Source organism: Triticum urartu, chromosome 7, assembly GCF_003073215.2.
Source record: "Triticum urartu cultivar G1812 chromosome 7, Tu2.1, whole genome shotgun sequence".
NCBI classification, from domain to species: Eukaryota; Viridiplantae; Streptophyta; class Magnoliopsida; order Poales; family Poaceae; genus Triticum; species Triticum urartu.
Genome location: NC_053028.1, coordinates 384,512,344 through 384,800,701, shown reverse-complemented (window position 1 = coordinate 384,800,701; position 288,358 = coordinate 384,512,344).

The window sequence follows — 288,358 nt, the reverse complement described above, 5'->3', positions numbered from 1 at the left end:
CCGAACTAGGGTATGGACTTGATCTTTGTGCTACTCCTCAATCTGATTCCTAGCACATTGTGATCATATTGATTCTAGCCACGTTTGATAAACTTCTATCCAGTCAAAACACCCGTAGATTAGGTTTGATTCGAAAATTCTAGGTTTAAGTTTCCGCCGAAACCATCTCCGATCCACCGAGTTGAAAAACTCGGTCCCACCGATTTGGCTTATGCCATTGCACAAGTGAGACTCGGTCTGACCGAGAATTACTTATCGGTGTGACCGATTTTGGAACTCTGTGAAACCCTAGCAGTCTCGGTGCCACCGAACTGTGACTCGGTCCTACCGAGTTCACTAGTTTAGGTTCCAAAACTGCTTTGGTATCACCGAGTTTGAAAATCGGTAGATCCGAGATGATTTCAGTAGGAAACTAAAACTAAGTTTTTGGATCATTCTTTTTGCAAAAATCTCTGCATTTTGTGATGCTCATCCTTTCTACCTCATCTATAATCTATTCACAGGGTCAGCAGTCAGTTTGCAGCATGTCTGATCAAAGTGATAGCCAAAATATGTCAGAGCAGCAAGTGGTGATGAGTGAGGGCACTAGTCCCTCCAGTTTATCTGATGAAGGCAGTAGGAGCACTCCTAGCAATTTGCCAAAGGCTGCAACGAGACAAAGGAAGAAGAGGACTTCAGATTCCGAAGATGAGGACTATGTGGCAAAGGAAGAGGCCACTTCCAAGAGAGTTGAGCCAGCTCAAGGCACTAAGCCAGGTCCGAAAATCAAAAGGCCAGCAGGCAGGCAACCAATGTCAAAGGCCAGAATGTCAACTGAGAAGCCCATAGAGCCAGTTGCAGCTGAGAGCAAGAAAAGAAAGGAAAGGGTGAAGAAGACTGTGGCTAGAGTGCTTGGCAAAGCTTCCATCATGGAAGAGGAAGAAGAAGAAGAAGTAGCTGCACCAGCACCCAAGGCACCCAAGCTAATGGGAGATGCCATAAAATCAGGGGGAGCTGCTTCCAAGGCCAAGCCAGCTCCAAAGCCAAAGCCAAAGAGGAACACAAGAAGCATTCCTGCAGCTGAAAAGAACAAGGCCCCAGTGCCTGAGACTGTTGCTGAAGAAGAGGAAGAAAATGTCCTAAGGAAGCTAAAGCCCAAGATCCCAGACCACAACGATGCTCATCCTCTGGCTGAGGACATGAAGCTCAGGACAGATTCAGGGCTGAGAAAGTGGAGAGAAGCAGACCCGTATGCTTCAAGGAGAAGGACTGCCGTGGACTACAGGTTTCACACCAAGGAGCAGCAGGATTTTTATGAGACAGTGCTGCTAGATAAGAAGCCCATTGTCTGTGATATGCGATGGGTTGATTGGACATACATCAAGGACAATGAGGAGCACTATCCTGGAGTGCAAGACATCTTCATAGCTTGTGGAGTAGCTGACTTTGTTGGGCAGAAGCTCACAAAGTGGAACGAGGAACTCATCATGCAGTTCTACTCCACAGCTCACTTTTATCCAGATGGGAGGATCACATGGATGTCTGAGGGTACAAGGTACCAATCCACAGTTGCTGAGTGGGCACATATCATTAATGCCCCAGAGGAGCAAGATGATGACTTGGATATCTATGCCAAGAAGAAGATGGACCACAACTCAATGTCAAATATGTATAAGGAGATCCCAAATGAAGCACTTGATACCTTCAAGTTTGGCTCAGTACATTACCTTCTGTCAGGGCTCCCGATGATCAATTGGATACTAAGGCACACCTTACTACCCAAGTCTGGAGATCACAAGATGATCAGAGGCCATGCTATCAACTTGTTACATGTGTTTGATGTGCCTCAGAAGTTCAAGGTGATGAGCCTCATAGTGGAAACAATCAAGAGGACTGCAGCAGACCAGAAGAGGAGCTGCGGATATGCCCCTCAGATTCAGGAGCTCATCAACTCCAAGATGGGCACGGGCATATATTTATTGGACAAGGAACATTTGCCCATCCGTCCAGATTTTGAGAACAATGAAGTTGTGATGACTGAGAACGAGCCATCGTCTGCACAAGCATATGCAAAGAAGGAGAAGGCGAGGAAGGAGAAAGCTGCCAAGATGCCTACTCAAGAGGAGGCATCTGAATACTTCTTGAAGACCAAACAAGAGCAGCTTGGTTACTTGATTGCATCCACGCTGAGGATTGAGCAAAGTCTGGCCACCTTCACTCAGAATCAGCAGAGTCTAGAGAGAATCATGGAACAGAAGTTCTATGACTTGGATGTCAAAGTAACGGAAGTTCAGTCTGCAGTGGAGCAGCTTCAGGAGGACATGCAGGAGAGGAGAGGCAGGACTACTACTCATGCCTTTGCCAGAGTACCGAGAGGCCCGAGGTCATCTGCCGTGCTAGTTGCTGACACAAGAGCCACCACCTCAGCACCAGCCACAGCCTCAATTCCACCAGCTCCAGCATCTACTTCAGCTCCAACTCCAGCGTCTACTTCAGCATCTACCGAAGCCTTCGTCCTTGGAGTGATCCGGACTCCACCACCACCAGAAGATCAAGCCTGAGCGTCGATCTAGTGCTATGCATTTTCTAGGAACTTTTTGGTAACTTGTTGCCAAAGGGGGAGAAGATGTATAGATCATAGGCTTCGAGAGAGAGAGTGTTGCTTTTCTCTCTTGCTTTATTTGGTGGTTGTTTTTTGAACTTGTTTGCTTTTGAGTGCTTGAGATACTACGTCATTATTTGTGAGACATTGATGATCATGTGTTTGATCATAAGCTACACTTAATGCTTGCTTAATGCTATTATCTTATCTATCTTATGTGATCATTCATTATTCTTGGTGATGAGTGCATGTATTTCATTCTTATCATTTTAAGCGCTCCACCAAGATGTATGTGACATGGAAGAGTAACCCATGACTCTAACTCTTTGTGCATTTGCAGTCCAAAGCAAATTTTAAATATGCACAAATTTAGGGGGAGCTCTTACTTATCACATACTTCTCAAAGCGACGATATATTTCATGCTTATTATCATTTGTCGAAGCTTTGATCTATATGTTGTCATCAATTACCAAAAAGGGGGAGATTGAAAGTGCAACTATCCCTAGGTGGTTTTGGTAATTCATAACAACATATAGCTCATTGAGCTAATGCTATTCCAAGATGATTATTTCAGGAAAGCTCAATGATTGGCATGGCATGGATGTGAAAGTGGAACCCTCAAAATGCTAAGGACAAAGGATTGGCTCAAGCTCAAAAGCTCAAGACTCTTCATTTTATATTTTAGTGATCCAAGATCACATTGAGTCTTTAGGAAAAGCCAATACTATTAAGGAGGGATGAGGTGTTGCTTAATGAGCCTCTTGCTTCATGTGCTTAGTGATATGCTCCAAAACCCTCAACTACTTTCCCATATCCACATATGACCTAAACCCTAAGCCAAACTCGGTCCTACCGATTCTTCCTATCCGGCGCCACCGAGTTTCACTTGTCATTAGCCACTGCCAAACCCTAGCAATTCGGTTCTACCGATAAGGATCTCGGTCTCACCGAGATGGGGTTGCAAACTCTCTGTTTCCCTTTCGTAACTTTTCGGTCTTACCAAAAAAGCGAATCGGACCCACCGAGATTGCAATGTAAACTCAGTGTTTCCCTGTTGTAACTTTTCGATCTCACCGAGTTCCACTCGGTCTCACCGAAAGAGCAAATCGGTCCCACCGAGTTTGCCTGACCAACTCTCTGGTTAGCTAATTACCAAATTCGGTCTCACCGAGTTTGTGTAATCGGTCTCACCGAGATTACGTTATGCCCAAACCCTAACCATATCGGTCCTACCGAGTTGCATGTCAGTCCCACCGAAAATCACTAACGGTCACTAGGTTTGCATTTTCGGTCCGACCGAGCTTATTGATTCGGTCCCACCGAGATTGGAAAACTGTGTAACGGTTGGATTTTGTGTGGAGGCTATATATACCCCTCCACCTCCTTCTCATTCGATGAGAGAGCCATCAGAACACACACACACCATTCCAACTCATATGTTCTGAGAGAGAACCACCTACTCATGTGTTGAGACCAAGACATTCCATTCCTACCATATGAATCTTGATCTCTAGCCTTCCCAAGTTGCTTTCCACTCAAACCTTCTTTCCACCAAATCCAAATCCTGTGAGAGAGAGTTGAGTGTTGGGGAGACTATCATTTGAAGCACAAGATCAAGGAGTTCATTACCTACACACCATTTGTTACTTCTTGGAGAGTGGTGTCTCCTAGATTGGCTAGGTGTCACTTGGGAGCCTCCGACAAGATTGTGGAGTTGAACCAAGGAGTTTGTAAGGGCAAGGAGATCGCTTACTTCGTGAAGATCTACCGCTAGTGAGGCAAGTCCTGTGTGGGCGATGGCCATGGTGGGATAGACAAGGTTGCTTCTTCGTGGACCCTTTGTGGGTGGTTGCTTCTTCGTGGACCCTTCGTGGGTGGAGCCCTGTGTGGACTCGCGCAACCGTTACCCTTGGGTGGAGCCCTGTGTGGACTTGCGCAACCGTTACCCTTCGTGGGTTGAAGTCTCCATCAACGTGGATGTAGGATAGCACCACCTATCCAAACCACGGGAAAAACATCCGTGTATCCAATTGCGTTTGAATTCTCCAAACCCTTCCCTTTACATTCTTGCAAGTTGCATGCTTTACTTTCTGCTGCCTATATACTCTTTGCATGCTTGCTTAAATTATGTAATGATTGCTTGACTTGTCCTAAAATAGCTAAAATCTGCCAAGAACTAAAATTGGGAAAAGGTTAAGTTTTTATTTGGTCAAGTAGTCTAATCACCCCCCTCTAGACATACTTTCGATCCTACATGTTGTTGTTGTTGTTGTTGTTGTTGTCGTTGTTGTTGTTGTTGTTGTTGTTGTAGTTGTTGTCGTTGTTGTTGTTGTTGTTGTTCTTCTTCTTCTTCTTCTTCTTCTTCTTCTTCTTCTTTCCAGCAGCCTTATCATCATCAGATTGTTCCAAGGTGAACTTCGCAGTTTCTTGTGTGGAGGCTCTGGCTTTAGACATAGGATTCCTCTTAGTAGGAGCTTTCTTTGGCATACCAGGCTTGGTGGCTGCTGCAGCAGCATACTCCTTCTTGAGCACCCTTTTCTTGGAGGTCACCTCCTCCTCAATGACAAAGTCTCATCCTCAGATTCTAAAGTTCTCTTCTTCCTTTGCCTAGTTGCTGCCTTAGGCAAGTTGCTGGGTGTGCTTCTTCTACCTTCATGATAATTGTCTGAGGGACTAGTGCCCTCACTAAGATTCACTTGCTCTTCCAACCTGTTCTAGCTGTCACTGCCCTCTGACATAGCTGAAACTGATCCTGTGAATAGATGGGTATAGATAGAGTGGATGAGCATCACAAAGTATCGCTATTTTGCAAAAATATTGAGACAAAAACTTAACTTTAGTTTTCTGCAGAAAGCATTTTGGAGCTACCTGTTTAACAAACTCGGTGACACCGAAGCACTAACAGAACCTAAACATACAATTTCGGTTAGACCGAAATGCAGTTTGGTGGCTCCGAGATGCTAGGGTTTCACAGAGTAAGTGATTTCGGTCACACCGATTAGTACACTTCGATCGGACCGAGTTGTACTTGTGCAATGGCCAGGGCCAAATCGGTGAGACCGAGATCGTCAGATCGGTCGGTCCGAGATGAGTTTGGCGGAAACCTAACCCTAAGTTTTTGCATCAAATCTATTCTAATGGAGTCTTTCGGTGGATAGACTGATCTCATTCGTGGAAAGAATAATGGCAATGATCTTTGTGCAAGTATCGAAATAATGGAGCGCACAAAAAGGTCAAGTCTGTACCCTAACTTGGTGACGAACTTGCTACGGCGACAACAGTGGTGAGATTCCCGTTGATGGCAATGGAGACCAGCGGCAGGAGACACTAGCGACAATGACGACAATTCAGAGACCACGGCGACGACAGAGCTGGGTAGGCGCGGTCGAGTGGTTTGAAGAAATTTCCAAATTTCAACCCGTGGTATATATACCCAGTCACTGTCGGTGTGACCGAGTGGAACAACTCGGTGGCACTGAGATGCAAAACTGCTAGCAGTTGCTGCAACTCAGTGTGACCGAATTGTTCAAATCGGTTGCACAGAGATGAAAACCTAGATTAACTTAATGAATTCGGTGAGACCGAGTAGGAGTGAGTTGGTGTGACGAAGATGCATTAAGAGATTTTGGAAGTTTAAGCCCTTGACGGATTGGTGGCTTCGAGTTCGACTGGTTCAAACTTTGTGATGTAGCATGAATAGAGTTTGAGACGAGAAAAGCATAGATAGCTAGAGGGAGTACTTAGGCATTCTTGTCCATCCATTTGGCAAAAGAAAGACCAAACACCCAAAGCAACAAGTGGGTGTCCTCGAATGGGGAAAATTATGCAATCAACATGCTCACACAATAAGATGGCAAATAAAAACATGTGGCAAAGCATGCAGAAACACTCTAGCGTCTATCAAACAATTGGCGATGACTAGGTCATCTATATATGAGTAAATTGAATGAGGAGTCAAATGAGAACATTTGATCATAGGTCATACTCATCATTTAAGCACAAGTGGGGTTACCACTTTTACATAAAGCATTGTTATGTTCACACCATTAGAGTTTCCCTAGCTCAATTGTTAGAGCAAAGCTCCCCCTAGATGTGATATCCCCCTTATAGGGATGAACTAACCTTCAGTTTTGTCGATGATGACTTCATGTAGGTGTCAAGATGTGGATGCTCAATGTTGATCATTTGGAGCAATCCATTGGAGTGAGTTGCACTTTCAATACCTACATGGGTTAGTCCCACAAGGAACACACAAGGATATCCATAAACATAGAGTGAAACACACATATGATGATGTCCATGAAAGCATTAGGTTACCTTGTCCCTTGTCTTACCAACAAGAGGGTTTGTGACTCCTTGAACTAGTGCAAGATATGAAAGTTGATTGCACTTCTCCTTGCCAAAATAAATATGAGTGAAGTATGTTGGCGGAGTCACCCTCAAGAACTCTCTAGTTCTTCTTCTTTGGGACCCACATCAACTTGATGATAATCCTTGGAGTTGTAGTCGTACTTGATGAAGTAGAACTTGATGTAGTCTTGGGAACCCACTTGACCAAGGCCTTGGTGTCGGTGCAACAAGCCCTGGGTCCGTTGCCTAGACTGTGCACAGGCACGGGAGCAAGATTACAACACCAAGATCAGGCCAAAGTACAAGAGATCAAGATCTTCGAAGGACCAACATGCAAATCAAGAGGACAAGGACCAAGCCAGAGAAGTAAGAAACCACCAGGAGAAAATCTTCCCTTGCCAGGCAGGCGAGCCTGGGGAGGACTCCCCCGGAAGAAAACGTCCAAGACGCCCCGGCAGGGCCTGCTGGGACTCGCAGAGACGGAGCCACCTCATCAAACCACTTCGCCACGACGCACGTCATCGATCAGTGCGGTGTCAAGCCGCAAAGTGACTAAGTGACAACCATTCGCCACATGGCAGCCTCTTTCTACATGAAATGCCTATAGATGACACCTGTCTTGCGACGTGTCAAGCGAGCAGGCGCAAAGCTGGCAAAACAGCCCAACAAGGCTTGCCGGGCAAGTGACGATGTGATGTTGAGTGGCACATTTAATGCGCTCCATCAGCCTGCATAGTTAGGTATGATAGCACTATTTGCTATCTTATCAGTGCGTAATGACTAATTTGCCACTATGGTGACCCCTTAGTCTATAAAAGGAGGCCCAAGCAACCTTAGAAAGGGTTTGATCCTGAGTTAGCAAATCCACCCTCTCACATTTCATACGCATGTAGCCGTTTCGCCCAGAGGCAACCCTGCCGGGCAAACGGTCTACGAACTCCACCATTTTTTCCACCATCAATCCACCAAAGTAGGAGTAGGGTTTTACGCCTCACGGCGGCCCGAACCTGGGTAAAACTGCCCGTGTGATCTCTGCTGTGCTGTCCCATGCTCCTCTGCTCTTTGTGCAATGTGCCATCCCCCCACCGAACCAGCAAGGGACCCTTGATCCCATAGGTGGCCGTGGTTTCCCGCAACATCTTTTGTGTGCCAGGTAGGGGGATTCACTTGCGCGAACCTCAAAGTGTGAGCAGCGCGTCATCTTCATCGCCATCTTCATCTTCGACGGCGCCATCAACCATGGCACCCAAGAAGAAACCTGATGTTTCAGCTCACCCGTCCATCTCAAAGGCTCCGCCACCCGCAGCCACCAATGCTACGGAGGATGCGGAGGCGCATGAGGATGTGGACACTACTAGGGATGTGGTAGGAGTAGGCGGCATCGTCACCACCTCCCCCACGGCCGAAGCAGGAGTAGGAGACACCGGAGGAGAGCAGAAGCAGCAACATCCCGGTGGCTATGCTCCACGAGGTACGGGTGAAGGGGTTTTCCCATCCGCGCCCCTTCCTCTCACCGACGGGCACAACCACAGTGATGGCGCTCGGTCCGGGGCGAATCAACGCCCTCTGACCGCCTCCTCCATGGGAGCGACCGCAACGTGTGCACCTCCCTCGGGGCGAGTCGACTAGGTCGCTGTTCCCAACGGAACCACTGGCCCTCATGTGCCTTCACCACGTCACCATGCCATCCAGATGGCTGCCTCGCAACAACAAGGACATGGTGTTACCGCCGCTGGCACCGTTAGAAGCTGAGCGGCGGTGCGATCCACGTCATCATCACCCATGCCAAGCACTACTACAGACGCCATGACGCACGCTCAGCTGCTACTAAGGTTTTCGCCGGTGGCCGAGCAGATGGACGAGTGGCGTGCCACCATCTAGAGTCTGCTCAGTTTTGCCGAGGCTGGGGGCTCACAGCGAGCTGGCCCGCCACGGCTTCCCCAAGCAACGACGACGACTCGTGGTGCTGGTCGTACAAAAGGGCCACCCCCATGGTATAGTCCCCACCACGACAACCAGCACGAGCGCGGCAGAATCAAGAACCGGATGTCTCGATGGCCTCTTCTGACCCTCGGGCACATCCAGGCCAATGGCGAGCCCCAGAGGATAGGCAGAGGGGAGACACGCGCGTCGTCATTGAGCAACGCTGCGACGACCGCCGCCGGACCAATGGGTGCGATGGTCCTGACATTGATGAGCCTGCGCTTGAGGTTGGCGGGTGCCTACCCTTCGAGGTTGGGTGCCCTGCCTTTACTCATGAGCTGCGGCAAGTCCGTTGGCCGTTCGTTCGCATGCTCAAGCCAGAGATACCCGACAAGTATGATGGGAGGCTAAACCCGGCAGAGTTTCTGAGCATCTATACCATCGCTGTTTAAGCTGCCGGGGGAAGAGATGAGAAGGTGTTTGCCAACTACTTCCCTTTGGCACTCAAATCCAATGTGAGGTCTTGGTTGATGCACTTGCCAGAGAATTCCATTTCGTCATGGGCTGACCCGTGCCATGAGTTCATTGGCGCCTTCACTTGTGGCCATCAAGAACCAGGGTTGCCCAGCGACTTGCAGCTTCTCCAGCAGAAAGAAGGAGAGACTCTTTGGAAGTACTTGTAGAGATTCAACAGAATCCACAGGAACATCCCAAATATCCATCCCGAGCTGTGATAGCCGCCTTCTAGTCCAATGTGCGCAACCACAGGATTTGTTCCAAGATGAACGTGTGGTTGCCCAGGACTGTGAAGGAGCTTTACACCTTGGTGGAGAAGTGTGCTCGGATGGAGGAGGGAAGGAAACTCCCTGGAGAAGAGGATTGCATCAAGGATAAAGCAGTGATGATTGTCAAAGGCTCCGGCACACTTAGTACCGGCAAGAAAGCTAGGGCCGAAGCCCCCGACAAGGAAGCTGCCGTGTGCGCTAACTGCCAGGAGGTTGTAGCTACCGGGAAGGCTAGGAAAGGCGATGGGCCGCACTACAAGATTCATGGGACCAGGGGCCACGATCTTCAAGAGTGTCATCAAGTTGAGCAGCTTGTCAAGAGGCAAAGAGCAGAATATGAGAAGCGTGATAAGGAAAAAGGTCAGAATGCCACTGGCAGGAAGGGCCGAGGCGGTGAAGCAAATCGCCCTAGCAAACCCTTCCAGAACCAAGGAAAAACCACCAAGGGTCAAGAGAAGGAAGCTTGAAATGATGAGAGTGATGGAGGGGATGAAGAGGAAACCAGTGAGCAGGAGTTCCAGAAGGCCACTGATGCCCTGTGCATCGACGGGGGTGCATCCCTCCACTCCTCTCACCGCCAACTCAAATGGTGGGCACATGAGGTCAATGCCGTGGAGCCAATAGAAAAGGCTCGGAAGCTGCTCAAATGGTCACGCACACCCATCATCTTTGACGAAGACGACCATCCTGACCGTACCACTGCGGTATGATGTTTGCCATTGTTGGTCTCTCCAACAATTCACAACCTCAAGGTCACGAAGATGTTGGTTGACGGCGGGGCCGGGTTGAATCTGATTTCCCCAAAGGTCATCAGCAAACTTCAGATAGCAGAGAAGAGCTAAAGATCACGGGCACATTTTAAGGAGTTAATCCCGGTATGAGTCATCCTAAGGGAAAGACCACATTGCCAGCGACATTTGGGGGATAACTGAACTACCGGATTGAGAAGATTGTGTTTGATGTGGTCGACCTCCCCCTGCCGTACAATGGGATCCTTGGACGCCCAGCCCTCGCTAAATTCATGGCGGCATCCCACTATGCCTACAATACCTTGAAGATGCCTGGGCTGGTAGGAGTCATTTCCATCCCATCAGATGAGAAGGACGCAATTATTTGCATGGATAAGATGTACCGGGACGCAGTCGCGGCAGAGGCGGCGGCGGCAACAGTTCCCACCAAGGAGAACAGAGGAAAGAAGAAGGATAGAAGGGACGCTAGCAAGGAATCCGGGAAGCGTACCTCTTCGGAGTGCGCTGTGCCTGTTGATGACTTGCCGGAGAGTTCCAACAACAAGAGATCCAAGGTTGTTGCACCGCAAGTGAAGAAGGTCCTGGCAGGGCTGGCTGGCGTTGATGGTACCTTCACTATCAACGCCACCCTTGATGACAAATAGGAAAGAGCGTTCGTTGCCTTCCCGCGGGCGAATATCGAAGTGTTTTCCTGGCAACCATCTGATATCCCTAGTATTCCCAGGGAGGTAATCGAGCACCATCTTGCTGTTTGCCCACATGCCCGACCTGTCAAGCAAAAAGTTCAGAAGCAGGCCTTGGAGAGGCAGCAGTTTATTGTAGAGGAGATTAAGAAACTTGAGGCAGCTGGTTTGGTCAGAGGAGTGCGGCATCCTACATGGTTAGCGAATCCAGTGGTTGTTCACAAGGCTAACGGAAAATGGAGGCTTTGCATAGATTTCACAGATCTCAACAAGGCTTGCACGAAAGACCCATTTCCCTTGCCGCACATCGATCATATTGCGGATTCCACTTCAGGCTGCGATTTGCTCTCCTTTTTGGATGCATATTCTAGATATCATCAAATCTTCATGTCAAAAGAAGACGAAGAGAAGACCTCGTTCATCACTCCATGTGGTACGTACTGCTTTGTCCGCATGCCATCGAATTAAAGAGTGCTGGGTCTACTTTTGCAAGGGCAGTCCAGATTGGGTTTGAGCTACAGCTGCATAGAAACATTGAGGCTTATAGGGATTATATTGTGGTCAAGACCAAGGACAGAGCAACCCTTATCCAGGATTTGGAGGAGACATTTGCTAATCTGCGCAAGATCAACTTGAAGCTCAACCCGAAGAAGTGTGTGTTTGGCATTCCCTCCGGCAAGCTACTTGGGTTCCTTGTATCCCATCGAGGGATCAAAGCCAACCCTGACAAGATCAAAGCTATCGAGCAGATCCAGATGCCCAGGATAGTCAAGGATGTGAGGCGTCTTACAGGGTGCGTTGCCGCGCTAAGCAGATTCATTTCCAAGTCTGCCGAGCGTGCCCTGCCGTTCTTCAAAATCCTGAAGAAGGCAAGGCCCATGAAGTGGACCCCAGAAGCAGACGCAACTTTGCAAGAGTTGAAGGCCTACTTATCCTTTGTGCCCACCTTGGTTGCCCCCAAACCACAAGAGCCGTTGCTGCTATACTTGGCGGCAACCAATCAAGTGGTTAGTGCAGCCTTAGTGACACAACAGGAGGTGGAAGAAGCAGAAAGTGAGCAAGACCTGGCAGAGCCAGATAAGGATCAGGGCAGAAAAGAGCACGACAGCGAGGGCGACCCCAAGGATACGGCAAATAAGAAAGTGGTGCAACGCCCAATGTACTTCACCAGTCCCCTGCTACAAGGAGCCAGATCGAGGTACTCTAGTGTGCAAAATTTGATCTTTGGTCTCATCATGGCCTCAAGGAAACTGCGCCACTACTTCCAAGCCCATGAGATCACGGTTGTCACTCGCTTCCCGTTGCAAAGGATACTCCGAAACCCTGAGGCTACCGGCAGAATAGTGGTGTGGCTTTGGAATTATCTAGCTTTGGCCTGAAGTTTGAGAGCACATGAACAATTCAGAGCAGGGCGTTGGCAGAGTTTATTGCTGAATGGATGCCAACCCCTGATGAGGAAGTGCTGGAAAGGGTTATCCCCGGCAAGGAAGCGCCCCAAGAATGGATCATGTATTTCGATGGTGCCTTTTCCCTACAAGGTTCAGGGGCTGACGTGCTTCTCATTGCCCCCTCCGGGGAGCACTTGAAATACGTAGTCCAGATGCACTTTGCCCGGGAAAAGGCGACCAATAATACAACAAAGTACGAAGGGCTCCTTGTCAGGCTCAAGATTGCCGCAGAATTGGGAATCAAGAAGCTGATCATTCGAGGAAATTCACAGCTTGTGGTGAAACAAGTCAACAAGGATTACCAAAGTCCATTGATGTTGGCATATGTTGAGGAACTGAGAAGATTGGAGGAGCACTTTGACGGATTGCAAACAGAGCACGTACCATGTGCGGAAAACAGCATAGCTGATCATCTGTCAAAGTGTGCTGCACAGAAGCTCCCCGTGGAACCAGGAACTTTTGTTCTCCATCTTACTCAGCCTTCCGTATCCCCAGCAACAATGACCCGAAAAAGGAGAAAGACGGACTCCGGTAAGCCTCTCCCGATAGAGCCTCCCATGGCTCTTAGTAGGGACCCTGCCGGAAACAACTCCCTATCACTTGCCTGACTGCACCCTCCAGTCGGGTCTATGGTCCCTGCAAACGAGGAACGCGCCCCCGCAGTTGAGGAGGTGCCGCTAGTCCTTGTTGCCGAGCCCCAGGATCCAACTTGGGCAAGTCACATAGTCCATTTCCTCCAAACTGGAGAACTTCCCGATGACCAAGATGAAGCTGAAAGAGTAGCTCGGAGGGCCAGTATGTATCAGTTTGTCGATGGCACTCCATACATAAGGAGGCCCAATGGTGTGAAATTGAAGTGTGTCTGCCAGGAAGAAGGAAAGGAACTGCTGGCTGAGGTACACAAAGGCATTTGGGGCTCCCACATTGGATCAAGGGCATTAGTTGGGAAAGCATTTCAGCAAGGATTCTATTGGCCCATAGCCCTCCAAGATGCGGTTAAGCTAGTCACCAAATGTGAAGCCTGCCAGTTCCATTCCAAAAACATCCACCTGCCTGCACAAGCTCTTCAGACAATCCTTTGTTATGGCTGTTTTCGGTTCGGGGCTCGATATCCCCGGCCCTTTTGCCCGAGCTGCCGGGGCTTTGAATTCTTGTTCGTTGCTATCGACAAGTTTTCAAAGTGGCCGGAAGTAGCTGCCGTGAGAAAGGTGACTGCTTAGTTAGCTATCAAGTTCTTGAAAGAATTGGTGTGCCGTTTTGGAGTCCCGACAAGGATCATTAGCGACAACGACACCCAGTTCACAAGCCGCGCCTTCATGCAATATGTTCATGCCCTCGGAAGTAAGATCTCATTTGCCTATGTCACTCATCCGAGAAGCAATGGGCAAGCTGAGAGGGCGAACGCTGAAGTGCTACGAGGACTCAAGACAAGAACCTTTGATACGCTGCAGAAGCACATCAGGCGGTGGATCGATGAGCTGACGGTAGTTCACTGGCCCCTCAGAATGGCACTAAATCAAGCTACCGGGCAGACTCCCTTCTCCCTAGTCTATGGGGCAGAAGCAGTTATCCCCATGGAACTCATTTACAGGTCACCTCGAGTGCTTGCCTACAATGAAGTAGTGCAAGATCAGCACCGGGGTGACGATGTTGTGCTACTCGAGGAGAACTGTCTCCAGGCTGCTACGCGTGCTACACGCTTTCAACAAGCACTGCGTCGCTACCACAGCCGTAGGGTTCATGCCCAGTGTTTTGAGGAAGTCGACCTTGTCCTTATACGCGTTCAGTCTGCCAAGGGTACAAACAAGTTGACACCAAAGTGGGAAGACCCTTACCGGGTAGTTCGAGTCACCAGACTTGACGCAGTCTGTTTGGAGACCGGAGATGGCATTCAATTGCAAAACTCATGGAATATTGAGCATCTCCGCAAGTTCTACCCATAAGGCATGGCTGTCGGGCCCTGCCCGGCAGCCACCCTTTTGTACATGCATTGCCTCAGTTGCATTTAACCCCTTGTACAAAGCCATGTGTAGACCCTGAGCAATAGAGAAATGAACGAAGCGCTGGGGCCCCCGACAAGTTGCATGCAAGTATAAGCATTTCAAGAGCATTGCATAAGCATTTCATGAGCATCGCATATGCATATAGATAAGGTCGCATCTTGCATCATTTCCATCTGCATGAGGCTGCAGGTCCCTGCCGTGAGCTTGGCCTCTACCGGGAGTTGGGCAGATGAACCAGCACTGCGACCTCCGGCAAGCCAAATAGATAAGTTCTACCTCTTGTCCATAAGTGTTTTGTAAGCTGAAAATTGTGCATGAGAAAACCACGCCTCCCTTTGAAACTTAGGTGCTCCCATCCCTAGACTCGAACGTTGCTTCGGCTAGGATGGTGGCAGTGGCCTTCGATGAAAAGAGATTGGCGGGGGGCTGGTCCCTTTATTTATGCTCGGTAGGCTCAGTTCTCCGACAACAAAATAAAAGGGTACCAACAGGATAGCCTGTCGGGGAAAATTCGTGTATTTAAAGTAAAGAGGCATTCCACCTCTGCATGGACATATACATGCATGAGTTCCCGACAAGGTTCATCTTTTTCATTATTATGCTGTTCAAACAATTACAAACCTTATAGGACACAAACATGGACTCGAGAGATTACATTATTTGACCTAAAATTTGGCAAGTGCCGACAGATTTAAGTTTGAAAAAAGATAAGTGCCCCATGATGCCTTTGCCCTTGTCCATCTCCTCCAGGAAGGGGTCGAGGAGGCTAGAGGTGGACCCAGCTGGGATTCGGCACCTCCCCAGGATTAGGATGACGCCGCTTCTCAGCAAGGAGGACGAAATCGGAGGGAAGGCGCGGATGGTGACACTGCTGGAGGACCAGATGGGGGACACGGAGTCACTGGCAAACACGACTTGTTAGAACGGTCGTCCCCATTCTTGGCGCGTTGTGGGTTGCCGTCGTTGTCCACATCACTGCCACCCGAAGACCTTAGCACGACAGCCACGCCGAACACCATGCTCTCTGGTCTATCCAACAAAAAGCATGGTTGTCCCCAACGGCCCTGACATCAGAAACCACCGCACGTTCCGAAGACGTGTATAGGAGTAAAAAGCCCTCCTGCACGGCAGGAGGATGGCACCCAGGGGAGTCAAGTTCGCCTTTGCTGGCGGTGAACCCTTTCAATGACCCCTCCCCAGTGCCGTGAAGGAAGAAAAAATGGGGAGCAACTGACTACCATGCCCCGTGCCTACTGTAGGCCTTGGCATGGTGTCGTTCGTCTCCCCTCTCACTAGAATCAAGGCTATGGGCGACCCGGCGATGAGCGCACCGAAGTCGCCACCCCCGGTGTTATCGCCTTGCTGCCCGAGTGCCCCCCTTGGGTCCATGCGAAGCTCTAAACTAGAGCCCGGGGCCTGGCCCCAGGCTCTTCTCTTCAACATAACTGGCAGGAGGCAGAAAATGGAGGAGAAGGGATGCAAAGATGGATGACTCCGCTCTCCCCTTGCCCCTCCTTTTATAGGCGGGCCGAGGAGGAGAGCAGCTCCCCCAAAAAGCGATCACCACCCTCCTCCACCAATTCAGGAAAACCGGCCCACCGCCTTGATGCTCTCCCGCACCAGCGCCTCCATTACCTACCCCGCGCGATGCATGCAGCATACGTGGCTAAGGATAAGGGCATGGTGGGAAGAGTGAATTGGCGGTTTCTACCCCGTGTGTTAAAGTCATTCACGGGCCATTACAAGAGTGGCCTCACCACGATTAGCTTTACACGATGCGCAGGAAAACCGGAAACTGGCCCGGACTCTAGATTAATGAAGAAGTGAAGAAGAAATCAAGGGCCCAACCTCTTCCACACCCCCGCCTGTGCACTTATTAGGGCCTACCCAGACAATGCTCGGCAATGCGTTCGGGACAGGCCCGGGGGCTTCTGTCGGTGCTACAAACCATGGGTCCATTGCCCAGACTGTGCACAAGCACGGGAGCAAGATTACAACACCAAGATCAGGCCAAAGTCCAAGTGATCAAGATCTTTGAAGGACAAATGTGCAGATCAAGAGGACCAAGACCAAGCTAGAGAAGGAAGAAACCACAACGAGAAAAGCCTCCCTTGCCGGCTAGGGGAGCCTGGCAAGGACGGGCTCCCCAGAAGAAAACCTCCAAGACGCCCCGACAGGGCCTGCCGGGACTCGCGGAGACAGAGCCACCTCATCAAACCACTTCGCCATGATGCACGTCATCGATCAGTGCAGTGTCAAGCCGCAAAGTGACTAAGTGGCAGCCATTCGCCACATGGCAACCTCTTTCTACAGGAAATGCCTACAGACAACACCCGTCCTGCGACGTGTCAAGAGAGCAGGTTCAAAGCTGGCAAAATAGCCCGACAAGGCTTGCCGGGCAAGCAACAATGTGACGTTGAGCGGCGCATTTAATGTGCTCTTTCAGCCTGCAGAGTTAGGTATGATAGCACTATTTGCTATCTTATCAGTGCGTAATCACTAATTTGCCACTGTGGTGACCCCTTAGTCTATAAAAGGAGGCCCAAGGCAAGGGTTGGATCCTGAGTTAGCAAATCCACCCTCTCATATTTCATACGCACGTAGCCGTTTCACCCTAAGGCAACCCTGCCGGGAAAACGGGCTATGACCTCCACCATTTTCCCACCATCAATCCACCAAATTAGGAGTAGGGTTTTACGCCTCACGGCGGCCCGAACCTGGGTAAAACTGTCCGTGTGATCTCTGTTGTGCTATCCCACGCTCCTCTGCTCTTTGTGCAATGTGCCATTCCCCCGCCAAACTAGCAAGGGACCCTTGGTCCCATAGGTGGCCGTGGTTTCCCGCGACACTTGGGAGCTTCTTCAAGTGAATCAATCTATTCTCGAAGCTTGTCCTTGTCTTTTAGCTTCTGGTCTTGTGATGGAAGATCATCTTGAGCTTGTGTTCCCATGAAAGAAGTGGGGTCATACTTCTCATGTTGAGGAACAAACCTCGTCTTGGGGTATTGATATTCTTCCCACTCAACTCCATTGGCATTGAACTTTCGTTCGAAACCAACAACTTGATTCTTCCGGTGCCTTCCTTGCTTGCGGACAATTTCCTCAAATTACTTACTTCCGGCAAGGCTGTTGTACCTTTCTTTATAATTCCCTTAAATAAGCTATTTTCTTGCTCAAGTGTAACTTGGCTAAGAGAATCATTAGTGGAATCAAGAGAACTACTAGAAGCAACAATACTGGATTTAGCATGATTATTGTTACTACTAGGAGTAGAATCTTTCTTGCCCTTGTTGCTAGATTTTACTTGTGGCATGTAAGTGGACAAGAGTAAACGCTTGACAATGTAAGAAGAACTTTTCTTTTGAAGATCATCATGGATTGCTTTTAGGAACCCATGCTCTTGCTCTAAATTGAGCTTCTCAGAGCGTAGCTTCTCATGAGTCTTTAAAAGCTCTCAATGATCCTCTAAATTAGTTTGATGAGCTAGCTTATGAGTGTTTGGTTCTTTAGTTAAACGCTCAATCTCCTTATTATCATTGTCATTTGTTTCATCTTGATTAGCATGATTAATAGCAAATTCATCATAGTTTTCATCACTAGTGTTGTCACAAGTAAATCATCATCACCTAGCAAATCATCTTCATCACTATTGAAATCAACATACTCGGGGTGTGATACCTTAGGGCCTTTAGCCATGAAGAATCTTCCAATTCCTTCATTTGGAGAGTCAAATATGTCGCAGGAGTTGGATGACACAAGTGCAAGACCGACAACACCTTCATCTTGAGTATATTCAGAGTCAGAGTGATAACTTCTCTCGGAGCAGTTGTCGGAGTCGGAACCGGATACCCATTCACCAACATTAGCTTGATGTCTTAATCTTGTGTAGCTCTTTGATGACTTGTCCAATCCGTATCCTTCCTTCTACGAGAGGGTCTTCTTTCATAACGATCATCCCCACTCCTTCTCTCTCTTGGTGGTGATTCATCTCTTTTACTTCTCCTTTTAGGTGAGTCTTCTCTTATCTTGTAGGGAGCTATACACTCATTGGAGTAGTGTTTGGGTCTTCCATAATTGTAGCAATTGCGATCATGACTAGAAGATCTTTTGTCATTGTAGGACCTTGACTTGGAACTTCTTTATTTGCTTCTACTCTTGTAGAACTTGTTGAAGTTGTTCACCATTAAGCTCAATTCTTCATTGAAGACTCGTTTCTCACTTGATGTTGTAGGAGCATCACATGAAGCTTTGTAAGTAGCACTAGACTTGTTGTGAAGCTCTTCCTTATCCTTGAGTGACATCTCATGAGCAACAATTCTACCAATGACTTGTGTTGGCTTGAGATCTTTGTAGTTGGGCATCATTTGGATCAAGGTCCACACGGTATCATATTTTCCATCCAAGGCTCTTAAGATCTTCTTGATAATGTATCTGTCGGTCATCTCTTTGCTTCCTAAGCCAGCAATCTCATTTGTGATGAGAGCAAGCCTAGAGTACATCTCAGCTACTCCTTCACCATCCTTCATTTTGAACTTGTCAAGTTGACTTGGAAGCACATCCAATTTGTATTCCTTGACGGACTCAGTACCTTCGTGCATATCAACCAAAGTATCCCAAATTTCTTTTGCATTCTCAAGGCGGTTGATTTTGTTGAATTGTTTGGGGCACAATTCGTTGAAGAGAATATCGCAAGCTTGAGCATTTTATTGCAGCATCTTCAATTCTTCTGCATATGCTTCACGATCCAGTTCTCGTCCATCCTCGAAGTATTCACCTTGCAAGCCAATACACACAATATCCCAAACGACTAGGTTATGTCCAAGAATATGCATTTTCATCTTATGCTGCCAACTAGCAAAATTAGTACCATCAAAGTAAGGACCTCTATGGTGGTAATTTCTGTCACTAGACGTCATACTCTCCTAGGTTGTGAAATGAAGGCTATGATCACCAAAGCTATCGAAATCAAGGCAAATGGAGACCAAAGCTCCGACACCACTTGTAGGATCGAAAGTACACTGCTGCAGGATGCTGCTAACGCGACACTACGATCAAAGACCCTTTGACGAAACTATGTGCGATGCATTAATCACAAACGGTGATGTAAAAAAACTGTCAAAAAGATGCAAAATAGTTGCTATGGCGGAGCCATCAAATAGGGTTCCGATTTTAGTTGCGTGTGAGTACGGTTCAGTACAATTGATTATTTGCTATGAGGAAGAAGAACAAAAACGGGCAGCCAGATGAAGGCGTGTGCGATATAGGGCATACAGTTCACTCGGATGAACTATTTGTGATTAGGCAACACAAAGGAAACGGTCAGCCATATCAAGGTGTGTGCGATATACGGCATACGGTTCACTTGGATGAACTGTTTGCTTTGAGACAAGAGAACAAAAATGGTTCAATTTAACAAGATGTGTGTGATACGCAACAAACAGGTCTGTAATCAGAAATGTGTGCGAAGACCGATAATAATACAGACGATTGCTGCTAATAAGCCGTGTGTGTTGTGGGCAAACGCTTGGTGGTGTACAATTGTCAGCGATTGATGAAATCATCACCAACGGGTTCCCCAGTATGGTCTGTGTGTGATGTCATTGCACAGAGAACAACAACATATGTACTTATAACTTATAAGGACTTGATTCCATAAACAGATTGAACATCCAATTACATATGTGGCTAGTACACACATGACCTTTGCACACACCAAAGAATGTTCCAAAATGCCTAGAAAACTGAAATAATGTATAAAAATGAAAAACAAACCGTGAATAATTTCATATTTTTAGGACGACACTACTATAGTTGCATGTTGCCTCTGTAAAATAAAACAAGGCGGGAATAGACAACGTATGTCATTTCGCACACATAGGCGACAAGGTCCCTCTCGGAACCATGAGCCTTTTTGAGAGAAGCTCCGGTTTGTTAGAAGTTTGTAGCAAAACTTGTCCCAAATTGGACTAATTTTTTTTACCACAACATGTTGGTGCTATGTCATAACACCATGCCAAGTTTCATGATTTTGAGGTGAGTTTTGGATTTATAGTAATTTTAAAACTAGGTTTCTCAATGTTTACTGTCAAGTCGGTACCACCCTGGATAGGCTTTTTCCTCGTGGGTCCCAAATGACAAATCCAAATCTGTCACTACCATGCAACTTTTATTATTAAGAATTACAACACATTTGGTGTGGTAGCTGAAACTAAGTTTGTGGGTGCTGGTGGGCGCTAAGAACTTGCGGTTCTGTAATGAACAAAGATCTCAAGGATCCCACGAGAGTGAGGTTCTTTCCCTATGTTGTGAATGCTTCTAATATTTATGTATTAATTAAAGAAATGGCAAGCCATTGGCCCAATATGAAAGAAAATATGGGTCGAAGCCGAGTTGAAAAGGGCAACAATATCTAACTCCAGCTTACAAACAGTACAAAAGCACGAGGATTAATTGCTCATGAGGTTTAGACAAAATCCAGATTGAACAGGACAATGACATCTAACTCAACCAAAGTTTTCGGCAGTCACAGTCAAATGGATCGGTCTGATCCATAAAATCAAGATGCCGGGCCAGAAATTCTACTGGTCCAGGATGACAATCTGTTGTAAACAGAAGCCGAGCACGATCCGAAGCCCTTAGGTCCACCTAAAACTTCTTTTTATGCTATTCAACACTTGTAGCCGTAAGAATTTTCTTGTCGAAAAACTTAATCCTCACGGACAATAGTGCCCTCGCATTCAACATGAAGAATGTGATAAAGCTAGTGTTTGCATTGTTGGATGCATATCCTTCCAGTGTTACTGGCTTCAAACGAATGTCATGAGACCTGAGAAAATCCCGATGCTTCTTGAACCATCGATTGGTTATACTTTTTTCTCCATGTGTTAGTGCCTAAATAGAGATGAAGATTGAAAATAGTTAATGTCTAAAAAAGATTATGTTGAAAGAGTGATAGCTGCACGATTAATTATAGTACATTATATATGGGCTTTCAACATGCGTGAAATCATCACCTTTATATACAAATTCTCCAGACATGGAAAGCATTGCAGCAAGCCAATAATCGTGTTCAGATCAAAACACCACATACTGATATGTAAGGTCTTGACAGAATCCACCACCACTGATAGGATGGACATGTTCTTCATTGAGCATAGAACATAATATTAGTACCAAAAGTGTACTCCAAGATGATACTTATGCGCACAAATGAAAAAAGCAGATTACAGAAGTTTACGTGAATAATATACAATACCTCAATAGGTGTGGAGCCAAACACCATCTTGAACCATCTAAAAGGATCATGAATTGCACCCAAGGTCTCTAGTTTAGGCGCAGAGACTACAGTTATTTGCGAAGGTACTATAATAGAATCAAGGAGCAACCTTTGAAGTGAAGGGGCATCTTCGATGATGAGATCATGTCCAAAAGAAACAAATTCCCATGCTTACAAGGTGGGCGACTTTATTTTGAGACAACAGATACGAATTTCTATTCCAAAAACAAGCAACAAGCGCTCCAGGGTAGGGCGGCTGGAGTGGATGATGCTGTGCTGTGCGGCCTCCGACAGATCAACCACCACAAGCGCAGTTTTTTAGTAGTGTGAGTCAAAGCATTTGTACCAGATTGTCTACTAGATGGCACCGGGCGAAGGTGGCGGTGTGGAGAGAGGAGGAAAACCATGAGATGGACATCGGCAGTGAGGGTACAGATACATCGGTTCGTGATATGTTACATACATAGTCATGGTAGAACTCAAGCTGCTGGAGTTTATCGAATTGACGGGATGTGCCGTGGGAAGCCACAACCACCTATGGGACCAAGGGCCCCTTGCTGGTTCGGCAGGGGGGCATCACCTTGCACAAAGAGCAGACGAGTGTGGGGGCAACTATAACACCCCAGATGTAACTTTCCATTATTGTAACTCCAACTCTTGCCATTTTCGGCTATGTGTTATGCTATTCCCTTCGTGGTTGGGTTTTTGTCTTCGTTTTGCATTTTGTTCATGTCATGCATTTCATATCATGTCATCATGTGCATCTCATTTGCATTCGTGTTCGTCTCATGCATCCCTTCTCTTTCCCCGTTGTTCGTTTCACGATCCGACACTCACACTTAAACCCGTTGCACCCCTCTAATCTCGTTTTGTGAGCGGGAGGAAAACATTCTTGGAATGGGTTGAGATTTTTCGAGTGGCCTTGGTACATCACCATTAGGCCGCCTGCCAAATTTCATTCTATTTGGAGGTCGTCCGATGCCCCAACGGTTAACCGTGTAACCGCAAAAGCCCCTCTCTTGTTGCAGCCCAACACCCCACCAAAACAGCCCACTAACCCATCTAAACCCCCTCCGTGCTCTCTGTCGTTGGATCACGATCGTGTGGACGAAAACCGCACCTCATTTGGACACTCCTAGCTCCTTCTACCTATATATATGTCCCCCTCCCCCGAAATTGCGGACGAAACCCTAACCTTCTTCCCCTCGCGCCGCCGGACAAAAACCCCGCCGCCGGACGTGTCCGCCGGACACGTCGCCCCGGCCAATCGGCGGCTGACACATCATCATCCCCGCCGCCCCCTCAGCCTACCGCACGCCGCGACATCGCCCGCGCCCCACTTCGCCGCCACCCGCACGGGCCCGCCGGGGCCCGAACGCAGTTCCCTCTGGCCCGAGCCGCCCGCGCGCCTCGCCCGCCGCCTCGCCGCCGCCGATCTGCCTCGCCGCCGCCAATCCACCTCGCCGTGCCACCCCATCTCCTTCCTCGCCGGACCCCGTCGTCCGCCGCCCAGCGCCGACTTCGCCGACCCCGCCGTTCGCCGCCGCCACCAGATCCGGCTACCCCGACCGCCGGCGACCACCCCCTTGAGCTCTGGCCTCCTCCCTCGACTCCGGCCGGCGTCCCCCTCGTCTCCGGTGAGATCCGCCTGCATCGGAATCCGTGCCGAAACCCTAGATTCCGAAATTCTAACATTATGTGCCTCTCTTCATCATGTCATATCTCCATGCTTGTAACTCCGTTTTGTGTGCATGATATATCAAATTGTTCGTCTCGTGATGCTCTTCATGTTAGTGTCATTGTAATGCATGTTAATGTCCATATTGATGCCCTAATCTTCATTGCAAAAGTGCTATATGATGTTGTCTGCTGGAAGTTAACAGAACTTTCTGATTTGTCATTTTCATTGCATTTTGTGTGTTCATCCTATGAGCATGATGTCTATATGTTTTATGAGATACATCATGCCGTCTTTATAGTGGTGCAAGCCTTGTATTTTTAGGAGCTACGTGCTGACTGGCACAAGGATGCAAAGTAGGCTTCATGATGTTGCTGATTTCAGACACTTAGTAATTTTGCTAAGTCATTTCCTGTTACATTTTGATGCTATGTAAACTTGTTCCTACCAGTAGATCCATGCACATTTTGAGGTAGCTCAGTAAGAGTGTTTAGAATATGTGGTATTGCTCTATCCTTCATGCCTCTGGTTGTAATTATGGAGTAGTGTAGCATGTCTTTTCCAGGCTCTACTTTTGCTAAATTTTGTTGCTGGCAGATTGCTAACATGAGATTCAGTTTTGCCATGTGTTTTGCTAGTGATCCATGCACCCTATGAACTTTCTCTTGCCATTCTTAGCTTCTTGAATATGTCTACTTACTGGTGGTTACCTTGTAATGCCATGAAATGCTTTGTGGTGAGTGGCCTTAGCTTGCAAGGTTGCTATCATGAATCTGTTTCTGCCATGTCATGTTTTTCTTCCAAGTCTGAAACTGATCATATAACTTTCCATGTCATGGGTGCCACATCATTTTCCATGCATCTTTGGTTAAAGTTCAGTAAGGGAGTTTTGTTCTATGTCTTTAGTACTAGCATGCCATACCTTTGTTTTCCATGATATGTTCCTGTAGCATGTTGTTTGCTAGCTCTAAACATTGCTATCTGATGATGTTTTGACATGTTTAGTATTTTCTCTAAGTCTGTGAAGCTGATATCATTTGCATTTTTGCCATGCTATTTTAAGCTTGTTCTAGTGAGATCTAGCAGGAGCTCAGTGTTCATGATTTGTATAGCTTCACCTGTACTTTAATGCCATGTGCTTTGTTGTCTTGTTGGCGTGCTGTAGCATGGTTTCTTGTTGCATCTTAAAGTGCTATGATGCTGTTAATCACAGATTTGCATCATTCTTGTTTTGCTTGTCATTTGCAAACCGTGCATCCATTTCTGGTGATCCTTATATCGATTTTGACCGAAATCACCCCATCTTTCCAGCGGCATACTTGGTTTGCCAAGTTTATGCCTTGATCATCCTTTCCCTTCCAGAGTACCCATATGCATTGCACATCATATCTTGCATTCCATGCCATGTCTTGCATCATGTTGCTTGTGCATTGCAACGTGATTGATTGTTGTTCCGTTGCTTGTGCTCTTGCTTTGGGTAGATCTGGGAGACGAGTACGTGAACGAGGAACCTGTTGAGTACGCTAACGAGGAGCAAGCTTTCGACAACTCTGAGAACTTTGCAGGCAAGATGACCATTACCCTTGATATCACTTCTATCTTTGCTTGCTAGTTGTTCATTCTATCTCTATGTCGCGCTACCTACCACTTGTTTATCATGCCTCCCATGTTTCCATGTCAAGCCTCTAACCCACCTTCCTAGCAAACCGTTGTTTGGCTAAGTTACCACTTTTGCTCAATCCCTCTTATAGCGTTGCTAGTTGCAGGTGCCTCGCAGGTTGTTCCATGTTGGAACATGGTTATGTTGGGATATCACAATATCTCTTATATAATTAATGCATCTACATACTTGGCAAAGGGTGGAAGGCTTGGCCTTTTGTTCGGTGTTTTGTTCCACTCTTGTTGCCTTAGTTTCTGTCATACCGGTGTTATTGTAACACCCACGATGCGGCTATATCTCCCACGTGTTGGAGCACGACTTAGAGGCATAACCGCATTGTAGGCATGTCGCAAGAGGGGTAATCTTTACACATCCCATGTACTGAATAACAAAGAGATATAGAGCTGGCTTACAATAGCCACTTCACACAATACATTAATAAAGCATTACATCATCCAGATACAATCAAGTTCCGACTACCGAACCAAAATAAAAGAACACCACCCCTAATGCATAAGATCCCCGATCGCCCCAACTGGCCTCCACTACTGATCAACTGGAGACGAAAACAACTCAACGCACACGATCTTCATCGAGCTCCTCCTTGAGCTTGGTTGTGTCACCTGCACGGTATCATCGGCACCTGCAAACTGGTTTTGGAAGTAATCTGTGAGTCACGAGGACTCAGCAATCTCACACTCTCGCGATCAAGACTATTTAAGCTTATGGGTAGGAAAAGGTATTTGAGGTGGATCTGCAGCAAGCACTAGCATATATGGTGGCTAACTTACGCAAATGAGAGCGAGAAGAGAAGGCAAGGCACGGTCGTGAACTAGAAGTGATCCTGTAACTACTTACGTTCAAGCATAACTCCAACACCGTGTTCACTTCCTGGACCCTGCCGAGAAGAGACCATCACGGCTACACACGCGGTTGATGCATTTTAATTAAGTTAAGTTTCAGGTTTTCTACAACCGGACATTAACAAATTCCCATCTGCCCATAGCCGCGGGCATGGCTTTCAAAAGTTCAAAACCCTGCAGGGGTGTCCCAACTTAGCCCATCACAAGCTCTCACGGTCAACGAAGGATATTCCTTCTCCCAGGATGACCCGATCAGACTCGGAATCCCGGTTACAAGACATTTCGACAATGGTAAAACAAGACCAGCAAAGTCGTCTGGATGTGCCGACAAATACCGATAGGAGCTGCACATATCTCGTTCTCAGGGCACACCAGATGAGCAAGACGTCGGGTTGGCATAAACCCTGGTTGCCCAGGGGGCGCCGGACATTGCTCAGGTTGGACCAACACTTAGAGAAGCATTGGCCCCGGGTTGGCCCTTGGGTTGGCCAACCCAAGGAAAAAAAGGCTAGGTGGCAAATGGTAAAACCAAGGTTGGGCCTTGCTGGAGGAGTTTTATTCAAGGCGAACTGTCAAGGGGTTCCCATTATAACCCAACCGCGTAAGGAACGCAAAATCAAGGAACATAACACCGGTATGACGGAAACTAGGACGGCAAGAGTGGAACAAAACACCAGGCATAAGGCCGAGCCTTCCACCCTTTACCAAGTATATAGATGCATTAATTAAATAAGAGATATTGTGATATACCAACAATAATCATGTTCCAACAAGGAACAAATTCCATCTTCACCTGCAACTAACAACGCTATAAGAGGGGCTGAGCAAAGCGGTAACATAGCCAAACAACGGTTTGCTAGGACAAGGTGGGTTAGAGGCTTGACATGGCAATATGGGAGGCATGATAAGCAAGTGGTAGGTATCGTAGCATAGGCATAGCAAAGAGCGAGCATCTAGCAAGCAAACATAGAAGTGATTTCGAGGGTATGGTCATCTTGCCTGCAAAGTTCTTCGAGTTGACGTTAGCTTGATCCTCGTAAGCGTACTCAACGGGTTCCTCGAACACGAACTCGTCTCCCGGCTCTACCCAAGGCAAGAACACAAGCAAAGGGAGACACAATCAACCACGGTGCAATGCGCAAGCAACACGATGCAAAACATGGCATGATGTGCGGGGCGTGATATGCAATGCATATGCATGCTTCGTAAAAGGAAAGATTGGACCAGGCCTCAACTTGGAAAACCAAGAGTGCTGCTGGAAAGATGAGATGATTTCGGTCAAAATCGATATAAAGATCACCGGAATCGGATGCACGGTTTGCAAATGGCAAACAAAACAAATATGGTACAAGGCTGCGATTAACAACACGAGGCCATCTAAATGCATCAAGAACAACAAGCTACTGCACTCTAGCATAACAACAAAGCACATGGTAGGGATCCACTCAAGATGCTTGACAAAAGATGAACACTGAGCTACGGCTAAATCACACAATAGCAGGTTCAAACAAGCATGGCAAAAGTGTAAAAGATATCAGGTTATGGACTTAGTGAAAAAAACAACATGCCAGGAATTTAACATCAGGAAGCAATGTTTAGAGCAAGATAACAACACGCTACAGGGACATATCATGGCAAAGCAAGGCACGACATGAAGCTACTCAAAGCATACAACAAAAGTCCCTTACTTACCATAAGCCAAAAGGGATCAGAAAATACAATGGCAACCACGTGAATATATCAACTTTCGTTAATAGATTCAGACTTAGTAGAAAACTGGAACATGGCAAAACAGATTCATGTAGGCATGTTTGCGAGCTCAATGCACTCACCACAAGGCATTGCATGACAAACTAAGCATACACCCAGCAAGTAGACATGGCATAGAAGCTAAACATGGCAAGAAAAACCTCATAGCATGCACGAATCAACTACAACAACCTCGGCAAAATTGCTTAACATGTAAACAATCTGCCAGGAACATTTTATAGCAAAAGTAGAGCAAGATTGAGTCATGCTAGGGTGCTCCAAAATTGCAAACAAAGAAATGGATGGATAGAGCATAACAATATCTCAAAATCATCCTTACTGAACATGCTCAAAAGAGGCATGGATCACTCGGTAGCAACATGAATACATGGCATAAAATATTATCAGGGAAAAGACTTAGAAGATTTCTAAGTCCCTGAAATCAGCAACATCACGAGAGCTACTTTGCATGCTTGTTCTAGTCACCACAAAGATCACAAAAATACATGACATACACCCCTGTAAAGATGGCATGGCATACTTCAAAACACATGTAGGTCTCAAGTTCATAGGAGGCACACATTTATCATGGCAAAAATGACAAATGCCCAAATTCTGATAAGAATCTGAAACTAACATTGCATAGAACTCTTGCAACAGCATTTAGGGCAACAAGATGAACTCAAATGAACATGGTGCAATGTAATGAAATGAAGAGGACATCGAGACGAACAATTTGATATATCATGCACGCAAAACGGAGCTACAGGTGAGAAGTTATGACATGATGAACAGAGGCATATGAATCTGGAAACTTCGGGGACTTAGTGAAAAAAATACCCGAGCGTAGAATAGCTAAAGTTCGCTCGGGGCACAGGTTAGGGGGTAGCTCACCACTTGGGCTTGGACCAAAAGAGGAGGCGGTAGCGGGCCGGTGATGCTGGGCCTCCATGAGGCCGGTTGGGATGGGCCGGCTCGGCTCCACCGATCCCTCCTGGATCGGGGAGGCAGAGCAAGGCGGCGGCTCCGGCGCGACGCCGGCGAGGCGGGGCGGCGAGCCGACGAGGGGACGACTCATGGAGAGGCGGGGACGGCCGTATCCGGTCCGGCGGGGCCAGGCGACGACGGGGAGCCGCGGACGAGCTCAGATTTGGGCTCCACGCGGCGAACGGTGGTGCAGGACGACGGGCTCCGGTCGCCGGAGTTGGTCGCCGGCGACGGCGCAAAGGCGGCGGGCGAGCACGGGCGGAGAAGGCGGCGCGCATGGAAGCAGGAGAGGCGACGGGTGGCGCGCGGGCTCTCCGGGCCGCGGCGGGTGGCGGCGGCGCTTGACACATGGTGGCACGCCAGTGGTGCGGGCGCGGCGGCAATTCGTCCGGTGCGGACCGGACGTGTCTGGCGGCGGAGAGGAGCGGGGCTAGGGTTTAGACTGCGCGAAAAATCGGAGGAGATCACATATTTATAGGTAGAGGGAGCTAGGAGAGTCCAAATGAGGTGCGGTTTTCGGCCACGCGATCGTGATCGAACGACCGAGAGGATGGAGGGGGTTTGGATGAGTTTTGGGCCACTTTGGAGGGGTGTTAGGCTGCAACACACACACGAGGCCTTTACGGTTCCTCGGTTAACCGTTGGAGTATCAAATGGACTCCAAATGGCACGAAACTTGATAGGCGGTCTACCGGTAGTGAACCAAGGCCACTTGGCAAATCTCGGTCTAATCTGAGAACGTTTAACACCCGCACATGAAAAGAGGCAAAAGGGAACACTGGAGAACATAGGAGCGCCGGAATGCAAAACAGACAACGGGGAAAATGCTCGGATGCATGAGACGAACACGTATGCAAATGCAATGCACATGATGACATGCTATGAAATGCATGACACGCAAACAACTGACAAGGCAACAACAGCGAATAACTGGAAGACACCTGGCACAACGGTCTCAGGCGTTATAGTTATGTTCCTTTATTTTGCGTTCCTTACATGGTTGGGGTTATGGGACCCCCTTGACAGATCGCTTTGAATAAAACTCCTCTAGCAAGGCCCAACCTTGGTTTTAACATTTTCCTAACAACAACCTAAACTTTTCCCTAGGGAGTTGCAAACCTGAGGGTCATCTTTATTTAACCCCCCAGGCCAGTGCTCCTTTGAGTGTTGGTCCGAAACGAGTAGACTGTGGGGCCTCCTCGGGGTAACTTGAGGGTTGGTTTTTCTCGTAGGATGTCTCATCTAGTGTGCCCTGAGAATGAGATATGTGCCGCTCCTATCGGGATTTGTCGGTGCATCGGGCGGTCTTGCTGGTCTTGTTTTACCATTGCTGAAATGTCTTGTAACCGGGATTCCGAGATTGATCGGGTCTTCCCAGAGAAGGAATATCCTTCGTTGATCGTGAGAGCTTGTGATGGGCTAAGTTGGGACACCCCTGAAGGGTATAAACTTTCGAGAGCCATGCCCGCAGTTATGTGGCAGATGGGAATTTGTTAATATCCGGTTGTAGAGAACTTGACACTCGACTTAATTAAAATGAATCAACCGCGTGGGTAGCCGTGATGGTCTCTTTTCAGCGGTGTTCGGGAAGTGAACACGATTGGGTTATGTTTGAACGTAAGTAGTGCAAGATCACTTCTTGATCACCTCTAGCTTTTTGACCATTGTGTAGCTTCTCATCTTACTCTTGTATTCGTATGTTATCCACCATATTTGCTTAGCGCTTGCTGCAACTCCACCTCATTACCACCTCCTACCCATAAGCTTAAATAGTCTTGATCTCATGGGTTTTGAGATTGCCGAGTCCTCGTGACTCACAGATACTACCAAAATAGTTGTAGGTGCCGATGATACCAGTGCAGGTGATGCTACCGAACTCAAGTGGGAGTTCGACGAGGACCTTGGTCGTTACTACGTGTCTTTTCCTGATGATTAGTAGTGGATCCTAGTTGGGACGATCGGGGATCTAGCAGTTGGGTTTATCTTCTTTTCATTTGGTTGTCTGTAGTCAGACTATGAGTGTACTCTGATGATGTATGAATTTATTTGAGCATTGTGTAATGTGGTGATTGTAAGGCAACTCTATTTATCCCTTTCTTGTTCATTACATGGGATTGTGTGAAGATGACCCTTCTTGTGACAAAACCACAATGCGGTTATGCCTCTAAGTTGTGCCTCGACATGTGGGAGATATAGTCGCATCGTGGGCGTTACAATAGCACAACAGAGATCACGCGGGAAATTTTACCCAGGTTCGGGCCGTCGTGAGGCGTAAAACCCTACTCCTGCTTTGGTGGATTAATGGTGGAAGAGTGGTGGTGGAGCGTAGTACACTTGCCCAGCAAGGGCGGCAGTGGCTACGCGCATATGGGCGTGTTTGTTATCCAACCTTCTAACCCCTTCTATGGTTGCTATGGGCCTCCTTTTATAGATTAAGGGGTTACCACAATGGCAAAGTAGGCATTATGCACTGATAAGATAGCAAACAATGCTATCATACCTAACTCTGTAGAGCTGATAGGGTGCATTAAATGCACTGCTTAACGCCGCATCATTGGTGGCCCGACAGGCCTTGCCAGGTTATTTTTCTAGCTTCACACCTCCTCGCTTGACACGTTGTAGGACGGGTGTTGTTCTTGGGCATCTTCCATAGAGAAAGGCTGCCATGTGGCAAATGGCTGCCACTTAGTCACTTTGCAGCTTGACACCGCACTGATTGACGACACGGGTCGTGGTGGAGTAGTTGGGTGAGGTGGTTTTGCCCTCGTGAATCTCGGCAGGCCCTACCAGGACGTCTTGGATGCCTTCTTCCGGGGGTGGCCCTGTCCTTGTTTAGCTCGTCTACTCGGCAAGGGAGGTTCCTCTCCTGATGGCATCTTGTTTCTCTGGCTTGATCTTGGTCCTCTTGACCAGCATGTTGGTTCCCCGAAGCTCTTGGTCTCTTGTACTCTAACTTGGTTTGGTGCCTCAATCCTGTCCCCGCGCCTGTGCATAGTCTGGGCAACAGACCCAGGGTTTGTTGCACCGACGGAAGCCCCTGGGCCTGCCCCAATCGCGCTACCGAGCGTCGTCGGGGTAGGGCCTAATAAGTGCGCAGGCAGGGGTGCTGAAGAGGCTATCCTCTTGAGGTCTTCTTTGCTTCTTCATTAATCTTGAGCTTGGGCCAGTTTTTGATCTTCCACACATCGCATGCAATGCTGCGGAAAAAACTTCGGTCATGGCCCACGGATTGCCCACGCCTCATGATCACAGAGTGGAAACTGCCATCCCACTTGCCTCCTATTTTGCACGCACCTTCCACGTGCTCTGCATGCATTGGGCGTGGTAGGTGGTGGATGCGGAGGGCGCGGGGAGGAGTGCTATGGCCAAAAACCAGATGCCGATGGTTGGAGCAGAGGGCCGGCCTTGATTCTTAGAGCCACAGAAGGTGCAGAGAGGCCTTACTGGAGGAGCGGGGCGGCCATTTCCTGTGTGAGAAACCAGTCTCCTACCTCATCCTCCTATAAAAGGGGCAGGGGCAGTGCTTCTTCGCACACGCTTCTTCTCCGCAACCCTTCCCTTTTAGTCATGGTGAGAGGACGAGGGCGCGGCGGTGTCCCGGCGGCGGCGACGAGGGCTTCTTCTCGATAGCGCATCCCTCCTCCTTCGGATCTTGTGGTGGCGGAGCCCACCATGAGAGGAGGAGGGAGGGGATGAGGCCGAGGTCGTCGTGGTTTTCGAGGAAGAGGAGGGCGGGGCGATGCCTTGGCTGCGCCCCCACCGGCGGCTCTCCCTCCAATGGAAGGCCATGTCGGAGACCAACCTCGTGAGTTCATCATCAGGTTGTACAAGCCTTTGTGTGGTCATCTTCACCTTCTAACTCCCTTTGCGCGGGAGATGGAGCTCGAATAACCATGTGCTCTAAGGTTGCATATGAGGGGCTGCGGGAATGGTGACATGTGGGTTGATGTCGACTTCCCTGCCCCTCACGTGATGTACCTCCGCCGTGGTTGGAAGACATTTGCTTGAGCCCACAGCTTCTCGGAGGGGCATGTTCTCCAGTTCAAATTAATGGAGAGCGGCCTGCTCTCCGTCAAGATCTTTGGGCACTCAGGAGGTCGCTTAGGGTGCTGCATGGAGAGCTCGACCGATGACGAAAGCTCCTCCTCGAGTGAAAGTGACAAGGAGGAGAGTGATAACGATGACGACGATAGCGGGCGGGAGGGCGATGACTCTGACTCAGGCTGAGCGCCGCCCGCACCATCTTCATCAGGCGGCAGCACCACCATCTGCATCCGCATCTCCTTCCCCGCAATATGATTTGCCGGGAGTTGGATGTAGAGGTGGGGATGGTGCTCCCTGGCTCCTCCAGCAGTCCCCCAGCTGGACCCTGACAGGCTTCCTTTCGGGCAGCAGCTCCATTAGCCCTGCCGTGTCCTGCTGGCTCTAGTGGTGTTGGTTGATGGGTCGCCTCCGCTATACTCTCCATCAACGTGTTCCCCAGTGCTCTCCTGCTCCCGTCGGGCTACCTCTCCTGGAGCCCGAGGGGAGCGGGATGGGCTTCTGCCCAGGCGCTCCTTTCGCCCTCCTCGCCTTCGACGGCCATGCCTAGGAGGAGAGGGACAAGAAAGGGCAATACGAGGCACTTATATTTTTTTCAATCTTAAATCTGTAGGCACTTGCCAAATTTTAATTCAAATAATGTAATCTTTCTATCCATGTTTGTGTTCTGTAATGCTTGTACTTGTATCATTAGCATATTAATGAAAAAGATGAACCTTGCCGGGAACCCGCGCATGTATATGTCCATGCAGAGGTGGGATGCCTTCTTAGTGTAAATAAACTAGTTTTCCCCCGCAGGCTACCATGCCGGCAACCTTTTTGTTTGCCAGGCAAAAAATAAAGGGACCAGCCCCCCGCAAACTTCCTTTTACCAAAGGCCACTGCAACCATCCTGACCGAAGCAATGTTCGATTCAAGGATGTGAGAACCTAAGTCTCAAAAGAGTGGCGAGGTTTTCTCATGCACAAGTTATAGCTTACAGAACACTAATGGACAAGAGGTAGAACTTATCTGTTTAGCTTGCCAGAGATCGCAATGTTGGTTCATCTTCCCAACTCCTTGTAGAGGCCAAGTTCATGGTAGGAACCTGTAGCTTCATGGAGATGGGAATGATGCAAGATGCGACCCTATCTATATGCATATGCAAATGCTTATGCAATGCTCTTGGAATGCTCATGCATGCATGCAACTTGGTTGGGGGCCCCCAACGCTTCGTTTATTTCTCTGTTGCTCTGGGTCATCGCCTGACTTTGTACAAGGGGTTACATGCAATTGAGGCAAGGCCTGTACAAAAGGGTGGCTGCCGGGCAGGGCCCGACAGCCGCGCCTTACGGGTAGAACTTGTGGAGGTGCTCAATATTCCATGAGTTTTGCAATTGGATGCCATCTCCGGTCTCCAGACGGACTACACCGGGTCTGGTGACTCATACTACCCGGCAAGGGCCTTCCCACTTCGGCTTCAACTTGTTTGCACCCTTGGCGGACTGAACGCGCCTAAGGACAAGGTCGCATTCCTCAAAACACCGGGCATGAACCCTGCGGGTATGATAGCGACTCAGGGCCTACTGATAGCATGCAACACGCGTAGCAGCTCGGAGATGGTTCTCCTCGAGTAGCACAGCGTCGTCACGCCGGTGATGATCTTGCGCTACTTCATCGTAGGCAAGCACCCGAGGTGACCCATAAATGAGTTCCGTGGGGATAACTGCTTCTGCCACATAGACTAGGGAGAGGGGAGTCTGCCCGGTAGCTCAATTTGGTGTCGTTCTGAGGGACCCGAGAACTACCGGCAGCTCATCGATCCACCACTTGCCATGCTTCTACATCGTATGAAAGGTTCTTGTCTTGAGTCCCTGCAACACTTCACTGTTTGCCCTGTCAGCTTGTCCATTGCTTCTGAGATGTGCAGCAGAGGCAAATGAGATCTTGCATCCGAGGGCATGAACATACTGCATGAAGGTGCGACTCGTGAACTGGGTGCCATTGTCGATAATGATCCTTTCCGGGACTCCAAAGCGGCACACCAATTCTTTCAAGAACTTGATAGCTGACTGAGCAGTCACCTTTCTCACGGCAGTCACTTCCAGCCACTTTGTAAATTTGTCGATAGCGATGAACAAGAATTCAAAGCCCCCGATTTCTTAGGGGAAAGGGGCCGAGGATATCGATTCCCCAGAGTGAAAATAGCCATGATAGAGGGATTGTCTGAAGAGCTTGGTTAGGCAGGTGGCTGTTCTTGGAATGGAACTGGCAGGCTTCACACTTGGTGACTAACTCGACCGCATCTTGGAGGGCTGTGGTCCAATAGAATCCTTGCTGGAATGCTTTCGCAACTAATGCCCTTGATCCAATGTGGGAGCCGCATATGCCTTTGTGTATCTTAGCCAACAGTTCCTTTCCTTCTTCTCGGCAGTTGAACTTCAATTTCACACTGTTGGGCCTCCTTCTGTATAGAGTGTCATCGACAAACTGATACATACTGGCCCTCCGGGCTACTCTTTCAGCTTTATCCTGGTCGCCGGGAAGCTCTCCAGTTTGGAGGAAGTGGACTCTGTGCCTTGCCCAAGTTGGAGCCTAAGGCTCGGCAACAAGGACTAGCGGCACCTCCTCTACTACGGGGGCATATTCCTCGTCCGCGGGGACCATGGGCTTGGCTGGAGGGTGCAGTCTGGCAGGTGGTGAGGAGTTGTTTCCGACAGGGTCTCTGCCAGGAGCGGACAGCTCTATCGGGAGAGGCTTACCGGAGTCCAACTTTCTCCTTTTCCAGGCCATTGTTGTTGGGAATACAGAGGGCTGAGTAAGATGGAGAACAAAAGTCCCCGGTTCCACAGGAAGCTTCTGCGCAGCACACTTTTACGGATGATTAGCTATGCTATTTTCTGCACAGGATACGTGCTCTATTTGCAATCCGTCAAAGCGTTCCTCCAATCTTCTCACTTCCTCGACGTATGCCTCCATCAATGGACTTTGATAATCCTTGTTGACTTGTCTCACCACAAGCTGTGAATCTCCTTGAATGATCAACTTCTTAATTCTGAATTCTGCAACAATCCTGAGCCCGGCAAGGAGCCCTTCATACTCTGCTGTATTGTTGGTTGCCTCTTCCCGGGCAAAATGCATCTGGATGACGAACTTAAAGTGCTCCCTGGAGGGGGCGACATGAAGCACGCCAGCTCCCACACCTTGTAGGGAGAAGGCACCATCGAAATACATAATCCATTCTTGGGGCGATTCCTTGCAAGGAATAACTGTCTCCGTTACTTCCTCATCAGGGGTTGGAGTCCATTCTACAATAAACTCTGCCAATGCCCTGCTTTGGATTGTTGCTGTGCTCTCAAACTTCAAACAAAAACTGGATAACTCCAAAGCCCACTCCACTATTCTTCCAGTAGCCTCAGGGTTTCAGAGTATCCTTTGCAACGGGAAACGAGTGACAACCATGATCTCATGGGCTTGGAAGTAGTGGCGTAGTTTCCTTGAGTCCATGATGAGACCAAAGATCAAATTTTGCACGCCAGAGTACCTCGATCTAGCCCCCCTGTAATAAGGAGCCGACGAAGTACACTAGGGACTGCACCATTTTCTTCCTTACCGTGTCCTTGGGGTTGCTCTCGCTGTCGTGCTCATTTCCGTCATGATCCTTCTCTGGTTCTGCCGGCCCTTGCTCAGTCTCTGCTTCGTCCACTTCCCGGTGCGCCACCAAAGCTGCACTAACCACTTGGTTGGTTGCCACTAAGTATAGTGGAAATTGCTCTTGTGGTTTGGGAGCAACCAGGGTAGGCACAGAGGACAAGTAGGCCTTCAACTGTTGCAAAGCTGCACCTGCTTCCAGGGTCCACTTCATGGGCCCCGCCTTCTTCAAAATTTTGAAGAACGGCATGGCGTGCTTGGCAGACTTGGAGATGAATCTGCTTAGCGCGGCAACGGACCCTGTTAGACGCCTCACATCCTTGACTATCCTTGGCGCTTGGATCTGTTCGATAGCTTTAATCTTGTCAGGGTTGGATTCGATCCCCCGATGGGACACAAAGAACCCAATCAGCTTGCCAGAGGAACACCGAACACACACTTCTCCGTATTGAGGTTCAAGTTGATCTTGCGTAGATTAGCAAATGTCTCCTCCAAATCCTGAATAAGGGTGGCTCTATCCTTGGTCTTGACCACAATATCATCCATATAAGCTTCAATGTTTCTGTGCAGCTGTGGTTCGAAACCAATTTGGACTGTCCTTGCAAAAGTGGACCCGACACTATTTAATCCGAAAGGCATACAGATAAAATAGTGTGTACCACATGGAGTGATGAACCATGTATTCTCTTCGTCGTCCTTGGACATGAAGATCTGGTGATACCCAGAATATGCATCCAGAAAGGAGAGCAAATTGCAGCCTGAAGTGGAATCCACAATCTAATCGATGCGCGGCAAGGGAAACGGGTCTTTCGGGCAAGCTTTGTTGAGATCTGTGAAATCTATGCAAAGCCTCCAGTTCCCGTTAGCCTTTTGGACTACCACTGGATTTGCCAACCACGTGGGATATAGCACTCCTCCGACCAAACTAGCCGCTTCAAGTTTCTTGATCTCTTCTGCAATGAACTGCTGCCTCTCCAAGGCCTGCTTCCGGACTCTCTGCTTGACGGGTCGGGCGTGTGGGCAGACATCAAGGTGGTGCTCGATTATCTCCCTAGGAACACCGGGGATATTGGATGGTTGCCAGGCAAACACATCAATATTCGCCCACAGGAAGGCAACGAGCGCGCTTTCCTATTTATCATCGAGGGTGTCACTAATAATGAAGGTAGCATCAACGCTAGCCAGCCCTGCCGGGACCTTCTTCACTTGGGGTGCAGTGACCTTGGATCTCTTACTGTTGGAGCTCTCTGGCAAGTCATCAACATGCACATCACACTCCGGAGAGGTACGCTTCCCGGATTCGTTGCCAGCGTCCTTGCTACCATTCTTCTTTCCTCTGTCCTCCTTGGCGGGAACTGCCGCTATCGCTGCCTCTGCCGCGACTGCGTCCCGGTACATCTTGTCCACGCAAATGATTGCGTCCTCCGCGTCTGATGGGATGGTAAGGACTCCCATCGGGCCAGGCATCTTCAAGGTGTTGTAGGCATAGTGGGATGCCGCCATGAATTTAGCCAGGGCTGGGCGTCCAAGAATCCCATTGTACGGCAGGGGGAGGTCGACCACATCAAACACAACCCTCTTAGTCTGGTAGTTTAGCTCTCCCCCAAACGTCACCGGCAGCGTGGTCTTCCCCTTAGGATGACTCTTGCCGGGATTAACTCCTTGAAACGTGCCGGTGACTTTCAACTCATCCTCTGCTATCTGAAGTTTACCGATGACTGCCGAGGAAATCAGATTCATCCCGGCCCCGCCATCCACCAACATTTTTGTGACCTTGAGGTTGCGAATTGTTGGAGAGACCAACAATGGAAAACACCCTACCATAGTTGTGCAGTTAGGATGATCCTCTTCGTCAAAGATGATGGGCGTGCATGACCATTTGAGCGGCTTCCGGGCCTCTAGCGCTGGTTCCATGGCATTGACTTCCCGTGCCCACTATTTGAGCTGGTGGTGAGAGGTGTGCAAAGATGCACCCCCGTCAATACACAGGGCGCCAGTGGCCTTCTGAAACTCCTGCTCATTGGTTTTCTCTTCATCCCCTCCATCGCTCTCATCATCACATGCTTCCTTCTCTCGACCTCTTTGTCATGACCCCGATTCCAGGTCACATCGATCTAGCCGGTAACACCTCATATCACTTTGTGGCCTCACGCACGGTATTCCCATGGGTGTCGCCTTACCATGGCCCGGGACCGTTTGCGCCTTTTGGCTCACGTATATGATAGTGTCGCTAGCATCCATATGACAGAGAACCCGGGCCGACATGGCTAGTCGTTAACCCAAAGCGGCACCAACCTATGGGGACATGCATACATGAATCACATCGAGCATGTCGGTCAGCAGCGTGTGAATCCGGGCTGTAGCACTGGGCTAACAGGACTCCGAATGTCACCGCGTGACATTTCCCCGAAGGGACAGACACAGGAACGAAGTGAAACACATGCCGGCCAGTCAAGTGTCCTGAGCAGTAGTGCTGGGCTAGCAAGACTCCGGTGAACCGGGCTGTAGCAGACTACTATGGCTCATGGAAGCACAAGACTACATTTCCCCATAAGAGAGGCTACCAAGGATAAACAACTAGGTTGTCGGATCCCACACATACCAAGCATTTCAATCATACACACAATATGCTCGATATGTGTAAATACAACATGGCATCACAACATAACTCTACGACTCAAGCATTTATTCATTAGGCTCCGAGGAGTGAGATATTACAAACATGGGTCTCATGACCCAAAAATCATAGCATACAAATCAAAGCACATGCGGAAGCTTAACATGTCTGAGTACAGACATCTACAAATGAAAAGGGCTGAGAAGCCTGACTATCTACCAGATCCTGCCGAGGGCACAAGATCGTAGCTGAGGTATCAAGCTAAACGCCGAAGCCCGCACGGAACTACTAGCGAGACTGACGTCTCTCTGCAAAACATTAAATAGGCAAACGTGAGTACAAAGGTACTCAGCAAGACTTACATCAGAACTAGCTACATATGCATCGGTATCAACAAGGGGGGGTGGTGGAGTTTGACTGCAGCAAGCCAGCTTTGACTCAGTGGCTAACCTGAACTACGACTGCAAGCAACTCTTTTGAGGTGGCGCACACGAGTCCACATATTCACCATTCAATACACCACTATGGATCCGCTCCCGTCTCCCTACGAGAACGCCATCCATAGCACTCACGCTTATCTTGCGAGTTTTAGAGTATCCACTTTCACTTGTCTATGAACTGTTATAGGCAACCCAGAAGTCCTTTACCGTGGACACGGCTATTTGAATAGATGATTTATAACCCTGCAGGGGTGTACTTCTTCAGACACGCTCTCGCCACTTACCACCATGTACACATCGTGTATCTCGGCAACCTTCAAGCGGAAGCCTGGCGAGGGAGTCGGCCATGACCTAACTAACCACACAAGTCTCTAGTCCAGGTTTATCACCTATTCAGGTTCCATCCGCGAGGAGATCCGGCCGGAGTTTCGCTCACAGCCCCAAACGATGTGTGCAGGGTTCCCGAGACACCAAACGGGCGCCCGGTACACCATGCCATGGTGTATCTACCGCATCATAGCTCACCCCTAGGGTCAGCGCTATGCACGGCCGCCAACACATATCCTATAAACACCAGAAACTAGTTGCAACTCCTGGACAGAGGACAAGGGCAGTTAATAAGTCGAGAGGGTCCATTGGTTTCGGGCCCAATGCGTGGTAGTAGCTGGTCATGGATCACAAACACAGAACTCAGTTCCTATGAACGGTTTCAATGAGACAACCCACCATGTACTCCTACATGGCCTCTCACCGCTACCTTTACCAAATCGTGTTCACACACTTAGCTCACACAAAGTAGGACATCTTCATCACTGTTCCAATTCATCCCCGATGAATCAGACCTGACTCAACTCTAAGCGGTAGCAGGCATGACAAATAAGCATGAATGAGTAGGCACATCAGGGCTCAAACAACTCCTACTCATGCTAGTGGGTTTCATCTATTTACTGTGGCAATGACAGGTCATGCATAGGAAAGGGGTTCAACTACCGCAACATGTAACAGTTGAATCGTTGTTGTCCTAATGCAGTAAAAGAGAGCAGGAGTGAGAGAGTGGGATTGTATCGGGATGAACAAGGGTGTTTTGCTTGCCTGGCACTTCTAAAGATATCATTGGGTCTTCATCAGTGTCAACGATCACAACGTCAATACAACGTCCACCGAGAGGGGACAACCACCGGCAACAGAGAAGGAACACAATCAATGCAATGCACAGCATGATGCATGATAATGACATGGCAATATGTTGTTGATTGAGCTAATGCAACTAGCAACACAATTAAATGAAGTTGGTTTGAATACAAGATTCAAATTCAAACTCCATATATGATTAGTTAAATGCCATTTATTTGTTTTGTCCAAAACAGAGGACAAACATTATTCAAACATGCATGAAAATGGTACAGATCGATTCCTTGAATTTTTCTGATAATTTTTCATATATAATTTATTTCATTTGGAGTTACGGTTGATTTACTATGAATTTTTGAAGTTTAGGCAATTTTCAGAATTATTTTTAATCCAGAAATGACTTATTGCGTCAGCACTGCGTCATGCTTGCGTCAGCAAGTCAACAGCAGCGGTCTAGGTCAAACCTGACCAGTGGAGTCCACTGGTCAGTGACACAATGCTGTTCAGTGTCAATGACAGGTGGGGCCTGGTCAATGGTGACGTGGCCAGGTCAAACTGGCCTGTGGGCCCGTGGGGTTAGTTTAGTCTAAACAGGAGCTAAGCAGTGTTAATTAGGCCGTGGGGCCCAGTAGTCAGTGGCTCTGGGGAGGGTTAGCTGGCGGTGATTAGCGCTAATCACGCGGCCACGTCGGCTCGCCGGAGTCCCACCGGCGGCGACCAAATCTACGGCGGAAGCTCGCCGGGGCTGCGCTATAGGCGGCGTATGGACACGCGAAGGCCACCAAAAGGTAGCCCGAGCACGCCCGCATCTAGATAGCAGCACGGGAGGCTGCGTGGTCGCCGAAATCGACGACGGCGAGCGCATCCGCAGTGGCCGGAGTTCGGACATGGAAGGGGTCGATGCTACGGTGCACTAGAGGGGAAACCGAAGGGTGCTGCGGGCTCCTGGGAGTGCAGCGAACACGGTGACGTGCTCAGGCGCAAGCTGGGGTGGCCCTGGCCACAGCGGTGAGGAACTACGGCGGCGATGAGCTCTCGGGTTCGATGGTTAGTGCGGCTACGGCACGCAAACGAGTAAGAGAGGAGAGGGGATACGACGAGGTGCTCACGGCGAGGCCGTCGGGGTGCTCAGCAGGCTCGGGGGAGATCCGGTGCAGGCGGAACAGCGGTGACGATCTCGGCGGACCGAGGTTGAAGAAGACGGCATGGTCGACGTTTGAGGGCGTTCGGGCTTGCGCTTGTTGAGGGGGAAGCTTCACGGCGTCGAGGCAGACAGCGGGGATAGCACGGAGAGGCGTGGGGACTGCTGTGGCCGCGGTGGTCGGCGATGGTGGCGAGGGTGGCGTTCGGCTGTGAGAGGAAGAGAGAGCAGAGGAGGGGGAATGAGCTCGAGAGGGACTGGGAGGTGCAGGGGGGGGGGCGTGGCGCTCGGGAGAGATCCAGGGCGATGGGGACGCAGGCAGGCAGGGTGGAGGTGGCCGGGGCGCGTGCCGGCGCGCTGCGGCCCCGCGCTCTGCCTACTAGCTTGGGGAGGAAGACGACAGGAAGGAGGAGGTGGGCTGGGCCAAAACTGCTGGGCCACCAGGTAAGTGGGCCTCAGGTAAGTCTCTGCTTCCTTTTTTATTTGTTTCTGTTTTCTATTTTTTTGACATTTGTTTTTGATTTAGTAAAATACTAAATCAATTTTAAACTTCATGAAAGTAATTGTGTCAACTAAGTGGACTTATACAAAGCCACACAACAATTTTCAGAATTATTGAACATATATTTATACATATAATAAATATAAATCCAATTCAAATAGTTATTGAATTAATTCCAAATGCCCAAAAGAAATATTTCTGGGACTCCAAAAATATTGGTTTGAGTTTTACCTCTTGACAATATTTTTAAAGCTTGGCAGGAACATTTTCTTGGGTTTATTTGAAACAATTTTTAGTGTTGATCATTTTTATAGAAGACTTCTGAGGCTTTCCACTTTCCCCAATTCAACTTTCATAAATATATACATGATGCATGAGTGCTTGTGCAACTAGTTACTACCAATTCTAGGGCTGTGACAACTCACCCCCACTTAAACAAGAATCTCGTCCCGAGATTCAAGCGTAGGGTAAGATGAAGGGGAACGCAAACTTAACCCAGTCTTCACGATCCAAGTTGCACTTCATAAGAACGTTGATTCGATCACCATCTTTGTCTCGATGTCTTGCTCTGAGAAGTCCAACCAACATGACAACGAGAGGGAAGGGAAAACTCTAGAAGGATCGATCTTCTCGAATATCGAACAACTCAGGATAAACTCATGGAGTGAGATAGAGGAACATCTCTCCAATTGAGACACAAAGTTCACATCAGGGTGATGGAAATCAGACGACGAGGATTCAAGTTGGTAGGTAGCAATTCCACGCTTGAGTAAGGTGGTGCAAGGTTTCAAAGTTGCGAGGAGATAATTGTCATGAACCCATAACAGGGCACCTCGGAGAAGGTGACTCGAAGAACTATTCCCTTAAGTGGCAAAAAGAATTACTTTTGATACAAGATCATTGAAATTATTTATACCAGCCTATGGCATTCACAAATGATCGTGTGAACGAATTCGAAAGAATGGCATACCCATACCAGAATGGATGATGTGGACTACCTTGTTGAAGACAACACAATGGATGATTTTGCTTATCACCGGGGATGGATGGGACCCATAGTAAGTCCACTTTTGAAGATGATCTTGGACAACAAGTGCTGAGGAGGGCAGCCCATGGGAAATTGGCACAATGGTGGTGCAAGCTGGGAACAAAATGCAACTGTTGGGAATGTTCCAACCATCATATCTGCCTGAGATTCACATCTGGTTGGTGATAGGATACTTTAGACTCAGCATGTCTAAAAATAAAGTTTGCAAAACAAATCGACGAGATGACGTTGCGATATTCTCGGGAAATGAACTACGATAATAAGCTCCCAAAATGGGCTGGTTCTGCTACACACATGTGAGCATGTTGTCCAAGACAAGAATGACCACATGGTAGTCTTATAATAAAACACTATCGAGTTCTGGTCGGGAACCATCATCAAGGATTTTGAAGTCTTACGCAAGTCCATGGATTAGATCCCAAGCATAGACTCCTTTTCCTTGAACAAGTCAATCAGTGGCTTGGTGTGCTAGGAACACATATGGAGTGGAGGTAATTATTCTGCCAAACCATAGAATACTTCGCATGTATGCATGACTGATTTGGGATGATTCCAAGGGAAACAAAACAATCTTTCTCAAACTCACGGCGGCAACTTGCACCAAGTGCACATGAATTCGAGGAAGTCACTTCTTCCATCCAAACATAAGCTTCACGAACAGAACACGAAGGCATTGCTTACAAAGTTTTCAACACTAGGTTGATGTTCAACATGAATCATGGGGGAGACAAAATGCTACTGATGGGCTCAACAACAACTCATCGGAATTTCCATATCACTGGACTTCCACCATCATGTGAACACGATGATAGTATTGGTCAGACCAAAAGATGTAATGGTGTATGCTCGAGGGATCAACCACGGGTAAGACAACATTACGAACATCGCTGGTTCTGATTTGACTTGACGATAGCCCATACTCAAATCAGGGTTTGGACAAGACAACAGGTTCAACAACTGATCACGGGGATCAGTCGATGAAGATATCATCTATCTTCAACACACACACACACACACCAGGATATCCCTTAACATGAACTAAGTCAGATAAGCTTCCATATTCCAACTCTCCAAGTTGTTGTTTAGCTCAACCAACTAGCTCAGGGATATCCAACACAGATTCTTGGAGAAGGGGTGGTTTACAAGAACCAACTTGATCACGAACTCAACATAGCGGTCAGGTGACAACCTGGTAACACTTCCGAGAAGATATCCGGAAAATCACGAACCACCGATATGTTACTAAGCTTGAGAACAATCTTGCTTTTCAGAGCAAGACAATATGATCAGATAAGCGAGGAATGGAATAATCCTCACTCATTGATCGAGGAGTGCACCAGAAATAAGGACTAGGTAGCACGATCAGTCCTAGGATGGTGATTCAATAACCAACACGCTAAGAATGAGAATATTGTCCATTTACTACAAAGCAACGAGTTGCTCGGAGTATTGATTTCACACATCACAATTCACTTGTCAGCATTCCGGTTACAACAACACGGAACCGAGGAATGAATAATGATGGCGAGAAGTATCACTGTATCAAAAATTCATAAGAGATGGTGCAATTCCTATGATATTCTTGGCATGAATAGGGTAGAACTCCAAGGTAGAACAGAGCAAAAGCTAGATTGGCATTTTGATCTGCGCGATACAACTACTTTGACCCAATCCTAGATATGGATGAGGTACTGGAGTTTGTTTCTCGTAGTCATTCTGGAATAGAATGGCTTGACGGACCACAAGAATAATAGGCATCGATGAACACAAATGCACACATACTCTTGGCTATCAACTGATAGAAGATGGTCGGAATACAATTGAAGAGGAACAACTCGAGGAACATATAATTTTCTGAGTTGTGGATGCATAGATTAGTATGTCGAGCAAAGCTCAACATTTCTTCCGGACAACCCATGCAGAAAGGTAGGACTGGCAGATTCACAATGCAGAATGGAGAACTTATCAAGAGCACTCTGGTTGTGATCTTTTGATACAACAAACTTCTGCCATAAGTGGTTCATAGTATTTGGAAGAACGAAATACCACGGACCTCGAGGACTATCGCAAAGGTTACTAATATCCTAAAGGAACTAGCAACACTATCAACATGAGGTAAGTAGGGTGAATCTCGGGTTAAAGAACCCAGGAATAGAATACCTACTACTAAATGGCATCACGGGATGCTTTCAAGAATGGTGGCCAAAATCATCACACTGGGAACACAAAACATGGCTAGATTACTAGGTGACTCCCTAAAACACCTAGGGTCATAATAATAGCTCCAACATATATGTCGAGGCAACAGAGTACCTCAACTCACCGATTGGTGTGATTAATCTGGCCCAAATGGACATCAGGAACATGGAGGAATGATTGTAAGTGCATCAGACTATCTAGAAACCTGGGATGACTCAGACAACATAACGGTTGTAAATGCTCAGAAAAGGATTTGAGACATCCTGTAGAAATGGTGGCATAACCACTCAGAAACACAATGTCAAGGTTTCGAGACCAACTATGAACACACGGAAGTAGTAGAAACTAAACTGAGGCTTGAACTCAACAATCCTAGGCAACTACGGTTTAGTAACACGTCATCCTGATAGATAGATGAGAAGGCCTAGTTTCTTAACCCGCGTAGAATGAGAAGAGAATGACTCAGATCAGAGGGCATAAGGTAAAGAAGTAAAAAGAGCCTTACGTTCCCTTCCACAATCAATACCCCTACATAACCAAAGCATTTCTAGACACAACTTCGACCGGTTGACTTGGTAATCCTACAGGCAGTCAGGCTCTGATACCAAAGCTGTCAGGACCCCGATTCCAAGTCACATCGATCTAGCCGGTAACACCTCATATCACTTTGTGGCCTCATGCGCGGTATTCCCACGGGTGTCTCCTTACCATGGCCCGGGACCATTTGCGCCTTTTGGCTCATGTATATGATAGTGTCGCTAGCATCCATATGACAGAGAACCCGAGCCGACATGGCTAGTCGTTAACCCAAAGCGGCACCAACCTATGGGGATAGGCATACATGAATCACATCGAGCATGTTGGTCAGCAGCGTGTGAATCCGGGCTGTAGCACTGGGCTAACAGGACTCCGAATGTCACCGCGTGACATTTCCCCGAAGGGACAGACACAGGAACGAAGTGAAACACATGCCGGCCAGTCAAGTGTCCTGAGCAGTAGTGCTGGGCTAGCAAGACTCCGGTGAACCGGGCTGTAGCAGACTACTATGGCTCATGGAAGCACAAGACTACATTTCCCCATAAGAGAGGCTACCAAGGATAAACAACTAGGTTGTCGGATCCCACACATACCAAGCATTTCAATCATACACACAATATGCTCGATATGTGTAAATACAACATGGCATCACAACATAACTCTACGACTCAAGCATTTATTCATTAGGCTCCGAGGAGTGAGATATTACAAACATGCGTCTCATGACCCAACAATCATAGCATACAAATCAAAGCACATGCGGAAGCTTAACATGTCTGAGTACAGACATCTACAAATGAAAAGGGCTGAGAAGCCTGACTATCTACCAGATCCTGCCGAGGGCACAAGATCGTAGCTAAACGCCGAAGCCCGCACGGAACTACTAGCGAGACTGACGTCTCTCTGCAAAACATTAAATAGGCAAACGTGAGTACAAAGGTACTCAGCAAGACTTACATCAGAACTAGCCATGTCGGCTCGGGTGTACTTCTTCACACACGCTCTCGCCACTTACCACCATGTACACGTCGTGTATCCCGGCAACCTTCAAGCGGAAGCCTGGCGAGGGAGTCGGCCACGACCTGACTAACCACACAAGTCTCTAGTCCAGGTTTATCGCCTATTCAGGTTCCATCCGCGAGGAGATCCGGCCGGAGTTTCGCTCACAGCCCCAAACGATGTGTGCAGGGTTCCCGAGACACCAAACGGGTGCCCGGTACACCGTGCCACGGTGTATCTACCGCATCATAGCCCACCCCTAGGGTCAGCTCTATGCACGGCCGCCAACACATATCCTACAAACACCATAAACTAGTTGCAACTCCTGGACAGAGGACAAGGGCAGTTAATAAGTCGAGAGGGTCCATTGGTTTCGGGCCCAATGCGTGGTAGTAGCTGGTCATGGATCACAAACACAGAACTCAGTTCCTATGAACGGTTTCAATGAGACAACCCACCATGTACTCCTACATGGCCTCTCACCGCTACCTTTACCAAATCATGTTCACACACTTAGCTCACACATAGTAGGACATGTTCATCACTGTTCCAATTCATCCCCGATGAATCAGACCTGACTCAACTCTAAGCGGTAGCAAGCATGACAAATAAGCATGAATGAGTAGGCACATCAGGGCTCAAACAACTCCTACTCATTCTAGTGGGTTTCATCTATTTACTGTGGCAATGACAGGTCATGCAGAGGAAAGGGGTTCAACTACCGCAACATGTAACAATTGAATCCTTGTTGTCCTAATGAAATAAAAAAGAGCAGGAGCGAGAGAGTGGGATTGTATCGGGATGAACAAGGGGGTTTTGCTTGCCTGGCACTTCTGAAGATATCATTGGGTCCTCATCAGTGTCAACGATCACATCGTCGATACAACGTCCACCGAGAGGGGACAACCACCGGCAACAAAGAAGGAACACAATCAATGCAATGTACAACATGATGCATGATAATGACATGGCAATATGTTGTTGATTGAGCTAATGCAACTAGGAACACAATTAAATGAAGTTGGTTTGAATACAAGATTCAAATTCAAACTCCATATATGATTAGTTAAATGCCATTTATTTGTTTTGTCCAAAACAGAGGACAAACATTATTCAAACATGCATGAAAATGGTACAGATCGATTCCTTGAATTTTTCTGATAATTTTTCATATATAATTTATTTCATTTGGAGTTACGGTTGATTTACTATGAATTTTTGAAGTTTAGGCAATTTTCGGAATTATTTTTAATCCAGAAATGACTTATTGCGTCAGCACTGCGTCATGCTTGCGTCAGCAAGTCAACAGCAGCGGTCTAGGTCAAACCTGACCAGTGGAGTCTACTGGTCAGTGACACAATGCTGTTCAGTGTCAATGACAGGTGGGGCCTGGTCAATGGTGACGTGGCCAGGTCAAACTGACCTGTGGGCCTGTGGGGTTAGTTTAGTCTAAACAGGAGCTAAGCAGTGTTAATTAGGCCGTGGGGCCCAGTAGTCAGTGGCTCTGGGGAGGGTTAGCTGGCGGTGATTAGCGCTAATCACGCGGCCACGTCGGCTCGCCGGAGTCCCACCGGCAGCGACCAAATCTACGGCGGAAGCTCGCCGGGGCTGCGCTATAGGCGGCATATGGACGCGCGAAGGCCACCAAAAGGTAGCCCGAGCACGCCCGCATCTAGATAGTAGCACGGGAGGCTGCGTGGTCGCCAGAATCGACGACGGCGAGCGCATCCGCGGTGGCCGGAGTTCGGACGTGGAAGGGGTCGACGCTACGGTGCACTAGAGGGGAAACCAAAGGGTGCTGCGGGCTCCTGGGAGTGCAGCGAACACGGTGACGCGCTCAGGCGCAAGCTGGGGTGGCCCTGGCCACAACGGTGAGGAACTACAGCGGCGATGAGCTCTCGGGTCCGGTGGTTAGTGCGGCTACCGCACGCAAACGAGGAAGAGAGGAGAGGGGAAACGACGAGGTGCTCACGGCGAGGCCGTCGGGGTGCTCAGCAGGCTCGGGGGAGATCCGGTGCAGCCGGAACGGCGGTGACGATCTCGGCGGACCAAGGTTGAAGAAGACGGCGTGGTCGACGTTTGAGGGCGTTCGGGCTTGCGCTTGTTGAGGGGGAAGCTTCACGGCGTTGAGGCAGACAGCGGGGATAGCACGGAGAGGCGTGGGGACTGTTGTCGCCGCGGTGGTCGGCGATGGTGGCGAGGGTGGCGTTTGGCTGTGAGAGGAAGAGAGAGCAGAGGAGGGGGAATGAGCTCGAGAGGGACTGGGAGGTGCAGAGGGGCGTGGCGCTTGGGAGAGATCCAGGGCGATGGGGATGCAGGCAGGCAGGGTGGAGGTGGCCGGGGCACGTGCCGGCGCGCTGCGGCCCCGCGCTCTGCCTACTAGCTTGGGGAGGAAGACGACAGGAAGGAGGAGGTGGGCTGGGCCGAAACTGCTGGGCCACCAGGTAAGTGGGCCTCAGGTAAGTCTCTGCTTCCTTTTTTTATTTGTTTCTGTTTTCTATTTTTCTGACATTTGTTTCTGATTTAGTAAAATACTAAATCAATTTTAAACTTCATGAAAATAATTGTGTCAACTAAGTGGACTTATACAAAGCCACACAACAATTTTCAGAATTATTGAACATATATTTATACATATAATAAATATAAATCCAATTCAAATAGTTATTGAATTAATTCCAAATGCCCAAAAGAAATATTTCTGAGACTCCAAAAATATTGGTTTGAGTTTTACCTCTTGACAATATTTTTATAGCATGACAGGAACATTTTCTTGGGTTTATTTGAAACAATTTTTAGTGTTGATCATTTTTATAAAAGACTTCTGAGGCTTTCCACTTTCCCCAATTCAACTTTCATAAATATATACATGATGCATGAGTGCTTGTGCAACTAGTTACAACCAATTCTAGGGCTGTGGCACTCTTGCGGGTTTTCCTTGGTTCTGGAAGGGTTTGCCAGGGCGATTTACTTCACCGCCTCGGCCCTTACCGCCAGCGACATTCTGACCCTTTTCCTTGTCGTGCTTCTCATATTCTGCTCTCTGTCTCTTGACAAGCTGCTCAACCTGATAACACTCTTGAAGGTCGTGGCCTTTGGTCCGATGAATCTTGTAATATGGCCCATCACCTTTCCCGGCCTTTTCGGCAGCCGCGACCTCCCAACAGTCAACACACACGGCAGCTTCCGTGCCGGGGACCTCAGCCTTGGCCATCTTGCCTGTACCAGGTGTACCCGATCCTTCGATAGTCATCACCGCCTTATCCTTTTGCTTCTTACTATGCTTCTTGCTCTTCTTCTGACTGGTTGATTCATCATCATCCTCTGAATCGACGTTGGTGCAATCTTCCTCTCCGGGCAATTTCCTTCCCTCCTCCATTCGGGCACACTTATCCACCAAGGTATAGAGCTCCTTCACAGTCTTGGGCAACCACACGTTCATCTTGGAACGTATCCGGCGGTTGCGCACATTGGACTGGAAGGCAGCTATCATAGCTGCCGGATGGATGTTTGGGATGTTTCTATGGACCTTGCTGAATCTCTGTAAATACTTACGGAGGGTTTCTCCTTCCTTCTATTGGAGAAGCTGGAAGTCACTGGGTCGACCTGGCTCTTGATGGCCGCCAGTGAAGGCGCCAATGAATTCATGGCACAGGTCAGCCCATGACAAGATGGAATTCTTCGGCAGGTGCATCAGCCGAGCCCTCACATTGGACCTGAGAGCCAAAGGGAAGTAGTTGGCAAACACCTTCTCATCCCTTCCCCCGGCAGCCTGAACAGCGATGGTGTAGATGCTCAGAAACTCTGCCGGGTTCAACCATACATCGTACTTCTCAGGTATCTCTGGCTTGAATGTGTGAAAGGACAGCCAACGGACTTGCCGCAGCTCATGAGTAAAGGCAGGGCACCCAACCTCGAAAGGTAGGCACCCGCCAATACCGAGCGTAGGCTCGTCGACGTCGGGGCCATCGCGCCCATTGGACCAGCAGTGGGTGTCACGGTGCCGCTCGATGACGACGCGCGCGTCTCCCTTGCCTATCCTCCGGGGCTCTCCGTTGGCCTGGACGTGCTCGAGGGTCAGAAGAGGCCATCGAGACGTCGTCAAGTTCTTGATTTTGTTGTGCTCGTGCTGGCTGCCATGGTGGGGACTGGACCATGGGGGTGGCCCCTTCCGTGTGGCCAGCGACACGAGCCGTTGTCGTCGCTTAGGGAGGTCGTGGCGGGCCGAATCGCTACGAGCCCCCAGCCTTGGCAAAACTGAGCACACTTTGGATGGTGGCACGCCATTTGTCCATCTTCTCGGCCACTGGCAGAAACCTCAGTAGCAGCTGAGCCTGCGCCATGGCCTCCGTTGCTGTACTTGGCATGGGTGATGATGAAGTAGATCGCATCATCGCTCGGCTCCTGATGGTGCTAGCGGCGACAGTGCAGCGCCCTGCTGTTGTAGGGTGGCCACCTGGATGGCAGGGTGGCATGGCGAAGGCGTTCAAGGACCAGCGAGTCTGTCAGGCGCAACGACTTGGTCGACCCGTCCTGGGGGAGGCGCACGCATTGTGGCCGCTCCCGTAGTGGGTGCGGTGGATGGCGGCGATTTGCCCCAGACCAAGCGGCCGTTGCTGCGGCTGTGCTCGTCGGCGGGAAGAAGGGGCGCGGACGGAGTAACCCCTTCACCCGTACCTTGTGGAGCGTGGCCATCGAGGTGTTGCTGACGCTGTTCTCCTACGATGTTACCCGTTCTCGTGTCGGCTGCGGGGGAAGTGGTGACGGTGCCGCCTGCGCTGACCAGATCCCTAGCAACGTCCACGTCCTCGCGTGTCTCTGCATACCCCACAGCATTAGAGGCGACGAGCGGCGAAGCCTTCGAGGTGGATGGATGAGCTGAAGCACCGGATTTCTTCTTGGGCGCCATGCTCGATGGCGCCGTCGAAGGCGAAGACAATGATGAAGATGACGCGCTGCACACACCTTCAGGTTAGCGCAAGCGATCTCCCTACCTAGCACGCCAAATATGTCATGGGAAACCACGGCCACCTACGGGACCAACGGCCCCTTACTGGTTCGGTAGGGGGATGTCGCGTTGCACAAAGAGCAGACGAGCGTGGGGGCAGCACGACAGAGATCACACATGCAATTTTACCCAGGTTCGGGCCGCAGTGAGGTGTAAAACCCTACTCCCGCTTTGGTGGATTGACGGTGGAAGAGTGGTGGTGGAGCGTAGTACACTTGCCCGGCAAGGGCGGCAGTGGCTACGCGCGATGGGCGTATTTATTATCCAACCTTCTAACCCCTTCTACGGTTGCTATGGGCATCCTTTTATAGATTAAGGGGTTACCACAAAGGCAAAGTAGTCATTATGCACTGATAAGATAGCAAACAGTGCTATCGTACCTAACTCTGCAGGCTGATAGGGTGCATTAAATGCACCGCTTAACTTCATGTCATTGGTGGCCCGGTAGGCCTTGCTGGGTTATTTTGCCAACTTCACACCTGCTCGCTTGACACGTCGCAGGACGGGTGTCGTTCTTGGGCATCTTCCATAGAGAAAGGCTGCCATGTGGCGAATGGCTGCCACTTAGTCACTTTACGGCGTGACACCGCATGGATTGACGATGCAGGTCATGGTGGAGTAGTTGGGTTAGGTGGTTTTGCCCTCGTGAGTCCTGGCAGGCCCTGTTGGGACGTCTTGGATGCCTTCTTCCGGGGGTGGCCCTGTCCTTGTCGAGCTCGTCTGCCCAGCAAGGGAGGTTCCTCTCCTAATGGCATCTTGTTTCTCTGGCTTGATCTTGGTCCTCTTGACCAGCATGTTGGTTCCTCGAAGCTCTTGGTCTCTTGTACTCTGACTTGGGTTGGTTCCTCAATCCTGTTCCCGTGCCTGTGCATAGTCTGGGCAACAGATCTAGGGTTTGTTGCACCAACATGATGTCAGCTAGGCGGCCACCGTGTAGGGTATGTCCAATAGGTAGCATGCTGGGATGCAGATGCGTTAAACGGAGCCCTAATGGGAGGAGATGATGGCTCCGGGAGTTCAGAACCATCATCGATAGATAGCTGACGACATTCAAGATTAAGAGGCGCGGTGCGCCACAGAGTGCGCCATCAAGATGAGAGGACTTTTGTGCGGCAACCATCCTTGGTGGGGAGAAGGGAGATGATCTCCCCAAGGATGCCGTTCGGGAGATCGCTGATGCGGTTCGCCGAAGATTCTATTGGTTCCTCGGGTCCAGGGGGTGCGTGGCCGCTTCTGGCCACGAAGCCGGGTCCAAGATCTACATCTGGAGCCTCATCTGTGTACATACCAATCTGAAAGAAAAAATGGCAGAAACATACATGTAGGGCATTCAAAATACATTCTCAAGATCTGGAAGAAAAAGGCATAAACATATATGTAGGACATTCAAAATCAATTATCAAGATCTGGCCACGAATTAATAGCATGCAAGCTAACCCTAGTCAGATTATTAGCAAAAATCATTTGTACAGAACAAACAATTAATCACTAGCTCTATACAGATAACATTCAAACAATCAATACACTATGTGCATCTAACGGATCTTAATTACTCTGATTTCATGGACTGAGAGAACATAGCCATAGGATTTGTATTCCATAAAAAATTATAGAGGGCGGGGGCGGGGGGGGGGGAGTAACCAGAGAAAACACATGATATGTTTGCCGCACAAATGGGCATGTAGAAGACTAACCTGTTTTCCCTCAGAGCCGCAGTCGTTGCCGGAGTTGCTGTTGACCTCTGGCTCCGGCTGGGGGGGGGGCACGACCGCGCCGACGAAGGCAAGGTCGTGCTGCTACCCACGCAATACCTCGTCGGTGGCGGCGGCAACCTCTGTGCCCAGCTTCATGCGTTGCACGGGTGGTTCACCTGCCCCGGCGTCGCCACTCCATCTGATGGTGCGCTTTGGCGGCATCCTCATATGGTGCAGAGTCCAGATGTTGGTGACCACTATGGACTAGGGGTGCGGCCTCCTATTATGGCCGGCGGCTCGGGTGCGCAATTAATACAGATCGATGGGAGCAAGGCAGGTGGCGGTCAAAAGCTGTCTCGCCTCCCGGTGAGCCTGCGCGGCGGACTTCTGCCATTCCTACCATCATTTCGCACAACTACTCGCACGCCTCCCGTCAATAGGCACACATGCACGCATGCCTCCCGGTATGCTTGCTCGATGGACTACTCGCATGTGTCCCGTCAACTCATGCCTGCTCGCACGGCACACGAGGCGTGTGGCAGCACGTATATTTTTTGGTTTATTGATGATTCATTCTGCCGCTTTACTGCTTAACTAAAGCATGGCACGGTCTAACGCACACGGTCTGAATAAATAATCCGTATGAGATATTGGTTCCCAGTTTTTAATAATCTCTCGTTTGTTAGAATATTATATCAAAATGGGTCTCATTGATGAATAAATACAATAGCACAGTCTACTGGTGTCCATATATGACAACATGATAAGTCTCATGAATTTAAACTAAGTTTTGGATTTACTAAAATTTTAAAATATATATTCTCAATATATTGAAATCTCTTGCATAGGGAAACATGCACCCAGGGTACACATATGATTTTGCAATCCATTTTGGTGCACATGTAGCTCAAATTTGATTTTTGCACATTAAATCCCTAGGGAATCAATCAATGTATAAAAACGGTCGAATGATGTCTGTTTTTTAAATTTTAACACGGTACTCCGCCTTTGGTCACATGTTCACTGCAGAAAAAGTTTGACATGCCTCAGAGTGGCTGTGGTGGTGCGGGATTTGTGTGTCTGTGTGTGGGGGTGGGGTAGGGGGAGGGGTCCTGCAGTATATTACGAGTCAAGAACCTCCGTGTGGGATTATTGATCATTTTGTGAGTCATATATGCCACATCAAAGTCATGAATTGGTTATTTAAAGCATTACACAACCCTTTCATACATAATGTTCGGGCCACATGCATGCATTGGTGGTCCTCTCGGACACTCTCCCTCATGCGGTTATTAGCGACGTGCCGATTCATTAGCCCGCAAAGGTTTTCAGTTTGCACCGACAACAAGAGGCATTTGACCAAAAGGTGGATTCATCTTGGCATGTGTGTGGTGTGGATCATGGTGGGATTCCATATCAAAGTTCGAGCAGGTGCGTACACACTCCCACCGGCTTGAAATGAGGGGGCTACACGCATCGTGGTGTAGTGCACTTCCGGTTTGCGAAGCATGTGCCACGTCAAAGTTGTGCATTGGGTATTCAAACATCACATAACACACGGGCGCATGCACGCGGTGGTTTTTTTCTATGATGTCACTTGCGTGTGCCTCTCTCTGTGGGCCCACGAGGTCGTCGTCGACCAGTTGAACGTACAACGAGAGAGAGGTAATTTGATCAACAAGGATGGTTCTTTTTTGGTTTGTGTTGCGTATATGCACGATATAGGAGTATGTACATGTCAAAGAGGGGGAAACATGAATACTCTCTATATATGTGTGTCATAACCTCGCTCCATGTGGGGACTTTCTGGTTCCCAAGGCAAGTGCCACATGACAGTTGTACATTATATTGGTATTCAAACATCACGCAATACCATGCAGGTAGTGGTTGCCCTATATATAGGAACTCACTCGCGTGTGGCGATTCCATCCGTGGGCATGCAAGGTTGTCCTCCATCACTTTGACCCAATGAGAGAGAGAGGTTAATTTGATCATCAATGTATGATTCTTTTTTGGTTTGTGCTATACAGTAGAAGTACATATATACCACGCGTCGAATGGGGCGTACATATAGCACATACCACGCGTCATGAACCTCGCGCTCTCTGGGGGGACTTTTTGGTTTCCTATATACGTGGTGCCACTTCAAAGTTGTGCATTGCATATTCAAACAGCACACAAACACCTCTTTGGGCCACATGCATATATATGGTGGTACGTAGTCTTATATAGGATGATCACTCGCGTGCGACGTACGCTTCGCTTCTGTGTTGGGCCCGCGAGTTCAGCGTCCATCACTTTGACCTAGCGAGAGAGAGGTACGTTTGATGAACAAGGAGGATTAATTCTTTTATGGCTATGTTACTAGGTGTATATATAGTACGTGTCGAAGGGGGGGGGTGACCAGCTTGGTCCATCACTTTCACCGACAACGCGAGAGAGGTTAACTAATTTGACTTAGGAGGGATTTAATTTTTTTTTTGTCTTGATATAGATCATGATGTGAGATTACACACATATATAATATCGCATCTGTACACATGAATCCATCCCACTGGATCAAAGGGGGGGGGGCAAGCACACGAGACGTCATGAACGACCTCTTGCTCTGTGTGGGGACCTCTGGATTTTCAACACATGCACCACATCAATGTTGTGCATTGGGTCAGGTATTCAACACATATGCATGCATCACACACCTCCATAAATATGTTTGGGACACACACATGCAATAATGGCTGTCTTTGGACACACTCTCACTCGCTTGGTTATGGGCGGCAAGCCTATATATATTCGTAGGCCCGCATGGACGTCCATCATTTTGACCAACGACGGGAAAGGTTACTAGGGTGGATTCTTCTTCTTTGCTTCGAGTTACCATATAGTAGGTCGACCCATTCCAAGCCAAATTAAGTTTGAGTGCATGCTACACTTCGTGAACCCTCGCTCAGTGTGGGGATTTTACGGGGCTGTGTCGACGTCCATCGCTTTGACCAACAACGAGCGGGGAAAGGTTGTACGACCAAGTTAGATCCTGCTTGGTTCGTGTTACAGTATGTCTTGGTGAGATGCCCTCCCCTCGACGTGTGTGTGTGTGTGTGGGGGGGGGGGTATACTTTGCGCTACCTGCAACCTCCGTGGGGTCGGGGAAGTCTGGTTAATTTGCGAGGCACACCTGCCACATCAAAGTTGTGAATGGTAGTTAAATATCACACACCACACCCTTTTCATACATATAGTAGGGCCACCCGCATGTGGTTCGTATGTGGTCTCACCCATGTCACACCACAAGCACACATTTGTGGGTCGGCACACGGTCCACCTTTGTCGGGAAGCGAAAGTGGAAGTTTGACCATATATATATATATGATGGACTCCTATAGGTTTTGTGTTACGGTAGGGTGAGATTTCAGACCTAGCTATTTGGGGGCATGCATTTGTAGCTAGGATTCCCTTACCGCCGACACGAAGTGGGGTTCGTAGGGGGTGGATGACTAGCAATAATGTGCTTTTGTGCGACAGGTGCCACATCAAAGCTGTGCATTGGGTATTCGAACATCAAACCACCCTTTTCATACATATATTTGGTCCACATGCAAGCATGTTCATGTTCGGACCCTCTCCCGCATTATTCTTCTTGCCAAATTTATAAACATCACACGAGTTGGATGTAGAAACCGTTTGCGATTGGGCACGCAATAGACACGGTTCAGTCAGACTACCCGTGTGCCACGCCCGTGCCCTGCAGTTCCTCACATCAGCACAGTAGATTGGGCTCCACGACGCTTGCCTCCTAGTCTCGAAAATATCTACTGCCTCGTAATCTCAAAAATATCTACCGGTTGGAAGGTTTTAATGTTTGATATCACACTATTAGTATGTGCGGACCGTGTGTGATGTCTGTTACTCCCGCTCTGCTTCAGTCCCTTGATTCAAATTTTCAGTAGCCCTGGCATTTTACTCCCGCCTCTGCATTCCTTGCAATCTCAAAAATATCTGCTCGCCCTTGATTCAAATTTTCAGTTGCTCGCCTTGTTACTCCCGCCTCTGCATCCCTCACAATCTAAAAAATATCTGCTCGCCCTTGATTCAAATTTTCAGTTGCCCTGGCATTTTCCTCCCTCCTCTGCATCCCTCGCAATCAAAAATATCTGCTTGCCCTTGATCCAAATTTTCAGTAGCCCTGCCTTGTTACTCCAGCCTAGTAAAATTTTCAGTTGCCACGGTATTTCCTCAAGCACCACCTTGCCCCAACCCCCTCCACACACACATCACACACTCTACAAAACCTCCACTCACATAGACACACACCACCCCTCCCTCGCTCGAAACCATTGGTAGGTCGCTGCCATCGCCGCCGCCATCGTCGCCTCCATCCTCAACCTCTGCCTGTGTGCCGGGGAGCTCGAGGAGCCAACGGCCAAAAAGAGGTTTATCGCCGTCGGATTTCGGGTTCCGGCAGACCCTTGAGGTTCGAACACTGGGGTGCGCGCGGAGATTTCGCCTCCTACCTACCTGCACTCCTCCGCCTTACTAGGATCTAAACTAAGGAAAGAACAACACAAGAGACACAGGGTTTATACTGGTTCGGGCCACCGTTGTGGTGTAATACCCTACTCCAGTGTGTGGTGTGGTGGATTGCCTCTTGGGCTGATGATGATGAACAATACAAGGAAGAACAGCCTCGCAAGGGTCTGCTCTTGGCTGGGGTGATGAACTGCTGGCAGGAGCTCAGTCACCCCTCTCTCTCTCTCTACCTGATCTTCTCTATCTTTCCAACTCTCCGGCCAGCTCTTTTTTCCCCCAGCCTCCCTTTGCTCCGTGGGTGGCTGGTCCTATTTATAGAGGCCCTGGTCCTCTTCCCAAATATCGAGCGGGAAGGGAGCCAACAATGGCGGGCTAATTTGAAGGGGGACAGCTAGTATCAACTATCCTGACAAAAGTAGTCTTCGCCTGCGCAAAGCTCTGGTGATGACGCCGTCTTGGGCTCCACGGTGACCTCCATCTTGTAGTCCTCCTGGTCTTGGTCTCGTTGCACCGAAATGGCAACCCTTGCCTGATGCCTCGGTACTCCGCGGTTGCGCTTGCCCCCTTTGCACCAAAGAGGAAGGGAGGACGCTGCGCGGGCTGGCACCCGCCTGGCGCCCCCGGTCATCATGGCTTGCGTCACGGGCACCTCGTGAGATACCCCTCCTTGATCTCTCCGCCTCCTCGTGAGCCAGCCTGACGAGGCCGTGCCTGAGGAAGCTCCGCGTCGTCCGCCCCGCGAGGCTTGGCCCCTCGCGAGGGTCTTGGGTTTGTGTTGGTGAAGATGGGCCGCGCTGGGCCCCCCTTTGAGCCACGCCGGGGCCGCAGGCAGGCAAGTCTGGGGACCCCCGCTCCCAGAACGCCGACAGTAGCCCCCGCGCCCAAGGCGCGCCCGGACTTGGCCGTGCAGGGAGGCGGAAGGGCAAGAGCGAAGCGCCGCGGGCCCTAACAGCCTGCGGCCTTGGGCGCCGCATGGCGGTTGATTGGACGTGGGCGTCTCCACTTCCCCATGGCGCCTCGGCAACTGCACGGATTGGACAAGTCCCTGCATGCAAAGCGGGTCATAATTACCTGCGATCGTGGGGGCCGTTGGTTGGCCATCGCCAGTTATAAGCCTGGACCGGCGCGCGCCCTTCCAGTTCATCCCTCCTTGCTTCTCCTTTTCTTGATGGCCCCGTCAAGGAGGTTCTCGGCCGCAAAGAAGGGGAAGGCTCACCAGGTTGAGCCTGCCTCTACCCCACCCAAGCGCGGCCGAGGGCGCCCTCGTAAACATCCTGTGGCCACCACGGTGGCTCCCCACGGCCGTGGAGGCGATCTTCAGCACAGCGACGGGCGGATTGCTGCGGCCGGGGGGCGCGCTCCGGCTGCGCGTCCCCCTAGGCCACGCTTTCGCGCTGCTGAAGTGCTGCCGGAGTTCGTCGTGTGGTCGGCGGGGCCGACCAGCACCCGGCTTCCACTTCCTCGCTTCCTCCTTGATGAGCTCCCGGCCGGCGCCCCGGGCGGCCTCTGGCTCCAGGCCGACGGCTTCTGCAGACGGGCCTCATGGGTCTCACTGGAGGTCTCCGCGGCCGGGAGCCTGTTCCTGGCCCGCGGTTGGCAGACATTTGCCCGCGCGTGTGGCATGAGCCGTCGGTGCACCCTACACTTCAAGTTCGACGGCGATGCCACCCTCTACGTGAGGGTGTTTAGGGAAGATGGTCGCCGCGCAGGGTGTTGCCCCGAGGGTGACGACCTCGGCTGGGAACCCAGCTCCGGCAATGATGGAGAGGGCAGCGCTCGCGCGGCCGGCGGCGCTCAGGGTTCCTCAAGCTTCTCCGGTTCTTCTTCAGGCGGCGACTCTTCTAGCGGTGGCCGCGTTCAGCCTCCACGCCGTCGTATCTGCTTGGGGGTGGCAACGTGTCCGCCCGCCGTCGCGCCCTGCTGAAGCGCAAGAGGGAGTCCGCCTGAGCTCCCGAGGCAGCTCGGGCCTTCCCTGCGGGCCGGTGTGAGGCGAGCCGCACCAGATTTGTTCTTTCTTTTCCTTTTTCCTGCGTAACAAAGACAATAGTGTGGAGCCCCGCGGGGGCGTGTTTGGGTTATTGCTGTTAATCATCGTTTTGCTTTCGTTACCGTACCTTTCGGCTACGTGCCCGAGCGTGGATAGTTCCCGGCCCCGGCCATGGGGGGGGGGACCGACCCAGGCCCTTTGTTTGTGTCGCGGTGCCCGTGGGGCACGGACTGGAGGGGTGCTCCTGTAAGGGGCCCAGGTCGCGAACTCTTTGAATGACTAGGATAGGAACACTCGCGAGGGCACTCAGCTGCCCTCCTCGCAAGGCCTTGCACAAGAGAAGTCGAGGCAGGAGAGTGAAAAGTCGAAGAACCACAAGCCAAAGACGGCAACAACTTCGATAAAACTTCGAATGAGAAGGAACAAGCCAACTGCGGAAAGCAAATGAAAAGCCGTGTCCGGCACCTAATCTAGTCTTCGATGTCTTCTCACCAGCGCGGTGCTAATTGCTGCCACTGGGCATGGGAGGGAGCCCCAGGGCCTGAGGCCGGCGCTCCTGAGACTCCGGGGCGTGTACAGCCCCAACTCATTATTACGTGAGAGTGTCACGAGCGGCGAGCTTCACAGGCGTTGGCCTTCTTCACAGGCTCCGGGCCTTTTCCAAAATGCGATAGCTTCACAGGCATTCACCTTCTTCATAGGCTCTGGGCCTTTTCCAAAATGTGATAGCTTCACAGGCATTCGCCTTCTTCACAGGCTCTGGGCCTTTTCCAAAACGTGATAGCTTCACAGGCATTCGCCTTCTTCACAGGCTCCGGGCCTTTTCCAAAACGCGATAGCTTCACAGGCATTCACCTTCTTCACAGGCTCTGGGCCTTTTCCAAAATGCGATAGCTTCACAGGCATTCTCCTTCTTCACAGCTCTGGGCCTTTTCCAAAACGCGATAGCTTCACAGGCATTCGCCTTCTTCACAGGCTCCGGGCCTTTTTAGGGGTAGAACCTCCAGAGGTGCTGGATGTTCCATGCATTCTGGACTGGCACCCCCTCCTGAGTCTCCAAGCGCGCGGAGCCGGGCCTGGAAACATGAACAACTTTGAACGGGCCCTCCCACATGGGAGAGAGCTTGTGCAGCCCCTCCCTGGAGAGAACCTGCCTGAGCACGAGGTCTCCTACCTCGAGAGTTCTGGGGCGGATGTTGCGGCAGTGATATCGCCGCAGTGCTTGTTGGTACCTCGCCGCTCGTAGCGCGGCTTCTCGGCGACGTTCCTCCCCCAGCACGAGGTCCATCCCCTGCATGGCGTCCTGCCACGCCTCGTCAAACGCCAAGACCCGTGCGGAGCGACGTCTGACCTCGTGGGGGAGGACCGCTTCGGCTCTGTAGACCAGGAAGAACGGGGTCTCTCCAGTTGGATTGGTCATGGTTGTGCGGATGGACCACAACACGGACTGAAGCTCGTCGTACCAACCTCTGCCGCAGGCCTCCAGCTTCTTCTTGAACGTCCTGGTCTTGAGGCCCCTCAGGACCTCCGCGTTGGCTCGCTCGGCCTGGCCGTTGCTTCGGGGGTGCGCCATCGAAGCATAGCATATCTGCGTTCCAAGGTTAGCACAGTATGTTTTGAAGAGGTTACTGGTAAACTGCGAACCGTTGTCCGTGATGATGCGATTCGGCACCCCGAACCGGCTCACGATGCCCTTGATGGACTTGATCGCGGAACCCGCGGGAATGGTGCGGACAGCCTCTACTTCAGCCCACTTGGTGAACTTGTCCACGGCGACGTAGAGGTAGCGGTAGCCCCCAGGCGCCCGAGGAAATGGGCCCAAGATATCCAGCCCCCAGACTGCGAATGGCCACGAAAGGGGTATAGTCTGCAAGCCTCCTGCTGGCTGATGGATCTGCTTGGCGTGGAACTGGCAGGCCTCACAAGCTTTCACTAGTTCGACGGCGTCATTGAGCGCGGTGGGCAAATAAAACCCACTGTGGAATGCCTTGCCGACGAGGGTCTGTGATGATGAATGATGTCCACAATCTCCGTCGTGTATATCTTCCAGCAGTTCCTTCCCTTGCTCCCTTGAGATGCAGCGCAGGGATACATCGTTTGGCCGCTTCCGGTAGATCTCTCCATCCTTGATGCAGTATGCCGTGGCCTGGCGTGCCACTCGCTCCGCTTCCTCCTCCTTCTCCTGTAGGGTCCCTTGCGTTAGGTAACTCCGGAGCTCCGCGATCCAACATCCCTCCTGAGGTTCCATCATCAGGAGCAGACGTGCTCCTGAGGCCAGGCCACAGGCCGGAGCCCCTGAGGCAGGTGGCTGGGGGAGCTCCTCCCGGGGCTGAGCCGTGTTCGGTAATGACGGCAGGGCTGATGGCTTGAAGAGCCGCTCCTCGAAAACGCCAGGCTCCTGAGGTAACCGCCTGGACGCCCGTTTGGCGATGTCGTCGGCCTCCTGATTGGTGCCACGGGGCACATGCTGCAACTCCAAGCCCCGGAACTGCTTCTCCATCTTGCGGACCTCCTCTAGGTAGGCTTCCATGTGCTCATCCTTCGGCTCGTACACCTTGTTGGAGAAATTGACAAGGAGCTGCGAATCGCCCTTGATGGTGAGGCGTTTCACCCCCAGGGTAGCCGCGGCCTTCAAGACCGCTATTAAACCTTCATACTCTGCTATGTTGTTGGAGACCTTTTCACCTTGCTGGAAACAGAGCTGCACAGCGTAATAGAGCTTGTCCTGAGCGGGCGATATAAGCACCGCCCCATCCCCAGCGCCATGCCTGGAGAACGCCCCATCGAAGTACATGACCTAGCCTTCTGGCGCCTCGCTTCCCGGGGACAGGGACCGATCCTCATCGTCCTTGAGGCCTGGCGCCTCCGTCCATTCTGCCACAAAATCCGCCAATGCTGCTCCCTTGATGACTCTGGTCGTGCTGAATTCGAGCTGAAACGCTTGCAGTTCTATGTTCCACTCAGCGACCCTTCCAGCTGAATTAGGGCTCCTGAGTACTCTCTCCAGGGGGTATGACGAGACGACCTTGATGGGGTGACCCTGAAAATAGTGCCGCAGCTTGCGCAAGGCCATCAGTAGTGCGAGGAGGAGTTTCTGAGGCATGGGGTACCATGCCCTTGCATCCCGCAGCACCGTGCTGACGAAGTACACTGGGTGCTCAACGAGGTGGAGTGCGTCAGTGCTGGTGGCTCCCTTCAGAGACCGTGGCGCCTCTTGAGGCAATGAGGCCTCCTGAGATTGGCCATTTGGAAGAGGGGCCTCTTCCGCCTCTGGTGTGCCCCTCTGCGGCGGCTGATCCTCCTCAGCCGCGGTGGCGGTTTCTGTAGGCCTTCCTTGTCCCTGTTCTACCTTGTCCTGGGCTGCTGCCGCGGTTTTGATTCGGCGCTCCTCTCTGACTGCTACCAAGGCTGCGCTGGCGGAGTAGGGAGTGGCGGCAAGGTAAAGCACCAGGGGCTCTTGAGGGCGCGGAGCCACCATGACCGGTGGGCTGGTCAGGTATCTCTTGAGATCCTAGAACGCCTTGTCGGCCTCTTCAGTCCACTCGAAGGGCCCCTTTTTCTTCATTAGCTGGAAGAAGGGCAGTGCTCGTTCCCCCAACTTGGAGATGAAGCGCCCTAGCGCGGTCACGCGCCCCGTGAGCTTCTGCATTTCTCTAAGGGTCTTTGGCGGGCTCATGTCTTCCACCGCCTTGACCTTCTCCGGGTTAGCCTCGATGCCTCGGTGGGACACGAGGAAACCCAAGAGCTTGCCCGAGGGGACTCCGAACACACACTTCTCTGGGTTGAGCCGTAGGTTCACTGCGTTGAGGCTCGCGAAGGTTTCCTCCAAGTCTTGTATCAAGGTCCTAGCCTCCCAAGACTTTACCACAATGTCATCAACGTAAGCTTCAACATTCTTCCCGAGCTGCGGGCCCAAGGTGATGTGCATCAGCCGCTGGAAGGTCGCCCCTGTGTTACGCAGCCCGAATGGCATGCATGTGTAGCAGTACACCCCACACGGGGTTAGGAAGGCTGTCTTCTCGACGTCTTCTACCGCCATCTTGATCTGGTGATACCCAGAGAAGGCATCCAAGAAGCATAACAGGTCGCATTCCGCAGTGGAATCGATGATCTGGTCGATGCGGGGGAGCGGGAACGGATCTTGCGGGCATGCTTTGTTGAGGTTGGTGAAGTCGACACACATGCGCTCCTTCCCTCCCTTATTTGGCACAACGACAGGGTTGGCCAACCAATCCGGGTATCGGACCTCGCGAATGACCCCAGCGGCTTCTAATTTGCGGGTCTCTTGGACGATGAAGGCCTGCTTTTCTGTGGACTGCCGCCTGGCCTTCTGCTTCACAGGGTGCACGTTGGGGCACATGTTGAGGTGATGCTCGATTACACTCCTAGGGATCTCTGCCAACTGGTCAGGCTCCCAAGCGAATACCTTCTTGTTTGCGCGCAGGAACCCGACTAGGGCCTTCTCCTGCTCGGGTTTGAGGTGGGCGCCTATGGTGAAAGTGGCGTTGGTGGATCCGTCCTCATCGATGGGTATCTGCTTGGTTTCTGCCTTGTCTTTGGTAAACAACTGTTTCTTCTTGGCGGGTGCAGCCCCCTTGGGCCCGGGGGTCTCCAAGTTGGCGGGCTGTGCCGACGCCGCCGTCTTGAAGGCGAGCTTGAGCACCCGCAGCGCATCCCCGGTGTCCCCGTCCACAGTGAGGACACTGCTACTCCCGGGCATCTTCATGAGGTTGTACGCCGGGTGCGTCGCGACCATGAACTGGGCCAGCGCTGGGTAGCCGAGGATGGTGTTGTAGGGGAGGCCGATGGGGGCGATGTCGAAGTCGACCAGGTCCATGCGGAAGTTGTCGTAGCTGCCGAAGGTTACTGGGAGCCGGATCTGTCCCAAGGAGCTGGACGACTTGCCCCCAACGCCTGAGAAGGGCCGGCTGGGTTGCAGCCATTCCAGGGGTATGCGGAGGAGGTCGAAGGCCTCGACCGAGAGCATGCTAAGGCCCGCGCCGCCATCAATGAGGGTTCTGGTGACGTCCACCTGGCAGATGGTGGGGGTGCACAGCATGGGGAGCGCACCCGAGCAGGCCGAGTTGGAGGGGTGGTCCTCCGAGCTGAAGGTTAAGCCGGTCTCGGGCGCCGCCCGGTCCAGGGGAGCCCCCTGCCGCATGGAAGCGGCGCTGACCCGGCGGATGAACGACTTGACGTGGTGACTTGTAGGCGGCGCCTGCGAGCCGCCCAAGAGGGCCGCGATGACCGGGGGTGTTGGTGCAGCGCGATGGGCGGGGGAGAGGTTGTGGGGCTCCATGGGCGCGCGGAGCGTGCGGGACGAAGAACCAGCCAAGGTGAGCGAGAGAGTTGTGGTGCGGCCGTCTTGCCGCACTGACGGATGCTGGGACGATGCTCGCTGCTCGTCCCCCGCTGGGCCGGTGGCGGCGTTGACGGCAGGTGACGGGGAACGGCGAGGATACCCGCTAACAGGGGCTGTCTGGGCGACACGAGAAGCGAGCGCGGCCCGGCGCTCGGCGCGGGCCCGACGAGCGTCAGACATGGGCGTGATGGTCGGCGGAGAACGGGGTGGTGGATACGAATCCCGGCGCACCCATACCTGGCGCGCCAAATGTTGGATTTCGGGTTCCGGCAGACCCTTGAGGTTCGAACACTGGGGTGCGCGCGGAGATTTCGCCTCCTACCTACCTGCACTCCTCCGCCTTACTAGGATCTAAACTAAGGAAAGAACAACACAAGAGACACAGGGTTTATACTGGTTCGGGCCACCGTTGTGGTGTAATACCCTACTCCAGTGTGTGGTGTGGTGGATTGCCTCTTGGGCCGATGATGATGAACCATACAAGGAAGAACAGCCTCACGAGGGTCTGCTCTTGGCTGGGGCGATGAAGTGCTGGGAGGAGCTCAGTCACCCCTCTCTCTCTCTCTCTACCTGATCTTCTCTATCTTTCCAACTCTCTGGCTAGCTCTTTTTTCCCCAGCCTCCCTTTGCTCTGTGGATGGCTGGTCCTATTTATAGAGGCCCTGGTCCTCTTCCCAAATATCGAGCGGGAAGGGAGCCAACAATGGCGGGCTAATTTGAAGGGGGACAGCTAGTATCAACTATCCTGACAAAAGTAGTCTTCGCCTGCGCAAAGCTCTGGTGATGACGCCGTCTTGGGCTCCACGGTGACCTCCGTCTCGTAGTCTTCCTGGTCTTGGTCTCGTTGCACCGAAATGGCAACCTTTTCCTGATGCCTCGGTACTCCGCGGCTGCGCTTGCCCCCTTTGCACCAAAGAGGAAGGGAGGACGCTGCACGGGCTGGCACCCGCCTGGCGCCCCCGGTCGTCATGGCTTGCGTCACGGGCACCTCGTGAGATACCCCACCTTGATCTCTCCGCCTCCTCGTGAGCCAGCCTGACGAGGCCGCGCCTGAGGAAGCTCCGCATCGTCCGCCCCGCGAGGCTTGGCCCCTCGTGAGGTTCTTGGGTTTGTGTTGGTGAAGATGGGCCGCGCTGGGCCCCCCTTTGAGCCACGCCGCGGCCGCAGGCAGGCAAGTCTGGGGACCCCCGTTCCCAGAACACCGACAATCACGGCCTCTTCGCCCGACGCCCGCGAGGTGGCCGCCGAGGTGTCCCCCTCGTCCTCCGTGGGCTCTTGATCGATCCACCGTCTTTGGTCCCCCGATCCGCCCGCCGCCGTGCCCCTATGCCAGTTAGAGGACTTCCCCGTCCTCCCTCGGGCCCGGCCGCCGACGAGGTCCTACCTCGGGGTCCGGCAGCAGCGGTGGGGGACGTGGGTCGCCGAGATTACAGATAGGGAAACCTACACCCGCCGGTGACTTGGTAGCTTCCACATGGCCGAGCTCGCGGCCATGGAGTACGACCGCTGGCAGGTCCTCTACCACGACGCATCGGCTAGGCTCAATTTCCCCTTTGGCACATGTCCGGTCGACCTCGTTCCGCTGGAGCCAGGGGTGGTGAGCTCGGCTATGGCGCGGGAGGACCGCGAGGCATGGGAGCGCCTCAAGGCCGAGGCCGCCGACGAGGCCTTCATGCAAGAGCTCCGCCGGCAGCACCCATAGCTTGTGGAGGCGGGCGCGTGATCTTTGCCGGCACGGAGGGCAGCAAGCTTATCGTGCTCTCCTACAATGACGAGGTCGAAGGCGGCAAGGACGACGACGTGGAGGGCGTCAAGGACGAGGAGATCAATATGGACGAATGGAGGAGTGTCTTCCCAATGACCCCGATGACGACACCGGCCCGGACCTGGCTGATGGCACAACATACTTGACGAGGAAGGATTGGCTCGACCTCCACTTCGACCGAAAGTAGTTTAGCTTAGTTTAAATTTATGTTTTATGTTCGGTTATGCAAAATATCTATGTTTAGGTTTGAATGCATGCTACTTTCAGTTGAACCTGCTTTGAACTTGATCATATTGAAGTTTACAATGTTAAGTTTAGGGGATCGACCAGAAACGGCCAAAAATTGCTGGAGTATATATATATATCCACTAAGTGTTTTAGTGTGTTAACTTTTAAATGATCGGCTAGAGATGGTCTTATGCCTTGTTTATTTCAGTTCTTCACAATGTGATTCTCTATATGTGCAACTATTTGCCGTGCAGTTCAATTTCATCAATAACAATTTCAACAATACCACTATGAATTACGATATTTGGTTGTTGTTAAGGATGTTGAAGTCAACATGCCTTTTTGTTTTTTTAACAATAACTAGTGTACTTTAGACCTGCACAATACCAGTTTGAATGACTATTTGCTTGTTTTTAAATGTTATGCCTGATGCAGTTAACACACCTTTCCACTTCTTGTTTTTCTTAACTAGCGTGCTTAAGCTTGCACACTGAAGCTATCATTTGTAGATTGTGTTGTCTACCATGGATATATTTGGTTGATGTTTAGTTTGTTGTGCTTAACATGCCTTTATATGTACTCATACATGACAACATTGAGAATAGTGATGTTTTCCATTGAGGTTAGTTTCATCGCATTGCTTATATGTACTCACTGTTCAGGATATCGGTAGCTGGTACCATATAGCCTGGGGGATGATAAGGGATTAATCGTCCAATTGGACATTTCACTGAATATATATGTAACCCATTTATCAGTAGGTTAACTAGGGCCATATTTAATATATCTAAGGCTACATAGCAACATGCATTCTACTGAATGACTAAATATGCAATCCTGGACTACATAGCAACAAGGAAGAGTGTTACCTTAATGTTCTGATGATGTCTCGATATACATGTAATAAAATCTTATATAATGGGATGGAGGGAATGTTGTACTACATCATTTCAGAATTGTTGTTTAGCTTCTAATATTCACTTGGTGCTTTTAGGTACATATGTCATTGCCAAAGATCCACACATTGACCCTTTCTGCGTATGGGGCAATGAGATATTCATGAACCAACATCAAGTGAGGAAACTGATAAAGATTGTTATTGAAATGGGTCAAAAGATGTCAATCAAACTATTTTTTTACACTTTACGCAAGACAACAGTGAACTGCAGGATGGTAAGTAAGAACTCTGTAGCCTTCTTTTTACTGCCCGTAATGAGTTGTGTTAGATGACAATGTCTGGATCTTTTTTCCTTTGTAGTGGATCCTGAAGCAGTTTACTCAAGATTACCTCTCAAACTACATGATTGGCGGCCGGCCATCACAAGGGGTTGGACTAGAGTCGTGCGTGCCTTATGCATCCAGGAGAGCACAATAGGGCCATTCTGCTTCACCTTGTTCAGCAACTAGAATGTTTGTCGCCTCTTTCTTTACCATCTGTAATAGTACAAGTATAGAACCCTGGTTCATCATTCTTTATTTGGTGCTTATGTAATTCTTAAACATATGTACCTGTGAATCGAATAACGCATTGGTTGTTTGAACGTGATGGATATGAATAAAGCTATAGCCTACTTTCAAGTTAAAATTAGGAACAATTTTCAATATCAGCAATTAAATTAGGGTGAAATTACGGTGTGCAGGTCATTACAGCGTACACGGTCAATAAAGCACAACGTGTGCGATATACATCATAATCCGACACAGTTCATGGAGAGGTAACGTGTGTAACAATGTACACAGTTGCCGTTTGCAAAGTGTGTGTGATGCCAGACACTATCACATACGGTGCGGGAAAACTAAATGTGTGTGATTGTCTACCTATCGTACACGGTTTATAATCATGAACTGTTTGTGATATGCCAGGCATCGTAAAAGTAGAGCCAGTTTGGTACGTGCCTGGAAAACTCCCGTGCCTGGAATCTGCTTGGTTTAGGCCAAACCACAAAACTTCGACTGCGATGGCAATGCGAGCACTGATACGTCTCCAACGTATCTATAATTTTTGATTGCTCCATGCTATATTATCTACTGTTTTGGACTATATTGGGCTTTATTTTCCACTTTTATATTATTTTTGGGACTAACCTATTAACCGGAGGCCCAGCCCAGAATTGTTGTTTTTTTGCCTATTTCAGTGTTTGGAAGAAATGGAATATCAAACGGAGTCCAAACGGAATGAAACCTTCGGGAACGTGATTTTCTCACCGAACATGATCCAGGAGACTTGGACCCTACGCCAGGGCATTAGAGAGGCGGTCACGAGGGTGGGGGGCGCGCCCCCCTAGGGCGCGCCCCCTGCCTCATGGGCCCCTCGATGCTCCACCAATGTACTCCTTCCTTCTATATATACCTACGTACCCCCAAACGAACAGAAACGGAGCCAAAAACCTAATTCCACCGCCGCAACTTTCTGTATCCACGAGATCCCATCTTGGGGCCTGTTCCGGAGCTCCGCCATAGAGGGCCGTCATCACAGAGGGCTTCTACATCATCATAGCCCCTCCGATGAAGTGTGAGTAGTTTACCTCAGACCTTCGGGTCCATAGTTAGTAGCTAGATGGCTTCTTCTCTCTTTTTGGATCTCAATACAAAGTTCTCCCCCTCTCTCGTGGAGATCTATTCGATGTAATCTTCTTTTTGCGGTGTGTTTGTTGAGACCGATGAATTGTGGGTTTATGATCAAGTCTATCTATGAATAATATTTGAATCTTCTCTGAATTCTTTTATGTATGATTGGTTATCTTTGCAAGTCTCTTCGAATTATCCGTTTGGTTTGGCCAACTAGATTGGTAGTTCTTGCCATGGGAGAAGTGCTTAGCTTTGGGTTTGATCTTGCGGTGTCCTTTCCCAGTGATAGAAGGGGCAACAAGGCACGTACTATATCGTTGCCATCAAGGATAACAATATGGGGTTTATTTCATATTGCATGAATTTATCTCTCTACATCATGTCATCTTGCTTAAAGTGTTACTCTGTTTTTAACTTAATACTCTAGATGCATGCTGGATAGCGGTCGATGAGTGGAGTAATAGTAGTAGATGCAGAATCGTTTCGGTCTACTTGTCATGGACGTGATGCCTATATAGATGATCATGCCTAGATATTCTCATAACTATGCTCAATTCTGTCAATTGCTCAATAGTAATTTGTTCACCCACCGTAGAATACTTATGCTCTTGAGAGAAGCCACTAGTGAAACCTATGGCCCCCGGGTCTATTCTCATCATATCATTCTCCATCACTTTAATCTTACTTTGCTTTTTTACTTTGCCTTTACTTTTTACTTTGCATCTTTATACCAAAAATACCAAAAATATTATATCTATCAGATCTCACTCTCGTAAGTGACCGTGAAGGGATTGACAACCCCTAATTGCGTTGGTTGCGAGTAGCTATCGTTTTGTGCAGGTACGAGGGACTTGAGCGTGGCCTCCTACTGGATTGATACCTTGGTTCTCAAAAACTGAGGGAAATACTTACGCTACTCTGCTGCATCATCCCTTCCTCTTCGGGGAAAACCAACGCAAGCTCAAGAGGTAGAAAGAAGGATTTCTGGCGCCGTTGCCGGGGAGGTTCGTGCAAGTCAAGATTTGACTCCCGACAACGAGCCATTTCTGGCGCCGTTGCCGGGGAGTCTACGCAAAAAGTCAACATACCAAGTACCCATCACAATCCCTATCTCTCGCATTACATTAGTTGCCATTTGGCTCTCGTTTTCCTCTCCCCCACTTCACCCTTTCCATTTTATTCGTCCTCTCTTTCTCCTTCTCCTTCTCCTCCTCCCTCTCTATTTGCCTCTTTTTGCCCGTTTCTTGTTTGCTCGTATGGTTGGAATAGTTGTTTATTTATTACTAAACAGAGAACCTAAGATCTATGGATCCTCATCCACTTGCTAATCTTTTTAAGAGATCCAATTATGATGAACCAATTGCTAGTGAGTTTTGTGCACTAGATTATCTTTATGAAGTTTTGCTTGAAATTCGTGAATCTGCAAAGTGTGATGAATTACTTTATGAAGCGATTCACGATAGATCTTTGAATAAAAAGCATGATTGCAATGATTTTACTATAAATTCTCTTGATGTCAATTGTGCTAATAATATGCAAAACCCTAAGCTTGGGGATGCTAGTTTTGCTATGTCTACTACTTGTTGTAATGATCATGATTGGGGTGATTCTTCTTATGATATTGAAAATTTATTTAAGCCCCATGATGAATATGAGATTGATAATAGTGTTTGCAATATTATTGAAAGTGGGTTTGGAAGAGTGTCAAATTTAGATCCCACATATTTGGAGAATGTTCAATCTTATGAAATTTTTGATAAAAGTGGGTTTGGAAAGGTCATGACTTTAGTTAATGTTAATCCCACTATTTTGGAAGAGTGTAAACTTTGCACGCATATGGATTGTGTTGAAAATATTTTGTGTGATAGCTATTTTGTTGAATTTTCTTATGATCCCTCATGCAATTATTATGAGAGAGGAAAATATGGTGGTAGAAATTTTCATGTTACTAAATTACCTCGCGTTATGTTGAGATTGCTATTGTTTCTTTCCGCTTCCTTGCATATGCTAGTTTTTGCTTGCCTTGACAATTTGTTTGCCTATAAAATGCCTATGCATAGGAAGTATGTTAGACTTAGATGTGTTTGTCACCTGTTTTATGATGCTCTCTTTGTGCTTCAATTCTTGTCTTTCATGTGAGCATCATTAAAATTATCAATGCCTAGCTTTAAGGATTTAAAGAAAAGCGCTTGTTGGGAGACAACCCAATATTTATCCTTCCTGTTATTCAATAAATAAATTATCTAGCCTCTATTTTGGTTGTTTTTGTTGTGTTTAATTAGTGTTTGTGCCAAGTAGAACCGTTGGGAAGACTTGGGGAAAGTGTAACACCTCGGATATGATTTACCTAATATGTACTCCAACTCTTGCCGTTTCTGGCCTTAAGTTATTTATTTTCTCGGGTTCGGGTTTTTGTCTCCGTGTGTTGTTTTCGTTGTCATGCATCTCATATCATGTCATCATGTGCATTGCATTTGCATACGTGTTCATCTCATGCATTCGAGCTTTTTCCCCATTGTCCATTTTGCATTCCGGCGCTTCGTTCTCCTCCGTTGGTCAATTCTACCTTTCTTTCGTGTGTGGGGATTGAACATTTCCGGATTGGACCGAGACTTGCCAATCGGCCTTGGTTTACTACCGGTAGACCGCCTGTCAAGTTTCGTACCATTTCGACTTCGTTTGATGCTCCAACGGTTAACCGAGGGACCGAAAAGGCCTCGTGTGTGTTGCAGCCCAACAGCCCTCCAATTTGGCCCAAAACCCACCAAAACCCTCTCCATCATCTAGAGCGTTCGATCACGATCGCGTGGCTGAAAACCGCACCTCATTTGGACTCTCCTAGCTCCCTCTATGTCTATATAAAGACCCCCCATTCCAAATCCCGGGTCTCCTCCCCCGAAACCCTAAAAATCCCAGATCCGCCACCGCCGGGCACGTCCAGACGGCGCCGGAAACGTCCGCCACCGCCTGCAGCCAACAGGAGCCCGCCACGTGGCGCCCGCGCGCCCCACTTCATCGCCAGCGCCGCCGGCCCGCCCGGGCCCAAGGCGGGCCCTCTCCCGCGCCGATCCGGGCCGCTTCTCGCCCGCGCCTGCCGCTGCCTCTTCCCCGAGGCTGGCACCCTGCCGGCCGTTACTCCGCCGTGCCGCTGCGGGCCATTGCCGGCCCCGCCGGAGCAAGCCCGCCGCGCCACCTCGTCATCCCGGCTCAGGCGACCCGCCGCCCGACGCTGGCCGCCCCACGCCCGTCCTCCTCCGGCGAGCCTCCCCGCAGCTCCGGCGTCCTCTTCTCCGGCAAGTCCCCGGCGTCCTCGAGCTCGGACTCCGGCGAAGGTCCCTGGCGAACCTCGGGAACCGTGTTCCCAGATCCAGATCCAAAATTTTAGGGTTGACCCCGTTTTCTTCCTAAGTCCCTAATATTTTTGCTCCTGTTCATCATGCTATAACTCCGCATCCGTAGCTCCATTTTGGGCATATAACATATCAAAATGTTCATCTCAGAGAGCGCATCATTTCATTCCATTGCATCATTTTTATTTGAGTTCATCTTGATGCCCGAAATGCTGTTAGAAGAGTGCTACTTGAGATAATTGTCAGATCTGCTATTTCATTTAGATATTTGTCATTTTTGCCATGATTAATGTGTGCATGATATGCCCCTTGACCACGCCGGAGCACGATCAACCTGACCACGAGGGTCTGTTTCCTGCGAGCAAACGAAGAACAAGCAAGAAACTGAGATTGCAATCAGGATATTGCGAATATAAGATGAAAGCTTTATTGATCAAGGTGGGGTTCTGTGACGTCTTGGTCTGGTCGTTGGACACAAACGAAGTACGCGAAGTTGCAGCTATGGCGAACTTTTAATCTAAACAAAACCCAAAGTCTAAACGACGCCCTAAGGGCTGTATATATGGAGGAAGAGGGGGCAATTTCGTGGCCCTTGAGGGTGGGGTCCGAAACCAACCCTAACTCTTGTTTCCCCACACATACGGACTCTAAAAATAGCCTATACTTAAGTATTTCGAAATTACATGGGCCTGGCCCATTAATAAGGTGACGCAGCACCTAGAATAGCCTATGGACGAATATTATGAAGTGGCATCTTGTATATTTCGTCCAAGGCTTCATGCACTCCTTATGGCGGCTTCGTCCTGAAATCATCACTTGTAACTCCGTTCTTGATCCCCTTGCGCATGCCATCAACTCCATGCTTGGTCTTGCTCCAATGTTCATCCCTCTTATCCAAGCCAGGCCCTTCATTTGTAAGCAAAACAAATGTATCCAATTTAGGCAACATCATAATCTCATGAACATTAGAATCATTACCAAGAAACGAAAGTACCTGATAATTTAATTGGCGTGCGCGAGCTCTAGTAATTGGTCCACTATGTATAGCAGTAAGGGCTGTGGGTGTAACAATGGTATTGATGTCCTCATCAGCTATGTTATTGTTCTTGCCATGTCTAGCTTGTATTTTGTGTATTCTTGATGGGTGTATGCTTAGTTTGTCATGACTTGCTCTGTAGTGAGTGCATCGAGCTCGTAAACATGCCTACTTGATATCTGTTTCAGCATGCTCCAGTTTTCACTAAGTCTGAGAACTGATTATGTTTTGCCATGTTCACATGCTTGCAAATGTATTTTCTGATCCCTTTTGTCTCAAGGTCACTAAGGGACTTTTGTTAAGCTCTTTGAGCTCCATGCCATGCTTTACTTTCCCATGTTCAGATCCTGTAGCATATTGTTTTCATGCTCCAAAGAGTGCTATCTGATCTGAAATTCCAGACAAGTGTTAATTTCACTAAGTCTGAAATATGTTTGTCAAATGCATTTTTGCCATGCTTGTTTGAACCTGTTAATGGATGAATTGGACGTAGATTAGTGCTAGACTTTTGTTAAGCTTCATGAATGTATCCCTGCCATGTATTTTGATGCCATGTTTGGGTGTTGTAGCATGTCCATCTTGTTGCATTTAGATGGCTACTTGCTGTAAATCACAGAATGTGGTCATATTTGAATTGCTTGCCATTTTCAAACGGTAACTCCGATTCCGGCGTTCTTTATATCGTTTTCAAGCGACTTCATCTCATATTTCCAGTGGCACACTTGGATTTCCAAGTTGAGGCCAGGTTCATTCATTCTTTGTCAAATCTTGCATATGCATCACATATTGCATCCCGCATAGCATACCATCTTCGCATCAAGTTGTTTGAGTTTGCACGTGGTTGATTGTGTCCTTGTTGCTTGTTTGTCTTGTTTGGGTAGAGCCGGGAGACGAGTTCGCTAACGAGGAGCCCGTTGAGTTTGCTTTTGAGGATCCAATCAACTCTGACAACTTTGCAGGCAAGATGATCATACCCTCGAAATCACTACTATCTTTGCTTTGCTAGATGCTCACTCTTTTGCTATGCCTATGCTATGATGCCTACCACTTGCTTATCATGCCTCCCAAATTGCCATGTCAAACCTCTAACCCACCATGTCCTAGCAAACCGTTGATTGGCTATGTTACCACTTTGCTCAGCCCCTCTTATAGCGTTGCTAGTTGCAGGTGAAGCTTGGAGATCGTTCCTTGTTGGAACATTATTTACTTGTTGGGATATCATTATATTGCCTTGTTATCTTAATGCATCTATATACTTGGTAAAGGGTGGAAGGCTCGGCCTCTCGCCTAGTGTTTTGTTCCACTCTTGCCGCCTTAGTTTCCGTCATATCGGTGTTATGTTCCCGGATTTTTGCATTCCTTACGCGGTTGGGTGATAATGGGAACCCCTTGATAGTTCGCCTTGATTAAAGCTTTTCCAGCAATGCCCAACCTTGGTTTTACCATTTGCCACCTAGCCTCTTTTTCCCTTGGGTTTTCGGAGCCTGAGGGTCATCTTATTTTAAACCCCCGGGGCCAGTACTCCTCTGAGTGTTGGTCCACCTCGTCAGCCGCCGGTGGCTACCAGGGGCGACTCTGGGCTGGCCTACCGAAAGTTTGGACAATCTGAGTGTGCCCTGAGAACGAGATATGTGCAGCTCCTATCGGGATTTTTCGGCACATTCGGGCGGTGTTGCTGGATTTGTTTTAACCTGTCGAAGTGTCTTGTAGAACCGAGACACCGAGTCTGATCGGAACGTCTCGGGAGGAGGTCTATTCCTTCGTTGACCATGATAGCTTGTCATGGGCTAAGTTGGGACTCCCCTGTAGGGATTTGAACTTTCGAAAGCCGTGCCCGTGGTTATGGGCAGATGGGAATTTGTTAATGTCCGGTTGTAGATAACTTGAACCTTAACTTAATTAAAATGAATCAACAGTGTGAGTTACCGTGATGGTCTCTTCTCGGCGGAGTCCGGGAAGTGAACACGGTGTTGGATTAATGCTTGCCACAGGTTGCCCTCTAGTTATTCCTTCGCGCTTTACCTCCTCTTCCCGCTCTCTTTTGCGAACAGGTTAGCCACCATATATGCTAGTCGCTTGCTGCAGCTCCACATATTTTACCTTGCCTTACCTATAAGCTTAAATAGTCTTGATCGCGAGGGTGCAAGATTGCTGAGTCCCTGTGGCTCACAGATTACTTCCAAACCAGATGCAGGGCCTGATGATTCCGCTCCAGGTGACGCGCTCAAGCTCAAGTGGGAGTTCGACGAGGACTCTCAACGATACTACGTACCCTGATGATCAGTAGTGGTGCCCAGTTGGGGGTGATCGGGACCGTGTCGCTTGTTGGGCTATCTTTTATTTTGGCGTCGTAGTCGGGCCATGAGTGTTTGAATGATGTAATGCTATTTTATGTACCTTGATTGACGTGGCGAGTGTAAGCCAACTATGTATCTCCCTTTTATTATCTATAATACATGGGATGTTGTGATGATTGCCTAACTTGCGACATTTCTTTCAATGCGTTTATGCCTCTAAGTCATGCCTCGACACGTGGGAGATATAGCCGCATCGAGGGCGTTACAGAAAGTCTTGTTGAACTTGCTGTAAAAAAACAGAAACTTTAGCGCTCACGAGAACTGCTGTCATTTTTATTTCAAGAGTGCTATTTAGTTAATTTTTTTGCAGATGATTAATAGATAAATTCCTCACGTCCAGCAATTTATTTTAGAATTTTTGGGGTTCCAGATCTTGCGCTAGCTACAGATTACTACAGACTCTTCTGTTTTTGACAGATTCTGTTTTTCGTGTGTTGTTTGCTTATTTTGATGGATCTATGGTTAGTAAAATAGTTTATAATCCATAGAGAAGTTGTAATACAGTAGGTTTAACACCAATATAAATAAAGAATGAGTTCATTACAGTACCTTGAAGTGGTCTTTTGTTTTCTATCACGAACGGAGCTCACGAGTTTTCTACTTTAAGTTTTGTGTTGTGAAGTTTTCAAGTTTTGGGTGAATTCTTTTGATGGATTATGGAACAAGGAGTGGAAAGAGCCTAAGCTTGGGGATGCCCATGGCACCCCCAAGATAATCCAAGGACCCCAAAAAGTCAAAGCTTGGGGATTCCCCGGAAGGCCTCCCCTCTTTCATCCACTTCCATCGGTAATTTACTTGGAGCTATATTTTTATTCACCAACATGATATGTGTTTTGCTTGGAGCGTCTTGTATTATTTTTGTCTTTGTGTTTTAATATGCCACAATCATCCTTGCTATACACACCTTTTGAGAGATCCATACATGAATTAAAATTTGATAGAATACTCTATGTGCATCACTTATGTAAGTGCACCTAGTGCCCCTTAGTGATTTTGGTGTATTCAAGACTTATAGGTTAAGGGACTAATGCATTTGTGAGTGTACACAGGTCTATAAGTCTATGAGGAGTTTGATATTTACAGAGAAAGTCGACCCCTAAAAATGAAGTTCTTCGACTGAAGGCTTTGGATTTCTGAAGACTTTCTGAAGACTTTGAAAGTGAAGAAGTTGGTGTGACTTTGAAGACTTGGTATTCATTTGAGGAACACAAAGCGTGAAGACTTTTGTTTTCATAGTTTCATTTTCTCTTTCTTGAGTCATAGGAAACACCGTACTGTTAAAGGGGGTCGAGGAAATACTAAGGAAAAATTTCCATGTGATGCTCAACTCAAAATCCTACACCTACCAATCCCTTCGAGTGAAGCCATTGGAAATCTCATACAGTCCAGTCATATTCTTCAGCGACAGAGACGAAGTTCTTCTGGTCTCTGAGGAATTTGTTCAGACCAAGGATTTAGGAATTCGCCAGTGCGGATTACCTACACAGTGAGGAACATGATAGCCCTGAGGATTTTGCTACTCAAAATTCCGACCGTTGCTGTGCTATGCGCCAGCTGTCCCAAAATATCTATCCACCTAACGGTCATATCATTGAAGGGCATTTATGTCTTATCATGTCGGGCCGCTCCCTAGGCTATAAATAGCCGCCCCCTACAACCACTAGCTGGTTGGCTGCTCCGAGAGAAACTGACACTTGTCATTTGAGAGCAACCCATCCTCTGAGGACTTTGAGTGAAAATCATCGAGTGAGGAAAAACCCAAAACCCAAAAACCTACAAACCCCAAGTGATTGAGCATCACTGAAGAGATTGATCCTACGTGGATCCGACGCTTGTTACCTTTGAAGACTGTGCTTCTTCCAAACGGTTAGGCGTCATGGTCTAGAGCATCCAAGAGGAATTGTGGATCGCCGAGTGACCAAGTTTGTGAAGGTTTGGAAGTCGCCTGAAGACTTATCACGAGTGATTGGGATAGATCTATGTGACCTTAGCTCAAGGAGAATACGGTCAGGACTTGGTGTCCTGAGCTGCGTGCTCAGGACTGGGTGTCTGGGACTGTGTGTCCTTGAGTTTAAGTACTCAGCCGCTCCAACCAGACGTACAACTGAGACAGCAATTGGAACTGGTCTACCAAATCATTGTCTTCACCAAGCTTACTGGTTCTATTTCCTCAACTCTTCCATTTCCTCATAACTATGTTGGGTGCTTGTTCATACCTATGTTTGAAGACTTTGACTGAAGACTTTTTCAATTTCCTCAGTTCAATTTCTTTAGTCTGTTATGTTTACTTTTGAGTACTTATTCCGCTGCTAGTAGTTCTTCGCTAAGGAATTTCCTCACCGGAAAATTCCTCAGTGAATAATTTCATAAAAATCACCTATTCACCCCCCTCTAGTCGACATAACGCACTTTCAATTGGTATCAGAGCGAGGTACTCCCTTGTTCTGTATGATTTTGGTTTAACCGCCTGGAGTTTTAGTTATGTCGACCGCAGGTATGATCAAGGTCTCTGCTGGGTGTCCTACCTTCGATGGGACGGACTACCCCTACTGGAAGAATAAGATGCGAATGCATCTTGAGGCAATTGATAACGATCTCTGGTATGTTGTGGAAAATGGTGTTCCCTCACTCACACCTTCTCTGAATGCTGCTGATGTGAAGAGATTCAAGCAACTCGGTTCTCAAGCGAAGAATATCATATGTGGCCATCTGAGAAAAGGACAGTATGGAAGAGTGAGTGCTTTGGAATCTGCTAAGCTTATCTGGGATAGACTGTCCAAAGTGAATGAAGGAGTCTCAACACAACGTGACTCTCGAGTTGATGTTCTTCGCAATCTCTTCAACCGCTTCAAAAGACTCGATAATGAAAATGTTCAACAAACCTTCGATCGCCTCACTGACATCTCAAATGAGCTTCAAGCACTTGGTGCCACTGACATCACCGACCATGAGGTGGTGAAGAAATTGCTGAGATCGCTTGATTCCTCATTTGACACTCTGGCATTGATGATACAAGAACGTGCTGATTACAAGTCACTTGATCCCGCTGATATTCTCGAGAGGCTAAATACTCATGAGTTCCAACTTGCTGATAAAAGAGATCTCTATGCTTCGAGCTATGGCAGATCACGTGCACTGAAGGCCAAGGTAGTATCTGAGTCCGAAGATGAAGACTCTGGTAGCAGCCTTGGTGATCCTGAAGAACTAAGCCATGATCTGGCTCTACTCATGAAGAAGTTCCAAAAGTTCTCAAGACGTGGTCGCCTTGGAAGACCCTCAAGGAGCAATGATTCCTCATCCAGTGACTACAAGAGGAGGCTCTATCACAAGTGCAAGAAACCTGGACATTACATTCAAGATTGTCCTCAGTGGGAAAAGGAATCAAAGAAGAAGAAATACAAGGATTACAGTTCTGATGATGCGAAGAAAAAGAAGAAATCCACAAAATCTTCATCATCAAAATCCTCAAAGTCTTCATATCACAAGAAGAGCAGCTCCAAGAAGGCTAGAGCATTTATTGGCAAGGAAATGGACTCTGAGGATGAATCTGAAGAAAATGAGGAAGAGGAGACATCTGAGGAGTCTGAATCCGGAGTGGCGAGCCTAGCTCTCGCTACTGCTTTCGTCAGCAAGTCTATCTTCAAGAGCGAAGAAAATGACCTCACCAACAAGGCTGATGAAGGCGATGATGACTACGCTCCCACCTATTGCTTCATGGCAAAGGGTGCCAAGGTACTCAAATATACCTCCTCCGAATCAAGTGAGAATGAATCTGATGAAAACCTTAAGCCCGGCTACTCTAAACTTGCTAAGATTGCTGTAAAACAACAAAGGGCTTTAGAAAAGGTTCAAAACATGCTAGACAAAAGTGATGATATGTTGGGTGAAGAAATGGATCACACTGAAACTTTGACTGAAAATCTTCAGAGACTTCAGTCCAAGCTTGACAATCTTCAAAGTCATCATAACACTCTCTTATCGGATCATGAGAAGCTTTCTTATGAATTTCTTCAAAGAAAGCAAGACCTTGAGAAGCTAAGAGTGAGTTATGATGATCTTCAGAAGGAGCGCGATTCATTACTTGCTCAACAAATCAATGCTTCTCAGGAAGAATTTGTTCCTCCTTGTTTGAAATGCATTGAACGTGAATCTGCTAATTCTTCACCTGAATGTTCAAATGCTGCTAATGTTTCAAATTCTTCACATGCCTCTGCTATCACTAATTCCTCATCCGAGGACATTGCTAGTATCACTGATGATGCAGGGCTGAAGGAATTGTACATGACATGCATGTACAAAAGCCTCAAAGGGCATTAGACTCTTTGTGACGTGCTTAAAAAGCAGATCCTCAACCGGAACCCTAGGAAAGAGGGTATTGCCTTTGAGAGGAAACTCAATGCCTATGGTACATATTGGAAGGCTGCGCAGTACCACAAAACTACATGGGTTGCTGCAAAGGGACCTCCAGTTGATCCATCTAACTTATCTGGTTTTGCATGTGAATCTCCTCGTTCTGATGATGAGTCATTTGACTCCAACTATAAACTGTTCAAAAATCTGAATGGTGAAGTATTTGCTAGATATGTTGGCACTAACTATAGGAATGGTTCCCTTATGAAGAAAATCTGGGTTCCCAAAAGATGCCTTGAAAATCTTCAGGTGAATGTCATCATGACGCCACCTGTGAAGAATAGGAACCCCAGATCAAATTCTTCATATGGACCAAATTCTTCGTATGGATCCAAGTCCTCATACGGACCAAACTCTTCACATGGATCATATTCCTCAAAAGGATCAAAGTCCTCATATGAACAACATCGTGCTAACCTCAAATTATTATGTCCATAAGTCCTCGAAGAATTTCGCTGCTTACTCTAATGCTTATTCTAACCCCTCTTATGTGAAACGAAATGGACTGGCTTCTATGCCATCCTTCTCGTATGGAGCTCACAGAATGATGAACTCTTTGCCACCCCTTCAGATGTGGGTGGTGAAGAAAAAGAACTAATCTCTTCTGCAGGGTCAGGTCTCCAGACGTACGTAATCGTCTGAAGAATTTGCTGGAGACCTGAGCATGCCTGATAGGACGCATGCTAATCATGAAGAAATGAACTTTCATTTCTCACGTCCTCATATTGCTTTATCTGTTCTCTTGCTTGATGAAATTGATCTGATGAATTGATGTCATATTCTTCACTGATGAAGTATATGAGTTTGTAAGCTACACTAATTCATCTGCAGGATGATCAACCCAAAGTGTCACACCCTGATTTTCATGCCACAACACTTAAGCTAATAAATCATGATAAAATGTGGTTTGACAAAAACTTTTGAGTGTTTTGGACCTTGCCTTGTTTGGATTTTGTCTGTTGTTTGCAAGTGCTCTAAAAATCAAATAAATCCTCCAACTCCTATACTTCATCTCCTTGCTCCAAACTCTTGAACCAATGATCATGCCATGTGTATAGGACATACAAATAATTTCTTGTGAAAATAATTTGGCCAAATAGTATTTTCTAAAATTAGTTTTCCAAAACCCCTGAATTGAGGTTTGCACTGCAAGTACTTGATTTGGGGTGTGAAAAATCTTTCAAAACGTATATTTGAATCCTATTAGATATAGGACTCCCATAAACCACAAAAATATAATTTTAAAAGTTAATTTCCTATTTTATTTAAAAACTTTTTCTTAAGGCCAGAAATGGTCTTTAATAGGGAAAAATTATTTTATTGTTTTACAAATATTTGACAAAAATCAGGGAAACTCAGTGGGCATATATTTCCCATATATAAGAGTTTCAACACATGGTCATGTCAAAATATTGGTCAAATCCCTCAAAAACCATTTCTGCCCATTTCAAGGATTTGAAATATTTCTACAGGAAATATTCCCCAGCAATTCCAAGAAAATTCTAGCATGTCACATATGACATGTTTGATGATCTTGCCAAGTACCATGTCATGGAGAATAGTATAACCCCATGAAACCCTCTCAAAACCACTTCTGTCCTTTTTCAAGTTTGAACATTTTTGCACTGTCAAACATGTCCAAATGCTCTCAAACTTGGTGCACATGCTCAAATGGTGTAATAATGCATCTAGACCAAATGGCACAAGTTGGAGAGAATGTTATCTTGATCAAAGTACCCCAAAACCCTCTCTGACCAGAATCAAATTTGAACAACTCTACATTGACAAGTGTGTCCTTTTGATCTGAATTTTTGTGGACATGTTCAAATCCTCAAATGATGACACTACACCAAGTGGTGCATCAAGGAGAATAGATTTGCATGACTAAATCTTGGTAAAGCCATTTCTGCTCATTTCTAGGGTTTACAAAAGTTGCATTGGCAACTTTACCCAAATAAGCTCCAAATTGGTGAGAGGCCCTAATTATATGTGTCATTTCACCCTGTGGAGTCTCATGGCAATTGGAAATCATCTGCTGGCCCAAACCATCATCAAACACCTTCTGCCATTTTTCCAAAAACACCATTTTGACCCCTTCCACTAATCTCCTTGAGCTCAACTTTTTACCACAGCTCCTCCTAGACCTCTTCTACCTCCAGTAGCAATGGCTGCATCTCAGATCAATAATTGAGGGGTGAAACCACCTCTTTTACCTCTCTGGACAGCCCTTGCACCCCTCTTCCTCTCCTCCCTCCTCACTCCAGTGGCCACCCAAGGCATCCAAGGCTTTCCCCACATTCTTTACTCCTTCCTAGAGCTACCAGACATGCTTGTCCGTGCCCACTTTGCCAAAAAATGGCATGCCGGCCATTTGCATGCTCTGGAGCGCGCTACAGTGCGCTCCCGCACTGTAGCCGCCCCCTACCAACCACCTCCGGCCACCTCGGCTCTCCCCCTCACGCCAGCCGATGCTCCTCGACGTCCGCAGCACGCTACACCTCTGTCCCCCTCCTCTTTCTCCCTCCTGCTTTCCTTGCTCGCACGCACGCCGGCCGCCCGAGAGCTCCAATGAGCGGCCTCACACGCGCGGCGTCTCTGACCCCTCCCCGCTCCCTCTCTTCTTCCCCTGGGAGTAGTCGACCCCCACGAACACCCTAGACTCGGCGCAACACCCTCCCGAGGCCCGTAGCGACGAGCACGAGCTCGCCGGCGCACGAGCCCACGGTGGACCACCGCTCGCCTATATAAGGCATTCCCAAGCCCTCCTCTCGCCACCACTCGTTCCCTCCTACTCCAAATAGTCCCACTGGGCCTCCCGTTCATCCCCAGAGCCGCCCAAGCTCGAGATCGAGCTCGAGCCCCGCCGCTTCGAGTCGCCGTCGATCTCGTGGTACAGGCCTCCTTTGCCCCCTCTCTCTCTCGATCTGGAACCACCTCACCTCACTGATCCATTCCCCTCTTTCTCCCGCTCCTATTGTAGCTCGGAACGAGCTAACCAGGCTCCTCCCGAGGCCCTTCCACCGGCCTCCTCGTCGCCGACGAACCCCTGTACTCCGGCGACCGCCTCCACCTCCACCCGAACGGCGACTCCGCCCTGAGCAAGCCTGTGCGCTCGGATCGCCTCGCCGTTAACCACAGCGATGCCGGTGAGCTCGCCCCCCCTCTCTGGCCCGAGGTTGAAGACGACGGTTGTGGGGCCCGTCAGTCAGCCTCACATACTGACGGGTGGGCCCCACGCGTCAGGTTTAAAACGCACGCGCGCGCGAACCGTTTTGCTGCGACGGCTGAAGGCGTATTTTACCTTTACGCCTTCGACGTGGCAGCCTCGCACGGGCTGAATCCCCTCTGGGCCTGCTGCACTGTGGCCCTTCTGGCCCAGTTGCACAGTGCTGCTTCTCCTTTTTATTTTTCTGGAAACTTGCAAAAATTCCACAGGATTAAATATTAATCCAAATGCAATAATTCCAACTCCCATATTTTTCTAAAAATCCCACCTATTTAATGGTGTAACTTTCATAAATATCCATCAAACTTTTCTGCACTGTTCAAATTTAAATTCAAATTTGAGCATTTATATTCCCCTCTAAAAATCCATTTCTCCTATTATACAACTCCAAATCCATAACTAATAATTTTCCCCTTCTTAGAGTTCCTCTAGTATTTATCAAAAATAAGTTGACATTTTTCTAAGCACTTTGGTTTTTCTGTTTTACTATTGCCTTATTTTCTCGTTATTTTCTTGCGACGATTAGATCCCGTATTAGACGAAGTTGCTGAAGAAGAAGAAGAAGGAGAAGGATTTGAAGAACTTGAAGACTTTGAAGACCAAGGCAAGCAGCCCTTTGACCATGTCTAAGAAACCCCTTTTTTGCACGTCATATGGCACTTTTATTGCTTGCATCGAAGTCATGATAAAATGGTGACCACTTGAGGTGGTTTGCCTCCGTTGCTTTTCTCATTGACACTTGCATGATGCATGACCCTACCTTTCTATGAGGGTTATGCCGGTGGGAGTAGATAGGATGCTAAGTAGTGCTACGCAAAAAGGGACGGGAATATGCATGGTGATGGAGACAAAGTATTTTCAAAGGACTTTTCGAAAACCCCGTCGGGTGCCACTTATGCCCGAGGGAGATGATGAGTTGGGTAGCCACTTGATGACGAAGTGGTGTACCGAGGCAAGTGTGTGTGTTGTTTTCAAAAACGGATTGGTTTAAGTTGCGACTGTTATTCCAACCTTACATGCACAACCACTCTACCCTTATATGGGAAAGGGCATTATTGATTACCTAGGCCGATACTAGCTTGGAGCCCGCATTACTAGTGACGGGGGAGAGTTGGTGCTCTCTCTCGGGACGGGGTCGTGCCAGGTAGGGCGGCCAAGAACATTTTTATGGGGCACCGAACACACCGTTGGTACCCCGTGCCAGTGGTATGTGATGAATATAGGAGCGAGGCTCCGCAATTTTAAGTTGTGAAATGTTGGGCACGGGGGTTACTACCAATCGAGTGGACTCCATGTTAGTGTCGTCTAGGGAAAGATAGTGATCGGGTGCTTACCCCGGGTACTTGAGGTACCGCGGGTCGTGGAAGACACGGAAGTTCCCCGGATCTTGTGGGTAAAGTGTGCAACCTCTGCAGAGTGTAAAACTATTCGAATAGCCGTGTCCACGGTCAAGGACAGTTGGGTAACCGCTCTTGGGCTACGTCCACTTGTTTACAAATCAGTGTGTGTGGGAAGAACTACTTCGGTCAAGTCAAAGGACTTGACATGGATGAGTTGGGTTGGAGCCCACTCCCTTTGTGTAGATATCTGTAACCTGTCCTCTTGGTTACTTGAATTCTCCCGATGCATGTCTTACAAGTTGTTGATCATGTCATTGCACTCAAAACTAGCTTTCCGCAAAAAATTACCTATATCATGCATTATTGTATCTTGAACCAAAACATGGGTTGCTTGCGAGTACATTCAAAGTACTCATTGGCTTGCCACTGGTTATTTTATTGGCCAGGCATGAAAGAACATGATATAATGAAGGATACCTTGGTGACGAACATGCGAGCTAGGCCGCTTCCCAGTCAGAATGCCTGTAGGGTTAAGGCAGATGGCATGGGTCCAAGTTATCAACGAAGATTTCCGCTGCGATGTTATAATGAAGACTCGACCATAATGGTCCTACTTGTGTAATACGGTATGTATGGATGTAAGAATCTTGTTATTCAGCTTCTGTGTGTTCAGTGAGCATTGATCTCTGGGATCACTGTACACGTGCATTCGGTGATCACGACTTATGAGTCGGGGTCCCCACAGAAAGCCACTGAGTGGGTCCTCGATAGTGGATGTACAAATCACATTACTGGTGACAAGAATCTATTGATGGATGCTCCATTATCTCCGTCGCATCTGAAGCATATCATCTTTGCTGACAAAGGAAAAAGTCAGGTATTGGGTCTAGGTAAGGTTACGATCACAAAGGATCGACACATGGACAAAGTCATGCTTGTTGAGTCCCTGGGATACAACCTTATGTCTGTCTCAATGCTTCGTGATCTTGATATGGTTGTTGTCTTTGGCAAGTACCGTTGTGTTGTGGTTATGGAAACTGACAATTCCAAAGTCTTGGAAGGCTTTAGGAGAGGAGACCTGTATATTGTTGATTTCTCTACGGGACCACAACCAGCCGTGTGTCTACTTGCAAAAGATTCAGAAGGCTGGCTCTGGCATCGACGACTTGGTCATGCAGGCATGAGGAATTTGCACACGCAAGAAGAAGCATGTCATTAGCATCGAGAATGTCAAATTCCTCAAGGATCACCTATGCGGAGCCTGTGAAGCTGGGAAGATGACGAAGGCCAAGCATCCAGCGAAGACTACCATGACCACCACTCGCCCATTTGAATTGCTTCACATGGATCTCTTTGGTCCTAATCATTATTCTACTATTTCAACTGAAGCATCTCAATATGGCTTTGTTATTGTTGATGATTACTCCCATTACACATGGGTACACCTTGTTACTTACAAACATGAAGTGTAGTAAGTCTTCAAACGATTTTCCTCGAGGGCTTCAACCAACTTTGGTGTGAAGATCAAGCACATCAGAAGTGACAATGGCACTGAGTTCAAGAATTCTTGTCTCGATGACTATCTTGATGAATTTGGTATTACTCATGAGTTATCTGCTCCTTATACTCCTCAGCAGAACGGCGTCGTGGAGCGCAAGAACAGGACTCTTGCTGAGATTGCTCGCACTATGCTTGATGAATACAAAACGCCTCGTCGTTTCTGGACTGAGGCAATTGATACTGCGTGCCACATCATCAACAGAGTATATCTTCACAAATTCTTCAAGAAGACTGCCTATGAACTCCTCACTGATAAGAAACCCAATGTAAGTTATTTCAAAGTCTTCGGTGCTAAATGTTGGATTAGAGATCCTCATCACAACTCAAAATTTGCACCGAAAGCACATGAAGGTTTTATGCTTGGTTACGGAAAGGACTCGCACACCTACAGAGTCTTCAACAACATTCTTCACAAGGTTGTTGAAACTGTAGATGCGCGGTTCGATGAAACTAATGGCTCGCAAAGAGAGCACCTACCTACTGTGATAGATGAACCAGCACCTGAGGAAACTATCAAGTTCAAGGCTACTGAGGATGTCATTCCTACTGAAGAATCTGCTGAAGAATTCATTCTAGAACATGAAGAACGTCAAGCTAATGCACCTGAAGAAAATACTGAAGAAAATGGTGCTGAAGAGAATGCTGATCAAATTCTTCAACGACAACCAGCTCATCCTCGCATTGCAAAAGAAGTGCAAGTTGAAAAGATCATCAATGACATCAAAGCGCCAGGTCCTCTCACACGCTCAAAAGCTTCACATTTATCTAACTTTTGTGGGCACTATGCTTTTGTCTCTATTACAGAGCCCACTAAGGTAGATGAAGCATTTCTGGAGCCTGAGTGGATTCAGGCCATGCAAGAAGAATTACATCAGTTCGAGCTCAACGATGTCTGGGAACTGGTCAAACGCCCCAACCTTGCAAGCACAATATCATTGGCACAAAGTGGATCTACCACAACAAGCAAGATGAAAATGGCCTTGTGGTGAGGAATAAGGCACAACTTGTAGCTCAAGGCTACACACAGGTTGAAGGAATTGATTTCGATGAAACTTTTGCACCTGTTGCTAGACTTGAGGCTATTCGCATATTACTTGCTTATGCTAACCATCATGATATCACTTTATATCAAATGGATGTGAAAAGTGCATTCCTCAATGGTAAGCTTGAGGAGGAAGTATATGTTGCTCAACCCCTAGGTTTTGAAGATCCAAAGAATCATGACAAAGTCTTCAGACTCAACAAGGCCCTCTATGGCCTCAAGCAGGCCCCACGGGCGTGGTATGATACCTTGAAGGAATTCTTCATGAAGAAAGGATTCAAACCCGGTTCACTGGACCCTACTCTTTTCACTAAATCTTATGATGGTGAATTGTTTCTGTGCCAAGTATATGTTGATGATATTATCTTTGGCTGTACTGACCAACGTTATAGTGATGAATTTGCCTATATGATGAGTGAAGAATATCAAATGTCTATGACGGGAGAGTTGAAATTCTTCTTAGGTCTTCAAATTCGTCAACAACGCAATGGCATATTCATATCCCAGGAGGAAAACCTCAAGGATGTACTGAGGAAATTTGGCATGCAAGATTGCGAAGGCGTCAAAATTCCTATGCCCACAAATGGCCATCTATGCACTGATGAAAATGGTATTGACTTCGATCATAAGGTATACCGCTCCATGATTGGCTCTTTATTGTACTTATGTGCATCTAGGCCAGATATAATGCTTAGTGTTTGCATGTGTGCCCGATTTCAAGCTACACCGAAGGAATCACACCATAAGGCTGTGAAGCATATTCTTCGATATCTAGCTCACACACCAACACTTGGATTATGGTACCCCAAGGGCTCGGCTTTTGATCTCGTTGGATATTCTGACTCTGACTATGCTGGTTATCGTGTGGACCGCAAGTCAACATCTGGTACATGTCATTTCCTCGGACGATCCTTGGTCTGTTGGTCCTCGAAGAAACAGAACTGCGTATCACTATCTACTGCTGAAGCTGAGTACATTGCCGCTGGTTCTTGCTATGCTCAATTGCTATGGATGAAGCAAACTCTCAAGGACTACGGCGTCAACATGAAGAATGTGCCTCTCTTCTGTGACAATGAGAGTGCTATCAAGATTGCTCACAACCCAGTTCAGCACTCGAAGACAAAGCACATTCAGATTCGTCATCATTTTCTTCATGGTCATGTGTTGAAGGGAGACATTTCTATTGAGCATGTGAATACTGAAGAACAGCTAGCCGATATCTTCACAAAGCCCTTGGATGAGAAGAGATTTAGCAAGTTGCGGTGTGAGCTAAATATCCTAGAATCTTCGAATGTTCTTTGAAAAGGACACTCATCCTAACACTTATGCAAAATTGATGACTTAGATGTGCAACACATGAAGAAACGTTTTTCTTCAATCAATGAAGAATAACACTCTTAGTGTGAAGAAATTAACGAAAAATTTGATTATCAGAACCCTACGATAATTGTACGCGGTGTCTGAAATCATCATTCTTATACAGTAGGTCACGCCACCACCAAAAGTTGAAATTCCTCAATTGATCATATTCTTCAACTTTGCACTGTCTTCACTGTTTCCGTCGTTTTTCTTCATTGGCTATATATATATAAGTTTATGTCCTCTACAGCATTCACTTATTGCTAATTCTTCAAGTTGGTTTTTCTGCTAAGTGAATGTGATCGGACCCTTCCCCCTCTATGCTATACTCAACCCAATCTATTCACAAACTCTTCATGTGCGTTCTATTTGAAACTCGTTCAAAATCTTCACTGTGTCCTTGTCAGCTGAAGAAATTGCGAACGGAACTTTAAAACCTATCTTATCTAAATTTTTGGCTTTGCTGCTCAAACCATTCCGCATCCCACGATACACTTATCCATTCACCCATGATCGCACACGATCTCCACCTCTTAGTATGTGGGTGACACATGTCAAGCGAATGAGAAGGGTCAGGGGCACGTTCGTCCAATTTCTTCGGGCGAGCAGTCTTTCACCTTGGCTATAAATACCCCTCCTTCCCTTCCTCACTTCTTTTACTCCACTCGATCTCTCTCTATCTCGAGCTTCTCAAACCCTAGCGCCACCGCTACTTCATCATCGCCGGTGAGGAAGAGCTTCACTGCCTCGACCTCGTCGCCGACGTACTCGCGCCGACCGCGGAAATCTTCACTCCGCCGTCGCCGTAGCCGTCTTCCTCCGCCGAGTTAGGGCGTGGAAGATCTACACAGACGAACTTCACCTCTTCTCTTCACTGTTTGTCGTGTTCTTCACTCAGGGTAATTAAAAATTACTTTTACTGCCCTCGTTGATTCGAATGATTATCTACAAAATCTTCAAAGGTCTTTTTCCTCATATCTTCGCACACTAAAACACCTCACAAGTCATCTGTTCTTGATTCATTTATCTAAGCATCATTTTTCTTCAAGATTCCTCAATTGTGTGGATCTTTGATCTATACAACTCTGGAACCTAAGACAAAGAACGCTTAGTGAAATTCTTCAAGACTCATCTGGTCAAATTCCTCAAACTTGTTCTTTTTGAAAAACCTTCTGAGAACGCATATGACCTCTCCAAATTCCTCGCAACTATACTCTGTTCACAGGTACTCATGTCAGCTGCTGAATCACTAGGTTCTCATCAACTTAACTCATTTGCAGCATTCCTCGAAGAAAAGTTGCATACTTCTTCAGAGAATTCAATTGTCCAAATTCCTCAACTAAAGAAAATGGCTGACGGTAAGAAGCCACAGAAAGGAGGAAAGAGGCCTGAGGTCAATACAACGTTTGAGATCCCTGATGAAATATATGCTGGGTACTACACACCTACTGAGGAAACCAAGAATGAGTGCAAGGTGTGCATTCGGAAGATAGAGAGGAGATGGGCTAGAGAGTGGAGGGAGTACAGATATGTCACTCCCAAGTACATGAAGAAATTCGCACTCAATCCTCCATGCCCAAGACCTCCATTGGCACCAGGCTAAATAGCTGATCCCACCAGCCTCAAGCGTGGTGAGGACTATCCTGACGAATGGGCCAAGCGCCAAGCCAAGTTTGCTAAGCAAGCCAGAGAAGCAGTGAGGAAATTCAATGAAGAATCTGCTGCTGTTGCTGCCTCTGATGAGGCCTCTGCTGTCAAGCCAAAGAAGGCTATGTCAAAGAAGCCTGCGCGCAAGCCAAGTGCTTCACCAACAATGCCCTCAAGGCCAAGCTCCTCAGCAATGCCCCCACGGCCAGAATCCTCAAAGCCCTCACGGCAAATTCCTGATGATGCTCCTGCTCCCTCAAAATCCTCAGCTCCTCCAAAGTCCTCAGCTGTTCCAACAAAGTCCTCAGCACCTATGCATCTTGCCTTGTGCCAAAGGACTGCAGGCATGTCCATTGCCTCATGAGCTTCAGCTAGTTCCTCAGCTGCACCAACTTCCTCAACGGGACCCTCTCTACTGAAGACTAAGGCCACTGCTGGATGAGGTCCTCACCCTATTCCTCAGAAGAAGCAAGTTGCCTTCCAAGTGCCGTCTGATGAAGACGAAGTGGATGATGATGAACTTGCAGAAATCATCAGAGATAGGCAAGTCAGGGCCGCTAGAGCCAAGGGAACAGATGTGCCACTGCTTTTGGATCCCAAGTTGATCCTCGAATACATTGATGTTTGGCACAAGGACCCCAACACTCCCATGCCGGATTTCAAGCTGACTCCTGGTCAAAGTCACATGCTGACTCACTTCATACAAGAAGAGAAATGGAAATTTGAACAGGGGAGGAGAGTGAAGAAAGCGCAGTACAAGAAAGAGCGCTTTCTGAAGCAAAACGTTCTGAAGCTTTCACCTGAAGAACTTGTTGCTCTCCAATCTGAAATCAAGAAACTAAGTGATGAATTTGATCGCTATTATGCTGACTGGCTGGGAGCTAAAGTCATATTTGTAAAGATCATAGAACAATTCACCTCCACTGTTGCAGCCCCAGCGCAATAGGAAATTCCTCAGGCTGAAGCATCTGCTCAGCCTACTGAAGAAAATGCCAGCACCGCTGATGACAATCAGGCTGCTAAAGAAAACGTGAGTTCTAGGGCTGATGACTACATTCCAGCCGCTGAAGAAATTGCCAGGGCACCCACTAGTGGTGCGCCTGAAGAAAATGAAGAAAATCAACCAGATTCCTCTGCTCCTCCCGCGCCTACACCAACTCCAATCCTTCCATCTGCATCAGACGTGAAGAAGACCAAGGCTGTGGAGCGTGCAACAGTGAAGAAAAGGAAAGCATCAGCTGCTTCAGATTCTTCAGCTCCTAAGAAGATGAAGCCTATGACAAGTTCATTTGCTAATCCCATTGATGTTGTTCCCATCTCGACCAGGCCATCAAAGGACCTTGTTCCTTTTGGTGAAGAATATGAGATCCCTAGCGGATCTGATGAAGAAAATCATTCTGCTGCTTCGTCAGAGCAGATTGATGAAGAAATTGAAGTGGATGCGATCCCTTCAACACTTGTCATCTCCTCGCCCATGCCCCAGTTCATAGCTGAAGAGGCTGGCATTGAAGAAAAGGAAGATGAAGATGTGGACGTTGGCTGCTCCACACCCGTAATCAGTGATGAATTCTGGGAAAGTCAGCATCCAAACTCTCCAATGTTCACACCGTTGCAGCAAATACCTCAGTCGCCTACACCAACTATTCAAATGGGCTCTGAAGAAACGCACCCCACTTCATCTGTGCATGAAGAAATTCCAGCCACTAGTGCTGAAGAAAATGCTGCTGCTGAACATCTGAAGACGCAGACTGCCACTGAAGAGGAACCAGAAATTCCTCAGCCTAAAGAACCCGAGATTGCGATTCCTGAGGTCGTGATGCAACTCACTGACACTCCTCTGCCCAAGCCAAAGGATCCATTCTCATGGAAGCAAAAGTTCAAGGCTCATGATTTCTTCGGCGAGCATGTATTCTTCGAAGACTACAACCCTTATAACTCTGCTCGCATTAGGAAGAGGCATTTCTGGACTACTAGTCAAGCAAATTTCTATTCCTCAGTGCTGTTCAACAAAGAGAAAATCTTCTACCATGCGCATATTCCTCACGTGGACATGGAATCTCTACCGTGCTTCGCACCAGTCCTTAGTGTTCTTCACGATGCTGGACTGTTAAACTTTTTCTCTTACATCTGCGATTGGAATGAAGAACTGATTCTTCAATTCTATGCAACTCTGCACATCACAGGAGATTCTGAAGATGTGAATTCATGGGTGCTGGACTGGATGTCTGAAAACACTCACTACACTGCACCAGCTTCTGAATTGCTTCATGCCTTACCACTCAGTCCTCCACTTGAAGAAGCTCGTTGCATCTACAGTGAACCTGAGCTTACAAATCACTACATGCAGGTTCTGATGAAACCTTTGAAGCCAGGTCAGGCACCAAGAACCAAATTCCTCGTGAAGGAATTGCTTTATGTGCCCAGAACTGTCTATCGTATTCTTACGAGGACAATGAGTCCTATCAAAGGTCACGACTCATCTAATGAGGAAATTGTTGGCACCATGAAGAATCTGGTATTCAACATCGTTCATGGCATTCCTGTCAATTATCACGATTTCTTCATGAGGACTTTGGGAAATGTTGCACTGTCTCCGTTTGAGCTGAAGCCTTATGCACCTTGGATTATGAGATTCCTTAGGACAAGGTCTTCACTCAACTACAAAGCTGATTTTCAGAATCACCTTAGCTACTTGCCCCTGATTGAAGTCCTCAAGTAGACCTATTCCTCAGTTGACAGAAAGGGCAAGGCGCCAGTTGTTATAGATGAAGGCATTTGTCCATTGGATGGCTACTTTCGCAAAGCTACCTCTTATTCCACCAATGATGACTCTGCCACACGTGACTCTGCCAATGCACCCAAGTCTACTCCTCAAGCCACTGCTCCTCGTGTGATGACTGATCGGGAGCTTCTGCTTAGTCTTCACTAGAAGGTGGATCGAAATCATAAATGGGTTAAGCGTCAGTTTGGTTCATTTCTTCACAACATGACTGCTACACACAATGCAGTGAAGAAAAACCATTACTACCTCCATGAAGTCTTCGGTCGCACCTGGGCAATACTGTCACATCTGTATGGTGAAGAAGATCTGAAGAAAATGGGTATCAAGGAAGATTTTGACTGGTCTGCACCTCCACCGAAGAAATTCAAGAAGGTCAAGGTTTCTTCTCTGGTGGCCAGCTCATATTCTTCATCGCGCGACACTGATGAAAATGAAGACTTGGACGACACTGCGGCAGGCCCTACTACAACAAACGACCCCAACAATGCTGGCGCTCCTTCATCAACTTGATATTCTTCAAGGGCGTTAGTCCTCATATTCGATCCTTTTGGTCATTTGATGACAAAGGGGGAGAATTTTGAGTTAGTCTTCAAGCGGGTCTTTCTATATGGGCGTTTTTTTGTTAAGTTACAACTCTCGTTCTTCTGAGACTTTATTGGATCGAGTTGTAAACTTAAACCCGATGGTGCTCTGATACTTTTGATATGTTTTTCTGCATGCTCATTCCTCATATATGCTAATACACGCATGCTGAATTACATCAGTCACCATATTTCATCATGCATTTCAAATTCTTCTCTGTTATATGTCAAATGCGTGTATGAATTACAAGATCTAGGGGGTGATCTCCATGAGTCAACTCTTCAAGTGTGCATTGCTTCAAAAGCAAATTCCTCACTATGCACATCTTCAGGGGGAGTTCTTCTATATCTTGCAATCAAATTCCTCAAATATCAGTATTTACACTTCATATGTTTATCCCCGTTGAAAACTTAACCTATATTGTCATCAATCACCAAAAAGGGGGAGATTGTAAGTGCATCTAGTGCCCCTTAGTGATTTTGGTGTATTGAAGACTTATAGGTTAAGGGACTAATGCGTTTGTGAGTGTACACAGGTCTATAAATCTATGAGGAGTTTGATATTTACAGAGAAAGTCGACCCCTAAAAATGAAGTTCTTCGACTGAAGACTTTGGATTTCTGAAGACTTTCTGAAGACTTTGAAAGTGAAGAAATTGGTGTGACTTTGAAGACTTGGTATTCATTCGAGGAACATGAAGCGTGAAGACTTTTGTTTTCATATTTTTTTTCTCTTTCTTGAGTCATAGGAAACACCGTACTGTTAAAGGAGGTCGAGGAAATACTAAGGAAAAATTTCCATGTGATGCTTAACTCAAAATCCTACACCTACCAATCCCTTCGAGTGAAGCCATTGGAAATCTCATACAGTCCAGTCATATTCTTCAGCGACAGAGACGAAGTTCTTCTGGTCTCTGAGGAATATGTTCTGACTGAGGAGTTAGGAATTCGCTAGTGCGGATTACCTACACAGTGAGGAACATGATAGCCCTGAGGATTTTGCTACTCAAAATTCCGACCGTTGCTGTGCTATGCGCCAGCTGTCCCAAAATATCTATCCACCTAATGGTCATATCATTGAAGGGAATTTATGTCTTATCATGTCGGGCCGCTCCCTAGGCTATAAATAGCCGCCCCCTACAACCACTAGCAGGTTGGCTGCTCTGAGAGAAACTGACACTTGTCATTTGAGAGCAACCCATACTCTGAGGACTTTGAGCGAAAATCATCGAGTGAGGAAAAACCCAAAACCCAAAAACCTACAAACCCCTAGTGATTGAGCATCACTGAAGAGATTGATCATGCGTGGATCCGACGCTTGTTACCTTTGAAGACTGTGATTCTTCCAAACGGTTAGGCATCATGGTCTAGAGCATCTAAGGGAGTCCTAGATTAGGGGGTGTTTGGATAGCCGAACTATACCTTCAGCCGGACTCCTGGACTATGAAGATACAAGATTCAAGACTCCGTCCCGTGTCCGGAAGGGACTTTCCTTGGCGTGGAAGGCAAGCTTGGAGATACGGATGTTCAGATCTCCTACCATTGTAACCGACTCTATGTAACCCTATCCCTCTCCGGTGTCTATATAAACCGGGGGGTTTTAGTCCGTAGGACAACATACACATCAACAATCATACCATAGGCTAGCTTCTAGGGTTTAGCCTCTCTGATCTCGCGGTAGATCTACTCTTGTACTACCCATATCATCAATATTAATCAAGCAGGACGTAGGGTTTTACCTCCATCGAGAGGGCCCGAACCTGGGTAAAACTTCGTGTCCCTTGCCTCCTGTTACCATCCGGCCTAGACGCACAGTTCGGGACCCCCTACCCGAGATCCGCCGGTTTTGACACCGACATTGGTGCTTTCATTGAGAGTTCCTCTGTGCCGTCGCCGTCAGGCCCGATGGCTCCTACGATCATCAATGGCAATGCAATCCAGGGTGAGAGCTTCCTCCCCGGACAGATCTTCGTCTTTGGCGGCTTCGCACTGCGGGCCAATTCACTTGGCCATCTAGAGCAGATCGAAAGCTACGCCCCTGGCCGTCAGGTCAGATTCGGAAGTTTAAACTACACGGCTGACATCCGCGGGGACTTGATCTTCGACGGATTCGAACCACTACCGAGTGCGCCGCACTGTCACGACGAGCATGATCTAGCTCTGCCGCCGAACAGTGCCCTGGAGGCCGCACCCGCATCGGCTCCGACCCTTAGTTCGGAGCCAACCGCGCCGATCGAGGATGGGCGGTTGGACGCCACCTCTGGGGCTGTGATCCCAACGGCGGTTGAGCCGAACACCAGCCCCGTACTTTGCAAGACTCATGACTCCATGGAGCCGGATTCTTCTCCGGACTTCGAACCCTCCACGCCCCTGCCAATCGAATCCGATTGGGCGCCGATCATGGAGTTCACTGCCGCAGACATCTTTTAGCACTCGCCTTTCGGCGATATCTTGAAGACACTGAAGTCTCTCTCTTTATCAGGAGAGCCCTGGCCGGACTGCGGTCAGCGAGGTTGGGGTACGGACGATGAAGAAATGCAAAGCCCACCCACCACCCACTTTGTAGCCACTGTCGATGACCTAACCGACATGCTCGACTTTGACTCCGAATACATCGACGGTATGGACGCCAATGAAGGAGACAATGAAGAACCAGCACTTGTTGGGCTTGAAACGCCACCTCGTCATATGACGTATACACGGTGGACGCACCAAAAGATGACGACGCGGAGCAGAAGGACGCACCGAAGGCTTGTTCCCTCGAAAAGCAGTCAAAACGGCGACGCAAGCGCCGCCCCAAATCCCGCCTTGACAGAAATAGCGATCACACAGACCCAGCGCTGGAGCAGGGCGAACTGCTGCCGGAAAACGGCAATCCGGATGTTCAAACCGAACAAACAAATCCTATCAAGGATAATGGCCCGGACGACATAATGCCGGACAGGCACCCGGAGCATCAGAATGCCCACAAAAGGCTCGTTGCCACCGCGAGGAGCCTTAAAAAGCAGAAGCAAAGGCTCAAGGCCGCGCAAAACACACTCCAATTCAGATGGAGTAAAATACTCAATACAGCAGCAATGTACGGCGACGATCGCCCCTCAAAGAGCTACCCAAAGCGGAAGCTACTACCTGAATTCGATGAGGAGGCCTCCGACCCCCACAACCAAATATCAAAGTAGCCACCCGGTCGGATAGACGACCCCTCTATCAACACAGAACAGCATACAACGCCGCTCACAATACAACACGCGACCCACGCGAGGGCTCGCACCCAAAGGACGGCACAACAAGATCCATTTATGGACCACGCAGGCGCGCCCCAGCATACAATGCAACACAACAAACGTCTGAACAATGTGGCATACCCAGCTACAGGGGTGCCGCACATCCCCTGTGTTTCACCGATGAGGTGCTAGACCATGAATTTCCAGAGGGATTCAAGCCCGTAAACATAGATGCATATGACGGAACAACAGACCCGGGGGTCTGGATTGAGGACTACATCCCTCATATCCATATGGCTCGAGGAGATGATCTCCACGCCATCAAGTACTTACCCCTCAAGCTCAAAGGGCCAGCTCATCACTGACTCAAAGGCCTCCCCGAAAGCTCCATTGGAAGTTGGGAAGAGCTCGAAGACGCCTTTCGGGCAAATTTTCAAGGGACTTATGTCCGACCTCCGGATGCGGATGATCTGAGTCTTATAACTCAGCAGCCCGGAGAGTCAGCCTGAAAGCTTTGGAATAGGTTTCTTACTAAAAAGAACCAGATTGTCGACTGTCCGGACGCCGAAGCCTTAGCGGCTTTCAAGCATAGCGTCCGTGACGAATGGCTCGCCAGACACCTCGGCCAAAATAAGCCGAGAACAATGGCCGCATTAACAAACCTCATGACCCGCTTTTGCGCGGGTGAGGACAGCTGGCTAGCCAGATGCAGCACCAACGATCCCAACACATCTGAAGTTAGAGATGGAAACGGGAAATCACGGCGCAATAGAAATAACAAACGCCGGAATAAAGAAGACATCACGAAGGGCACGGCAGTAAACGCTGGATTCAAAGTCTCTCGGCCAGGTCAAAAGCCGCCCCCTAAAGGCACCAGGGATGAACTGTCCAGCCTCAACAAAATTCTGGACCAAGTATGTCAGATCCATAGTACCCCTGACAAACCTGCTAATCATACCCACAGAGAATGTTGGGTCTTTAAGCAGTCCGGCAAACTCAACGCCGTACACAAGGGGGAGGATACACCAAGTGAAGATGAGGACGAGCCTCCCAAGCAAGACACTGGGGAACAAAAGAAATTCCCACCAGAAGTCAAAACAGTAAACATACTACACATGATCAAGGGAAAAAACAATGCGGCACCCCTAGGAAAATATACCCAAGTGCCTGTCACCGCGAAGTCCTGACAACGGTCGTCTCAACCGATCATTTTCGACCATCACGATTACTCAGCAAGTATCTGACACGCAGGATGGGCTGCCCTGGTATTAGACCCAGTAATTGGCGGATATCACTTCACACGAGTCTTGGTGGACGGCGGCAGCAGCCTAAACCTAATATACTAGGATACAATCCGCGGGATGGGGTTAGACCCAACACAAATTCGCCACAGCAATACTACCTTTAAAGGAGTAACGCCAGGCCCAGGGGCTCGTTGTGCAGGCTCCCTCCTACTGCAAGTTATATTCGGCTCCCCCGATAACTTCCGTAGCGAACATTTAACTTTCCACATCGCTCCGTTCCAAAGTGGCTATCAAGCACTGCTCGGACGCGAAGCTTTCGCTCGCTTTAATGCAATACCACACTACGCCTCCCTTACACTCAAGATGCCCGGTCCACGAGGCATCATTTCAGTGCACGGAAGTATCAAGCGATCTCTGCGCGCCGAAGAGAGTGAGGCTGCCTTGGCAGCCGCACACTAAAGGCGCCCGGACCAACGAAAGCATCCAATAGGTCGTCAAGACCTCAGATACAACTAATCGAGTCCGGCGCCACTACTTATACCGCATAAACGGTCACACCCCTATTTTTCAATACAAGGGGCTCCACGCACGCAGACAAGTGGCAATTTCTCCTCCTCTTGAATTACACATGGTTTCTTTAGAAAACTATCTTTTTGCACGACCACCTTTTCACCCAAATTCCTCTCTTTTACAGACGATCATCGTGCTACACCCGTCCAGGATATGGCACAATGGAGACACAGGCGCAGACGTGCAGGAGGGACCCGCTCCAAGGATTCTTTTTAGATTAAGACCCTGCGTAAACCTTTTTTACTTTCTCTTGTTGATACATATCCACCATTGAGAAGGATGCTGACGTCTTGGCATGTGGCCACGCCAGACCAATGCACGTACCTGGATATAAGGGGCTTCTTACGAAGGCCATTATTTAGGCCCAGTTTATACCACAAAGACTGAATACCTTAGGGAGTGTTCGGCGTCGTGAGTTTGGCCCTATATGCATCAGCTCCGAATCAGTGTCTTTGGTAAAATGTTGGGTTTGCCCGGCTCCTGTGTTTTGGTGCCTTACGTTCCGCTTTACCGGCTAAGGTAGCACCAGGAGAACTACTGCGATTGTGCCCTGGTTCATCCGGACGAGCACCTCAGTAGAGGAAGCCGAAAACTGACTGTCATGATCTAGCGCGAGACTGGTCAACCACTCGATGACCCATGGGAATGTTAGAATTCCTCCGCCTTAATGAAGGGCCGCTTTCCGGCCAGGATTATACGCACCCCGGGATCGGGAGAGTGCGGAGCCACCAGGGGCTATCTAGTAGCCCCACTGTCAAACTCCTATGGCTAAGTGAAAGTGTTAAAGCATTATAGTCCGGTTGCCTCGCTCGCTCCGCTATCACCTCCTTAATAGGACCAAGACGTTGGGTTAAGTGTGAACGCGTGTTTCTGCGAACACCTCCGCATTATATGCGTGGGGGTTGAAGCCGACGACTACAATCTTTCAGGTTATACACATGTATACATAAACGGCCGCCCAGGAGGCATCACATTACTTTCAGGCAAAAGTATAAAAGTAGCCTTATGAAAATTTATAAAAGCATTTCTCTTACAATGAGATTACATGTCACTCAAACATAATATTTTTTGAGCACTGGGTCTCTATCAAACGAGCACCCTCAAGAACTTCCTCAAAGTAGTTCTCAGCAGCCCTTCGACCTATGGCCGAATCCTGCGCTGCAACAGTGGTAGCATCAATCTCTGCCCAGTATGCTTTAGCACAGGCAAAGGCCATTCATGCGCCTTCTATGCACGCCGACCTCTTCATCGCATTTATGCGCGGCACCACGTCAAGGAACTGCTGCACCAAGCTGAAATAGCTACTCAGTCTCGACCTTCCTGGCCATAGCTGATCCACAACAGACCTCATGGAGAGTCTGGACAACCTATTTAGTTCGGCCCATTCGGCTAATTGGTCCGTCAATGAAAGCGGATGCTCGGGAGAAAGGAATTGTTTCCAAAACAGCTGGTCTACTTCACGGTCCGTCTGACTCTGGAAGTATTTGGCCGCATCGGTAGCGCTCGCCGCCAAATCCATATACACATCCTCCGAACTCCATAGCCGATCCAGAGGGGCATACCGTGGATCTCTGAACTTCCTCTGCAGCATAAAGGATTTCCCGGCTACAATATCCCCGGCTTCCCGCAGCTCCTCCTTCTTTGCCCTCATAGCAGAGCGGAGGTCTTTTCCCGTTGCAGCAGCCTTCTCAAGGTCTGATGCCTTCGCCTGGTTTTCCTTTTCAAGAGCCCGGCAACGGTCGACGGCGGCTTTTAATTCTATGGCCATATTGGTCATCTTATCCCGGCTCTCGCCATGCGCGGCCTTCTCGGCTCGCAACTCTTCGGCCGCCTTCAAAGCAGCCGCATTACCCAATCTCGCTTGTTCCTTGGCTCGGGCAAGTTCCGCCCACAAGGCTTCAACAGTGGCAGCTCCATCTGCAGTAATAACATGTTAAATATACTGGCTTCATGCTGCTCTTACTATGCGGCGTTTACCAGATAATAACACCTACCCTGCGCCTCATCAAGCCTTTTGTTAACAAGCTCAATGTCGGCGTCTGCCGCATCCAACTGCCGTTTTAAATGGGCAAACTCGCTAGTCCGGCTAGCCACCGGAGCTTCCATCACCTGCTCATAAAAGCAGTATGGTTACTACCTGGGATTATGATCCTCTGATCGTCGTTGTTCCCAACGACAACCAGAGTCTCAGGGGCTACTATCTACATAGGGCACACTTAGCATGTGCAGGACTATCATACATTATTTTACGTACCTCAAAACCTGTTAGTAGACTCATAAAAGCTTTATGCAATCCGCTTTCAGCGGACGAGATTCTCTCCATCACCGTATTCATCAGGACACGGTGTTCATCTGAGATGGCCGCTCGCCCTACCAACTCCCTCAGAACATCCGACCGCACACTAGACGGTGCCGGACTTCTTTGCCTGCTCTGTTCGGGAGCCAGACACGGGAAGCTTCGGGGGTCGACAGAATTATCTTCTGGCCTCGCCGAACCCGGAGAGGCCCTCCGCGACGACACTTCAGGATCGCCCACTTCCGGAGCGGAGGAGTCCGGAGGAGGCGTTTCTCTCTCCATCATCTCCGGAAGAAGATCCCCTGAAGACGAGCTCATCTGAGAGGGGCTAAGGCCCGAACTGCAAAGATATATGCAGTGGTTATTTTCTCAGAAGAAAGGATGGCATATCTGTACTATTAAAGTACTTTGGTTCACTTACGACTCGAGGGAGAATTGATCCCCCCGGACTTTGTGCAGCAACCGCACCCCCCGGGGTACGACCCTCTGTGGGAGACTTCTTCTCCCGTTTGGAAGCTTCGGCTTCCGAATCCCCGGACACAATCCTTTTCCTCTTCTGATCATCTTCCTTCATGGAGACGCTCGCTCCCTCGACTAGAGCGGCCAGCGTTGGGGGCCCGCGACTGCCCGCATTTTCCTTCAAGGGCTCCGGGCAGGGTGCGGTCTGGAGCATCTTTTCCAATATCGGATTTTCCAAACCCTCAAGGAGGGGGGCCGAGCACCGAATCAACTTCGCCTTCGTTAGCCAGTCCTGGTCAAAAAGCGAACTCTCAGAAATAACTTCGCATCAAAGGAGAGGTAGTACGCTCGGTCGGAAGTCGCCTTACCTGTTCGGCGGCGCGGTTGCTACTCAGGCCCGCGTCCTCGGTGATTTCCGGACACTCCACTTGAGGTCCGAAGAACGACTTGTACATCTCCTCGTGCGTCAGGCCGAGGAAATTTTGAATGGCGCGCGGTCCCTCGGGATTGAACTCCTACAAGCGAAGAGGCCGGCGTTTGCAAGGCTGGACTTGACGAACCAGCATAACTTGTGTTACCGCAACCAAACTGAAATCTCCATTAAAGAGATCTTGAATGCGGCTTTGCAGTATAGGCATGTCCTTGGCCAGCCCCCAGCTCAATCCTCTGCTAATCCATGACATCAGCGGTGGTGGAGGGCCCGGGCGGAAGACAGGGGCGGCCGCCCACTTGGCACTTCTAGGAGCCATGATGTAGAACCACTCCTGTTGCCATAATTCAGACACCTCTGGAATGGAACCTTTGGGCCATGCAGCTCCCGTCATCTTGTGTATTAAGGCGCCTCCACACTCCGCATGTTACCCCTCGATCATCTTCGATTTTACTTCAAAGGTCTTGAGCCATAGGCCAAAGTGAGGGGTAACCCGGAGGAAGGCCTCGCACACAACAATAAATGTCGTGATATGAAGAAAGGAGTCCGGAGCTAGATCATGGAAATCTAGCCCGTAGTAAAACATCAAGCCCCTGACAAAAGGATCCAATGCAAGGCCTAGACCTCGGAGGAGGTGGGAGACGAACACAATGCTCTTGTTGGGTTCAGGGGAGGGGACGGCCTGCCCCCGGGGAGGCAGCCGATGCAGAATCTCGGCGGTCAGATATCTGGCCTCCCTCAACTTTTTGACGTCTTCTTCCGTGACGGAAGAAGGCACCCATCGGCCTTGAAGGCTAGATACGGACATGACTGAAGGTTCGGAGCACCTGACCTAAACTTTGGGCGTTTGAGCTTGAGGTGGGGGAAGGATTCGATTGAGCACGGGAGGGAAAAATAAAAGGCCTCGTCCCTTTATAAAGAGGGTGGATATCGAGCGTCCTCTCCGTGTCCGTTTGGACTTGCCTATGATCTAGGAGTCCTAGAAGCGGTTTGGTTACCCACGCCCGTATTGATGAGAATCCCGGAATAAGGGGACACGATCTCTGCTTTGACAAGACGTGCCAAGGAAACCGCCTCGCATAACGCGCTGAGGTGGGATAATGAAACGACCTGGATAAAGGCTTGGCTGTGGTGTGTCACACTATGGAATACGTCAGCAGATTAGATTTGTGTAAATATTATTCTCTCTATGGCAATATGTGGAAACTGATTTTGCAGAGCCGGACACTATCTTTGTGTTCAAAATCTTCTATGATGTACTTGGAGGAGGAACCCGCCTTGCAATGCTGAAGACAAACTGCGCGCCGGACTCGTCATCATTGAAGCCTGGTTCAGGGGCTACTGAGGGAGTCCTAGATTAGGGGGTGTTCGGATAGCCGAACTATACCTTCAGCCGGACTCCTGGACTATGAAGATACAAGATTGAAGACTCCGTCCCATGTCCAGAAGGGACTTTCCTTGGCGTGGAAGGCAAGCTTGGCGATACAGATGTTCAGATCTCCTACCATTGTAACCGACTCTATGTAACCCGAACCCTCTCCGGTGTCTATATAAACCGGGGGGTTTTAGTCCGTCGGAGAACATACACATCAACAATCATACCATAGGCTAGCTTCTAGGGTTTAGCCTCTCTGATCTCGCGGAAGATCTACTCTTGTACTACCCATATCATCAATATTAATCAAGCAGGACATAGGGTTTTACCTCCATCGAGAGGGCCCGAACCTGGGTAAAACTTCGTGTCCCTTGCCTCCTGTTACCATCTGGCCTAGACGCACAGTTCGGGACCCCCTACCCGAGATCCACCGGTTTTGACACCGACAGCATCCAAGAGGAATTGTGGATCGCCGAGTGACCAAGTTTGTGAAGGTTTGGAAGTCAATACTTACCACGAGTGATTGGGCGAGGTCTGTGTGACCTTAGCTCAAGGAGAATACGGTGAGGACTTGGTGTCCTAAGCTGCATGCTCAGGACTGGGTGTCCTCGAGTTTAAATACTCAGCTACTCCAACCAGACGTACAACTGAGACAGCAGTTGGAACTGGTCTACCAAATCATTGTCTTCACCAAGCTTACCGGTTCTATTTCCTCAACTCTTCCATTTCCTCATAACTGTGTTGGGTGCTTGTTCATATCTGTGTTTGAAGACTTTGACTGAAGACTTTCTCAATTTCCTCAGTTCAATTTCTTTAGTCTGTTTGTCTTCATCCTGTGTTATCCTGTGCTTACGCTTCCTGCACTCTGTGCCTGTCTTCATTTCATCATGATGACTATGCTTGTATTCTGTTATGTTTACTTTTGAGTACTTATTCCGCTGCTACTAGTTCTTCGCTAAGGAATTTCCTCACCGGCAAATTCCTGAGTGAAGAATTTCATAAAAATCACCTATTCACCCCCCTCTAGTCGACATAACGCACTTTCAACTTATATCTTTTGAGCTATGTAGTTTTGCTCTATGTGCTTCGCTTATATCTTTTGAGCTATGTAGTTTTGCTCTATGTGCTTCACTTATATCTTTTGTGCTATATAATTTTGCTCTATGTGCTTCACTTAGATCTTTTAGAGCATGGTGGTGGATTTGTTTTAAAGAAACTATTGATCTCTCATGCTTCACTTAAATTATTTTGAGAGTCTTAATAGCATGGTAATTTGCTTAACATTGACATGCTTGGTATTCAAGATTTGTGAAACTTTCTTTTGAGTGTGTTGAATACTAAGAAAAGTTGGATGCTTGATAATTGTTTTCAGATATGGAGGTAGTAATATCAAAGTCATGCTAGTAGAGTAATTGTGAATTTGAGAAGTGCTTGAGTTAAAGTTTGCAAGTCCCGTAGCATGCACGTATGGTAAACGTTATGCAACAAATTTGAAACATGAGGTGTTATTTGATTGTCCTCCTTATGAGTGGCGGTCGGGGACGAGCGATGGTATTTTCCTACCAATCTATCTCCCTAGGAGCATGCGCGTGATAATTTGGTTTTTGATGGCTTGTAGATTTTTGCAATAAGTATATGAGTTCTTTATGACTAATGTTGAGTCCATGGATTATACACACTCTCACCCTTCCATCATTGCTAGCCTCTACGGTACCGTGCATTGCCCTTTCTCACATCGAGAGTTGGTGCAAACTTCACCGGTGCATCCAAACCCCGTGATATGATACGCTCTTTCACACATAAACCTCCTTATATCTTCCTCAAAACAGCCACCATACCTACCTATTATGGCATTTCCATAGCCACTCCGAGATATATTGCCATGCAACTTTCCACCATCCAGTTTATCATGACACATCCATCATTGTCATATTGCTTAGCATGATCATGTAGTTGACATAGTATTTGTGGCAAAGCCACCGTTCATAATTTTTTCATACTTGCCACTCTTGATTCATTGCATATCCCGGTACACCGCCGGAGGCATCCATATAGAGTCATACGTTATTTTAGAATCGAGTTGTAATCATTGTGTTGTAAATAAATAAAAGTGTGATGATCATAATTTAATAGAGCATTGTCCCAAAAAAAGAGAAAGGTCAAAGAAAAAAAAGAAGGCCCCAAAAAAAGAAAATAAATAAAAAGGGGCAATGCTAATATTCCTTTTTCCACACTTGTGCTTCAAAGTAGCACCATGTTCTTCATATAGAGAGTCTCTTGAGTTATCACTTTCATATACTAGTGGGAATTTTCATTATAGAACTTGGCTTGTATATTCCAACAATGGGCCTCTTCAAGTGCCCTAGGTCTTCGTGAGCAAGCAAGTTGGATGCACACCCACTTAGTTTCTTTTGTTGAGCTTTCATACATTTATAGCTCTAGTGCATCCGTTGCATGGCAATCCCTACTCCTTGCATTAGCATCAATTGATGGGCATCTCCATAGCCCATTGATTAGCCTCGTTGATGTGAGACTTTCTCCTTTTTTGTCTTCTCCACATAACCCCCACCATCATTCTATTCCACCCATAGTGCTATATCCATGGCTCACACTCATGTATTGCGTGAAAGTTTATGAGTTCAAAATTATTAAGGTATGAAACAATTGCTTGGCTTGTCATCGGGGTTGTGCATGATGAGAGCATTCTTGTGTGACGAAAATGGGGCATGACTAAACTATATGATTTTGTAGGGATGAACTTTCTTTGGCCATGTTACTTTAAGAAAACATAATTGCTTTGTTGGTTTGCTTGAAGTATTATTATTCTTTGTGTCAATATGAACTTTTGTCTTGAATCTACCTAATTTGAATATTCATACCACAATTAAGAAGATTTGCATTGAAATTATGCCAAGTAGCACTCCGCATCAAAAATTCTTTTTTTATCATTTACCTACTCGAGGACGAGCATGAATTAAGCTTGGGGATACCTGATACATCTCCAACATATCTATAATTTTTGATTGCTCCATGCTATATTATATACTATTTTGGACTATATTGGGCTTTATTTTCCACTTTTATATTATTTTTGGGACTAACCTATTAACCGGAGGCCCAGCCCAGAATTGCTGTTTTTTGGCCTATTTCAGTGTTTCAAAGAAACGGAATATCAAACGAAGTCCAAACGGAATGAAACCTTTGGGAACGTGATTTTCTCACCGAACGTGATCCGGGAGACTTGGACCCTACACCAAGGCATCAGAGAGGCGGTCACAAGGGCGGGGGGCGCCCCCCCAGGGCGCACCCCCTGCCTCGTGGGCCCCTCGATGCTCCACCGACGTACTCCTTCCTCCTATATATACCTATGTACCCCCAAACGAACAGAAACGGAGCCAAAAACCTAATTCCATCGCCGCAACTTTCTGTATCCACGAGATCCCATCTTGGGGCCTGTTCCGGAGCTCCGCCGGAGAGGGCCGTCATCACGGAGGGCTTCTACATCATCATAGGCCCTCCGATGAAGTGTGAGTAGTTTACCTCAGACCTTCGGGTCCATAGTTAGTAGCTAGATGGCTTCTTCTCTCTTTTTGGATCTCAATACAAAGTTCCCCCCCTCTCTCGTGGAGATCTATTCGATGTAATCTTCTTTTTGCGGTGTGTTTATTGAGACCGATGAATTGTGGGTTTATGATCAAGTCTATCTATGAATAATATTTGAATCTTCTCTGAATTCTTTTATGTATGATTGGTTATCTTTGCAAGTCTCTTCGAATTATCCGTTTGGTTTGGCCAACTAGATTGGTAGTTCTTGCCATGGGAGAAGTGCTTAGCTTTGGGTTCGATCTTGCAGTGTCCTTTCCCAGTGACAGAAGGGGCAGCAAGGCACGTACTATATCGTTGCCATCGAGGATAACAAGATGGGGTTTATTTCATATTGCATGAATTTATCTCTCTACATCATGTCATCTTGCTTAAAGTGTTTCTCTGTTTTTAACTTAATACTCTAGATGCATGCTGGATTGCGGTTGATGAGTGGAGTAATAGTAGTAGATGCAGAATCGTTTCGGTCTACTTGTCACGGACGTGATGCCTATATACATGATCATGCCTAGATATTCTCATAAGTATGCTCAATTCTATCAATTGCTCAACAGTAATTTGTTCACCCACCGTAGAATACTTATGCTCTTGAGAGAAGCCACTAGTGAAACCTATGGCCCCCGGGTCTATTCTCATCATATCAATCTCCATCACTTTAATCTTGCTTTGCTTTTTTACTTTGCCTTTACTTTTTACTTTGCATCTTTATACCAAAAATACCAAAAATATTATATCTATCAGATCTCACTCTCGTAAGTGACCGTGAAGGGATTGACAACCCCTAATCGCGTTGGTTGCGAGTAGCTATCGTTTTGTGCAGGTACGAGGGACTTGAGCATGGCCTCCTACTGGATTGATACCTTGGTTCTCAAAAACTGAGGGAAATACTTACGCTACTCTGCTGCATCATCCCTTCCTCTTCGGGGAAAACCAACGCAAGCTCAAGAGGTAGCAAGCACAAACGATTAGCAAGGATGAAGCATTTGGGATATTCGAGATACCAGAAATGGTTATATAGGGGCAACTGTATGCATCGAGGCTCCCTATCCCCGACGATTTCTGGGTCGTGTGGGAAGGACCCCCCTATCACTCACACTCACTTGGCGACGGTTCCAAATGCCGTCACGGAAAGGGGTTAAAAACTGTTTGTATAGCACCTCGCTCTACTAGTGGTCGGTCTAGAGGAGGGGGGTGATTAGACTACTTGACCAAATAAAAATCTAGCCTTTTCCAAATTTTAAGTGTTGGAAGATTTTAGTAACTAGTACAAGTCAAGCAATCAACCTACACATGCAATTCTAAGAGTGTAGCAGCGGAAAGTAAAACATTGCATATGAAGGTAAATGGATGTATTTGGAGAAGTCAAACGCAATGTAGACATGGAGATTTTTGGCGTGGTTTTGATAGGTGGTGCTATCGTACATCCACGTTGATGGAGACTTCAACCCATGAAGGGTAACGGTTGTGCGAGTCCACGGAGGGCTCCACTCACGAAGGGTCCAGGAAGAAGCAACCTTGTCTATCCCCCCATGGCCATATCCCATGAAGGACTTGCCTCACTTGGGTAGATCTTCACTAAGTAGGCAATCTCCTTGCCCTTACAAACTCCTTGGTTCAACTCCACAATCTTGTCGGAGGCTCCTAAGTGATACCTAACCAATCTAGGAGACACCACTCTCCAAAAGGTAATAGATGGTGTGATGATCATGAACTCCTTGCTCTTGTGCTTGAAATGATAGTCTCCCCAAAACTCAACTCTCTCTCACAGATTTGGCTATGGTGGAAAGATGATTTGAGTAGAAAGCAACTTGGGGAAGGCTACATATCAAGATTCTTGTGGTTGGATTCGAAAGTCTTGGTCTCAGCACATGAGTAGGTGTTTCTCTCTTAGAAAATGAGTACTGGAAGTGTAGGCATGTTCTGATGGCTCTCTCACAAATGGACAAGGTGGTGGAGGGGTATATTGTTGATGCAACAAACCCTGGGTCTGTCGCCTAGACTCTGCACAGGCCTAAGGACAAGATTGCAGCACGCAAGATCAGACCAAGAACTGGAGATCAGTTCTTTGAAGAACCAAATTGCGGATCAAGAAGACCAAGTCAAGCCAGAGAGACAAGATAATTCTAAGGGAAAAACCTCCCTTGCCGGGAAGACGAGCCTGGCAAGGACGAGGTTGCCCCAAAGACAAGCTACCAGACCACCCTGGCAGGCTTGCCGGGCACAGCAAAGGCGGACTGCCCCGCCAAAGCTTCACCGCTCCACCTCACAGCGATGCAAGTCATCAATCAATGCGGTGTCAAGCCCCTAAGTGACTAAGTGGCTAGTTCTTGCCACATGGCAACCACTTCCTATGGGAAACACCTCCAAATGACACCTGTCCTGAGATGTGTCAAGCAAGCTAGCGCGAAGCTGGCAAAACTGCCTGGCAAGGCTTGCCGGGCATGCTGTGATGTGACACTAAGTGGCACATTTAATGCGCTCTGTTCGCCTGCAGAGTTAGGTGTGATAGCACTGTTTGCTATCTAATCAGTATGTAATGACTGATTTGCCACTGTGGTGACCCCTTGACCTATAAAAGGAGGCCCATGGCAACTATAGAGAGGATTCGGACCCTCGCATACTCATACGCGCGTAGTCACTCTCGCCCTAAGGCAACCTTGCCGGGCAAGATCGCTGCATTTTCCACTAGAATCCACCATCAATCCACCAAAGCAGGAGTAGGGTTTTACGCCCCACGGCAGCCCGGACCTGGGTAAAATTGCCCGTGTGATCTCTGCCGTGCTGTGTTATGCTTCTCTGCTCTTTGTGCAACGTGACCATCCCCCCACCGAACCACAAAGGGGCTCATGGCCCCATAGGTGGCCGTGGTTTCCCACGTCATCTTTCGCGCGCTAGGTAGGGGGTGTCACTTGCGTGAACCCGAGAGCGTAAGCAGTGCATCATCTTTATCGCCATTTTCTTCATCGACGACTCCATCAACTATGGTGCCCAAGAAGAGGCCCGGTGCCACAGCTCACACGTCCACCTCAAAGGCCCCGACGCCCCCGACCGCCGATGTCGCAGGACTGCAAGGATGCATGGGGATGTAGATGCTGCAGGGGATGTGGTCGATGCAGGCGGCGTTGCTACCACCTCCCTCACGACCGAAGTAGGAGCAGGAGGCACCGGAGAAGGACAAGACTAACAGCATCCCGGCGACCACGCTCCGCAAGGTACGGGTAGAGAGATTATTCCTTCTGCACCTCTCTGCCCAGCCAAGGGGCACAGCCACAGCGGTGACGCTCGCTTTGGGGCGGATCGCAATCCTCCGGCCGCCCCCGCCGCGGTCGCGGGCGCAGGACATGCACCACCCGCGGAGCAAACTGGCCCCGCAATGCTCCGAATGGGGCCATTGGTCCACACGTGCCACCACCTCGTCACCACACCATCCAAGCGGTTGGCTCTCGACGGTGGGAGCCCGTCGCAGCCACTGCCGGCACTGTCAGGAGCCGAGCGACACTGCAATCTACATTGTCATCTAGCCAAGCACCGCTTTGGAGGCCATGGCGCGGGCCGAGCTGCTGCTGAGATTTCCGCCGGCAGCTGATCAGATGGATGAGTGGAGAGCCACCATTCAGAGCCTGATTGGCTTTGCCAAGGCTGGAGGCTCACCGCAAGCTAGCCCGCCACAACCTCCCAGGCGATGACGGCAGCTCATGCTGTTGGTCGTGTGAAAGGGGCCATCCCCACAGTGCAATCCCCACTGCGACAACCAGCAAGAGGGCCACGCGATCAAGAGATTGATGACGTCTCGATGGCTTCATCTGATCCTCGAGCACGTCAAGACCAATGACGAGCCCTAGAGAACAGGCAGAGGGAGGACACGCACATCACCATCGAGTGATGCCGCGACAACCACCACCAGTCCGATGGGCGCGATGGCCCCAACATCGACGAGCCCGCGCTCGGCGGAGGCGGGTACCTGCCTTTCGAGGCTGGACGCCCTACCTTCACCCATGAGCCGCGGCAAGTCCGTTGGCCTTCCGCTCGCACGTTCAAGCTAGAGATACCAGAGAAGTATGATGTGAGACTGAACCTAGCGGAGTTCTTGAGCATCTACACCATCGCTGTTCAAGCGGCCGGGGGGAGAGCTGAGAAGGTTTTTGCCAACTACTTCCCTTTGGAACTCAAGCCAAATGTGAGGTCTTGGCTGATGCACTTGCCGGAGAACTCCATCTCAACCTGGGCTGACCTGTGCCATGAGTTTGTCGGCGCGTTCACGGGCGGCCATCAAGAACCAGGGCGGCCCAGTGATTGCAGCTTCTCCCGTAGAAGGAAGGAGAGCCTCTGCAGAAATACATGCAGAGGTTTAGCCGAGTCCACAGAAATGTTCCAGACATCCACCCGACAGCTGTGATAGCTGCGTTCCAATCCAACATGCGCAGTCGTCGGATACATTCCAAGATGAACATTCGGGTGCCCAAGACTGTGAAGGAGCTTTACACCTTGGTGGACAAGTGTGCTCGGGTGGAGGAGGGGAGGAAACTCCCTAGGGAAGAAGATAGCGCCGACATCGACTTAGAGGATGATGACGAGGCCACCAATCAGAAGAAGAAGAACAAGAAGCGCAACAAGAGCCACAAAGATAAGGCAGTAATGATTGTTGAGGGATCGGGCATGCCTAGTACTGGCAACAAGGCTAAGGCTGAAGCCCTCGACAAGGATGTTGCTGCGTGCACTGATTGCCGGGAGGCTGCGGCTACCGAGAAGGCTGGGAAAGGTGATGGGCCATACCGCAAGATTCGTCGGACCAAGGGTCACGATCTCCAGGAGTGCCATCAAGTTGAACAACTCGAAAAGAGGCAGAGGGCTGAGTATGAGAAGCATGATAAAGAGAAAGGTCGTAATGGCACTGGCGGGAAGTGCCGAGGCAGTGAAGCAAGTCGCCCCGGCAAGGCTCCTCAGAATCAAGGCAAACCCGCCAGAGGCCGTGAGAAGGAAGATTGAAATGATGAAAGTGATGAAGAGGAAACTAGTGAGCAGGAATTCCAGAAGGCCACTAATGCCCCATGCATTGATGGGGGTGCATCTCCGCACTCATCTCACCGCCAGCTTAAACAGTGGGCACGTGAAGTCAATGCCATGGAGCCAGCGGCAGATTCTCCTAAGCCGCTCAAGTGGTCATGCACACCCATCATCTTCGACAAAGAGGACCACCCCGAGCGCACCATTGCGGTAGGTGTTTGCCGTTGTTGGTCTCACCAACGATCGGCAACCTTAAAGTCACGAAGATGTTGTTGATGGCAGGCTGGGTTGAATCTGATTTCTCCGAAGGTCATCAACAAACTTCAGATAGCAGAGGAAGAGCTCGAGGTTACTGGCACGTTCCAAGGGATCAACTCCGGTAGGAGTCGTCATAAGGGGAAGATCACGTTGCCGGTGATGTTCGGGGGAGAGTTGAATTACCAGACTGAGAAGGTTGTGTTTGATCTGTTCGGCCTCCCCTGTTGTACAACGGGATCCTTGGATGCCCATCTCTGGCCAAATTCATGGCGGCATCCCACTATGCCTACAACACCTTGAAGATGCCAGGGCCAGTGGGCGTCATTTCCATTCCATCAGACGAGAAGGACACAATCATTTGCATGGACAAGATGTACCAGGACGCAGTTGCGGCAGAGGCCACTGAGGTCGCTGTTCCCACCAAGGAAAGCAAGAGAAGGAAGAGAGGTAGCAAGGATGCCAGCAAGGAATCTGGGAGATGTATCTGCTCTGAGAACATTGCGCTCGTTGATGACTTGCCGGAGGGTTCCAACAGTAAGAGATCCAAGGCTGCTACACCCTTTGTGAAAAAGGTCCCGACAGGGTTGGCTGGCGCTAATGGTACTTTCACTATCAGTACCATCCTCAATGAAACATAGGAAAGCGCGCTCGTTGCCTTCCTACGGGCGAATATCGATGTGTTTTCCTGGCAACCATCTAATATCCCCAATGTTCCGAGGGAGGTAATCGAGCACCACCTTGCTGTTTGCCCACATGCCCGACCCATCAAGCAGAATGTCTGAAAGCAAGCCTTGGAGTGGCAACAGTTCATTGCCGAGGAGATCAAGAAACTTGAGGCAGTTGGCTTGGTTAGAGGAGTACTACATGCAACGTGGTTGTCAAACCCAGTGGCCCTGCGCAAGGCTAATGGGAACTGGAGGCTTTGCATAGATTTCACGGATCTGAACAAGCCATGCCCGAAGGACCCATTTCCCTTGCCACGCATCGACTAGATTGTGGATTCCACATCCGGATGTGATTTGCTCTCCTTTCTTGATGCGTACGCTGGATACCATCAAATCTTTATGTCCAAGTAAGACAAAGAGAAGACCTCGTTCATCACCCCGTGCGGCACATACTGCTTTGTGTGAATGCCTTTCGGGTTGAAGAGCGCCGGATCCACTTTTGCAAGGGCAGTCCAGATCGATTTTGAGTCACAATTGCATAGAAACATTGAAGCTTACATGGATGATATTATGGTCAAGACCAAGGACAAATTGACCCTCATCCAGGACTTAGAAGAGACATTTGATAATCTGCGGAAGACCAACTTGAAGCTGAACCCGGAGAAGTGTGTGTTTGGCATTCCCTCCGGCAAGCTACTTGGTTTCTTTATGTCCCACTGCGGAATAGAGGCCAACCCCGATAAGATCAAGGCTATCGAGAAGATTTAGGCACCTAAGACAGTTAAGGATCGGAGGCATTTGACTGGGTGCGCTTCCGCACTTAGCAGATTCATCCCCAAGTCTACCGAGCATGCCTTGCTGTTCTTCAAAATCTTGAAGAAGGCAGAACCCATGAAGTGGACTCCGGAGGCGGACACAACCCTGCAAGATTTGAAGACCTACTTGTCCTCTGTGCCCACTTTGGTTGCTCCCAAACCACAAGAGCTGTTGCTGCTATACCTGGCGGCAACTAATCAAGTGGTTAGTGTAGCACTAGTGGCACAACGAGAAGTGGAAGAAGCAGTAGCCTCAGCTAGTGTCCCTTTCGAGGGAGAGAGTGAGCATAGCCCGACACAGCCATACGTAGATCAAGACAAAGAAGAGCATGTCAGTGAAGGAAACCCCAAGGACGCGGCAAGGAAGAAGGTGGTGCAGTTCCTAGTATACTTCGTCAGCTCCCTGTTGCAGGGGGCTAGATCCAGGTACTCTGGCATGCAAAATTTGATTTTTTGCCTTGTCATGGCCTCAAGGAAATTGTGCCACTACTTCCAAGCCTAGGAGATCACCGTTGTCACCCGCTTTCCTTTGCAACGGATACTCCGAAACCCTGAGGCTATCGGTAGGATAGTGGAGTGGGCATTGGAGTTATCCACCTTTGGTTTAAAGTTTGAAAGCACATCAACAATCCAGAGCAGAGCATTGGCAGAGTTTATTGCAGAATGGACGCCAACCCTTGATGAAGAAGTATTGGAGATAGTTATTCCAGGCAAGGAAGCACCCCAAGAATGGATCAAGTATTTCGATGGTGCTTTCTCCCTACAAGTTGCAGGAGATGGCGTGCCTCTCGTTGCCCCCACCGGAGAGCACCTGAAGTACGTCGTCCATATGCATTTTCCCCAGGATAAAGCAACCAACAATACTGCCCAGTATGAAGGGCTCCTTGTCGGGCTCAGGATTGCAACAAAGTTGGGAATCAAGAAGCTGATGATCCGCGGAGATTCACAACTCATGGTGAGACAAGTCAACAAGGATTACCAAAGTCCATTGATGGAGGCATACGTTGAGGAAGTGAGAAAGCTGGAGGAGCGTTTTGACGGATTGCAAACAGAGCACGTACCCCGTGCGGAAAACAGCATTGTCGATCGTCTGTCAAAGTGCGCTACACAAAAGCTCCCTGTGGAACCATGAACTTTTGTTCTCCATCTTACTTAGCCCTCCGTATCCCCAGCAACAATGACCCAGAAGAGGAGCAAACTGGACTTCGGCAAGCCTCTCCTGGTAGAGCCTCTCGAGTCTCCCGACAGAGATCTTGACGGAAACAACTCCCCTTCAACTACTGAGCTACCCCCTCCCAACAGACCACTGGTCCCCATGGTCGAGGGGTGCGCTCCCACGAAGGAGGAGGTGCCGCTAGTCCTCGTTGCCGAGCCCCAGGCTCCAACTTGGGCGCATCACATAGTTCATTTCCTCCAAACAGGAGAACTTCCTGAAGAGCAAGAAGTAGCTAAAATAGCCCGAAGGGCCAGTATGTATTAGTTCATCGATGACACGCTATATAGAAGAAGGCCCAACGGTGTGAAATTGAAGTGCATTTGCCGGGAAGAAGGAAAGGAACTGCTGGCAGAAATACACAAAGGCATGTGTGGCTACCACATTGGACTAAGGGCTTAGGTTGCAAAAGCATTCCGGCAAGGATTCTATTGGCACACAGCCCTCCAAGATGCGGTCGAGCTAGTCACCAAACATGAAGCCTGCCAGTTCCATTCCAAGAATATCCATCTGCCTGCCCAAGCTCTTTAGACAATCTCTTTGTCATGGTCATTTTCGGTCTGGGGGCTCGATATCCTCGACCCTTTCCCATGTGCTATCAGGGGCTTTGAATTCTTGTTTGTTGCAATCGACAAGTTCACAAAGTGGCCGGAAGTAGAAGCCGTGAGAAAGGTGATTGCTCAGTTGGCTATCAAGTTCTTTAAAGGATTGGTGTGCCGCTTTGGAGTCCTGCCTAGATCATCACTGAGAACAGCACCCAATTCATGAGACACACCTTCATGCAATATGTTCATGTCCTCGGAAGCAAGATCTCATTTGCCTCTGTTGCACATCCTAGGAGCAATGGGCAAGCTGAGAGGGCGAACACTGAAGTGTTGCGAGGACTCAAGACAAGAACATTTGATAAGCTTCGGAAGTGTGGTAGGCGCTGGATCAACGAGCTGCCAGTGGTTCTTTGGTCCCTTAGAACGGCACCAAATCGAGCTACCGAGCAGACTCCCTTCTCCCTAATCTATTGGGCAGAAGCAGTTATCCCCATGGAACTCATTTACAGTCACCTCTAGTGCTTGCCTATGATGAAGTAGCGTAGGAACAACACTGGCGTGACGATGCTATGCTTCTCGAGGAGAACCGTCTCTGGGCTGCTACGCATGTTGCACGCTACCAGCAAGCCCTGCATCGCTATCACAGCCACAGGGTTCACGCCCAGTGTTTTGAGGAAGGCGATCTTGTCCTTAGGCACGTTTAGTCCGCCAAGGGTTCAAACAACTTGACAGTGAAGTGGGAAGGCCCTTACCGGGTAGTACGAGTCACCAGACCTGGCGCGGTCCGTCTAGAGACCGGAGATGGCATTCAGTTACAAAGCTCATGGAATATTGAGAATCTCCGCAAGTTCTACCCGTAAGGCGCGGCTGTCGGGCCTTGCCCGACAACCACCCTTTTGTACAGGCTTTGCCTCAGTTGCATGTAACCCCTTGTACAAACCCAGGCGCAGACCCTGAGCAACAGAGAAATAAATGAAGAGTTGGGACCCCCCGACAAATTGCATGCATGCATAAGCATATCATGAGTATCACATGTTCATGTAGATAAGATCGCATCTGGCAGCATTTTCATCTGCATAAACTATAGGCTCCTGCAGTGTACTTGGTCCCAAAGAGGAGATGAGAAGACGAGCCTACATTGCGATCCTAGGCAAGCCAAATAGATAAGTTCCTTCTCTTATCCATACGTGTTCTGTAAGTAGGGACTTGTGCATAAGAAAACCTCGCTGCCTTTGAAACTTAGGTGGTCCCATCCCTTGACTCGAACGTTGCTTTGGTCAGGATGGTCGCAGCGGCCTTTGGCGAAAATGGACTGGCGGGAATTTCAGACAATGCATCAGCAATAACATTTTCTCTACCCTTCTTGTGTTTAATGACATAAGGGAAAGTCTCAATGAATTCAACCCATTTAGCATGTCTACGATTCAGTTTTGCTTGACTTCTAATGTGTTTCAAAGATTCATGACCAGAATGTATAACAAATTCCTTGGGCCATAAATAATGTTGCCATGTTTCTAAGGTCTGAACAAGAGCATATAATTCTTTATCATAAGTAGAATAGTTCAGACTAGGCCCACTCAATTTTTCAGAAAAGTATGCAACAGGTTTGCCATCTTGTAATAACACACCTCATATAATCCAAACTTAGATTTAAATGTTGTTTTCCACTCATATAATCCAAACTTAGTTTTAAATGTTGTTTTCCATTTATCCCCCAATTTCATACGAATTTGATGGTATCCAGTACGCAAATCAACTTTGGAGAATATTGTAGAGCCACTCAATTCATCAAGCATATCATCTAGCCTAGGAATAGGAATAGGATGATGATAACGAATAGTAATATTAGTAACGCCTCTACAATCAACACACATACGTGACGTACCATCGTTTTTCGACACTAGTATGATAGGAACAGCACAAGGACTAAGATATTCACGTATATAACCTTTGTCGAGCAGCTCATGTACTTGACGCATAATCTCCTTCGTCTCCTCTGGATTGGTACAGTATGGTGCATGGTTGGGTAGCGATGCACCGGGAATTAAGTCAATCTGACGCTCAATCCCTCGAATAGGTGGTAATCCCAGTGGAACGTCTTGTGGAAAGACGTCAGTGAACTCCCGCAAAATGTTAGTAACAACAGGAGGCTAAGAGGAAGGCACGTCCTCGAATGAAAATAATGCCTCTTTGCACACAAAATCATAGCAAACAGATTTGCTAAAATCTAGCTCATCAATATCAGATTTGGTGGCAAGTAAACATGCACTTTTTAATTTAATTTCAGAAGCAACACTAGATGGTTTATTATTAGGCTTCATTTGTTGCTCAAATTCTTTTGCCACAATCTAATTTTCACTCTTATTTTTCTCCTGTTTGCTTTATTATCTCTATTAATATCATCTTTCAAAATGGAATCAAGAGATATATGAAGCAAAGTAATACGTTTATCCTTATGAACAAGAGTATACCGATTGTTTCTACGATGGTGTACATATTTTTTTATCAAATTGCCATGGTCTACCAAGTAATAAGGAACACGCTTGCATGGGTACCACATCACAATCAACATAATCAGCATATGTAGAGATACTAAGATGCACACGAATAGTACGTGTTACCTTAACCTTGTCGCTGTTGTTGAACCATTGGATGTAGTAAGGATGTGGATGTGGTCTTGTGGTGAGAGATAGCTTCTCCACCATCTCCATGCTAGCCAAGTTGTTACAGCTCCCTCCATCTATGAAACGCGAGTAGAACGTTCCTTCACAACTCCCTTTGTATGGAACAAATTATGCCTCTGATTTTGCTCAGCTTGTGTAACCTGCACACTCAAAACGCGTTGAGCAACTAAACATTCATACCTGTGAGTGATACGTCCATTTTGCATCATGCTTTTATATCGATATTTATTGCATTATGGGCTGTTATTACACATTATGTCACAATACTTATGTCTATTCTCTCTTATTTTACAAGGTTTACATGAAGAGGGAGAATGCTGGCAGCTGGAATTCTGGGCTGGAAAAGGAGCAAATATTATAGACCTATTCTGCACATCTCCAAAAGTCCCGAAACTTCACGGGAGCACGTTTCAGAATATATAAAAATATTACGCGAAGGAATAGAGGGGGGAAACCCACCATCCACGAGGGTGGGGGGCGCACCCCCTGCCTCGTGGGCCCCCTAGCAGCCCTCTGGTGCCCATCTTCTGCTATATGAGGTCTTTCATCCGGGAAAAAATCACAAGAAAGCTCACGGGACGAAACTCCACCGCCACGAGTGGAACCTTGGTGGAACCAATCTAGGGCTCCGGCGGAGCTCTTCTGCCAGGGAAACTTCCCTCCGGGAGGGGGAAATCATCACCGTCGTCATCACTATCGATCCTCTCATCAGGAGGGGGCCAATCTCCATCAACATCTTCACCAGCACCATCTCATCTCAAACCCTAGTTCATCTCTTGTATCCAATCTTTGTCTCAAAACCTCAGATTGGTACTGGTAGGTTGCTAGTAGTGTTGATTACTCCTTGTAGTTGATGCCAGTTGGTTTATTCGGTGGAAGATCATATGTTCAGATCCTTTATGCATATTAATACCCCTCTGGTTATGAACATGAATATGCTTTGTGAGTACTTACGTTTCTTCTTGAGGACATGGGGGAAGTCTTGCTATAAGTAGTCATGTGACTTTGGTATTCGTTCGATATTTTGATGAGATCTATGTTTTCTTTCCTCTAGTGGTGTCATGTGAACATCGACTACATGACACTTCACCATTGTTTGGGCCTAGGGGAAGGCATTGGGAAGTAATAAGTAGATGATGGGTTGCTAGAGTGACATAAGCTTAAACCCTAGTTTATGAGTTGTTGTTGTTGTAGAGGTGAGATAGGTGCAGCCGGCGGTGGTGGTGGACCTACTGAAAATGTTTACTTTGAAATTCCTTCGGGTATGATAGAGAAACTGCTAGCTAATCCTTTTACAGGAGATGGAACGTTGCATCCCGATTTGCACCTAATCTATGTGGATGAAGTTTGTGGATTATTTAAGCTTGCAGGTATGCCCGAGGATGTTATCAAGAAGAAAGTATTCCCTTTATCTTTGAAGGGAAATGCATTGACATGGTTTAGGCTATGTGATGATATGGGATAATGGAACTACAACCGATTGAAATTGGAATTTCATCAGAAGTTTTATCCTATGCATCTTGTTCATCGTGATCGTAAATATATATATAATTTTTGGCCTCGCGAAGGAGAAAGTATCGCTCAAGCTTGGGGGAGGCTTAAGTCAATGTTATATTCATGCCCCAATCATGAGCTCTCAAGAGAAATTATTATTCAAAATTTTTATGCCCGGCTTTCTCTCAATAATCGCTCCATGCTCGATACTTCTTGTACTGGATCTTTTATGATGAAGACTATTGAATTCAAATGGCATTTATTGGAAAGAATTAAACACAACTCTAAAGATTGGGATCTCGACGAAGGTAAGGAGTCAGATATAACATCCAAGTTTGATTATGTTAAATCTTTTATGGATACTGATGCATTTCATGAATTTAGCAGTAAATATGGACTTGACTCTGAGATAGTAGCTTCTTTCTGTGAATCCTTCGCTACTCATGTTGATCTCCCTAAGGAGAAGTGGTTTAAATATAATCCTCCCATTGAAGTAAAAGTAGTTGCACCTATTAAAGTTGAAGAAAATACTATCACTTATAATGTTGATCCTGTTGTTCCTACTACTTATATTGAGAAACCACCTTTCCCTACTAGAATAAAGGATCATGCTAAATGTGACACCCTCGATTCAATCGTACACTAATCATACACGCAAATGTGTACGATCAAGATCAAGGACTGACGAGAAGATATCACAACACAACTCTAGACACAAATTAAAATAATACAAGCTTTATATTACAGGCCAGGGGCCTCGAGGGCTCGAATACATAAGCTTGAATACATAAGCGAGTGAGGGGGAACGGCGGGCAGCAAAGACGGGCGGCGGACTGCGGTGGTGGGCCGGCAGGGCATGGCGCGGCGGAGGCCAGGAGGAAGGAGGGACGCGGCCGCGGTGGCGGGCAGCGCGCGCTACGGTCAGGGGCGGAGCGGCGTGCAGCAGCAGTGGGGCGGCGTTAGGTTCAAGGGCGGGTCGACGGCGAGCATCGCAACCAGGCGAGCGCTGGGGCAGGGAGGTGGCGGTAGCCGTTGCAGGCGGCCGCGCAAGGAGAGCGGGGGCGACGGGCGCGTGGGCGGAGCGGCAGGGCGCGGTGAGCGCGACGGGCGGAACGCATAGGCGCAGCGAGCATGGCCGGTGCAGGTGCGTGCGCCGACGTGGTGGCGCTCGAGACGACGGAGAGAGGAGAGATGGAGGAGGGGTGGTGGGCTCACGGCCATTGCCGAGTAGGGGGGGCGAGGCTCGTAGGAGCCGGCGTGGAGGAGGACGGGGACGATCCGGCAGGGGGGGAGGTCCGACGACGGCGTGGCGTCGGTTGGCGGCGTCTTGGTTCCTGCGAGGGAGCTCCGAGCGGCAGCGGCGTCGTGGCCGAGCCCCAGTTCCAAATTAGGGGCGGAGGGGACAAGGCGGCGCGCGGATGGGCGTCGGGGGCGAGGTGATGCAGCAACGGCGACGGGCGCCCTGGGCGCGGGAGGGCCTCCAGATCAAGCGGGGCAGGGGGTTCGTGCGAGAGAGGGGATCGTGGGGGATGGGGGAAAGTGGATCGGGGTCAGGAGGAGTGGGGGCTTCTGTTAGATATTGCGGGCGCATGGGAGGGGGATAAGGGAGGACGGAGTGGGCCGGCCTGGTTTGTCCAGAGGCCAGCTGGGCTGAGGCCCACGGGGGAGGGAGGCCCTTTTTCTTTAGCCTTTTTTTACTGTTTTCTTTTAACAGCCTCCATTTGCATTTAGTTAAGCCACCAAATGACTTTGCCAATATGTGGAGGTGGACAAAACAATTACTAGGAAATAAATGAGCCCTGCCACAAAAGTTTGGGAGGCTTTTGAAATAGTTTGCCACTTTTATAATTAAAAAAGGCATTTAATCTATTATTTTAGCCACTGTTTTAAAGTGGTTTAGGCCATTTAAACACCTTGCAAAAAGTTGGTTCACCACCAATATTAACAAATGATTATTTGCCACATGATGAAGATTTTAGTTTTCATGTCAGACAAATATGGATTTTTGACTTCAGATTGGATTTGAATTTGAATTGTGATTTGGATCAAGTGAAGATTAGCAACAGTAGTGTGATGACATGGCACCATCAACAGGGGATTACTGTAGCATGACACTGGGGGTGTTACAAATCTCCTCCACTACAAGAAATCTCGTCCCGAGATTTAAGTGGGGAAATAAAGAGTAACTTCGGGAGAACTGACCCTTATAGGGTTAATTATTAGATGAACAATTCAGGGAATGTGGCAGAAGTATCCCTCGAGTTGAAACTTAATAAAACATCGAGAGCAAAATATGATGGTACAATAGGAAGTTTCAAGCGAATGGACAAACGATCGATACCTGAACAGAGTGTGAGAAAGGGGTTCAGAGCATCAGGAATAGATCATCTCTCGGAAGGTGGCTCGTGACATGATACGAAGCCAAGCGGGAGGAATAACCTTAGAAATAGGGGGTACAGGAGAGTCAGGTTTCGATCCTGTGGAGCTGTGGGTTATGGGCCCACCATGTGGGTTAAAAGTAGGAAGAGTGCTGACATCTTGCACGATTATGAAAGCAAGGCATGTCAGAGGGTAGCCTGTCAGTTATGTCGGCAATAACGTTGGTACCAAGGGCGAGGGACGAAGAGAACCATTTTCCTGCTCGTTGAACGAGGCGGACCAATAGGCAAAGTTCTCGTCCATCGGTGGCTAACGGAATGCCACCATCAATAGTAACAGGCGTATTCTGACCAAGTAGTACATCGAAGTGTTTATAAAAGCAGTGGCGTATTACTTCTTATATCATATAAACCTCAAGAAGGTTAAACAAAACAATGGAAAGGAAAATGTGATTATCAGATTAAACAGAACAATGGAAAGGAAAATGTGCTTAAACACATATTTCAGGGGTATATCCTTCCCAAGAACAAGCAGAGTATGATATCCAATACTAGATAGGAGGTAGAAAACCACTTAGGTAAGGGGAGAGGAATTTCATGACGTTACCCATAAAGTGGTGTTTGGGTAATTGAGCAGGAAACATTTTGCATGGGGCTCGTTGAAAATCGGAGTACCACAGACAAGCTTCGAGATAGCATTGACATGGTCTTCAAGCAAGGTCGGACTTTGGATACACCAAGGATCCATCGGAAACAACTTAGAAAATAAGTCATACAATTTTAGCAGGGAAAATATGAGGGTGTGGTCGACGGGCTCAGCCACAATCCATCGACATGCCAAAAGGATGTATTTCCGAAATTATATGAACAAGTTTGTGTTGGGGAAGGGAAGAATGTTCTGATGATAAAATAAATCATCAAGGGGAAGGATTGTATTTCTCACCATGAATTCAATTGATATCCTGGAAAAGCTCATAATGTTGATGATGATCACAACACATTTTTCAAGAGATTTCATGAAGATGTCACCGAGCAGAAAAGGAAGGAAGAAGTGAAAAGCTATGAGAACCACGGATTCGACACAAGCTCAAAGTCAAGCTTGTTGTTCGAGGTGAAATGATAAGATGAGGAAGATCGACATAAGCTTTGCTCATCGTCGGAAGTTGCTCCGGGCATAAGGACCAGGTAGCACAGTTAAAAAGTTGTCATGATAAAATATAGCCGATCAGGCTAGGAATGATGTGATGGGGTATAAAGCTTCCTAGTATCAAGTACTAGGTGTAATGCCAGAAGGTAAATCGGAGTAGAGGTTGGACAGGGGAATTTTTTTTGCAGAGGATAAGTAATTTTAACTTACCCAGTAAATGGGATCAAGGAGGAAATATGGTCGGGACCATAACTGCAAGGGATCCAATTTACGATACCGGAAGAATTACCCAAATGATTAAATATCCTTGCAAGAAGCTTTCATGATAAGTTCCACATCGTGTCCGTGGGCATGAACACAAAGGTTCAGGGTCGACTCCCACTTCTACAATGCATAACCTTTCATTTTACTTGTCGCTCTTGATGAAGCTGTAGTATTGAAATTTTATCTGACGAAAAGCCAGTAGAGTATAACCCGCATAACTTTCGAGTTCCCACTGATTAGGGAAGGCATAGGTTCAACCCATCCGGGCATCTTAGGAACATATATCATAAATTTTGGGAATAAATAACACAAGCTCGGTAGTAGAGCATGCTGGAGAAAGCGGATGATACAATTTACCAAAAGCATTATGTATCCGACGAAAGGCTCACAAGCTTATTGAATAAGAAGGACGTTGTCGGATAAAATCCGAAAAAGGGGGGGTCTGGTGGTCCACAAGGGATCTTATGCGAGCCTCAGTATTCAACCAGAGGAAGAAAAAAATGCAAGGAGATCATATTATAGAAACAACTGACTAACTCAAAGCATCAATTGTGAAGGAATTATGAATTCCAAGACAAGGGATCAGAAGCAATGCTCTGATTAGGGATGGATAGGTAGAATAGCCTTAGGGGTACAATCGATGGAGATTTGATTGGTCGAGATTCAGCACATGTTAAAATGACGTCTGAGTCAGAAGGATGAATTCTAGGATCTGATTGAGGATTGCGAGCATTCGCAACATATTGTACCAATGGACTCAAAATGATAATGACAAAGGCTGACAATAAGATTACTAGACTTATGGTATTAACCATAATGCAAGCAAGCAAGAAATTCAAGAACAATAGGCTGTTGAGGATTTTCACAAGAACGAATGGTATTACGAAGACTTTTGTGAAGTACATGAATCAACTGAGGATGAGCGGATACTCGATAGGTGCACAAAGTTATCCGTAGGGGTATTCAGATGACAAGGAACTGTAAGGCAGTAAGCTCAAAGGATTCTCGGAAAAAGGAGAGCAGTTTAGGGCATCTTGTAATAACAAGATCAATGGGATAGAATGTAAGATTGGCAAGTGTGTGTAGTTATCCATAAGGATATTTCGGTGGTAGGGAATTGCAAAGGCAACTGGCACAAAGTCTCGAGAGAATATCGTAGAGTATCTTCGGAATCTTCTGATGCAGCAGGCAATCATCTGAAATAAGGGGCTCTCCGGGCGGATGTGATCACGAGATCCTAATGTTCGAGTTAGTAAAACCATTTAACCCAAATAGAAGAGAGATCAGAGTCCCAGAGTATAGACGAGGAATAAAAGATCCTAATACCACCCAAATGGCGACGTGGGCCCGTAAGACACACAGCCATGTTAGTAAAAGTTTTTGTAGTGACTAGACTCAACTTCGGCCAAGGAGTCGGAAAGGGGGATCCTACAGACAGTCGTCTCTAATACCAACTTGTGACGCCCTCGATTCAATCGTACACTAATCATACACGCAAATGTGTACGATCAAGATCAAGGACTCACGGGAAGATATCACAACACAACTCTAGACACAAATTAAAATAATACAAGCTTTATATTACAAGCCAGGGGCCTCGAGGGCTCGAATACATAAGCTTGAAAACACGGAAGTCAGTGGAAGCAACAATATCTAAGTACAGACATAAGTCTTGCCTTAAGAAGGCTAGCACAAAAGCAACATAGAACGAAAAGGCAAGGCCTCCTGCCTGGGAGCCTCCTAACTACTCCAAGTCGTCAGCGGTCATCACGTAGTAGTAGGCACCCTCGGGGTAGCACTAGTCATCAGTGGTGTCGTCTGGCTCTTGGGATCTGTCATCTGGTCGCAACAAACAGGTATGGGGGAAAAAGAAGTAGCAAAGCAACCGTGAGTACTTATCCAAAGTACTCGCGAGACTTACATCAGATCTAAACTAAGTATGCATCTGTATCAAATGAAAGGGTTGTATATGTGGACTGGGCTGCAGAAATGCCAGAATAGGGAGAAGGCTTAGTCCTATCGAAGACTAGCATCTTCTGTAAACCACCATCTTGCAGCAACAGGAGGGAGTAGAGTTGCATAAAGTAAAGTAGTAGTAGTGTTATCAACCTCGGCCAGAGATCCTTCCTCGACTCCCTGCGGGAAAGCAATTCCAGAGCCATACTATCCAGTTATCATCAAAATCCAATTCTCATCAGCATCCAGTTCTCATCACAAGTATCCAGTTCTAGTTGTATCGATCGGGATACAACTCCAAGTGTCCATTACGGTAGGACAGGCTATCGATAGATGTTTTCTTCCCTGCAGGGGTGCACCAACTTACCCACCACGCTCGATTAACTCCGGCTGGACACACTTTCCTGGGTCATGCCCGGCCTCGGCCAAACAATATGCCGCAACCCGACCTAGGCTTAATAGAGAGGCCAGCACGCCGGACTAAACCTATGCCCCCAGGGGTCATGGGCCATCTCCCCGGGAACTCTTGCACGTTGCGAACGCGGTCGGTGAGCAGACCTAGCTACCTCCTTCAACAAGGTAGCTGCTTTCCAGTCCAACCCGGCGCGCGCCGCTCAGTCGCTGTCGTCTATTAAGCTTCGGCTGATGTATACGACGCAGAATGCCCATACTATGCCCACGTGATGGTTAGTGCTATCAGGCCAGAGGCCCCTCGGATCAAATATCCAAATCGTAGTGGATTAGGAACGCGCGGTAACGAGCAGAGACTCACAATCGATGTGACCCCGTCGCCCCGTCTCGAGTACTTGCGGAAAGGGCTAAGAATGCCCGGCCACGCCTCGTAAGTATCTCGTGGGCACCTTCCAGGTCAACCCGACTCCACATCACTCGCTATTAAGCTCGCGCGGGTACCTTCCAGGTCAACCCGTCTTTAGTAACATGGTTCAGTGTAAAGTCATAGTAACCATAGTAACTGTGTGTCTAACACCAAGGGGGAAACCCGAGGAATCAGCCCCGGTGAATCCCACTCGATGTTATCATCAAGGTGAACGTAAGAGGATCCACCCTCGAGGTTCACACTTGAGGGGTTGCACGACAGAGCGGTAACGGAAGTGGTTAAGGAGGAAATCACCCTCGATGACCTCGACCGTATAGCTACACTACATAGATCTCATCAGGAGTGATGTAAGAGGTTCCACCCTTGGCACTCGATGGTAACTCTGCAGAGTTGTACAACTAGGGGGTGATGTGCGGTGTCGGGGCTTGGACGTCGATCATGTTGATCGAGTCATCGAACATAAAGCGGGGCAAATGGGACAAGGTGGGGGTCACTGATGGATCACTAACCAACCTATACTAAGCAGTTTAGGATAAGTAGGTAAGGTATGAAAGCAGGTAACAACAACAGGCTATGCATCAGAGTAGGATCATACAGAAAGCAGTAGCAGTTCTAATGCAAGCATGAGAGGGAAAGAAATGGGCAATATCAGAATGCTCAAGGGGGGTTTGCTTGCCTGGTTGCTCTGGCAAGGAGGGGTCGTCGTCGACGTAGTCGATCACAGGGGCAACATCAGTCTCGGGGTTCTACCGGAGAGAAGAGGGGGAAGAAACAATAAATATCAAGCAAACATAGCATCACAAAGCATAACGTGGCAATATGCTGTGCCGGTTGTGACCTAACGTATGGCTACACGATATAGGTGAAGGGGGAATTCAACCGGGAATGTAATCCCGGTTCCGGACCTGTGTCAAACAGATGACCGGAGGGGGAATGTTCCATGTTCAGATAGTTAGATGCGTCTGACAGGTAAATGGACTGCTTATTCGGATTTGTCTCATCGTTCTGAGCAACTTTCATGTACAAAGTTTTTCCGTCCGACCTACGGATTATTTTAATATTAATTTTCAAAGATTTAAACAATATTCTCAAATTATTATTAATTCGAAATTAAAAGCTAAAATGCTAGACGCACCCAGCACAGGGTACACAGAAGTGTACCTAGGGGCTGACAGGTGGGCTAGGGGGGTCCCAGTTGACCAGTCAATGTTTGACTCGTCAACAGGGGGTGGGGGCCCCTGTCATTGACTCATTAGCTAAAAAGCAGTTAATTAGGCAGTTAACTAAACTAATTATGTTAATTAATTAACTTACTAATTAATTATTATTATTATTATTAATTTATTTATTTCTCTCTTTTTTTGGAAAAGGTGGCCTGGGGCCCTTTTGGCAATGGCACAAGGCCAGCCCAGCGGGGCGGGTTAACAGGCGAAGCCCTTGGGGTCGAGCGCTCGCCCAGCAGGGCCAGTGAGGCCATGGCCACGGCCGGTGGCAGTCCTGGGCGGGTGGCCGCCGGCGAGGAGGAGGGCCGCGAGTGAGGGGGAACGGCGGGCGGCAAAGGCGGGCGGCGGACTGCGGTGGTGGGACGGCAGGGCATGGCGTGGCGGAGGCCAAGAGGGAGGAGGGACGCGGCCGCGGTGGCGGGCAGCGCGTGCTACGGTCAGGGGCGGAGCGGAGTGCAGCAGCAGTGGGGGCGGCGGGAGGTGCAAGGGCGGGGCGACGGCGAGCGTCGCGACCAGAAGAGCGCTGGGGCAGGGAGGTGGCGGTAGCCGTTGCAGGTGGCTGCGCAAGGAGAGCGGGGGCGACGAGTGCGTGGGCGGAGCGGCAGGGCGCGGTGAGTGCGACGGGCGGAGCGTGTAGGCGCGGCGAGCATGGTCGGTGCAGGTGCGTGCGCCGACGTGGTGGCGCTCGAGATGATGGAGAGAGAGGGGAGATGGAGGAGGGGTGGTGGGCTCACGGCCGTTGCCGAGTAGGGGGGCGAGGCTCGTAGGAGCCGGCGTGGGGGAGGACGGCGATGATCCGGCGAGGGCGGGGGGGAGGTCTTGGTTGGCGGCGTCTTGGTTCCTGCGAGGGAGCTCCGAGCGGCGGCGGCGTCGTGGCCGAGCCCCAGTTCCAAATCAGGGGCGGAGGGGACGAGGCGGCGCGCGGACGGGCGTCGGGGGCGAGGTGAGGCAGCGACGGTGATGGGCGCCCTGGGCGCGGGAGGGCCTCCAGATCGAGCGGGGCAAGGGGTTCGTGCGAGAGAGGGGATCGTGGGGGATGGGGGAAAGTGGATCGGGGTCAGGAGGAGTGGGGGCTTCTGTTAGATATTTCGGGCGCATGGGAGGGGGATAAGGACGGAGTGGGCCGGCCTGGTTGGTCCGGAGGCCAGCTGGGCTGAGGCCCACGGGGGAGGGGAGACACTTTTTCTTTAGCCTTTTTTTACTATTTTCTTTTAACAGCCTCCATTTGCATTTAGTTAAGCCACCAAATGACTTTGCAAATATGTGGAGGTGGACAAAACAAGTACTAGGAAAAAAATGAGCCCTGCCACAAAAGTTTGGGAGGCTTTTGAAATAGTTTGCCACTTTTATAATTTAAAAAGGCATTTAATCTATTGTTTTAGCCACTGTTTTAAAGTGGTTTAGGCCATTTAAACACCTTGCAAAAAGTTGGTTCACCACCAATATTAACAAATGATTATTTGCCACATGATGAACATTTTATTTTTCATGTCAGACAAATATGGATTTTTGACTTCAGATTGGATTTGAATTTGAATTGTGATTTGGATCAAGTGAAGATTAGCAACAGTAGTGTGATGACATGGCACCATCAACAGGGGATTACTGTAGCATGACACTGGGGGTGTTACACTAAAGCTTCAACTGTGGTTCGTAAGAGTAATACTAGAACATCTACACCCTCTGAGCAAATTAAAGTTGAACCTAGTATTGCTATGGTTAAGGATCTCTTGGCCGATAACATTGATGGGCATGTTATTTACTTCTGTGATGAAGCTGCTAGAATTGCTAGACCCGATACTAAAAATAAACATAGACCTGCTGTAGGCATGCCTGTTATTTCTGTTAAAATAAGCACCCCAGGCTTTACACTTTATGCTTCCGGCTCGTATGTTGTGTGGAATTGTGAGCGGATAACAATTTCACACAGGAAACAGCTATGACCATGATTACGCCAAGCTATTTAGGTGAGACTATAGAATACTCAAGCTTGCCAATAGAGACACTATTTCACCAGTTGGGATTGTTAGAGATGTTGAAGTCTTGTGTGGGAAAGCTAAATATCCTGCTAATTTTCTTGTTCTTGGTTCCCCACAAGATGACTTTTGTCCCATTATATTTGGTAGACCCTTCTTGAATACTGTTAATGCTAGGTTTGACTGCAAAAAGGATATTGTTTTTGTTGGTTTAGGGGATATGTCTCATGAATTTAACTTTGCTAAATTTTATAGACAACCCCTTGATAAATAATTGCCTAGTAAAGATGAAATTATTGGTCTTGCTTCTATTACCATACCTCCTAATGATCCTTTAGAACAATATTTGCTAGACCACGAAAATGACATGTTTATGAATGAAAGAAGGGAAATAGGTGAAGTATTATTTAAACAGGGACCTATTCTGAAACACCATTTGCATGTTGAAATCTTAGGGGATCCTCCTCCACCCAAGGGTGATCCCGTGTTTGAGCTTAAACCTTTGCCTGGTACTCTTAAATATGCTTATCTTGATGAGAAAAAGATATATCCTGTTATTATTAGTGCTAACCTTTCAGAGCATGAAGAAAAGAAATTATTGAAAACTCCGAAGAAGCACCGTGTTGCTATTGGATATACTCTTGATGATCTTAAGGGCATTAGTCCCACTCTATGTCAGCACAAAATAAAATTGGAGAAAGACGCGAAACCGGTTGTTGATCACCAACGACGGTTAAATCCTAAGATGAAAGAAGTGGTAAGAAAAGAAATACTAAAGCTTTTGGAGGAAGGTATAATTTATCCCGTTGCTGATAGTCAATGGGTAAGTCCTGTCCATTGTGTCCCTAAGAAGGGAGGTATTACTGTTGTTCCTAATGATAAAGATGAATTGATCCCTCAAAGAATTGTTACAGGTTATAGAATGGTAATTGATTTCTGCAAATTAAATAAAGCTACTAAAAAGGATCACTACCCTTTACCTTTTATTGATCAAACGATAGAAAGTTTATCCAAACATACACATTTTTGCTTTCTAGATGGTTATTCTAGTTTCTCTCAAATACCTGTGTCAAAAGAGGATCAAGAAAAGACAACTTTTACTTGCCCTTTTGGTACCTTTGCTTATAGACGTATGCCTTTTGGTTTATGCAATGCACCTGCTACCTTTCAAAGATGTATGACTGCTATATTCTCTGACTTTTGTGAAAAGATTGTTGAGGTATTCATGGAAGATTTTTCCCTATATGGAACTTCTTTTGATGATTGCTTAAGCAAACTTGATCGAGTTTTGCACAGATGTGAAGAAACTAATCTTGTCTTGAATTGGGAGAAGTGCCACTTTATGGTTAATGAAGGTATTGTCTTGGGGCATAAAATTTCTGAAAGAGGTATTGAAGTTGATAAAGCTAAAGTTGATGCTATTGAAAAGATGCCGTTTCCTAAGGACAATAAAGGTATAAGAAGTTTCCTTGGTCATGCCGGGTTTTATAGGAGGTTCATTAAAGACTTCTCAAAAATCTCCAGGCCTCTGAGTAATCTCTTACAAAAGGATGTTCCTTTTGTCTTTGATGATGATTGTGTAGAAGCATTTGAAATACTTAAGAAAGCTTTGATTTCTGCACCTATTGTTCAGCCTCCTGATTGGAATCCACCCTTTGAAATTATGTGTGATGCTAGTGATTATGCTGTAGGGGCTGTTCTAGGACAAAGAGTTGATAAGAAATTAAATGTTATCCAATATTCTAGTAAAACTCTAGACAGTGCCCAAACAAATTATGCTACTACTGAAAAATAATTTTTAGCAGTTGTATTTGCTTATGATAAGTTTAGACCTTATATTGTTGATTCTAAAGTAACTGTTGACACTAATCATGCTGCTATTAAATATCTTATGGAAAAGAAAGATGCTAAACCTAGACTTATTAGATGGGTTCTCTTGCTACAAGAATTTGATTTGCATATTATTGATAGAAAGGGAGCTGAGAACCCCATTGCAGACAACTTGTCTAGGTTAGAGAATGTTCTTGATGACCCACTACCTATTGATGATAGCTTTCCTGATGAACAATTAGCGGTCATAAATGCTTCTCGTACTGCTCCATGGTATGCTGATTATGCTAATTACATAGTTGCTAAGTTTATACCACCTAGTTTCACATACCAACAAAAGAAAAAGTTCTTCTATGATTTAAGGAATTACTTATGGGATGACCCACGCCTTTATAAAGAAGGAGTAGATGGTGTTATTAGACGTTGTGTACCTGAACATGAACAGGAACATATCCTACGCAAGTGTCACTCCGAGGCTTATGGAGGACACCATGCTGGAGATAGAACTGCACATAAGGTATTGCAATCCGGTTTTTATTAGCCTACTCTCTTCAAAGATGCCCGTAAGTTTGTCTTGTCTTGTGATGAATGTCAAAGAATTGGTAATATTAGTAGACATCAAGAAATGCCCATGAATTATTCACTTGTTATTGAACCATTTGATGTTTGGGGCTTTGATTATATGGGACCGTTTCCTTCCTCTATTGGGTATACACATATTTTAGTTGCTGTTGATTACATTACTAAGTGGATAGAAGCTATTCCAACTAGTAGTGCTGATCATAACACCTCTATTAAGATGCTTAAAGAAGTTCTTTTTCTAAGGTTTGGAGTCCCTAGATACTTAATGACTGATGGTGGTTCAAATTTTATTCATGGTGCTTTTCATAAAATGCTTGCTAAGTATGATGTTAATCATAGGATTGCATCCCCCTATCACCCATAGTCTAGTGGTCAAGTAGAATTGAGTAATGGAGAGCTTAGATTAATTTTCCAAAAGACTGTTAATAGATATAGAAAGAATTGGTCCAAGAAACTTGATGATGCATTATGGCCTTATAGAACTACATATAAAAATCCTATGGGTATGTCTCCGTATAAGATGGTTTATGGAAAAGCATGTCACTTACCTCTCAAACTAGAACATAAGGCATATTGGGCCATTAAAGAGCTCAATTATGATTTCAAACTTGCCGGTGAGAAGAGGCTTTTTGACATTAGCTCACTTGATGAATGGAGAACCTAGGCCTATGAGAATGCCAAACTGTTTAAAGAAAAAGTTAAAAGATGGCATGATAAAAGGATACAAAAATGTGAGTTTAATGTAGATGATTATGTATTGTTATACAACTCTTGTTTAAGAACTTTTGCAGGAAAACTCCTCTCTAAATGGGAAGGTCCTTATGTCAGCGAGGAGGTCTATCGTTCCGGTGCCATAAAAATCAACAACTTCAAAGGCACAAATCCGAGGGTGGTGAACGGTCAAAGAATCAAACATTATATCTCAGGTAATCCCATAAATGTTGAAACTAATGTTATTGAAACCGTAACCCCATAGGAATACATAAGGGACACTTTCCAAAACATTTCAGACTCCGAAAAGGAAGAGGTATGAGGTACGGTAAGTAAACCGACTCCAAAACAGTTCTAATAGCAATTTTTCTCCGTTTTGGAATATTTAAGAAAATAGGAAAATAAGAAGCAGTCCGGGAAGGACACGAGGCTTCCACGAGGGTGGAGGGAGCGCCCTACCCCTCTAGGCGCCCCTGCCTCGTGGGCACCTCGTGTGCTCTCCGGACTCCGTTTTCTTGCATGATACTTCTTTCGGTCGGTAAAAATTCATTATATAATCTCCCGAAGGTTTTGATCACCGTACCACACAAATATCTCTTGTTTTTGTTTCGAGCTATTTTCTGCCAGGGTTGTCAAGGCTAGGCAACATGTCGTTTCCCTCCTCGTCCAATAATGAGGGAAACGATGCCTGGCTAATGAAGATAGAGCTAAAGAGAGAAGAGCCCGGAGAGATCAACAAGGATGATGGGACCAAGAAGGCAATGGGGGATCAAGTTCCGGTAGTAGTAGACGAAGACTTCATTCAACCTCATCACAATTTCTTTACCCCAACAGAGATTGAAGCTTTCAAGATGATTGAGTTAGCTCGCATTCAAAACAAGTATCTCACAAGTGAAAATATTTTGTTGAAGGAGCATATCATCGCACTCAAGGGCATTATCCGCAAATTGGAGGATCTCCTACGCTCGATGTGCGACTATCCATCATCACCAATGCCTTCTTCACCAACAAAGAAGAACTGAGTATCGGTTATGGACACTTCCCTTGGCAACTGCCAAGCTTGGGGGAGTGCCCCGGTATCGTATCACCATCACACTTTTATCTTTACCGTTTGTCGGTGTCAAAACCGGCGGATCTCGGGTAGGGGGTCCCGAACTGTGCGTCTAAGGCAGATGGTAACAGGAGGCGGGGGACACGATGTTTACCTAGGTTTGGGCCCTCTCGATGGAGGTAATACCCTACGTCCTGCTTGATTGATCTTGATGATATGAGTATTACAAGAGTTGATCTACCACGAGATCGTAGAGGCTAAACCCTAGAAGCTAGCCTATGGTATGTTTGTTGTTGTCCTACGGACTAAACCCTCCGGTTTATATAGACACCGGAGGGGGCTAGGGTTACACAGAGTCAGTTACAAGGGAGGAGATCTACATATCTGTATTGCCAAGCTTTCCTTCCACGCCAAGGAGAGTCCCATCCGGACACGGGACGAAGTCTTCAATCTTGTATCTTCATAATCCAATAGTCCGGCCAAAGGATATAGTCCAGCTGTCCGGAGACCCCCTAATCCAGGGCTCCCTCAGTAGCCCCTGAACCAGGCTTCAATGACGATGAGTCCGGCGTGCAGATTTGTCTTCGGCATTGCAAGGCGGGTTCCCCCTCCGAATACTCCATAGAAGATATTGAACACAAGGATAGTGTCCGGTTCTACAAAACAAGTTCCACATACCACCATAGAGAAAATATTTCCACAAATCTAACCTGCTGAAACGTTTAGCAACATGACATTATGCCATGGCCCAGTCATTATTCGAACCGTTTTTCTCAACTAGTAATGCACGTATCGCGAGGCGGTTTTCTAGACACGTCTTGTCGAAGAAGAGATCGTGTCCCCCTTATTATGGGATTCTCATCAATACGGACGTGGGTAACCCAATCGTGCCCGTTGGTATGACTCCTCGATTTTAGGCAAGTCCCAAACGGCCACGAGGAGGACGCTTGATATTCACCCTCTTTATAAAGAGGCCAAGGCCTGTCCTTTTTTCCCTCTCGTGCTCAATGGAATCCGTCCCCCGCCTTGAGTTCCAACACCCAAGGCTCAGGTCAGGCGCTTCGGACCTTCAACCATGTCCGGATCCAACCTTCAAGGTCGGTGGATGCCTTCCTCTGTCACAGAGGAAGGCATCAAGAAGCTAAGAGAGGCCAGGTATTTGATCAGCGAAATCTAGCACAGGCTGCCTGCTCGAGGTCAGGTCATTCCCACTCCCGAACCCGGTGAGAGCGTTGTATTCATCTCTCACTTCCTTCGACGGCTAGGCCTCGCTCTGGATCCCTTTGTTAGGGGGCTCATGTTCTATTATGGGCTGGATTTCCATGACCTGGCCCCGGATTCCCTCCTTCACATCTCGTTGTTCATCGTCGTGTGTGAGGCCTTCCTCCGCATTACCCCACACTTCGGCCTGTGGCTCAAGACCTTCAATGTGAAGCCGAAGATGATCGAGGGGCGACACACAGAGTGCGGAGGTGCCATAATAAGCAGAAGCGCTGATGTTCCATGGCGAGAGGTTTCCTTCCCAGAGGTGTCCAGTTTATGGCAGCGGGAGTGGTTTTATATCACAGCTCCTCGGAGTGCCAAGTGGGTAGCCGCCCCTGCCTTTCGCTCGGGCCCCCACCACAACTGACGTCATGGATCAACAAGGGGCTGAATTAGGGGCCAGTAAATGATGTGCCGATATTGCAGAGTCGCATCCGAGATCTCCTCGAGAGAGATATCAGCCTGGTTACGGTAATGCAAGTCATGCTAGTTTGTCGAGTCCCCCCTTGCAAACGTCGACTCCTCCGCATGTGGGAATTCAACCCGGAAGGACCGCGAACCACTACAAAAAAATACACTTCCGTGATGATACATGTTTGTCACAATAGGTCGCTTTTTTTGTCATGCATGTAGGTCCATGACAAATTTATGACAGAATCAAGATAGTCATACATGTGCTGCCGTAGAAGTGTTCCATGACATTACCAAAATTATCATCACGGAAGTGTCCACTTCCATGACGATAAATTGCGCGTCACAGAAGTGCTTTCGTCAAGGGTGACCGACACGTGGCATCCACCATAACGGAACGCCGTTAAGCTATCGGGTCGGGTTTTGGATCCGATAACCCGTTAACAGCCCCGACCAATGGGGATTTTCCACGTGTAAAATCATCATTGGCTAGAGGAAACACGTGTCAGCTCGTCAGTGGGTCAGATATGCGCCTATGATATGTCGACACATGGCACGACCCAACAGTGGCCCATTTAGCTTACAAAGCCAGCCCGTTTGACTTGGTCAAAAGTTAACGGGCTAGCCCATGAAAAGCGTGTTAACGGTCTCTTTGCAAATAGCCCATTTTACGGCCCGTTAACTCACGGCATGTTAGGCCCTAAAGGAAATCGGCCCAACAACGTCATGTGGGCCGTCGAATATAATACCAGCCCATTTCACTTTCGGCCCATGTATGGCCCACGACGTCTTTCAGCCCATATGAGGCCTTCATATCTTTCGGCCCATTACGGGCCCACGATGACTCTAGCCCATAATGAACAGTAATTTTCTTTATACCCGTTAATGTCCCATGATTTACATGGGCCATTTCCATCCCGTGTTAGCTTTCGGTCTATTGACGGCCCATACGTTCTTGGGCTCCTTTTCTGCCCTCGATTACTTCCGGCCCATTACTGGCATGTTCCCCTAATGGGCCAAATTCAGCCCATGGCAAGAGTCGGCCCGTTACTGGCCTGTTCTACTAATGGGCCAAATTCAGCCTATGGCAAGAGTCGGCCTGTTACTGGCCTGTTACCCTAATGGGCCAAATTCGTCCCATGGCAAGAGTCTGCCCGTTTCTGGCCTGTTAACCTGTTGCGCCATTTCTGGCCCGTCCTGTATTCTGGCCCATTAACGACCCGTTATGCCTGTGACAGAATTAAGCCTTTGCTGTCCTATGGCCTGTTAACAGTCTGTTACCGTGCTGGGCCGATACCAATTACGCCCGATTATGGCCCATGTAGACCCATTTATCCGACGGCCCGAGGCCCACCGATTATAGGCCCATATATCGACGGCCCGTAGGAGACCCATGGATCCTACGGCCCGTATATGGCCCATGGTAGTTGCGGCCACTAGCAAACCAGGGAAAAACAAGACTAGGAAATAAATAAGGCCGAAACTAACGCTAGGCTATTAAGGCGATTGCATAGATTACATCCACTCAGCATCAAAGATCGCCACCAGTGCAAATATAGGGAACACCCTACACTATACAAAAATGGCTTGCTGTTTTCTTCAGGCGGTGGCTGCACGTTAAGAATAAATTTTGCATCGCACCAAAAAAAATTACAACTATATAACAAAAGGAAGGTTGGCATAAAACTTAACAGTCTAGCAGATAAATGCACCACCACAAGTTCAGAAGCTCAGTTCATTTGACCTGACTGTTACGTTTTCATGCTGTATTGTCTGATGGAGCACCATAACCCTCGCCTTCTTTTCCCCCAGGTTCCTGAACAACATAGCAAATGTCTGATAGTCTGGTTTCAAAACCATGCATATCTTGAGTACATTAAGCAATGTTTCTCCTTGTTTCACAAAGGGTCTCTGTTAGCGAATGGACTTGTGTCTGGAGCGCAGATACAACATTGCTTTGAGCTTGCATATCTTGATCATGAGGCAGTTTGGATGATATTGCCTTAACAACCAACCCAGTATTACGCAGGAACGTGCTTTTGGCACTGTTAGTGGACAGGTACTGACCCACTGCAGCAAGAGCTGGCATTGCGGTTATAGTTGCCTCGCCACCCTCAGAAGGTGGCGGTTCCACCATTTTTCCATAGCTCGCTGAAAAGTTGAGGTTTTACATTAGTAGTACCATAACAGAAGATATTAAGGAGGCATCAAAACCAAACAAAATAGCTTTGCTCTATATACAGAACTTATTCTGGTGAACCCATGTAAAATATTAGTTTTATTTTATTGCAAAGTACATAATAAAACCAGGTTCCAAACATATGACCATGTACCATCACTAATGTATTGTCTATTTCTTCACATTGTATTGAGGGCTAAGGATAAAGAGACAAAGTTTATAATACGGTAAGCATAGTATGACGTCATTCATATCACAAAACAACTGAGAACAGACAAACATGCAATTGTAACATTGTGTGGGCAAGTCCAGCACAGAACTAGATTACGGGTCAAGATCAAAGGAACATCACTCCTCTTTTTTAAACCTTGTAAGGTGCAATGATACGCTAAGACAATTGTGTATAAAATTGAAAAGAGTAATAGACATTGGCTGCAAACCATGCAGTTCAAGGCACAAGTCAGTGTAAGTAGTAGTTAAAAGGCATGAGGATTAAGGACTTACAACAGCGGCTTTGACTGGTGTAGTCATGCCCTTCTTCTTGCTGGTGTGACAATCCTTGAAGATTTCCACAACATTTGGTTCAGGTACTTTTTCGTCCTTGCGGGCTTTCCTCTGCATTTGGAACAAGTCAATATAGATCTGATAATATGGTACAATGAAAAGAGTGAAACAGCAGTTAATTACAAGAGCCTCGTAGTGTGCAATATAGCTACGAGATCCTGTCGTCTGCTGGAATTTCACTTTTGTACGGTTGGCCTTGTTCTTTGAACAGTTCACCTACAAGAAGATAGATTTGTGTGGCACATGCGTAAATAGGACTTCAACATGTGATCTGATAACATATATATAATGTACCTGATACTTTGGATCGGACCAGTGTTTAATGAGGCCTCTCCAGTCTTCATCAGATATATTTTCCACTGGAGATGTTTGGGCAAGTTCACTGTTAGCCTTGCCTTCAAAGTGAGTTTTCCTAAAGTTATACTGATACTGTCGCAGAGCAGACTTGAAAACATGGGTGCAAGCTTGTCTGGTTGCATCATCTTGGCTATCCAACTTGAACCTCATCTGTTGAAAATTATGGGAGTCTCATTATCAGCAAGCTAGAAAGTATTGGACAGAGCAAGAAGATATTACTAGTTTCCATACATAACCATACTTACAGATAAATGGTCGAGGAAGATGTTGAACTGGGTTTTGTCTTTGTCATTCCTATACTGAATCCATGTTGGGAGGATACGTACATGACACCTAACAGCAACCGCTACCTCTGATACTAACTTGGCTGACTCTGTAGCATCACGTGGCCTTTTTAAACCTGCCTCAAAACAGATCTCCATTCTTCCTCCTCTAGATTTAATTAACCTATCGAGCATTATCCCTGGTGTTTGTTTCCTCTTGCGGCTAGGTGCTAGTCCAACAAGAAATATAGGAAGTGTTAGTGTACATCAAACTGTGAGACTACATATAAAGAAGCATGCAACTGTAACTTGACTCCAGCAACTACCTTCTTGTTGTTGAAGCTCACAAGGTTTATCTAATATTGCCAACTCGTCTTGTGTCAAGAGTGCTTGGGAATTAGTGTCAGGTGGCAAGGGAGCTTGCTGCTAGCTCAGTTGACGCACGAGTACGTCGTGCAGCTGGTAGTACTGTGGTAGGTGTTGCAAGAACTAGGGTTGTCTCTGCTTGTTTGGTGGCAGCTATTTGTTCCTGTTTGTCTTTTTTTGCAACTCGTGTAGCATGGGATGCCGTGTTTGTAGAATTTTCTGCTGGACTTTGACCTTCTATTGCACCATCAGTACCAGCAGAATCTGCAGGATTCATCCGCTTCTCATTCCCTGCCATTCTGTGTTTCTTGCTCTTTCTCTGTGCCATGTTAAGTCAAGCCGACAAGAAAAACGAATAAAAATTTAGTTCTTCAGAACAAATTGATGCGTGATGCAGACGAACTGAACTTTGATGTTAGACAACCACATGATAGGAGGATGTAATATGTATGAAAAATAGGACGGAAGAGATAACCAGAACTATGATGTGTAAACTAAGAAGAAGACATTTCACCAAATTAGAAGCAATGCAATGGAAGGTAGACACCATATGAAAGATGCTACAAATATCGCTCCGCCAAGTTAACAGTGTCTCATCATAAATGGTGTTTAAACAAATGTGAAGCAGTACAAGAAATAAATCATATGCAAGATGCAAACAACATCACACTACCATGTTAGAGGTCTCTCATCATTAGTGCCATTGCATATTCACAGCATTGCATATTCACAGCTTATGATGTGTAAACTAAGGAGAAGGCATTTCAACAAATTAGAAGCAATGAAAGCTAGACACCATATGAAAGATGCAACGAATATCACTCTACCAAGTTAAAACTGTCTCGTCATACAAGCTAGAAAAGAATGTGAGATGTAACCTATATCACACTCCGAAGTCAAACGTGTCTTATGATAAGTGATTATTGCAGGTTACACAACAGTAGTAATTTGATGTAAGAACATGGTGTGATAGACAGATATTGTATGTTCTAGAAACAGGAACACGTGTCTTATTCAAGTATAATGTGTAAAGTAAGCATATGGAATTCAACAAAATTAGAAGCAATACAAGCTAGACATCACACATAACATGCAACCACATATAACAGTGCCAAGTTAGAGGGAGCACCGGTGATGCTGCACTAGGGGAGACGTGCTCATCATAAACACAGCTTTGTTGAGTGTCTATGCATGTGTTGTCTTGGAAATCATCTTGGGGGTATGGAGGAGTAGAAACTGTAGAGGCCCTCCGTTCGGAAGGAGCACCTTTATCCGCTGCCTTGCTAACTTCCTTCCGCTTTATTGATTTTGAATTGTCAAGTAAAACCGACAAGAAAAGGCAATAAAATTCTCTCTTCAGAACTCATTCATGCATGATACTGACAATCACTACTTTGATGTAAGGCAAACACATGATTCCAGGATGGAATATGTACGAAAAACAGGACGGCATGGCATGTTCACAACTGTTTGTGTAAACTAAGTAGAAACCATTCCAGGAAATAAGAAGCAATGCAAGCTAGAGACCACATGAAAGATGCAACCAATATGACTCTGCCAAGTTAAAAGCGTCCCATCATAAATGGAATTTCAACAATTTAGAAGCAGCGCATGCTATAAATCATATGAAAGATGCAACTAATATCGCACTGCATATACTAAAGGTGTCTCGTCATGTTGATTGATGCGGGATACAAAAAACAATAGTTTTATGTAAGGACATGCTTAATAGACAGATGTACTATGTACTAAATACAGGAAGGCATGTCACATTAAGAGGTATAATGTATAAGCTAAGCAGACTAGCACATGCAGTTTAACCAGATTGGAAGAAATACAATCTAGACACCATATGCAACATGCAACCACATATCACGCTGCCAAGTTAGAGCAAGCACCTGCGATGCTAGTGTAGGGGAAATGCTGTAATCAACTATAGAGCTACGTTCACTATCTTCATCTAGCATTTATGTTTCTTGAGAATCATGTCGGGAGGGTGACGTTGCATTCTTTAAATGAGGAGTAGTCCCCTTGCCTGCCTGCCTCGTCATAAGTGATTGATGAGGGATACACAAGAACATTAGTTTGATGTAAGAACATGGTTAATACACAGATGTACTAGTATGTACCAAAAATAGAAAGGCATGTCATATTCAAAGGTATAATGTGTAAGCTAAGCAGATGCAATTTAACCAAATTGGAAGCAATACAAGCTAGACATCCGGCTGGAGTAGTGAGCATGATCATCTAGGACCTGAGAGCCTGGTGGGAGGTGGGCTGCTTTGCCACCATCGCAGCTTTTTAGTTGGCTTCCAGGTGATGCCTATCTTTGTTGGGCTTGTCACTGGCTCGGCTAGTGCCCTGACTAGCTATTTGTCTTCTGGTGCTCACGGAATGGTGGTTCATGTAAAAAAATATATCTTTCCTTATCTTACCGACTTCGGCCTTTCAAATACAAGCTAGAAACCATATGGAACATGCAACCACATATGACACCGCGAAGTTAAAGCAAGCACCTGGGATGGTGGTTCATTGCAAGCGAGGTCATCAACTCCAGAGCTACGTTCCCCGTCTTCATCTGCTGACACTACACCCTTTAAAGCGTTGAAATGTGTCTTGCCTAGCCACACACCAAACTGGAGCGACTTCTCTCTTTTATTTTTGGCTTCTCTCATGGCAGCAGAGTCTGAAATACCCTTGCATAAAAACACAACAGTGAGAGTAAGGGTGAAGTGTGTGCAGAACTAGTGCACTATAAAAGTAGCAGATAGCAGGTGGCTGAAAAATAAATGACAGGAGACATATGATAGCTTACAACATTTCATGGCAAACAAAATTAGATTCTACTCTGTATGATTTTGTAATATATGAGCACAGGAAATGCATGTACTCCTCCAACACACCACCACATGTGGTCATATCTAAGATAACAGTTGACTGAAAATAAATAGGTCAGTCGTTTTTTTAATGAACCGTCCGATCTATAAGGAATGGGCAGATGGCCTTCGTCTACCTCCCGCCAGTCACTGTTGATGAACTTTCTCGAACCGCCAGCGACCACCGGCCCAGACCCCTGCCTCCGCCGCCCCGCCCTCCCATCGACCTCACACCACCGCCGTGCTTGGCAGCGCCCCCAGGCCATCCCTTTAATCCCGGCTGACCTCCAGATCGGGCGCCAGTAGCTATAGGCCGCACACGCCCCTAAGATAAACACCAAGGCACTGCTTCCCCGACGTAATAGGCGTACTAGTACCTGTTACGCTGGGGAATGCTTCGTTAATTTGGAATCAAGTGGCCAGAAATTGAAATTCAGGGGGGCGACAGACCTCTAGCTAAGGTGAAATAGTATATGAGGAGAAACCTTGTGCATCGCGAGTTACTAGGAACATCTAGTATCAAGAAGAAGCGGTCAACTAGTATCTTCTGTGGGATGAATACCGTGCAAGCAGAGATGTAAGATTTGCATGAATAAGGGAAGAGGAGTAACTTTTTTGGTTGCCGGTGTGGTCACCTCCACATTTCGCGACGAATTTCTTCTTTTTACCGGGGAAACCGATATTCTGGAGGGTGCAGGCTTGGACAAACCCATGGCCAAATTATTGACTGTGTTGCCGTGGCCGTATGTCTGCAGAGGGGAAGCAGATCCAAGGCGGTGAAGGACGGCGTAGCAGGAACAGCTCCGGTGCGGTGGAGGGTGCCGAAGTTGGAGCGGCAGCGGTGAGGCGCAGGATGGCGTGGTTGAACTGGCTCGGGTACGGACGGCTCGGCCTCGGCTTCAACTACTAGCTGTGGAGGGCGTTGCGGTTGAGGTTGAGGTGGACGACGACGTCGGGGTATCGGCTCCGGCATGACGCAGGAGGGCGGCGGTTGATGGGTGGGATGGGGTGGCGGACGGAGGACGCCGGGGTTTCGTGGCTGGTGGAGAGGTAGTTTTGGCGCCCACGGAGTATGAATGGGGAATCAGACGGGTGGGGGAAACCATGTTTCGGTCTGGGACGCGCTTGTTTTTGGCTTTTTTGAACAGAAGATGGGACGCGCTTGTTTGAAATTTGGGGAAAGTACAAACTTTGTCCCCCTCTTAAATTTCGGACCTACTGCTGGTCGGGGGTAGGATGGTAATCCCAAGTGTCCCAAATAGTGGGCGGGAGCGATTTCGGCCACGTGCATGTGTGCTTAGGCGGCCATTGTGTATGAATGTTTTTCGGATGCGGTTGCGTGGCATCTAGATGAAGCTACAAACCCACCCCGGTTTAGACCTTTGGACGTCGGGCCGGTAGGTTTCACGGGTCGGAGTTATTAGAAAAGTAATTTCCTTGTACTACCAAACATTGGTCTCACGCGGTTTCGGGCGAGTAGAGGCTCTTTTGGCGCTTCGTTCGAAATTTTGGAACACAAGCATTCACGTTTAGAGTACTCTTGAACTATGAGGATTGACCTAAATATACAACATTATATTTGACCTTGTATGTTTGAAAACCTCATTAAATTATCCGCTTCTTTTTGAAATTTTGACACTTGAAAATCCTATTACTATGATTATTTTGGAATGGAGGAGCTAAATTTGAATCTATTTTGTACACGACTACATATGCTATTATGTACAAAATCAGAGCAAAGATTGGTGCCCCCATAATTTAGGTATGGTTTACAAATGCCATGATATCAAATTCAAATAATTGAATGGACTTCATGTTGAATTCGATTTTTTAATCCACCTTAAGTTGAATTCAAATGTATGCTAGTTCATAGGTAGTAGCTATTTATAATGTCCATTGTGTAACTTTCGTATGTATAATGTGCTTTACACACATAACATGAACTATAATCACGTTTATATCCGATTGCTAAAGCGATGCATTGTATGGAGTTCAAAATACTAACTATGTGGATCAATTGTGTCGAATAATAACATAGGCATGCTCAAATTCGATAGAATCTAGATGTCTGATGGATCAATGACTGCTCCTTACGCGAATTGCAAATATCATGATCCCATCCTAATATTTGGATAGAATTTATATCTTTAATCAATGTGTAGAGTAGTCTTTTACGTGTAGTTTCACTCTCCATCAGTGGTCTCTCACACATGCTCACACACTCTCTCCCGAGGTGTCTTTCTCGCACACATGCTCTAGATATAACCCTCCCCCCCTCTCGTAACCATTTACAACTGTTTTCACTAACCTTTATCACAAGCACTCTTCCTCCCGCAAACATACACACGCACAATCCTCATCGACCCTTTCTATATACATGGACCTGCCTACGTGTCTCATGTACGCAGATTATCTTTACACCTGTCTCTCATGCATTGTCTCACACCTCTCTTCCTAATCAACGAGTATGATTCTAGCAGAGCATTCTGTAGGATGCCCCTTAAAGTTAGGTTGGATGAATAGTAATATCAGAGATAAAGGGGTTACCTTAGTCTGAGAACCTAGGGTTACAAATCCTAGACGGCTTTGTCAGTGGACACAGAGTCCTTCAAAATTCTGCTATCTTTGTCTTGTACGACTAGTCATCCATGGGTCTTCCTAAATGCGTCACGGGCCGACCAATGTGGCGCAGGACGGAACAGAATGAAGGGCCTCACCTCGACCCACCGGACCTCACACGGTGACACACCCTCTGCCCCCATGTCTCATTATCTTCTCACACCCACACATACCAACACAAACACCACACACACAGAAAATTTCTCCTGGTGCCTCTATTCCCTCCCCCCTTGCATATACACACTCAGGGGAATGGAATCTCTTGTCGTGACATCATATTCGTCTCTCTCTCTAGACCACTCTCATTTCTCGTGCGATCTCTCCCATGCCCCACCCATCGGCCCCTCTATCCATGCCTCTCTCGAATACGTAATACACACACATACCTCTCTAGGCCCCGCCAAATGCATCAATTACACATTCACACATCTTACATCACGTACCCCATTGATCTAAAAAGCCCTCTCTTCACGTTTATTTCGCATACAACATTCCTTTTGAATAAAGTGTGGCCAAAAAATTATTTTAGAGTTTCTACATATATACAACATTACAAAGTTATATGGAGTAGTACGAACGCTAATTTGCATTGCATGGTGTCCACAATGATATTTATTCCGCACTGTGCATTTGTATATTTTTATACTATATACAAAGTTAGTCATAATAAAGAGTAACGAAGAGCATCTCTCTCTCCATCGCATACCCCCCTGTATGCCCCTTTCATGTATGCACACAAACTGCATCCACGCAACACTCACACAAACACGTGCACCCACGCATGCACGCAACACTCACACGTACACACGCAGCCATGCACGCACGCAACACTCACACGCACGCACGCAACACTCACACGCACATACGCACGCATGCATGCACACAGCAGTACACCACACGACCAACACACACTCTCACACTCAAGTGCTCAACCTACATGTGCATGCGCACACATCAGGCCCTGACAGACACATACACAACCAGGTGATTCCCGCGCACGGGTTGGAGCCTTGTCGCGCCTGCGTAAATTTGTGTTTATCTGACCTTTTGCCTATGCGAACTGACAGGTGGGACCCACAACGAACATGGTCAATTTAACTAGTCAACATGGCGCCACACAGACTATTTGGCCGGTCAACAGAGTGCAATCCGATGCCAAGCTGTGAGCAAGTGATCGTATAATCACCGCAAAACGTATATAGTGACCGTAATCAGCTTATTCTGAAGTTCGGTGACCGTATTACGCTTTTCTCTCTATAGGCCCTCCAAAACTACATCTCTACATGTTCTCGCATGTTACATCTAACAACTACGCAATACAGCACTACTACTACACTCTGACACAATAAATCATATGTGTTTTTAGTTTTACTAGATATCATATTGTTACTTATAATTATTCAGTTTGCATACATTAAAATTGCCTTTGAAATGTATGGCCAGTATCATCTACCACGCGGGAAAAATCCTACACTTTCCTGTTTAATCGGGTTTGTATCGATGGACCGTGCAAAACAGCAAAACTATAGTACTATACAGTACAAGTGACAGTTCACTGGGCCATCGTGTCGTCTACTCCTCCGTCGTAAGAGTGGAGCGCTCGCTTTCATAAATCTTCTAGTCCCTTTCGCCGACATGTGGGGCATCAAGCTACCGGGTCCACGTGCCATACCGGAATACAGTGCAGAGCAGCCGGGGTGAAGCACCCCAGTCATGGCGCCGGCATAGTAATGAGCAATGAGGCGTCAAATCACAAAGCTGCACCTTTCCCACAGTTAAGTTGGAGGGACGAAGCAACCATCATTTCACTCGTTGCTGAATCCGCTTCTCCCTCATCTTCTTCAACTTAACCATGTGTTGCTTCTGCCGTTGTTCTGCCTCATGTGGGATGCAGATCGGCTTGGTAAACCACAGACACGTGGGACCGCATGTTAGCAAACCGCCAGGACAACGTCCTCCGAAAATAAGAAGCCTAATCCTAGACTTACAAAGGGCTACATAGTTGCTATGTATACTTTCCAACTAATCTATATATGCCCCCCTGATTTTCAGGTGGGGTGGGCCTAATCCTCTCCTTTAATCCAATCAAATAGTCCCACATCACATCAGTTCGTAACTTTATGTAAACCATTACGTGGATGTAGCATTGCTCAAATAATAAACCTCCCCCGCCATCCGCGCGGCAAAATCACCTCCTTTTTACTAATCTCGATTCTATAATTTTTTAGACCAATATAATTGAGATTTGTATAGATAGCACACAGGAGCAAAACCAAGTGGTACGGTTAAGGGCATCCACAATGTGTAGCCAAATGTGAAAATAGCTTTTGGCATCGTGGGAACCATTGTGGATGGTGTTGCCAAAGCCAAAAAGATGGAACCGAAGCTCCTTGATTAATTGATTGATTGAAGGAATAGAAAAATGCAACGTCTCTCCTCTTTCTCCCATGCTTGGACGCATGTAGTACAGTATAGAGCACAGAGTCTACTGCCCTGTCCCTTCTATCACAAATCACAAAGCAGTGAGGCGTCAAATCACAAAAGCACGGACGAAGCAACCATCATTTCACTCTTCGCTGACTCCGCTTCTCCATTGTCTTCTTCGAGAAGCCATCTCACCGCATTAGTTACTCCTAGTAGTACTAGTAAAGGACTTGCTGGATGCAAATTAGGCGGTTATCTCGGCTTGCAGGCGGCACTTGCGAACGACTTACCGTGGTCTCCCTCAATGGTGTTCTCCGTCGAACGCACTTCGCCAAACCACCAAAAAAAATATCATCGACGTCACCGCAATGGGGAAGGAAGTAAAATATAGTTACTACCTCCATTTTTTGTACACAAGGCCAGTACATCAAAATTACAATTTGCAAAGGGCCACTAACACTAATCGAGGCAAAATTGATGGGGTTAGCAACCAAGGACATTAATATCCCCTGCATGCATGCGGAAGTGAGAAGTTTGATTTGCATGGTCCTGCATTAATAAAGCGATGATGAGTGAGATGGTTAGCTCTTTGGTCTTTGGAGAAAAAATATGCATTAATTGACACATGAAATGAGGATTTGTATCGATGAAATCCCGTGAAGGAAAACCCAGCCTTTCTTTCTTAACACTAGTACTCCTAGTACGTACATACTTATCCTGTTTGGGTCTAGGCCTTGCATTGCCAAACTTTGCCACACATTTTTGCCAAGCTTGCCTAAATTTTTCAAAATGAGAAGGAGGTCCACTTGCGCACGGCTATCGCGGTCGCACCGCACCCTCACACGGTCACTCCTGCACGCCGCGGTCGCACCGCACCCTCACATAGTCCCTCCTGCACGCCGCAAACCCAGCCAAGGGAACGCACCCTCACTGACACGTGCTGTCGCATGTGAACACACCAAACTCAGCCATCCTATCGCTGACACATAATTTTCGTTTCATAGAGTATGTTTATCCAACCGCATGTTGGGGAGTATCTGTACGACCCGTGCGGTGGTCCGTTGGGGAAGAAGAAGAGGTGAGGAAGAAGGAAAGAAGGGTTAGGAGACGTAGGATATTCATCCAACCACCTGAAATGGTAGACTGACCCAAGTCAGGCGACTTGCATAACAAATATATGTTTTTACACAGCAAAAGATCCATAAAAACAACAACATAAAGAAAAACTATCACTGCTGGCGAAAAGAGACGACCTCGTCGTCTTTGGCTGCCGGTGCGAACCAGCCGTCGCTGCCGACGTGTGTCTCCGCACCGTGGTTGTCCTCGGCCTCCAGCTACTCATTCAAGCGGAGCATGCGGGCGCTCTGCACGGACGAGAGCACAGCCCGGTTCAAGTCGAGGACGCCTGGTTCCGCCTGCAGGAGGGCCTCGATGGTAGCGGCATCCGCACGCTCCGCGTCGAGTCGAGCCTCCGCCGTCCGGTTCAAGTCCACGACGTCTGGTTCCGCCTGTAGGAGGGCGTCGATGAGAGCGGCATCCGCACGCTCTGCGTCGAGTCGAGCCTCTGCCGCCCGGTTCTTGTCCAGGACGTCGGTTCCGCCTACAGGAGGGCCTCGATGGCAGCGGCATCCGCGCGCTCCGCCTCAAGTTGAGCCTCCGCCGCCCGGTTCACATCCACGACATCCGGTTCCGCCTGCAGGAGAGCCTCGATGGCACCGGCATGCGCGCACTCCGCGTCGAGTTGAGCCTCTGCCTCCCGGTCCTCCTTTAGTATCGCCATGTTGAACCGCCGGTCCGCCTGCACCATGGGGGACTCGGACGCCGGCATGAAGTCGACGTCCATCGTCTCATACCCATCGGGGGTCTGCTGTGCCGCGACCTCCGCCATGAACATTGGATCGGCTTCCTCCTCATCGTAGCTTGGCTCCAGAGAACTCGGGGATTGGCCTGCCGCAAAGCGAGCTTGGGAACGGAGGTCTGTGGCACCGACCGCCGCCGTGATTTCTGTGCGGCGCTCCAGCGTCAGCATCTTGTAGTAAGTGATCTTGCGGCGCACCATGGCTTTCCGGCGAACTAGGGGACTCTTCATGCGGGCTAGGGGATCGAAAGGTGGGGGAATGGGATGGAGATTTGGTGTGGTTTTAGGGCAGTGGCTGGCGTAGGCCGAGCAGCGAAGGTTCTGGTGTGAATAATGGTTCCGGTGACGACCAGTCAATCGGTTTTGACTGTACATCACTCTTGTCGCGTTCGCGTTGTAGCCTGGCACGCTGGACCCTCCACGTCGCTCACCGAATGGAACGCGCTTCGTCTTGCGTTTTCGCTCGCTTGTGGGACCGCAGTTGAGAGCAAACCGACGTCCTCCCCCTCCCCCGCCCGCGTCATTTATTATACCACCACTCCCTCCGTTTTATGCGGAGTAAATAAAAAACAGAGGGAGTACACTACGGATGAGGATCCCCTGACGTGGCCGAACCCATTGAGTAACTGACATGCGGGGCCTAGCAAGCATGGGGTCCGCCAGTAAGTGACCGAAAGGGAGGGTAAGGCAGGGATACCTACGTCAGAGGATCCACTTCCACTATACTACTTTGACCAAATGTTAGATTAATAATATATGACATGCAACTTACACAAATGTTAGAGTAATAATATATGACATGCAACTTACACAAAGCATACAGGGTCTAATGCATTTTTCGAGGCTAACTTTGACTAAATGTTAGAGTAATAATATATGACATGCAACTTACACAAAGCATACGGTCAATTTCGTATGTGAAAGGAGTTTACAATGATATAATTTTCACATTATACATCTCATGTACTATTAATCTTGTCAATAGTCAAATTGGAAACCATCTCGAGTACAAATCTAGGAGTACGTACGAATCTAACAATATTGATTGGGTGTTGTTGAATGTTGATACCTTTTTGATCAAAGTAGATATACTTTGACTACACATAAAACTTATATGTAAACTAGAAAGGATAGGAGGGAGTATATTGTACGTTCAAAAACGAAACGAACATTGAATACCCTTTATATATGATTTGCGGATGCTATGATCACCGGTTCAAAATTTTGAATCCGCCTTAGGTATCACGTGCCCCCACTCGTTCCCTCTCGATTTCATCTCGGGGCCCGGAGATCTATTGAAAGAGGACTAGGGTGGGTACATGCGAATGATACTCGGCGGAATGTTCAAATGAGGCATGTGGGAGGTTGGACTCGACTGGAGGGCGACATGATCGATGGAGAAGAGGGTTGGAGAGGAATGAGAAATAAGCAAACGCCACATGATTATACTTGAACGGCTCAAATAAACAATAAGTTGTCTCACTTGGCCTACATAGTGAAAGGCCTAATGCGCAACGCGGAGCACTGACGCTCGAATATGGCTGGGAAAATAGGGAAACAGACATGTGGGGCACACCCGTCGGGATGATGTAGCGCAGACTAGTCCAATGGAGGAGCTGGCCCACGACCTCCTCGCCACCGACAACCGTTCATGTGGGTCGTTGGGCCAACAACGGGGCGCAGCTCCAGCACCGCCTCTTGACACGGCGACCGCGGTGAGCGACACACTCATATCATCGCTAGACACGGTTGGTTTCAGTTTGCCGAGGGTGGCGTTAGTGCTGTGGCACGACCAACGGTATGTTTGGTTTGTGCCCAAGGTTGCCCCATCAAAGCATTGGGTAGCCAAAATTTTGGTTGAGGTATTGGTTGCCCATGATTTGGCCGACATTGGCAAGAAAAATGAACTTGAGTTGGCTAGAGTTCATTGGCATGCCAAAGAAATGGCAACCATCCAAACAAAGACCAATCTTTGGGTCATGACCAAAATTTTGGTTGAGGTATTGGTTGCCCATGATTTGGCCGACATTGGCAAGAAAAATGAACTAGAGTTGGCTAGAGTTCATTGGCATGCCAAAAAAATGGCAACCATCCAAACAAAGACCAATCTTTTGGTCATGACCAAAATTTTGGCAAGGTGCACTTTGGCCACAATCCAAACACACCCCAACACTCGGCTCGTCGAGGATGCACGGGGCGCCGCGACGCGTCTGCGGAGTGGTGTAGCACGGCCAACTACATCCTCTGGACCTGAGACCATGCCGGGTCGTCTTGCTTTTTAAATGACATGCGGGGATCACATGTGAGCAAAGGGCATCTCCAACGTTGCCACGACCGCAACTGACTACCCTGGCACACCAAAACCCTCGTCCCTCGCGCCGTCACGCGGTGCGTTCCCAGCCGGCGCCAGCTGCCCGCATTCATGCCGTCCATTCGTATGTCATCATTAAGAGGCTCGGTGCCTGCGGAACCAACTCCGGCGACTTAATGACGCACCCGGACGCTTAGCCTCACCGGAATGCGCTACTTAAAGCGGCAACGCCAGCTAACCTCCACACCATAGCGCATCGTCCTTCTACTTGGAACCACATCCACCATGACCGCAAGCACGAACGATCTGCGGGAGAGATTGTCTTCGGGGATGGAGCTCGAGGTCACCGCCCTCGCTCAAGTCGCCGCATAAGCGGTGGCCACGCTGGCGGCCGACGACGGGAGCACCGTCAGCCATGCGTCCTACTTGCCGCCGTCCAACGTCCGGCACCGCCGAGGTCGAGGACTCCTCCGAGGATGAGTAGGGCATGGGAGGCGGCAGGGCATGGTGTGCCAACTGGCTGGTCCGTCTCCCGTGTTCTACTTTTCCTCGCCGGAGACCGCACCTTCACTTCACGGGTCTTGAACCCCGCCCCCATACATGGAGATCACAGATGGAGGACGTCGGTCGCCGCCATAGAATAGGTTTAGGGTCGGGTTTCTTTTATTTTTTTATCCTATAAAAGTTCGAAATGTAATGAAAATCTGCCGTGTTTGCATTAATCTCGGCCGGTGTATATGAACTTTCACAATAATATACATACTGTAGGAGTACTAGCAAGATGCCCGTGCGTTGCACGGAAGATCAAGATCTTGTGGGAGAAAAGGATGAACGAGGGAAAGCCTTATCTGCAAATGTGGAGAGGAGTGCCAGTAAATTGTCATAGTTTCCTTCCTATCCGTTAGATATAGATCGGACGGCCTATATTGCAGGATCGGACACATCTTTCTACATCTACGGGAACCTACGAAAGGGTTAACGTAAATTGCCTCTCTCTCCTCCCCTGATTTTCATGGTGGTGGGCCCCTCCCTCCCCCAATCTACAATCAACAGCTCACACGTTTCACATTACGTTAATTATGTAACCGGGATTACATAGGTGTAGCATTACTTGTCCTAAAAAAACCAACTAAGCCAACCTCCGTGCATATCGCGCGGGAAAAGACCCAGCCGCGCCGTTTTAGTCGGGATTACCGGATTACTAGTAGTAGTATCAATGGATCGCGCGAAGCAACAGATTTTTTTTAAGGGGGCGAAGCACCTAGTTTAAAAGGAAAAAATGCGGTACACTCACAACACTCCTGTCGCGGTCGCATTGCACCCCACACACGTTCGGTCCTGCACACGGCTCACGCAAACGGAACGCGCTTCGGCTTGCCTCTTCACTGACACGTGGGACTGCACTTGGAGAAACCGACCATGGGCCAAACTCCCCCCGCCCACCGCGCAAAAATCCACCCCCCCAACAGACCCAAAAATTCCCCCCAAATCCGATTCAACCACCCTTCGGCCAACTAGCCAATAATATTCCCCAAACCCCCTCCCCCCTGTCCCCCTCCACTCCATTTGCTCCGCCAAAGCCGCCCTCCCCACCGTGCCGATACATCAGCGCCGTGGTTCGGCGATCCTGTCGCTCCCACAATACGCTCTCGTAGACTGCCGTCCTCTAGCCGCGCCGCCACCTCTGGCTACGTTCTTGTGGAGGCGCACGGCGGTCCGTGCCACCACCGCTACAACGTTCGTGTGGAGATGCACGGCGGTCAGCTTCTCCCACGGTACGTGCATTCTAGACTGAGGCCCCGTTCATGTCGGTGTAGCACTGAATGTTAGCTGATTGACGCTGTTAATCTCACTATTTGCCAAAGTAGTTTACTGTCAATGTGCTCTGCTTAAGAAGCTTCCTTGCCCTGTTCTTCACTCAATCTTCTTAGCTGAGGTGGCATGCCAAGGCTGATTAGTTGCTAAAATATCCTGCCATATATTTGTTGTGACGTAGATTGCCATGGTCTAGTAGCCAATCTGTTAGCTGAAATAGCTCTACACCGTTTTATACTTGATCTTTGTTGCTACGATGGCCTTCGATAGTTCGATGGCTGTCTCCTCGGCCTCATTGACTGCTGAAACAGCCTGCCATAATTTGGCACTCAAATCTATTTGTTGAATTAGCTTTACATATATTTCGTTACTTAGATCTGCTCGTCCAAATATCTTGCCATAGCTTTAGACATCGACCTAGGTATTTTATTTCTGGACTTCATAAAAAAGCATATATGTTTTTCCTGTAATATCTAGTAGAAGAACTAATTTGTATGTCTAACAGATGGTCAGGACTTGGATAACTTATGCTCGAAGATTCTCCGCTGCATATGTCGAGGGGGTTGAAAACTTCATGAACTTTATCAGAGCAGAGTACGATGGTTCGAAATCAGATGTGCTCTGCCCGTGTAGCAGTTGTATGAATTCAGTAAAAAGACCCCAGTCAACTGTGCAAAATCATCTACACTTGTATAGGATGTTGGTCACATATACTAGGGGGGTTCATCATGGTGAAGCTGTGAACGTCAATGTTATTGACTACGTGGAAGCAGCAGATCACCATCTTGATCTGCCTGATGCTCAGGTGGAAGAGGAGGAGGAGGTGGTGGTGGCGGAGCCAGTGAGTTTGACCAACATTGAAACAATGCTACGAAATGCTCGTGCATTCCGTGAACTTTCACCTCCAGAAGAAAAACGATGGGCCCACATGTTGGAACAATGCAACGTTGATGTCACCCCAGGAAATAAGCTATCAGTATTCTCAGCTATGGTCACCTTTCTTCAGGTGAAGACATCTGAGCGGATGACCAACAAATCATTCGATGTGATGTTGGCTGCTTTCCGCGAATCTTTCCCAGATGCGTCTGAGCTGCCACACACCTATAGTAAAATGAAGAATTTCCTTCGTGCAGTTGGAATTGGACATGATATGATCCATGTTTGTAAGAATAATTGTGTTCTGTTCCGGAAGGATTATGCCAACTTAAGTGAATGCCCGAAATGCAAATCATCAAGATGGAAAGATGGTGATGCTGTGAAGAGGATTCCTCATAATGTTCTGAGACATTTTCCAATTACACCAAGATTGCAGAGGTTGTTTCATGATGCTGAAACAAGAGAGGATGTACTGTGGCATTCTTGGAACCAGGAGTATAGAGATCAGAATGTAATGAGCCATCCATCTCATGGTAGTGAGTGGAAAAGCTTCAATGATAAACACAAAGAGTTTGCCGCTGACCCGAGAAACATTAGACTTGGCTTAGCTTCAGATGGATTTAACCCATTTGGCCACCAGAGCGCCACATATAGCATGTGGCCAGTGCTTGTTATCCCTTACAACATGCCTCCAAATGTTTGCACCAAAGAATCAAACTACATGATGGCCTTGCTCATCCCAGGTCCAAAAAGTCCTGGAAAGGATTTTGATTTGTTCATGGAGCCTCTTGTGGAGGAACTTCAACAGCTATGGAAGGTTGTTCTCACTCGAGACCTATATAGTAGCCCACCAGCTGATTTCTTTCTGCGTGCTGTTATAATTTGGTGCATCCATGATTATCCAGCTTTGGGCACTATGTCAGGGCGAACGACACATGGTTACAATGCATGTGTTTGCGGTGACAGGAATCCGCTGTCATACGCAATACTTAGCAAGATATGTTACATTGGACACCGCCGTTTCCTTGCCAAGGACAAGCCGCATCCTAGAAAATACCGAAGACATGTGTTCAATGCAAAGCATGAAAACCGTGATGCGCCAAAGAGGCTCACCGCTGATGAGTTGCAAGTGGAATTAGAGAAGGTCAGGCATATTACACCAGGAAACCATCCTGGTAATGGTAGCGGGAAAAGGAAGTGTGGCAGGGTAGAAGAGAGATTATTGTTTACCCGTAGGTCCACTTTGTGGGACTTGGAGTATTGGAAAGATTTGGATCTACGGCATAATCTTGATGTGATGCACATCGAGAAAAATATATGTGACAGCATTATCGGCACACTTCTTAATATTGAAGGCAACACAAAAGATACCTTAAAATCTAGGATTGATTTGACACACCTGGGTATCAGAAAGGATTTGCAGGTGCAAGATGAAGGTAAACCACGGGATATGGCACCAGATGTGTACGTCTTGGACAAGGTAAAAAGAAAAGAATTCTGCGAGGTCCAGTCACGTGTGAGATTCCCACATGGATTTGCTTCCAACCCTGAAAGGAGAGTTAGTGTAGATGGAAACAAGGTACAAGGTTTGAAAACTCATGACTGCCATTTCCTACTTCAAAGGGTTTTACCTGTTATCCTTAGAGGATTGGGCCGCCCTGACTTATACAGAGCAGTTGTAGAGTTGGGACAATTCTTTAGGGAACTCTGCAGTAGGAATATCAGGATAGATGCTTTAGAGCATCTTAGAGACAAGACACCAACTATCCTATGCGACCTTGAGAAGATATATCCTCCAGCCTTCTTTGATGTCATGGTGCATTTGGTTGTTCATCTACCTGATGAGGCACTACTTAGAGGTCCAGTACAGTATGGCTGGATGTACCCTATTGAAAGGCAACTAGGCACTTTCAAGGGCTATGTTAGGAATAGAGCTAGACCCGAGGGTTCCATTGCAGAGGCCTACATTGCTACAGAAGCATTGACATTCGGCTCAAAATACATTGAAACAGCTGATCAGCTTAGCAAAGAGGTGGGTGAAGACAATCCCGGGCTCAATGTTTTCTATTATTCTGTTCGAGTTACAGGGAAGAGTCGACAAGAGGACAAACCTAAAGATTTGGACAAAATGGTTTGGTATGTGTTCAATAACTGTCCTGAGATACTACCTTATATCAAGTAAGTGCAGTACTGCAGCGTATACATCGTAATCTACTAAACTTGCAGCACATTCTTATATATTTAGATGTTTGACGTGATCACTATGTTGTGCAGCATCTACAAAGAGGAGTTACTGCCGCAAAATCCAAGAAACATTGACAAACTGGTTATGGCAGGATTTGCGAAATGGTTCAAGAACCATGTAAGCTTTTGAAGTGCACTGTCAGTTTTTTTTAATATATTGAGTACATAAGATGATCAGCTTGTCTATTTTCTAACCATAGGTTAAGAAGATGCGGGAGGATGGGCAGGCAGTTGATGATGCCCTTTACTCACTAGCAATGGGTCCTGATACTCGGGTAAGACATTATGAATCTTGCTTTGTTGGAGATGTGCGCTACAACACCCTTGCACAAGCCGAAGGCGGGAAGACACAAAATAGTGCCATCATGAGCACGGATACGTATGACAAAGAGACAACTGAAATGTATGCTAACATAACAGACATTATTCAGTTGCAGTATATCTCCAGTTTCGAGGATCATCGGTGTGTGGTTTTGTTGTGCTGTCGTTGGTATAACCTGTTTTCCAGGATCGCAAAACCCAGAGCTGATGATTATTTGAAATCCATCAATGTCAAGGCGTTGTACCAGACCAACGAGCCTTTTATTTTGGCAAATCAAGCAACATAGATATTTCTCTTGGAAGCCACATTTGTACATAGCGATGACTGGAGAGTATTGCAAAGGTTTGAGCAGAGGAATTCGTTTAATGAAGTTGCACAACAAGATGATGCTTACACTGCTCCTAATGTACAAGATAACACAGATGTTCCTAATATATTTGAGAACCATCACGTCAATGACGCCGGCGAAAAGATTGCCTGTCGTGCTGTGGACATACAAGAGTTGATCAAGAAGAAGTCAACGTTCGAGGACGTTGAGGACGAAGAAGAAGATGACACTATGGGGAATTACGATTTAGACTGATACACATGGCGAAGATGTTGACGCTGCTGCTGCGGATGATGATTACATTGCTTTTGTCGTATTTTCCTGTCAGAAGACGTTTTTTATCTACTATGTGAAGTTGTGTTTGCTATGACAACTGAAACCTGATGAACATGTTGTTTAGTATTTTGCTGTGAGAACATCACTTGTTATGTATGCTGATTTGTGTTTGGTGATTGTATGACAACTAAAACATGATGACATTGTTGTTTAGTTGTACTCATATTTGGCTGTGAAACTTTAATTTGATGACATAGTTTGCTGTTGGACTACAATTTGCTCGACGTCTTCGAATGAGAACAAAGCTGACCCAACAGGGCCTCTGCTATTTATTTATTTATATGAGCAAAAGGGGATACCCCCTGATTTCTGTTAATAGAAATCATTAGATGTTCACAACACTACGCCCAGCCTGCTACACAGGTTTCATTCATTACTAGTTTCAGCAAAGTGCTCATGTCATAGCCACTGAATACATCACGAGTGCTACATACATTACAAATAAAGAGACAATCATCCTACAGAGCACATTGATTTTGCCCATTATCTTCACAAGCTCTTTCATCTCCTCATTGCTGTCAAGGCCGTTCAGCAGCTGTTGCTTGGCCATGATCAGAGGAACTGCATCTTTAACCTTGTGCTCTGCATCTTCCTCTTCTGTCATTCCTTTAGTTACTTGTCCAACCCCCCAGCCTGCTGGTATTGGGATTCCTCGACTAACCAAATAATCAGCGTAGTTGCATTCCCCCACATCAGTAACTTCCCAGAAATACAAATCACACGAATCTTCCCTTTTATGCACGAATCAAATTGGTAGATCATCAACCAAACTATTAAAAAAATCAGCAACTGAAAGCAGCAGAACAACACTTAAACATATTATTACCCCATGATTCGGGCATTTGTAGAAGACTCGGCCAGGGTTGCAGATTGTGGTTGAGACGCAACGGATGACTCTGCGTGATTTGCAGCAGTGGCACCACACCAACGGCAGCGGGTTGCGATGAGCAATCGGCTGCGGTGCGTGTGCCAGCGAGGGTGTGATGAGACCCGCAGGCGATGGTACGGGTTGAGACTTAGCGCATATCTGGTTGTTGCCTGCTGAAGAGCAGGTGGATGAGCAGCCAACGGACATGGTTGCTGTGGCCAGAGCTTCTGATGCTAGGCAGAGTAAGTATAGAAGAGGAGAAGCGAACATTGGATATGTCAGTTTCATTACTTGCAGAGTAGCATAGCACCATATATAGTCATAGTCTAGGTTTGGATTCGAACCAGCTACAAGAGCACGTCTTTCTTTTTTCTAAAACTCGGCAGTGTCTCATTACTGGTACACTAGTTTGTTCTGTACGCCTTCCCAAGTCTTTGATTTTCTTTCCCTTTTTTTGCAAGGAAGGAAGGAGGATAAAATTGAGAGTTCCTGGGACTCAAACCCAAGACCTCTCGGTTGAAAACCAAGGGTGCTAGTCACTTATGTGGCGAACGTTCCCTGTGAGGAGGACGACAGACGAACGCATTTTCCTCGCAGTTTTCTTCCTATATATAAAAAAGTATGCTACTTGGTGTCCGCTTAGTCAACAAACGATTGTGCCAACCTTGACCATTGGATTGACATTCAACGTCTGTCGCGTTTCTTCAGTCTCTTCTTCCTCGAGCCGCCAAAGCCAAACCAGCGCCGGCAGGACCGCCTGCTCCCGCCTCCCACGGCTGACTGTGATCTGCCCCGGCTCCTGTTCGTTCCCGTCCGAGGCCTCACCATCGTCCTCCGCCTTGGTTCGCTCGCCGCGGCGCCGCCCTCCGGTGTTGTCAACATGGTCAACAACCAAGAGGAATAAGGAGATGACTGTACATGGTGAGGATGACAGTAGGGACCCAACAGCGCGCGCAGTAATTTTGTTTTTTCGGGACGGAGAAGCGTATCAACTGGGTTGTGCGGGACCCGTCTAGCCCAGGCTTTTATTTCATATGTTTAGCACATGACCAGCTCAGTTTGTTTTTTCCTTTCTGAAAATTGCTAGCCAGCTATTTTGTTTTTTGCAGAATAACCAACATAGGCCTACTTGCTTTTCTATGCCCTGCTGGGCCAGAAATCTTTCAAGACGAGGAGGGATGCATTTTGCCTAGAAAATGAGCTACAAGTAATAAGAAATGGGCTGTAAAATGAAAAAATACAGCAAACAGACAATTAGTTCCAAAATACTATTTTCTTTTGGATTTTGATATTTTAAATTTCATTGTTTTTGTGCGGGTAAAATTTCATTGAATTAAATTAAGGTATATTTAGATTTAAACTTAATTTGAATCTGGCTAGAAATTTCGGGCTGTATGCTGTTTGGGACAGATTTGGAGGCTGACTTGTGGGTCTACTAGGTTGACGTGTACTTTGGCTTTGTCAACTTAGTCCACAAACGATTCTAGCAGCAGTGACCGTTGGATGTTAATCCAACGACCATGCTGCTTCTTCAATATCTGATCTTCTTACTCCAGCCGCCCAAACCAGCTCCGGTGGGACTGCCTGCTCCCGCCTCCCGTGGCCGGCTATGCTGCCGCACAGGCCGCCCCGCCCCACCCTCCTTCATTGCTGGCCAGACCATTACTCTACTCACCCACACCTCCTGTTATTTTCCGGCGACGGCAGCCGGACCAGTAAACCCTCGTACTCCCCACCGCGTGGGCAACCATTGCCGAGTCTTCCCCGGCTCCGTGTCGGACCCACCAACTATATCTTCGCACGCAAGGAGGTGCCTCCTTATTACGCACAAAAAAATGAATACCCCCCTGCTAGCTGGGACCGACCATAGTGGGAGGATGACTTGTGGGCCAACAAAGTTGACGAGGACGGAGGGCTTTGTCAACTTAGTCAATATGAACGATTCTAGCTCCAGTGACCATACGATGTCCATCCAACGGCCGTAGTGCTTCTTCAACCTCTGGTCTTCTTGCTCCAGCCGCCCAAAGCAGCGCCAGTCGTGCCGCATGCTCCTGCCTCCCGTGGCCGACTGTGCTGCCGCGGAGGCCTCATCGCCCCTACTATTCCCACCGCTGGCCAGGCCCTGCGGCGACGGCAGCCTCACACCGCAGCCGAACCGGTGAACCCTCGTACTCCTCTCCGCGCGGGCTTCCACTGCCGCGTCTTCCCCGGCTCCGCGTCGTCCCCTTCCTAGGCCTTGCCGTCGTCCACCACCGTGGTGCTCTCCGCGCGGCGTGGTCAACGTGGTCAAGGAACGACTTCCATCGGAAGAGTGCTGTATGTGGAGAGGCTGACAGCTGGGTCCATGACCACAGCCCAGTTTTTGTGATTTGCCAAGTAAGTCGCTTTGTCAGGCCTGTTGGGCTGCAAATCTTTCAAGACGAGGAGAGCTTTCATTCTGCTGGCCGAGAAAATGGCCCATCAGTAATGAGAAATGGGCTGTACATTTTTAAAACACATCAAACCGGCAATTAGTTTCAAATATCTTTTTTTTTCATTTCAAGATTTTAAATTACATTAATTTTTATGCATGGAGAATTTGTTGGATTTTATATTGATATACATTTATTTTTAAAATTAGTTTGAATGTGAGTCAAAATTTCGGGATTAAAAACAGTTCGGACCGCACCGAAATATGCAAAATTTCGTATAATTTTTAACCGCGGCCACAATTTGGGCTGTAATGCTAACAAAAAGAATATGGGCTCCAAAAAAACCTTAAGAATTAGCAAATGGGCTAAAAATTATTAGAAATAATGGCAGATGGGTTGTATGATGTTTCCACAGATTTGAGGCTTTCTTTAAAAAAAGGTTGACGCACAAGCAGTGACTGTTGGATGTCCATCCAACGGCCGTCATGCTTCTTCAATCTCTGCTCTTCCTGCTCCAGCCGCTCAAACAAGCGCCAGCGGGACTGCCTGCTCCACATTTCCCGCGACCGGCTGTGCTGCCGCGCAGGCCTCACCACCCCACCGTACTCCCATCGCTGGCCTAGCCATCCCTCTACGCACCCACACCTGCTGTTATTCTCCGGCGACGGGAGACAGACCAGTAAACCCTCGTACAGTCGTACTCCCCTCCGCGTGGGAAACAACTGCCGAGTCTTCCCTGCCTCCGTGTCGTTCCCTTCCTAGGCCTCGCCGTCGTCCACTACCCTGGTGCTCTCAGCGCGGCCTGGTCAACATGGTCAACGACCGACATGCATCTGAAGTGGAATGTACGTGGAGAGGCCGGTAGCTGGGTCCACGGCTGCACGCAAGGAAATGCCTCCTTATTACGCGCAAAATAATGATTCCTCCACCTCACATCAGGGACCCACCGAAAGGGCCTCTGTATTTCGCCAAAAAAACGTTACCGCCGCCGACAGCTCGGACCCACCAGCTATATCTTCGCACGCAAGAAAGTGCCTCCTTATTACGCACAAAAAAATGAATACTCCCCCTGTTAGCTGGGACCCAGTATAGTGGCAGGCTGACTTGTGGGCCTACTAAGTCGACGGGGACGGAGGGCTTTGTCAACATAGTCAATATGCAGATTCTAGCTCCAGTGACCATACGATGTCCATCCAACGGCCGTAGTGCTTCTTCAACCTCTGGTCTTCTTGCTCCAGCCACCCAAACCAGCGCCGGTCGTGCCTCATGCTCCTGCCTCCCGTGGCCGGCTGCGATGCGGCGGAGGCCTCACCGCCCCCTACTACTCCCACCGCTGGCCAGGCCATCCCTCTACTCACCCACACCCCCTGTTACTCTGCGGCGACGGCAGCCTCACACCGCAGCGAACCAGTGCGCTCATACTCCTCTACGCGTGGGCATCCACTACCGCGTCTTCCCCGGCTCCGCGTCGTCCCCTTCCTAGGCCTCGGCGTCGTCCACCGCCCTGGTGCTCTCAGCGCGGCGTGGTCAACGTGGTCAAGGAACGACTTCCATCGGACGTGGACTGTACATGGAGACGCTGACAGCTGGGTCCACGGCCGCAGCAAGGAAGTGCCTCCTTATTACGCGCAAAATAATTATTCCTCCACCTGACAGCAGGGACCCACCGGACGGGCCACCGTATTTCGCCCCCCTGACTGCTAGGACCCACCAGCTACATCTTCGCACGCAAGGAAGTGCCTGACAGTCGAGACCCACCGGGTCGAAGCATACGTAGCATTGTCATTCTGGTCGCGAACGTGTACGTACATATATACTGGTGAATGTAGAGGCGCGCACGTGTCGTAGTAGAGGCGGCCAGGGTGCAAGAAAGAAAATACGACCATGTATGTGTACATATGGGCGGGGTCTCGAACGCCTACTCGCGCATACGTACGGCGAGGGCTCGTTGACATGGCTGGGTCGGAACGGGGAAACAGCGTCGTCATCGTGTTCATGGGGAGGCAACGGAATGCGTCATGTTCATGGGGAGGCAACGGAATGCGTCATGTTCATGGGGAGGCAACGGAATGCGTCGTGTTCATCGGGAGGCAACGGAACGCGTGGGAGCCAACCGGCTGGGTCAGAACGGGATGCGTGGTCGTGTTCATCGGGAGGGCTTTGATGGAACAGGCGATGGAAACAAGGCCTGGCGTACTGCACAACGGAGGAAACGGACCTCCTATGTTCGGAACGGGGTCCTGTTGATCGGGAGGGGTCTGGCGTACCGCAAAACAGAGGAAACAGACCTCCTACGGTCGAAACAGGGGTCCTGTTCATCAAGAGGGGTGTGGCGTACCGCAAAACGGACGAAACAGACATGCTACGGTCGAAACAGGGGTCCTGTTCATCGGGAGGGGTGTGGCGTACCGCAAAACGGGACTCCATGGGATACTGTTCATCTCCACCATCGACCCCCTCCAGCCTCCACGAGCTACTATTCATCCACCATCGACCTCCTCCAGCCTCCACCTGCGACTGTTCATCCACGGGCTCCTGTTCATCCAGCCTCCACCGCGCGCTACTCCACCGGCTACTGTTCAACCAGCCCTCTCCACGGGCTCCTGTTCAACCACCCCTCCACGGGTTACTGTTCATCCTGCCTTCCACCATCTACTGCTCATCCTGCCCTCCACGGGGTGGTCCTGTTCATCCAGCGCTCCACGGGGTCCTGTTGATCCAGCCCCAACCGGCTCGATCGATCGGGGTCCTGTTCATCCAGAGGAAACACCACGGGGTCCTGTTCATCCACCCCCACCGAGAACTGTTCATCCACCCCCCCGCAACGCTCACTGTTCATCCAGAGGCAGCATCGATCGGCTTTAGTTAGCAGCAGTAGCGAAGGAATCGCTCGATTGGGTTCAGTTAACAGCCATCGATCGATCGCTCGGGTTCATTAACGCGTAGCCTGTAGTGCAATCGCTCGGGTTCAGTTAGAGCCCAACGCCTCGCTCGGGTTCAGTTAGAGCCAACGCCTCGCACACACGCGCGTACGTATAAGAGAGAAACGCGCATCGCTCGGCCCCCGACCTCCCACCGTAACCGGGAACTCCCCAAAATTTTCCTCGCCCTCGCTTCTACCACGGTTTTTTCCGTCATGGATGACCCAAAGAATGTCATGCAACTGCATCTCCGGCCGCCCAGGACGAAAAGCCCATTTTCTGTCATGATTTTTTGTCATAGAAGTAGGAGCCCACCACATCTATGATGATACCGGGTTTTGTCACAATTATCGTCATAGAAGTGTCATATGTATGACAGAAAAAAATTTCGTTCGGCCCAAAATGTCACGGATGTGTCTTTTTTTGTAGTGAACTATTCATCACTTCCTCCGCATGACGCTCAAAGAGATGTAGAAATTGTTCTTCGGACCACAAATAAAGTGTCCGGACATCACCGAGGATGCGGGTCTGAGCTGTAATCGCCCAGATACCCAAGTAAGTAATCCCGTGGCCAAACACGCTTGTCTTTTTTATTTATCACAACATCATTCTGAAAAGTCGCTCTTTGACCAGGACTGGGTAACAAAGGCGAAGATGATCACGTGTTCGGCCCCCCTTCCCAAAGGCTGAGTAAATCCAATACTTGCCAGAATGCTCGAGCCGGCGCCTTATCAGGCGCCCTCAGGGGAAGATAAAGGGGGGAATAAAGAGGCTGAAAGAAGGCCTCGCTCGTTATACATTGAAAGCGAAGGAGGACAACCTGGGAGAAGTATCTGAAATTCCTTCTCCCCAAGGAAGGAAGAGGACCACCTCTGAAGACCCGGAAACAAAGGTCACCGAATGGGGGAAGAAATCTTTGCTAGAGGGTCCTGTTGCCGCACAATGCCCACAAGGGGATTAGCCCTCTACCGAGCTGTAAGTAAAAAAAAAGTACTTGATAGTAAAAATATCCTATATTACTTTTGAAGACAATAACCGAAGCTTATATCTTGTAGTTCGGATCGTATCCCTTCTCGACAGAGTTCGTCTTCGGGGGATCTTCTTCCGGAGATGATGGAGAGCGAAACACCTCCCCATGCCATCCGCCTCATGAGGCGGGCGACCCTGAAGTGTCGTCGTGGATGGTTTCTCCTGATCCTCCAAGGCCAGAGGGTAATCCTTCGGCCTCCCGAAGTCCTCAGTATTCGGCTCCTAAAGAGAGCAACAGAAAGAGTCCAGAACCGTCCGGTGTGCGATCGGGCGCACTGAAGGAACTTCTGGAGCAAGCGACCATCTCAGAAGGGCATCGTACGCTAATGGGTACGGTAATTGAGAGGATTTCATCCGCCGAAAGCGGATTGCATGAAGCTTTTATGAGTCTGCTGAAAGGCTTTGAGGTACGTGAAATAGTGTTTGTTTTTTATGGTACCGCACACGTTAGGTGTGCCCTATGCAAATAGTAGCCCCTGAGACTCTGGTTGCTGTCGAGAACGGCGGCAAACAGAGGATCATAGTCCCAGGAATAATCAGGCCGCCTTCATATGTAGGTGGTGAAAGGTCCGGTGGCTAGCCGGACTGGTGAGGTTGCTGAGCTGAAGTGGCAACTTGATGCGGCAGATGCCGACATCGTGCTTGTCAACAAGCGGCTCGACGAGGCAGAGGGTATGTGATTTCTCTGGTGATCAACACATAGTAAGAGGAGCATGATGCTAGTATCTTTAATATGTTGTGACTGCAGATGGAGCTGCCACCGTGGAGACCCTTCGGGCGGAACTTGCCCGAGCCAAGGAATAAGCCAGGAATAGTGATGCGGCCGCTCTAAGGGCGGTCGAAGAGCTGAGAGCCGAATAGGCTGTGCATTGCCAAAGCAAAGAAAAAATAGCCAAGATGGCTGTTGAGTTGAAAGATGCCGTCGACCGTTACCAGCTTCTTGAAAAAGAAAGTCGAGCAAAGGCGACAGACCTGAAGAAGGCCGTGGTAGCAGCCAAGGAAGCCCGTACTAAAATCAGGGCGGCGAAGGAAGAGCTACGTCAAGCTGGAGATATCGCGGCTGGGAAGCCCTTTTTGTTGCGGACGAAGTTCGGAGATCCAAAGTATGCCCCTCTTGATCAACTATGGAGTTCTGTAGATGCGTACGTGGATTTGGCAGCAAGTGCTGCTGATGCAGCCGAGTACTTCAAGGATCAAGAAGATCGTGAAGTGGAAAAGCTGTTCTAGTCACAGTTCCATGTTCCAGTGCGTCCGAGGTTGCTGAATGAGCGGATGGCCGAATGGGCCGAGCTCCATAGGTTGTCCGGGCTTGCCATGAGGTCTGTTGTGGATCATCTGTGGCCGGAAGGGCCAAGGCCGAATAGTTATTTTAGTTTAGTGCAACAGTTCCTTGGTGCTATGCCGCACATCGACGCTATGAAGAGGTCGGCGTGCATAGAGGGTGCGCGTATGGCACTTGCCTGTGTCAAGACATACTGGGCAGAGATGGAGGCCACCGCTATTGCATCCCAGAGTTCGGCCGTAGGCCGAGTATCTGCCGAGCACTACTTTGAAGAAGTTCTTGAAGGCGCTCGTTCAATAGAGGCTCAGTGCTTGAAGAATATTATGTTCTAGTGACATGTATTCCCACTGTAAAAACAATGTTTTATTGAATTATGAAGGCTGTGTTTATACTTTTGCCTGAAAGTATTATGATGCCTCTTGTGCGGTCGTTTATGTATATATGTATATAACCTGAAAGTTTGCAGTCATCGGCTTCAGCCCCCACATATATAATGCAGGGGTGTTCGAAAAAACGCGTATTCACACTTGATCCAACGTCTTGGTCCATTAAGGAGGTGGTAGCGCAGCGAACGAGGCAATCGGACTATATTGCTTTAACACTTTCACATAGCCATAGGAGTTTGACGGCGGTACTACTATATAGCCCCTGGAACCTCCGCGCTCGTCCGAATACGGTGCACGTACGTACATGACCCGGAAACGGCCCTTCGTTAATGCGGAGGAATCTCGAAGATTCCTCTAGGTCATCGAGTGGTTGACCAGTCTCGCGCTTTATCATGACAGTCAGTTTTCGGCTTTCTCTATTGAGGTGCTCATCCGGATGAACCAGGGCACAATCGCAGTAGTTCTCTCGATGCCATCTTAGCCGATAGAGCGGAACGTAAGGCAGCAAAACATGGGAGCCGGGCAAACCCAACATTTGACCAAAGACATGATTCGGAGCTGATGCATATAAGGCCAAACTCGCGACGTCGAACACTCCCTAAGGTATTCGGTCTTTATAACATATGCCGGGCAGAACAATGTCCTTAATAATAAACCCCGAGTGTCCAGGTACGTGCAATATTCTGACGTGGTGAAATGCCAATAACGTCAGCATCCTTCTCGGTTATATTGAGTATCCGGAGGATGTGAACAACAAGAGACAGTAAAAAAGGTTTACGCAGGGTCTTAATCTGAAAAAGTAACCTTTGAGCGGGTCCCTGCTGTACGTCTGCGCCTGTATCTCCGTTGTGCCGTGTCCTGGACGGGTGTAGCACGTTTGTCATCTGTAAAAGAGAAGAACTTAGGTGAAAGTTGTCGTGCCAAAAAAATTGGTTATTCTCGATAAACCATTAAAATTCAAGATAAGTCAAGTTAAGCTGAACTAGCCCTGATTACACGCGGGAAGCCCCTAGTACCGTCTATGAGGGTTTAACCATCAAACCAATCTCAGGTATATCTAGTGATGCACCGGACTCGTCTAACCGTGTTCGTGGTCTTGACGACCTGACATTTATTCTGGTTCGTGAGGCCGTCTAGTGCTCGGCTGTTAAAGCCGCCGCACGTTCTTCCGCGCATAGAGAACGCTCAATATTTCCACTAACTATGATGGTGCCACATGGACCGGGCATCTTAAGCTTGAGAGAAGCATAATGTGGTACTGCATTAAAACGAGCGAAAGCCGCTCTTCCGAGTAGTCCTTGATAGCCGCTTCGGAATGGAGCGATGTCGAAGGTTAACTTTTCGCTTCGGAAGTTGTCGGGAGAACCGAATACAACCTCTAGTAATAGAGAGCCCATGCAGAGGGCCTCTGGGCCTGGTATTACTCCCTTGAAGGTAGTATTACTGTGGTTGATTTTTGTCGGGTCTATCCCCATTTCGCGGACTGTGTCCTGATATATCAGATTAGGACTACTGCCGCCATCCATAAGGACTCGTGTGAGATGTATCCGTTTATTATTGGGTCTAACACCAAGGCAGCCAATCCTTCATGCTGGATGCTTGTCAGGTGATCCCTGCGATCAAAAGTGATCGGGCAGGCCAACCAGGGGTTGAACTTAGGGGTGATGGGCTCTACGGCGCGTATGTCTCGGAGTGCATGTTTGCTTCTCCTCTTCGTTACGTGGATCATGTTTACTGTTTTAACCTCTCGTGGGAATTTTTTCTGTCCTTCAGTGCTTTGCTGGCGAGGTTCTTCCTCGTCTTCCCTTGGTGTCTCCCTCCCCTTGTGTTCGACGTTTAGCTTACCGTCCTGCTTGAAGACTCAGCATTCTCTATGGGTGTGATTTGCTACTTTATCGGGGGTGCCATGAATCTGACATAGTTTGTCTAGAATCTTGTTTAGGCTGGACGGTCCATCTCTGCTGCCTTTGAAAGGCTTTTTCCGCTGACCTGGTAGAGATCCCCTGAATCCGGTGTTTACCGCCGTATTATCTGGGCTATCTTCTTTATTTCGACGCTTGTTTTTACTGCGTCGTGGTTTTCCATTGCCATCCCTGACTTCGGATGTGCTTGGGTCGCTGGTGCTACTGCGGGCTAACCAGCTATCTTCGCCCACGCAAAAGCGGGTCATGAAGCTTGTTAGGGCTGCCATTGTTCTCGGTTTTTCTTGGCCGAGGCGTCTGGCGAGCCATTCGTCTCGGACGCTGTGCTTGAAAGCTGCTAAGGCTTCGGTGTCCGGGTAGTCGACGATTTGGTTCTTCTTAGTGAGGAACCTGTTCCAAAGCTTTCGAGCTGACTCTCCAGGCTGTTGAATTATATGACTTAAATCGTCTGCATCCGGAGGTCGGACATATGTCCCTTGAAAATTAGCCTGAAAAGCATCCTCTAGCTCCTCCCAACTTCCAATTGAGTTTTCACGGAGGCTTTTCAGCCAGTGCCGAGCTGGTCCTTTAAGCTTGAGGGGCAAGTACTTGATGGCGTGGAGATTGTCTCGGTGAGCCATATGGATATGGAGGATAAAGTCCTCAATCCAGACCCGAGGGTCTGTGGTCCCGTCGTACGCCTCTATGTTCTCTGGTTTGAATCCTTCTGGAAATTCGTGGTCCAGCACATCATCGGTGAAACATAGGGGGTGTGCGGCACCCCTGTATTTGAAGGTATCATGGCATTCAGACGGTTGTAGTATTCGGTTTTGATTTTGTGCCGGAGCACGCTTCCTAGATCCATAGATGGATCTGATCATACTGGATTTTTGGCTCAAGTCATCACGTAGATCGTGTGTTGACTTATGTGCGGCCTTGTTAGCCTCTCTATCGCGGCCACAAGGTGGTTGATGCGGCCGGTTGGCCGTTTTATTTTTCGGCTGTGTGGGCTCTACAACCTAATCGTCGAATTCAGGTAATAGCTTTCGCTTTGGATAGCTCTTTGTGTGGTAACTTCCACCATATATTTCTTCATTGTCGAGCACTTTGTTCCACCTGCTGTTGAGCGTATTTTGTGTGGCATTAAGCCTTTCCTTCTGCTTCTTCAGACCCCTCGCTGTGGCAATAAGTCTTCTGCAGATGTTCTCTTGTTCCAAGTGCGTTTTCGGGAGGATGTGTGCATCTTCGCCCGGGTTGTTTTCCTCCCTAGAGGGGGGTTGATGAGGTTTTATCCTCATCGTCGCCGTGTTCGGACGTCGGATCCATTCTATGTTTGCCGTTTGTAGTTTGATCATGCTCTTCCGCTGGGTCAATGTGGCCGTCGTTTCCTCTGGAGTCGACTGGAGTGTTATTTTCTCTTGCGATGTTATCGCTGCTTTTTCTATGGCGAGACTTAGAGCGGCGCCGCTGACGTCGGCGCTTGGGTTGCTTTTTGGAGGGGTCATCTTCCACTGTCTTGTCGCCATTGCCTTCTTTGGGTGTATCCACCATGTATATGTCATGTGATGAGTTGGCGGTCCAGCGCCCTGTGGGCAGTGGTTCCTTTTCGTCTCCTGCATCGTCATCCATACCGTCGATGTCTTCGGAGTCGAAGTCGAGCATGTCGGCATCAATAGTGGCTACTAAGTGGGTGTGGGTGGGCAGCGAATTTCTTCGTCGTTCGCATCCCATTCTAGCCGGACATAGTTCGGCCAAGGTTCTCCTGACAAAGAGAGGGACCTTAATGAATTTAGCACATCGCTGAAAGGCAAGTGCTGAAAGATATCTGCGGAGGTAAACTCCATGATCGGTGCCCAATTGGATTTGATGGGCACGGATGCAGGCGGTTCGGAGCCCGTGGCCGCGGACAAATCCAATGGTTCGGCAACATGGCTCTCGTAAGGGGTGAAGTCAGTATCCGGCTTCATCGCCACTGAGAGTGCGGCCTCCACGGTGGGGTCTATCCACCCATCCTCGGATGGCGCAATTTGCTCCAGATTGAAGACCGGAGTAGTTGCAGGTGTGATCTCCCGAACACTGTCCGATGGCAGAGCTAAATCATGCTCATCGCGATCGTGCGGCGCACCTGACATGGGCTTGAATCCGTCGAAGATCAAGTCTCCGTGGATGGCGGAAGTGTAGTTTAAGTTTTTGAATCTGACCTGACGGCCAGGGGCATAGCTCTCGATCTGCTCTAGATGGCCAAGCGAGTTGGCCCGCAGTGCGAATCCGCCAAATACGAAGATCTGTCCGGGGAGGAAAACCTCACCCTGGACCGCATCGTTACCGATGATCGAAGGAGCCGTCAAGCCTTACGGTGACGACATAGTGGAACTCTCAATGAAAGCACCAATGTTGTTGTCAAAACCGGTGGATCTCGGGTAGGGGGTCCCGAACTGTGCGTATAAGGCGGATGGTAATAGGAGGCGGGGGACGCAATGTTTACCCTGGTTCGGGCCCTCTCGATGGAGGTAATACCCTACGTCCTACTTGATTGATCTTGATGATATGAGTATTACAAGAGTTGATCTACCACGAGATCATAGAGGCTAAACCCTAGAAGCTACCTATGGTATGATTGTTGTTGTCCTACGGACTAAACCCTCCGGTTTATATAGACATGGAAGGGGCTAGGGTTACACAGAGTCGGTTACAAGGGAGATATCTACATATACGTATTGCCAAGCTTGCCTTCCACGCTAAGGAGAGTCCCATCCGGACACGGGACGAAGTCTTCAATCTTGTATCTTCATAATCCAATAGTCCGGCCAAAGGATATAGTCTGGCTATCCGGAGACCCCCTAATCGAGGACTCCCTCACTGTTTTTCGTAGTTCGATCCTTTTGGTAATATCTTGATCTATTAGAACAAAGTTTTAGTATGATCTAGTTTTGAGTTTTGCTTTATGATCCTTATATGTAATCGAGTCCGAGAGCTATATATAATAAAGATTAGTTATGAGTCAAGGGCCTGATTATTTTTCCATGATCTGGAGGGAATAAAAACAAAAGAGAAGAGAAAGAATAAAAAGAAATAAAGAGATCATATGGATCTTATGGAGAGTAATGACTTCACATATAAAGTGTATGATGAATAAAAATTGTTGGGAGTTGAAAAGCATAGTTTTGGTCATCGTTGCAATTAATAGGAAGTAATAAAGAAAGAGAGGTTTTCACATATAAATATACTATCTTGGACATCTTTTATGATTATGAGCACACATTAAAATATGACATGCTAAAGAGTTGATGTTGGACAAGGAAGACAACGTAATGGGTTATGTTTTCTTACATCTGAAATAAATTATATTATCATGCATCATCCAACATGTTGAGCTTGCCTTTCCCTCTCATGCTAGCCAAATTCTTTGCACCAAGTAGAAATACTACTTGTGCTTCCAAATATCCTTAAACCCAGTTTTGCCATGAGAGTCCACCATATCTACCTATGGATTGAGTAAGATCCTTAAAGTAAGTTTTCATTGTTGCAAGCAATATAAATTGCTCTCTAAATATGTATGATTTATTAGTGTGGAGAAAATAAGCTTTATACGATCTTGTGGTGTGGAAGAAATAAAAGCGACGGACTACATAATAAAGGTCCATATCACAAGTGGCAATATAAAGTGACGTTCTTTTGCATTAATATTTTGTGCATCCAACCATAAAAGCAGATGACAACCTCTGCTTCCCTCTGCGAAGGCCGATCTTTTATTCTTGTCCTACACTTTATACAAGAGTCATGGTGATTCTCACCTCACCTTTTTACATTTTGTCCTTTGGCAAGCACAATGTGTTGGAAAGATCCTGATATATGTAGCTAATTGGATGTGAGTTTTCATGAACTATTATTGTTGACATTACCCTTGAGGTAAAAGGTTGGGAGGCAAAACTATAAGCCCCTATCTTTCTCTGTGTCCGACTAAAACTTCATACCCATAAATATTGCGTGAGTGTTAGCAATTGTGAAAGACTAAATGATAGTTGAGTATGTGGACTTGCTGAAAAGCTCTTATATTGACTCTTTCTGATGTTATGATAAATTGCAATTGCTTCAATGATTGAGATTATAGTTTGTTAGTTTTCAATGAAGTTTCTGATGCATACTTGAAATTGTGAATGAATTGTTACTTTGGCATAAGAAATCATATGACAATATATATATATGTTGCTATTCTAAGAGTGATCATGATGCCCTCATGTCCATATTTTATTTTATCGACACCTCTATCTCTAAACATGTGGACATATTTTTCGATATTGGCTTCCGCTTGTGGACAAGCGAGGTCTATGCTTGGGGGAGTTGATACGTCCATTTTGCTTCATGCTTTTATATCGATATTTATTGCATTATGGGCTATTATTACACATTATGTCACAATACTTATGCCTATTCTCTCTTATTTTACAAGGTTTACATGAAGAGGGAGAATGCCGACAGCTGGAATTCTGGGCTGGAAAAGGAGCAAATATTAGATACCTATTCTGCACATCTGCAAAAGTCCTGAAACTTCACGGGAGCATGTTTCAGACTATACAAAAAATATTGGGTGAAGGAAGTACCAGAGGGGGGCCATCCACCATCCACGAGGGTGGGGGGCGCCCCCTGCCTCGTGGGCCCCCTGGCTGCCCTTTGGTGCCCATCTTCTGCTATATGAGGTCTTTCATTCGGGAAAAAATCACAAGAAAGCTCACGAGACGAAACTCCGCCACCACGAGGCGGAACCATGGCGGAACCAATCTAGGGCTCTGGCGGAGCTGTTCTGCCGAGGACACTTCCCTCCAGGAGGGAGAAATCATCACCATCGTCATCACCATCGATCCTCTCGTCAGGAGGGGGTCAATCTCCATCAACATCTGCACCAACACTAGTTCATCTCTTGTATCCAATCTTTGTCTCAAAACCTCAGATTGGTACCTGTGGGTTGCTAGTAGTGTTGATTACTCCTTGTAGTTGATGCTAGTTGGTTTATTTGGTGGAAGATCATATGTTCAGATCCTTTATGCATATTAATACCCCTCTGATTATGAACATGAATATACTTTGTGAGTTGTTATGTTTGTTCCTAAGGACATGGGAGAAGTCTTGCTATAAGTAGTCATGTGAATTTGGCATTCGTTTGATATTTTGATGAGATGTATGTTGTCTTTCCTCTAGTGGTGTCATGTGAACGTCGACTACATGACACTTCACCATTGTTTGGGCCTAGGGGAAGGCACTGGGAAGTGATAAGTAGATGATGGGTTGCTAGAGTGATAGAAGCTTAAACCCTAGTTTATGAGTTGCTTCATAAGGGGCTGATTTGGATCCATATGTTTCATGCTATGGTCAGGCTTACCTTAATACTTCTTTTGTAGTTGCGGATGCTTGCAATAGGGGTTAATCATAAGTGGGATTCTTGTCCAAGGAAAGGCAGTACCAAAGCACCGGTCCACCCACATATCAAATTATCAAAGTACCGAACGCGAATCATATGAGCGTGATGAGAACTAGCTTGACGATAATTCCCATGTGTCCTCAGGAGCGCTTTCCTTTATGTAAGAGTTTGTCCAGGCTTGTGCTTTGCTGCATAAAGGATTGGGCCATCTTGCTGCACCTTATTTACTTTTATTACTTGTTACCTGTTACAAATTACCTTATCACAAAACTATCTGTTACCGATAATTTCAGTGCTTGCAGAGAATACCTTACTGAAAACTGCTTATCATTTCCTTCTGCTCCTCGTTGGGTTCGACACTCTTACTTATCGAAATGACTACGATAGATTCCCTATACTTGTGGGTCATCGGTCAGCATCTTCAGCAGCCTTGTATTGTGTCTGATGATCAGAATCATCTCCACCGTGTTCTTCACTTGTAATAAGAGCCAAAGTCTCCTCATCATAGTCACTAGCGGACTCATACCCACCATCTTCAGTAACAATCATCACACGTTTAGATGTGCATTCCCTCGCATAATGATCTCCACCCTTGCAATGACGACAAATAATATCATGTGTTTGCCCAGTTGATGCCATGGATGAAGAAGAGCTCTATGCAGGCCCAGAAGGTGCACTCTTGGATGATAGTGGTGGTTGTGCCTGCTTTCTTGTATCACGGTTGGAGGTGGCAGCTGACGGAGGTGCTGGTGTAGTAGAACGTGTGGAAGTAGAGGATGCACGCAGTGTCCATGATGAAGGTCGACCTACAGAAATGTTAGTTCGCGCCAATGCTTGTCAATCCTGCACTTCACGTTCAGCTTTGCAAGCAAGATGGAATAAACGAGTGATATTATTATATTCCTTATACTCTCGAATGGTCTGTATCTTTTTATTTAATCCATGCATAAAACGTGCAAGCATAGCTTCATTATCCTCAACAATACCACATCTAATCATACTAGTTTGTAATTCCTGATAATATTCTTCTACATAATTTTTTCCTTGTCTCAAATGCTACAATTTTTGAAGCAATTCACATTGATAGTATGGTGGAACCCAGCGAGTACGCATATCAATTTTCAAAGCAGCCCAAGTAGCTGGAATAGGATATAATCTACAATGTTCAGACCACCAAACACATGCAAAACTAGTGAAAGCACAAACAGCAGCAGGAACACGCCGCTCCTCAGGATATTGTAAACATGTAAAATGTTGTTCAGTTTCTAACTCCCAAGTAAGATATATACCAGGAACATATCTACCCTCAAATGGTGGAATATTCAATTTTAGTTCAGGAAGATGGTCATGATATCGTACCTTAGGTGGTGGTGCAGCCCTACCATTGCGATGATATGCATGAGGACGACCTGGTGGTGGTGGCGCTGGTGGTTGCACATAGTTCTAATTTTGATCAACCACATCCTCGTAATGGTTCTCCACCTCTGTAGTAGCAGCATGAGCTACATAAGCATCAACAGTGGCACTAGAATTTTGACTAGGCTCAAGGGGAACACGCAGTCCTCGTCCCACTTGATTTGGAAGGCGACGTTGTTGTTGTTGTTGTTGTGCGATAGGTGCAGCCGGCGATGGTGGTGGAAAACGTGCAAGCAATTCAGTAAACTTGTTATCGAGCTTTGTTTCAAACGTCTTCTCCATGCCATCTAACTTCTCCATGGCCTCTTCAAGTCTATTTAGCACATCTTGCACTTGTCCACTCATCATTTGCTGAAACTTATCATGAAGCTCCTTGTTCGTCAAGTTCTCCCAGTCAATCTCGTCGGCTTGTGATCCTGCCATGGTTAGCAGCAATAGAAACACACAAGAATATGATCCTACAGACTACTAACAAGAGGTGGTGGTGGGTGTCAGAAATCCGTCAAGCAAATCTCAAATTCTTACGAGTTCTTACCCAGCAGCAGGCGGTGATCGGCAACCGCTATAGTCAAGACTATCAAAGCTTGGATAGAGTGATTACGAGGAAGAGTCGAAAATGCACGACGTAGATGTATGTGGAGCTAGGAAGGCCTATAATATGGTAGCAAAAAAGGTCAGTGATAATCAATTCAGAGATGCAAAGTTGAATAAACGCTCAACGACGGTACTGTGCTGGTCCTAGGCTAGACCGAACTATAGACGCGAGCCTAGAACACAATCAAAATCACGGCGCGACACGTAAACAAGGGAAAAGCACACTCTGGAAATTTTTTGCTCTGTTTTTTTGGCGCACTTTTTTTGCGCTCCTCTTTTGTTTTTAAGCTCCTATTTTTTGCGAAAAATCACTATAATGGCGAGTGTCTCAAAAATCTTTGATGCAGAGCATCCCACGTTCATCCCCATGTACACTCCAACTACTCTCCAAGCCCCAAGAGGACATATGACAAGACCTCGAACATACACCATTGGACACAAGGTGAACTCGCTCCTCTTCGAACCATCACTTTCCACACGTGAGACATGGCTACTACCTCAAATATATGTGCTATGCATGACCAGGAACAAAGAGGAAGACCATGAACAAGATGGCAAGGACACCAAGTACAAGGAACTACCGAAGAAGCTCCAGCGAGCGGACGTCCGTACGACACCGGATGACCGGCCACTCACAACGAGCGGATGTCTGGCCCTTGGTGGACGATCGGCGCCTGAAGACCAACCTACGCCAGCTACAGACCTCCCAGCGAGCGGATGTCCGACCCCGCACCGGACCTCCGGGAATATTAATGGAAGTCCGAGACTTTCGAATGTCCGGTGTCCCGACCACAGAACACTTTCAGCGGACATCCGGCGCTAGCGGACGACCAGTCCCCCTGGGACCACCGAACGTCCGATGCCCACCGGATGTCCGGTCCCTGGGAGGTCCATGCTAGGCCCATGTACCCCTTCACTTTGCCCCTTTTGTACTACGACTATAAATAGACCTCTCCCTCCTCCTAGCTAGGTTTAGCGAAGTATTAGCTCATTTAGAGATAGAACTTTGCTCATCCATTACGGATCTACTCCACGAGAGAGACTGCGGCCCCTCTTCGGAGAAGATCCCCTTGGATTCAAGACCCCCTTATGGGTGGCCCCCATCAAGACCTCCTTTGGAGAAGAACCGATTACCGTGTATCATCCCTTGTTGATCATGGATCATGTATCTCCCTTTGTGTTCATGGATCTAGCGCATGTGTGATCTATCCTGTTGGTTTTAGTGTTTCTCTCGTGTCTCCCCTCGTGTTTCCCGTTGTGTTCTTCGTGTTCATCATGGGATCCGCTCCTTTCATGAAAGATCGGCCATCTATGGTTCCACCCTACATCATCTTGGTATCATGAGCCACGTTGATCACGATTTCGGAGCCTCCCCTCTTCGTTTTCAAGCTTGATTTTGTTGTGTTCTTCCCCAATTTCGAAAAATTCCACCAAAAATAGCCCCAAATTTTATTGTGATTTGTTGGTTTGTTTATGTTTTGTTGGATTTGATCCATGGATTTGCTTGGTTTTGAGTGGATCTAGCATTTCCCCAAGTTTCCCCACTTTCCATCCACGAAGTCTCATCAATTTTGACCCCAAAATCACCAATTTCCGCCCAACATCGTGTACGTTCATCCCCATGTACACTCTGACTACTCTCCAAGCCCCAAGGATACATAAGATGAGACCTCGACTATACAGCATTGGACAGAAGGTGAACTCGCTCCTCTTTGAACCATCACTTTCCATATGTGAGACATGGCTACTACCTCAAATATATCTTCTATGCATAACCAGGAACAAAGAGGAAGACCACGGACAAGACGGCGAGGACACCAAGTACAAGGAGCTGCCAAAGAAGATCCAGCAAGCGGACGTCTGGCCTCCACCAGATGACCGGCCAGCGAGCGGACGTCCGGCCTCCACTGGACAACCGATGCTTGAAGCACAGCCAACGCCAGCTACAACACCTCCCAGCGAGCGGACGTCCGGCCCCCACCGGACGACCGATAATATTAACGGAAGTAAGAAGACATCGGACGTCCAGCGACTAGCGGAGGACCGGTCCCTCCTGAGCCACCAGACGACCGGTACCCACCGGACAACCAGTACCTGCCTGTGCGCAACCGGGCCTTTGGCCTTGTATCCCTCTCCCACTTACCCCTTAGTGGCTCTAGACTATATATACTCCTCCACCCCCACCATTTGAGGGTTAGTGTTGTGATAGCTCATATTAGAGATAGAGCCTCGCTCATCTACATCGCATCTACTCCTTGAGAGAGACCATGACCCCTCTACAGAGAAGATCCCCTTGGATTCAAGATCCCCTTGTGGGTGGCCCCCATTGAGACCTCCTTTGGAGAAGAACCGGTTACCGTGTATCGTCCCTTGTTGATCATGGATCATGTATCTCCTTTTGTGTTCATGGATCTAGCACATGTGTGATCATACTTGTTGGTTTGAGTGTTTCTCTTGTGTCCCCCTTTTGTGATTTCCCCTCATGTTCTTCGTGGGATCCACTCCTTTCATGAAAAATCGGCCATCTAGGGTTCCACCCTACATCATCTTGCTATCATGAGCCAAGTTGATCACGATTTCAGAGCCTCCCCTCTTCGTTTTCTAGCTTGATTTTGTTGTGTTCTTCCCCAATTTTGAAAATTCCCACCAAAAATAGCCCCATTTTTTGTAATTTGTTGGTTTGATGAAGTTTCGTTGGATTTGATCCATGGATTTTCTTGGTTTCAAGTGGATCTAGAATTTCCCCACTTTCCTTCCACGAAATCTCATCAATTTTGACCCCCAAATCATCAATTTCCTCCCAAAATCGCATCCCAAAACTCGCATCTCGCGTTGACCCCGATACACCGGACGACCGTCACTTTACCGGACGTCCGGAGACCCAGGAAGCACCGGACGTCTGACCTTACCGGACGACAGGAACCCCTAATCCAAGCTGAATTTATCGGATTTCTGACCCAATCGGATGTCCAATAAGTCATGACATGAAGAAGTCGCACTAGCATGAAGCATGGGAATAGGTGGATCAACATCATGCAAGCAATCATTGGTGAGATAGTCCACTAGTGGGACAAGAGAAGCACCATCACCTATGTTACCTTTGGAGCGTCGCTCATGTGTTGTAGGTGAGGTGTCGAAGATCAAGTCGTGATCATCTTCATCTTGATGGAACCGTGTGGGGGTGCATCATCGTCCACCATGGCCATCGTCGTCGTTGGAGGTATGGACTCGTCGAGGGTAGGCATGTCGTCAAGTAGGAAAACTAGCACCAAACAAGAAAACACACTCGGAGTAGAGGTTAAGTCGTTAGAAATCATAGTGGCCTCACGTGTCGTGTCAACTACCTCACTCACTAAGTGTTGTGGCTCACTCACTCCCTCTTGGATGCTCTCACTCATATGGTTGGTGGAGTCATTCAAATGGCTCTCAACCTCACATAGGATGTGTGGCATGCTCTCATGTGTGGGGCTTGTGGTGGTCACACTCATCCTCTCATAGGAAATGCACTCAATGTCATATATGGTGGAGTCAATCATCTCACTCATGGGGTGGTGGCTCTCCTCACATGGCAATTGGGTCATCTTGGGTGTCAGAGAGATGTAGGTGCAAACGTCTCCATGCTCAATCATGTCGTAGTCGTAGCCGTGGATGAAGGCCGAAGATGGCACATCATTACTCTCCTCGAAGACCAAAGATAAGGTCTCATGTGCGGTCTTGTAGCTTGACTCGAAGTGGGAGTCCAATATGGGCGTCGTCTTCATGTTGTTGAAGAAGTTCATGCTCGTCGCCATGGTCGAAGGGGATGGCCCTTGCTCGACCTTCTTGTCACCGTCTTGTTGTTGGAGGCCCATATGATGTGGCACCTCGTAGCTCATCTCCCTGACCGAAGGGAATTTCCCATGGTCGGCCATCTTCCTTCAGGGGCTTCCGAAGATGGAAGTGTCGCCCTCGCTTGTAGGTGGTCACCTCGTTTGCGAAGATGTTGATGTGCGCGAACTCATGGGAAGTAGGCAAAGATGCCGTACGTCCGAAGGCGAATATGCCTTGAGAACACTTGGCGAAGATGCCGAAGTGGTTGGTGTAGCTTTAGCTCCATCTTGGTGGTGCTCGTCTCGCGGTCTTCTCTTATTCTCATGAAGGTTGACCTTGGCGTGAAGTAGAGCTTGTTGGAACTTGTGCATTTGCGCTTGGTGAGCATCTTCATGATGATAGTGTCATTGTCGTGCTTGAGCTCGATGGCGTTGGTCGTTGTCGTGCACATGATGCTTGGAGGTGACTTGCCCTTCATGACGATGTGGATCACGAACGTCATGGTGGTCGCCATGGATATGTGGACATGGACGACATGCGCTTGCATCATTTTTGCGCTCCGAACACTTGTGACTTGAACGTCGCCGCCTTGAGGATGATGAAGGGGAAGAACAGTTGATCAACAAGGTCCGAATCTCCTCCATCCTTGCATCTTGCTCCACCTTTTGTGAGGAAAGCTTGTTTTTGATGTAGTCCCTTTTCCTTGCTTCGGAGTGACGAATGTCTATGGAGAGGTTCTCGATGCGCTCTCGCAATCTTGATTGTGCGCCTTGCATTTGTCGTTGTAGGTCGAAGATTGACGCTTTGGTGATGTAGTTGTTCACGCCGTCGTTGTTGTGGAAGACCGGGGATGAAATGCCTTGCCTATCCATCAAAATACTCGAGCAAATATGAGTGGAGAAAGGAGAAGAACTATACCAAATGTACCTTGACCGATGTTGAAGATGGATCAATGATCACTCAATGATGTAACAAGGAAATAGAACAATTGGTACCAATTCTTGTCGGTTTCTCACACCTACACAAATAACGCTTATGGTGGAGCTCTGTGAGGATAGTGGCACAAAAATTTGATGCAAAATGTTAGCAAGAGTCAATAATGTTGAAAGAAATTCACAAATTTGCAAGTGAAACAAGTAGACCAATAGCAATATGGGTGGCACATAGAAACTCAAACACAAATAGATAAATGGGGTCGTGCAACCAAGGATGAGCTCAAAATTTGGAATCCATGGAAAATGCTCATCTTGCACAACTCAAGAGAGACGCTAGCACGATTGCTCTATAGGCGGATACGACACTTGTGCACAACCTATAAGATGCAAAATATAACAACTTCTATCCCAAGTATGCTATGTGTATGATTTTCCGGTGGTATGATCCAAGATGATCGGATATGACAATCTTTGCTCTTTCTCTTTTCCTTTGCTTAAAAGCTTATTCTTTTTTTGTATGGCCACTTTTGCACAATGCACAAACCAAGATAGCAATTGTGAATACGCGGGAACAAACTTGAGGCACAAGGGATGATATGATACCAATATGATATGGTATGTATGGAATGGAAGGTGTAGAACACTAATGTGCACAAGTAACATTGCCGGCAATACTCAAATGGCTAGTCTCCATAGGCAAGTAACGCAAAATAGGCTAGGGGTTATCAATGCAATGGCAAGGGAATATACAATAGAGGGATACCACGATACCAAGATGATATGGAGGTTACCGTCCTTGGCGATGATGAGTGGCGGTGTTCTTGATGTAGATACCAAGATGATGGAGACTGTGCCTAAGTAGCTGAAACACATTAGGAAATGGAAAAACCGCAAACTCAAAGTCTCAATTGTCAAATGGTGGTAGCGGGAATGCGGTGGTAGTTGCGGTTGCGGAAGCTCAATGGGATTGCGGAAATGCAATGATGGGTTTTGCGAGTAGGCAATGCAGAAATGGAGCATAAGGTGGTGTACTATACAAGATGTCGAAGTTGAGGTCACCGTCCCTAAGTAGTCGAAAACCTAAGGAGGCACAACACACAACTTAAACAAGGTCAAACAAAATTTGGTTATGTAGGGTGGTGGAAGTGTATGGTGGGTAAGCCTATGCGGTAGTGGTGGTGGTTGATGAAGAAGCAACGGTCCCTAAGTATCCTAAACACATTAGGAGACTCAAATCACAACCCAAACAACCACTAATGCGAAGGGGAACAAAATTGGTTAGGTTGCGCAAGTCGGTGGTGGTGTAGCGGATGATGTGGTGGAAGCCCTAGGCAAAGATGCCGAAGTTCACAAAATTTGATGGAGTCAAAAGATGTTGGTGGTATTTTTGTGGGAAGGGGGATGTGAAGAGCTTCAAAACGACCTAAAGAACGTCAAAATCAGAGTTTAGATGACTTAGTTATGGCCGAAACAAAATTTCAGCAAAGTCAGTTTTTACACGTAGCAAACGTCCGGAAATGGACGGATGTCCCGTCGCCGGACGTCCGGTCGGGTCGGAAATCCGCTAATTTCAGCTCGGGTTAGAGGTTCCGGTCGTCCAAAAAGGTCGGACATCCAGTGGTTCCTGGGGCTCCGGACGTCCGGTAAAGTGACGGTCGTCCGGTGGGTCGGGGTCAACTCGAGATCCGAATTTCGGGACGCGATTTTGGGCGAAAATGGGGACTTTGGGGTCAAAATTGTTGAGATTTCATGGATGAAAGATGGGGAAACTTGGGGAAATGCTAGATCCGCTCGAAACCAAGCAAATCCATGGATCAAATCCAACAAAACATCATCAAACCAACAAATCACAAAAAAAATTGGGGCTATTTTTGGTGGGGATTTTTGAAATAGGGGAAGAACACAACAAAATCAAGCTAGAAAACGAAGATGGGAGGCTCCGAAATCGTGATCAACGTGGCTCATGATATCAAGATGATATCATGAGACAAGCTGGCTCTAATCCAATATGATGTAGGGTAGAACCCTATATGGCCGATCTTTCACGAAAGGAGCGGATCCAGCGAGGAACATGAAGAACACGAGGGGAAATATGAGGGGAAACACAAGAGAATCACTCAAACCAACAAGAATGATCACACATAAGCTAGATCCTCGAACACAAAGAGATCACACGATCCAAAGTCAACACGGGACGATATAAAGGGTAACCGGTTCTTCTCCGTGAGGAGGTCTTGATGGTCTTCTCCGCGAGGAGGTCTTGAATCCAACATGGATCTTCTCCATAGAGGGGCCGCGGTCTCTCTCGTGGAGTAGATCCGATGTGGATGAGCGAGGCTCTATTTCTAATATGAGCTATCACAACGCTAACCCTAGCTAGGAGGAGGGAGATGTCTATCTATAGTCATAGTACAAAAGGGGCAAAGTGAAGGGGTACCGCCTCAGCCCGCAACTGGACACAGCTAGGGACCGGACGTTCGCTGGGCGCCGGACGTACGGTGGTTCTAGGGGGACCGGTCGACCGCTCGCGCCGGACGTCCGCTGAAAGTGTTCTGTGTTCGGGACACCGGACGTCCGAAAGTCTCAGACTTCCATTAATATTGCCGGACGTCCGGGGCGGGGTCGAACGTCCGCTCGCTGGGATGTCAGTAGCTGGCGTAGGCTGGTCTTCAGGCGCCGGTGGTCCGGTGTCGTCCGGACGCCCGCTCGCTGTGAGAGGCCGGTGGTCCGGTGTCGTCCGGACGTCCGCTCGCTGGAGCTTCTGCGGTATTTCCTATACCTGGTGTCCTCGCCGTCTTTTCCATGGTCTTCCTCTTTGTTCCTAGTCATGCATAGCACATATATTTGAGGTAGTAGCCATGTCTCACATGTGGAAAGTGATGGTTCGAACAGGAGCGAGTTCACCATGTGTCCAATGGTGTATGTGTGAGCACAATCAACAAATATGAAGGTGTTGGTGTACCAATGCTCGATGTCGTGGCATGAGTGGAGGTTCGAAGGTGCATCCAATAAGTCCGAGCGCTCCTTAATGTGACCATGGTACTTCCACATTCATCCCCATGTACACTCCGACTACTCTCCAAGCCCCAAAAGGACATATGACGAGACCTCGAACATACACCATTGGACACAAGGTGAACTCGCTCCTCTTCGAACCATCACTTTCCACATGTGATACCTGGTTACTACCTCAAATATATGTGCTATGCATGACCAGGAACAAAGAGGAAGACCATGGAAAAGACGGCGAGGACACCAAGTACAAGGAACTACCTAAGAAGTTCCAGCGAGCGGACGTCCAGACGACATCGGACGACCGGCCTCTCACAGCGAGCGGACGTTTGGACGTTGGCGGATGACCGGTGCCTGAAGACCAGCCTACGCCAGCTAAAGACCTCCCAGCGAGCAGATGTCCGACCCCGCACGGACGTCCGGCAATATTAATAGAAGTCCGAGACTTCTGGACGCCCAGTGTCCCGACCATAGAACACTTTAAGCGGACTTCCGGCGCTAGAGGACGACCGGTCCCCGTCGAACCACCGGACGTCCGGTGCCCAGCGGATGTCTGGTCCCTGGCTGTGTCCAGTTGCAGGCTGAGGCCCATGTACCCCTTCACTTTGCCCCTTTTGTACTATGACTATAGATAGACCTCTGCCTCCTCCTAGATAGGGTTAGCGAAGTAGTAGCTCATTTAGAAATAGAGCTTTGCTCATCCATTATGGATCTACTCCACGAGAGAGACCGTGGCCCCTCTTCGGAGAAGATCCCTTGGATTCAAGACCCCTTTTGAGTGGCCCCCCATGAAGACCTCCTTTGGAGAAGAACCGGTTACCGTGTATCGTCCCTTGTTGATCGTGGATCATGTATCTCCCTTTGTGTTGATGGATCTAGCGCATGTGTGATCTATCTTGTTGGTTTTAGTGTTTCTCTCGTGTCTCCCCTCGTGTTTTCCCCTCGTGTTCTTCGTGTTCATCACGGGATCCGCTCCTTTCGTGAAATATCGGCCATTTAGGGTTCCACCCTACATCATCTTGGTATCATGAGCCACGTTGATCACAATTTTGGAGCCCCCCCTCATAGTTTTCTAGCCTAATTTTGTTGTGTTCTTCCCCAATTTTGAAAATCGCCACCAAAAATGGGCCCAATATTTTTTTGTGATTTGTTGGTGTGATGAAGTTTTGTTGGATTTGATCCATGGATTTTTTTGGTTTCAAGTGGATCTAGAATTTCCCCAAGTTTCCCGATCTTTCATTCACGAAATCTCCTCAATTTTGACCCCCAAATCTCCATTTTCCGCCCAAAATCACGCATCGAAACTTGCATCTTGCGTTGACCCCGACCCACCGGACGACCGCCACTTTACGGACGTCCGACCTTACCATACGACAGGAACCCTAACCCGAGCTGAATTTAGCGGATTTCCGACCCAACCGGACGTCCGGCGACCGGACATCCATCCATTTCCGGACGTCCGCTACGTGTAAAAACTAACTTTGCTGAAATTTTGTTTCGGCCATAACTAATTCATCCGAACTCCGATTTTGACATTCTTTAGCTCGTTTTGAAGCTCTTGACATCCCCCTTCCCACAGAAATACCACCAAACTCTTTTGACTCCATCAAATGTTGTGAACTTTGGCATCTTTGTCTAGGGCTTCCACCACATCATCCGCTACACCACCACTGACTTGTGCAACCTAACCAATTTTTCCCCCTTCGCATTAGTGGTTGTTTAAGTTGTGATTTGAGTCTCCTAAGGTGTTTAGGCTACTTAGGGACCATTGCTTCTTCATGAATCGCCACTAACACTACCGCATAGGCTTACCCACCATACAGTTCCACCACCCTACATAACTAAATTTTGTTTGACCTTGTTTGTGATGTGTGTGGTCTGCCTCCTAAGGTATTTCTACTACTTAGGAACGGTGACCTCAACTTCGACATCATGTCTAGTACACCACCTTACCCTTCATTTCTGCATTGCCTACTCGCAAAACCCATCATTGCATTTCCGCAATCCCGTTGAGCTTCCGCAACCACCACCGCATTCCCGCTACCACTATTTGACATTTGAGATTTTGGGTTCATGGTTTTTCCGTTTCCTAAGGTGTTTCGGCTACTTACGGACGAGTCTCCATCATCTTGATATCTACATCAAGAACACCGCCACTCATTATCGCCAAGGACGGTAACCTCCATATCATCTTGGTATCGTGGTATCCCTCCATTGTATATTTCCTTGTCATTGCATTGATAACCCCTAGCCTATTTTGCATTACTTGCCTATCGAGACTAGCCATTTGAGTATTGCCGGCAATGTTACTTGTGCACATTAGTGATCTACACCTTCCATTCCATACATACCATATCATATTGGTATCATATCATCCCTTGTGCCTCAAGTTTGTTCCCGCATTATTCACAATTGCTATCTTGGTTTGTGCATTCTGCAAAAGTGGACATATACAAAAAAGAATAAGCTTTTAAGAAAAGGAAAAGAGAAAGAGCAAAGAAGCTTGTAAGCAAGTGCCATAGCATCATACCACAAAGAACAAAGATTGTCATATCCGATCATCTTGGATCATACCACCGGAAAATCATACACATAGCATACTTGGGATAGAAGTTGTTACATTTTGCATCTTATAGGTTGTGCACAAGTGTCGTATCCAACTATAGAGAAATTGTGCTAGCGTCTCTCTTGAGTTGTGCAACACGAGCGTCTTCCGTGGATTCCACATTTTTAGCTCATCCTTGGTTGCACGACCCCATTTATCTATTCACGTGTGAGTTTCCGTGTGCCACCCATATTGCTATTGGTCTACTTGTTTCACTTGAAAATTTGTGAATCTCTTTCAACATTATTGACTCTTGCTAACATTTTGCATCAAATTTTTGTGCCACTATCCTCACCGAGCTCCACCATAAGCCTTTATTTGTGTAGGTGTGAGAAACCGATAGGAATTGGTACCAATTGTGCTATTTTCTTGTTACATCATTGGGTGATCATTGATCCATGTTTCAACATCGGTCAAGGTACATTTGGTATAGTTCTTCTTCTTTCTCCACTCATGTTTGCTCGAGTATTGTGATGGATAGGCAAGGCATTTCATCTTGGGTCTTCCACAACAACGACAGCGTGAACAACTACATCACCGAAGCGTCAATCTTGGATCTAAAACGACAAATGCAAGGCGCACAATCAAGATTGCGAGAGCGCATCGAGAACCTCTCCATCGACATTCGTCACTCCGAAGCAAGGAAAAGGGACTACATCGACAACAAGCTTTCCGCACAAAAGGAGGAGCAAGATGGAAGGATGGAGGAGATTCGGACCTTGTTGATCAACCGTTCTTCCCCTTCGTCATCCTCAAGGCGGCGACGTTCAAGTCACAAGTCTTCAGAGTGCAAAAATGATGCAAGCGCAAGTTATCCATGTCCACATCTCCATGGCGACCACCATCACGTTCGTGATCCACATCGTCATGAAGGGCAAGTCACCCCCAAGCATCATGTGCACAACAACGACCAACGCCATCGAGCTCAAGCACAACAACGACACCATCATCATGAAGATGCTCGCCAAGTGCAAATTCACAAGTTCCAACAAGCCCTACTTCACGCCAAGGTCAACCTTCATGAGAATAAGAGAAGACCGCGAGATGAGCACCACAAAGACTGAGCTACGGCTGCACCAACCACTTCGGCATCTTTGCCAAGTGTTCTCAAGCCATCTTCGCCTTCGGATGTACGGCATCTTTGCCTACTTCCCATGAGTTCGCCTACATCGACATCTTCACAAACGAGGCGACCACCTACAAGCGAGGGCGACACTTCCATCTTCGGAAGCCCCTGAAGGAAGATGGTTGAGCATGGGAAATTCCCTTCGGTCATGGAGACGATTAATTTCATAGATACCAAGATACCTTTATGTGCAAATATCTAAAGTACAAGAGTTAACTGTAACACCCCGGATGCAACTTGCCATATTTGTAACTCCAACTCTTTCCATTATCGGTCTTAAGTTATGAGATTCCCTTCGTGGTTGGGTTTTGTATTCGTTTTGCATTTTGTTCATCTCATGCATTTCATATCATGTCATCATGTGCATCGCATTTGCATACGTGTTCGTCTCATGCGTCCGAGCATTTTCCCTGTTGTCCGTTTTGCAATCCGACACTCCTACGTGCACCAGCGCACCCCTCTTGCCTCTTTTCATGAGCGGGTGTTAAACGTTTTCGTAATGGACCGAGATTTTTCAAGTGGCCTTGGTACACCACCGGTAGACCGCCTGTCAAATTTCGTGCCATTTGGAGTCTGTTTGATACTACAACGGTTAACCGAGTAACCCAGAAGGCCTCTTGTGTGTTGCAGCCCAACACCCCTCCAAAACGGCCCAAAACCCTTCCAAACCACTCCCATTTACTCCGTCGTCGGATCACGATCATGTGGGCGAAAACTACACCCTATTTGGACACTCCTACCTCCTCCTAGGTATAAATATGTGCACCCCGTCCAAATCTCGGGTCCAAAACCCTAAAATTCGTCCCCTCCGCCGCCGGACGTGTCTGCACCCGCCGGACACGCCCGCGCCGCCGCCCGCAGCCAGTCGCGCGACGCCACATGGCACCGCGCCGCCCACCTCCGCCGCCGGCCCGCAGGCCCATCACCGGCCCCGCGGGCCCGTCCGCCGCCCGCGCCTCCCCGCGCCAGCGCCGCCGCCTCCGCGCCCGCCGGCCGCCACCTCCGCCGATCTCCGGCGCCTCCGCCGCCTCTTCGCCGGCGCGCCACCATGCCGCTGTCGCCGGTCGTCAACGTCGCCGCCGCCCGCTGCGGGCCTCGCCGTCCCGCGGCCGGATCCGGCCTCCCCGGCCCCGGATCCGGCGAGCCTCCCCAACTCCGGCCAACTTCGTCCGTCTCCGGCGAGTTCGAGCTCGCACCGGCCATCCTCGGTTCACGCACCAAGACGAAACCCTAGATCTGGAGGTCTATTTTGCCACCAAGTCCTTTTCTCTCCTATATTTTGTGCCCCTGTTCTTTGCATCATAACTCCATGATCGTAGCTCCGTTTCATGCGCATGTTATATCAAAATGTTCATTGGGAGATGCTCCTCATTTCATTCCATTGTGACATGCTTGTTTGAGTACATCTTGATTCCCAAATCAGTGATGCAAGAGTGCTATAAATTGTTAGGTGCTGTTACTTATCAGAGTATGAGGATTTGTCATTTTTGTCACTTTTGTTGTGTGCTTCATATGGGCATGAGCTCTACATGTGTTTTGGTCTACGCCATGCCATCTTTACAGGGGTGCTTGCCATGTATTTTTGTGATCATGTGGTGACTAGCACAAGCATGCAAAGTAGCCTTCGTGATATTGCTGATTTCAGGGACTTAGGATTTTACTAAGTCATTTTCCTGCTGTTATTTTTGATGCCATGTGAACTTGATGCTACAGTGAGATCCATGCTTGTTTTGCGCATCTTTAGCAAGGGTGTTTTGGACATATGGTTATGCTCTATCCATCCATGGCCCTGTTTTGCAATTATGGAGTGCCCTAGCATGTCTTAATCTTTCTCTACTTTTGCTATAAAATGTTCCTGGCAGATTGTTTACATGTTAATCAATTTTGCCATGGTTGTTGTTAGTGATCCATGCATGATATGAACTCGATCTTGCCATGGTTAGCTTCATAAACATGTATTATTACTGTTGCCATGATTGTATTGTCATGCAATGCCTTGTGGTGAGTGATTTGAGCTCGCAAAGATGCCTTCATAATGTTGTTTATGCCACGCTCAGTTTTCTGCAAAGTCTGAAACTGTTAATAAAACTTGCTATGTTTACATGGGTGCCATCATATTTCTGTGACTTTTTGGCTCATGATCAGTAAGGGCCTTTTGTTCTATGCATTTAGTAGATTCATACCATGCCTTGTTTTGCTATGATATGTTCTTGTAGCATGTTGTTTGCTTGCTCTAAAAATGTCTTCCTGATGTTATTCCTTGCATGTTAGTATTTTCACCAAGTCTGTGAAGCTGGTATGTTTTGCACTTTTGCCATGCTTGTTTGAACCTGCTCTGGTGTGATTTAGCCGTAGCTCAGTGTTCATGTTTTGTCAAGCATCTTGAGTAGATCACAGCCATGTGCTTTGTGGTTATGTTGGAGTGAAGTAGCTTAGTTTCTTGTTGCATTCTAGATGGCATCGTGCTGTTAATCACAGAATTATGTTAGCCTTGTTTTGCTTGCCATTTGCAAACCGTGCCTCCGTTTCCGGTGATCTTTATATCGATTTCAACCGAAATCATCTCATATTTCTAGCGGCACACTTGGTTTTCCAAGTTGATTCCTTGTTCATTCTTCCTCTTCCGAAGCACGCATATGCATTGCATATCACATCCCGCATGTCATGCCATGTTTTGCATCATGTTGTTTGTGCATTTCACCATGATTGATTGTTGGTCATTTGCTTGTGTTCTTGCTTTGGGTAGAGCCGGGAGACGAGTACGTGATCGAGGAACCTGTTGAGTATCCTAACGAGGATCAAGCTTTCGTCAACTCTGAGAACTTTGCAGGCAAGATGACCATACCCTCGAAATCACTTCTATCTTTGCTTGCTAGTTGTTCGCTCTATTGCTATGCCGCGATACCTACCACTTGCTTTATCATGCCTCCCATATTTCCATGTCAAGCCTCTAACCCACCTTTCCTAGCAAACCATTGTTTGGCTACGTTACCGCTTTGCTCAGCCCCTCTTATAGCGTTGCTAGTTGCAGGTGAAGAAGTTTGTTCCATGTTGGAACATGGATATTGTTGGGATATCATTATTATCTCTTATTTACTTTAATGCATCTATATACTTGGTAAAGGGTGGAAGGCTAGGCCTTATGCCTGGTGTTTTGTTCCCCTCTTGCCGCCCTAGTTTCCGTCATACCGGTGTTATGTTCCTTGATTCTGCGTTCCTTACGCGGTTGGGTGTTATGGGAACCCCTTGACAGTTTGCTTTGAATAAAACTCCTCCAGCAAGGCCCACACTTGGTTTTACCATTTGCCTACCTACCACCATATACCTTCCCTTGGGTTCTGCAGACTCAAGGGTCATCTTTATTTTAAACCCCCCCGGGCCAGTGCTCCTCTGAGTGTTGGTCCGAACCGAGTAGACTCCGGGGCCACCTCGAGGAAAATTGAGGGTTGGTTTTACTCGTAGGATGTCTCATTCGGTGTGCCCTGAGAATTAGATACGTGCGACTCCTATCGGGATTTATCGGCACATCGGGCAGCTTTGCTGGTCTTGTTTTACCATTGTCGAAATGTCTTGTTACCGGGATTCCAAGACTGATCGGGTCTTCCCGCGAGAAGGAATATCCTTCGTTGACCGTGAGAGCTTGTGATGGGCTAAGTTGGGACACCCCTACAGGGTTTTGAACTTTCAAAAGTCGTGTCCATGGTTATGGGCAGATGGGAATTTGTTAATATCCGGTTGTAGAAAACTTGACACTTAACTTAATTAAAATGAATCAAGCGCGTGTGTAGCCGTGATGGTCTCTTTTCAGCGGAGTCCGGGAAGAGAACACGGTCTCGTGTTACACTTGAACGTAAGTAGCTTGAGGATCACTTCTTGATCATTTTTAGCTTCTCGACCGTGCTTTGATTCTCTTCTCGCTCTCTTTTGCGTAAGTTAGCCACCATATATGCTAGTGCATGCAGCAACTCCACCTCACTACCTTTTCCTACCCTTAAGCTTAAATAGTCTTGATCTCGCGGGTGTGAGATTGCTGAGTCTCCATGACTCACAGATGCAGGTGCCGATGATGCCAGTGCAGGGGATGCTAGCGAACTCAAGTGGGAGTTCGACGAGGATTCGGGCCGTTACTATGTTTCTTTTTCAGATGATTCGTAGAGGAGGCCAGTTGGGGCGATCGGGGATCTAGCATTTGGGGTTGTCTTTCTTTATTTTGGTTCCGGAGTCGGACCTTTGATTGTACCTTGGATGATGTATGATATATTTACGTATTGTGTGAAGTGGCGATTGTAAGCCGACTCTTTATCCCTTTCTTATTCAATACATGTGATGTGTAAAGATTACCCCTCTTGCGACATGCCTACCATGCGGCTATGCCTCTAAGTCGTGCCCTGACACGTGGGAGATATAACCGCATTGTGGGTGTTACATTAACAAAATAATCAATGGTCACATGGAGCAACATGGGGAGCATCCCAAGATCATCCCCATGGACCTACCTACGTCTCCCACGACACCACTTGGACCAATGACAAGGGCACGAGCAAAGGCTATCGAAGATAAGGTGAACTCGCTCCTCTCCGAACTACCACTTTCTATACATGAGACATGGCTACTACCTCAAGCGGAAACACTATGCGTGATCAGGTACTTGGAGGAGAGACACGGAGCAGCTACGCCCATCGGACAAGGCGACGAGGACACCAAGCACCAAGGTCATGAAGAAAAAAAGGCCAACAAAGCTACAGCCATCGGACATCCGGTCAGGACCGGACGTCCGGAGCCTGAAGCCCTAGCCAAAAGCTATAGCGAGTGGACGTCCGGCCAGGACCGGACGACCGGCCGCACCTCCCAGCCAGCGGATGACCGGGCAGGACCGGACATCCGGCACCAACGCACCCGAGCCAAAATTAGCAGAAGTCCGGTGTGACCGGATGTCCAGCACCTCCATCACAGAACAGAAATAGCGGAAGTCCGACGACCACCGGGCGTCCGGATGCCCACGAGCCACCAGACGACCTGTCCCCAGCGGATGTCTGGTACCTGTCTGCGCATAGGATTCGGGCCCGAGGCCCATGTACCCCCCTCACTTCGTCCCCATTTGCACTAAGACTATAAATAGACCTCCTACTCCTCCTAGCTAGGGTTAGCAAAGTAGTAGCTCATTTAGAGATAGAGATTTGCTCATCCATTACGGATATACTCCACGAGAGAGATCGCGGCCCCTCTTCGGAGAAGATCCGTTTGGAATCCAGACCCCCTTTTTGGGTGGCCCCATCAGACCTCCTTTGGAGAAGAACCGGTTACGGTGTATCGTCCCTTGTTGATCGTGGATCATGTATCTCCCTTTGTGTTCATGGATCTAGCGCATGTGTGATCATACTTGTTGGTTTGAGTGTTCTCTTGTGTTCCCCTTGTGATTTTCCTCTCGTGTTTCCACTCGTGTTCTTCATGTTCATCGTGGGATCCGCTCCTTTCATGAAAGATCGGCCACATAGGGTTCCACCCTACATCATCTTGGTATCTAGAGCCACGTTGATCACGAATTCGGAGCCTCCCCGTTGTGTTTATAGCCTTGTTTTTGTTGATTCTGTCCCTAATTTGAAAATTCCCCACAAAAATAGCCCCCATTTTTTGTGACTTGTTGGTGTGATGAAATTTTGTTGGATTTGATCCGTGGATTTGCTTTGCCTTGAGTGGATCTAGCTTTTCCCCTTCGTCTACACCTTTTCCATCCATGAAATCACCCGGATTCGACGAATTTCGTCCTCTCCATCACATACTTGTGTTGTTCATCCCATGTCCGAAGTTGCCCAGGCATCAGACGTCCGCTAGCCACCAAACGTCCGACGACCGGACGACCGCTCCTCCACCGGACATCTGGCGTTCCCTGACGAAACTGAATTTTTTTAGTTCGGTCACCACCACCGCTCCACTTCCACCTCCGCTTACGCACCCCCCATACCTCGACACCATCACCACTTCGGCATACCACCACGCTTACTCGTTTTGCACTCCGATACATTTTGCAACTTTGTGATTTGAGAATTTGAGTTGTGGTTCCGTGTCCTATTGTGTTTCGGCTATTTAGGTACGGTTCGATATCAACATCACCGCCACTCATCTTCGCCACGGACGCGTCATCGACAACAACCACTACACCATTTTGACACCATACCGTAAGCAAGAGCGGTAAACTCATCTTGGTATCATGCTACATCATTCTTGCCATTATGTTGATAGCCATCATAGCCTTACTCTTTTGCATCGCTTACCCATCGATACTAGCCTTTGAGTATTGCCGGCAACGTGACTTGTGCACATTAGTGATCATACTTCCCATAGCATACATACATAGCATTGGTGCATATCTTGGTATCATCTCTTGTGTCACAAGGTTGTCATCGCATACACAATTGCTATCTTGGTTTGTGAAGCATTGCATGAGAAAAGAGCTCAAACACAAAGAGCCAAACAAGCTTTTAAGCAAAAGGGAAAGATAAGAAAATACCTTTTAAGCAAGAACCATAGAAGCATACAACATTAAGATTGTCATACTAGATCATCTTGGATCATATCATCGAAACACCATACATAGAGCATACTTGGGATAGAAGTCGTCGCAGTTTTGCTTAGTAGGTTGTGCACAGGTCTTCGTATCCGCCTATTGTGCAATCATGCAAGCCTCTCTCTAGTGTTGTGCAACAAGAGCATTTTCGTGGATTACACATTTTGGCTCATCCTTGGTTGCACGACCCCACTTATCTCTTTGCGTGTGTGTTTCCGTGTACCTTGTTTTCGTTGATATACTTGTTGCATTGCAAACTTGCGTATCTTTTCCAACATTTTTAAGCTCACTAACAATTGCATTCAAATTTTATGCCACCATCCTAACCGAGCTCCACCATAAGATTTTCCTTGTGTAGGTGTGAGAAACAGACAAGAATTGGTACCAACTGTGCTATTTCCTTATTCCACATTGGAGTGATCTTTGATCCACCTTCAACATTGGTCAAGGTACATTTGGTATACGTTCTTCTCTTTCTCCCACTCACATATTTCTCTTGGAATGATGGATAGGCCAAGTACTTCTACCAACCCATTCTTCATCGAGCAAGACGACGACATGAACTCCTACGTCACAAAGAGCCACCTCTTTGGTGCACAACGTGCTTTGCATCAAGAGCAACAAGCAATGAGCGAACGCATCGACAACCTTGCCACCGACTTGTGACTCTCCGAGCAACGCACAAGAGATTACTTCAACCACAAGCTCGGCGACCACAAGCAAGAGAATGACGCAAGAATGGACGAGATTCGTGCTTTGTTGCTCAACCGTTCTTCTTCCACTTCGTCCTCATCAAGATGGAGCCGCTCAGGTCGACACTCCGACTACACCATCTCTGGCTCAAGTACACCAACACCAAATACTCTTCGTCGTGCCGCGCGCCAAGATCGTCAAGCCAACCGCAACCCTCTACACGACAACAACAACTCTCAAGAACAACGACATCGTCAAAACCAAGCTACCTTTGCACAATCATGAGAACGGCAACGACAACGCCAACATGAAGAGGAAGAGCGAGTGCATCTTCAGCAAGAAGCACAAGATGCTGAGGCACAACGTCAAGAACAACAATTGCGAGAAGCTCAAGAACTTGAGGCGCAACGTGCCCTTAGAGAATCAAGTCAAGCCGTAGCCAACCGAGGCTGACAAGCTCGTGAACATGAAGAAGCACTTTGCGATGAAGTTCAAGAACGAATATATCAAGCTCGCGTGCAACGTCTACCTCGACAAGTTCCTACACAAGCTCGCCAAGAACATCAAGTTCAACCAGAGCAAGAAGACAATGGATGGTGTAGGGTGGAAACCCTAGGGGCCGATCTTTCACGAAAGGAGCTGATCCCGCGAAGAACGCGAAGAACATGAGGGGAAGCACGAGAGGAAATCACAAGGGGATCACAAGAGAAACACTCAAACCAACAAGAAATAGTCACACATATGCTAGATCCTCGAGTACATAAGAGATCACACGATCCACGGTCAACAAAGGATGATACAAAGGTAGTCGGTTATTCTCCGTGAGGAGGTCTTGATGGGGCCGCCCAAAGGGGGGTCTTGAATTCAAAGGGATCTTCTCCGAAGAGGGTCTGCGGTCTCTCTCGTGGAGTAGATCCCATGTGGATGAGAAAAGCTCTATCTCTAATGAGCTATTCCTTTGCTAACCCTAAAACGTAGGTAGGGGGAGAGTATATATAGTCTAGGGGGGTGAAAGGGTACATGGTCTTCGGCCCTTTACTGTGCGCAGACAGACAGGGCCGAACGTCTGGGCGTCGGGCCGGATGTCCAGGCCTTCGGGAGGAGCCAGATGTCTGAGCTGACGGGGCGTCCCTTCTGTTCTCTAGATGTAGCTTGTCTGGATATCCGAGCGGGAGGCCGGATTTCTGGGCTGGGGCCGGTTGTCCGGGCTGGGGCCGGATGTCCGGGGCCTGTAGATGCTCAGCGGTGGGAATGCTGCTATAGTTGAAGTCTCCAGCGGCCGGATGTCCGGGCACGGGGCCGGATGTCCGGGTCCTGGAGCTGCCTTCTTCTCCTTTCGGCGTTCCTCTTCATCTGTGGATTTGGCGGCTTGTCTATCTTCACATGCATCTTCGGGAGGGTCCTCTTGGTACCTAATCATGCACAACATCTCAGACTTAGGTAGTAGACATGCCTCAAGGGGATCATATGCAATATCACTAAGGAGAGAAGTCACCTCGGTCTCGAGAGCTCTAGCTATAGGTCGAGTCATAGGTCCTCTTGGCACTACGTGAGACGATGGTACGTCCATGGGGATGACCGTAGGATGCTCCGCATCATCTCCCCTCCCTTGGGGAAGATCCGACCTCGGATCGAAATCCTCATCACCATGGTAGGGCGAGAGATCCTTAACGTTGAAGATGTCGCTCATGGAGTACTTGTCGCGCGGGAGGTCGATCTTGTAGGCGTTGTTGTTGTAGCGTTCAAGCACCTTGAAGGGTCCGTCCGCTCGTGGTCGAAGTTTGGACTTGCGTTCGTGGGGAGGCAGTCCTTGCGAAGGTGTAGCCACACAAGATCTCCAATGTTGAATACCATGGGGTGCTTGTGGATGTTGTGCTTGGTTGCAAGTCGTTGTACTTGGCGCTCGATGGTTTGCCTTGTATCTTCATGCACCTTCTTGAGATGGTTCACACGTGCACTTGTGTCCATATTGATGCGCTCTTGTAGTGGTAGCGGGAGAATGTCCAAAGGGGACTGTCGGTGTCAAAACCGGCGGATCTCGGGTAGGGGGTCCCGAGCTGTGCGTCTAAGTCGGATGGTAACAGGAGGCAGGGGACACGATGTTTTACCCAGGTTCGGGCCCTCTTGATGGAGGTAAAACCCTACGTCCTGCTTGATTATTCTTGATAATATGAGTAGTACAAGAGTTTATCTACCATGAGATCAGAGAGGCTAAACCCTAGAAGCTAGCCTATGGTATGATTGTATGTTGTCCTACGGACTAAAACCCTCCGGTTTATATAGACACCGGAGGGGGCTAGGGTTACACAGAGTCGGTTACAAGGAAGGAGATCTAAATATCCGTATTGCCAAGCTTGCCTTCCATGCCAAGGAGAGTCCCATCCAGACACGGGACAAAGTCTTCAATCTTGTATCTTCATAGTCCAACAGTTCGGCCAAAGGATATAGTCCGGCTATCGGGATACCCCCTAATCCAGGACTCCCTCAGTAGCCCCTAAACCAGGCTTCAATGACAAAGAGTCCGGCGCGCAGTTTGTCTTCGGCATTGCAAGGCGGGTTCCTCCTCCGGATACTTCATAGAAGATTTTGAACACGAGGGTCGTGTACGGATCTTCAAAACAAGTTCCACATACCACCGTAGAGAGAATAATATTTCCACAAATCTGATCTGCTGACGTACCCCGTAGCGTGACATCACACCACAGCCAAGTCTTTATTCGAATCGTTTTTCATAATCTATCTCAGCGTGTTTCGCGAGGTGGTTTCCTTGGCACGTCTTGTCAAAGCAGAGATCGTGTCCCCTTATTACGGGATTCCCATCAATATGGATGTGGGTAACCCAACCGTGCTATCAATAACGGCGCTTGGGGGATAAGAAAGTTTTACCAGGCTGGTGGGGGCACATAGTTGCGTCCACCCTTATAAAGGAATAAGGTTTCACCTTTTTCTACCCACGCCTTCTTCCTCCTTGCTCATCCATTCTCGCGCACTCGAGCTCCAACACCCAAGTCCACATCCTTCTCCTCAACTCTCCCCAAACATGTCCGGAGCGGGAGGCAAGTGGATGGTCTCCCCCGTCACGGAGGGACACATGAAGAAACTACGCGGGGCCGGATACTTAGCCGCGGATATCGCGCACCAGCTGCCAGCCGCAGGGCAGATCGTCCTTACCCCGGAACCTCACGAAAGGGTGGTTTTCCTCCCCCACTTCGTCCGTGAACTGGGGTTTCCCCTCCATCCATTCGTCTGCGGCCTTATGTTCTATTACGGGCTGGACTTTCATGATCTGGCCCCGAATTTCATCCTCAACATCTCGGCGTTCATCGTCGTGTGCGAGGCTTTCCTCCGCATCCGGCCCCACTTCGGCCTATGGCTGAAGACCATCAATATCAAGCCGAAGGTAGTAGGCGGCCAACAAGCGGAATGCGGTGGAGCCATGGTGGGAAAAATGACCAACGTTACATGGCTCGAGGGCTCCTTCGTGGAGACCATAAAGGGGTGGCAATCGGGGTGGTTCTACATCACCGAGCCGCGCCACACCAACTGGGTGGCGACCCCCGAGTTTCGATCCGGAATCCCCACACGGCTCACTTCCTGGAAGGAGAAGGGCCTGTCCTGGGGCTCATCGGTGGAGCTGGACGGACTCCAGAAGTGTTCAACCCGGCCCAGCACCAGACTCTACATGAGCTCTTCAACATGATGCATAAGGACGTCTGGAAGGTGCTGTTCAAGGGCGCCGAGGTCCCCCCTTCTCTTACCAAGGACCGTGGGCTAAGCGTGAAGCACCCTGCGAATCCTGTAAGTTCTGTACATCTGGTAGGGTATTTATTTCCCATGGCTTAACCATGTGCGGGGTCTGAGCTCCCTATGCCTTTGACAGGACTGGGTGGAGACATCGGAGCAGATTAACTGTCTGGCCCCTCTGCCCGAAGACCCTGCAGACGCTCTCCTGACGGAGATGCAGACTCCGGCTCCTTATGAGGTGCCGGAGAAGACCAAGAAGAAGGCCAAGGGAACTCGAAAGAGTTCCCGGTGCCAGGTGGTATCATACTCATCGTCCGATAACACCGAGATGCACTCCTCCCATGAAAACGAGGAGGAGGAAGATGAAGACTCTCCCCCTCCAGTCGGGGGAGACAAGAAAAGGAAGGTCGCCCCAACCGGGGAGGCCGAAGGGTCTAAGAAGGGAAGGACTCTCCTTCCGGACTATTCCACCACCGCCACCGACGGCGAAGACGAGTGGTTACTCAGGGCCAAGCCCCTGGCGAAGTCGTAAGTATTCGGATACCAGAGTAACTCATACCATACTTTTATTGCACTGCTTCTCCTAATCGTCGAATATGATCATGGAGTCCGCCCCGAGCCCGTATCGACGTATCCTCGTCAGACGGTTCCTTGGACTCGTCGGATATGGATCGTGATACACTTCCAACCGCCTCCTCTACTCGCCCTACGGACGATGTCGAGGTACTGTCTCAAGGGGCACCGAGCCGGGGGGAGACAGTCCCGGAGGCGCCTCAAGGCGACCTTCCGGACTCCAGGCGCGAAGGGAGCAAGACTCCCAAGGGCTCCAAGTTCGCCCCCAGCCAAACGCCGCGCTGGAATCTCAAGTGGTTCCAGACTCCGACAGGCAGCCCCCTTCCAAGAGGGGCAAGCCACTCGTGCCGGTGACCTCTGTCCATCCAGAGGCACCGGAGAACCTGCTGGGAGCGCTTCGCGACGCTTCCATCGATGAAGAGCACCGCACTATTATGAGTGCGGTGATCAAGAAGGTTCAGTCCGCCAAGGGCGGACTGATTGAAGCCTGTGCTAGCCTTCTAACAAGCTTTGAGGTAAGTATTTAAAATATAGGAAAATATTACCGCATAGACAGTAGCCCCTGATGCTCTGTTTGGTGTTCACAAAGAAAAGCCGAATAGAGGATCAAATAATATCTGTAGGAGTCTAATATAAGTATGTCTATATGCGTATGCAGGCTTCGCTGCTGACCTCTGCCGCACTGACTGCGGAGGTCGCCGCACTGAAGCAGAACCTTGAGCGGTCCGAGAAAGAGCTCGGCCTTGCCAAGAGGCAGCTCGAGGAGAACAAAGGTAAGTAATGCCTTGTCCATATATATAAGATGCGGTTGCGAAATGACAGGATGATCATGGATGTGCCTGGGACCACGACCGAAGTGGCGACCCTGAAGCAAGCGCTGTCCGAGGCCGAAAACAAAGCGGCCAAGGAGCGCACCGAGAGGGAAAAACAAGAGGCACGAGTGGGCGAGGTGCAGCAAGAGCTCCAGGCTCTCGTGAAGAAGCACGAGGCTTTGGAGCTAGACTCGAAGACGCGAGAGTCCGAGCTTGCCGCGGCCCTCGAGAGCACAAAGCATGCCAAGGACGAAGCCGAAAAGGCTCTCTAGGAGATTCAGGCAATGAGGAAGATAGCGGCGGGTAAGGCATTCAGTATGCAAAGCAAGTATGTGAAAGTAAATTACTTGTTACTTACCCGAGTCCAGAGCTCTCCAGGAGCATTCGCAAATTTGCCCCGCAGCGTGTCGAATGCCGCGAAATATTACCAGGCCGAGGAGGGAAGCTCGACGGAGAAGTTGTTCTGGTCTCAGTATACTGGGACCGAACAACCGATGCCTATGAGCGACTAGCTGAAGCAACTGGTCGAGCTGCACAAGGCGGCCGAACAGGCCATGAGGGGCCTTATAGTCCGGATGTGGCATGGCGACTCCCTTCCCAATAGCTACTTCGGCCTAGTGAGGCGGCTTGTAGATGCATGCCCACGGCTGGAGGTTATAAAGCGGTCCGTCTGCATCGAAGGTGCACGCCGGGCCTTTGCCCGTGCGAAGGTGCACTGGGCCAAGATGGACGCCGAGAAGCTGGTGAAGGAGGGGCCGCCACAGGGCAAGGAGCATCGCCACCCTGAGATGTATTATGAGGGTGTCCTGAAGGGTGCCCATCCTGTGGCGGACGAGTGTGCAAAGGATGTAATTTTTGAATGAACTTGCTCGTGTGATCCTGTGCTATGAAAACTTGTTCATATGCGCTATGCAACGCTTGTTTGAATTTAAAATATTACCTTCTGTGCGGCCGTTTATCAAATCTGAGAGATGGCCAGTCGTCGGCTTCTGCCCCCATGCCACGAGTGCTGGGGTGTTCGGGATAAACCTAAGCACTCTTTTTCCCATTGTTGGGTCCTTCGAGGGAGGTGCTCAGCACAACGAACAAGGCAATCGGACTATAATGCTTTATCACTCTCACTTAGCCATACAAGTCTACAATTATAAATTTTGGTGAAGCCCCTACTATTCAGAAGGCCGAATTCGGGGCGCTATACACACCTTAAGCCGGACAAAGCCAACTCCTCGCTCTAAGCGGCATAAGTCTTTAGGGACTCGAGACCTCTTGAACAGCGACCAGCTCTCGCCTTATCATGACAGTCAGTTTTAGCTTTCTCTACTGAGGTGTTTATCCCAGATGAACCGGGGCACAATCGCAGTAGTTCTGCCAGTGCTACTTTAGCCGATATAGCGGAACGTAAGGTACCAAAACATGGGAGCCGGGTAAACCCAACTATTGACCCAAGACATGATTCGGAGCTGATGCATATAATGCTATAAGTTCGGGGTGCTGCACTGTCGAAAGTGTTCGGACTTCTCACGTCGTATTATGGGGTACGCTTAAGCCCCTGGCATATTGGCAGTACCAGAGTGTACGGTTGCTGAATGTCATGAATGAACATATATATATATATATAAAAGAAGAATGCGATAATAGTCTAGTGCTGTGCATTGTTTATTCAAAAAGGTGCGTCGAAGCAGAATGATACAAGTAGTGCGATAAGCAAAAAGTAGGACTATTTGACATGTCCCCTCAAGGGAAAGCCGAGTAATGGTATTTAAAGCAGGTATTTCGCTCATTATCAGAGACCACCTGGGAATTCCTTGATGCGACGTAGCATTCTGCCTCCTTGGTTGTTGCATCATGTGTCCGACAATCATACTGCCGGATAGGGTTTCCAGAGATTAATGTCCTGAAAGAGAGAAAAATAACAAAGCGGGAAGCCCCTAGTGCGGTTGAGCCGCGTCTTGGGGCGTGCCATAGTCGTGCCCCCCTCCCCACCTGTGCCCATGGTATTTTCAATGCATAATTATGTACGCGTGGCCCGGATTTTGCCGTTTGGCTGGGACTGGGGTGGGGGCCACATTGCTATGTGAGCTCGGAACATGCCAGGCAGTCTTGTTGCCGATTACTCCGGGCGCGCTTGAAGGTGTCCGGGTCTTTAATCGCCGAACTGGTTGATTGCCTTAAGAGGCTGCTTTGCGCTTCTGCTGCGAGGGCCGCAGTGTGCTCCTCCGTGCGGAGAGAGCGCTCTATGTTTCCATTGACTGTGATGACCCCCCGTGGTCCTGGCATCTTGAGCTTGATATATTCATAGTGCGGTACCGCGTTGAATCTCGCAAATGCGGTTCGCCCGAGCAGTGCATGATAGCCACTGCGGAACGGGACTATATCGAAGATTAACTCCTCGCTCCGGAAGTTATCCGGGGATCCGAAGACCACTTCCAGTGTGACTGAGCCTGTGCAATGGGCCTCTACACCTGGTATGATGCCTTTGATGGTCGTTTTTGTGGGTTTGATCCTTGAAGGGTCTATACCCATTTTGTGCACTTTGTCCTGATAAAGCAGGTTCAGGCTGCTGCCGCCGTCCATAAGGACTCAAGTGAGGTGAAATCCGTCGATGATTGGGTCTAGGACCAGTGCGGCGAATCCGCCATAACGGATACTAGTGGGATGGTCCCTGTGATCGAAGGTGATCGAACAGGAGGACCATGGGTTGAACTTTGGGGCGACTGGCTCCAACGCATATACATCCCTTAACGCACGCTTCTGCTCCCTCTTGGGGATGTGGGTTGCGTATATCATGTTCACCGTCCATACTTGTGGGGGGGAACCTCTTCTGTCCTCCGGTGTTCGGCTGCCGGGGCTCCTCCTCGTCATCGCTATGTGACCCCTTATCTTTGTTTTTGGCATTTAACTTGCCAGCCTGCTTGAACACCCAACATACCCTGTTGGTGTGGTTGGTTGGCTTGTCGGGGGTGCCATGTATTTGGCACGAGCGATCGAGTATTCGGTCCAAACTGGACGGGCCCGGAGCGCTTCTTTTGAATGCCTTTTTCCGCTGACCGGGTTTAGAGCCGGCATTGACTGCCGTCTCCTCGGTATTGTCGTTGTTGATGCGGCGCTTGTTTTTGTTGCAACGCGACCTACCATTGCCATCCTTGGTATCCTAAGTACCATGGTTCTTTGATATATTATTGTTGCGAGCCAGCCAGCTGTCTTCTCCCGCGCAAAAGTGGGTCATGAGTGTCGTGAGGGCTGCCATAGATTTCGGCATTTCCTGGCCAAGGTGCCGGGCGAGCCACTCGTCGCGAATGTTGTGCTTAAAAGCTGCTAGGGCCTCTGCATCCGGACAATCGACGATTTGATTTTTCTTTGTCAGGAACCGTGTCCAGAATTGCCTGGCCGATTCCTCTGGCTGCTGAATTATGTGGCTCAAGTCATCGGCATCTGGTGGTCGCACATAAATGCCCTAGAAGTTGTCGAGGAATGCAGCTTCCAGGTCTTCCCAACAGCCGATGGATTCTGCTGGCAGGCTTTTGAGCCAATGCTGAGCTGGTCCTTTGAGCTTGAGTGGGAGATATTTGATGGCGTGTAGATCATCACCGCGGGCCATGTGTATGTGCAAGAGGAAGTCCTTGATCCATACCGCGGGATCCGTTGTGCCGTCATATGATTCGATATTTATGGGTTTGGAACCCTCTGGGATTTGGTGATCCATTACTTCGTATGTGAAGCATATGGGGTGTGCGGCGCCTCTGTAGTGGGCTATGTCACGACGCAACTCGAATGAGTCTTGTCCGGTGTGTTCGGCCCGGCCGGATTTACTTTTACTGTATCCAGCATGACAGTTATCATCTCGCGTAGTGGCGCACCCTCGTGATCCGTAGATCGATCTTGCGTGTTTCGCTTTGTCCTCCAATACGTCTTGTAGGTCTAGCGTGTTTCCCCGTGCCTTGTATTTTATTTGAGTGCCGTCGGGGTGCGGGCTGAGTTTTTGGCTGAAATGCCTCTCTGTCGCGGCCACGAGGTGGCCGATCAGCCGCGTCATATGCTCGAGATGTAGGTTTTAATGCTTCCTCCTCTAGTCGGGGTAGCAACCTGCGCTTTGGGTAACTCTTGGAGGGGCGTTCGAGTTCATATTCCTCGGCCACAAGGACTTCAGTCCATCTGTCAGCTAGCAAATCTTGATCAGCTTGAAGCTGCTGCTGCTTTTTCTTAAGGCTATTTGCCGTGGCTATAAGCCGGCGCTTGAAGCGCTCTTGCTCGGTGGTATCCTCTGGCACGACAAATTCGTCGTCGTCGAGGCTTGCCTCGTCTCCGGAGGGAGGCATGTAATTATCATCCTCCGCCTCTCCATCTGCCGCTCTCTCGAGAGGGCTGGCTTCTCCATCCTCCTGCTCTAAATCTTGCTGGAGGGGATTGTTGTCGTCTTCGGCACTGTCCGGAGTGCTATTATCTCCTGTGCCGGTGTCACCGCTTTTGCTTTGGCGAGACTTAGAGCGGCGCTGCTGACGTCGGTGCTTGGGTTGCTTCTTGGAGGGGTCATCCTCTGCTGTCTCGTCGCCATTGCCTTCTTTGGGTGTGTCCACCATGTATATATCATATGATGAGGTGGCTGTCCAGTGCCCGGTGGGCAGTGGTTCCTCTTCGTCTCCCGCATCGTCGTCCATACCGTCGATGTCTTCGGAGTAAAAGTCGAGCATGTCGGTCAAATTGTCGACAGTGGCTACTAAGTGGGTGGTTGGTGGGCGGCGAATTTCTTCGTCATCCGCATCCCAATCCTGCCGAACATAGTTCGGCCAGGACTCTCCTGATAGGGAGAGAGACCTAAATGAGTTCAGTATGTCACCGAAGGGCGACTGCTGAAAGATATCCGCGGAGGTGAACTCCATGATCGGCGCCCAGTCGGATTCGATAGGCACGGGCGCAGGCGGTTCAGAGTCCGTGGCTGGGGAAGAATCCGGTAGTTCGGCGTCACGGCTCCTGTGAAGGGTAAGGTCGATACTCGGCTCGATCGCTGCTGAGAGTACGGCCTCCGTGGCGGGGTCTATCCACCCATCCATGGATGGCACGATTGGCTCCGAATTGAGGGTTGGAGCGGTTGCCGGTGCGGTCTCCTGAACGTTGTCTGATGGTAGAGCTAAATCATGCTCATCGTGACCGTGCGGCGCACTCGGCAGGGGCTCGAATTCGTCGTAGATCAAGTCTCCACGGATGTCGGCCGTGTAGTTTAAGCTTCCAAACCTGACCTAGTGGCTAGGGGCGTAACTCTCGATCTGCTCCAGATGGCCAAGCGAGTTGGCCCGCAGTGCGAAGCCGCCGAATACAAATATCTGTCCGGGGAGAAAAGTCTCACCCTGGACTGCATCGCCATCGATGATCGAAGGAGCCATCAAGCCTAATCATGACAATACAGAGGAACTCTCAATGATATCACCAATGTCGGTGTCAAAACCGGTGGATCTCGGGTAGGGGGTCCCGAACTATGCGTCTAAGGCGGATGGTAACAGGAGGCAGGGGACACGATGTTTTACCCAGGTTCAGGCTCTCTTGAGGGAGGTAAAACCCTATGTCCTGCTTGATTATTCTTGATAATATGAGTAGTACAAGAGTTGATCTACCATGAGATCGGAGAGGATAAACCCTAGAAGCTAGCCTATGGCATGATTGTATGTTGTCCTACAGACTAAAACCCTCCGGTTTATATAGACACCGGAGGGGGCTAGGGTTACACAGAGTCAGTTACAAGGAAGGAGATCTAAATATCCGTATTGCCAAGCTTGCCTTCCACGCCAAGGAGAGCCCCATCCGGACACGGGACGAAGTCTTCAATCTTGTATCTTCATAGTCCAACAGTCCGGCCAAAGGATATAGTCTGGCTATCCGGATAACCCCTAATCCAGGACTCCCTCAGGGACAATGGGTTGAATTCGTAGACGACCTCGAAGGGGGACTTGCCGGTAGTTGAGTGTTGTGCACGGTTGTATGCGAACTCGGTGATAGGTTGACACTCCTCCCACTCCTTGATGTTCTTCTTGATTAGCACTTGAAGTAGAGCGGAGAGTTTGTGGTTGGTCACCTCTGTTTGGCCGTCGGTTTGAGGATGGTAAGTCGTGGAGAAGACTAGCTTGATTCCGAGCTTGGCACATAGGATCTTCTAGAAGTAGCTTAGGAACTTGACGTCGCGGTCCGAGGCAGTCGTCTTTGGCACTCCATGTAGACGCAATATGTCCCTACAAAGGAGATTCTCAACATGTGAAGCATCGTCTATCTTGTTGCAATGAATGAAATGTGCCATCTTAGAGAAACGGTCCACAACAACAAATACTGAATCCTTTCCATTTCTAGTTCTAGGCAAACCAAGTACAAAATCCATGCTAATATCTTCCCGTGGTTGATATGGAATTGGTAGAGGCATGTAAAGGCCATGGAATTGAGCTTTAGACTTAGCTTTGTGACATGTAGAGCATCGGTTGGTGAAGCGGTTGACGTCGCGAAACATCTTGGGCCAATAATAATTCTTGGAGAGCGTAGCAAAAGTCTTGTCGTGTCCAAAATGTCCCATTAGTTATCCTCCATGAGATTCCTGCAAAAGCAGCAAAAGAAGAGAAGACTCGGGGATGCAAAGTTTGTTAGCTCTCATAAGATATCCATCTTTGATGTAATAGAGTTCCCAAGATGTATGCTTGAAACACTTGGCATAAGGAGTAGAAAAAGTTGGGTCATGTGCATACAAGTCATTTTATGTGCTCAAAGCCAATGGCATCCAATTCAAGTTGAGTAACAAGCATGCATATGCGGGAAAGAGCGTCCGCCACAACATTTTCCTTACCTTTGATGTACTTGATGATATAAGGAAATAACTCAATGAATTCACTCCATTTAGCATGACGCTTGTTCAACTCAGTTTGACCCTTAAGGTATTTAAGCATTTCATGATCGGTATGAATGATGAATTCATGAGGGTGAAGATAATGTTCCCATTCATGCAAAACTCGCACTAAAGCATATAACTCTTTGTCATAGATGGGGTAATTGAGTTGCGCTGCAGAAAGTTTCTCAATAAAGTAAGCTATGGGGTGCTTCTCTTGCGCTAACACACCACCTATGCCATTACCACTAGCATCGCAATGAATCTCAAAGGGTTTGTCAAAGTTGGGTAATGCAAGCACGGGAGCATGAGTAAGCAAATTCTTAAGCTCATTAAAAGAGGTATCTTGGGATGGTCCCCAAACAAAAGGTGCATTTTTTTGCTCAAAGCATGCAAAGGTGAAGCAATGGTGCTAAAGTCCTTCACAAATCTACGGTAGAAACCGGCTAAACCAAGGAAGCTACACACTTTATGCAAGTTGGTTGGTTGTGGCCAAGTTTTAGTAGCATTGATCTTAGAGTCATCTACAAGAACACCCTTATAGGAAACAACAAAACCCAAGAAAACGAGCTTATCAACGCCAAAAAGGCATTTTTCCATGTTAGCATAGAGACGCTCTTTTAGAAGAGTTTGCAAAAAGGTCCGAACATGGATGACATGATCTTTGAGAGATTTGCTATAAACAAGGATATCATCAAAGTAGACCACAACAAACTCACCAATGTAAGGGCGAAACACATAATTCATAAGACGCATGAAAGTACCCGGTGCTTCTGATAAACCCATAGGCATGACTAACCACTCATACAAGCCAAACTTTGTTTTGAGAGTGGTTTTCCATTCATCACCCTCTTGTATGCGGATTTGATAGTAACCACTTTTAAGATCAATTTTGGAAAATATAGTGACACCACTAAGTTCATCAAGCATATCATCAAGGCGTGGAATGGGATACCTATAGCGAACGGTGATAACATTGATAGGTCTACAATCGGAACACATGCGAAAGCTACCGTCTCTTTTTGGCACAAGAATGACCGGAATGACACAAGGACTCAATCTTTCGCGCACATGTCCATGGTCTATGAGATGCTTTACTTGTCTTTGTATTTCTTTGGTTTCTTCAGGGTTGACGCGGTAGGGAGCTTTGTTCGGAAGTGGTGCTCCGGGGATGAGGTCGATGCGGTGCTCGATGCCTCGTAGTGGAGGTAGTCCCGGAGGTATCTCGTCGGGGGAAACATCTTGGAATTCCTGCAAAAGAGAAGACAACACTAAAGGTAGAGTGTGAGAGGTGTTAGTTTTTGGTGCGTCGTCCTTGCACAAAAGGATGTAGTGTATCACTCTAGATAGGTTCTCACACGCTTCTCTTATCTCACGTTTGGTGACAAATAGAACTAGGTTCTTCTTTTCGCTCATCCTGGAGGCACTTAATTTGGGCTTGTGGCTCTCACTCTCTTTTTGGTGGTTCGCTCTCTCACCATTCTCTCCATGATGGGGGGCTTGCTTGTCGGCGATCACTTGGCTTGGAGACATAGGGCGAAGTACGTACTCCTTTCCTTTCATCTTGAAGCTGTAGTGGTTTGTTCGGCTGTTGTGGATGACACCTCTATCAAATTGCCATGGTCGAGCTGAAGAAGGTGGGAAACGGTCATTGGAACGACATCATACTCCAAAGTGTCTTCGTAAGCTCCGATTTTGAAGGAGAATTGCACTCTATGCTCGACTTGAATAGTGCCGGAGTCGCTTAGCCATTGAACTTTGTAGGGATGTGGGTGCTTTGTCTTGGGAAATTGGAGCTTGGAGCAAAGTTCTTCACTTGCTAAGTTATGAAAACTCCCTCCATCGATGATGACCTCGACGGACCTTCCATTGATGGCGGCCTTGGTATGGAATATGTGGCATCTTTGGTCTTCTTCTTGGTGATGTTGAAGGGTCAAGATCTTGGAGACAACGAGAGCGGGACTTGAATCTTCATCACAAAATACTTGTTCCTCTTCATCATTCACTTGACGGTGCATGGCGACTTGCTCAAGTGCTTCCGTTTTTACTTCACTCATGGAGTCGTATGTACCATCGTCGTTGAGGATGATGGTCCGCTTGTTAGTACACTCAAAGGAATTGTGGCCTCGGCCTCCACATGTGAATCATTTGAAGGAACTTGTCTTGACGGTCTCATCGGTTGGGGTAGATGATGATGAAGCTCTTGTCTTGAAGTTGCTCGTTGTAGGAGGATGACTTGGGTTTGTCGAAGCTATCTTGTAACTTGACTTGTCGATGTTGCTTGTAGAAGGCTTTGTTGATGTAGACGGTGTTGGAGTCTTTGAAGCTTGGGTGTTGGAGAAGCCATGTGACTTGAATGGGAACTTGGCATACTTGAAGTCATCTTGCACTTTACGTTCCGCTTTGGTAGCTTGATGCTCTAGCTCGATGAGGTTCGAGTATGGTTGGAAGTCAGCGATCTTCTTGATAGGGTGATTGAGTCCGTTCAAGAAATGTGCCATAGTTTGCTCATCATTTCCTTGTACTACACTTGAACGCTCTTGGTTCCTTGCTTGAGGAATTGGAGTCTCTTCATTTGCGCCCAAGTAGTGATGGGTGGTTCACCTTTTTCCTCTCGGCGCTCAATGACTTGTTCCCACCAAATGAGGACATAGTCTTGGAACTCAAGGGATGCCATCGCCATCTTCTTCTCTTCTTCATAGTTGTGCAAGTGGAAGATTTTGTCGACCTTCAATGCGCATGAAAGGTACTCTTCGGGATCATTGCTTCCTTTGAACTTGGGCATGGTGAACTTTAGCTTGCCGTAGCATTTCTCTTCATTGTGTTCGTGTCGGGGATGATGACGTCCATGACGAGGAGGATCGTCTCTCACAACTTGCTCTTGCCGTGGAGGATTTCCATTGATGCGGAGGAAAAGACTCAATGAATTCACTCCACTTAGCATGACGCTTGTTCAAATTGGTTTGACCCTTAAGGTATTTAAGCGTTTCATGATCGGTGTGAATGATAAATTCATGAGGGCGAAGATAGTGTTCCCATTCATGCAAAACTCGCACTAAAGCATATAACTCTTTGTCATAGATGGGGTAATTGAGTTGCACTCCGGAAAGTTTCTCACTAAAGTAAGCTATGGGGCGCTTCTCTTGCGTTAACACACGTCCTATGCCATTACCACTAGCATCACAATGAATCTCAAAGGGTTTGTCAAAGTTGGTTTATGCAAGCACGGGAGCATGAGTAAGAAAATTCTTAAGCTCATTGAAAGCGGTGTCTTGGGATGGTCCCCAAACAAAAGGCGCATTTTTTTGCTCAAAGCATGCAAAGGTGAAGCAATCGTGCTAAAGTCCTTCACAAATCGATGGTAGAAACCGGCTAAACCAAGGAAGATACACACTTGATGCAAGTTGGTTGGTTGTGGCCAAGTTTTAATAGCATTGATCTTGGAGTCATCAACATGAACACCATTAGAGGAAATGACAAAACCCAAGAAAACGAGCTTATCAACGCCAAAAAGGCACTTTTCCATGTTAGCATAGAGACGCTCTTTTCGAAGAGTTTGCAAAACGGTTCGGACATGGGTGACATGATCTTTAAGAGATTTGCTATAAACAAGGATATCTTCGAAGTAGACCACAACAAACTCAGCAATGTAAGGGCGAAAGGCATAATTCATAAGACGCATAAAAGTACCCGGTGCTTCCGATAAACCCATAGGCATGACTAACCACTCATACAAGCCAAACTTTGTTTTGAGAGCGGTTTTCCATTCATCACCCTCTTGTATGCGGATTTGATAGTAACCACTTTTAAGATCAATTTTTGAAAAGATAGTGGCACCACTAAGTTCATCAAGCATATCATCAAGGCGTGGAATGGAATACCTATAGCGAACAGTGATAGCATTGATAGGTCTACAATCGGAGCACATAGGAAAGCTACCGTCTCTTTTTGACACAAGAATGACCGGAATGGCACAAGTTCTCAAACTTTGACACACATGTCCATGGTCTATGAGATGTTTGACTTGCCTTTGTATTTCTTTGGTTTGGTCGGGGTTGACTCGGTAGGGGTCTTTTGTCGGAAGAGGTGCTCCGGGGATGAGGTCGATGTGGTGCTCGATGCCTCGTAGTGGAGGTAGTCCCGGAGGTAGCTCGTCGGGGAAAACAACTTGGAATTCCTGCAAAAGAGAAGACAACACTAAAGGTAGAGCGTGAGAGGTGTTAGCTTTTGGTGCGTCGTCCTTGCACAAAAGGACATAGTGTAGGACACTAGATGGGTTCTCACACACTCCTCTTATCTCACTTCTGGTGGCAAATAGAACTAAATTCTTCTTGTCGCTCATCGTAGAGTGATACATCTCGAACGTATCTATAATTTTTGATTGTTCCATGCTATTATATTATCAACCTTGGATGTTTTATATGCTATTTTATATGTTTTTTGGGACTAACCTATTAACCCAGAGCCCAGTGCCAGTTTCTGTTTTCCCCTTGTTTCAGTGTTTCGCAGAAAAGGAATATCAAATGGAGTCCAAACGGAATGAAACCTTCGGAAAAGTTATTTTTGGAAAGAAAGCAATACAGGAGACTTGGAGTGCATGTCAGGGGATCAACGAGGAGCGCACGAGGTAGGGGGACGCGCCCTCCACCCTCGTGGGCCCCTCGTGGCCCCCCTGATGTATTTCTTCCACCTATATATATCAATATACCCTAAAACTATCAGAGACGATAATAGATCGGGAGTTCCGCCGCCAGAAGCCTCCGTAGCCACCGAAAATCAATCTAGACCCGTTCCGGCACCCTGCCGGAAGGGGAATCCCTCTCCGGTGGCCATCTTCATCATCCCGGCGCTCTCCATGATGAGGAGGGAGTAGTTCTCCCTCGGGGCTGAGGGTATGTACTAGTAGCTATGTGTTTGATCTCTCTCTCTCTCTATTGTGTTCTTGAGGTGGTACGATCTTGATGTATCGTGAGCTTTGCTATTATATTTGGATCCTATGATGTTTCTCCCCCTCTACTCTCTTGTAATGGATTGAGTTTTCCCTTTGAAGTTATCTTATAGGATTGAGTCTTTAAGGATTTGAGAACACTTGATGTATGTCTTGCGTGGGATACCCATGGTGACAATGGGGTATTCTGTTGATCCACTTGATGTATGTTTTGGTGATCAACTTGCGGGTTCCACCCATGAACCTATGCATAGGGGTTGGCACATGTTTTCGTCTTGACTCTCAGGTAGAAACTTTGGGGCACTCTTTGAGGTTCTATGTGTTGGTTGAATGGATGAATCTGAGATTGTGTGATGCATATCGTATAATCATACCCACGGATACTTGAGGTGACATTGGAGTATCTAGGTGACATTAGGGTTTTGGTTGATTTGTGTCTTAAGGTGTTATTCTAGTACGAACTCTAGGGCTGTTTGTGGCACTTATAGGAATAGCCCAACGGATTGATTGGAAAGAATAACTTTGAGGTGGTTTCGTACCCTACCATAATCTCTTCATTTGTTCTCCGCTATTAGTGACTTTGGAGTGACTCTTTGTTGCATGTTGAGGGATAGTTATATGATCCAATTATGTTATTATTGTTGAGAGAACATGCACTAGTGAAAGTATGAGCCCTAGGCCTTGTTTCAACGCCATGTTACCTTGCTGTATTTATATTTTTAGATTACAAAAACCTTTATCTACCATCCATATACCACTTGTATCACCATCTCTTCGCCGAACTAGTGCACCTATACAATTTACCATTATATTGGGTGTGTTGGGGACACAAGAGACTCTTTGCTATTTGGTTGCAGGGTTGCTTGAGAAAGACCATCTTCATCCTACATCTCCTACGGATTGATAAACCTTAGGTCATCCACTTGAGGGAAATTTGCTACTGTCCTACAAACCTCTGCACTTGGAGGCCCAACAACGTCTACAAGAAGAAGGTTGTGTAGTAGACATCAAGCTCTTTTCTTGTGCCGTTGTCGGGGATGTTAGCGCTTGAAGGTATATCTTTAGATCTTGCAATCGAATCTTTTTGTTTCTTTTTTAGCACTAGTTTAGTTTATAAAAGAAAACTAAAAATATGGAATTGACTTTACCTCATATGCTTCATCTTTTTAATATATTTTGTGAGTTTGATGGGAAGGAAAATTGTGCCAAAGTGTTAGAAGAAGAATGCATGAAAATGTTTGGCACTAAATCTTTGAATGATGAGCATGATTGCAATGTTGTTAGTACGAACTCCATGAATATCCATAGTACTAATGATGATTGCACTAGTTATGATGAATATGACTCCTATAGACATGTCAATTTTTGTGGAGTTCATTGGGTTTGTAAGTACACACCAATTAGGGAAGATATATTTTGCAACAGGCATAAGTACTTAGAAACTAAGTGGTTGCAAGAAAGGCCAGATGTTTGTGCTGAAAATTTAAATTTTCTTGGCCGTACTTGTGAACTTTGTAATGAACATGGTCATTTAACCATTCGATGCAAATTGTTTCATGATCTAATCATTTCCAAAAATTGTGATGACTTGATTTCTCTTGCACATCATAATGAACTTAGTTTTCTTATGGGTTATGAAGAAATGAAACGTATAACTAACTATCTTCCAGTATTTTCCCGTGATAAACTTCTTGGTTTGATCTAGAGGAAATTTATATGTATTGTGCAGTGAATTGTATTGAAAACCCTTATATTGCCAATTACATAAAGAAAAGAAAACTAATAGAGGATGAAGAGAATACTAATGAAAGGGAAGAGACTTCCCAATATCCTCCTATTATTTCTTATGATGAATCGGGTAACGAGGAGGAGCCTTTTATTCAACCAATCTCATTAATAAGGAGCTCCAAAAAGAGGATTGAACCCACACATGATGTTGTGAAGAAGAAGAAAAGAAAAAGGAAGGAGGTAAAAAGATATCTCTCCCAAATAATGCTGCTCCTATTATTTTTGTGCCTCATGAAAATATAATTGTGGAAGATAATGATACTTCTTATGATCTTGAAAATCTTTTTGGCACTTGCTTGGAAGAATATGATAATTGCTATACTAATTGTGCTATCCATACTATTAATGATGAGAGTGATTATGCTTATGATATGAAAAGGCCCAAGCTTGGGGATGCTATGTTTGATGAAGATGATGTTTTTGAGAATATATTTGCTACAATTAATGTTTGTCCCAAGCTTGGGGAAGCTATGTTTAATGCAGATGATATTTTTAGTTCCCCCAGTTTTGATATGCAAATTTATAATGATGATAGCATGCCTCCTACTTATGATGATTATATTGATGAAAGTGGGTTTGGAAGAGTGTCAACTTTAGGAAGTAATGATCAACTATTTTGGAAGATGTTGAATCTTATTATGATAATTATGAAAGTTGGTTTGGAGAGGTCATGACTTTATTTAGTGATGATTCCACTATCTTGGAAGAGGTTTCAATCGATTATGATGAGAACAAAGTTGCTAATTATGATAATTATTGTGATGATACATATGCTATAAAAAGTAGTCATTATTATATTTATAAAACTTGTCATAATTATGATTACCCTTTTTATGAAAATTACTCTTTTAATGTGGAAACAATTTATAGTATTCGAGTTTCTTATGATACTTCCACTATTGCGAATGAGAAGAATCTTGCTTATGTGGAGAGTAGTAAATTTTCTATGCTTGTAGATCATGAAAAGAATGCTTTAGGTGCTGGTTATATTGTTTAATTCATTCATGATGCTATTGAAAATTATTATGAGGGAGGAACATAATCTTGTAGGAATTGCAATAATATCAAGTTTCCTCTCTATGTGCTTAAAATTTTGAAGTTTTGCTTGCTTTACCTTCCTATGCAAGTTGATTCTTGTTCCCACAAGTTGTTTTCTCACAAAATCCCTATGCATAGGAAGTGGGTTAGACTTAAATTTGCTAGTCATATTCTTCATGATGCTCTCTTTATGTTACAATTCTTATCTTTTATGTGAGCATCATTGAAATTATCATGCCTAGCTAGGGGCGTTAAACGATGGCGCTTGTTGGGAGGCAACCCAATCCTATTCTTGTTCTTTACTCTTTGCTCCTGTTTAGTAATAAATAATTCATCTAGACTCTGTTTAGATGTGGTTTTGTATTTTAATTAGTGTTTGTGCCAAGTAGAACCTTTGATAGAGGCAAAGGTGTCCCGATGTTTCGATGAGATGGTGGCTATCGTTTCTGTGGGAGTCACCTTGACGATCTGACTACGAACGTGCGAGACGTCGCGCCTTAGCAATCGCTAAACCAACTTCCGAGGGGTTATTGACCACGCCGGAGCACGATCAACCTGACCACGAGGGTTTGTTTCCTGCCTGCAAGCAATGAAGAACAAGCAAGAAACTGAGATTGCAATCTGGATATTGCGAATATAAGATGAAAGCTTTATTGATCAAGGTAGGGTTCTGTGACGTCTTGGTCTGGTCGTTGGACACAAACGAAGTAATAGAAGTTGCAGTCTATGGCGAACTTTTAATCTAAACAAAACCCAAAGTCTAAACGATGCCCTAAGGGCTGTATATATGGAGGGAGAGGCGAATTTATGTCCCTTGGTGGAGGGGTCCGAAACCAACCCTAACTCTTGTTTCCCCACACATACGGACTCTAAAAACAATGTATACTTAAGTACTTCGAAAATACTAGAATAATAAGGTGACGCAACACCTAGAATAGCCTCTGGACGAAATTTATGAAGTGGCATCTTGTATATTGTATATGTCGTCCCATGCTTCATGCACTCATTATGGTGGCTTAAGAGTCCTGGAATCATCACTTGTAACTCCGTTCTTGTTCCCCTTGCGCATGCCATCATCTCCATGCTTGAACTTGCTCCAAGGTTCATCTTTCTTATCCAAGCTAGGCCCTTCATTTGTAAGCAAAACAAATGTATCCAATTTAGGAAGCATCATATTCTTATGAACATTAGAATCGTTACCAAGAAACGAAAGTACCCGATAATTCAATTGGCATGCGCGAGCTCTAGTAATTGGTCCAGTATGTATAGCAGCAGGGGCTGTGGGTGTAACAATGGTATTGATGTCCTCATCATCCTCCCCTTCTTGAAATGAAGTCATCCTCGACGAAAGTTCATCGTCCTCACCCAAATAAGGCTTGAAATCTGCAATGTTAAAAGTGGGACTAACCCCAAAATCTGCAGGCAGCTCAAGTTTATATGCATTATCATTTATTTTCTCTAACACCTTAAAAGGACCATCAGCACATGGCATTTGCTTTGATTTGCGCAAATTAGGAAATCTATCCTTACGCAAATGTAACCAAACAAGATCTCCAGGTGCAAACACAACATGTTTTCTACCCTTATCTCCAGCAAGTTTATATTTAGCATTCATACGCTCAATGTTTTCCTTAGTTAACTCATGCATTTTTAAAATCAATTCAACACGTTCTTTAGCATCAAAATTAACCTTCTCCGAAGATGGAAGAGGCAACAAATCAATAGGTGCACGAGGTAGGAAACCATACACAATTTCAAAAGGGCACATCATAGTAGTAGAATGCAATGAACGATTATAAGCAAATTCAATATGAGGCAAGCATTCTTCCCACATTTTCTTTTTATTCTTCAAAACAGCCCTAAGCATAGTAGACAATGTTCTATTGACTACTTCAGTTTGTCCATCAGTTTGGGGTGACAAGTAGTACTAAAAAGCAGTTTAGTCCCCAACTTAGCCCATAAACATCTCCAAAAGTGGCTAAGAAATTTAGTATCACGATCTGAAACAATAGTATTTGGCACACCATGCAAGCGAATAATTTCACGAAAGAACAAATCAGCAACATTAATAGCATCATCGCTTTTATGACATGGTATAAAGTGTGCCATTTTCGAGAACCTATCCATGACAACAAATATGCTATCCCTCCCCTTCTTTGTCCGAGGTAAACCTAAAACAAAGTCCATAGATATATCCTCCCAAGGAACACTAGGTACAGGCAAAGGCATATATAAACCATGAGGATTGAGTCGTGACTTAGCTTTTTGACATGTAGTGCAGCGAGCAACAAAACGCTCAACATCCCGTCTCATCTTTGGCCAAAAGAAATGTGTAGCAGGTACGTCCTCCGTCTTCTTCACGCCAAAGTGTCCCATTAGCCCTCCTCCATGCGCCTCCTGCAACAACAAAAGACGAATGGAGCTAGCTGGAATGCATAGCTTGTTAGCACGAAACACAAATCCATCGTTAAGAACGAACTTGTTCCAAGTTCTCCCTTCCTTACAATTCTGCAATACATCTTTAAATTCAGCATCATGCACATATTGATCTTTGATGGTCTCCAAAGCAAATATTTTAAAGTCAAGTTGTGAAATCATAGTATAACGACGAGACAATGCATCAACAATAACATTTTCTTTACCCTTCTTGTGTTTAATGACATAAGGGAAAGTCTCAATGAATTCAACCCATTTAGCATGTCTACGGTTCAGTTTTGCTTGACTTTTAATGTGTTTCAAAGATTCATGATCAGAATGTATAACAAATTCCTTTGGCCATAAATAATGTTGCCATGTTTCTTAGTCCGAACAAGAGCATATAATTCTTTATCATAAGTAGAATAGTTCAGACTAGGCCCACTCAATTTTTCAGAAAAGTATGCAACAGGTTTGCCATCTTGTAATAACACACCTCCTAATCCAATTTCACTAGCATCACATTCAAGCTCAAAAGTCTTTTGAAATCAGGAAGTTGGAGTAAAGGAGCATGTGTGAACTTATCTTTCAATACCGTGAAGGCTTCTTCCTGTGCGGTACCCCAAACAAAAGGCACATCCTTCTTTGTAAGCTTGTTGAGAGGTGCAGCAATGGTGCTGAAATCTCTCACAAAACGCCTATAGAAACCAGCGAGGCCAAGGAAACTCCTCACTTGTGTGACCGTTTTAGGGTGCGGCCAACTCTCAATAGCTTCAATCCTGGCTTTATCAACTTCAATTCCCTGTGGAGTAACAACATAGCCAAGAAAAGATACTCGGTAGGTGCAAAAGGTGCACTTTCCAAGGTTACCAAACAAACGTGCATCACGTAGAGCAATAAAAACAGCACGTAAATGTTCCAAATGTTCCTCCAAAGATTTGCTATAAATCAGTATATCATCAAAATAGACTGCCACAAATCGTCCAATGAAAGCACGTAAAACTTCATTAATTATTCTCATGAAAGTACTAGGTGCATTAGTTAACCCAAAAGGCATGACTAACCACTCATATAGACCAAACTTAGTTTTAAGTGCCGTTTTCCATTCATCTCCCAATTTCATACGAATTTGATGGTATCCACTACGCAAATCAACTTTGGAGAATATTGTAGAGCCACTCAATTCATCAAGCATGTCGTCTAGCCTAGGAATAGGATGACGATAACGAATAGTAATATTATTAATGCCTCTACAATCAACACACATACGCGACGTACCTTCCTTTTTCGGCACTAAAATGGTAGGAACAACACAAGGACTAAGGGATTCACGTATATAACCTTTGTCGAGCAGTTCTTGTACTTGACGCATAATCTCCTTTGTCTCCTCTGGATTGGTACGTTATGGTGCACGGTTGGGTAATGATGCACCGGGAATTAAGTCAATTTGATGCTCAATCCCTCGAATAGGTGGTAATCCCGGTGGCACGTCTTGTGGAAAGACGTCAGCGAACTCCTGCAAAATGTTAGTGACAACAGCAGGCAAAGAGGAAGGCACGTCCTCGAATGAAAATAATGCCTCTTTGCACACAAAAGCATAGCAAACAGATTTGCTAAAATCTAAATCATCAATATCAGATTTGGTGGCCAGTAAACATGCACTTTTCAATTTAATTTCAGAAGCAACACTAGATGGTTTATTATTAGGCTGCATTTGTTGCTCAAATTCTTTTGCCACAATCTGATTTTCACTTTTATTTTTCTCATGTTTTGCTTTATTAGCTCTATTAATATAATCTTTCAAAATGGAATCAGGAGTCATAGGAAGCAAAGTAATATTTTTATCCTTATGAACAAGAGTATACTGATTGTTTCTACCATGGTGTACAGAATTTTTATCAAATTGCCATGGTCTACCAAGTAATAAGGAACATGCTTGCATAGGTACCACATCACAATCAACATAATCAGCATATGTAGAGATACTAAAATGCACACGAACAGTACGTGTTACCTTAACCTTGCCGATGTTGTTGAACCATTGGATGTAGTAAGGATGTGGATGTGGTCTTGTGGTGAGAGATAGCTTCTCCATCATCTCCATGCTAGCCAAGTTATTGCAGCCCCCTCCATCTATGATGATGCGAACAGAACGTTCCTTCACAACTCCCTTTGTATGGAACAGATTATGCCTCTGATTTTGCTCAGCTTGTGCAACCTGCACACTCAAAACACGTTGAGCAACTAAACATTCATACATGTCAGCATCTTCAGCAGCCATGTATTGCGTTTCATGATCAGAATCCTCTCCACCGTGTTCTTCATGTGTAATAAGTGCCAAAGTCTCCTCATCATAGTCACTAGCGGACTCATACCCACCATCCTCAGTAGCAATCATGACACGCTGAGATTGGCATTCTCTCGCAAAATGTCCTCTTCCCTTAGAACGACGACAAATAATATCACTTGTGTGCCCTGTTGATGCCATGGAAGAAGAAGAGCTCTGCGCAGGTCCGGCAGGTGTGCTCTTGGCAGATAGTGGTGGTTGTGCCTACTTTCTTGTATCACGGCTGGAGGTGGCACCTGATGGAGGTGCTGGTGGAGTGGAAGTAGAGGATGCACGTGGTGTCCATGATGAAGATCGACCTATAGAAAAGTTAGTTCGCGCCAATGCCTGTCGATCTTGCAGTTCATGTTCAGCTTTACAAGCAAGATGGAATAAACAAGTGGTATTAGTATACTCCTTATACTCTAGAATGGTCTGAATCTCTCTATTTAATCCACCCATAAAACATGCAAGCATAACTTCATTCTCCTCAACAATACCACATCTAATCATGCCAGTTTGTAATTCCTGATAATATTCTTCTACAAAATTTTTTCCTTGTCTTAAACGCTGCAATTTTTGAAGTAATTCACGTTGATAATATGGTGGAACCCAACGAGTACACATAGCAGTTTTCAAAGTAGCCCAAGTAGCTGGAATAGGATATAATATACAATGTTCAGACCACCAAACACATGCAAAGCTAGTGAAAGCACAAACAGCAGCAGGAACACGTCTCTCCTCAGGATATTGTAAACATGTAAATCATTGTTCAGTTTCTAACTCCAAAGTAAGATATATATCAGAAACATATCTACCCTCTAATGGTGAAATATTCAATTTTAGTTTAGGAAGATGGTCATGTACCTCAGGTGGTGGTGCAGCCCTACCGTTGCGATGATATGCATGAGGACGACCTGGTGGTGGTGCTGGTGGTTGCACGTACTTTTGATTTTGGTCAACCTCATCCTCGTAATGGTCCTCCACCTCTGCAGTAGCAGCAGGAGCGGCAGAAGCATCAATAGCGGCACCAGAATTTTACCCAGGGTCAATGGGAATGCGCTGTGCTCGTCCCACTTGATTTGGAAAGCAACGTTGTTGTTGTTGTTGTTGTTGTTGTAGAGGTGTGTTAGGGGCAGCCGGTGGTGGTGGTGGAAGACGTGCAAGCAATTCATTAAACCTGTTATCGATCTTTGTTTCGAACGTCTTCTCCATGCCATCTATCTTCTCCATGGCCTCTTCAAATCTGTTTAGCACATCTTGCACATGTCCACTCATCATTTGCTGAAATTTATCATGCAATTCCTTATTCGTCAGGTTCTCCCAGTCAGTCTCGTCGGCTTGTGATCCTGCCATGGTTAGCAGCAATAGAAACACACAAGAATATGATCCTACAGACTGCTAACAAGAGGTGGTGGTGGATGTCACGAATCCATCAAGCAAATCTCAAATTCTTACCAGTTCTTACCCAGCAGCAGGCGGTGATCGGCAACCGTCGTAGTCAAAACTCTCAAAGCTTGGATAGAGCGATTACCAGGGAGAGTCGAGCACACGAGTAGATGTATGTGGAGCTAGGAAGGCTTATAATATGGTAGCAAAAAGGGTCAGCAATAATCAATTCAGAGATGCAAAGTTGAATAAACGCTCAACGACGGTACTGTGCTGGTCCTAGGCTAGACCATGCTAGAGACACGAGCCTAGAACACTAACAAAATCATGGCGCTGCACGTAAACAAGGGAAAGGCACACTATGGAACTTTTTTCGCTCTTTCTTTGGGCTCCTCTTTTTTTGCGAAAAATCACTATAATGGCGAGTGTCTCAAAACTCTTCCCTCGTCAAACTGATAGGATGGGCATGAAATTTTTTTTGACTTTTTTTCGGAAATCAGGGTAGCGACGATGAAAAAGTGCAACAAAAAATCACTATGATGTCACGTGGCTCAAAAGACTTAGAAAAGCCTAAAAATAGGATAGGGAAAAAATATTTTTGCCTGTGAAAATTTTGGCCTAAAAACTACCCGGGGGTCTCCAGACTCTTTTTTTTCGAGACCTACTCAGGCAAGGAAACACGAATCGGAAATTAGACGAACCTCGAAAACAAACCTAATATGAAAGGAACTCGAATTGGTAGTGGATATATGATGGTAGGATATGGCAGCGGTGGTGGTATATGGATACGGATTGGTGGTGGTATATGGATACGGATTGGTGATGGTATATGGAGACGGCTTGGTGGTGGTATATTGATACGGATCGATGGCGGATAAGCAGTGGTGGTATATGGCAGGAGCGATGATGATGGTGCAGCGGCGGCATGACAACTTATGACCAGAACTGGAAACTCTAAAAGACTAGACTCTAAGACCAGCAACTAGACACGAGGATGCAACCGCAAATTCAACAAAGCAAAATACTAAAAAGACTATGCAAAGGCTCAGATTGGTTCGGATATGATGAACTAACCCTAAATTTTTTTGGCTTTTTCGTGAACTGTAGGTATGAAGAACAGACTCGATCTAAACTATGAAAAACTGGAAAATCTCACCGAGCAACCTGAAAATCTGATACCACTTGATAGAGGCAAAGGTGTCCCGATGTTTCGATGAGATGGTGGCTATCGTTTCTATGGGAGTCGACCTTGACGATCCGACTATGAACGTGTGAGACGTCGCGCCTTAGCAATCGCTAAACCAACTTCCGAGGGGTTATTGACCACGCCGGAGCACGATCAACCTGACCACGAGGGTCTGTTTCCTGCAAGCAAACGAAGAACAAGCAAGAAACTGAGATTGCAATCTGGATATTGCGAATATAAGATGAAAGCTTTATTGATCAAGGTGGGGTTCTGTGACGTCTTGGTCTGGTCGTTGGACACAAACGAAGTACGAGAAGTTGCAGCTATGGCGAACTTTTAATCTAAACAAAACCCAAAGTCTAAACGATGCCCTAAGGGCTGTATATATGGAGGAGAGAGGGGGAATTTCGTGGCCCTTGGTGGAGGGGTCTGAAACCAACCCTAACTCTTGTTTCCCCACACATACGGACTCTAAAAACAGCCTATAATTAAGTACTTTGAAAATACATGGGCCTGGCCCAATAATAAGGTGACGCAACACCTAGAATAGCCTCTGGACGAAATTTATGAAGTGGCATCTTGTATATTTCGTCCCATGCTTCATGCTTCAGAGTCCTGGAATCATCACTTGTAACTCCGTTCTTGTTCCCCTTGCGCATGCCATCATATCCATGCTTGAACTTGCTCCAAGGTTCATCTTTCTTGTCCAAGCTAGGCCCTTCATTTGTAAGCAAAACAAATGTATCCAATTTAGGTAGCATCATATTCTCATGAACATTAGAATCGTTACCAAGAAACGAAAGTACCTGATAATTCAATTGGCGTGCACGAGCTCTAGTAATTGGTCTAGTATGTATAGCAGCAGGGGCTGTGGGTGTAACAATGGTATTTATGTCTTTGGGAAGACTTGGGTGAAGTCTTTGCGATCATGCTGTAAAAAACAAAAACTTTAGCGCTCACGAGATTTGCAGCCATTTTTTTATGGGACAGTGCGATTTAGTTAATTCTTTTTGAAGATGATTAATAGATAAATTCTTCAGGTCCACCAATTTATTTGATAATTTTATGAGTTCCAGAAGTATACATTTGATCCATATTACTACAGACTGTTCTGTTTTTGACAGATTCTGTTTTCTATGTGTTGTTTGCTTATTTTGATGAATCTATGAGTAGTATCGGAGGGTATGAACCATAGATAAGTTAGAATACAGTAGATATTACACCAATATGAATTTAGAATGAGTTCACAACAGTACCTAAGTGTTGATTTATTTTCTTATACTAACGGAGCTTACGAGTTTTCTGTTAAGTTTTGTGTTGTGAAGTTTTCAAGTTTTGGGTAAAGATTCGATGGATTATGGAATAAGGAGTGGCAAGAGCCTAAGATTGGGGATGCCCAAGGCACCCCAAGGAAATACTCAAGGAAAACCAAGAGCCTAAGCTTGGGGATGCCCCGGAAGGCATCCCCTCTTTCGTCTTCGTTCATCGGTAACTTTACTTGGAGCTATATTTTTATTTACCACATGATATGTGTTTTGCTTGGAGCGTCATTTTATTTTATTTAGTTTTGCTTGCTGTTTGAATAAAATAACAAGATCTGAAATTAATTAATGTTAGAGAGTCTTCATATAGTTGCATAATTATTCGACTACTCATTGATCTTCACTTATATCTTTTGGAGTAGTTTGTTGTTGCTCTAGTGCTTCACTTATATCTTTTTAGAGCACGGCGGTGGTTTTATTTTATAGAAATAGATGAACTCTCATGCATCACTTATATTATTTTTAGAGCCCTAAACAGCATGGTAATTTGCTTTGGTTATGAATTTAGTCCTAATATGATGGGCATCCAAGAGCGATATAATAAAAACTTTCATATAAAGTGCATTGAATACTATGAGAAGTTTGATACTTGATGATTGTTTTGAGATATGAGGATGGTAATATTAGAGTCATGCTAGTGAGTAGTTGTGAATTTGAGAGATACTTGTGTTAAAGTTTGTGATTCACGTAGCATGCACGTATGGTGAACCGTTATGTGATGAAGTCAGAGCATGTTTTATTTATTGATTGTCTTCCTTATGAGTGGCGGTCGGGGACGAGCGATGGTCTTTTCCTACCAATCTATCCCCCTAGGAGCATGCGTGTAGTACTTTATTTCGATAACTAATAGATTTTTGTAATAAGTATGTGAGTTCTTTATGACTAATGTTGAGTCCATGGATTATACGCACTCTCACCCTTCCACCATTGCTAGCCTCTCTAGTACGGCGCAACTTTCGCCGGTACCATACACCCACCATATACCTTCCTCAAAACAGCCACCATACCTACCTATCATGGCATTTCCATAGCCATTCCAAGATATATTGCCATGCAACTTACCACCGTTCCATTTATTATGACACGCCCCATCATTGTCATATTGCTATGCATGATCATGTAGCTGACATTGTATTTCTGGCAAAGCCACCGTCCATTGCACATCCTAGTACACCGCCGAAGGCATTCAAATAGAGTCATATTTTGTTCTAAGAATCGAGTTGTAAGTAAATAAAAGTGTGATGATCATCATTATTAGAGCATTGTCCCAGTGAGGAAAGGATGATGGAGACTATGATTCCCCCACAAGTCGGGATAAGACTCCGGACGAAAATAAATAAATAAATAAAAGAGGACATAAAAAATAGAAAGGCCCAAATAAAAAATAAAAAATAAAAAAAATGAGAGAAAAAGAGAGAAGGGACAATGCTACTATCCTTTTACCACACTTGTGCTTCAAAGTAGCACCATGATCTTCATGATAGAGAGTCTCCTATGTTTTCACTTTCATATACTAGTGGGAATTTTACATTATAGAACTTGGCTTGTATATTCCAATGATGGGCTTCCTGAAAATGCCCTAGGTCTTCTTGATCAAGCAAGTTGGATGCACACCCACTAGTTTCTTTTGTTGAGCTTTCATACACTTATAGCTCTAGTGCATCCGTTGCATGGCAATCCCTACTCACTCACATTGATATCTATTGATGGGCATCTCCATAGCCCGTTGATACACCTAGTTGATGTGAGACTATCTTCTCCTTTTTATCTTCTCCACAACCACCATTCTATTCCACCTATAGTGCTATATCCATGGCTCACGCTCATATATTGCGTGAAGATTGAAAAAGTTTGAGAACATCAAAAGTATGAAACAATTGCTTGGCTTGTCATCGGGGTTGTGCATGATTTAAATATGTTGTGTAGTGAAGATGGATCATAGCCAGACTATATGATTTTGTAGGGATAGCTTTCTTTGGCCATGTTATTTTGAGAAGACATGATTGCTTTGTTAGTATGCTTGAAGTATTATTATTTTTATGCCAATATTAAACTTTTGTCTTAAATCTTATGGATATGAATATTCTTGCCACAATAAAGAGAACTACATGGATAAATAGGTAGCATTCCACATCAAAAATTCTGTTTTTATCATTTACCTACTCGAGGACGAGTAGGAATTAAGCTTGGGGATGCTGATACGTCTCCAACGTATCTATAACTTTTGATTGTTCCATGCTATTATATTATCAACCTTGGATGTTTTATATGCATTTATATGCTATTTTATATGATTTTTTGGGACTAACCTATTAACCTAGAGCCCAGTGCCAGTTTCTGTTTTTCCCTTGTTTCAGTGTTTCGCAGAAAAGGAATATCAAACGGAATGAAACCTTTGGAAAAGTTATTTTTGGAAAGAAAGCAATACAAGAGACTTGGAGTGCATGTCAGGGGATCAACGAGGAGAGAACGAGGCAGGGGGGGCGCCCACCCCCTGGGCGCGCCCTCCACCCTCGTGGGCCCCTCGTGGCTCCCATGATGTATTTCTTCCGCCTATATATATCCATATGCCCTAAAACTATCAGAGACGACAATAGATCGGGAGTTCCGCCGCCAAAAGCCTCCATAGCCACCGACAACCAATCTAGACCCGTTCCGGCACCTTGCCGGAGGGGGAATCCCTCTCCGGTGGCCATCTTCATCATCCCGGCGCTCTCCATGACGAGGAGGGAGTAGTTCTCCCTCGGGGCTGAGGGTATGTACTAGTAGCTATGTGTTTGATCTCTCTCCCTCTCTCGTGTTCTTGAGGTGGTGCGATCTTGATGTATCGCGAGCTTTGCTATTATATTTGGATCCTATGATGTTTCTCCCCCTCTACTCTCTTGTAATGGATTGAGTTTTCCCTTTGAAGTTATCTTATCGGATTGAGTCTTTAAGGATTTGAGAACACTTGATGTATGTCTTGCGTGGGATACTCGTGGTGACAATGGGGTATTCTATTGATCCACTTGATGTATGTTTTGGTGATCAACTTGCAGGTTCCGCCCATGAACCTATGCATAGGGGTTGGCACACGTTTTCGTCTTGACTCTCCGATAGAAACATTGGGGCACTCTTTGAGGTTCTATGTGTTGGTTGAATAGATGAATCTGAGATTGTGTGATGCATATCGTATAATCATACCCACGGATACTTGAGTTGACATTGGAGTATCTAGGTGACATTAGGGTTTTGGTTGATTTGTGTCTTAAGGTGTTATTCTAGTACGAACTCTAGGGCTGTTTCTGACACTTATAGGAATAGCCCAACAGATTGATTGGAAAGAATAACTTTGAGGTGGTTTCGTACCCTACCATAATCTCTTCGTTTGTTCTCCGCTATTAGTGACTTTGGAGTGACTCTCTGTTGCATGTTGAGGGATAGTTATATGATCCAATTATGTTATTATTGTTGAGTGAACTTGCACTAGTGAAAGTATGAACCCTAGGCCTTGTTTCAACGCATTGCAATACCGTCTGTGCTCACTTTATCATAAGTTACCTTGCTGTTTTCATATTTTCAGATTACAAAAACCTTTATCTACCATCCATATACCACTTGTATCACTATCTCTTCGCCGAACTAGTGCACCTATACAATTTACCATTGTATTGGGTGTGTTGGGGACACAAGAGATTCTTTGCTATTTGGTTGCAGGGTTGCTTGAGAGAGACCATCTTCATCCTACGCCTCCTACAGATTGATAAACCTTAGGTCATCCACTTGAGGGAAATTTTCTACTGTCCTACAAACCTCTGCACTTGGAGGCCCAACAACGTCTACAAGAAGAAGGTTGTGTAGTAGACATCATAGAGGCACTCAATTTGGGCTTGTGGCGCTCACTCTATTTTTGGTGGTTCGCTCTCTCATTATTCTCTCCACGATTGGTGGCTTGCTTGTCAGCGATCACTTGGCTTGGAGACATAGGGCGAGTACGTACTCCTTTCCTTTCATCTTGAAGATGTAGTGGTTCGTTCGGCTGTTGTGGATGACACCTCTATCAAATTGCCATGGGCGTCCAAGAAGAAGGTGGCAAACGGTCATTGGAACGACATCACACTCCAAAGTGTCTTCGTAGGCGCCAATTTTGAAGGAGACTTGTACTCGATGCTCGACTTGGATAGTGCCAGAGTCGCTAAGCCATTGAACTTTGTAGGGATGTGGGTGCTTCATCTTGGGAAATTGGAGCTTGGAGCAAAGTTCTTCACTTGCTAAGTTATGAAAACTCCATCCATCGATGATGACCTTGACGGACCTTCCATTGATGTCGGCCTTGGTATGAAAGATATCGCATCTTTGGTCTTCTTCTTGGTGATGTTGAAGAGTTACAAGACCTTGGAGACAACGTGAGCGGGACATGAATCTTCATCACAAAAGACTTTTTCCTCTTCATCGTTCACTTGTCGGTGCATGGCGACTTGTGCAAGTGCTTCTGTTTCTCCTTCGCTCATGGAGTCGTATGTACCATAGTCGTTGAGGATCATGGTTCACTTGTTGGTACACTCAAAGGACTTGTGGCCTCGACCTCCGCATGTGAAGCATTTGAAGGAACTTGTCTTGACAGTCTCATCTGTTGGGGTAGATGATCGTGAAGCTCTCGGCTTGAAGTTGCTCGTTGTAGGATGATGACTTGGGGTTGACGAAGCTTTCTTGTAACTCGACTTGTCGACGTTGCTTGTAGAAGGCTTTGTTGATGTAGAAGGTGTTGGAGCCGTTGAAGCTTGGGTGTTGGAGAAACCATTGGACTTGGATGAGAACTTGGCATACTTGAAGTCTTCTTGCACTTGACGTTCCGCTTTGGTAGCTTGATGCACTAGCTGATGTAGGGTAGAACCCTAGTGGCCCGATCTTTCACGAAAGGAGCGGATCCCGCGAAGAGTGCGAAGAACATGAGGAGGGAAACGAGGGGAAAATCACGAGGGGGACATAAGAGAACACTCAAACCAACAAGTATGATCACACATGTGCTAGATCCTCGAAACACAAAGAGAGATACAAGATCCAAAGTCAACAATGGACGATACAAGAGGTAACCGGTTCTTCTCCGTGAGGAGGTCTTGAATCCACAAGGGGATCTTCCCCTGAGGGGTCTTGAATCCAAGGTGGATCTTCTCCGTAGAGGGGCCGCGGTCTCTCCTGTGGAGTAGATCCGATATGGATGAGCGAAGCTCTATCTCTCAAATGAGCTATCACAAGGCTAACCCTAGCTAGAAGGAGGTGGGGGAGTATATATAGTCTAAGCCATGAAGGGGTAAGTGGGAAATAGGGATACATGGGGACCTTGGCCTGTTCACTGTGCATAGACAGGCGCCGGATGTCCGGGCTGGGGGCCGGATGTCCGGCCATTCGCGGGTGGCCGGATGTCCGGGCACAGGCCGGATGTCCGGGCTGGCGAGGTCGGCCTCGGTGCTCTCTGGATAGGGGGCGCCGGTTATTCGGGCAGGTGCCGGATGTCCGGCCCGTTGCGGGGCGCCGGATGTCCGGGGGTCGGCTGGATATCCGGCCGCTGTAGAGTCGCCTAGCGCCTGTCTCTCTCTGGTCTTCTTCTGGTTGGTGGCGCCAGATGTCCGGGATCTTGCCGGATGTCCGGCCGCTGTAGCTCTGCGGCGACTCCACTTGAGGCACTTCTCGATCCTCTTCCGTGTGAACTTGTCCTATGCTTCGAGCATCTCCATGGTTGTCTACTCGATTCCTGAGCACAAGTAGTGTCTTTACATTAGGTAGCAACCATGTCTCGTACGAGTGGGAAGGGGAAGCATTTAGGAATGGGTTCACCTTGTGTCCAATGGTGTATGCTTGAGTGTACATGGGGATGATCGTACGATGCTCCGCATCATCTCCCCTCCCTTGGGAAAGATCCGACCTCGGATCGAAAACCTCATCACCATGGAAACGGTTGTCAGGGACGGACTTGTAGTTGGACGAAGAGGAAGACATTGCGCAATCCAAGTACTCCAAGGTGTCGCCGGAGTGGTATACATGCAAAAAGAGCAAACACAAACGACACTCGGAAATACAATGGTTAGCGCGCACAAAGTGTCCATCATGTAAGAATGAGTCCGTGCGGCAGGATTGTTCGTGACAAAACGCATGAAGCTTATCAAGATGATAGAGAATGATATGCAAAGCGTTCATTGGAGCAAAAGCATTCAGTGCGCACCCAAATGTGTTGTGAATATGATCAATGCAACCACGGTGCAAAATGATGTCATAGTGAGACGGTTTATGTCAGGACTCCGATTCCAAATCACATCGATCTAGTCGGTAACACCTCATATCACTTTGTGGCCTCACGCACGGTATTCCCACGGGTGTCGCCTTACCATGCCCCGGGACCGATTGCGCCTTTTGGCTCACGTATATGATAGTGTCGCTAGTATCCATATGACAGAGAACCTGGGCCGACATGGCTAGTCGTGAACCCAAAGCGGCACCAACCTATGGGGACAGGCATACATGAATCACATCGAGCATGTCGGTCAGCAGCGTGCGAATCCGGGCTGTAGCACTGGGCTAACAGGACTCCGGGAACCCGGGCTGTAGCAGGCTAGGCAGGACTCCGGATGTCACCGCGTGACATTTCCCCGAAGGGACAGACACAGGAACGAAGTGAAACACATGCCCGCCAGTCAAGTGCCCTGAGCAGTAGTGCTGGGCTAGCAGGACTTCGGTGAACCGGGCTATAGCGGACTACTAGGCTCATGGAAGCACTAGACTACATTTCCCCATAAGAGAGGCTACCAAGGATAAACAACTAGGTTGTCGGATCCCACACATACCAAGCATTTCAATCATACACACAATATGCTCGATATGTGTAAATGCAAAATGGCATCACAACATAACTCTATGACTCAAGTATTTATTCATTAGGCTCCGAGGAGCGAGATATTACAAACATGGGTCTCATGACCCAACATTCAGAGCATACAAGTCAAAGCACAAGCGGAAGCTTAACATCCCTGAGTATAGACATCTACAAATGGAAAAGGCTAAGAAGCCTGACTATCTACCAGATCCTGCCGAGGGCACAAGATCGTAGCTGAGGTATCAAGATAACGTCGAAGTCCACGCGGAACTACTAGCAAGACTGAGGTCTCTCTGCAAAACATAAATTAAACAAACGTGAGTACAAAGGTACTCAGCAAGACTTACATCAAAACTAAACTACATATGCATCGGTATCAACAAGGGGGGGGTGGAGTTTAACTGCAGCAAGCCAGCTTTGACTCAGTGGCTAACCCGAACTATGACTGCAAGCAACTCTTTTGAGGTGGCGCACATGAGTCCACATATTCACCATTCAATACACCACTATGGATCCGCTCCCGTCTCCCTACGAGAAGGCCATCCATAGCACTCACACTTATCTTGCGAGTTTTAGAGTATCCACTTTCACTTGTCTATGAACTATTATAGGCAACCCAGAAGTCCTTTACCACGGACACGGCTATTCGAATAGATGATGTTAACCCTGCAGGGGTGTACTTCTTCACACACGCTCTCACCACTTACCGCCGTTTACACGACTTGTACTGGGCACCATTCAAGCGGAAGCCCAACGAGGGTGTCGGCCACGGCCTACCTAAACACTCAAGTCTCTAGTCCAGGTTTATCGCCTATCCAGGTTCCATCCGCAGGGAGTCTGGCCGAGGTTTCCACATACGGCCCCGAACGATGTGAACAGGGTTCCCGAGACACCAAACGGGCGCCCGGTACACCGTGCCACGGTGTATCTACCGCAACGTAGCCCACCCCTAGGGTCAGCGCTACGCACGGCCGCCAACACATATCCTATAAACACCAGAAACTAGTTGCAACTCCTGGACAGAGGACAAGGGTGATCAAGAAGCCGAGAGGGTCCATTGGTTTCGGGCCCAATGCGTGGTAGTAACTGTTTCATGGATCACAAACACAGAACTCAGTTCCTAAGGACGGCTTCAATGAGACAACCCACCATGTACTCCTACATGGCCTCTCACCGCTACCTTTACCAAATCGTGTTCACACACTTAGCTCTCAACCGTAGGACATGTTTACACACCTCCGATTCATCCCCGATGAATCAGACCTGACTCAACTCTAAGCAGTAGCAGGCATGACAAGCAAGCATGAATGGGTAGGCACATCAGGGCTCAAACAACTCCTACTCATGCTAGTGGGTTTCATCTATTTACCGTGGCAATGACAGGTCATGCAGAGGATAAGGGGTTCAACTACCGCAGCAAGTAACAGAGGAAAACATGTTGTCCTAATGCAGTAAAAGAGAGAAGGAGCGAGAGAGTGGGATTGTATCGAAATGAACAAGGGGGTTTTGCTTGCCTGGCACTTCTGAAGATATCATTGGGTCTTCATCAGTGTCAACGATCACAGCGTCGGTACAACGTCTATCGAGAGGGGACAACCACCGGCAATAGAGAAGGAACACAATCAATGCAATTCACAACATGATGCATGATAATGACATGGCAATATGTTGTTGATTGAGCTAATGCAACTAGCAACACAATTAAATGAAGTTGGTCTGAATACAAGATTCAAATTCCAACTCCATATATGATTATTTAAATGCCCTTTATTGGATTTGTCCTAAACAGTGGCCTTAAATTGTTCTAACATGCATGAAAATTGCACAGATGGATTCCTTGAATTTTTCTGATAATTTTTCATATATAAATTATTTCATTTGGAGTTATAGATAATTTTCTATGATTTTTAGAAGTTTTGGGCATTTTCTGGAATTTTCTGAATTTGTTTTAAATCTAGAAAATGATTAACCACGTCAGCATTGTGTCATCGTGACGTCAGCAAGTCAATTGACGCGGCCCAGGTCAAACCTGACTAGTGGGGCCTACTGGTCAGTGACACAAGGTTGGTTAGGTCGCTGACAAGTGGGCCCAGTCAACGGCCACGTCATCTTGGTCAAAGCTGACTCGTGGGCCCACTGAGGTTAGTTAAAACTAAACAGAAATGTAATCTATGTTAATTAGGGCATGGGGCCCATGAGTCAGTGGCCTAGGGGGGTTGGTTAGTGGAGGGATTACCCGCTAATGGCTGTGCCACGTCGGCACAGCCGGAGTTAACCGCTGGCGACCATCCGGTGCGGCGGCGGCTCGCCGGGGTGGCGCTAGGGGCAGCGGCTGGGTGCGCTGAGGGCACCAGAAGGGAGCCCTCGCTCGCCCGCATCTAGGGGTGTACGCAGCTGGGCGCAGGGAGGCTGGGATCGACGACGGCGACCACTTGGGCGGCGGCCGGAGCTACGGCATGCTCAGAAACGACGTTTTGATGCACGGAAGGATGAGCTGCGGGTTGCTACGGAGTCCTATGGACTCGCTGAGCACGGGGGTGGGCTCGGATGCGTCGTGGATGCGCTCTAGCTACGGTGGTGGTGAGTTCTCGGGTCCGGTGGGAACGACGACTACGTGGCGCAATCGAGCAAGGGGAGAGAGGGAAACGAAGGAGAAGCTCACGCCGAATCAGACAAGCGGCTCAGTGGCTCAGGGGAGGCTTGGAGGCGACGGGGCGATGATGGCGATCTCCAGTGGCCGTGCAGAGAAGATGAGCTCGATGACGAGCCTTCAGGGCATACGGGGTCGTGTAGTTCGGCGTAGAGGTGCGCGACAGCGAGGCGGAGCTCGTGGTCGGGATGGCTGGGCGTGGGGAGGTCGGTGGCCATGACGAACGGTGACGGTGGCGACGGCTCCGTTCGGTGGTGAGAGGAGCAGGACAGAGGAGGGGACGAGGCCGGGGGAGAGTGAGAGGGGGTCGAGAGGGCTGCGTGGCGTCGCGGGAGGCGTCCAGGGCGACGATGGGGCAGCCAGGCAGGGTGCTGCGTGCCGCGCCGAACGCGCACGCGCGCCGGGCACGCGGCCCGTCCGACTGGCGGGAGGAGGGAGACGACTGGCGTGTCGGCTGCCTGCTGGGCTGGGCCTCAGCTACAGTGCTGGGCCACGAGGTGGGCGCCAGGTAAGGACCTGGTAAGTCCTCTGCCTTTTCTAATTTTATCTCTGTTTTGTTTTGTTTTTATTTATACATTTTGCCACTGATTCAAAATTCAAAATGAATTCAAAACAGTGCCAAAACACTCTGAGATATTTTATGTTACCTCTCTGGACTATTCAAAAAGTACATAAAACATTTCAAAGCATTTGAAAATATATTCATTATATATTATGAATATATCCCCAAATTCAAATAGATTACTGATTTAAATTTAGAGACCAAATAATTCCTTAAAAATGTTCCAGAATTTTGGTTTGATATATAACTCTTGCCAAAATTCACAAAACTATTTTTAGGGCATTTTGGATTCACAGAATGCTATTTAAAGGGTGATTTCCCTTCTTTTAATCAGATTTCTGAGGTTTCAACAATCCTCATTTGAAGTTTCAGAAATTTAAACATGATGCAAGCAAGATGCAAACACTAGGCAACACCAGAAGCTAGGGATGTGACAGCTCACCCCTACTAAACAAGAATCTCGTCCCGAGATTCAAGTCGTGAGGTAAGAAGACAGAGGGACACAAGCTATCACAATCTTCACGATCCAGATGTCTTTCTTGAGGATGTTGATTCATTGCATCACCTTAATCTCGACGTCTTGGTTTGAGAAATACATCCAACATGACAACGAGTGGAAAGGAAGAATTTAAGAAGAATCGACCTTCCTGAGGTTCGAGCAACTTAGGATCATCTTAATGATCACAAGATCAACTCATGGAATGAGACATAGTAACATCTCTCCAGCTAAGACATGAAGCATACACCTAGATGGATGGAGTGAAGCGGATGGTGAAGGTTCACTAGGTAGGCAACAATTCCATACTCGAATAAGATGGAGCATGAATTTCAAAGTAGCAGGGAGATATTTGCCATGATTTCGTAACGTGATACCTCGGGGAAGGTGACTCGTAGAATTATTCCCTTAAGTGGCAAAAAGAATTACTTCCGATTCAGAGATCATTGAAACTCTTCTCACTAGCCTGAGGCAATCACAAACGACCGCATGAAGGAGCTTGAAGAAATGGCATACCCTAACTAGAATAGATGATGTGGACTACCTTGTTGAAGACAACGTAATGGATGACTTTTGCTGATCACCGGAAATGGATGGGACCCATGGTAAGTCCACTTTTGAAGATGATCCTGAACAACAACTACTGAGATGCAAGCTGGGAACAAAATGCAAATGTTGGGAAAGATTCTAGTAACTGGGGAGAAACCCAACAGTAGAGAGAGATTCCACTGTTTGAAAGGTTATGGCATAATCGAAGAAACTGAGAACGGATCCCAGTTAATGCCAACGATAAATCCTAGTGCTTACGTGTGCTCTCAAGAACTTGAGAATTTCCATATTCATCAAGGTTCTACCAACATCCGTGTCGAGGATCCTGGCAACACATCTTACTAGCTTGACAAATAGTGATGGACAATGCAGATGCATAGAAAGACACCCCTTTCTCAGATTTCACCTTAGCGAGGCCAAGGGAACGAAATCTGGATGATCGACCGAGAGACATTTAGCACCCCGCTTCTAATGTTCTCCTTGATGTGCTAGCGCAACCCATTTGTAGATATGGTTCGATAACTAGAACATCAAGTAAAAGGTTGGACTTCGGAAGCTTAAGAATCCATAAGGAATAACTACGAAGGAAGATCTTTTGAGATCCTTATGGGGAGGTGACCAACTTCTTCAACCAAGATATTACAATAATAGACCTTCCAGCTAGGTGGGTTGGCCACGACATCCACGTTACTGGGTTACCGAGAGACCAATATTATAATTCATGGGACACGTTCCAACCATCATAACTGCCTGAGATTCAGATCTGGTTGGTGTTAGGATATTCCAGACTCATCGAATCTAGAAAGAAAAGTGAAAGTTTGCAACACAAATCGACGAAATGACGTTGCGAGATTCTCGGGAAATGAACTACGATAGCAAGCTCCAGAACATGAGTTGGTCCTGCTAAACACATGTGAACATGCTGTCCTAGACAAGCATGACCACATAGTAGTCTTATAGTAAAACACTACCGAGTTCAGATTTGGAACCCTCATCGAGGATAACGAAGTCCTAACATAGGTCATGATCTTATGAAGGAACTTCTTCTCCTTGAACAAATCAATCAGTGGCTTGGTGTGCTAGGGATATGTACAGAATGAAGATGATCAGTCTATCAGACCATAGAATACTTCGCACGTATATGACTGACTTGGGACGATTCCAAAGGAAGAAAAAACAATCTTTCTCGAATTCACGGCGGCAACTTGCACCTAATGCACATGAACTTCGAGAAAGTTACTTCTTACACCAAACATGTATTTCATGAACGGGACATGAAGATAATGCTTACACAAGTTTCCAACACTAGTGTAATGTTCAACCAAATGATGGAGGAGACAAAATGCCGCTGATGGACTCAACAACAACTCACTGGAATTTCCATATCACTGGACTTCCACCATCATGTGAACACGGTGATAGCATTGGTCAGACCAAAAGATGTAATGGTGTATGCTCGAGGGATCAACCACGAGTAAGACAACATTACGAACATCGTTGGTTCTGATTTGACTTGACGGTAGCCCATACTGAAATCAAGGGATTGATAAGGCAATAGCGCCGACAATTGATCGCGTGGATCAATCGATGAAGGTATTATCTTTCTTCAACATAGATACAAGATATCCCTTAGGGATGAGCATGGTAGGACAAGCTTTTATCTTCCAACTCTCCAAGTTGTTATTAAGCTTAACCAACTAGCTCAGGGGTATCCAACACAGATTCCTGGAGAAAAGGGTGGCTATAAGAAACCAACTTGATCACGAACTCAACATAGCGATCAGGTGACAACCTGGTGATACTTCCAAGAAGATATTTGGAAAATCACGAACCACCGATATGTTATTAAGCTCGAGAACAATCTTGCTTTTCAAGGCAAGACGATGTGATCAATAGAGCAAGGGTTTGACACAATCCTAACTCATTGATCGAATAGTGCTCCGGAAATAAGGACTAGGTAGCACGATCAATCTTAGAATGATGATTCAATAACCGACACGCTAAGAATGAGTATTGTCCATTAACTACCAAGCAACGGGGTTGCTAGGAGTATTGATTTCACACATCACGGTTCACTTGTCGGCATTCCAGTTATAATAACACAGAGCTGAGGAACGAACAATGATGGCAAGAAGTATTACTGCGTCAAGAATTTATAAGAGGTGGTGCAATTCTCATGACTCTCCTGACATAAGGAGGCAACACTCCAAGGTAGAACAGAACAGAAGCTGGATTGGCATTCTGATCTGCGGAATACAACTGCTTTGACCCAATCCCAGAAGTGGACGAGGTACTGGAGTTTGTTTCTCCTAGTCATTCTGGAATAGAATGGCTTGACGGACCACAAGAATTATAGGCATCGATGAACACAAATGCACACATACTCTTGGCTATCAACTGATAGAAGATGGTCGGAATACAACTGAAGAGGAACAACTCGAGGAACATATAATTTTCTGAGTTGTGGATGCATAGATTAGTATGTCGTGCATAGCTCAACATTTCTTCCGGACAACCCATGCAGAATGGTAGGACTGGAAGATTCGCAATGAAGAATGGAGAACTCATCAAGAGCACTCTGGTTGTGATCTTATGGTTCAAATAACTTCTGCCATAGGCGGTTCATAGTATTTGGAAGAAGGATATACCACGGACCTCGAGGACTAATGCAAAGGTTACTAATATCCTAAAGGAACTAGCAACACTATCAACATGAGGTAAGTAGGGTGAATCTCGGGTTCAAAACCCAGTAGTAGAATACCTACTAACTAAATGGCATCACGGGATGCTTTTGAGAATAATGGCCAGAATCACACACTGGGGATACAAAACATGGCTAGATCACTAGGTGACTCCCTAAAACACCTAGGGTCATAGTAATAGCTCCAACATATATGTCGAGGCAACAGAGTACCTCAACTCACCGACTAGTGTGATTAAACTGGCCCAAAAGGACATCGGGAACTGGGAGGAAGGATTTGCAAATGCACCTGACTATTTAGAAACCTGGGATGACTCGGATAGCATAACGGCTGTAAATGCTCAAAATGATTTGAGACATCCTGCAAAATGGTGGCATAACCACTCAACATCATAATATCAAGGTTCCGAGGCCAATTATGAACACACGGAAGTAGTAGGAACAGAGCTGAGGCTTGAAACTATTAATTCTATAAGTTTATGGATTAGTAACACGTCATCCTGATAGATAGATGAGAAGGCCTAGTTCTTAATCCCCGTAGAAGAGAAGAGGATGACTCAGATCAGAAGGGCATAAGATATAAGGAGTAAAAAGAGCCTTACGTTCCCTTCCACAATCAATTCCCTTACATAACTAAAGCATTTCTAGACACGACTTCGACCAGTTTGGCTTGGTAATCCTACAGGCAGTCAGGCTCTGATACCAAAGCTGCCAGGACCCCGATTCCAAGTCACATCGATCTAGTCGGTAACACCTCATATCACTTTGTGGCCTCACGCACGGTATTCCCATGGGTGTCGCCTTACCATGGCCCGGGACCGTTTGCGCCTTTTGGCTCATGTATATGATACTATCGCTAGCATCCATATGACAGTGAACCCGGGCCGACATGGCTAGTCATGAACCCAAAGCGGCACCAACCTATGGGGACAGGCATACATGAATCACATCGAGCATGTCGGTCAGCAGCGTGTGAATCCGGGCTGTAGCACTGGGCTAACAGGACTCCGGGAACCCGGGCTGTAGCAGGCTAGGCAGGACTCCGGATGTCACTGCGTGACATTTCCCCGAAGGAACAGACACAGGAACGAAGTGAAACACATGCCGGCCAATCAAGTGCCCTGAGCAGTAGTGCTGGGCTAGCAGGACTCCGGTGAACCGGGCTGTAGCGGACTACTAGGCTCATGGAAGCACTAGACTACATTTCACCATAAGAGAGGCTACCAAGGATAAACAACTAGGTTGTCGGATCCCACACATACCAAGCATTTCAATCATACACACAATATGCTCGATATGTATAAATACAACAAGGCATCACAACATAACTCTACGACTCAAGTATTTATTCATTAGGCTCCGAGGAGCGAGATATTACAAACATGGGTCTCATGACCCAACATTCAGAGCATACAAGTCAAAGCACAAGAGGAAGCTTAACATGTCTGAGTACAGACATCTACAAGTGGAAAAGGCTAAGAAGCCTGACTATCTACCAGATCCTGCCGAGGGCACAAGATCGTAGCTGAGGTATCAAGCTAACGTCGAAGTCCACACGGAACTACTAGCGAGACTGAGGTCTCTCTGCAAAACTTAAATTAAACAAACGTGAGTACAAAGGTACTCAGCAAGACTTACATCAGAACTAAACTACATATGCATCGGTATCAACAAGGGGGGGTGGTGGAGTTTAACTGCAGCAAGCCAGCTTTGACTCAGTGGCTAACCCGAACTACGACTGCAAGCAACTCTTTTGAGGTGGCGCACATGAGTCCACATATTCACCATTCAATACACCACTATGGATCCGCTCCCGTCTCCCTACGAGAAGGCCATCCATAGCACTCACACTTATCTTGCGAGTTTTAGAGTATCCAGTTTCACTTGTCTATGAACTGTTATAGGCAACCCAGAAGTCCTTTACCACGGACACGGCTATTCGAATAGATGATGTTAACCCTGCAGGGGTGTACTTCTTCACACACGCTCTCACCACTTACCGCCGTTTACACGACTTGTACTCGGCAACCTTCAAGCGGAAGCCCAACGAGGGTGTCGGCCACGGCCTACCTAAACACTCAAGTCTCTGGTCCAGGTTTATCGCTTATCCAGGTTCCAAACGCAGGGAGTCCGGCCGAGGTTTCCACATACGGCCCCGAACGATGTGAACAGGGTTCACGAGACACCAAACGGGCGCCCGGTACACCGTGCCATGGTGTATCTACCGCATCGTAGCCCACCCCTAGGGTCAGCGCTACGCACGGCCGCCAACACATATCCTATAAACACCAGAAACTAGTTGCAACTCCTGGACAGAGGACAAGGGTGATCAAGAAGCCGAGAGGGTCCATTGGTTTCGGGCCCAATGCGTGGTATTAACTGTTTCATGGATCACAAACACAGAACTCAGTTCCTAATGATGGCTTCAATGAGACAACCCACCATGTACTCCTACATGGCCTCTCACCGCTACCCTTACCAAATCGTGTTCACACACTTAGCTCACAACCGTAGGACATGTTTACACACCTCCGATTCATCCCCGATGAATCAGACCTGACTCAACTCTAAGCAGTAGCAGGCATGACAAACAAGCATGAATGGGTAGGCACATCAGATCTCGAACAACTCCTACTCATGCTAGTGGGTTTCATCTATTTACTGTGGCAATGACAGGTCATGCAGAGGATAAGGGGTTCAACTACCGCAGCAAGTAATAGAGGAAAACGTGTTGTCCTAATGCAGTAAAAGAGAGAAGGAGCGAGAGAGTGGGATTGTATCGAAATGAACAAGGGGGTTTTGCTTGCCTGGCACTTCTGAAGATATCATTGGGTCTTCATCAGTGTCAACGATCACAGCGTCGGTACAACGTCTATCGAGAGGGGACAACCACCGGCAATAGAGAAGGAACACAATCAATGCAATGCACAACATGATGCATGATAATGACATGGCAATATGTTGTTGATTGAGCTAATGCGACTAGAACATAATTAAATGAAGTTGGTTTGAATACAAGATTCAAATTCCAACTCCATATATGATTATTTAAATGCCCGTTATTGGATTTGACCTAAACAGTGGCCTTAAATTGTTCTAACATGCATGAAAATGGCACAGATGGATTCCTTGAATTTTTCTGATAATTTTTCATATATAAATTATTTCATTTGGAGTTATAGATAATTTTCTATGAATTTTAGAAGTTTTGGGCATTTTCTGGAATTTTTTGAATTTGTTTTAAATCTAGAAAATGATTAACCGCATCAGCATTGTGTCATCGTGACGTCAGCAAGTCAACTGACGCGGCCCAGGTCAAACCTGACCAGTGGGAACGACGACTACGTGGGAACGACGACTACGTGGCGCAATCAAGCAAGGGGAGAGAGGGAAACGAAGGAGAAGCTCACGGCGAATCAGACGGGCGGCTCAGTGGCTCAGTGGAGGCTTGGAGGCGACGGGGCGACGATGGCGATCTCCGGTGGCCGTGCAGAGAAGATGAGCTCAATGACGAGGCTTCAGGGCGTACGGGGTCGTGTAGTTTGGCGTAGAGGTGCGCGGCAGCGAGGCGGAGCTCGTGGTCAGGATGGCTGGGCGTGGGGAGGTCGGTGGCCATGACGAACGGTGACGGTGGCGACGGCTCCGTTCGGTGGTGAGAGGAGTAGGACAGAGGAGGGGACGAGGCCGGGGGAGAGTGAGAGGGGGTCGAGAGGGCTGCGTGGCGTCGCGGGAGGCGTCCAGGGCGACGATGGGGCAGCCAGGCAGGGTGCTGCGTGCCGCGCCGAATGCGCACGCGCGCCGGGCACGCGGCCCGTCCGACTGGCGGGAGGAGGGAGACGACTGGCGTGTCGGCTGCCTGCTGGGCTGGGCCTCAGCTACAGTGCTGGGCCACAAGGTGGGCGCCAGGTAAGGACCTGGTAAGTCCTCTGCCTTTTCTAATTTTATCTCTGTTTTGTTTTGTTTTTATTTATACATTTTGCCACTGATTCAAAATTCAAAATGAATTCAAAACAGTGCCAAAACACTCTGAGATATTTTATGTTACCTCTCTGGACTATTCCAAAAGTACATAAAACATTTCAAAGCATTTGAAAATATATTCATTATATATTATGAATATATCCCCAAACTGAAATAGATTACTGATTTAAATTCAGAGACCAAATAATTCCTTAAAAATGTTCCAGAATTTTGGTTTGATATATAACTCTTGCCAAAATTCACAAAACTATTTTTAGGGCATTTTGGATTCATAGAATGCTATTTAAAGGGTGCTTGCCCTTCTTTTAATCAGATTTCTGAGGTTTCAACAATCCTCAATTCAAGTTTCAGAAATTTAAACATGATGCAAGCAAGATGCAAACACTAGGCAACACCAGAAGCTAGGGATGTGACATTTTATCAATAGCATGAATATGGTAATGGATGCTCAATGTGATGTGATCATGCAATTGATGGTAGGCAATAAGATCATGATCTATGAATATGCCATCAAGATAATCACGACAAATTTGCTAAGGAAATGCACAAGCTCATATATTATGAATGACATGGGAATACAAGATGCAACAAGGCAATCATGATGTGAGTCAATCCATGCATAAGATGCAAATTTGTCATGTGTATGATATGTCCATCGAACATGACATGTGTGAGCACAATCAACAAATATGGAGGTGTTGGTGTACCAATGCTCAATGTCATGGAATGAGTGGAGGTTCGAAGGTGCATCCAATAAGTCCAAGCGCTCCTCAGTGTGAAGGTCCATAGAGCCAATCTTCAATGTCGCTCCTCTGTTCACGAGATGTACCATGTAGACAACAAGAAGGAAACAACAATGAAAGAGTGACCCATCCAATATGCATATTTGAGGATGGCTCAAAGGGAATGAGTTCACCTTTATGAGGATGTCAAAAATGTTGGTGTTGTGCATCATGTACGCCTTCACATGACCAAGGTGTTTCATGATGGTGTCACCGTGTGAATCCTTCAAAATGAAAGAACATGACAAACACTTGGAAAAACAAATGAGGTTAGTGCAAATGCAACACCTATCATTCGAATGGTTAGATACCCAACAAGTGTTGTCATCATGCTTATCATAAGAAAGTACAATATGTGGCATGGCATGAAAGCATAAGATGCGACAACAACCAAAGACAATAGGCTCAAGTAAACAAGCATGCATCACAAGTAATATATCCAAGTGTCCAAGATCAATGAGCATAGATGCAACAATTGGAGGCAAGCGACAATGAACAAGATGTATCATGTGAGAGGCACGAACATATATGTCATCAACCCAAGAAAGCGAGTAAGAGTTGAACATGGGTGATGCGACAAAGCAAGAAATCATGGTGATCAAGTCAAGCAAGCTAGTAGTGCGAAGATGCAACATACTAGAAGGAATCATGGCAAGCATATCATGGGTGCAAAAAGTGTGCATGAATAATTCACATGACATAGCACAAGCATGAAAGGAGGATATGAGAAAAATAACATCAATAGCATGAGGCACATGATAAACATGGGAATAGCAACAAGGATCTGCACCAAGCATGCAAATACACATAGGAGAAACATAATTGTGAATCATGGGTAGATGCAAGCAAGGGTCACAATTGCATGGCAAAGGCATAGAAGCAAGCATAGCATGCAAAGTGAACACGGTAAAATAAGCATGAAGCGACAAGCGGTATATAGCCCATAGCCGTGTGAGAGCCAAGTGAGAGAGATGCGCATAGTTGTTGCACGAAAGGAACAGTGGTAAGGATAGTCCACAGGATCTCAAGTCATCTTTGCTCTCAAGAGCTCGTTTCTTCAACTCTTGGGATTGAGAGGTTGACGAGTATACGTGAGTACCTACAAAAAAGAAAGACAAAGGGAAAATTGTGTGTGCGTGGTAGATGTACACATCATCCATCATGATGCACACATGCTTGTGTCGGTTAGCACAAAATATCCAATGCTCAAATAAATGAGATGCGTGATATAGAAACATGTCATCCATCATGATAGGTTTGTTGTTATGTATGGCATAATGGAGACTCAAAGGATTTAATGCATCACTCGCAATATCTAGAGCATTGTGAGGAAAGGTATGCATATGGTGCACACAAGGGATGTAATCATGCGATACACAATAATTTTCATGGCATGGCATATGAGATGAATTGTGCAAATTTTGCAAAGGAAGCATAGCAATATCATCAGATGAAAAACAAAAGCCAATGACCATCATCTCGTCATCTATGCCATAAGTGGAAATGTGATTGATTTTAATGGGGCATGCATAGTTACTATGTTGAGATTGAAAAGATGCAATATGGGATATCTCACTCATAGCATATGACAAGGTTAATGGATTGTCAAACATGATGTGACCAAAATAATTTTCACATGATATCCTATGGAGCATAACATCACAACTAGGCAACTCGACATTCTCGTCATCATATTCATCATAAATAGGTAAGTCATGACATGAGGAAGTCGCACTAGCATGAAGCATGGGAATAGGTGAATCAACATCATGCAAGCAATCATTAGTGAGATTGTCCACTAGTGGGACAAGAGAAGCACCATCACCTATGTTACCTTTAGAGCATCGCTCATGTGTTGTAGGTGAGGTGTCAAAGACCAAGTCGTGGTCATATTCATCTTGATGGAACCATGTGGGGGTGCATCTTCTTCCACCATGGCCATCGTTGTCTCCATTGGAGGTATGGACTCGTCGAGGATAGGCATGTCGTCATGTAGGAGACCTTGCACCAAAGAAGAAAACACACTCGGAGTAGAGGTTAGGTTGTTAGAAATCATAGTGGCCTCACATGCCGTGTAAACTACATCACTCACTAAGTGTTGTGGCTCACTCACTCCCGGTATGATGCTCTCACTCATATGGTTGGTGGAGTCACTCAAATGGCTCTCAACCTCACATAGGATGTGTGGCATGCTCTCAAGTGTGGGGCTAGTGGTGGTCACACTCATCCTCTCATAGGAAATGCTCTCAATGTCATGTATGGTGGAGTCACTCATGTCACTCATGTGTTGGTGGCTTTCCTCACATGGCAATTGGGGCATCTCTTTATATGTTGGTGTCAGAGAGATGTTGGTGCAAATGTCTCCATGCTCAATCATGTCGTTGTCGTAGCCGTGGATGAAGGCCGAAGATGGCACATCATCACTCTCCTCTAAGACCAAAGATAAGGTCTCATGTGCGGTCTCGTAGCTTGACTCGGAGTATGAGTCCAATATGGGCGCCGTCTTCATGTTGTTGAAATGGTTCATGCGCGTCGTCGTGGTCGAAGGAGATGGCCCTTGCTTGACCTTCTTGTCGCCGTCTTGTTGTAGGAGGCCCATATGATGTGCCACCTCATAGCTCGTCTCCATGACCGAAGGGAATTTCCCATGCTCGGCCATCTTCCTTGAGGGGCTTCCGAAGATGGAAGTGTCGCCCTCGCTCATAGGTGGTCGCTGTGTACTTGATGATGTCGATGTAGGCGAACTCACGGGAAGTAGGCGAAGATGTCATACATCCAAAGGCGAAGATGCCTTGATAGCACTTGGCGAAGATGCCAAAGTGGTTGGTGTAGCCGTAGCTCCGTCTTGGTGGTGCTCGTCTCGCAGTCTTCTCTTGTGGTCATGAAGTTTGTACTTGGCGTGAAGTAGGGCTTGTTGGGACTTGTAGGTAGGCACATCTCGAGCATCTTCATGTTTATGGTGTCGTTGTCGTACTTGAGCTCGATGGCGTTCGTTGTCGTCATGCACATGATGCTTGGAGGTGACTTGCCCTTCATGATGATGTGGATCACGAACATGATGGTGGTCGCCATGGAGATGTGGACATGGACGACTCGCACTTCTATTTCTTGGGCGCTCCGAAGAGGATCGATGTGCTCGCCGCCGCCTTGAAGATGACAAAGGGGAAGTAGACTTGATCAAGGCCCGAATCTCCTCCATCCTTGCATCTCGCTCCTTCTTTTTTGCGGAAAGCTTGTTGTCGATGTAGTCCCTTTTCCTCGCTTCGGAGTGGCGAATGTCGATGGAGAGGTTCTTGATGCGCTCTCGCAATCTTGATTGTGCGCCTTGAATTTGTCGTTGTAGATCGAAGATTGACGCTTTGGTGATGTAGTTGTTCACGCCGTCGTTGTTGTCGAAGACTGGAGATGAAATGCCTTGCCTATCTATCACAAGACTCGAGCCAATATGAGTGGGAGAAAGAGAAGAACGAATACCAAATTTACCTTGAGCAAAGTTGAAGGTGGATCAATGATCACTCCAATGTGGAACAAGGAAGTAGCACAATTGGTACCAATTCTTGTTGGTTTCTAACACCTACACAAATAAGGCTTATGGTGGAGCTCGGTGAGGATAGTGGCACAAAAAAATGATGTAAAATGTTAGCAAGAGTCAATAATGTTGAAAGAGATTCACAAATTTGCAAGTGAAACAAGTAGACCAATAGCAATGAATGGCACATGGAAACGCACACACGGATAGATAAATGGGGTCGTGCAACCAAGGATGAGCACAAAATGTGGAATCCACGGAAAATGCTTGTGTTGGACAACTTAAGAGAGACGCTAGCATGATTGCTCTATAGGCGGATACGACACTTGTGCACAACCTATGATATGCAAAATGTATTGACTTTCTATCCCAAGTATGCTATGTATATGATGTTCTGGTGGTATGATCCAAGATGATCGGATATGACAATGTGGTATGATGCTATGGCAATTGCTTACGAGCTTCTTTGCTTTTTCTCTTTTGCTTAAAAGCTTTATTCTTTTTTTTATATGGCCACTTTGCGAAATGCACAAACCAAGATAGCTATTGTGTATATGCGGGAACAAACTTGAGGCACAAGGGATGATATGATATCGATATGATATGGTATGTATGCAATGTATGGTGTAGATCACTAATGTGCACAAGTAACGTTGCCGGCAATACTCAAATGGCTAGTCTCGCTAGGCAAGTGACGCAAAATGGGCTAGGGGTTATCAATGCAATGGCAAGGGAATATACAATGGAGGGATACCACGATACCGAGATGATATGGAGGTTACCGTCCTTGGTGACGATGAGTGGCGGTGATCTTGATGGATATACCAAGATGATGAAGACTCATCCCTAAGTAGCCGAAACACCTTAGGAAACGGACAAACCGCGAACTCAAAATCTCAAGTGTCAAATGTCAAATGGTGGTAGCGGGATGCGATGGTGGTTGCGGAAATGCAATGATGGGATGTGGAGTACGCAATGCGGAAATGGAGGGTAAGGTGGTGTACTATACACAGTGTCGGAGTTGAAAGCACGGTCCCTAAGTAGCCGAAACACCTTAGGAGACACAACTCACAACACAAACAAAATTGGGTTAAGTTGAGGTGGTGGAAGTGTATGGTGGGCAAGCTTATGTGGGAGTTATGGTGGTGGTGGTGGTTGATGAAGAAGCAATCATCCTTAAGTAGCCTAAACACTTTAGGAGACTCAAATCACAACTCAAACAACCACTAATGCTAAGGGGAACAAAATTGGTTAGGTTGCGGAAGTCGGTGGTGGTTATGCGGATGATATGGTGAAAGCCCTAGGCAAAGATGCCAAAGTTCCAAAAATTTGATGGAGTCAAAAGATGTTGGTGGTATTTTTGTGGGAAGGGGGATGTCAAGATCTTTTCAACGAGCGAAAGAACACGAAAATCGGACTCCGGATGAATTAGTTATGGACAAAACGGTGAAACAGGGGTGGCTGAGATGTCAGGGGCCGGACATCCGGGCTCGGGGCCGGAAATCCGGGACCTGATGTCCAGAACCGAACAGATTTGGTTCCCCAGGACCCGGATGTCCGGCCGGGGACCCGGATGTCCGGCCCGATGGCCCGGATGTCCGGCCTTTGGCCCGGATGTCCGGCCCCACGAATCCAGATCTCGTTGGGGCGGAAATTTTTGAATTGGGGGCGGAAATGGATGATTCCAAAGGCAAAATTGAAGAGATTTCGTGGATGGAAGGTGGGGAAACTTGGGGAGAAGCTAGATCTACACAATACACAACGAATCCATGGATCAAAATCAACAAACTATCATCAAACAACCAAATCACAAAAAAATTTGGGGCTATTTTTGGTGGGGAAATTGGGGAAGAACACAACAAAATTAGGCTAGAAAACACAACGGGGAGGCTCCGAAATCGCGATCAACATGGCTCATGATACCAAGATGATGTAGGGTAGAACCCTAGTGGTCCGATCTTTCATGAAAGGAGCGGATCCTGCGAAGAACGCTAAGAACACGAGGAGGGAAACAAGGGGAAAATCACGAGGGGGACACAAGAGAACACTCAAACCAACAAGTATGATCACACATGTGCTAGATCCTCGAAACACAAAGAGAGATACAAGATCCAAAGTCAACAACGGACGATACAAGAGGTACCCGGTTCTTCTCCGTGAGGAGGTCTTGAATCCACAAGGGGATCTTCCCGTGAGGGGTCTTTAATCCAAGGTGGATCTTCTCCGTAGAGGGGTCGCGGTCTCTCTCGTGGAGTAGATCCGATATGGATGAGCGAAGCTCTATCTCTCAAATGAGCTATCACAACGCTAACCCTAACTAGAAGGAGGTGGGGGAGTATATATAGTCTAAGCCACGAAGGGGTAAGTGGGAAAGAGGGATACATGGGGCCCCTGGCCCGTTCACTGTGCGCAGACAGGCGCCGGATGTCCGGGCTGGGGCCCGGATGTCTGGCCGTTCGCGGGTGGCCAGATGTCTGGGCACGGGCCTGATGTCCGGGCTGGCGAGGTCGGCCTCGGTGCTCTCTGGATAGGGGGCGCCAGATTTCCGGGCAGGCGCCGGATGTCCGGCCCGTTGCGGGGCGCCGGATGTCCAGGGGTCGGCCGGATGTCCGGCCGCTGTAGAGTCGCCTAGCGCCTGTCTCTCTCTGGTCTTCTTCTGGTTGGTGGTGCCGGATGTCCGAGCTCTTGCCGGATGTCCTGCCGCTGTAGCTCTGCGGCGACTCCACTTGTGGCACTTCTCGATCCGCTTCCGTGTGAACTTGTCCTATGCTTCGAGCATCTCCATGGTTGTCTCCTCGGTTCCTGAGCACAACTAGTGTCTTTACATTAGGTAGCAACCATGCTCGTACGAGTGGGAAGGGGAAGCATTTAGGAATGGGTTCACCTTGTGTCCAATGGCGTATGCTGGTGTGTACATGGGGATGATCGTAGGATGCCCCGCATCACTAGCTCGATGAGGTTTGAGTATGGTTGGAAGTGAGCGATATTCTTGATAGGATGATTGAGTCCATTCAAGAAACGTTCCATAGTTTGCTCATCCTCTTCCGTGACATTGGCTTGTATCATTGCAATCTCCATTTCCTTGTAGTACTCTTCAACGCTCTTGGTCCCTTGCTTGAGTAGTTGGAGTTTCTTGAAGAGGTCGCGGTTGTAGTAGGTAGGCACGAAGCGTGCTCTCATGACATCCTTCATTTTCGCCCAAGTAGTGATGGGTGGTTCACCTCTTGCCTCACGACGCTCAATGACTTGTTCCCACCAAATGAGGACATAGTCTTGGAACTCAAGGGATGCCATCGCGATCTTCTTCTCTTCTTCATAGTTGTGCAAACAGAAGATTTTGTCGACTTTCAATGCCCATGAAAGGTACTCTTCAGGATCATTGCTTCCATTGAACTTGGGCATGGTGAACTTTAACTTGCCATAGCATTGCTCTTCATTGTGTTCAGGACGGGGATGATGACGTCCTTGACGAGTAGGATCGCATCTCACAATTTGCTCTTGCAGTGGAGGATTTCCATTTTCTTCTTGTTCTTGTTGAACTTGATGTTCTTGGCGAGCTTGTGGAGGAACTTCTCGAGCTTGACGTTGCACGCAAGCTTGATATCTTCGTTCATGAATTTCTTCGCGAAGTGCTTCTTCATGTTCATGAGCTTGTCGGCCTCAGTTGGCTACTGCTTGACTTGAATCTCGGAGGGCCTGTTGCGCCTCAAGTGCTTGAGCATCTCGCAATTGTTGCTCTGGACGTTGTGCCTCTGCATCTTGTGCTTCATGGTGCAGACGCGCTCACTCTTCCTCTTCATGGTGGCATTGTCGTTGTCGTTCTTGTGCTTGTGCAAAGGTAGCTTGGTTTTGACGGTGTCGGTGCTCTTGAGAGTCATTGTCGTGTAGAGGATTGAGGATTGCTTGATGATAGTTGCGCGCGGCACGGCGAAGAGTGTTCGATGTCGGTGTACTTGAGCCGGAGAGGGTGAAGTCGGAGTGTCGACTTGAGTGGCTCTGTCTTGATGAGGACAAAGTGGAAGAAGAGCGGTTGAGCAACAAAGCACAAATCTCGTCCATTCTTGCATCGTTCTCTTGCTTGTGATCGTCGAGCTTGTGGTCGAAGTAGTCTCTTGTACATTGTTTGGAGAGTCGCAAGTCGGTGGCGAGGTTGTCGATGCGTTCACAAATTGCTTTTTGCTCTTGATGCAAAGCACGTTGTGCACCAAAGAGGTGGCTCTTTGTGACGTAGGAGTTCATGTCGTCGTCTTGCCCGATGAAGAGTGGGTTGGTAGAAGTACTTGGCCTATCCATCATTCCAAGGAAAAAATATGTGAGTGGTAGAAAGAGAAGAACGTATACCAAATGTACCTTGACCAAAGTTGAAGGTGGATCAATGATCACTCCAATGTGGAACAAGGAAATAGCACAATTGGTACCAATTCTTGTCGGTTTCTCACACCTACACAAGTAAAAGCTTATGGTGGAGCTTGGTTAGGATGGTGGCACAAAATTTGGTGCAATTGTTAGTGAGCTTCAATAATGTTGGAAAAGATTTGCAAGTTTGCAATGCAACAAGTATACCAAGCAATATAAGGTACACGGAAACACACACACAAAGAGATAAATGGGGTCGTGCAACCAAGGATGAGGCAAATTGTGGAATCCATGAAAATTCTCTTGTTGCACAACACTAGAGAGACGCTAGCACGATTGCACAATAGGCGGATACGAAGACTTGTGCACAACCTACTAAGAAAAAATGCAACGACTTCTATACCAAGTATGCTCCATGTATGGTGTTTCGATGATATGATCCAAGATGATCTAGTATGACAATATTAATGTTGTATGATGCTATGGTTCTTTCTTAAAAGCTCTTCATTTATCTTTCCCTTTTGCTTAAAAGCTTGTTTGTCTCTTTGTTTTTGAGCTCTTTTCTCATGCAATGCTTCACGAACCAAGATAGCAATTTTGTATGCAATGACAACCTTGTGACACAAGAGATGATACCAGGATATGCACCAATGATTTGTATGTATGCTATGGGAAGTATGATCACTAATGTGCACAAGTCACGTTGCCGGAAATACTCAAAGGCTAGTCTCGTTGGGTAAGCGACGCAAAAGAGTAAGGCTATGATGGCTATCAATGTAATGGCAAGAATGAAGTATCACTATACCAAGATGAGTTTACCGCTTCTTGCTTACAGTATGGTGTCAAAAGGGTGGCACGAATACCAAGATGATGTTGCCGAGGTGGTCGTTGTTGATGACGCGTCCGTGGCGAAGATGAGCGGTGGTGATGGTGATGTCGAACCGTACCTAAATAGCTGAAACACATTAGGACACAGAACCGCAACTCAAATTCTCAAGACAAGATGGGACAAAATTGTCGGAGTCGGTAGTGGTAAGCGATGGTGGTGTATGTGGTATATGGCGGTGCTATGCCGAAGTGGTGGTGGTAAGCGGAGGTGTATGTGGGCATCAAAATAAAATTTGGCAAAAGATGGACGGAAAACGGGGCAGTGGATGGAGATGTTGCTGCCAGGGGCCGGATGTCCGGGCTTGATGGCCGGATGTGCAGGGTGCCGGATGTCCGGGCTCTGGATCCGGACGAACTCGGCGTGGAAGGTGGAAAATCTGGGCAAAATTCGGAGGAATTTGTGGATGGAAATTGGGGAAAAGTGGATGGAAAGCTAGATCTACCTGCAACACATGAAATCTGCGGATCAAATCCAACAAAACTTCATCCCACCAACAAATCACAAAAGAAATTTGGGGTTATTTTTGTGGGGAAATTTTCGAATTAGGGACAAAATCAACAAAAACAAGGCTAGAAACACAACGGGGAGGCTCCGAAATCGTGATCAACGTGGCTCTAGATACCAAGATGATGTAGGGTGGAAACCCTAGGGGCTGATCTTTCATGAAAGGAGCGGATCCCACAAAGAACACGAAGAACACGAGGGGAATCACAAGGGGAACACAAGAGAATCACAAGGGGTCGGTAGTCCGGGCTGACGGGGCGTCCCTTCTGTTCTCTGGATGTAGCTTGTCTGGATATCCGGGGGGGCGCATTTCCGGGCCGGGCCGGATGTCCGGGCTAGGGCCAGATGTCCAGGGCCTGTAGATGCTTGGCGGCTGGACTGCTGTTTTAGTTGAAGTCTCCAACGGCCGGATGTCTGGGCTCGGGGCCAGATGTCCAGGTCCTGGAGCTGCCTTCTTCTCCTTTCGGCGTTCCTCTTCATCCGTGGACTTGGCGGCTTGTCCATCTTCACATGCATCTTCGGGAGGGTCCTCTTGGTACCTAATCATGCACAACATCTCGGACTTAGGTAGTAGCCATGTCTCGAGGGGATCATATGCAATATCACTAAGGAGAGAAGTCACCTCGGTCTCGAGAGCTCTAACTATAGCTCGAGTCATAGGTCGTCTTGGCACTTCATGAGACGATGGTAGGTCCATGGGGATGACCGTAGGATGCTCCGCATCAATGGAAATCCTCCACGGCAAGAGCAAGTTGTGAGAGACGATCCTCCTCCATCATGGACGTCATCATCCCCGACCCGAACATAATGAAGAGCAATGCTACGGCAAGCTAAAGTTCACCATGCCCAAGTTCAACAGAAGCAATGATCCCGAAGAGTACCTTTCATGCACATTGAAGGTCGACAAAATCTTCCACTTGCACAACTATGAATAAGAGAAGAAGATCGCGATGGCATCCCTTGAGTTCCAAGACTATGTCCTCATTTGGTGGGAACAAGTCATTGAGCGCCGAGAGGCAAAAGGTGAACCACCCATCACTGCTTGGGCACAAATGAAGAAACTCCAACTCCTCAAGCAAGGAACCAAGAGCATTCAAGAGTACTACAAGGAAATGATGAGCAAACTATGGCACGTTTCTTGAACGGACTCAATCACCCTATCAAGAAGATCGCTGACTTCCAACCATACTCGAACCTCATTGAGCTAGTGCATCAAGCTACCAAAGCGGAACGTCAAGTGCAAGATGACTTCAAGTATGGCAAGTTCCCATTCAAGTCACACGGCTTCTCCAACACCCAAGCTTCAACGACACCAACACCGTCTACATCAACAAAGCCTTCTACAAGCAACGTCGACAAGTCGAGTTAAAAGAAAGCTTCGACAACCCCAAGTCATCCTCCTACAACGAGCAACTTCAAGCCGAGAGCTTCATCATCATCTACCCCAGCCGATGAGACCGTCAAGACAAGTTCCTCCAAATGCTTCACATGCGGAGGCCGAGGCCACAATTCCTTTGAGTGTACCAACAAGCGGACCATGATCCTCAACGAAGATGGTACATACAACTCCATGAGTGAAGGAGAAACGGAAGCACTTGAGCAAGTCGCCATGCACCGGCAAGTGAACGATGAAGAGGAACAAGTCTTTTGTGATGAAGATTCAAGTTCCGCTCTCGTTGTCTCCAAGATCTTGACCCTTCAACATCACCAAGAAGAATAGCAAAGATGCAACATATTCCATACCAAGGCCGGCATCAATGGAAGGTCCGTAGAGGTCATCATCGATGGAGGGAGTTGTCATAACTTAGCAAGTGAAGAACTTTGCTCCAAGCTCCAATTTCCCAAGACAAAGCACCCACATCCCTACAAAGTTCAATGGCTAAGCGACTCCAGCACCATTCAAGTCGAGCATAGAGTGCAAGTCTCCTTCAAAATCGGAGCTTACGAAGACACTTTGGAGTGTTATGTCGTTCCAATGACCGTTTTCCACCTTCTTCTTGGTCGACCATGGCAATTAGATAGAGGTGTCATCCACAACGGCCGAACGAACCACTACAGCTTCAAGATGAAAGGAAAGGAGTAGGTACTTCGCCCTATGTCTCCAAGCCAAGTGATCGCTGACAAGCAAGCCCGCCATCGTGGAGAGAATGGTGAGAGAGCGAAAAGAAGAACCTAGTTCTATTTGTCACCAAACGTGAGAACCTATCTAGTGTGATACACTTAATTTGGGCAAGGACGACGCACCAAAAGCGTGTGAGAACCTATCTAGTGTGATACACTACATCCTTTTGTGCAAGGACGATGCACCAAAAGCTAACACCTCTCACACTCTACCTTTAGTGTTGTCTTCTCTTTTGTAGGAATTCCAAGATGTTTCCCCCGATGAGCTACCTTCGGGACTACCTCCACTATGAGGCATCGAGCACCGCATCGACCTCATCCCTGGAGCACCACTTCCGAACAAAGCTCCCTACCGTGTCAACCCTGAAGAAACCAAAGAAATACAAAGGCAAGTAAAGAATCTCATAGACCATGGACATGTGCGCGAAAGATTGAGTCCTTGTGTCGTTCCGGTCATTCTTGTGCCAAAAAGAGACGGTAGCTTTCGCATGTGTTCCGATTGTAGACCTATCAATGTTATCACCGTTCGCTATAGGTATCCCATTCCACGCCTTGATGATATGCATGATGAACTTAGTGGTGCCACTATATTTTCCAAAATTGATCTTAAATGTGGTTACTATCAAATCCGCATACAAGAGGGCGATGAATGGAAAACCGCTCTCAAAACAAAGTTTGGCTTGTATGAGTGGTTAGTCATGCCTATGGGTTTATCGGAAGCACCGGGTACTTTCATGCGTCTTATGAATTATGTGTTTCGCCCTTACATTGGTGAGTTTGTTGTGGTCTACTTTGATGATATCCTTGTTTATAGAAAATCTCTCAAAGATCATGTCACCCATGTTCGCACCGTTTTGCAAACTCTTCTAAAAGAGCGTCTCTATGCTAACATGGAAAAATGCCTTTTTGGCGTTGATAAGCTCGTTTTCTTGGGTTTTGTTATTTCCTATAAGGGTGTTCATGTTGATGACTCTAAGATCAATGCTACTAAAACTTGGCCACAACCAACCAACTTGCATCAAGTGCGTAGCTTCCTTGGTTTAGCCGGTTTCTACCGTAGATTTGTGAAGGACTTTAGCACCATTGCTTCACCTTTGCATGCTTTGAGCAAAAAAATGCACCTTTTGTTTGGGGACCATCCCAAGATACCGCTTTCAATGAGCTTAAGAATTTGCTTACTCATGCTCCCGTGCTTGCATTACCCAACTCTGACAAACCCTTTGAGATTCATTGCGATGCTAGTGGTAATGGCATAGGAGGTGTGTTAGCGCAAGAGCAGCACCCCATAGCTTACTTTAGTGAGAAACTTTCCGCAGCGCAACTCAATTACCCCATCTATGACAAAGAGTTATATGCTTTAGTGCGAGTTTTGCATGAATGGGAACATTATCTTCGCCCTCATGAATTCATCATTCATACCGATCATGAAACGCTTAAATACCTTAAGGGTCAAACTAAATTGAACAAGCATCATGCTAAATGGAGTGAATTCATTGAGTTATTTCCTTATATCACCAAGTACATCAAAGGTAATGAAAATGTTGTGGCGGACGCTCTTTCCCGCATATGCATGGTTGTTACTCAACTTGAATTGGATGTCAGTGGCTTTGAGCACATAAAAGACTTGTATGAGCATGATCCTACTTTTGCTATTCCTTATGCCAAATGTTTGACGCATACCTCTTGGGAACTCTATGACATCAAAGATGGATATCTTATGAGATCTAACATGCTTTGCATCCCCGAGTGTTCTCTTCGTTTGTTGCTTTTGTAGGAATCTGATGGAGGGGGACTAATGAGACATTTTGCATGCGACAAGACTTTCGCTACGCTCTCCAAGAACTATTATTGGCCCAAGATGTTTCGCGACGTCAACTGCTTCACCAACCGATGCTCTACTTGTCGCAAAGCTAAGTCTAAAGCTCAATCGCATGGCCTTTATATGCCTCTCCCAATTCCATATCAACCATGGGAAGATATTTGCATGGATTTTGTACTTGGATTTCCTAGAACTTGAAATGGAAAGGATTCAGTATTTGTTGTTGTGGACCGATTCTCTAAGATGGCACATTTCATACGATGCAACAAGATAGACGATGCTTCACATGTTGCCAATCTCTTTTGTGGGGAAATAATGCATATACATGGAGTGCCAAAGATGATTGTCTCGGACTGCGATGTCAAGTTCCTAAGCTACTTTTGGAAGACCCTATGTGCCAAGCTCGGAATCAAGCTACTCTTCTCCACGATATACCATCCACAAACCGACGACCAAACACAGGTGACCAACCACACACTCTCCGCTCTACTTCACGTGCTAATCGACAAGAACATCAAGGAGTGGGAGGAGTGTCTACCTATTGCCGAGTTCGCCTACAATCACGCAAGACACTCAACTACCGGCAAGCCCCCCTTCGAGGTTGTCTACGGATTCAACCCATTGTCACCATTGGACATTCTTCCTCTACCACTCCAAGAGTGCATCAATATGGACGCAAGTGCACGTGTGAACCATCTCAAGAAGGTGCATGAAGATACAAGGCACACCATCGAGTGTCAAGTACAACGACTTGCGACCAAGCTCAACATCAACAAGCAACCCATGGTATTCAACATTGGTGATCTTGTGTGGCTACACCTTCGCAAGGACCGCTTCCCCACCGAACGCAAGTCCAAACTTCTAACACGAGCGGATGGACCCTTCAAGGTGCTTGCACGCTACAACAACAACGCTTACAAGATCGACCTCCCACGCAACAAGTACAACGTGAGCGACATCTTCAATGTCAAGGATCTATCGCCCTATCATGGTGATGAAGAATTCGATCTGAGGTCGGATCTTTCCCAAGGGAAGGGAGATGATGCGGAGCATCCCAAGGTCATCCCCATGGACCGACTTAAGTCTCCCACGACACCACTTGCACCAATGACAAGGGCACGAGCAAAGGTTATCGAAGATAAGGTGAACTTGCTCCTCTCCAAACTACCACTTTCTATACATGAGACATGGCTACTACCTCAAGCGGAAACACTATGCATGATCAGGTACTTGGAGGAGAGCCACAAAGCAGCTACACCCATCGGACAAGGCGACGAGGACACGAAGCGTCAAGGTCATGAAGAAGGAAGGCCAACAAAGATACAGCCACGGGATGACCGGTCGGGACCAGATGTCCGGAGCCTTAAGCCCCAGCCGAAAGCTACAATGAGCGGACGTCCGGCCAGGACCGGACGACCGGCCGCACCTCCTAGCCAGCGGACGATCGGGCAGGACCGGACATCCGACACCAACGCACCCAAGCCAAAATTAGCGGAAGTCCGAAGTGACTGGATGTCTGGCACCTCCATCACAGAACGGAAATAGCGGAAGTCTGGCAACCACCAGACGTCCGGACGCCCACGAGCCACCGGACGACCGGTCCCCGGCGGACGTCCGGTACCTGTCTGCGCACAGGATTCGGGCCCGAGGCCCATGTACCCCCCTCACTTCGTCCCCATTTGCACTAAGACTATAAATAGACTTCCTACTCCTCCTAGCTAGGGTTAGAAAAGTAGTAGCTCATTTAGAGATAGAGCTTTGCTCATCCATTACGGATCTACTCCACGAGAGAGACCATGGCCCCTCTTCGGAGAAGATCCCTTTGGATTCAAGACCCCCTTTTTGGGTGGCCCCATCAAGACCTCCTTTGGAGAAAAACCGGTTACCGTGTATCATCTCTTGTTGATCGTGGATCATGTATTTCCCTTTGTGTTCATGGATCTAGCGCATGTGTGATCATACTTTTTGGTTTGAGTTTTCTCTTGTGTTCCCCTTGTGATTTTCCCCTCGTGTTTCTCCTCGTGTTCTTCGTGTTCATCGCAGGATCCGCTCCTTTCGTGAAAGATCAACCATCTATGGTTCCACCCTACATCATCTTGGTATCATGAGCCATGTTGATCACGATTTCGGAGCCTCCCCTCTTTGTTTTCTAGCTTGATTTTGTTGTGTTCTTCCCCAATTTTGAAAATTCCCACAGAAAATAGCCCCAATTTTTTTGTGATTTGTTGGTTTGATGAAGTTTTGTTGGATTTGATCCATGGATTTGCTTGGTTTCGAGTGGATCTAACATTTCCCCAAGTTTCCACACTTTCCATCCATGAAATCTCCTCAATTTTGACCCCAAAATCATCAATTTCCGCCCAAAATCGCGTCCCAAAACTCGCATCTCACGTTGACCCCGATACACCGGACGATCGTCACTTTACCGGACGTCCGGAGACCCAGGAAGCACTGGACATCCGACCTTACTGGGCGACAGGAACCCCTAACCCGAGCTGAATTTAGCGGATTTCCGACCCGACCGAACGTCCGGCGACCGGACATCCGTCCATTTCCGGACGTCCGCTACCTGTAAAAAGTGACTTCACTGAAAGTTTGTTTCGGCCATAACTAATTCATCCGAACTCCGATTTTGACGTTCTTTAGCTCGTTTTGAAGCACTTGACATCCCCCTTCCCAAAAAAATACCACCAACATCTTTTGACTCCATAAAATGTTTTGAACATTGGCATCTTTTCCTAGGGCTTCCACCACATCATCCGCTACACCACCACGGACTTGCGCAACCTAACCAATTTTGTTCCCCTTCGCATTAGTGGTTGTTTGAGTTGTGATTTGAGTCTCCTAAGGTGTTTAGGCTACTTAGGGACAGTTGCTTCTTCATCAACCACCACTACCACTACCGCATAGGCTTACCCACCATACACTTCCACCACCCTACATAACCAAATTTTGTTTGACCTTGTTGTGATGTGTGTGGTCTGCCTCCTAAGGTGTTTCGAGTACTTAGGAACGGTGACCTCAACTTCGACATCATGTATAGTACACCACCTTACCCTCCATTTCTGCATTGCCTACTCGCAAAACCCATCAATGCATTTCCGCAATCCCGTTGAGCTTCCGCAACCACCACCGCATTCCCGCTACCACCATTTGACATTTAAGATTTTGAGTTCATGGTTTTTCCGTTTCCTAAGGTATTTCGGCTACTTAGAGATGAGTCTCCATCATCTTGGTATCTACATCAAGAACACCGCCACTCATCATCACCAAGGATGGTAACCTCCATATCATCTTGGTATCATGGTATCCCTCCATTCTATATTCCCTTGCCATTGCATTGATAACCCCTAGCCTATTTTGCGTTACTTGCCTATGGAGACTAGCCATTTGAGTATTGCCGGCAATGTTACTTGTGCACATTAGTGATCTACACCTTCCATTGCATACATACCATATCATATTGGTATCATATCATCCCTTGTGCCTCAAGTTTGTTCCCGCATATTCACAATTGCTATCTTGGTTTGTGCATTGTGCAAATGTGGCCATACAAAAACAAGAATAAGCTTTTAAGCAAAGGAAAAGAGAAAGAGAAAAGAAGCTTGTAAGCAAGTGCCATAGCATCATACCACATTGCACATAAGATTGTCATATCCGATCATCTTGGATCATACCACCAGAAAATCATACACATAGCATACTTGGGATATAAGTTGTTACATTTTGCATCTTATAGGTTGTGCACAAGTGTCGTATCCGCCTATAGAGCAATCGTGCTAGTGTCTCTCTTGAGTTGTGCAACATGAGCGTTTTCCGTGGATTCCACATTTTACTCATCGTTGGTCGCACAACCCCATTTATCTATCCGTGTGTGAGTTTCCGTGTGCCACCCATATTGCCATTGGTCTACTTGTTTCACAAGCAAATTTGTGAATCTCTTTCAACATTATTGACTCTTGCTAACATTTTGCATCAAATTTTTGTGCCACTATCCTCACCGAGTTCCACCATAAGCCTATTTGTGTAGGTGTGAGAAACCGATAAGAATTGGTACAAATTGTGTTATTTCCTTGTAACATCATTGAGTGATCATTGATCCATCTTCAACATCGGTCAAGGTACATTTGGTATAGTTGTTCTCCTTTATCCACTCATATTTTCTCAAGTATTGTGATGGATAGGCAAGGCATTTCATCTCTGGTCTTCCACCACAATGACGGCGTGAACAACTACATCACCAAGGCGTCAATCTTCGATCTACAACGACAAATGCAAGGCGCACAATCAAGATTGCTAGAGCGCATCGAGAACCTCTCCATCGACATTCGTCACTCCGAAGCAAGGAAAAGGGACTACATTGACACCAAGCTTTCCGCACAAAAGGAGGAGCAAGATACAAGGATGGAGGAGATTCAGACCTTGTTGATCAACCGTTCTTCCCCTTCATCACCCTTAAGGCGGCGACGTTCAATTCACAAGTCTTCGGAGCACAAAAATGATGCAAGCGCAAGTCGTCCACGTCCACATCTCTATGGCGACCACCATCACGTTTGTGATCCACATCATCATGAAGGGCAAGTCATCTCCAAGCATCATGTGCATGACAACAACCAACGCCATCGAGCTCAAGCACGACAACGACACCATCATCATGAAGATGCTCGCCAAGCGCAAATGCACAAGTTCCAACAATCCCTACTTCACGCCAATTTCAACCTTCATGAGAATAACAGAAGACCCGATACGAGCACCACCAAGACGGAGCTAAGGCTGCACCAACCACTTTGGCATCTTCGCCAAGTGTTCTCAAGGCATCTTCGCCTTTGTACGCACATTATCTTTGCCTACTTCCCATGAGATCGCCTACATCGACATCTTCACAAACGAGGCGACCACCTACAAGCGAGGGCGACACTTCCATCTTCGGAAGCCCCTCAAGGAAGATGGCCGAGCATGGGACATTCCCTTCGGTCATGGAGACGAGCTATGAGGTGCCACATCAAATGGGCCTCCAACAACAAGACGGTGACAAGAAGGTCGAGCAAGGGCCATTCCCTTCGACCATGGCGACGAGCATTAACTTCTTCAACAACATGAAGATGACGCCCATATTGGACTCCCACTCTGAGTCAAGCTATGAGACCGCACATGAGACCTTATGTTTGGTCTTAGAGGAGAGCGATGATGTGCCATCTTCGGCCTTCATCCACGGCTACGACTACGACATGATTGATCATGGAGACATTTGCACCCACATCTCTCCGACACCCAAGATGACCCAATTGCCATGTGAGGAGAGCCACCACCCCATGAGTGAGATGAGTGACTCCACCATATATGACATTGAGTGCATTTCCTATGAGAGGATGAGTGTGACCACCACTAGCCCACACATGAGAGCATGCCACACATCCTATGTGAGGTTGAGAGCCATTTGAGTGACTCCACCAACCATATGAGTGAGAGCATCCAAGAGGGAGTGAGTGAGCCACAACACTTAGTGAGTGAGGTAGTTGACACGGCACGTGAGGCCACTATGATTTCTAACGACTTAACCTCTACTCCTAGTGTGTTTCTTATTTGCTGCTAGGTCTCCTACATGACGACATGCCTACCCTCGACGAGTCCATACCTCCAACGACGACGATGGCCATGGTGGACGATGATGCACCCCCGACACGGTTCCATCAAGATGAAGATGATCACAACTTGATCTTCAACACCTCACCAATAACACATGAGCGACGCTCCAAAGGTATCATAGGTGATGGTGCTTCTCTTGTCCCACTAGTGGACTATCTCACCAATGATTGCTTGCATGATGTTGATCCACCTATTCCCATGCTTCATGCTAGTGTGACTTCTTCATGTCATGAGTTACTTATTTATGATGAATATGATGATGAGCATGTTGATTTTCCTAGTTGTGATGCTATGCTCCATAGGATATCATTTGTAAATTCTATTGGTCACTTCATGTTTGACAATCCATTAAACTTGTCATATGCTATGAGTGAGATCTCCCATATTCATTTCAATCTCAACATAGTAGCTATGCATGCCTCATAACATAAATCCTATTTGCACTTATGGCATAGATGACGAGATGATGGTCATTGGCTTTTGTTTTTCTTGTGATGATATTTCCATGCTTCCTTTACATGATTTGTGCAATTCATCTACTATGCCATGCCATGATCACATAGAACCAAATATGCTTTATTGTGGATGTTGTCAATATTCTCCATGTGATGTTTCCATTAATTCTCATGAGGATACCCCCATTGTTTCCTCATACATATTAGGAGATTTTGATGCATTCCATACTTTGCATGATTCTCATAATTGCTTGCACCATATGCTTTCCATGAATAAAAATGCTCTACATATTTCTTGTGATGCATTACACAATTTGAGTCTCCATTATGCTATACATAACAACAAACCTATCATGATGGATGACATGTTTCTATATCACGCATCTCATTTATTTGAGCATTGACTATTTTCTGCTAACCAACACTTGCACATGTGCATCATGATGGATGATCTGTACATATACCATGCACACACAATTTTCCCTTTGTCTTTGTTTTGTGTAGGTACTCACGTATACTCGTCAACCTCTCAATTCCAAGAGTTGACAAAACAAGCTCTTGAGAGCAACGATGATTTGGGATCCTGTGGATTGTCATTCCCACCGTTCTCTTCGTGCAACTCCTACGCGCATCTCTTTTACTTAGCTCTCACATGGCTATGGGATGTATATCACTTGTTACTTTATGCCCATTGTATCTTGATCAGTTTGCATGTTATGCATCTTTACATGATTTTGCGATGCAATTGTGACCCTTGCTTGCATCTACCCATGATTCACCATTATGCTACTCCTAGGTGTATTTGCATGCTTGGTGGAGATCCTTGTTGCTCTTGCCATGTTTACCATGTGCCTCATGCTATTCTTGCTTGTTGTTTTGGAGAGTCATAATGTCCCATTGCTATTTACATATGGCCTCTCGCCAATACATTGATGATACTTTGCTCATATCCTCCTTTCATGCTTGTGCTATGTCATGTGAAATATCCATGCACACTATTTGCACCCATGACATGCTTGCCATGATTCCTTCTAGTACATTGCATCTTCATACTACTAGCTTGCTTGACTTGATCACTATGATTTCTTGCTTTGTCGCATCACGCATGTTCAACTCTTACTCGCTTTCTTGGGTTGATGACATATATGCTCTTGCCTCTCACTTGATTTGTCTTGATCATTGTCTCTTGTCTCCATTAGTGGCATCTCTCATATCCCCTATGCTTATTGATCATGGAGACTTGGGCATATTACTTGTGATGCATGCTTGTTTCATTGAGCCTATTGTCTTTGGTTGTTCTTGCATCATATGCCTCCATACTATGAAATGCTCCCTTGTCCTTTCTTATGATGAGCATGACACTTGTTGGGTATCTTACCACACGAATGATAGATTTTGCACTTCCGCTAATCTCATTTGTTTTTCTAAGTGGTTGTCATGTTCTTTCATTTTGGAAGATTCACAAGGCGGTGCCGTTATGCGACAACTTGGTCATGCGAAGGCATACACGATGTGCAACACCAACATTTGCGAGAATCTCCTCAAGGAGAACTCCTTCCCTTTGAGCCATCCTCAAATACACATGTTGGATGGGTCACTCTTTCATTGTTGTCTCCTTCTTGTTGTCTACATGATACATCTCGCGAACGGAGGAGCGACGTTGGAGATTGGCTCTATGGACCTTCACATTGAGGAGCGCTCGGACTTATTGGATGCACCTTCGAACCTCCACTCATACAACGACATCGAGCATTGGTACACCAACACCTCCATATTTGTTGATTGTGTTCACACATGTCATGCTCGATGGACATAGCATACACATGACAAATTTGCATCTTATGTTTGGATTGACTCACATTATGATTGCCTTGTTGCATCTTGTATTCCCATGTCATCCATGATATATGAGCTTGTGCACTTCCTTAGCAAATTTGTTGTGATGTTCCTTGATGGCATATTCATACATCATGATCATTTTGCCCACCATCAATTGCATGACAACATAATCACATTGAGCACCAATTACCATGTTCATGCTTTTGATAAACCGTCCCATTATGACATCATTTTGCACCGTGGTTGCATTGATCATATTCACAATACATTTGTGTGCACAATGAATGCTTTTGCTCCCATGAACACTTTGCATATCATTCTATATCATCTTGATAAGCTTCATGCACTTTGTCACGAACAATCTTGCCGCACGGACTCATTCTTACATGATGGACACCTTGTGTGCACTAATCATTGTATTTCCAAGTGTACTTTGTGTTTGCTCATTTTGAATGTACCACATACCAGAGACACCTTGGAGTACTTGGATTGCGCCATGCCTTCAACTCCGTCCAACTACAAGTCCATCCACAATAACCGTTTCCATGGTGACGAGGATCATGATCCAAGGTCGGATCTTTCCCAAGGGGGAGGAGATGATGCGGAGCATCCCACGTTCATCCCCATGTACACTCCGACTACTCTCCAAGCCCCAAGAGGACATATGATGAGACCTCAAACATACACCATTGGACACAAGGTGAACTCGCTCCTCTTCGAACCATCACTTTCCACATGTGAGACATGGCTACTTCCTCAAATATATGTTCTATGTATGACCAGGAACAAAGAGGAAGACCATGGACAAGACCGCGAGGACACCAAGTACAAGGAACTACCGAAGAAGCTCCAGCGAGCGGACGTCCGGATGACACCGAATGACTGGCCTCTCACAGCGAGCGGACGTCCGGCCCTTGGCGGATGACTGGCGCCTGAAGACCAGCCTACGCCAGCTACAGACCTCCCAGCGAGCGAACGTCTGACCCCGCACCGGGCGTTCGACAATATTAACGGAAGTCCGAGACTTCCGGACGTCTGGTCTGCCGACCACAGAACATTTTCAGCGGACGTCCGGCGCGACCGGTCCCCCTGGAACCACCGGACGTCCGGTGCCTAGCGGATGTCCGGTCCCTGGCTGTGTCCAGTTGCGGGCTGAGGCACATGTACCCTTTCACTTTGCCCCTTTTGTACTACGAATATAAATAGACCTCTCCCTGCTCCTAGCTAGGGTTAGCAAAGTAGTAGCTCATTTAGAGATAGAGCTTTGCTCATCCATTACGGATCTACTCCACGAGAGAGACCGCAACGTCTCTTCGGAGAAGATTCCCTTGGATTCAAGACCCCCTTTTGGGTGCCCCCCATCAAGACCTCCTTTGTAGAAGAACCGGTTACCGTGTATCATCCCTTGTTGATCGTGGATCATGTATCTCCCTTTGTGTTCATGGATCTAGCGCATGTGTGATCTATCTTGTTGGTTTTAGTGTTTCTCTCGTGTCTCCCCTCATGTTTCCCCTCGTGTTCTTTGTGTTCATCGCGGGATCCACTCCTTTCATGAAAGATCGGCCATCTAGGGTTCCACCCTACATCACTCTTCCTAGGTCAAAGTGACAGGATGGGCACGGAATTTTTTTGACTATCTTTTTTTCGGAAATTAGGGCAGCGAAGATGAAAAAGTGCTACAAAAAATCACTATGATGGCACGTGGCTCAAAAGACTAAGAAAAACCTAAAAATAGGATAGGGAAAAAATATTTTTGCCTGTAAAAATTTTGGCCTAAAAACTGCCCTGAGGTCTCCAGACTCCACTAATTGCCCGACGTTCACATGACACCACTAAGGGAATCACAACATATATACCATCAAAATATCGAACACATATCAAGTTCATATGATTGCTTGCAACAAGATTCTCTCGTGGCCTCAAGAACAAAAGTAACTACTCACAAATGATAATCATGCTCAAGATCAGAGGGGTATTAAATATCATAATGGAACTAAACATATAACCGTCCGCCAAATAAACCATATAGTAATCAACTACAAGATGTAATCAACACTACTAGTCACCCACAAGCACCAATCTAAGGTTCCAGTAAAAGATTGAACACAAGAGATAAACTAGGGTTTGATATGAGATGGTGCTGTTGAAGATGTTGATGGAGATTGCCCTCCCCAAGATGGGAGAGTTGTTGGTGATGATGATGATGATTTCCCCCTCCGGGAGGGAAGTTCCCTTGGCAGAATCGCTCCACCTGAGGTCAAAAGTTCTCCTACCCAAGTTTCTCCTTGAGACGGCGACACTTTGTCCCGAAAGTCCTCTCTTCATTTTTGCTAGGTCAAAATGACTTATATACCAGAAGAGGGGCACCGGAGGTGGGCCGAGGTGGGCACAACCTACCAAGGCACGCCTAGGGGCCCTGGCGCACCCAGGTGGGTTGTGCCCACCTGGTGGGCCCCCTCTCGTAGTTATTTGCTTCAATAATTCTTAAATCTTCCATAAAAATTCTTCGTGAAGTTTTAGCTCATTTGGAGTTGTGCAGAATAGGTGGCCTGCCGTAGCTTTTTCAGGTCCAGAATTCTAGCTGCCGATATTCTCCCTCTTTGTGTGAACCTTGCTTATTATGAGAGAAAAGGCATTAGAATTACTCCATAAAGCATTATTATGCATAAAAACATCATAAATAACAGTAGGAAAACATGATGCAAAATGGACGTATCAACTCCCCTAAGCGTAGACCTCGCTTGTCCTCAAGCGAAAACCGAAATTGAAAAACATGTCTAGATGCTTAGAGAGAGAGGTGTCAATAAAAAACAAAATACGGCCATAGAAGCATCATGTATATTATTACATTAGCAAAAAACTTTATTATAGAACTTTTATCACATAACTTTAAACTTCTCATGAATAAGTAACAATTCATCACAACATCGAAGTATAAATCATAAACTCTATTGAAACCAGCAAACTATGTTCTCAATCAACTTTGCAACTACAATTCATCATATTTTTAGGAAGGGTCACGTATCGTAGCTTTTTAGCAAGTCCACATAGTCAACCATCAAATAGTCTTCTATGATTGCTAACACTCACCGCATACACATGAGCAAAAAGGTTCAACCTGACACATAGAAAGATAGGGGCTTATAGTTTTGCCTCCCAACGTATTCACCTCAAGGGTGATGTCAACAATAGTAACCCATGCCCACCCATATCCAACTAGATATATGTGCCTAGATCTTTCCTCACCACATGGTGCTTGCCAAAAGAGAAAATAAAAAGGTATAGAGAGAGATATTTTGACTCTTGCATAAAAGTAGATACACAAAAGTAAAAGATAGGCCCTTCGCAGAGGGAAGCAGAGGTTGCCATGCGCTTTTTTGGTTGTATGCTCAATCTCTTAGTGCAAATGAACGTCACGTTATATTGACCCTTACGATAGCAACCTTTATTATGCAGTCTGCCGCCTTTATTATTTTGCCATCACAAGTTCGTACAATGCTCAATTTTCTCTTACACCAAATGATCTAGGACATTTAGAAGCAATTTTTATTGCCTTATTGCACCAATGACAACTTACTTGAAGGATCTTGCTCAATCCATAGGTAGGTATGGTCGACTCTTAAAAAAAGATTTGGGTTAAGGGTTTTGGATGCACAAGTAGTATCTCTACTTAGTGCGGAGTTTTTGGCCAGCAAAGATGGGGGCAAGCACCACATGTCAAAGGATCTATGACAATATAACTTCTATGTGAATATTAACAGACATAAATCATTACGTTTTCTTCCTTGTCCAACGTCAACAATTTTGGCATATAATATTTTGATGGGGGCTCATAATCATAAAAGATGTCCAAGATAGTGTATTGCATGTGAATCTTCTCTTCCCTAATCAACTCTTTCATGAATTGCATCATTGACCAAAGCTATGTTTGTCAATCTCCAACAAATTTTAATACTTATACTCTTCCTTATGTGATGTTAGTACTTACCATAAGATTAAAATATGATCTTTTTCATTTTATTCTCCTTTCTTTTTATCGAACATGAAAGTAAAGAAAGCAAAACTCAAATTGAACTTTATTATATATCTCGCACACGATTATAAGGATAGATCACTAAGCAAGCACTCAAAGAAAGATCGATTTAAATTTCTATTCAACTGAAGCAAAAAATAACGATCGAAATAAGATAAGTAGAGGCAAAAGATAGTGATGGTGATATGACACCGAGGCACCTTGCCTAAGCTTGGCACAAGCCAAGGGGAGTTCCCATACCCGATACTCAAGTCTCCTTTGGTGATGAAGAAAGTGGTGGTGATGAGGTAGTGGGTTTGTCCTTCTTCCTCAGCTTACACTTGAGGATGGAATTTTCCTCCTTTAAGTCACTGATCTCTTGCTCGAGTTCTAATATCTTTTTGCATAACTCTTGCTTGTTTTCCTGCAAGAGGCGAACGGGGATAAAATGAATCTTAGGTTTCTTTGCTTTGTTGGGGAGACTTGACTTCTTGAATTCCACGTGCATGTCCCCATGTTGAGGAAATGGAACTTCATCTTCGTCTGAGCTTGTCTCCTCCTCCCCTTAGGATCATAGTATTTTTCTTCTTCCGTAGTCCAGCTATAGTGCTTGACATCCCCATAAACCATGGGGTTTGTGATATAATCGGCAACATAACTCCCACCTTCTGAGTCTTGGGATGGCATATTTTTAGATCTGTTAGGAAAACAACGAGAAAAGAAAACAGAAGATTTCTTCGTGATACGGTGGTCAATAGGTATGGGGGTATATAAAGATTTTTTTATCTTGGGAAACAAGCAAACGGGAGAAAAACGGAGTCCGGAAGGTACCCGAGGTGGGCACAACCCACCTGGGCGCGCTTGGCAAGGTAGGCGCGCCTTGGTGTCTTGTGCCCACCAGGGTTGCCTTCCTGGCTGTTTCTTATTTTTCTAATTTTTTAATATATTCCAAAACTGACAGAAAATATTTTTGTGGATTTTTTGGAGTCCGTTTACTTATCGTATCACATACCTCCTCTTTATTCACGATTCCGGTGTGTTTTGGAAGGTTTCTTTTATGTTTTCTTCTGGTGTCATAGTTTGGATAATATTGCTTTCAACATTAATGGGCGTACCTGAGATATAATGTTTTATTCTTTGCCCATTGACAACCTTCGGGTTAGTACCTTCAGCATTATTTATTTTGATAGCTCCAGATCGATAAACCTCCACTACCGGAGGATGCTGCTAACACGACACTACGATCAGAGACCCTTCGAGAAACTGTGTGCGATGCCATAATCACAAACGGTGCTATATGATAACCGTAAAAAGGGTGAAAACATTTGTGATGGAGTATGCATCAAATACGGTTCAGATTTTAGTTTCATGTGCGATCCAGGGCATACGGTTCAGTCCAATGAACAGTTTGCGATGAGGTAGAACATAAGAAACGGGCAGCCTGATGAAGGCATGTGCAATATAGAGCACACGGTTCACTCGGATGAACTGTTTGTGATTAGGCAACACAAAAGAAACGGGCAGCCAGATGAAGGTGTGTGCGATATACAACATACGGTTCACTCGGATGAACTGTTTGTGATTAGGTAACACAAAAGAAACGGTCATCCATATAAAGGTGTGTGTGATTGAGGGCATACGCTTCAGAAGGATTAACTGTTTGCGATTAGGCAACAGAACGGAAATGGGTAATCCAGATCAAAGTGTCTGCGATTGATGGCGTACACTTGACATGGATGAACTGTTTGCGATTAACCACAACAAACTGAAATAGTTAGATAGATTAACGTGTGTGCGCTAGACGGGCACACCCATCTATACCTACTAATAAAGCAAGGTGATATTCTTGGTTTCGTCCCGCATCTGATCCTACGTTAAGTTTAATATTATACATGAGGTGGTACTAATTACCCATAGTCCAGATGAAAAAAGTCTAAAATTCATCCGCAGGCAGTCCACCCGGGCCTACTTTTTGGATGATAAACCCGCGACCCATGATCTGGTCGGCCAGCTTCCATTCATATTGGGCCATTGTGGGCCGCGAGGCAGTTGTGTGTACTTTTTAGAATACAAATGAAAAAACGGTGGGATGGAGGATTGAACTCGCGATCACCAACTAGCAATCCAAAGAACACAACCAACTGAACTAGCTCGTGGATGTGCACAGAAGATTGGTTCATCTGCTAATTAATAGTACCACCTCGCCTTTTCGCATTAAATCTCAGCAGTTCATATACGTATGGGAGGTGCCCAGAGAAACAAGATGGTGCCTCGAGAACCAAATAAGAAGGAAAGTCTGGATCATAAAAGAGAATATGCACAACCGCGCTGGGTTGGCCACCCTGATGGAGCGAAAAATATCCATAGAAGAGAACCTGCCATGGATGGGATTCATGAGACGTGCGTGATGGAATTGAGAGAGAAAGAGGGATTGGTTGAATTAAATTGGCGCTCATGCATGCAGTTGGCTAATTAAACAAGATTTGCGCTCATGCATGCAGTCTCCTCTACCAAGACCAGGATTATACATTCTGCATGCAACGGAAAAGTAGCCAACCAACTAGTGTTGATAATCCTCTATACAGAAATTAATGTTCTGATTCATTGGTCTTCAACATGCAGTGGCATATAGGCCCATGTCCCATGCTCATAGGCATAAGCATGCAACAACATTTGAGATCCGAAAGTCAAGCATGCCAGCGCCTAGAGAATTCGATTTTTTCAAAAAAGTGATGTTCAAAAATGTAATTTTAAAAAATGTTCCAACTTCAACAAGAATGTTCAAACATTCAAAAAATGTCCAGTTTTTAAAGGTAAAGAACTATTTATGTTTTCCCCTGCAACGCACATGCATATTTGTGCCACCTGATGCTAGAATTATTATGTTGCAAGATTTTTTTCCTCTCTCGTTGCAATGCACAGGCATATTTGCTATATTATAAAACACAAAATCATGGGTTTCGATTAATATTTAGTCAAAGCATTTTCATGTATTATTCAATATTAGATCATTGTTTCTAAATCAATTTACTACGCTAGAGGCATGAGAAGCTTTTTTCTCTCCCGTTGCAACGCACAGGCCTTTTTGCTAGTTCTAATTAAAAGACGTGTGCTGACATTGCCTATTGCGGTGCACCCTATGGTGTAAATGCCACGTTCACGGCCGAGAAGGCGTACGTGCCCATGTTACGCCTTCCGGGAATAGTGTCACACTTATAACCGTCAGTAAATTTTGAGCATGCGTCCCGTCACATTCCAAATTGTAAACCTGTTCACACCGATCAAAACCTAAACGGTTTCCCACTTAGGAGCGTATTACTACGTGGTTATAAATACTACTACTCCAAGATGACTACACATTCCTCCTCAACTCCTCATCCACAAAAAGTCAAAAACAAACAAGTCATTCATCATCGTTCCCTTGCGTCCGCCATGGCCAGCGTGAGTTCTGGGTCGAGAGATTGCGACCAGGGAGAGGCGAGCCTGGAAGCGGGAGCACGAGAGATGTCTCACCTCCCCGCGATAGCAGCCAGCATGTCCCGCCGCACGGCAGTAGCAACAGAGAGGTCCCGCCGCGCCACCGAAGCAGCACGGAGGACCCGCCGCGCCATCGATGCAGCTGACTGGTCCGGTCGCGCCGCGGAAGCAGAAGAGATGTCCTGTCGTGCCGCGAATGTAGCAGAGATGTCCTCCCACGCCACGACGACCTGGGAAATTGCCTCGCGGGCAGGCAAGGACTCTTACAGGCGCATGCGTGCCCTCGTCCTCAGGTAGATGGATTAGATCTCCCGGTGGGTGAGGTTGCGGGATGACCTGCAAGCCTCGTTTGAACAGTCTACCGACGTCATCCAGCAACTAAATGAGAGAAATGTGAAGCTCCGGGCCGAGCGCAACCTGCTGAGGGCAAAGATCATTGGAAGTGCGGAGCAGCAGGAGCAGACCACTGCCTTGTTGAAGAGGACTGACGTCATCATCGAGAAACTTATGGACGAGAATGCCATGCTGCGTATCGAGCACAGAAGGATGGTGGAGGAATCTGTGGATGCTCTCAAACAGCATCTTGAGGACAAGAAAGAGCTTGTCGCCGCCCACCGCAAAGATTAGTGCCTGCTATGGCTTCCTTCTTCTTTTGCCCTTGTGTATATCGGGCGTTGCCGCATGTGGCTTTTTTAATTATGTTTATAAATATGTAAGACAATTATTATCCAATGTCATCATCCTTATTTCATCATGCTTGCTATAAGTCATAATTGATGCTATATAGGTCCGTCGGATCTTACGTCAAGATCCATGCAAAACTTTCTTTTCAGATTTTCATTTTTCTCTCTTAAATCTCAGTCCAGTGAGACATATAGCCCCGCCGTAGAACAGGTGCGCGGGCGCCATTAATGGAGACGTTGGGAGAGAGGTGCGCGGCGGGTAGCAGTCAAAAGGGCTCTCCTCCCGATGAGCATGCGCAGGGGTCTGATCGCATGCCTCCCTTACTCAAATAGCTACCCCGCACGACACCTCCTAGCCAATAAAAAAAGGGGACGCGTGGACGCACATAATTGGTAGGTCGAATGCCCACGGTTTCAATAATACTTGTGTTTTCGATTTGTAACGTGATAGCACTTGTTCCAAAATGACTTTGTTGATTGTTAGTGTGTGCGCCTTCGCAAATCGGACAGAAAAATTACCACCGCATGTTGGTGCCATGTCATGAGATCATGCCAAGTTTCATGATTTTCCGGCGTGTTTTGGAATTACAGGAATGAAAAAAAACCAAGTTTCTCAATCTTTCCGGCCAAGCCACGACGCCCAGATGTTTGAATTTCACTCTCATCTGTTGCATGGGACCTACAAATTCACCGAAGGACACACATGTGATTTTTCAAACAACTTTGGTGCACCAGAGCATGTGCTTGTAGTTCAAATTTGAATTATGCACATTAAATGCCTAGACACTCAATTAATGTATAAAAAAGGCCAAACGAACCCGGAATAATTCCAAAATTTAGCACGATACTTCTATTTGGTCTAATCTGGTTGTGTAAAAAAATTAAGGCGGGAGAAGGTAGTGTACGTATGTCGTTTGGCACACGGAGGTGACACGATCCCTCTCGGAACAACGAGCCTTCTTGAGGGAAGCTCCGGTTTGCAAGAAGCTTACACCAAAGCTTGTCCCAATTCGGGCGAAAAAATTACCGCAACATGTTGGTGCCATGCCATGACACCATGCCAGGTTTCATGATTTTCAGGCGTGTTTTGGAATTAGAGGAATTAAATAACCAAGTTTCCCAATCTTTTCGGCCGAGCCACGACGCCCATATGTTTGAATTTCACTCCTGTCTCTTGCATGGGACCTACAAATTCACCCAAGAATGCAAATGTGATTTTTCAAACAACTTTGGTGCACTGGAGCCTGTTGTCGGTGGGAAACGACACCTATGGGATCACTGGGACCCCTTATACGGTTGGCGGGTGCGGGGTTGTGCAAAGAGTGGGTCTGGCGGTCAGCACAAGGATCGTTTACCCAGGTTCAGGCCGCGGGGACGCGTAATACCCTAGTCCAGCTTTGGTGTATGTTTGAGTGTTCTTGAGTTCTTGAACTAGCTATGGTGTCTCTCTAGTTCCCAAGATCTGAATCCCCCTAAAGTATGCCTCTGGCCTCCTTTTATAGACAAAAGGGGTCGCCCAGTGGCACACAGGAGGTGGAAAGGTGCATCGCGGCTGAGTCTATCCTCTGGCACCGTCGGACAAACGCATTTAATGTGTTGCCGACGTGCCCCTCTTGCTTTATCGGGGATGACAAGGAAGCTCATCCCTGCTATCGCTGCCTCGCCTGGCTCCGACGCGCGTCCAAGCTGACGAGGCGTTGTAGCGCCACGTTGGCTGGCTGCTGGGTTGGCGTGATGGCGTAGCCTTCATGAAGATCTGCATGCCACGACGCAGGTGCTTGCTGAGTCGGCGTGGAGGCCGCATGCTGCCATGCAGACACCTGCCCAACTGGTTGAGCTAGCAGCTGCATGGGAGTGGAGACAGAGTCTTGGCAGACATGGGCCTGGCTGCGGCCCCGTAGATGTCCTCGGCAAGGGTCTTGCCGAGGGCCCGGCAAGGGTCTTGCCGTGGCACCACGGTCGTCCCTGGCAAGGATCTTGCCGGGGGTCTCGTGGATTTCCTTGGCAAGGATCTCGCTAATGGATCGTCATCTTCTAGTTCTCATCCGATCTTGCGTATTTATGATCTCTACAAAGATCTGCATGCCACCATGGAGGTGCCTCCCGATCCTTGGTTTTGACATGGCCGATGGTATCGTAAACCCTTGGGCTCAAGGGTGGCGCACTCTGCTGGCGTCAGGAAAGTTGCCCCGGCAAGGATATTGTTGGGGCTACGGAGGCCGCCCCGGCAAGAGTCTTGCCGGGGGAGTCCACCTAGCCCTCTTGCTCTCTTTGCGCCCCTGGTGTTGGCATTACTCTGGCTATCTTGCGTTCCGACATCCCTCCTCTGCCCTGCTTAGTGCGGCCGTGGGCGCGGCTCTAACTGCCCGTGCACAAGTAAAGGGGTGCAAAAGGAGAGCCCCTACTTTTGTACACCGAGAGGAGCCCCCGGGCCTTGGCCACACATAAGCGCGATGCGTAGTTGGGCCAGGCCCAGAATGGTGCGCGTGCAGACGGGGCGGATTTTTACTGCGGTAATTTTTCCGTCCGCTACGCTTCCCCACGACTCGCGTTGAACCTTCGTCATGGGGGGGGGGGGTCATGCGTGACGTGGGGATTGTGCGTGGGGCGGTTTCCGCACGCATGCGTCACATCATGGTAAAGAGGCGGCTCATGCCTTCCCCATAAAAAGAGGAAAACGTAGAGGCACGGCTCATTTACTGAGTGGACTTGGGTCGTGGTCTTCAAGGCGCCCGCGCCCCGCGATAACAGGGTGGAGAACGGTCACCTCACCCGTCCCTTTAATTTCTGCTTGCTCGCCACGTGTACCCCGTTCCCCCGAGGTGGCAGGCGGAGGACGCGCGAGGGGGGCACGTTTCTTAAATAACGAGGCGAGAAATCGGGTCGTCGCTGATTGGAGCGGTGGGTCGGTCCCGATTCCCTGTGCCCCTGATGGCCGGATTGGCTGAGTGGGGCGACCGAGCCCCGACCCCGCCCCTTTATAAGAAGGGGGAGGGGGATGGCATCCCACAATCTTTCACCATTTCTCTCCTTCCACCTTGGCTCCGGTCTTCCATCTGCCATGGCGAGAGGGGGCGCCGACCCTTCGACGGTGGTGGCGAGGGTCTCCGCTTGACAACGTTTCCCTCCTTCCCAAGAGCTTGCGGTGGTGGAGCCGGCCATGAGGGGAAGGGGGAGGGGGCGAGGATGAGGTCGGCGTGGCGCTCGGGGAGAGGGGGACGGGGCGGCGCATCGGCCTTGCCTCCGTCAGCGATGCCTCCCCCAATGGAGGGCCACATCGGGGACCAGCCTCGTGAGTTCTTCATCAGGCCGCGCCGCACCGTCGCCTTCGTCTCCCTGCTCCATTTGCTTGGGAGATGGAGCTCGACCCGCCTAGACCCCGAGGTTGCATATGAGGCGCTGCGGGAACGGTGGCACGCGGGTTGACGTTGACTTACCCGCCCCTCATGTCATGTATCTTCATCGCGGATGGAAGACTTTTGCTCGTATCCACAGCCTGATGGCAGGGCTCGTTCTCTATTTCAAATTAATGGAGAACGGCCTGCTCTCCGTCAAGGTCTTTGGAGACTCTGGAACTCGCCTGAAGTGCTGCGTGGAGAACTCCTCCGATGACGAAGGCTCTTCCTCAAGCAGGAGTGACGAGGAGGACAGCGACAACGATGACGAGGGTGTTGAGTGGGGGAACTCTGACACACCGCGCCACCCCTCCCTCGGCCATGCACCCTGCCGAGGGCCTTCCTCATCAAGCTCTCCATCGGCATGTTCACCGCCACCTTCCTTTTGCCTTCACCTGCCGCACCTGGGAGGAAAAGGGCAAGAACGGGGATCACGGGGCACTTATCTTTTTTTAGTTGGTAAGCCTACGGGCCTTGGTAGAATTTAGATCTTGTAATCCCCTTGCTCGTGTACTCATTCCGTATCAATTGTACTTGTTTACAATGTATGAATGAAAAGAAGGGTGTTTGCCGAGTTTTGCTTGTGCGTGGGCGAGGGCCACACCGAGGAGCGCGTCCTCGTTATCTTAAGACAAACATTGTATCCCGGCAACAAGCCTTACTGTTCTCCTGCTATATGGCTCGGCTAGACTCATGCCCTTGGCGGAGGTAGGGGCCGAGTAGGATTAGGCCCCTCGCTCGCCCTCTTCTCACCGCACTACAACCAAGTTCCAGCCCAAAGTAAGGTTTTCGGACACGGGACAGAGGGAGCAAGATGGCATGAGAGAGAGCGAAGTCCTATACGTTCAAGGTTCATACGGGGGCACATAGTGGGGGAGAAAGATTTATCTGATGTCGCAGCCCCCAGCAACCTTGGCTTGCCGTGATTAGATCCTTAAACCTGCAGCCCCCGACAACCTTGGCTTGCCGGGGTCGGGGCGTCGGCCTGTTCTCTTCCTTCCAAATAGCTCAGCGGAAATGTCCATGTACCCTGTGAACCAAAGAGGACGGAAAGGAACAGAGAGTCGCACACTTGACCTCTATGCTAGGGGTTAGCCGCCGCTAAGCACTATTGACCCTAACCGAGGGAGGGACTCAAACTAGGATGCATGCTAAAACTTAGGGCGACAACGCTTCATTTATTTATGCTTAGGATATGCGCCTGGCTTTGTATAGAGGGTTACATGCCTTGCCGGCAAGGCTCGTACAAAAGGTGGCTTGCCGGGGGGTGGGGCCCGGCAACCGCACCTTATGGGTAAAACTTGCGAAGATGTTCGATGTTCCAGGAGTTGCTCATTGGGATAGCATCTTCGGTCTCCAGGCGGACTGCGTTGGGCCTGGTGACTCGTATTACCCGATAAGGGCCTTCCCACTTCGGCGTCAACTTGTTGGAATTCTTGGCCGACTAAACGCGCCGAAGAACAAGGTCGCCTTCCTCAAAGCTTCGGGCATGGACCTTGCGGCTATGGTAGCAGCGCAAGGCTTGCTGGTAGCGTGCTGCTCTCACAGCCGCCCAAAGACGATCTTCCTCAAGGAGCGTTGTGTTATCTTGCCGCAACTGCTCTTGCTCAAGCTCCTCATAAGCGAGCACTCGAGGTGACCCGTATGTGAGTTCCATGGGGAGAACTGCTTCCACCCCGTATACCAGGGCGAAGGTTGTCTAGCCGGTGGCTCGATTTGGCGTCGTTCTGATCGACCAAAGAATCACTGACAACTCATCAATCTAGCGCCTTACATTCTTGTGCAGCCTGTCAAAAGTCTTTGTCCTCAGGCCCCGCAGTACTTCAACATTTGCCCTCTCCGCCTGGCCGTTGCTCCGTGGGCGTGCCACGGAAGCAAAACAGACCTTTGCTACCGAGGTCTTGGATGTATTGCATGAAGGTATGGCTTGTAAACTGTGTGCCGTTGTCGGTGATGACTCTGTTTGGCACACCAAAACGGCAGACTAGCCCCTTGAAGAACTTGACGACTGATTGCGCTGTCACCTTCCTTACCGCTTCCACCTCCGGCCACTTTGTGAACTTGTCGATTGCAACGTACAAGTACTCAAAGCCCCCGACAACGCGGGGGAAGGGGCCCAGTATGTCGAGCCCCTAGGCCGAAAATGGCCAGGAGAGAGGAATTGTTTGAAGGGCTTGAGCTGGTTGCTGAAGCTTCTTCGAATGGAACTGACAGGCTTCACACTTGGTTACTAGTGTCGTTGCATCCTGGAGGGTAGTGGGCCAGAAGAAACCTTGACGGAAGGCCTTGCCGGCAAGGGCCCTCGACCCAATGTGGGAGCCACATATGCCTCCGTGTATCTCTGCCAACAGCTCCAGTCCTTCCTCCCGGGGAATGCACTTCAATTTAACACCGTTTGGTCTTTTCCTGTACAGGACGTCGTCGACGAACTAATACATGGCAGACCGATGGGCTACTTTCTCCGCTGTTTGGAGGAATCGGACGGCATGTTGTGCCCATGCCGGAGCCTGGGGCTCGACAGCAAGGACTAAATGCATTTCCTCTGCCATGGGAGCAGCTGTCTCTACAGCCAGGGCTTGATGCCCCGCCGGAGTCGATTGCCCCATGGCAGGCTCAGCATCCACATCAACATCTTTGTCGGCGGCTCCTGGGAGCTCGGTGGGAAAGTACTTGCCGGGACCTGATTTTCTTTGCTTGTTCTGCTCTGTTGATGGTTCAATGGATGGTTGAGTCAACCGAAGCACAAAAGCACCTGGTTCCACGGGTAGTTTGAAGGCGGTGCGTTTCGACAGGTAGTCGGCGATGTCGTTCTCCACTCGGGGAACATGCTCCGCCTGTATACTGTCAAAATGCTCCTAAAGATTCCTCACCTCATCTTCGTAGGCCTCCATCAACGGGCTTGGATAATCTTTGTTGACTTGCGTGACGACAAGCTGTGAATCACCCCTGACGATGAGCTTCTTGATCCCGAGGTCTACTGCAATCCTGAGACCGGCAAGCAACCCCTCATATTGAGCAGTGTTGTTCGTGGACATTCCCTGGGAAAGTGCATCTGGATTACATACTTGAGGTGCTCTCCGGTGGGTGCAACGAGCAGCACACCAGCCCCGGCACCTTGCAGCAAGAAAGCCCCGTCAAAGTACATAATCCAGTTGCGACTTGCCTCCTTGCCGGGGAGGGTGGTCTCCTGGATCTCTTCGTCGGGCATCGAGGTCCACTCGGCAATGAACTCTGCTAAGACTCTGCTCTGGATTGTCGAAGTACTTTCAAACTTCAAACCAAAGCTCGATAGTTCCACGACCCACTCCACAATCCTCCCGGTTGCGTCTGGGTTGTGCAATATATGTTGCAACGGGAGGCGGGTGACGGCGGTGATTTCGTGTGCTTGGAAGTAATGACGCAGCTTCCTCGAGGCCATAAGGAGGCCGAAGAGCAATTTCTGCACACCGGAGTACCTTGACCTAGCCCCCTGCATGAGGGAGCTGACAAAGTAAACCTGGTGCTGCATCATTTTCTTCTTCTGCACCACTTCGTTTGGTTGCGTAGGCCCTGTCCCGCCAGCGTCAGACTCTGCCGGGGGCCTTGCCTTGCCGGCACCAGGCCCTACCGGGGGAGCTCTGACTTGACATCTGCCATTCCTGCCATTGCCACTACCTCTTCATCGACCTTCCTCTACGCCACTAGCACGGCACTGACCACTTGATTCGTTGTCGCCAGATACAGCAACAATGGCTCTTGTGGTTTGGGTGCAACCAGTATCGGTGTAGAGGAGAGGTATTTCTTCAAATCCTGCAGCGCTGCTTCAGCCTCTGGGGTTCATTCCATTGGGCCCGCCTTTTTCAAGATTCTGAAAAAGGGAAGGGCGCGCTCAACAGACTTGGAGATGAATCTGCTCATGGAGGCAACACAGCCAGTGAGCCGACGCACATCCTTGATCCGCCTGGGCAGCTCAATCTGCTCAATAGCCTTGATCTTGTCTGGGTTCACCTCGATCCCACGCTGTGACACAAAGAACCCGAGAAGTTTGTTGGACGGAACACCAAAGACAAACTTCTCAGGGTTCAACTTGAGGTTGATCTTGCGCAGATTTGCAAACGTCTCTTCCAAATCTTGTACAAGTGTTGACCTGTCCTTGGTTTTGACCACTATGTCATCCATATAAGCTTCCATATTTCTATGTAGCTGGGGCTCAAACCAATCTGGACTGCCCTTGCAAACGTCGAGCCAGCACTCTTCAACCCGAAAGGCATCCGTAAAAAGCAATACGTGCCACATGGGGTGATGTAGGGTAGAACCCTAGTGGCCTGATCTATCACGAAAGAAGCGGATCCCGCGATGAACAGGAAGAACACGAGGGGGAAAATGAGGGGAAAATCATGAGGGGGACACAAGAGAACACTCAAACCAACAAGAATGATCACACATGCACTAGATACATGAACACAAAGGAGATACAAGATCCAAAGTCAACAACGGACGATACAAGAGGTAACCGGTTCTTCTCCGTGAGGAGGTCTTGAATCCACAAAGGGATCTTCTCGTGAGGGGTCTTGAATCCAAGGTGGATCTTCTCCGTAGAGGGGCCGCGGTCTCTCTCGTGGAGTAGATCCGATATGGATGAGCGAAGCTCTATCTCTCAAATGAGCTATCACAACGCTAACCCTAAAACATAGGTGGAGGGGGAGTATATATAGTCTAAGGGGCGAAGGGGTACATGGGCCTCGGCCCAGATGCACTGCACGCAGGCAGGGAACCCCGGATGTCCGGGTGGTGGGCCGGATTTCCGGGCGTTCGCGGAGGGCCGGATGTCCAAGCTGGCGGGGTTGTTCTTGTTGCTCTCGGGTTCGGCGGTGTCCGGATTTCCAGGACCTGGGCCGGAAGTCCGGCGGCTCGTGAAGGGCCGGATGTCCAGGCCATGGCTGGATGTCCGGCTGCTGTAGCAGCAGACTCTTCTTCCTTCTCCTTCCTTCGCTCCCGTGCACGCTTGGCCTTGGTCCTTGGGCTCTCCTTGGGCTCTCCTTGGACTCCTCCTGTGTACCTGAGTATGCACAAGGTCCGCTCTTGAAGTAGCATCCATGTCTTACATGCGGAAAGGGAAGATTCAGAAAGGAGTGATTTCACCTTAGGTCCAAAGGCGTATGCTTGAGTGTACATGGGGATGATCGTAGGATGCTCCGCATCATCTCCCCTCCCTTGGGAAAGATCCGACCTCGGATCGAAAACCTCATCACCATGGAAATGGTTGTCGTGGACGGACTTGTAGTTGGATGAAGAGGAAGACATGGCGCAATCCAAGTACTCGAAGGTGTCGCCGGAGTGGTATACATGCAAAAAGAGCAAACACAAATGACACTTGGAAATACAATGGTTAGCGCACACAAAGTGTCCATCAAATAAGAAAGAGTCTGTGCGACAAGATTGATCATGACAAGGTGCATGAAGCTTATCCAAAAGATATGGAATGGTATGCAAAGCATTCATGGGAGCAAAAGCATTCATTGTGCACACAAATGTATTGTGAATGTGATCAATGCAACCACGGTGCAAAATGATGTCATAGTGAGACGGTTTATCAATAGCATGAATATGGTAATGGATGCTCAATGTGATGTGATTATGCAATTGATGGTAGGCAATAAGATCATGATGTATGAATATGCCATCAAGGTATATCACAACAAATTTGCTAATGAAATGCACAAGCTCATATATCATGGATGACATGGGAATACAAGATGCAACAAGGCAATCATGATGTGAGTCAATCCATGCATAAGATGCAAATTTGTCATGTGTATGATATGTCCATCGAGCATGACATGTGTGAACACAATCAACAAATATGGAGGTGTTGGTATACCAATGCTCGATGTCGTGGCATGAGTGGAGGTTCGAAGGTGCATCCAATAAGTCCGAGCGCTCCTCAACTTGAAGGTTCATGGGTTCCATCTCCAATGTTGGTCCTCCATCCAATAGATGTAACATGTAGACAAGAAGAAGGAAACAACAATGAAAGAGTGACCCATCCAATATGCATATTTGAGGATGGCTCAAAGGGAAGGAGTTCACCTTTAGGAGATTCTTGCAAATGTTGGTGTTGCACATCGTGTACGCCTTCACATGACCAAATTGTGTCATGACGGTATCGCCTTGTTAATCCTGCAACATGAAAGAACATGACAAACACTCGGAAAAACAAATGAGGTTAGCGGAGATGCAAAACCTATCATTTCTGTGGTAAAATACCCAACAAGTGGATGCATCATGCTCATCATAAGAAAGTACAAGGGAGCATTTCATAGTATGGAGGCATATGATGATGCGAGCACAACCAAATACAATAGGCTCAATCAAGCAAGCATGCATCACAAGTAAAGTGTCCAAGTCTCCACGATCAATAAGCATAGATGCAACAATTGGAGGCAAGCCACAATGAACAAAATATATCATGTGAGAGGAATGAACATATACGTCATCAACCCAAGAAAGCGAGGAAGAATGGAACATGGGTGATGCGACAAAGCAAGCAATCATGTGAATCAAGGCAAGCAAGCTAGTATTGCGAAGATGCAATGTACTAGAAAGAATCATGTCAAGTATGTCATGTGTGCAAATGGTGGGCATAAATAATGCACAAGACATATCACAAGCATGAAAGGAGGATATGAGCAAAATAGCATCAATAGCACGAGGCACATGATAAACATGGCAATAGCAACAAGGATCTCCACCAAGCATGCAAATACACATAGGAGTAACATAATTGTGAATCATGGGTAGATGCAAGCAAGGGTCACAATTGCATGGCAAAGGCATAGAAGCAATCATAACATGCAAAGTGAACACGGTAAAACGAGCAAGAGAGCGGTATATAGCCCATAGCCGTGTGAGAGCCAAGTGAGAGAGATGTGCGTAGTTGTTGCGCGAAAGGAACGGTGGTAAGTATAGTTCACGGGATCCCAAGTCATCTTTGCTCTCAAGAGCTCGTTTCGTCAACTCTTGGGATTGAGAGGTTGACGAGTATACATGAGTACCTACACAAAACAAAGACAAAGGGAAAATTGTGTGTGCGTGATAGATGTACACATCATCCATCATGATGCGCACGTGCTTGTGTTGGTTAGCACAAAATATCCAATGCTCAAACAAATGAGATGCGTGATATAGAAACATGTCATCCATCATGATAGGTTTTTTGTTATGTATAGCATAATGGAGACTCAAATTGGGCAATGCATCATGATATATATGTAGAGCATTGTTATTCATGGAATGCATATGGTGCAAGCAATTATGAGTATGGAATGCATCAAAATCTCCTAATATGTATGAGGAAACTATGGGGGTCTCCTGATGAGCATTAATGGAAATATCACATGGAGAATATTGACAACATTCAAAACAATGCATATTTGGAGCAATGTGATCATGGCATGGCATAGTAGATGAATTGCACAAATCGTGTAAAGGAAGCATGTCAATATCATCACATGAAAAACAAAAGACAATGACCATCATCTTGTCATCTATGCCATAAGTGCAAATGGGATTGATTTTAATGGGGCATGCATAGTTACTATGTTGAGATTGAAAAGATGCAATATGGGATATCTCACTCATAGCATATGACAAGGTTAACGGATTGTAAAACATGATGTGACCAAAAGAATTTTCACATGATATCCTATGGAGCATAGCATCACAACTAGGCAACTCAACATGCTCATCATCATATTTATCATAAATAGGTAAGTCATGACATGAGGAAGTCGCACTAGCATGAAGCATGGGAATAGGTGTGTCAACATCATGCAAGCAATCATTCATGAAATAGTCCACTAGTGGGACAAGAGAAGCACCATCACCTATGTTACCTTTGGAGCATCGCTCATGTGTTGTAGGTGAGGTGTCGAAGACCAAGTCATGGTCAACTTCATCTTGATGGAACCATGTGGGGGGTGCATCTTCTTCCACCATGGCCATCATTGTCTCCATTGGAGGCATGGACTCGTCGAGGATAGGCGTGTCATCATGTAGGAGACCTAGCACCAAAGAAGAAAACACACTAGGAGTAGAGGTTAAGTTGTTAGAAATCAAAGTGGCCTCACATGCCATGTCAACTACCTCACTCACTAAGTGTTGTGGCTCACTCACTCCCTCTCGGATGCTCTCACTCATATGGTTGGTGGAGTCACTCAAATGGCTCTCAACCTCACATAGGATTTGTGGCATGCTCTCAATTGTGGGGCTAGTGGTGGTCACACTCATCCTCTCATAGGAAATGCACTCAATGTTAAAAATGGTGGAGTCACTCATATCACTCATGGTGGGGTGGCTCTCCTCACATGGGAATTGGGGCATCTCTTTATATGTGGGTGTCGGAGAGATGTAGGTGCAAATATCTCCATGCTCAATCATGTTGTGGTCGTAGCCGTGGATGAAGGCCGAAGATGGCACATCATCACTCTCCTCCAAGACCAAAGATAAGGTCTCATGTGCGATCTCGTAGCTTGACTCGGAGTATGAGTCCAATATGGGCGCCGTCTTCATGTTGTTGAAGAGTTTCATGCTCGTCGCCGTGGTCGAAGGGGATGGCCCTTGCTCGACCTTCTTGTCGCCGTCTTGTTGTTGGAGGCCCATATGATGTGGCACCTCATAGCTCGTCTCCACGACCGAAGGGAAATTCCCATGCTCGGCCATCTTCCTTGAGGGGCTTCCGAAGATGGAAGTGTCGCCCTCGCTTGTAGGTGGTCGCCTTGTACTTGATGATGTCGATGTAGGCAAACTCACGGGAAGTAGGCAAAGATGCCTTACATCCAAAGGCGAAGATGCCTTGAGAACACTGGGCAAAGATGCCGAAGTGGTTGGTGTAGTCGTAGCTCCGTCTTGGTGGTGCGCGTCCCGCGGTCTTCTCTTGTGCTCTTGAAGCTTGGCCTTGGCGTGTAGTAGGGCTTGTTGGGACTTGTAGGTAGGCGCATGTCGAGCATCTTCATGTTGATGGTGTCGTTGTCGTGCTTGAGCTCGGTGGCGTTCGTCGTCGTCATGCACATGATGCTTGGAGGTGACTTGCCCTTCATGACGAGGTGGATCACGAACGTGATGGTGGTCGCCATGGAGATGTGGACGTGGACGACTTGCGCTTGCATCATTTTTGCGCTCCGAAGACTTGTGATTGGAATGTCGCCGCCTTGAGGATGATGAAGGGAAAGAACGGTTGATCAACAAGGTCCGAATCTCCTCCATCCTTGCATCTTGCTCCTCCTTTTGTGCGGAAAGCTTGTTGTCGATGTAGTCCCTTTTCCTCGCTTCGGAGTGGCGAATGTCAATGGAGAGGTTCTCGATGCGCTCTCGCAATCTTGATTGTGCGCCTTGCATTTATCGTTGTAGATCGAAGATTGACGGTTTGGTGATGTAGTTGTTCATGCCGTCGTTGTTGTGGAAGACCGGAGATGAAATGCCTTGCCTATCCATCACTCCAAGAGAAAATTGTGAGTGGTAGAAAGAGAAGAACGAATACGAAATGTACCTTGACCGAAGTTGAAAGTGGATCAATGATCACTCCAATGTGGACAAGGAAATAGCACAATTGGTACCTATTCTTGTTTGTTTCTCACACCTACACAAATAAGGCTTATGGTGGAGCTCGGTGAGGATAGTGGCACAAAAATTTGATGTAAAAATGTTAGCAAGAGTCAATAATGTTGAAAAAGATTCACAAATTCGCAAGTGTAACAAGTAGACCAATAGCAATATGTGGTACACGGAAACACACACACGGATAGATAAATGGGGTCGTGCAACCAAGGAATGACCTCAAAATGTGGAATCCACGGAAAATGCTCGTGTTGCACAACTCAAGAGAGACACTAGCACGATTGCTCAATAGGCGGATATGACACTTGTGCACAACCTATAAGATGCAAAATGTATGAACTTCTATCCCAAGTATACTATGTATATGATGTTCCGGTGGTATGATCCAAGATGATTGGATATGACAATCTTATGCAATGTGGTATGATGCTATGGCACTTTCTTACAAGCTCTTTGTTCACTCCTTTTATTTTTCTTAAAAGCTTATTCATTTTTTTGTATATGGCCACTTTGCGAAATGCACAAACCAAGATAGCGATTGTGTATATGCGGGAACAAACTTGAGGCACAAGGGATGATATGATACCGATATGATATGGTATGTATGCAATGTATGGTGTAGATCACTAATGTGCACAAGTAATGTTGCCGGCAATACTCGAATGGCTAGTCTCGATAGGCAGGTGACGCAAAATGGGCTAGGGGTTATCAATGCAATTGCAAAGGAATATACAATGGAGGGATACCACGATACCAAGATGATATGGAGGTTACCGTCCTTGGCGATGATGAGTGGCGGTGATCTTGATGGAGATACCAAGATGATGGAGACTCGTCCCTAAGTAGCCGAAACACCTTAGGAAACGGAAAAACCGCGAACTCAAAATCTCAAACGTCAAATGGTGGTAGCAGGAATGCGGTGGTGGTTTTGTGGGAGTGGAGGGTAAGGTGGTGTACTATACACGGTGTCGGAGTTGAAAGTAAGGTCCCGAAGTACCCAAAACACCTTAGGAGACACAACTCACAACACTAACAAAATTGGGTTAAGTCGGTGTGGAAGAAGTGTATGGTTGGTAAGCCTATGCGGAAGTTATGGTGGTTGATGAAGAAGCAACCGTCCCTAAGTATCCTAGACACCTTAGGAGACTCAAATCACTCCTCAAGCAACAACTAATGCGATGGGGAATAAAATTGGTTAGGTTGCGGAAGTCGGTGGTGGAGTAGCGGAGGATGTGTTGGAAGCCCTAGGAAAACATGCCAAAGTTCCAAAATATTTATGGAGTCAAATGGTTTTGGTAGTATTTTTGTGGGAAGGGGGATGTCAAGAGCTTTTCAACGAGCTAAAGAACATCAAAAACGGACTCCGGATGAATTAGTTATGGACAAAACGGTGAAACGTGGGTGGGTGAGATGTCAGGGGCCGGACATCCGGGGGTGGGCGCCGGATATCTGGGGGCTGATGTCCAGAACCGTGCGGGTTTTATGCTCCAGGAGCCGGATGTCCGGCTTGGGGCCCGGATGTCCGGCCCGATGGCCCGGATGTCCGGCCCGACGATTCCAGATCTCGATTGGGATATCAAAACTCGATTTGGGGGCGGAAATAGCTGAATTTGGGGGCAAAATTGATGGGATTTCGTGGATGGAAAGTGGGGAAACTTGGTGATATGCTAGATCCACTCGAAACCAAGCAAATCCATGGATCAAAATCAACAAACCTTCGTCAAACCAACAAATCACAAAAAAAAAATTGGGGCTATTTTTGGTGGGGATTTTCGAATTTAGGACAAAATCAACAAAATTAGGCTAGAAGACAAAGAGGGGAGGCTCCGAAATCATGATCAACGTGGCTCATGATACCAAGATGATGTAGGGTAGAACCCTAGTGGCCCAATCTTTCATGAAAGGAGCGGATCCCGCGATGAACACGAAGAACACGAGGGGAAAATCACGAGGGGGACACAAGAGAACACTCAAAGCAACAAGAATGATCACACATGCGCTAGATCCAGGAACACAAAGGAGATACAAGATCCAAAGTCAACAACAGACGATACAAGAGGTAACCAGTTCTTCTCCGTGAGGAGGTCTTGAATCCACAAAGGGATCTTCCCGTGAGGGGTCTTGAATCCAAGGTGGATCTTCTCCGTAGAGGGCCCGCGGTCTCTCTCGTGGAGTAGATCCGATATGGATGAGCGAAGCTCTATCTCTCAAATGAGCTATCACAACGCTAACCCTAAAACGTAGGTGGAGGGGGAGTATATATAGTCTAAGGGGCGAAGGGGTACGTGGGCCTGGGCCCAGATGCACTGCACGCAGGCAGGGAAGGCCGCATGTCCGGGCTGGTGGGGTTGGTCTCGTTGCTCTTGGGTTCGGCGGTGTCCGGATTTCTGGGACCTGGGCCAGATGTCCGGCGGCTCGTGAAGGGCCGGATGTCCGGCTGCTTTAGCAGCAGACTCTCTTCCTTCTCCTTCCTTCGCTCCCGCGCACGCTTGGCCTTGGTCCTTGGGCTCTCCTTGGACTCCTCGGGTGTACCTGAGTATGCACAAGGTCTGCTCTTGAAGTAGCATCCATGTCTTACATGCGGAAAGGGAAGATTCGGAAAGGAGCGAGTTCACCTTAGGTCCAAAGTCGTATGCTTGAGTGTACATGGGGATGATCGTAGGATACTCCGCATCATGGGGTGATGAACGCTGTGTTCTCTTCGTCTTCTCTTGTCATGAAGATCTGGTGGTACCCCGGGTAGGCTTCAAGGAATGACAACAGATCACACCCACCCATGGAGTCAACAATCTGGTCAATGCGCGGCAACATGAAAGGGTCCTTGGGACAAGCCTTATTGATATATGTGTAGTCAATACACAGCCTCCACTTCCCATTTGCCTTGCGCACCACCACCAGATTGGCCAACCACGTTGGATGGAGTACTCCTCTCACCAAGCCTTCCGCTTCCAACTTCCTGATGTCCTCCGTAATGAACTCCTGTCGTTCCAAAGCTTGCTTCCTGGCCTTCTGCTTGATGGTCACGCATGAGGACAAACAGCAAGATGGTACTCAATCACCTCTCTGGAAATGCCGGGGATGTCGGATGCTTGCCATGCAAACACGTCGACATTATCCCGCAAGAAGGTGATGAGCGCGATTTCCTATTTTCTATCTAGGGTGGAGGATATGGTGAAAGCCCCTCCTATGCCATCCTCCTCGACGGACACCCTCTTGGTCTCTGGTGGCGCAGCTCTGGATTTCTTGCTCTTGCCGGTGGAGCTCTCTGGCACGTCCTCGACGGGAGCACAACACTCTGAAGAGGTGCGCTTGCCGTAGTAGGTGCGAGAGGTCTTGCCGGTCTTCTTTCCTGCCGGGGCTCCAGCGGCAGGAGCGAGTGCCTTGGCGGCAGTCGTTGCCACTGCTTCCCGGTAGAGTTGGTCGGCGCAGATCAGTGTGTCCTTCTTGTTGGAGGGGATGGTGATGATGGTCAACTGCCACGGCATCTTCAGCGTGTTGTAGGCATAATGCGACGTCGCCATGAACTTGGCCAGTGCCGGGTGGCCGAGGATCCCGTTGTAGGGAAAGCGGATCTTGGCTACATCGAAAACAATCCTCTCCGTCATGTAGTTTAACTCGCCTCCAAACGTCACGGGAAGCGTGACATTACCCTTCGGCCGACTCCTTCTCGGGTTGACCCCTTGAAATGTGCCCGTCTCTTTGAGGTCTCCATCAGGAATCTGCAGCCTTTTGATCACGACGGGCGAGATCAAATTCAGGCCGGCCCTGCCGTCAACTAGCATCTTGGTTACCTTGAGGTTGCGTATTGTTGGTGATACCAACAACGGCAAACACCCGACCGCAATTGTGCGATCGGGGTGGTCCTGGGTGTCAAAATGATAGGCGTGATGGACCACTTCAGTGGCTTCTGAGCATCGAGCGATGGTTCCGCTGCTGTGATCTCACGCGCCCACTGCTTGAGCTGGCGGTGAGAGGTGTGCAGCGAGGCGCCACCGTCAACGCACATTGC